Source organism: Urocitellus parryii, chromosome X, assembly GCF_045843805.1.
Source record: "Urocitellus parryii isolate mUroPar1 chromosome X, mUroPar1.hap1, whole genome shotgun sequence".
NCBI lineage: Eukaryota > Metazoa > Chordata > Mammalia > Rodentia > Sciuridae > Urocitellus > Urocitellus parryii.
Genome location: NC_135547.1, coordinates 87,318,814 through 87,543,051, shown reverse-complemented (window position 1 = coordinate 87,543,051; position 224,238 = coordinate 87,318,814). Strand labels below are relative to the sequence as shown.

The following is a 224,238-nucleotide window of genomic DNA, read 5'->3' as shown; positions in this document are numbered from 1 at the left end:
CAAGAACAAAATCATTTAGTTTGTATAATAGTTTAAACCAAGAAACATAATTTTTGTAATAACACAAATGTATTTTTGGTATCGATTTAGCCTCTATAAAGACCTGTTAAGTTTAGGAACTCAATCACATATGAAATTCTTCACAACTTTTGTTTTCTTTTAAAACTCTTTTACAATCAGTTTTTCAAGATAGCAGAATAGAGGAGGTCACTTTCCTGGCTGCCTCGTGGAGTGAAACCAAGAAAGCAGACAGGCAGCTTCTCAGCAAGATGGGTGAACCAAAAAAAGGTGGGGAAACTTTACTGGAATTTACAACTGGATATTCCAAGCAGATCGGGGACACAGGAGGTTGGATATAATAAAATAAGGAAGAAATCCCCCAGCAGCACAACCACTACTGTGGCTGGGCCAGAAGCTAGGGCAGTCCCTCCTTCAGCATAGTGGAGGGTTAAGGGAATTAAAGAAACCTGCATTTTTGGGAGGCCCAAGGCGTGTCTGGCTATGGAGCACCTAGAAACCAAGGACATTGCCTGGCAAACCTGAAAGACATGCTGCACAATATCTGTGTGCAGGGAAAGAAGCCACCATTTCTCCAGGTAGCATGCAGAGGACAAAGGAAGGGACCATTTTGCAGCTGCTACATAGGGGCCAGCAGCTGAGAGGGCGATTGATTCCTGGCAAACCCAAATTTAGCACAAAATACAAGCCCAGTAAACACACACTGCAAACACAGACTGTGCTTAAGTGACCAAGAGAAAGCCAAATGTGGAGAGAGGTTTACACAGAGGACAACTGTCATGGAAACCCAACCAGCTCTACCCCTCCCCCTCTAATCTGACTGCTTGCAGGACCTACTTGGAGAGACACATCTGGCCAGGAACTCAGAAGGGTGGGGATAGGAGAGATTGTCTGGAGACTGAACCCAAGACCAGGAAATGTGGGGTCTGAAGGTGACACAGGGGACTAAGAATTGGATCCCCCACCACATGAGTGAAACCCAGGGGAGATCCCTGGGATGCAGTTTCAGTGTGGACCAGCAAGTACTGGGCACTGGAGGTGCACTGATTTAAAATCTCCAGACCAACTGGCATTCAATGAAGAGCGTGGAACCCACCTAGGCCTAAACCCTACGTCCAGGAATTCCATCTACAGGTTATCTCTCTCACTCCAGAAATCTAGACAGTGGAGCATCACACTCCAGAAGACCCCACTAATAACTCTGCTGAGAAAAGAAACTGAGAGTCTTTTGAACTCCAGTGGAAAGAATTCTTTAACTTTTCATCAAGATTTTTTTTGAATTATTTTTCCTTGTTTAATTGTGATCTTGATGGTATGTGGCTATTTATACATATTCATATTTATTTTTTCTAATTTCAAGCACTTTTGAAGCCAGTTATATTTCATGGATCAGTTTTTGTGTGTGAACTAGGATGTTTGATTAGTATATTTTAGTTTTGATTTATATTATTTTATTTTTATTTTTTAAAAAAATTTGCTTTATATATTTGTTTCCCTTGATTCTCTCTTCTGCTAACAGCCAGACTATATTGTTTTCTCTTTAACTCTTCTTTTAATTTTTTACTTCATCTTCTTTCTTCCTCCCTCATAATAATCACATCCTATATCATTTCTGTTCTCTTCCTGTCCACCATTTGAAATTATAAACCCTTTTGGAAACTTGCTGTTATTATTGTAGGCAGTAACTGATCATATCATTTCTGTTTATTATGATAACATTGTAGACATCATAATAGGAACTATTTGATTTAAAGCTATATATTGTTTGCATTAGTTGTTGTCATTATTTGTCTGCTCCTAAAGAGTAAGATACTGGAAACCTTCAAAGACACTGTAATTCCACAGGGTAGAAACTCTGATGCCTCAGATCCATACTGTTAGATGGGTAGACACACAAATAACATGAAAAAGCAAGGGAACAAATCACCCCAAACAAACCAATATACTCCCAAAACAGAATCCATCCACACCACAATGGAAGAAATGTCAGAGATGGAGTTTAGAATGTACATAGTTAAATTGATCTGCAAAGTAAAGGACAATATAAGAAATGAAATCAGAGAAAAAACATTGGAAGTGAAAGATCACTTCAATAAAAAGGCAGAGATTCTGGGGGGGGGCCGGGAAGCAGAAATCCTCAAAATGGAGAAAACAATAAATCAAATTTAAAATTCAATAGAGGGCTGGGGATGTGGCTCAAGTAATAGCACGCTTGCCTGGCATGCGTGGGGCGCTGGGTTCAATCCTCAGCACCACATAAAAATAAAATAAAGATGTTGTGTCCACCGAAAACTAAACTAAAATAAAATAAAATAAAATTCAATAGAAAGCATCACCAACAGACTAGACCACTTGAAAGACAGAATCTCAGGCAATGAATACAAAATATATAATCTTGAAAATAGAGTTGACCATGGAGAGAGATGTTAAGAAATCATGAACAGAACTTCCAAGAGGGGCTAGGATTGTAGCTAAGTGGTCAAGCACTTTCCTGGCAAATGTGAGGCACCGGGTTTGATCCTCGGCACCACATAAAAATAAATAAATAAAACAAAGATATTGTGTCCATCTACAACTAAAAAAAAAAAAAAGTTGAAAATGAAGAACTTCCAGGGCTGGGGTTGTGGCTCAGCATTACAGTGCTTGCCTAGCATGTATGAAGAGCTGGGTTTGAGCCTCAGCACCACATAAAAATAAATAAATAAAGGTTTTGTGTCCAACTACAACTAAAAAAAATTTTTTAAGAAAATGAAGAACTGGGCTGGGGATGTGGCTCAAGCGGTAGCGCGCTCGCCTGGCATGCGTGCGGCCCGGGTTCAATCCTCAGCACCACATACAAACAGAGATGTTGTGTCCGCCGAAAACTAAAAAATAAATAAAATATCAAAAAAAAAGAAAAAAAAGAAAATGAAGAACTTCCAAGAAATATGGGATAACATGAAAAGACCAAATTTAAGATTTATTGGGATAGATGAAGGAACACACAATCTTTTCAATGAAATAATATTGGAAAATTTCCCAAATCTAAAGAATGAAATGGAAAATCAAATACAAGAGGCTTACAAGACCCCAAATGTACAAAATTACAACAGACCCACACCAAGGCACATTAAAATGAAAGTACTTTACAGAATAAAAACAATTTTAAAGGCTGAAGAGAGAAATTATCAGACTACATATAGGGGGAAACCAATTCAGATCTCAACTGATTTCTCAACCCACACTCTCAAAGCTAGGAGGTCCTGGAACAACATATACCAAGCTCTGAAAGAAGAGGGATGCCAACCAAGAATCCTATATCCAGCAAAATTAAGCTTCAGATTTGAAGATGAAATAAAAAACTTCCATGATAAAAGTTAAAAGAATTTGCAGCTAGAAAGCCTGCACTACAGAACATTCTCAACAAAATATTCCATGAAGATGAAATTAAAAAAATGAAAACCAGCAAAGGGAGGAACTACACTAAAGGAATAGTTAATCAAAGTAGAAACTAATTCAAATTAAAAACTAGAAATAAACCCAAATGGCCAAGAATACAAATCATATCTCAACAATAACCTTGAACATTAATGGCCTAAACTGATCAATCAAAAGACACAGACTGGCATATTGGATTAAAAAACAAGACTCAACAATATACTGTCACCAAGAGTCTCACCTCATAGGCAAAGACATCCACAGATTGAAGGTGAAAGTATGGGGAAAAATACATCACTCACATGATCATGTAAACAAGCAGTTTATCTTCATATCAGATAAATTGGATGTTAAGCCAAGGTTAATTAGATGGGACTAAGAAGGACATTTCATACTACTTAAGGTAATTATACATAACAATCCTAAATATTTATGCCTCAAACAATGGAGTACATCAAACAAACCCTTCTCAATTTCAAGATTCAAATAGACTGCAACACAATAATACTGGGTAAAATACTGGGTAACTTTAACATGCCTCTGTCACCACTAAATAGATCCTCCAAACAAAAACTAAATAAAGAAGCTATAGAAGTAAAAAATAAATTGATAACTTAGACTTAACAGACATCAATGACTGAATACACTTTCTTCTCACCAGCATACGGATCCTTCTCTAATATAGATCATGTTATGTAAGCTATCACATAGGTTGGTATAAAATTGTGGTATTACCTTTAATATATTTTTAGCATTTGTAAGGTTATTTTCATAGCCCCCCTTGCTTTTTTCTTGACTAGACTTGCTTAATTTTATCAAAGTTTAGCTGTATTATTTCTCCTCTATTTCATTTATTTCTGCTCCTACTCTTATTTTTTCCTTCCTACTACATAATTTGAAAATAATTTGATATTCTAAGGCTGGGATGTAGCTCAGTGGCAAAGCATCTGCCTTGCATTCTCAAAGCCCTGGGTTTGATCCTCGTTTCCAAAAAAGATAAAAAATGTGATTGCTATTCTAGTACAAGTACTTTAAGTTATAAACATTCATCTGAGTACTGTTTCATCCCAGGGATCCTAATATTTTAAGCTTTTATTATCACTTAGTTCAAAGCACTTTTTATTTACTTTTCTTGTGCTTTCTTCCTTGACCTCTGAGATATTTATAAGTGTGTCATTTAATTTTGAATTAGTTGACATGTGGAGGTGGGATTCTATATATCTTAAGATGATTGATTTCTAATGTAATAAATCATGCAGGAAACACAGTCTGCATAATTTCAAATTTAAAAAAGTAATGGAAATCTTTTTTATATTGATTGTATTGGTTATATACATGTCGAAACTGATCAAACTGCACACTTCAAATATGTGCATTTTATTGTACTTCAATTTTACCTCAATAAAGCTATGGGGAAAAAAAACTTTCACAACTTTTTTTTAATGTTTTTTTGTGTGTGTGTGTGTGAGTGGTGTTGGGGATTGAACCCAGGGCTTTATGCATGCAAGGCAAGCACTCTACCAACTGAGCTATGTCCCCAGCCCTAAATATTTTTTTTAATTGTAGTTGGACACAATACCTTTATTTATTTATTTATTTGTTTGTTTGCTTATTTTTATGTGATGCTGAGGATCAAACCCAGTGCCTCACACATGATAGGCAAGCACTCTATCTACTGCTACTACCTAGCCCCCTTTCACACCTTTTAAATACCTTTTATAATTTACCCAAACCTTTACTTAACTTTGTATTATATCCTTCTTTATTTTGCTATTATAGTAATTTTTACAACAAAAATAACTTTAAATGAGCTTAATTTTAGCCTACTTTGGAGTCATGAGAGACAGAGCCTTATCTCCCGGTGGGGCCGGCATTTTGACAAACCTTAGTTAAAGTGTCTTATTTTTCAAGGTGACCTTTGCCTCTTTTCAAAATATGATTTTTCTAAGTTCTTATATATTATTTATGAGTCTATCTGAATATCAGCTAACATAATACAATCAAACAGAAAGACTAAGAGAGCTCCTAACTTCCTTACAGAAAAAGTGGCAAAAGTTTTCATGTTCTACTTTGTCAACCTCTAAACAAATCAGGTTTTCCTTATTACCTTTCCAAAAATATATTTAAATTCCCACCCAAGTGCCAAGTGCAATGAGTAACAAACCTTATGTGATATATGTGTGTGTGTTTACCTTTATCCAGTTACAAAACATTAAATGACATAAATAGATCTCCAATGAAATTTGTTATTTTTATATAAATCTGAGAAAAGCTATTATTACAAACAACTCCGGTTTGGAGAACACCAGTGTATAGTATGCTTTCTTAAGCTTTTGCATCTTAGAAGGCACAAATATATTTAATATGCAAAAGCCAGTAATAATTAGCATCACAGTTAACCCAGAAGTCCTTTATATATTAACTTAGATTTTACTTTTAAAGTAAAATTAAGAATCTGTAGAGTTGGTGTTTATTTAACCAGAGTTACAAAACAATCATTAAAATACCTTGAAACAGATAGGTACTTAACCCCTAATTTTTAAGACTTAGCTTCCCTAAATAATAAAACCTAATAGACACAGAAATTATCCCAATAAGAGAAGATCAATATTTCAAAAAAACTTTGTTGTTTTAACACATAGAGAATTAAATTCTGATTTTATATCAGTACAGTAAATTTTTTTTGGGGGTACTGGATATTGAACTGAGGGGCACTTGACCACCAAGCCACATACCAAGCCCTATTTTGTATTTTATTCAGAGACAGGGTCTCACTAAGTTGCTTAGCACCTTGCTTTTTGCTGAGGCTGGCTTTGAACTTGCAATCCTCCTGCCTCAGTCTCCTGAGCTTCTGGGATTACAAGGTGTACACCTGGCTCGATACATTAAATTTTGTTTTTTAAAATTTTATTTGTTTATTTATTTGTTTGTTTATTTTTGGTACCAGGGATTGAACCTGCTTGATCACTGATCCACATTCACAGCCCTTTTTATTTTTATTTTTTATTTTGAGACAGGGTATCACAAAGTTACTTAGAATCTTGCTAAATTTCTGAGGTTGACTTTGAACTGCAATCCACCTGCCTCAGCTTCCTGAGCTACTGGGATTACAACATGCTCCACCACATCTGGCAATACATTAATTTTTTTTGAGGCGGGTACCAGGGATTGAACTCAGGGGCACTCAATCACTGAGCCACATCCCCAGCCTATTTTGATTTTATTTAGAGACAGGGTCTCACTGAGTTGCTTAGAGCCTCGCTAAATTGCTTAGGGGCCTCACTAAATTGCTGAGGCTGACTTTGAACTCACAATCCTCCTGTCTCAGCACCCACCCCCCAGCTGTTGGGATTACAGGCGAACACCACTGTGCCCCACTTAATACATTCAATTTTGACCTTAAAAATCCCTTTAAAAAGTTGGGCTTAATGGTGCATGCCTGTAATCCCAGCGACTCAGGAGATTGAGACAGGAGAATCATAAATTCAAGACCAGAGTCAGCAATTTAGCAAGACCCTAGTCAACTTAGTGAGAACCTGTCACCAAATAAAAAATAAAAAAGGACTGAGATGTAGCTCAATGATAAAGTGCCCCTAGATTAAATTCCTGGTTCCCCCACCCCCCCAAAAAAGTAAAGCCCTTGAACACTCTGTGTTAATTATAACCAACTCATCACATACCCTAGCTTTCTGAGATTTCTGTTCTACAAACCTTTTGTAACTTAGATTTTTCCATACAAAATGTTTTTTCATTCAGAAGCATTCCATTTTCCTTACCAAAATATATTTCCATATATATATATAAATCTTTTTGTTGTTGACTCTTAAATTTATATTCTGAAATAATCCTCGCAAAAATTCTGGATTTAGACAAATTATTCCTTTTAAATACAATGAAATACTTCACATTTTACAGATTTTTCCTACTCAAAACATTTATATCAAGCCTAATTTACCTATTTTTAACAGTTAATTTTAGGTTACTCATAAAAAAAAACAAAATAATCAGATAAGCACAGTCAACATTTTAAGGCATCTTTTATCTGCCAAACAAAATTTCAAAAGCAATGAACTTTAAACATTTTACGGAAAGCAACACTTTCTTGGTTGGCTGACTACCAAGAAAAACATGTGGGTTAATAATTTTAAAGACATGTTTACTCTTACTTTATTAACAAATTTAATTTTTTAAAAAAAAATTACTTAAGTCACTTGAACTAAAAGGCATTTGGATTTATTTTATTAAAATTTTATAAGCACTTGTTTATTTATAAGCCAGTCTTGTACCATGCAGAAACAACATACAATATGCACATGTTCACAAATGCAGACAGAAAACAAACACTCTATAGCTTTCATCTAGATTTACCATTTGCCAGGGTTTTTTTTTTTTTTTTTTTTTCCCCCAGAGTCACCAACAGGCCAGATATCCCCTTTAACCAAGAAGCAGAAAAGTGTCTCTTGAGACAGGCAAAGGAAAAGAAAAAGACAGGGCCTTTTTTGTAAAGTTTTCATAGACTAGGTATTGGACACCCACAGATAGGGGCCAAGAAAGTTAAAGCTTCTTGGGGGTTCTCAAGATGGTGGCGGGAGCCCTGATCGTCTTGCTGGGGCAGTTGTGTCTGGATGGCCCTTGCTGCTGGGGCTGGCTGCCAGGGGAGTGGCTGCAGCAACACCAGGAATGGAGGATGATAAAATGAACTGTTTGCATTTTTAAAAAACTTAAAATCAGAATAAAATCTACAACCAGATGAATGAGAAGTTATACTCCATTTATGTATGGTATGTCAAAATGCATTCTACTGTCATGTATAACTAATTAGAACAAATAAAAATATATTTTTAAATAATCTGAATCATGTTTCAAGCTTGTTTGCAGTAATTTTAAGAATTATTCACTACTTTTTGTGTGTGTGTGGTACTGGGGATTGAACCCATGGCCTTGTGCATGCAAAGCAAGCACTCTACCAATTGATCTATATCCCCAGCTTCTCACTACTGTTTTGGAAGTGAAAAAAATATCAGTAATTTAGAATTTAAATTGGGGAAGTTAGAGCCTGAAATTCTAACAATGCTGGTTCAAATTTGTTCCCCAGGTACTTATATTATACCACTAATCTTTTAATGTTTGCATAGTCATAAAAATCTCAACACTTGAATACATAATCTAAAAATTATATAGCAAAGCTGGTACCCTTGAAAATGTCAATGTGATAACTATATGTAGATAAATATATATAGTGGCTTTTCAGGACTGTCGCAGTAACATTTTATTTACAGAGCTAATGTTTGTCCTAAATTTTCAGGACCCCAGAAGAGAGCTTTATACAATTACTGATGTTAATTTCTCTAAAGTGTTTATTTTTGTCTAGTTATATTATTTTAAAAAGTGTTAATTTATAAAAAATGTACATAAAGTATTGTATAGTATTTTTAAAAAAGAAAGTTAAAGCTTCTTATGAAAGAATGCACACTAGACCTAGAACTTTAGAAACCACAACAGTCTGTCACAGATGTTTTTTGTGTGACACAATGATCAATATATTAGAGAATACAGCACATAGACCCAGGGGAAGCCTATACAGTTGGGGATGGCTGAGGCAGGGACTACCAATCATATCTGGACACTCAATCAATGATTTAGGTGGCCACTTGTCCATACATGAAATAGATCCCTGTCAACTATCACCACTGTTTATTCTCCTTTTTAAACCTTTTTGTTTTCTTGGTAGCAGGAATTGAACCCAGAAGTGCTTTACCATTGAGCAACATCCCCCGTCCTTTTTATTTTTTATTTGGAAACAGAGTCTCAGTAAGTTGCTTAGACCTTGCTAAATTGCTGAGGCTGGCTTCAAACTCACATTCTCCTTCCTCGGCCTCCCAGGTTGATGGGATTACAGGTGTGGACCACTGTGCCAGGCCATATTAGGACCTTTTAAAGGGGAATATCTCTTTCTTTCCTTTAGTTCCAAGTGAGTTTGAGAGTTAGCCCTTGAATAAGATAGCAACTATCAGGTTTAGAAAGGGGGAGTATAGTTCAAGAGAGACCCAGAGTGAAAGTGACCTTTAGACAAGAAGTTTATTAGAGCCAGTAGCACAGTGGGATCTGAAGTAAAGCTTCAGCCCAACCAGGGAAACAAAAGATATTTTTAGAGTCCCTTAGGGAGGGAGAGGTGTTGCACCACAAGAAAGTGGATCTCAGGTTGGTTGACATTACCAAATTAAACTATGCATTCAATGGTTTGGGCTGGGGCAGGTACTTGCTTCCAAGTACTTTGGGATCTTCTCCCAAGTCCACCCTTAGGTGAAAGGAGAAAATTCCACAGAACCATGGGCCTGGTTAATCTGTGACCTTTGGGCGGGTACTTGGAATGTCCCATGTCCATATTTGGGTACAAGGAGACAAACTAACAGAACCATGGGCCTGGTTAATATGTCACCTTTGGTACATGATATTTTCAGCCTTTTTGTTTATATACAAAAGAAACAGAGAAATGGTTTTATAGGAAAGGAAGTAGGGGGACTTCCAAGGGGAGAAGGGACTATTTCCTGCTGAACTGGGGCATGGTTGGGGAGAAGTGACCTGAAGTCTTTATTCACTATCAGGTGAGGCCAGGACAGTTAAGGATATTTAACATCAGAGAAATCCAGAGTTTTTTGGTGGCAGTTGGTGGGTAACTAGATGAGGTGAACATAGGGCAGTGATCCTGCTAGGACAACAATAAATGATAGAGCAAAACATTACTTTTTTTGCAAATTGTTTGTGCAAAAGCAATTAGTATTTCCAGCCAGTCTCTCAAAATTGTGAAGACAGTAACTCATTAAAGGTTAGGGTAGGGTCCAGCAAGCCATTTATTTGTTAGTGGAGTCCATTTAAGGCTTTAGAAATATTAGCATAGTTATTATAGATATATACACAACAATTAGTTTTCATAATGCACATGTGTTTCCTTGAACTGTAATTAAGATATCTAAAGCCATCTGATTTCTGAAAAATAGTTGTTTTCATTGATGTTACTTCTGTCTTTAGTAGAGGGATCCCTTTAGCTATGTCACTTAGGGCTCTCTTGGTATAGTTAGTCAGGGCTTCCATATGTCACCTCACAGCTTTTAAACCAAACTGAGGAATAAATATTGGGGATAGATAATCACACCAGTGAAAAACAAAAACACAGATTAGGAAGAATTGTAGGTCAGTGAGGTCAGGCTCAAATTGATTCAAGACACACTTGTGACTCTGGCAGAGTCTTTTGAGATAGTTATTATCAGGCACTCCCATATAAGAACCCTTTTTTTTATGGCTTCCTATCTTACTTTGGTAGAACTGACACAAGGGTACATCTCAAGTTATATTAAAAGACCATTGTCTTTCCTTTTAAATGTCTGTGTATGACTGTGCTTTGGTTATACTCTCCTACCAGGTGTTTTAAGACCAAGTTGTCAAAAAATTGACCTTGTTCCTTTCTACTGTTAAAATCAGCTAAGATTTTTCAGGGGTTACTCTTGGGAAATTTTGAGAAGACTCTTGACTCCTTTAACCTTTCCTCTACAAGTTGTGTCATCTGCCAGGATGGGTTAGGGTCTTGCTGACCACAGGTGATTTTCCTTGAAGCAGCAAGAATATTTCTACCTTCTCTGCAAAATGTGTACTAGTTGGTTTCCTGTTCCTAGGATCCTCACAATATCCCTGATTGGGGGATTGTGTGACTTACCAGAGTTGCAGGACCCTTAGAGAGGTCCTGTCATTTCCTGAGTCCTGGATGACCTTAGAGGGCAAGGGTCAAAATATTGACTGCTTTTTACTTAGCCTTTTTCCTTTCTTGTCTTTGGTTTACAAGTTTGGGTTTTTAAACGTCCAGCAGGCCAGTTTCACCAGTCTTGAAGTGGGAGTAATGGGTTTTAATTTCACTGTCTATAACTTTACAATTACCCCTTCCATTTAATTGCGATCAGTATTAGTACTAGAAGTTAGCACTATATCCCATCTGTTGAAAATTGTTAGTGATCAGAAATAGACTTATTATCTGATTTATAAATGTATTTCATTTACATAGCATTTATGAAGAAAAGGCAAACAGATGTAAGCCAGTTTTTTTTTAAATGGCAATGTGACCCATTTTTTATTTTTTAAATTTATGAACTCATTTTATCTATAAGTCAATTATGGTTCCATGTAAATGATATGTAGACACAGCACTTATGCAGACACAAAGTATAATAAATAAGTGTGCACAGGTATCATGAATATAGATAGGGAATAAAGATTTTATAGATTTTTGCTAGGTATATGATCCCCATAGATAGGAGACAAAAGAACTACAGATATTTATTACACAGTATCTATCACATTTAACCATTTAGAAAATAAGATAGAGCCTGTTACAGTTGTCCTTTTGGTGACAGTGAACAATAAGTTATAGGCTAGAAGACATTGACCTGAGGAAGGCCTATAGTTGATGATGGGTAGGGCAGGGTCCACCAATCATATATGGATACTGAGTGAATGATTCAGGTGGCCATTTATCCATCCATAAGGTAGAATCATGTTAACAATCACCACTGTTTATTCTCCATTTGGGTTCCTCTAAAGGATGCAATCTCTTTTCTATTCCAGTGTTATTTTAGAGTTAACCCTTAATTAATTGGCCTCTGAATAAAGACAACAGAAAAAAAACAGAGGGCTTAAAAAAAACTCCAGTTAGACAAAACAAAACAGAGCAAATATATATAAATTATATATAAATGACAAATTATATTAAGATAATAATTGTAATAAATTATATATAAATAATCCATAAATTTTATATACAAATAATATATAAATTCAGGTGAGCAGGACCAAATGTGAATCCCCAGAAAATACATAAGCTCAGAATAAGATGGGGGTTTAAAAAATGTACATACATAATTACTTTAGTAAGGGAGAACATGGAACATCTATATCTGATCAGAGTGTGTCTTTGGGTCAGAGTGAGTCCAGATATTTTTAAAGAATGTGGGAGTCCATGAGGTCTGGGAGAGGACAGACCTCAGGAAAAGTTTCTCAAGAAAAAGAAAACTTGTGCTGGGGTTGTGGCTTAGCGGTAGAGCACTCGCCTCACATGTGCGAGACCCTGGGTTCGATCTTCAGCACCACATAAAAACAAATAAGTGAAATAAAGGTATAAAAAAAGAAAAAGAAAACTTGCTGGGTATGGTGGTGCACACCTGTATTCCCAATGATTCAGGAGGCTGAGATAAGAGAATCACAAGTTTGGGGCTGGGGTTGTGGCTTAGTGCTAGAGTGCTCACCTAGCAAGCTTGAGGCACTGGGTTTGATCCTCAGCACCACATAAAAATAAAATAAAGATATTGTGTCCACCTACAATGAAAAAAAAAAAAAGAAAAGAGGATCACAAGTTCAAAGCCAGCCTTAGCAACTTAGTGAGGCCCTAAGAAACTTAGCAAGTCCCTGTTTCAAAATAACAAATTAAAAGGGCTGGGATGTAATTCAGTGAAGTTCCTCTGGGTCTCTGATATCAAACAAAACAAAACACACTTGTACATATGGGATCTTTCCAAAATTTATTGAGTGAGCAAAACCTCAGAATACAAGAAGAGAGAAAACAGCAATTTATGTCCCACAGCAGCTTAAATTTAAAAGTGACACTTTTTATTCTGATCTCAAACCGGTTTTAGACAATTGCTCATGCAGCTTACATTCCAAATGAAAGTCTTGGAGAGATAGATATTAGACAGAAAGCTAAGGAGCAAGGAAAGTTACTGTTTTGAACTTTTTTTGAGAAGCAAAGGATATTAAATAGGATATCCTGACTCAAAGAGATAAGAGGGTACTCCTTTGCCCTAGATGTTAATTAGATTTCACACTGATTTGAGCCTTGAATGAGGACCCACAACATTTTGTTAGTCTGGAGATAAAGATGAAAGAGTAAGAGAAAGACAGGTCTCTTTATCCTAACAGGTAAAGATCAAAATCTCATGGTCACTGGCTTTCAGATTCTACAAGGGTGTTGCCCTTGCCAAGAATTTTTAATTGCTAGTGGATGAGCTTTGTCCCTCCAAAGACTGAGGGTGAAAGCATCAATTCTTACCTCTAAGGGCTGTGGCATCCAAGTTCCAATCACGAGATCTTCAGGCTTTTACCCGAATGTGCTCTACCCAAAACACTGTCAAAAATCTTAAGATTTTTTCCCTCTACTCACCAAGAATTTGAGGAGGAGAATAGATATTCAGAAGACTGTATGGAGAATGCCAGAAAATAATCATTATCATTCGGGTGTCCATTTGGGGTCCAGTTACTTGGTGTCCTAAATAAAGAATTGAACAAGACATGCAAAAGTAATAGGTAAAGTACAGATTTATGGAAGGTGAAAGTGAAAGTAGCACTCCATAAGGTAAACCAGAGGACCAAATGAAAGAGAGGTTCAAGGTCCTGATGTCTGAAAATTCTTGTCTCATATGCTGAGTTATGAGGTATTCTCTTTCCCTTATGAACCTGATTGAAAAGCTTATTCCATTTGCTCCCATTGATTACTTTAGAATACTTAACCTGTGGCAGGAGTTATCATGGGTAGTAAGTCCTCAGTGGCAAAAGTTGTCATGGTAATGGAACATCATAAACAGGGACATGATGACTCATCTCCTTGTCTTGTCCTCCAGCAGTGTTTTCCTTGTACCCTGCCTCACATCATCTTGGCATCCCTGAACTCCTAATACAATGATAACCCTGGACAGTGGCTACAATTAATTGGTATTTGGCTTGATCTCTTTTCCATTTTTTTTTCATATAGTAATAGAATCTGGAATGTGGTATAAGATTGACAGAGAGAGGGGTGGTTATAGAGAAAGAAGAAAGCCTGAATGTAAGGGACATCTAACCACTTGCCATTATACTGTATGAAGTTATCTAGATCTCTTGGAATTTTGAAATCAAAGGTACCATTTTCAGGTCACTAACTGCTGTTATTCAATTTGTATTGTAGCTAGACAGTATTGCAAAAGAAGGTAATTTTCAGGTTTAATATCACCCCCAGAACAAGGAACTTTAAGATTGTAGAGAAGGCAACTAAGGGGGAGTCTTTGGGTGGATGAGATTGAGAGGTACCCATTATGAGCCCTGGGGAGTCAAGAGGGTCTGGACGAAAAGGAGTGAGACAAGCATCCTCTGGTCCCTCAAGTTCCCTTCTGGAGAGAGGAAATAAACTGAGAACAAGCACAGGCCTTCCTGTGTTACTGGTGGGGTGTCCAGTTGGAGTCCAAGTTCTTGATGTCTCACTCAAAGAATTGAGCAAGACAAAGAAATGACAAAGAAAGCATAGATTTATTGAAGGCGAAATGTGGTCCATAAAGTAGAATGAGTACACTCTGCAAAGCAGAGTGTGTGTGGAGCGGGGCTGGGAGAGACTGACTCCAGGCCTGGATGTCAGGAGGATTCTTTTTTTGTTTAATTTTTTTTTGTTGTTGTAGGTGGGCACACTACCTTTATTTTATTTATTTATTTTTATATGTTGATGAGGATCAAACCCAGTGCCTCATGAATGTGAGTCAAGTGCTCTGCCACTGAGCTACAGCCCCTGCCCCAGCCTATGTCAAGGAGATTCTTACATGAAGAGCTGTAAGGTGTTACCTTCCCCACATGAACCTGATTGAAAACCCTGCCTCAATTTTTTCCCATGGGTCACCTTATGATACATAATTAGAATACTGCCCACTTTACCCACATTAGTTACTTTATTTTCACCTAATTAGAGTACTGAACCTGTGGTGGGATTTGCCATGGGTGATGAGCCCTCTGTGGCAGGATTTGTCATGAAAATGGTACTTATTGTAAACAGGGACATGATGACTCAACTTTGGTTTTGTACTCCAGCCATTTTTCTTGTACCCTGCCTCTGCCATCTTGATGTCCATAAATTCCTGCCTAACACCTGGACTCCATGGGTTGGGAGGAGGGAAGAGACCCAAGCCAGGGGAACCCCTGACCTAGTTCTAGGACGTGTAAAATGGGCAGGGAATTCCAGAGGACACTGGAGACTCACCAGAGACAATGGTCTGGAGTTAGAACCAGACAAAGCAGCAGCAAGGTTGGAGAAGCCCTACAGGGCTATCCATGTCAGTGATACCTCTCCTGGTTCTTGGCACTAAAGTATTAGGGTTTTTTTTTTTTTTTTGAGAATTTTAATATTTACTTTTTAGTTTTTGGCAGACACAACATCTTTTTTTTTTTTTTTGTATGAGGATCGAACCCGGGCCGCACACATGCCAGGCGAGCACGCTATCGCTTGAGCCACATCCCCAGTGCTAAAAACAAGGACACAAAAAACAGGAGGTGGTGACCCAAGTCTTCAGCAAGGAGAGGGAAGTAAAAAAGGGAAAGGAAAGAAGAAGAAGTGATCTGGTATGAGCATCAAGTATGTGATCCTGCTGTAAGAGAAATGAATGAAGAAGACTTCTTTGTATCTGAGGGAAACAGCTTTTTGTTTTCATCATTTGACTGAACTGGGAACATTTATACCTCCCATCTTCATCATCAGAGTTGACAATGAAATAAATCAGAAGTTTGCATCTAACATTTGTACAGTATAAAAGACAAGATATTTGTTGCTTTGGAGGTTTTATTTTGTCTTTCAATTAAGAGGTTTTGTGGATAAAAGAATATTTTTAAATGGCAGTAGACTGTCTCATAAGTTACTTGAAATCCTGTTTGTCCTCTATGTATGTCAGATAAATGCTTAATAAGATTTTAAATACACATTTTGTTCATCTTTTAAGTTGATGAAATAAAATTTTCAAACTGAAAAAAAAAAAATTAGGTTTAGGAAGGGAGAGTATGGTTCAAGAGAGGCATGAAGTCAGATCAACCTTTAGGCAAAGAGGTTTATTAGAACTAACTGCACAGCGGGGTCTGAAAAAGTTTCAGCCCAAATAGGGAAAGCAAAAGATATTCTTTTTAAGGTCTCTTAGGAAGGCGGAGGTATTACACCACAAAAAAAAGTGGATCTCAGGTCAGTTGACGTTATCAAATTAGGTTAAACGGCACATTCAAAGGTTTCTGCTGGGGCAAGTACATGGAAGGTCCCAAGTCCACCTTTGGGTAGGAAACAATCTCACAGAACCACGGGCCTAACTAATATGTGACCTTTGGTATTGACAGCAACCCTTGAATAATTATCCTTTTTTTAAAAGACAGCAGGAAGGGGGGACCCAGATAGTCAGATCTCTGTTCCTTCTTTCCCCACTTGTAGAATAAGCCTGCATTTTCTAATTATATTGGGATGAAACCATGTTACAGAAAAAAAATCATTTCCCCCTTTTTAAAGTCTTCTGCCTTAAAATAATTCCAGTTATTTAATATACACCCAAGTGGTGAGTTCTCACTGATAGATAATGAATTACCCATCATCTGCAATGTGGTTTTCTGAAAAGAAAAACAAAATAAAACAAAATATAGGCCTTGGGGTACTTTTTGAGCCCCCAACCAGGATCAGATTTTTAAAATCTGTTCCATACTATATCTTTGGGGTACTCTATATGTCCCTATCAAGATAATACCTTCAGTCTATCTTGCAATATAACCTCTGGGATACTCTATGAGTCCCCATTGGGATTGGACTTTTAAGTCTGTCCCAAAGTGTCTGCAAATTATTGGCAGTATAAGCTTCCCATTATAAAGTTTTCAGGTACTTGATAGTGCCTACCGAGGGTTCCGGAAAATAAATTCTTTTTGTTAATATGTTTTTTTTTTTTTAGTTGTAGATGAACACATAATGTCTTTATTTATTTTTTTATGTGGTGCTGAGGATCAAACCCAGTGCCTCACACATGTGAGGCAAGTGCTTTATCACTGAGCTACAAGCCCCAGCCCAGGAAATTCTTCTTTTTTTTAGAGAGAGAGAGAGAGAGAGAGAGAGAGAGAGAGAGAGAATTTTTAATATTTATTTTTTAGTTTTCGGTGGACACAACATCTTTATTTCATTTTTATGTGGTGCTGAGCATCAAACCCAGTGCCCTGCACATGCCAGGCAAGCGCGCTACCTCTTGAGCCACATCCCCAGCCCCCAAGAAATTCTTTATGAAGAAAAAAGTAACTAAAATGAACATCCCTAAAATCTCAAGTAATCCAAGTGTTCTTAAGAACTTAAAATTTTTGTTATTATTGTTATTTTATATAGGACATAAAAAACCTCAGAGAGCTTTGAGGCACTTTGGGACAGGACAAAGTCAGTTAAGCTTTTTTAAATTTTTTATTGTTTCTTTTTAGTTATACATGACAGTAGAATCCATTTCAACAGAATTATATAAACATGGAATATATCTTATTTTAATTCAGACCCCAGTACCTCTCCTTCGTGTTCCCTTTCCCCATCCTCCTGTTCCCTTCCCTCTATTGATCTTTCTGCCATTTACCCATAGTTATTTTTTTAAATTAATTTCTTATGGATGTACACTATAGTGAGATTCACTGTGATGTTTGTATATATATACATAGGAAAGCTATGTCAGATTCATTCTACTGTCCTTCTTATTCCTATCCCCTTTCCCTTCCCTTAATTCCCTTTTGTTCAACCCATTGAACTTTTAATCTTTCCTCCCCACTCCTTATTGCGAGTTAGCTTCTACTTATCAGAGAAAACATTCAACCTTTGATTTTGGGGAATTGGCTTATTTCACTTAATATGCCCAGTAATCCCACTCCTCGGTATATCTCCAAAGGATTTAAAATCAGCATGCTATAGTGACATGGGCACATCAATATTTATAGCAGCTCAATTCACAATAGCTAAGCTATGGAGCCAACCTAGGTGCTCTTCAAGAGTTGAATGAAAAAGAAAATGCGGTATACATGCACAATGGAGTATTACTCAGCTATAAAGAAGAATGACTTTATGACATTTGCAGGTAAACTTTAACATAACCCTCACTAATCTATCACTGTGGCTTATTTTAAAACTGGCTTTTCCCCCCTTTCTCTTCTCACCTTCCCCCTCCCTAAACAAGGGTGTGGTCAAGCTGAGGACTCAGAGGAGCTGAATGAAGTTTTGATCCAAGGAGACAATCTTTTTCAGTACTTGCCTCAGGTCACACAGATAGTAGTTGGGCCAAGTTGATGAAGCAATTTGACTCAGGTAAGGAGTTAGTTACCTGTGCCCTTGTAATATAAGGGAAATACACGAGTGCAGAGAAAACTGATGTAAAATTGTGCAGCTTCACCCTGTTCCACCTCCAGACAGCCCTTATATAAATATTGGACCTCCAACTTAAGTTAGTTAACCAAGAAAAAAAATTAGACTAAAATCCAGGTCTCTTGTCTCTCAATCTTGGGGCCTTTTCACTATATGAATTTTGTTTTATGTTTTTTGAGACTGGGTTACCTAGTCTGGTCTCGAACTCCTGGGTTCAAGTGACCCTCCTGCCTCAGCCTCCTGAGTACAAGGACTGCAGGTACATGCCACTACATCTGGCTGTATGTATTCAAATAATTTATTTTTTCATTCTGCAGACTTTATAATGTTAGGTATTTTTGGAGGCACTGAGGAGTAAGCAGTGAACAAAATAAATATGGTCCCCAACGGAAGGTGAGGGTGAAAGGTGCCAAAGATAAACACAGTCAGACATTACTTAAAAATGATAAAAAGTCGAGTTTATTCAGCAACTACTGACAGTAGGGGAAAACTTGAGCTCCAGTCTGATTTGTGGAGAGGTGACTAGGATTTTCAAAGTGTCACCTTAAATAAAAAAAAAAAAAAAAAACAATCAGGGGTTGGGATACAGCTCAGTGGTAGAGCACTTGCCTAGCCTGTGCAAGGCCCTGGGTTCACTCCAGCACTGCAAAAAAAAAAAAAAAAAAAAAAAAATGAAGAAAAAAGAGAGAGAGAAAGAGATAGAGATAGAGAGAGAGAGAGATTGAGATTGAGATTCTCCAAAGAATAATGATATTTATTTGGAAATAGCATTGCAATGGGAATAGTAGAGCACTACAATGGGAAAATGCAAGCCATAGTGAACTATAGGCATTCAAAAAGGTTGCATATGCCCATTTTGTGTGTGTGTGTGTGTGTGTGTGTGTTGGGGGAGGAATACTGGGGATTGAACCCAGGGGTGCTTAACCAGTGAGCCACATCCCCAGCATTTTTAAATATTTTATTTAGAGACAGGGTCTTGCTGAGTTGCTTATGACTTTGCTAAATTACTGCAGGTGACTTTGAACTCAAAATCGTCCTGCCTCAGCCTTCTGAGCTTCTGGGATTACAGGCATGTGTCACTGTGTCCAGCTCCCCAGTCTTTCTTATTTTGAGACAGGGTCTCAGTAAGTTGCTTAGGGCCTCGCTAAATTGCTGAGGCTGGCCTTGAACTTCCTGCCTCAGCCTCTCCAGTTGCTTGGATTATAGGCACACACCACCACACCTGGCTGCCCATAGTTTTTAAATATAAAAATGGGGAGGATTACATTTGATATTTTGAAACAATAATCCTTGGTCATAATGGCTAATAACAAGAGTGGCATTTATCTGAGGTCAAACAGACAGTTGCTAGGCAGATGTGCTTGTAGAAGTACTTTTTGTATAAGATTGTTCAGGCCTCTGTGAAAGTTTGTGGTTCCAGTAGAGTCTTTTCATGACAGTTAATATCAGGCAGCATGCATAAGGACACTTTCTTCATAACCTCCCAGTTTTATTTTTGTCATTGATGTTGTTAGGGTTGACACACATTTCTTTCACAAAAGGCAGAATGAGGGAGTAGGTAGGTGGGGAGTGGGATCTAATGCTGGGGCAGTTTACACAGAGTCAGGGAAGTGAATAGTTATAAAAATCAGGTAAGAGGGTTGATCAGGGTTTATGTGATGAAGCCAGCTGTATTTGCTAGTTGAAAATGATAGAAGTTGGGATTCTACCTTCCCACAGAGCCTGGGAGTCTTAGGTCCTCTCCTTCCTGATGATTACATTCATAGAAATGACTCTCAGATAAGATATTCCCAGCAGCGTGTATTTCTCAAAGGGATAGAGGAGGAATTCACAATTCTAAGCTTTTCCTTAGAAATAAGAAAGGAAAGGGGTCAGGGCCCATGGTCAGGTGTTAGCTAAAACAAATGGTAAATTCTTTTGATAACCTTGAACTTTTTTACACTGGAACCCAAAACGGGGCCGAGTTATTCCAGGGATATGGTCTCTGGGTGCTATGAGACATGTTAAGTTTGATAAAATATTTTAGTGCAAAGGTTTGAAATGAAACATTCTTTTTCTTAAACATTTTTTTAGTTGTAGATGGACACAATATCTTTATTTAATTTATTTATTTTTATGTGGTGCTGAGGATTGAACCCAGTGTCTCACACATGCAAGGCAAATGCTCTACTACTGAGCTACAACCCCAGCCCATGAAATGAAACATTCTTTATATAGAGTTTTTGCATTTCTCAAGATGGCAGGGGTGGAATCAACAATAAATATTTAAATAAAACTTTCAGGTAGTGATGATATTTGAAGACCTGGGGGACTGGGAAGAGGGACTGACTATTTTGGTGAACTGAGAATCTAGAGAATCTAGAGAATCTGGGAAGAAAAGTAGTCAAGAAGGAGGAGCAAATTAAAAGTCCTGCATCAGGACAAGGCCTCTCTTTTACCAGAGCAAGAGGGAAGGTCAGTGTTCCTGGAGGGCTGGTAATAGGCGATGGAAGCAGTAAACAAGAGTGGGGCTAGGGAGGAGAGGTGGAACAACTGAAGTCTGAGGTGTGTGTGTGTGTGTGTGTGTGTGTGTGTGTGTGTGTGTGTGTTTATGCAGCCAGGATATTTAACTCAGGGCCTACCATATGCTAGGTAAGTGTTCTACAACTGAGATCCATTGCTAGCCCTTGAAGTATGAAGTTTTGGAGACAGTCAGCATTCGGGTCACAAGGATTTATTAATGTGCCAGTAGGACCACCCCATGACATTGTGCCAATTTTCATTGTATAAGGGTCCCTTGTGCTGAGGGAATGAGGATGGGGACCTAAAATTCCACCTGTAACATGCTGACCAAGCTGTGTAATGCATCCTGGTACAGGGCTATGTCAGGGAAAAGGGTGTCTTTTCTAATAACCACAAGCTAGCCAAACTGTGAGCCAAAGGGGCTGCATCTTCCAGAGAAGCATTACTATGTTTGGAATATTTGTGTCTTTCTGAAATCTATTTTTTTTTACTGGTGATTGAACCCAGGGGTGTTTAACCACTGAGCCACATCCTCAGCCCTTTTTATTTTTATTTTTTTTGTTTTGAGGCAGGGTCTTGCTAAATTGCTTAGGGCCTTGCTAAGTTGCTGAGGCTGCCTTTGAACTTGTGTCAGCCTCCTCAATCACCGGAATTACAGGCATGTGCCACCATACCTGACATGCACTCTCTCTCTCTCTCTCTCTCTCTCTCTCTCTCTATATATATATATATATATATATATATATATATATATATATATATATTCATACATACATACATAGGCAAGATTGCAATAAATAACCGAGTTGACCTTAAAGCAGGAGATGGAAACTTTATTCACCAGTTGGCGGTCCGGATCCACCAGCTGGTGGGCCAAGGGGTAGGCTGCAAGTTTACACTCTTTGACCCCCTCCTGGTGTTTGAGTATATCTTTTATATCCAAAACCATATTAAAGCATAAGTGGCTATTGCTATGATTCAAAACCATAAACAAACATCATGAGATCTAAAATCATAAGCAGAAAAGGGAGTGGGCCAAAATGTTCCTAGTTGAGTACAAGTTAAACAATGGTTACTAACATCTAGACAATCAATCTCTGACAGGGCACATTATCCAAGAAAAATGAAACCAAAGAGAGAACACTTTTACATTGTATGAGAATTTCCATTTTGTGTTGTCAAACATGCTATTTTAAGCAACTGTTGATGGGTACAGAAGTGGGACTTTCCATGGAAGAAGCATTTCTTACATGATGTGGAGTCTCCAGGCAAAAAGGAGTTTGGTTATTGCCCATATAGCCTGGCCCATAACATATATACATGTTTTCTTTTCTTTTTCTTTCTTTCTTTTTTTTTGGGGGGGGGGATAACTGGGGATTGAACCCAAGAGCACTTACCTATTATTCCACATCCCCAGCCCATTTTCTATTTATTTTGAAACATGGTCTTGCTAACTTGCTTAGAGCCTTGGCCTCACTAATTTGCTAATGCTGGCTTTGAACTTGCAATCCTCCTGCCTTAGCTTCCTGATTCATTGGTATTATAGGTGTGCACCACCACTCCTGGCAAAAGTTGAAATCTTAGAGACAGGGACCACCATAGGGACAAAAGAAAACCTCAATTCTGGGCCTTCTTGGCTCATGGCCTGACAGCAGACCCCTGGAGGTTTGGTGTGTATCACCCTCAATCACAGTCAACTATGCATTGCTGAGGTCAGGTGCCCTGTATGTGTTCTCTCTCTTTTTTTTTCTTTTAAAGAGAGAGAGAAAGAGAGAGAGAGAGAGAGAGAATTTTTAATATTTATTTTTTAGTTATTGGTGGACACAACATCTTTCTTTGTATGTGGTGCTGAGGATCGAACCTGGGCCGCACACATGCCAGGAGAGTGCGCTACCGCTTGAGCCACATCCCCAGCCCTGTATGTGTTCTCTTGAACAGCTGCAGCAACTTGTCTTTAGCACAAAGCAAAATGCTACATTTAATTTCCACTCCTGCAAGTAACCAATAAAATGAGCTCCCTTCTTTGGTTCAGGAGGCCAGCCTGACGTCTTGGAGTTGTGTCTCCCATCCTAAATGGAAGCCCTAATACAAGCCTTCCCTACAATATTCACTTGACTGACTCAATTTCATTTCCATCATAATTGGGTCAAAAGATCTCAGTGTCCCACTGGTCAGGTGGTGCATGCCTCTAATTCCAGTGAGTTGGGAGGCTGAAGCAAGAGAATCACAAGTTTGAGAACAATTTAGCAAGATCCTGTCTCAAAATAAAAACTAAAAAGGGCTGGGGGTATAGCTCAGTCGTAGAGCACCTCTGGGTTTGATTCTCAGTACTGCAAAAGAGAGAGAGAGAGAGAGAGAGAGAGAGAGAGAGAGAGAGAGAGAAGAAAAAAAAAGATCCCAGTGTCTGGTATTATTAACACCCAAGGTGTGTTAGGAGGTAGAACCTCTTGGGAGGTGGTGAGATCATGAAGGCAGAACCCTCTATAATGGAATTGACACACGCCTGTAATCCTAGTGGCTCAGGAGGCTGAGGCAAGAGGATCACTAGTCCAAAGCCAGCCTCAGCAAAAGCAAGGTGCTAAGCAACTCAGTGAGACCCTCTCTTTAAATAAAATATAAAACAGGACTGGGGAGGGCTGGGGTTGTAGCTCAGTGGTGAGAGTGCTTGCTTTGCACATGTGAGGCACTGGGTTCCATCTTCAGTACCACATGAAAAAATAAAGGTATTATGTCCATCTACAACTAATGGGCTGGAGATATGGCTTAGTGGTTGAGTGCCTCTGAGTTCAATCCCTGCCACCCCTCAAAAAAAAAAAAGTTTCTATTATAGGGCTGTGTACCTCAGTGGTAGAGCACTTACCTAGCATGCACAAGGCTCTGGATCAATCCCCAGCTCTGCAAAGAAAGAAAGGTTGTTGTACATTTATATTGTATAGTCATTTTACCTTTTAAAGTATGCAGAAAAGTAGAGAATATGACACCCCTAGTTTTATCACATTTTGTCATATTTCATATTTTTTTAACATTTTGTTTTTAGTTGTAGTTGGACACAATACCTCTATTTTATTTATTTTTAGGTAGTGCTGAGGATTGAACCCAGCACCTCGCACATGCTAGGCAAGCACTCTACTGCTGAGCCACAACCCCAGCCCTTATTTTTGTTTTTGAAGTGCTAGAGATGGAATCCAGGCCTTGTACATGCAAGCAAGTGCTCTGTCACTGAGCTACATCCCCAGCCACTTAGTTTTTTTTTTTTCCCCTAATAAAGCATTAAAGATTGTGGCTCAGTGGTAGAGCACTCATCTTGCCCATTTGAGATCCTGGGTTCTATCCTCAGCACTACATAAAGATAAATAAATAAAAGGTATTATAAATTTATTTTTAAAAAAATATATAGTTTTCTCCCTCTCAGTTCCCTTTTCCTAGTGCATCCCCTTTCCTCCCCCAGTTACCCTAGTTTGGAGTTTGGAGTTTATCATTCCTGTGGGTATTTTGTCCTTTGACTTTATATGCCTATTTCAGAAATGTTTTCTAGTATTTTGTAAACATGAGGTAGTCTTGTTTTGCATGCTTTTAAACCTTAGACCTGTATTAACACCATGTGGCCCCTCCTATAGCTAGCTTTTCATCCATCATCCTTGTGTATGTTGGAATGCACACAGCTCTAGATAACCCTTATATTTACATGGTGTTCTCCAGCATCCAAAGGACTTTGGGGGTCTGTTATTTCCTGTGATCTTCACAACAACAAGGCTTGTGATCCCCCACTGAAATCAAGAGGAAACTGAGAACCAGAATGAAGTGACTTGCCCCAAGACCACAAAGGGACAGAGCCCTAGGCTTACTGGCTCTGCATCATTAGAAAACAGGGGTAGGCAACCAGAAGACAGGCAAGTGAGAAGGAGAGGAGAGGAGCGTGAAGATGTGGGTAGGGAAGAAAGGTAGACGAGGGAGAGGGAAAGGGCAGTGCCAGCTGAAGGTGCTATATGGCTTTAAATCTACCAGTGATTCTGATTCTCAAGGCGGATCATTGGAATCACCTGGGGAGCTTCAAAAACTACTAATGCCTGGGGCCCACCCCCAGAGATTCTAATGTGATTGGCCTGCAGGGAGTCCTAAGCAGTAGGTTGTTTAAAAGCACTCCAGCTGAGTTGAATGTATAGTCAGGGTTGCAAACCATTGCCTAAGAAAAGCAATTTGTCAGGCAGTGAATTGGCTGAGGGGGCGGTACTCAAAGGCTGGCTTGTTAACATTAATAAGATCTTAGACTTAGAAGGCTGGCTTGATAATGCAATGTAAATAAGGTATTGAGATCTCAGACCTAGACAGCAATGGGCTAAAATGAAGGAGGTGATAATCCAGTTCCCTTAGTGCTGTTCATGCTAGTCTTAGACTATAGTGTTCAGTTATCAGGGCTTTGAGTTTAAGGAGAGCCCAGCAATTTTCAAGATGAATACCAGTAAACCCCCACAGAGTAATAGAATTCAGCAAACATTCTAAGTACTTCCTTTATGCAGGGCTGCCTGTGCTGCAAGGAAGGAAGACAGAGGGAAAAATTGTTATCCTAAAGATAACAGACTGGGGACCCAGACAAATACACAGGCAATTAACACAATTTGGGAAGTGCTATAGATAAGTCCAGAGTGCAAGGGAACAGAGGGCAGAGAAAACCAAACTGAACCTCAAGGAGACTGGCACAGAGGCTCAGAGTAGGCTTCAGTGGAGCTCTACACATTGAGCAAGTTCTTTTTGTGTGGGGAGGTGGTGCTGGGGATCAAACCCAAACCCAGGGCCTCACACAAGTACTCTGCCATTGAGCTACATCCCCAGCCCATAAGCAGAGTCTTGAAGGATGAGTAAGAGTTATTTAGGCAAATAGTTGAGGCTGGGGAGGGTTAGGAAGCACACATGTGAAGTGTCAAGTGCAAGTGCAGGCTGCAGGAGGCCAAATGGTTGTGTGTGGCAGAACACAGGAAATTCAAACCTATGTGGTAAGGATAAGTAGGTGATAAGGCTTGGGATGGCCTGGTATGATGTTAGGTCTCTGTTGTCCCAGCTACTTGGGAGGTTGAGGCAGGAGGAACACTTGAGTCCAGGAGTTTGAGACAAGTCTGGTCAACAATAGCAATACCCTGTATCAAAAACAAGCAGCCAGGCATGGTGGTAGTGCATGCCTGTAATCTCAGTGACTCAGGAGGCTGAAGCAGGAGGATTTGCAAGTTCAAGACCAGCTTCAGCAAATTAGTGAGACCATAAGGACTTAGCCAGACCCTATCTCAAAATAAAAACATAAAAAAGAGCTGGGGTGTGACTCAGTGGTTAAGTGACCCTAGATTCAATTCCTGGTACCAAAAAAAAAAAAAAAAAACCAAACAAATGAACTACTGGAAAGGTGGCCACTGTGTGCTGTGCCCAGTAGCCCCTACTGTACCCTATGGGCAGCAGGGTGTAATCCAAGTGAAAGAGCATGAAGAGAACAAGGAGAACCTTATAGAGGAAGAGACATCTATGATGAGTAGAAAATCAGCAGTCAGGGATGTGGGATGGAAGATAGAGGAGGACAGTGTTAGCAGAGGTGTGGAGGTAGGAATGGGCCTGACTCAGTCAGGTACAGTGAGGGGACTCATCATCTGGAAGGTGTAATCAAAATCATTTGAGACTTTTAAAAAATATCAATGCTATGTTGGCTGGGGGTATAGCTCAATGGTAGAGCACCTGCATCACAAAAACCAAACAAACAAAGAAACAGTGCCTGGGCTCTACTCCATAGCCCCCACACAAGAATTCTGATTTTTGTGATCTGGGAGAGGGGTCTAGGCATCAGTTTTGTTTTTTCTGTGTGATTTAAAATTTCAGCTAGCCTTGAGAGCCACACTATAGGAGAGCTGTTGAAGACATAGATGGAAAGGTCAGTTAGAGCTAGATACCGTTGAATATAAATTAGTTAATTTGTGTGTGTGTGTGTGTGTGTACACATGCACACATGTGTGTGCATATGTGCACATGTATGTACGTGCTGGGTATTGAGCCCTGGGTCTCATAAATTCTAAGTATACGATGTACCATTGAGCGACATCCCAGCTTAGCTAATATGTACTGAAAGCTAACTATGTGCCACAGTCTTGGTGGGTATTAATACATTTGACCCTCACAACTCTATGAGGATAGGTACTATTATCCTGTGTCGCAGATGAGGAAACATGAATTTGCCCAAAGACATGTACTAAAGTGGCAGACGATCTGGCTTTAAAAGCCTATCCTAAAAGGACTTGTTTTCCAGGCCAAAGAGGTTGAGTTTCTTCTGCAACCACCTTTACTAGTTCAATGTGTATCTGTCCAGAATTTCTTTATGAATTTACAAGCAAGTACAAATATATACTCTTCATTTCTTCACAAAAGATAGCACATTTTTATACTGTTCTGTACCTTTTATTAACAATGTACCCTGGAAATCTTTACAAATGGTACTTAGAGAACGTCCTCAGTTGTTGCTTTTGTTTTGGCAGAGCTGGGGATGGATTCCAGGGCCTCACGCACACTAGGTAAGTGCTCTACCACTGAGCTACATCCCCAGCTTTCTCATTTTTTTTTATACAGCTCCTTAGCATTCCTTTGTGTGCATGTACCTTACTTTATTTAATGTTGGATTGTTTCCAGTTTCTGGCTATGAAAATGCTATAATGAATAATCTTGTATCATTTTGCATATGCCCAGAAATGGAATTACTGGGTTAAGAGGTAGATGTGCACTTGCTTTATTTGTGATACTAGGCAATTGAATCAGGGATGCTCTACCACTGAGCCACACCCCACACCGTTTTTTTATTTTATTGTGAGAGAGGATCTTGCTAAATTGCAGAGGCTGGCCTTGAACATGATCCTCCTGCCTCAGCCTCCCAAGTTGCTGGAATCACAACCACCTCACCCAGCATAGATGTACATTTGTAATTTCAGTATATGTTGCCAAATTGTCCTCCATACATGTTGTACTATTTTGCATTCCTACCTGAAGTGAATGATAGTATATAGGCACATTTCTAAAGAATTAATTTTTTTTTTGAGACAGGATCTTTCTATGTTGCCCAGGCTGGCCTGGAACTGACAATCTTTCTGCCTCAACTATCTGAGTAGCTTGATTACAGGTGTGCAACCACTGTACTAGATTGCAAACTACTTTTTGAATCGGTGATATAAATCTGCTTCAAAACCAGAAGTGAAGCCAGGTGTAGTGGCTCATGCCTGTAATCCCAGAAGCTCCAGAAGATATGGTAGGAGGATCACAAGTTCACAGTCAGACTCAGCAATTTAACAAGGCCCTAATCAACTTAGTGAGACCCTGTCTCAAAATAAAAGATAAAAAGCACTGGGGATGTGGCTCAGTAGTTAAGCACCCCTGGGTTCAATCCCTGCTACCAAATTAAAAAAAAAAACTGAAGTGAAAAGAAATGCAATGAAAAGCTTCCTGCTAATGCTAGCCAGCATCCACCCTCACCCTGCCATTAGCCATTATTAGTCATTTATTATATAATCTTGTGTTTCCCCCCCTCTCTCTTTCTATTTCTGACATAGATTTTTAAGACTTATTAGAACTTTTTCAAACATATGTAAAAGTAAACAATTCTTCTGAAAGGGCTGAAACAGTCTGGGTCCTATGAACTGTCAAACAGGGACACTGAAAAAACTGGGAATAGAATCCATTGGAGGAGCCAGGGGTATAGCTCAGTGGTAGAGTGGCAGAGCATGTGCTTAGCATTTGCAAGGTCCTAAGTTCCATCCTCAGCAACACACACACACACACACACACACACACACCACACACACACACACACACACATCAATCCATTGTGATTAGGAGGAACATAGAGAAAAAGGAAAAAAATAAATTGAGTGTGGTGATGTGCACACGAATCTCAGTGATTCGGACAGCTGAAGCAAGAGGATTGCAAGTTCGACACAAATGGATTCCATGTTTGAGGCCAGCCTCAGCAATTTAGCAAGATCCCGTGTCTAAATAAAAGATAAAAAGGGTTGGAGATATAGCTCAGTTGTATAGTAGTCCTGGGTTCAATCCTCAATATGAGAGGTGGGAGGAGTGAGGGAGGGAGAGAGAGGAAGTAAATGAAAAAAAATGTCCACATAAAAGTGAGAGAGAGTATACAACCAGAGATATGAAAAAATGTGCTCTATATGTGTAATAAGAACTGTAATGCAATCTGCTGTCATATATAAGAAAAAAATTAAATTTAATTTAAAAAAAAGAATGAGAGAGAACAGAACCTATCTCCAAAAGCAAAATCCCATCATTTTGAGCTCTTCACAAAAAAAGAAGAGGGAGCTCTAGAATCATGAAGTTAGAAAAGCTATTCTGAGCCATGCTTCCCTCTAAACATTTCAGAAAAATTGTTTCATATAAAATGGTAGCGGTCAAACCCCTTACAAAATTGTAAGAAAAAAATAAGAAGCAAATCACAACCCTAAAGACAATGAGGAAGAATGTCAGAAAGACATGCCTAATTAACAAATGAAAACTCTATCCTAATATTTCCAAATGAGCTCAAAGAGATTAAGAAATGATATGAGATATGAAAGAACTACATAAATCAGAATGAGAAAATTCAGAAAAGGGGTAATAGAATTGAAGAAAGAACTAGCAATGAAACAAAGGCATTTCAGAAATTGAGACTAAACTACAAGGAATATAAAATCAAATAAACACAACATATAATGAATGGCTTAAGAGAAATAGATGAAAAGGCAGAGGGTAGTTTTGAAGATCAAAAAGAAATAAAAAGGCTCGGTTTCAACATGAATGTGTAAAGAACTAAAAAAAAAAAAAAAAAAAAAAAAAAAGAAAGAAACTTCCATCCTTGCAAAAAGAAAAAAAAGGTGGGTAGAGAGCAAATAAATAACTATGTGAACTCATCAGAGAACTGAGATCACAGGACAGATGGCTATCCTAAAATTCGGAGAGAGACAACAGCCTGCAGAGAGACACAGGACCAGACTTCTGCTTACATGGGGCTGAAGCCACTGGAAGCTTCACACGTTGATAGGAACTTTTTTTTTTTTTTTTTTTGGATACTGGGATTGAACCCAGGGGTGCTTTACACTGAGCTGCATTCACATAAGAGTGAGAGAGAGTATACAACCAGAGATATGAAAAATTGTGCTCTATATATGTAATAAGAATTGTAATGCATTCTGCTGTCATATATAAATAAAAAATTAAATTTAATTTTAAAAAAAGTGTGAGAGAGAACAGAACCTATCTCCAAAAGCAAAATCCCATCGTTTTGAGCTCTTTACAAAAACAGAAGAGGGAGCTATAGAATCATGAAGTTAGAAAAGCTATTCTGAGCCATGCTTCCCTCTAAACATTCCAGAAAAAAATGTTTCATATAAAAGGGTAGAGGTCAAACCCCATGAGCTACACTGAGCTACAGCCCTTTTTATTTTTCATTTTGAGACAGGGTCTCGCTAAGTTGCTGAGGCTGGCCTCAAACTTGGATCCTCCTGCCTCAGCCTGTGGAGTCGCTGGAATTACAGGCATGTGCCACTGCTCCTGGCTTGATAGGAACTTTAAACGAGGAATTTTGGTGAATTGATGGAGGCTGTATACAGGCTAGGGAGAGAGTGGGAAGCTTTGGGGGTTTGCTGCCATGGGGCACTTCCCACCCTTTTCTAGGATTTTATACCAAGAACCCCACCAGGCTCTCACAAGAAGGGTAGGGGAATCTGGAGAAAACTCCCTCCTTGCCCCTATGGTGCTCCATGGAGGAGGGAAACAGCACCACACCACTGAGATTGCCTAGACTCACACCCTTATGGAACAAAAGGTTTGATCGGCAGGGGCAAGTGGAAGGCTTTTTTTTTTTTTTTTCTTTTTTCTTTTTTAAGAAGCAGAGTCTCATTATGTTGCCCAGGCTGACCTCAAACTCACAAGCATCCCCTATACATCTGGGCTCTTTGAGGGACTATGTCCTAGGGATGAGCTGTGTCCTAGCGTGTGAGGGTTCTTCTATGAACTGTTTGGGTTCTGCTTCCCAGGTAAGCAGTGTACCACTAAGCCACCTTCCCAGCCCCTAAAACTAAGGTTATTCTGGGTGTTTTTGTTTGTTTGGTATTGGAAATTGAACCCAGGGATGCTTAACCACTGAGCCACATCCCTAGACCTTTTTCTTTTTTATTTTGAGACAGGGTCTCACTAAGTTGCCATGGCTGGCCTAGAACTTGCGATCCTCCTGCTTCAGAATCCTGAGCTGCTGGGATTATAGGCATGTGACACCATGCCCAGTGGTTCTGCTTCCCAGTATTGTGAGGATCTTGAGTACTTTGGGTTTCATTTCCAAAGTGTGAACTCTGAGGTATTTGGGGATTGCTGACTCATAGGATAAGGTCCTGAGGTATTTGGGAGCCTGTGTCTCAGGATGTGAGGTCATTAATATGTTTGCATTTCTGTGACTAAGGCTATAAATTCCTTGGAAAGTTTGGGGATCTGAGTTTCAGGGTGTGAGGTTTCTAGGCTGTATCCCACATCTCTGCTCTGTATCCCAGGCTGTAAGCCTTCTGAACTCTTTGGGGTTATACTACCCAACATGTGACATCTCACACTTCCTAGAGTGTGAATTCTCTGAGCTGGCTTATTTTTGACCGTGGCATGAGTTCTCTGAATATTTTGTGGGTCCATTTATATGGCTGTGAGATGCTTGACTTTTCTTTAAATTTATTTTTTATTTTGAAGTGTTTGACATTTTTGAGAATTGGTGTCCCTGACTGTGACTATCTCTCAATTTTTGAGGTTCTCTTCTTGAATTTGAGGCCACATTACTGTTCTTATGTGTGCCAGATTTCTGAGCTGACTTTAGGATCATGGCCAAAATGTGAGGTCATAGAACTATTTAGTGTCTCTTTGCAGGATGTTAAACATGCAAGTAATTTTGGGAATCTCAGAAAATCTCAGAAATCTCCCACCATGGAGCCTTCCAAATTCAGGTACTTTCCAGTCTGGACACAAATCCCCCAAAGGATCAGACTTCACACTCTAGGACACAGACCCTTAATAGAACTAAGGTCTTAATAATATTCCTTAATAAAACAGGTATTCCAGGTTTTGAAATATTAAAGGCTGATGAGAGCAGTTTGTCATATGGTGATTGTTTTACTCCATTTTCTATTGCTATAGCAAACTACCCAAGATGGAGTAATTTATAAAAATAAGTTTAGCCAGGCATACAGAGCCAGGCCTTCTGAGAAACCAGAGCAGTGTAAAGACCCCCTCTTCAAACCCTGATTCTTGCAACCAAGTTAGAAAAATTTCAGACATATTGCTGAGAGTAACAGGAATAAGTTTATTAAAAAGATAGGAAAAGGGGAAGGGAACACTCTCGAGGGAGAGAGTGGGTCCTCTTAGGAGAGAAACAATGTGCCTCTCCTGAACTCCAGTTTTATTGGGCATGCCAGAGAAGTTTCCACAGAGCCCTGCCCAGGTCCACCTCTTGACTTTTGACTGACAGCAGGCTAACATCATACTTTTAAGTCCCCATTTTCATGGCAACTCTAGATCACCTTGGCCCATGCTGACCAGTTCTAATTGGATTCTTAGCCATACATTCTTACATATTTTATGGTTAGGAAGAACTATCAGGACCTGGTGACCCTCTTTCAGGGTAATGGGCTCTTCTTATCAACATTATTTTAGGCCTGCCATTTCTCCTGCAGTGAACAGGTAGTTTACTAAGGAGTGTGACATATCCTGTCCTCTTAGGCTGGATAGGGCTTCAGGTAGATTGTTTCTTGGAAAAGAAAGCATGTGGGGGTCAGAAAAGTGGGCCCATTTTATATAATTATTCTTTTAACTTCATGTTCCCACCATCTCATCTGCCTGTTCCCCAACAATCCCAGCAACTCAGGAGGCTGAGACAGGAGGATCGCAAAGTCAAGGCCAGCCTCAGCAACTTAGTGAGACTCTGTCTCAAAGTAAAAATAAAAAAGAACTGGAGATGTAACTCAGTGGTAAAATGCCACTGGCTTCATTCCTCATTATTAAAAAAAAATAAAGAAGAAGAAATAGTTTATTTGGCTCACAATCCTAGAGGCTGGGGAATTCAAGTACCTGGCACTAGCATCTGGTGAGGGCTTCCCTGCTGCATCATGAGATGGCAGGAGGCATCACATGGTGAGACAGAGCAAGCATGCTAGCTCTGATCTTTCTTCCTCTTCTTATAAAGCCACTAATGCCATCATGGAGGCCCACCCTCAAATCTCATCTAATCCTAACTATCTCCCAAAGTCCCTGCCTCTAAATTCATTAATATATGGATTTGGGGATTAAGTTTTAATCATGAACTTTTGGGGAACACATTCAAACTGTAGCTGTGATATTAGTTGTTTGGCATTTCTGTGTCTCAGGGAACAAGGTCTCTGAGGTTTTTGAGGGCCTTTTATCAGGTTGTGATACCTTTAATCTGAGAGTCTCTATACCATTGTATATAGTATCTGAGTTACTTGGATCTTTGTTCCACAGACTGAAATCTCCTAGCTCTTTTGTGGCCTGTGTCTTATAATAGTCTCTGAGGTTTTAGGGAAGCTGTGTCCAAAGGGTGAGGTCTTGAAGCTCTTTGGTTTTCTGTTTTCTAGACTGTGACTTCCCCAAGCCAATTTGGTTTTCTTCCTGTTTCTGAGGCCACTGAGTTGTTTTTTTTTGTTTGTTTGTTTGTTTTTTTTTTTGTTTTTTTTTTTTTTTTTTTTTTTGTGTGTGTGTGTTTCTATGCTCTCCAGAATGTGGGCACTCTCAAGTTTTGTGGGACTCTTTGCATGATGGTTAGGTTTTGGTGTTATGAGGTTCATTGTCCCTGAGTGTGAAGGCTCTGGCATTTTAAGGTTTTGAATCCCTTTGGGGATAAATTTCAGGCCTCTGAAATGATTTTATGTATGTGTCTGGAATTTGAGGTCACTTAGCTTTTGTCAAAGATGTTTAGTGCATTTTGTAGGTCAGTATCCTTAGATACATAGTATTAAAAGTTATATGTGGGGACTGGTGCTGTAGCTCAGTTGTCATACACAAGGCTCAGCACCACAAAAAAAAAAAAAGAAAGAAAGAAAGAAAGAAAAGAAAAGAAAAAGTTGTGTATGGAATTCTAACAGAGAATAAGATATCTCTCCTTTGTGTAGGAATCTCTTTCTAGAAAAAAAGAAAAGAATCTGTTTCCAAGAAGTGTGATCTCCGAACTTTTTCTAGGATTGTCTCTGGCTATAAATGTTATCTATAATGGTTTTCTGGTTTTGTGTCCCAGAACCTAATTTTTATGTTCTTTCAGGGCTTCTGTGACCCAAGGTATAATGTCTCAAATCTGTTTGGGATTCTTTATCCATTATATGAAATGTGCGGACTTTGGGGGGCTCTATCCTTTACATGTGGTCTATGAGCTTTTTGTGGGTCTGTATTTCAGGATGTGAAACACAGTGTTTGGGACCCAGTGTGTGATGCCTATAAATTCTTTGAGGTTATATGTCTAGTGTGTGAGGTGTCTGAGGTGACTGGGGATTCTCTAGGTTTTGGGGGTCTCTGTGGTTTTGGCAAATTTATGTCAGTGTTTGAGGTCTCAGAATTTAGGGTGCATGTTTCAGGTATCTAAGCTGTTCATAAGTGTATTCCAGAGTATGGGGACTCTGTTCTATTAAGGGTCTGTGTGTCCTAGGATGTTAGATTTCTGATCCTTTGGGGGATTTGTGTCCAGTCTGTGAGGTATCTGAGTTTGAGAGGCTCTGTCCCTGATGGGAGGTTTCTGAGATTTTAATGGATCTGTGTCAGGATCTGAAGCTAGAACAATTTAGAGGATGTTTCCTCGAAGAGTTGTCTTTACTATGCTTAGGTGTCTGTATCCATAGCTGTGAATTCTTCATGATGTTTCAGTGCCCCTGTTTTAGGATATGATGATTATTATAGTTGGAGTACTAGAGGAAATTACCTGAAACAATAGAAGAAAAATATCAGAGAGAGATGCATGAAATTGATAATTGCACCTTTTCCAATTTGAGTGACTGTGGTAATCAGCTTTCTGTCTCTGACATAATGCCTGAGAAAAACAACTTAAGGTCCCTGTTTTAAAGGTTTCAGTTCATAGATGGCTGGGTCCATTACTTTTGGCCTGTGATGAGGCAGAACATTATGGCAGAAGGTGTGGGTGGAGCACAGCAGTTCACCTCGTGGTGTCTGGGGAAAAAAAGAGAAGAAGATGCTAGGAACAAGATATACCCTTAAGGGGCTGGGGATGTGGCTCAAGCGGTAGCGCACTCGCCTGGCATGTGTGCGGCCCGGGTTCGATCCTCAGCACCACATACAAACAAAGATGTTGTGTCCGCCAAATACTAAAAAATAAATATTAAAAAAAAAGATATACCCTTTAAAAAAAAAGATACACCCTTAAAAGGTATCCCCAGTGACCTACTTCTTCCAACTGGGCCCCACCTCCTAATTGACCCTTCAATTAGGAACTCATTAATGGATTTATCCATTGAACATTGCAGCATCTGGGACCAAGCGTTCAACACATGAGTCTTTGGGGACGCTTCATATCCAAACCACAACAGTGATGGTGTTATGAGGTTATTTTTATGGAAGCGAATGAGTGAGGAGATGAATGCAAGAAAGGAGGTCAAGAAAGCGAGAGTTCAGATATTTGGAAGGATCATTTCAGTGAAAATGAAATCATCAAGGGTCAAGGGGAGGGCGAAATAAAGGGAGTTATGGTTAATATAGGAACTAAAATTCTAGAGAAATGAGGGTTGGCAAATGACTTCAATAAATCAGGACTCTCATGACATGATGGTCAAAACTGAAAGATCTGGGGACGAAAGGAGGGAGAATTGTTTGAAAATGTTCTATGTACACCAAGGATTTGTAAAATAACTCTTAAATTGAAGAAGGAATGATTGACTCTCATCACTTTACAAAGACTTAATGAAATATTGAGTTCAGACAATGGCTATCTAGGGCCACAGGATCACAGCAAAAGAGAGAGCCAGCTGGGCATGGTGGTACACACCTGTAATCCCAATAACTTGGCTGACACAGGAGGATCTCAAGTTCAAAATCAGCCTCAGCAACTTAGTGAGGCCCTAAACAATTTAGTGAGATCTTGTCTCAAAAAACAAAAAAACAAAAAACCAGGGGATGTGGCTCAGTGGTTAACCACCCCTGGGCTCAATCCCCAGTACTTACTGAGAGAGAGCAGGGGGGAGGGGAGATCCTATAAATAAAAATGCACAATTATTAAGTATCAATTAAAAATAAAAATATGTCTTAGAGACTGTGCCAGACATGAGCCTCCTGATGGAAGAATTCAGCACTACCTATCAAGAATTCTTGCTCCCAAATTGAACCTATAGCAGATCAACCTTTAGATCCAACTACCAAGGTTGTAGAAACCCAACCAACAGAGGAACATGTTGAACAAGACCACCGGGAGAAACCAGTCTAATAATCCAGGCTGCCTTTATATTTCTAATTATATGTCCTCTTTTCAGTGAGGCCTGCCCCAGTGTCTCATAAACTAACCATTCCTGGGTATCTCCAACCACCCAGCACTCATTCTCTTTCATTATACTTTGTACTTAGAATGGCCATCTGAGTTTCTTGTTTTTATTTTTTGATTATTATTTGGCTCTGTCCTTTGAGAAAGTAACATTTCATGGAGGCAGGGACTTTGTCTGGTTGCTGTGCTGCTGTGTCCCAGAAGCTGGCACGTGGCTTAGTGCAGAGTTAGGTAATACATAAACATCCATGGAATTAAACATGCATGAATGAATAAATATGGCAGAATATCACAAAATTAGCCTCAGTATAATTTTCCAACATACCTTCTGTCTATCAGAAGCAGATGGGCATCTTACTTCCAAGTCTTCCTCTACCAGAGTATGTTAAGGCAGAAGGGAGTCCCATAGTTCATCTTCAAAGACTATTTGCACATTTTGGTTCAGAACATACCTCTTAATCCTTAACACAGCACACATGACATCTGCTCCTTCTCTTTTACTGGAAGATTCCTATCAGCATCCTTTAGGAAAATCTCCAGTACATAAATTATAATACATGGGTTGGGGGATTTCTTTTTTTCTCTACTCTAAAACAGTTTATATCAAGTTGATAAATTGATACAAGGTGATAAAAGCATTTTATAGAGCTGTGCTATCCAATGCGGTAGACACTAGCTACCTGTGGCTATTTACATTAAAATTAAAATTAAATAAAGAACAGTCATGCACTGCATAATGATATTTCATTCAAGAATGGTCTGCATTCATGAGTGTAGTCCTATGAAAGTATACCACCTTGGGCCGATGGTGTGGCCCAGTGGTAGAATGTGTGCTTAGCACATGTGAGGCCCTGAGTTTCATTCCCAACACACACACATACACACACACACACACACACACACACATGTTATATTGCCTAGTGAGGTTGTAACCATCTTAGTTTATGAAAGCACATTCTATGATGCTTGCATAATAAAATTGCCTAGTGACATATTTCTCAGAATTAGTGAATGACACACAGATGTTTCTGACACAAGGCACAGCATACATAAACCATGAAGATATTGTGCTGAATAAAATAAGCCAGACATAAAGGGTCAAAATACTGTATGATTCCACACATATGAAGTCAAATTCATAAAGACAAGAAAGTAGAGTTACCAGTTGACTGAGGGGTATTTTACTCAGTTGGATAGAAACCATGAATGAATGAAGTGCAGCTCCCTTGGTGTTAGTAGCCCTGAACCTTGATTGCCAGTGGCTATTTGACAGCTCTCCTTGTTGCTTTTCTAGAAATCGGAGCTAGCAGCAATCTCAGCAGCTTTTTCTGAAGCTCCTGACAGCTCTTGGGCTGCTAGCTGTTCTCAGGGCTAAAAGCTCTTGGTATTATCAGCTCTGGTTGCTGGCATCTCTTGGTGTGAACCGCCCTCATATTATCAGCTCTTAATACAACCAGCTTAGCCTGGAAAGATGTTTTATTAGGACTATACTGCAGCATAAAGGGGAGCAGTACACGGGATGAGGGCTTCCCCATCCCCATGAGAGTGAAAAGAATGCTGCATATATAGGCAAAAAGAGCAGGCCTATGCATTCCTGCCTACTGTGAATTTTCTGCATAATCATACCAGCCTAGGCAGGTATACTGGGCCCACCTGCCTTGGCTATCATGGGTCAGGGAGAGGTTCCTTGCCAACGAGAATGAGGATATCTGAAGTGACAGCAGAGGGGCTTAGTCTTCTAGAATTATCCCAGGGAATCTGAGACTGCTATAGCCAAAAGTTTCCCAGAGCAGCCATGAAACATCCAGCCAGGTCAGCGTCTCCCAGTCCAGCTGTGAAGTGTTTGGAGCAGCAGGAGGAAAGAAGAAAAATAAAAAGTTCTTCTTGGGGAAGGTCAGGTCTTTCTCTTCTGTTTCTCAATAGAATGATGTTTGCCAGGCGCTGGAAGAAGGAGAGAATGGGGAGTTAATAGGTATGAGTTTCAGGTTGGGAAGAAGAAAATGCTCTGGAGATGGGTGATGATAATGGTTGCATAACAATGTGAATGTACTCAATACCACTGAATTGTACACTTAAAAATGATCAAGATGGCTGGGGGCAGAGGCACGCACTTATAATTCCAGCAACTTGGAGGTATGAGGCAGGAGGATCAGTTTGAGGCCAACTTCAGCAACTTGTGAGACCTACAGCAATTTAGGGAGACAGGAGACCCTGTCTCAAAATAAAAAATGGAAAGGACTGGGAATGTGACTCAGTGGCAAAGTGCCCCTTGGTTCAATACCCAGTACCACCATCAATAACAACAGTAAAAGAAAGATGATGCCATGGTCTGAGTATTTATGTGCCTCCAAAATTCATGTTCAAACATAATCCCAATTGTGGTGGTTTCAAGAGGTAGAAACTTCAGGAGGTTATTAGATCATGAGGGCTGCATCCTCATCAAAGGGATTAATGCCCTTATTAAAAGAGGCCTCAGGGAGCTTGTGAACCCTTTGCCCTTCCATCATGTGAGGACACAGCAAAAGACATCATCTAAAGCAGAGTGTGAGAGTGAGCCCTCATCAGACACTGAATCTTCTGACTCCTTGGATCTTGGTCTTCCCAGTCTCCATAACTGTGAGAAATAAATTTCTATTATTTATAGTCAGTCTAAGGTATTTTGTTAAGCAGCAGAAATGAACTAAGACAGATGTTAAATTTTATGTTATGTGTATTTTACTACAATAAAAAAATTAAATAGGGGTTGGGTAGAGCATGTGCTTAGCACATGTGAAGCTCTGGGTTCCATCTCCAGACCAAAAAAAGTAGAAATTTAGCCCCTCAGTTACACTTGCCACTTATTTATTCATTTAGGTACAAGGGATTGAACCCAGGAGCACTTAACCACTGAGGCACATCCCAGCCCTTTTATTTTTTGAGACAGGGTTTCACAAGGTTGCTTACAGGTTTGCTGAATTGCTGAGGCTGGCTTTGAACCTGCAATCCTCCTGCCTCAGCCTCCTGAGCTGCTGGGATTATAGGTATGCACCACAACTTCCAGCATATTTTATTTTATTAATTTTTTTGTAGTGCTGGGGATGAAGCCCAGGGCCTTGCATCTGCTAGGCAAGTTCTCCCACCATGTGCCATGTTTTAAATGCTGTATGGTCATATGTGGCTAGTAGCTACCATACCGGACAGTGTAAATATAGAGCATTTCTGAAATTGCAGAATGTTTTATTCCATATGCTAATCTAGAGAAGGTGCTGGAAACGAGGGTGGAATCTGTGCTTTTTACCATGAGGTTAGCATGTGGAACTTACTCCCACACACATGAGTTACTGTGAATAGAATATTTGAAGGAAAACTTACTTGCCCAGTCCCCATCAGAAAATTAGATTTTCTTTTCTTTTTTTTTCTCTGTCCCTACACATTGCCCACCTCCTCCCATCATGGGGATTTAGCCCAGGGATGCTCTACCTCTGAACTACATTCCCAGCCGTGTCTTGTTTTATTTTGAGACAGGCTCTAATTTGCCCAGGCTGGCTCAAACTTGCAAGTTTCTGTGTGCCACTATGCCTGACTTTTCTTTTTTCTTTTTAAAACTTGAGGTGAAATTCACATAACATAAAATCAACCATTGTATGGCAGTTTGTACAGCCACCACTTTCATCTAGTTCCAAAAAATTTTAATCACCCAAAAAGGAAACCCTGTACCAAGCAAATGCTATCCATTCCCTGCCCCAACCCCAGTCCCTGGCAACTACCAATCTGTGTTCTGTCTTTTTGAATTTTCCTATTCTGGGTCCATAGAGCATATGATCTTTAGTGTCTGGTTTCTTTTACATACCACCACAAGGTTCATCCACATTGGAACATGTATCACTGAGAACTGCAGAACTCTTGGCACATAACAGCTTCATCTAAACCCTGCAATAAGAGACTTAACCAAACATTAACATGAATTATAGCAGCATAAGGCCATGTTCCTGGGATGTCACCAGTTCCCCACTAAAATACTTGCTTGAGCCAGGTGCCTGGTGCAGACCTGTAATCCCAGCAGCTTGGGAGGCTGAGGCAGGAGGATTGGAAGCTGAAAGTCAGCCTCTGCAACTTAGTGAAGCCCTAAGCAACTTAGTGAGACCCTGTCTCAAAATAAGAAATAAAAAGGGCTTGGAATGTGGCTCAGTGGTTAAATACCCCTGGGTTCAATCCTCAGTATGAAAAACAAACAAACAAAAAACGTGCCTAAGAAAGCTCAGACTTGCTCCCTCAGCCTCCGCCATGGCGAGTGGCAGCGGCGCCGGGTCGTCGGCGACCGCGGCGGCGAATCTGAATGCGGTGAGGGAGACCATGGATGTTCTGCTTGAAATTTCAAGAATTTTGAATACTGGCTTAGATATGGAAACACTGTCTATTTGTGTACGGCTTTGTGAACAAGGAATTAATCCAGAAGCTTTATCATCTGTTATTAAGGAACTCCGCAAGGCTACTGAAGCACTAAAGGCTGCTGAAAATATGACAAGCTGACTTTCTGGAGAGATCCTGATGAGATATGTCAAATTCCTCAAGAGGATTTGAAGATTGCATTTTAGTCAAGAATGTACAGTGAAATTACTGCATGCAGCAGTGTAGAAAAATTTTCCTTTTAAAAAGAATTATAAAACCATAGCTTTATAAATCAGTGGAAAGTGGCTTACAGAGAGAACTATCAAATGTGTTTGCATCGCATCTTTTTTTTTTTAATGGCCCTAATGTTTTGGCATTGCTATGTTTATATTTATGTATTCCTTATTTATAGCTCTGATAGCTTTAATTTTCTAAGCAGTCTGTCTATCAGATGTGCACATCTGCTGTGCCTGGTGGAAGTATAGTGGAACCCATCAGTATTGATGTGTCGTAGTTATGACTTGTTGACATTTCCATTATAAACTTTAATTTTGAATTGTTTATGCATAATAACTGTTGATTTATGTTGTATCAGGCTGAAAGTTGACAAGATTTTAGCCACCATGTAAGAATTTGTATTTAAATTCCCCATGTATACCAGAATCTTGTTTTTTAAAATGAGAACATAGAAAACATTTCTTGTAATCTTCTCTTTAACAAAGAATATTTAGTTTTTTAAACAGTTTTTGGGCAGTTAATAGTGTGAACTAGATCATTTTGTATTGACTGAAAAATAAAACTTCTAGAAACTCAGATTTTAAAAGTAATAACAGTGCTTAGCTTAGTATTGTTTGTAGTTTGAGTCATTTACATCAAATAAGAATATTAGTTGAATGTTTTTCTAAGTTTTATATCCTATAAAGGCCTAAAAATAATGTATAAAGTGAAACAGCCAACATGCAAAATTCCTTTTTACTTTTATTACATAAAAGTAATTGGAATTCTTATCTAATAAATATGATGTAAATATATAATAAATCACTAGATAAGTGGTGTGTTTCAATGAATATGTAATATTTTCTGAGGAAATAAGGATTTCTAGTCATTAAACAAAAACTAATGAAATGTGTATCAGGAATTATAAGTTTGCCTTTCTAAAATCATTTTGTGTGTCATTATTTACCCTTAAAGTTTTAACTCATCAAAATGATAATTCAAAAATAAATTTTAGAAAATTTAGGATGTTATTGGTTCTGTTTCTGTAACAGAATCTCAGTGGAATTTTTTTGCAAGGCTAATATGGATTTAATTTCATTGTTGACTAAATTTTAGAATGGTATTCATTCTTCACTAATGTTTTTTGTTGTTCATACAAGCTGAAGTGGTTTTAATAAGATTTAGTGATATTTAGGTAGCCACTTTCTCTGCTTTTTTTTTTATATTTATTTGACCATTATGACTTTTAATTCATGGCATCTTTACCAGTAAACTGAAAAGGTCTATTAGCACAACAAGTTGGGAGACAATAAGAATTTGTGATAAGCATTTGAATGAAACTAAACACTACAAATATTGCATGTTATTTATAAATCAAAGAGAACATTTATTCTCAACTCCAAAATGTGTATGCAGTTCTAGGCCACCAGAGTTGATAATATAGATTAAGTTATTTACGTATGAAGCAAAATAGGAAAAAATATTGAGAAAGGATTATGTTTACAGAGGCCTTTCTATATGTCATATTTCTTAAATGTTTTTTGGTGATACTGGGGATTGAACCCTGATGCATTCCACTAAATCACATCCCCAACCCTTTTTATTTATATATATTTATTTGAGACTGGGTCTGGTGATATTGTTCAGGCTGACCTTGAGCTTGTGATCTTCTTGCCTCAGCCTCCCAGGTAGTTGGGATTAGGTGTGTGTCACTGCTGCTGGCTTTAAATGTATTAGTATCTTTTTAATGCATACTTCAGTAATATTTAAGAAATAAAATGATACAATTCCAATGCTGTACATGTTGACAATGACAAAAATAAAACCATATTGGTAGTATTGGCATGTACTTTTGATTTAATACATCTTTCTATGAATTCAATTGTATTTCTTTAGGTGGTCATTTTATAGATGTTAAGATGCTTATCATGTGTGATTGAAGGCTACTTAAAGACAGGTTATGTAATTTACAGCTTAAATTAGGCTTGAAGTATAAATGGAATACTCTTCCCCTGGTAGTGAGAGGAGATAGCTATATTAACGTTGCCTCAGGCTTTAAAACAAAGTTGGCAATTCAAATAAGTGAGAAATGATATTTTTCTATACTCAAATAAGAACTTTTTTACAAAGTGGATTATTATCATTGTGAAATGTATAGACATGTTCCAAATATGCATGTTTTACAATAATTGAGTCAAATACCAGTTTTTAAATATTTAATTAAAATTAAAAATTCAAAAAAAAAGAAAGCTCAGACTTTTAGAATTTACTGTTTGTTCTAGACATCACCCCATGATAGGCTCTTTACCTTTAGAGCATTTGCTTTAAAAAAAAAAAAAAAGGCTTATGATTGTAAATGTGTATCTCTTGCATTTCAGAAACATCTTTTTTTTAATGTTTTATTTTTAGTTGCAGTTGGACACAATGCCTTTATTTATTTTTATGTGATGCCAAGGATCAAACCCAGGGCCTTATGTGTGCTAGGCGAGCACTCTACCACTGAGCCACAACCCCAGACCATCAGAAACATCTTTTACAAGGACCCCAGAGCTATTCCTTTGAAATGTAACCATCAGTAAGGATAGGGCCTTTTTCTGTGGGAGCACAGAATCCTATTTCCATAATTGTCATCCAGAAAACATGGCTGTCCCCATCATATTTACACTCACCAGCCATCTGTACTTTTTCATTTCTGACTTTACTGAGCCTCTGCTCTCTCCCCTCCTTCCATCTCCCTTAATAACACCCAAATCACCTATAGATCAAAATAGAGCTCAGAGCTCTCCTTACTGTCAGTAGTTACTGAATAAATCTGTTTTTACCACTTTACTGTCATCTGTGTTAATCTTTGACATTGTGCATGTAGCAGACACTTCATTTGTTTGTTTGTTTTTGTAGCTAAATAACATTCCTCTGTGTGTGTGCACGCCATAATGTGTCCATCTATTCATCTGTTGATGGACATTTGTGCTGTTTCCACCTTTTGGCTATTGTGGATGCTGCTGCTATGAATATGTGTTACATATTAGTACCAGTTTTTAGTTCTTTAGGGTATGTACTTGGGGGTGGAATTGCTGGATTATGTGTAGTTCTTTGTTTACCTCATAGACAAGCAACTATTTCCATAGTGCTGAACCATTTTACATTCTTAAAACAATGTACAAGAGTCTCAATTGCTCCAAATCCTTGCCAACACTTATTTTCTGTTTTGTTTATTATAGCCATACTATGTGATAAAGTGGGACCTTGTTTTGGTTTTGATTTGCATTTCCCTAATGATAAATGATGTTGAGTATCTTTTTATGTCCTTGGCTATTTGTATATCTTCTTTGTAAAAAAAAAAATGTTCTTTGCCCATTAAAAAAAAAAAATCAGGTTGTTAGCTGGATGCATGCCTGTATTCCCAGCTATTCAGGAGGCTGAGGCAGGAGGATAGTGAGTTAAAGTCCGGCCTGGGAAACTTAGCAGGACCCTGTCTCTCAAAATAAAAAAAATCAGGCTGGCATGGTAGCCCATGCCTATGACTCCAGTGACTTGGGAGGCTGAAGTAGGAGGATCAAAAGTTTCAGTCCAGCCTCAGTAACTTAGCAAGACCCTGTCTCAAAATAAGAAAAATAAAAATAAAAATGACTATGGCTGTAGGTCAGTGGTAAAGTGTCCCTGTGTTTAACCCCTAGTACTACAGGAAAAAAATAGATTTTCTTTTGTTTTTGTTTTTGGTGTTGGACAGTAAGAATGCCTTATATAATCGGGATATTAGACTCTTATCAAGGGCATGATAATTTACTAGAGCCTTGTCTTAACTGAAGCTCAGCTCATTGCTCTTAGTATCTTGGAAAATTTCCACTTCGAGATGAACATTGCCACCCCTCATCTTCAATTCTTGACCTCCCAGCAAAATTCCTGCATCAAGACCCCAGTGCAAAGAGGCTATTTCACTGCCTAGGATCTGCCCATGGGTGCCTGGTCACCAACTAACCTTGTCAATCCGTGCCTTTCCATAATTCATGCTGCTGCCTCTGGCTGTAGAATAGCTGCAGTGAATAGACTTGGTTGAGGGTGTTTGGTTTCAACTGGGACTAAAAGGAAAGTTAGAATTCCTCCAGTCCTTAAGAATTCAGCACACTGATGTTGCAGCAAGTCAGGTTTCATTAGCCAATTCCTTATAATCCCTCCATCTATCTATCTATCTAGATGGTCTCTGACTTATAATAGTTCTGTTTATGATTCTTTCAATCTTACTGTGGTGCAAAAGTGATATAAATTCAGTAAAAACTGTACTTGTACTTTTTTTTTTTTTGAAACAGGGTCTTGCTATGTTGACCAGGCTCATCTCAAACTCCAAGGTTTAAAGTGATCCTCCTGCTTCAGCCTCCCAAGTAGCTGGGACTAATGGTGTGTGCCACCATACCTGACTAGAAACTGTACTTTCAATTTTGGTCTTTTGTTGAGCTAGTGATATGCAGTATTATTCTTTCATGTGATTCTGGGCTATGATAGCACATTGTAGCTCCCAGGCAGTCATGCAGTCATGAGGGGAAACAACCAATACTCTGTGGCATACTGTGCTGTTAAGCTAGGATATTTGGTAGGTTAATGTATTAAATGCATTTTTGCCCTATGACATTTCTAACTTATGATGAGTTTATTGGGATGTAACATTGTAATTTGAGGAGTATCTATCTATCTATCTATCTATCTATCTATCTATCTGCATTTATGTGATATTGGTTCTTCTCTGGAGAACTCTGACTAATATAAAGTAGAAGTGAGCTGGAATGAGAAGATGTGGTGGTCAGTGAGTGAAACCTTGAATTTGAGATTATGGAGAGACTGCAGATATTGTTTACCACTAGACCTCAGGCACAACAGTGGGGAGTGGGGTGGCTGAAGTAGAGTGGGTACCATATCAGTGCAGAACAGCTCACAGAACAAAGAAGGCAGAGGGTTGGAATATAGTTGTTTTTTTTTTTTTTTTTTATACCAGGGATTGAACCCAAAGGTGCTTAACCACTGAGCCACATCCCCAGCCCTTTTTATTTTTTACTTGGAGACAGGATCTCACTAAGTTGTTGAGGCTGGCCTCAAAATTGTGATCCTTCTGCCTCAGCCTCCCAAGATGTTGGGATTACAGGCATGTGCCACCACATATGGTTTGGAATATGGATTTTGAATCCATCATCAATGTGGATTTTGAAATCACAAAAAAATTCTGGGTAAGAGAGGTATTGTAGAGAGTGACAGTGAGCTATAATAAAATCCTAAAAAAAGTTTTGAGGAGTCATGAGGGGCTTGGTAGATGGCTGTGACAGAGATGAATAGAAGGCTGTAGAGTCTGATGCTTCTGCCCCCAAGGAGTTGGAGAATGTCCTGAGGATGGAGATAGCATGGTTGGAGGACATGCATGAAGCACAAAGAGGATACCTATGCCTTTGGAAACATTAGTGTTGAGGTGTGGGAGAGAAAAATGGCCATGGTTTGAAGGATCTGCAACATTGTTATGTAAAATCCTTTTATGTTCCCATTGGAACAAGAAGGCGAACTTGTCCTTCAGAGAAAAGATTGAAGATGTAGAGATTTTGCTGATGACTTGACTGTGAGTTCCAGAAGGCAAAGTCTGAGACTATGGATCAAAAGAAGAAAATTCTCTTACCAGCCATGATGGAGTAATAGCAACTAGATTTACTCTTCTGCCTTAAACAACTAAGCAACCAGATAATATTTGAAACAATGGTTTCCAGACATTAGACAACAGAAAACATGGCACCATGATCCCTGAGAGAAGGGAAACAAATGAGTAAAACATATGATTGTATAGAGAGTATTTCTAGGTGCATTGTTGGGGTGGTGTGATGGTTAATCTTGGTTATCAATTTGACTGGATTGACAGATCCCTACAAAATGGATTTAGCACAGTTCTGGATGTCTGCGAGGTATTTCCAGAAACAACTGGCATGTGGGTCAGTGAACTGAGTGGGGAAGACCCACCCTGAATCTGGACAGCACCATCCGGGAGGCTGGGGGCCCAGATGGAACAAAAAGTGGAAGAGTGGAGAAACTTGCACATTAAACACTTCTTGAATGGGTGTGTGTTTTTGTTGCTGCCATTGCCATGGACATCAGACTCAGGATTCTTTAACCATTGAATATAGATTTGCAGCAATGACTCTCCAGGGGTTTAGGTCTTCAGCCTTGGACTGGGGCTGTATCATTGGATTTTTTTTGTTCTGAGAAAAGAACTTGAACTGATATGCTCCTGGTTTCTCTGCTTTCCAGTCTGCAGGCCATTGTGGAACTATTCAAGCCTCTGGTCATCTAAGCCAAATCTAATAAAACCCTTCTTTTTTTTCTGGGAATTGAACCCAGGAGTGCTCTACCACTGAGCTACAGCCACAGCCCTTTTTATTTTTTATTTTGTTTTGGTTTAGTTTTGGTATGAACATTGACCCCAGGGGCAATATCACTGAGCCATATCACAATCCTTTTTATTTGTTATTTGAGATAAGGTCTTGCTAAGTTGCTGAAGCTGGCTTTGAACTTGTGATCTTCCTGCCTCAGCCCCCAAAGCCACTGGAATGACAGGCATATACCACTGTGCCTGCCCCCTTTATTTATTGTCTTGAGGCAGGGTCTTGATAAATTGCTGAGGCTGGCCTCAAACTATCTAAGGCCCATGGGAAGGCCCCTAAACAAGTCTCAAGTTTTTCAGAGCCAGGAATATAGTCCATTTGCATACCAGCCTGAATGAGAAAACCTCCTGACACGTGTGATGTTGAGTGGAAAACTCAGAAGGGTATTGCTTCAGTACCAAATTAGCTCTAGACTATCAAATTAGCCCTAGACTAAAGGTTGATCAAGTCCTACCTGAAAACAACAACAACAAAACATAAAAGTAAGTTTCAAAAGGATCAAATTGATAAACTATGTCTCAGAACAAAAAAAAATATTACAAAGTACAAAAAATCTGCACCAAACAATGAAAAAAATTATAATGCCTGGCATCTAATAAAAATTATCAGGCATGTAAAGAAGTAGGAAAATATAACCCTTAACGAGAAGAAAAATACTCCATAGAAAATGACCCAAAAGTGACCCAGATGATAGAATAAGTAGACAAAGGACATTAAAAGAGCTGTTATAAATACATGCCATACATTCAAGAAGGTAGGGAAAGGCATGAACATGGGTGAAATAGAGTGCTCATGGAAGACCCTTGCCCACAATATTTCTCTCTTGCCTAAATTCAGGGCTGAGATCCAGTCCTTTTTGGAGAAAATATGTCAGTGTCTCATTGAATAGCAGAGCTTGCTGAAAATCTGCTCTCTAGAACTTTCCAGAAACCCATCCTTAAAGCTGTTTATGGGGAGGTTTATTAGCCATGTTTTTTGTTACAATAACAAAACACCTAAGGCAGACTAACTTTATAAAGAAAACAGCTTTATTTAGCTCACATTTTGTGGGTATAAAAGCCCAAATATCAATGAATTCAATAATTATGTATAATCGTAATGCACTAATAAAAAATCTGCAATATCTACCTCCAAAAAAAAAAAAAAAAAAGCCCAAATAGCAGAGTACAGGGTTTGGTGAGGGTCTTCCCTGGCTCTATCGCCACCTAGTGATGGCAGTGCAGGAACACACAGGGGTGCAAATAATCACATTGCCAGATAGGGAACAAGAAACAGACCGAGTCCCACAGTTCCTTCTGAGGGCACCCTCCCATTGACTTTAGGACCTCTCACAGGTCCCACTTCTTAAAGATCCCAACATCTCTCAATACCATCACCTTGTTGGGGACCAAGCCCTCAACACATGAATCTTTGGGGGACACTCAATATCTAAACCCTTGCAGGAAGGGTCTAACTAGAGGTACTGTGTCTCAAAACTACATGTTGTAGGGTGCTGGAGGAAGTTGCTGGCTACTAGCTGCTACTAGCTGCCATGTACTACAAAAGCTAGAAAATGGGGAACCCGTTGATGCTTCAGAAGCTAGAAGCAAACTGCTACTAACCCATCTAATGGGGAATTCCAGGTGTGAAGCTCCTGGCCACTAGGTGCTGCCGGCTACCATGAAGCCAGGCAGGCACTGGAGAGGTTGTGAGAGCAGCAGGACCCTGGTCTATGCTACCGCACCACTAGAAAGCAAACCGCTTTTCCTTCTTGCAGTTTCTCTCCAGTGCCCTCTATTGGCAAAAGCTCACAGTGCCAGCTGGCAAAGGAAAAATAGTTATCTATTTAATCACATTTTCAATCTGAAGCCCAGAAGCAAAAATTGATAAGTCCCTACTACCCTCCTTTGACCTATCAGTTTCTATATGCACCCTTGTATACCCTTGTTTTGTTGAATTCTTGTACAACAAAGCAACTTTATTTATTTATATCTAACAAGATGTAGCTCTCTTATAAGAGAGGAAGTTATCATTCTTTCCCCCAAATGAGGAGACACACAATCCCTGGAGTCATTGTATCATCACTATCTATATTAATTATTCCTCAATTTTAGTCATGACCTCACTGATATACTATTACCTAAAGACCAAATTGTAAAATTAACTTCAAACAACTACTTCTATGTAAAATAAAATGGGTTTTTAAACTTGACATTTATTGATTCTTCATTTTATTTCTTGAGCTTTAGGAGCTTTTAGGAAGGTCAGTGCCTGAGCCCATGTGTTGGAGTATTGACCCTATGTTTTCTTGTAATAGTTACAGTGTTTCTGGTCTAATTTCTAGGTCTTTGGTCCCCTTTGAGTTGATTTTTGTGCAGGGTGAAAGATAGGGACCTCGTTTCATTATTTTTTAAAAAAATATTTATTTTTTACTTGTAGTTGGACACAATATCTTTATTTTATTTATTTATTTTTGGGTGGTGCTGAGGATCAAACCCAGGGCTTCACACGTGCTAGGCAAGCACTCTACTGCTGAGCCACAACCCCAGCCCCATAGTTTTATTCTTGTACATATGGATATCCAGTTTTCCCAGAACTCTTTGTTTCAAAGGCTGTCTTTCCTACAACATATGGTTTTGGTACCTTTGTCAGTTCTCAGATGACTGTATCTATGTGGGTTTGTCTCTGTGTCTTTTCATTCTATTGCATTGGTCTTCATGTCTGCTTTTATGCGAATGCCATACTGTTTTTGTTACTATAGATCTGTAGTATAATTTCAGATCAGGTATTGTTATGCTACTAGTATCATTCTTATTGATCAGTATTGATTTAGCTAATCTGGGTCTTTTGTTCTTCCAAATGAATTTTAGGATAGTTTTTTTCTAGTTCTGTGAACAATGTCATTGTTTTTTGTCATTTGTTTGTTTGTTTTGGTGCTGGGAATTGAACCCATGGGCATTTTACCACTAAGCTGCATCCCCAGCCCTTCTTATTTATTTATTTTTTATTTTGAGATAGGGTCTCACTAAGTTGATTAGAACCTCACTGAATTGCTGAGGCTGGCTTTCAAACTTGTGATTCAGGACTACTGAGAACTTGCCTCAGCCCACTGAGCCACTGGGATTACTGGCATGTGCTACCACATCCAGCATCATTGATATTTTTATGAAGATTGCATTGAATCTACATAATGCTTTTGGTAATATGGCCATTTATTTTATTTTATTTTTTAGTTGTTGATGGACCTCTTTATTTATTTATTTATTTATATGTGATGCTGAGAATTGAACCCAGTACCTCACACATGCTAGGCAAGTGCTGTACCACTGAACCACAATCCCAGCCCCAATATGGCCGTTTTGATGACACTAATTTTGCCTATTTCAAGGAAATGGGAGGTCTTTTCATCTTTTGAGATCTTCTTCAATTTCTTTCTTCAGTGTTTTATAATTTTCATTGTAGAGGTCTCACCTCCTTAGTTAGATTTATTCCAAAGTATTTTTTAAGTCTATTATAAATAGAATTATTTTCCTGATTTCTTTCTCAGCAGATTCATTATTGGAGTATAGGAAAGTTATTGGTTTATGAATGTTGATCTTGAATCCTGCTACCTTGCTGAATTTGTTTATCAGCTCTAAGAGTCTTCTGGTAGAGTTCTTTGAGTCTACTTAGTATAAAATCATGTCATTAGCAAACAGAGTTTGACTTCTTCTTTCCCTTAAATTTCTTTTCTTGCCTGATTTGCTCTGGCTAGAGTTTCAAGGTCTATGTTGAATAGGAATGGTAAGAGTAGACAGCTTTGACATGTTCCTGATTTCAGAGAAAATGCTTTCAGTTATTCTCCACTCAGTATAGGCTGGCTTTGGGTTTGTCATATATAGCCTTTACAATGTTGAGGTAAGTTCCTTCTCTGGTGTTTTTAACATGAATGGGTGCTGGACTTTTGTCAAAGGCTACTTCTGCATCTATTGAGATGGTCATATGATTTTTGTCCTTAATTCTATACGTGTGATATATTACATTTATTGATTTGTGTATGTTAAACCAACCTTTCATCCCTGTGAGGAAATCCACTTGGTCATGGCATAGTATCTTTTTAATGCATTTTCAAATGTAGATTGGTAATATTTTATTAAAGATTTTTTTTGCACTTATGTTCATCAGGGGTATTCATCTGTAGTTTTCTTTCCTTGACATGACTTTATCTGGTTTTGGTATCTTGGTGATACTGGTTTCATAGAACGAAAGTGTTTGGGAGTGTTCTTCCCCTTTCTATTTCATGGAATAATTTGACGGGGACTGACATTAGTTTTTCTTTCAAAGGTATAGTAGAATTTAGCTGAGAATCTATCTGATGCTGGGCTTTTCTTTGTTGAAAGGCTTTTTATTATTGCTTCAATCTCATTGCTTAATATCAGTATGTTTAGGTTTTCTATATCTTCTTGCTTCAATTTAGGTAGGTCATATGTGTCTAGAAATTTGTTAATATCTTCTAGATTTTCCAATTTATTAGAATATAAGTTTTCAAAATGGTTCCTAAGGATCGTCTGGATTTCATAAATGTCTGTGCTGATATTTCCTTTTTTCACCTCTGATTTTGTTGATTCAGGATTCCTTTTTCTTTTGCCTAGTTTGGCTAAGGGTTTATCAATCTTGTTTATCTTTTCAAAGAAGAAACTCTTTGTTACATTTATCACTTGTATTTTTATTCTTGATTTCACTAATTCTGGCTCTGATCTTAATTATTTCCTGTCTTCTATTGGTTTTTAAATTAGTTTGTTTTTGCTTTTCTAGGGCCTTGACATGTAATATTAGATTGTTTATTTGGGATCTTTCTTTTTTTTTAATGTAGGCACTCAATGCTATACACTTTCCTATTAGAATCAGGGTGTCCCAGAGATTTTGATGTGCTGTGTATCTATTCTTGTTTGTTTCTAATAATTTTTATTTCTCCCCTGATTTCTTCTAGGACCCATTCCTCATGCAAAAGCATATTATTCAATCTCCACTTGTTAAAATGATTTGTCTTATCTTGTTATAGATTCATAATTTCATTCTATTGTGAACTGATAAAATGCAATGATTCCTTCTGCACAGCAAAGGACACAATTCAGAGCTTGAAGACTTCAGAGAGCTTGCAGAATGGGAGGAAAATCTTTGACAGCTACTCTTCAGACAAGGGATTAATACTCAGAATATATAAAGAACTCAGAAAACTTGATACCCCCCCCCAAAAAAAAAGGAAAAATACAAATAAATAGTCAAAAATACATGAAAAAATGTTCAACATCTTTATCAATCAGGGAAATGCAAATCAAAATTACACTAAAATTTCATCTCACTCTAGATAGAATGGCAATCATCAATAGTGCAAATAATAATAAATGTTCATGAGGATGTGGGGGGAAAAGGTACACTGATGCATTGTTGGTTGGGACTGCAAATCAGTACATCCACTCTGGAAATCAATAGGGAGTTCCTCAAAAGACTAGAAATAGAACTACCAGACGGCCCAGTTATTCCACTCCTCAGTATTCATCTGAAAGAACTAAAATCAGCATATTATAGTGATATATGCATATCAATGTTTATAGCAGTTCAACTCACAATAGCCCAACCAATGGGACCAGCCCAGGTCCCATCAACAGACAAGTAGATAAAAAAATGTGTTATATATGTGCATAATGGGGTTCTACTCAGTCATAAATAAGAATGAAGTATGGTATTTGCTAGTAAATGGATGGCACTTGAGAACACTATGTTAAATAAAATAAGCCAGACTCAGGGAGACGAGGGTTGAATATTTTGTCTCATATGTGGAAGGTAGAGAGAAATAAATAATTAATAAAAGAGGGGAATCTCATGAAAACAGAAGGGATAACAGTGGAATAGAGAGGAAGGGGATTCAGGGTATGGGAGGAGGAATGGGAAGGGGAAGGAACTGTGAAATGAAATTGATCCAATTATGCTATATGTGTGTATGTATATGTCACAGTGAATTCCACTTTTATGTATAACTATTATGTACCAATATAAAAAAATAAATAGAAGGAAGACCAATAGAGTAGTGGAAGGGGATCAGGGGAGAGAGGAGTGAAGAGAAAGGGGCAATAATACTGGGATTCGATATGGGGAAAATTATATTCATTTATGAAAATGTCAAAATGAACTCCACTATTATGTATGAATATAATGCACTAATAAAATAAATATATAAAATATAAATGAGAAGGAGAGAGAAAGAAAATGGTTAGCATATACAAATAAATGCACATGCATAAGAAACAAAAAGAAAATTATCAAAGTATAGTATTCGTTTCTGTAATTGATCATGAGGCAGTAATTGACAGCTCTGGCTTCTTTCTTCTGTTATACATTCCTTATTTATTTTGCCTGTCGTCATCCAGAATCTCAAATTCTTTTTCTTCACTTGGAGCCACCCAACTTTCATTCCTGAGGGTCTGAGTCCTTGATCATCCTGCCTGTTTTTTTGTTTGTTTTTGTTTTGGTACTGAAGATTGAACTCAGGGGCACTCAACCACTGAGCCACATCCCCAGTCCTATTTTTCATTTTATTAGAGACAGGGTCTCACCGAGTTGCTTAGTGCCTCACTAAGTTGCTGAGGCTGGCTTTGAACTCGCAATCCTTCTGTCTCAGCCTCCAGAGCTGCTAGAATTATAGGTCTGTGGCACTGTACTCAGCTATCCTGCCTGTTTTTAGTTGCTATATTTCTCCTTAACCTTGACTATTGGGCATGGAAGTACTAAGAAGCATCCTAGATAATTCTCTGTATTGCATACGTGGTCCTCCTTGCATCCATTGTGTAGCAACTGCCCAATTTCCATATAATTAGGATCAACCACTCAAGCCAGTAAATTAATTCTTTTACCCCCTCCTTCTTTTGCTTGTTGTTTAATTGGCATAAAGAGTCCACAGTCTCCAAAATGTTTTATCTTCCAATTCATTGGAATCATTGTTGCAGGTGCATCTTAGTGTGGGGGGGGGGCAGGGGAGAGGAGGAAAGAAGAGAAGAATAAAAAGAAAGAGAAGGCATCTCAACCTCATTAACTGTAGGTCACAATTGAGATCAAGTTTTAGTTAACCAACAAAATAATCTCTTAGAGCCACCTCCAGTTACATGAGCTGACAGAGTAAATTGAGAATCTAATAAGTGTACCATATCAATGAATTCTGCCCAATCTAGTGTAATATCCCACCCTCCTTTTTCTAACATCTTTGGAAACCACTTCTTACCTATTCCTTAGGTTTGTGTTAATGGACATTAGCAAAGACTTGCAATGTTTCTAGTGAATAAGTTATTTCCTTCTTGTTCATAGTGTGTTTGTGCTGTGTTCATACTGTGTTTCATACCGTGTTTGAATAAGTTATTTGCTTCTTGTTCATACTTGGTTTGTGCTGAGATTTGAACCTGATTATGAGTCTCGTGGCAGTAGAAGGTTGTTGTGGTGGGAAAAGCAGAGAATGAGCATTTCTTTCAAGGCATCTTCTCAGGTGAATTTATCTCAGCATTTTTAAGAAAAGACAAGCTAGTCTCAGATACTGAAGGGCAAGCTACTTCCATTAGTAAGGGAGGCTCAAAATGACTTGGTAGTTCAAGATTGTCAGTTTCATCTGGGACCACACAGATGTCTTCATTCCAAGTTTCAGGATCTACTTCTTTCTTTTCTATTCTTTTTGTGTAGTGCTGGGATTGAACCTAGGGGTGTTCTACCACTGAGCTACACCCTTTTTATTTTTTATTTTGAGACAAAGTTACCCAGGCTGGCCTCTAATTTGCCATCCTCCTGCCTCAGCCTCTTGATCACCTGGGATCGCAGGCATGCACCACCACTCCTGGCTAGAATCCCATTCTTTTTTAAAAATATTTTTATTAGTTACTGATGAACCTTTATTTATTTATATGTGGTTCTGAGAATCGAACTCAGTGCCTCACACATGCCAGGCAAGCGCTCTACCACTGAGCCACAACCCCAGCCCTAGTATCCCATTCTTTACCAGTCATGCCCTAACTTTCACCTGAGAAATTACAAGTTTACAAGTTTACAGTCTTTACAAAAGACTGTGAATTCAACTTTCATTGTAACTTGGCAACCCACACAAATAAATGTTGTTTGCTTTTCAGCAATATTAACCCTGTGGCTAGATGAATAGGTGCCTCTTTTTGACACCATGAAACCTCTCTGGTTCTCACACTATGACTTGAGCTGAGATGTTAATGGGCTTATGTTTGTCATTTTCTTTTTGTAAAAGCTCAAGTGCATTTTAAAAAAATCAGCACCACAACAGTCTTTATGGTCCTGGTTACTGCCGTGATGGTCAACTGCAGCAGCCATTCAATTTCTCGAGGAAGGTTGTCACTTCATCATAATCAATAGATGAACTAATTGTGATGCCTCTTCATGCCATGGATGACTAGCATCCATTTATCATTGCTAAAGAGTTCAGCAGTGGGGCTGGGGATGTGGCTCAAGCGGTAGCGCGCTCGCCTGGCATGCGTGCGGCCTGGGTTCGATCCTCAGCACCACATACAAAGAAAGATGTTGTGTCCACCGAAAACTAAAAAATAAATATTAAGATTCTCTCTCTCTCTCTCTCTCTCTTTCTCTCTCTCTCTCAAAAAAGAAAAAAGAAAAAGAAAAAGAGTTCAGCACTGTGCTCAAGCCTAGAGGCAAGAACACACCAACCTCAGAGTCCCATTTCTGCCAGTATATTTCTGGGACCCCCTCCTGGTAACAATTTTGTTTCAGTCTGAATCCCATCAGGGGAGGATGACACAGTAATTTGAATAGGGAGTGTTTAATAGAAGCAATTACCTATAATGGGGGATTGGAATAATGAAGGATTGGCTAATAAGATGTAAAGAGAATTCTACAGAATATAGGAATAGCAGATATAGGGAGCATCCACACTTCCTAGGCCATGATATGAGGCTATGAGACTGGAATCCATAGATCCCAACTAGAGTCAGAAGAGGCATGACTCTAGTTCACCAAATGGTACAAAAGTCACTGTGGTGCTGCACCAGTGGGACTTGTTGGAAATCTAAACTTTCTGATAGCAACTCCTGGTGGGGAAAGCTACTGGTCACTAAAGGCTACTACTGGCCACCACCATGCACTTGCAGGAACCAGAGAATGGAAAAGCTGTCAGTGCTGCAGGAGTTTTGAAGCTAGAAAAAGCCAGGCAGCAGGAGCCTGCCAAGTGAGCACAGGAACCTTTGTCCTTTTGCAGTATCTCTCTAGCACCCTCTATTGAGAAAACCTCAGTGCCAGCCGGCAAAGGAGAAAATATTCAAAGGCATTCTATTTTCACAGAGCAGGCAGAAAGGGTGGATTTGAAATTGAGAGGCATGAAACAAATAACCAGCATACCACAGGCCAAAGAAGAAATCATAAGGAAAGTTAGTATTTTAAAACACAACATATCAATATTTATGGAATGCAGCAACAACAGTGCATGGAAAGAAATGGATAGAATTAAGTGTTCATATTTAGAGGGGCTGGGAAATAGCTTGCCTAGCATGCATGAAGCCCTGGGTTCAATCCCCTGCACTGTGAAAAAAAAATGCTCATATTAGAAAAGAGGAATGGTTTCAAATCAATGACTTCAGCTTCATTTTAAGAAATTATGATAAAAAGAGGAAATTAAAACTAAGGTAAGCATGGAAAGGGAATAAAGATAAAAGTGGGAAACACTAAAGTAGAAAGCAGAAAAGCAATAGAAAAAATAAAAAAAAAAACAACATCTAGTATATGGGGAAGATCAGTAAAATTGGTAAACCTCTAACCAGAATGATGAAGGAAAAATGAGAGAAGACCCAAATGATCAATATCAGGAATGAGATGGGGGAACAACACTATAGATTCTACAAAACTTAAGAGGATATTAATTTATAATATTATAAAGAGCTTTATGCTCATAATTTTTTATGGTACTCAGGATCAAATCCAGGGTACTTTACCACTGAGCCACATCCCCAGCCATTTTTATTTTCAGACAGGGTCTCACTAAGTTACCAAGACTGGCCTTGAACTTGTGATCCTCCTCCTCAGTCTCCCAAGTTGCTGGGATTCCAGGCACCACAGTGCCCAGCTTTATTCATAAATTTGATGACTTAGACACATTCTTTGAAAGACATGAATTACCAAATCTCACTCCAGGAAAAAAAGAAGAGAATTTTAATAGCCCTAAGTCTTGAAAGAAATTTATTCTGTAGTTAAAAACTTTCCCACAAAGAAAACTCCATGCCCTTGTGGCATCATTGGTGAATTTGACCAAACGGTAAGGAAAAAAAAATAGTTGTGCACAAACTCTCTCAGGAATTAGGAATGTATACATTTTCCATTGATGAATAACAAATTACCATGAAATTGGTGACTTAAATCAATATGCATTTATTATCTCAGTTTCTGTGGGTCAGAAGTTCAGAACAACATGGCTGTGTTCTCTGTTCATGGTACTAGAAGTCTGAAAATAGGTTTCCAAGGTATTTTTTCGAAGGAAGGGGGTACCAGAGATTGAATTCAGGGGCACTCGACTACTGATCCACATTCCCAGCTCTATTTTTTTTTTTTTTTTTTTTTTTTTTTTTTACAGACAGGGTCTCACTGAGTTGCTTAGCACCTCACCATTGCTGGGGCTGGCTTTGAACTCATGATCCTTCTGCCTCAGCCTCCTGATCCCCTGGGATTACAGGATTACACCACTGCACCAGGCCCAAGGTCATTTTTGTTGTTGGCAAGATTCAGGTTTTATTGCATAGGAACAAAGACTCTGTTTCCCTGCTGGTTATCAGTCAGGGCTGCTCTCACCTCCTATAGCCCACCTGCATTCTTTGCTATGTGATTTCCTCTGTCTTAAAGTCATCAAGTGTCAAATACATCTAATCTCTGACTTCTAGAGCCAGATCTAAAGGACTCATAGGATTAGTTCAGACCCACCTGGCTAATCTCTCTGTCTAAAGGCCAACTGATTTGGGACTTTAGTTACAGCTGCAAAAATACCTTCACAGCAATAACTAGATTCACATTTAATTGAATAACTAGGAGAAATTGTTTGTATGCCAGGGGCTGGGAATCTTTTTTTAATAGTTATTTTTTAGTTGTAATTGGACACAATATCTTTATTTTATTTATTTATTTTTATGTGGTGCTGAGGATCAAACCCAGGGCCTCACACATGCTAGGCGAGCGCTCTATTGCTTAGCCACAATCCCAGCCCCCCCAGGGGCTGGGAATCTTGATGATCATCTTAGAATTCTGCCAACCACAAGGAAGGGATGCTCCCCAAAATCTTCTGTTCAACGTTACCCTGATCCTGACATCAAAACAGGACAAAGATATTATAAGAAAAGGAAACTACAACCAAATATTCTTCAGAAATTTAGATATGCAAATTTTTAACAAGTTTGAGCAAGGCAAATCCAACATAATATATAAAAGAGATAATAACTCATGACGAAGCAGGGTTTATTCCAGGAATACAAGATTTATTTAACACTTTTAAATTAATCAATGCAATTCACCATATTAATAGATTAATGAAGGAAAGCCATATAATTATTTCCACTAATATCACTAAAGCATTTGACAAGATCTGATATCGATTCCTGACTAAACAACACAAAACTGATAAAAATAAACCTTTGAAAATTAGGAGTAGAAGGGACTTTTCTCAATCTGATAAAGAGTGTTACATAATAACTACAGCTAACTTCATTTTTCAGAGTAAAAGTATTTTCACTCTAAGATCAAGAAAAAGTCAAGGATGCCTGCTCCTATGAGTTCTGGTTAACACTGTATAGGAGGGTGGGGCCAGGGCACTATGGCAAGAAGAAGAAATAAGAAGCAGACTGATTGGAAAAGAAGAAATAAACTTGTGATTTACATATCACATGACTGTCTATGTAGAAAACCAACATAGACTCTATAAAAAAGTTACTAGAATTAATAAATAGGCTTAGCTAGATTGTAGAATAAATTGTATTTCTATACTATCAATGAATAGTCAGAACCTGGAATTAAAGTATAATACCATAAAAATATGAAATATGTAGGGAAATTTTTGGTAAAAATCTTGCAAGTCGCTGGTATTGTGGTAGCACACTTGCCTGGCATGTGTGAGGCACTGGGTTTGATTCTCACGTATAAATAAATAAAATAAAGGTTTATCAACAACTAAGACAAATATTTTTTAAAAAATCTTGCAAGTCATTCACACTGAAAACAACCAAATAGTGCTGATATAAATTAAATAATATCTAAATAAATAGAGAGATATGGATTGGAAGACTCAATATTGTTGCAAAGTCATTTCCAAATAGGTCTATAAATGCAATGCAATTGCAATAAAAAAAACCCAGAAGGCTTTTTTTTCAGGGGGGGAGGGGACTTACAAGCTGATTCTAAAATTTATATGGAACAGAAAGGACCTACAATATCCAAAATAGTGTTGTAAGAAAAGAATGAACCTAACAATACCCCCATTTCAAGGTTCATTATAAAACTACAGTAATCAAAACACTGTGGTATCTGCATGGGAGAGAATAAGAGCCAAGAAATCAGAGGGTGAGGGATTATTGATATCAAGAGTCTTAGAGGGCTTAATGAGGATGAACTGTAATGGATTAACTTGTCACCTTCAATGCTTTCCTGCAATACATTTGTTTCCATGCCATTTTGCTCACAAGTAAGTACATCTATAGTGTTAAAGGTGGTCAATGCACCCAGATTCTGAAGGTGGCAGTTGATTGAAGGCAAGGGTTGTGGCTCACTTTTTTCCTTTCCTCAAAACTGCATATAGGGGCTGGGGTTGTGGCTCAGTGGTAGAGTGCTTGCCTAGCACGTGCGAGGCCCTGGGTTCGATCCTCAGCACCACAATAAATAAATAAATAAAATAAAGGTATTGTGTCCAACTACAGCTAACAAATAAATATAAAAAAAAACTCCTGCATATGTAGTGCCTACTACAGTGCCTGGTATCTATTAGGTATTCAATTAACATTTCTTGAGCTGAGCACAGTGGCACATCCCTTTAGTCCCCGCTACTCAGACAGCTGAGGAAGAAGGATCACAAGTTTGAGGCTAGCCTGGGCAATTTAGTGAGACCCTGTCTCAATATAGAAAATAAAAGGGCTGGGGATGTGGTTCAGTGGTAAAGCACCTATAGGTTCAATCCCTACTACTGCAAAAAAAAAAAAAAAAATATATATATATATATATATATATATATATATATATATGTTGAGAGCCACAGCCAAAGGGGCCCCAGCAAACTTCCAGCTGCCAGCAAACTTCCAGCTGCCGACTGATGATTGGCTCACAGTGGCCCCAGCAACATCTAGCTGATTGGCTCCTCTGCAGTCATGTTCATTGGGCTGTTTCCCTGCCCTTCAGACTGCCAGCTGATGATTGGCTCACAGTGGCCCCAGCAACATCTAGCTGATTGGCTCCTCTGCGGTCATGTTCATTGGGCTGTTTCCCTGCCCTTCAGACTACGGAACTGCTCATTGGGGGACTTCTTTGGCTCCGCCCACGCGACCTAGCCAATCGGCCTCAAGAGCAGGAGGATTGTGGGAGGTGGTGGTTGGTGTGTGGGAGAGGCTTGTGGACGCTCGTATCTGGCTTGCTTAGTCGATAGCCTTCAGTTCAGACAAAGGCAGAGGAAGGAAGTTTAGAGCAGCAAAAGCCATCAGGGGAAAAGTTACAACAGGAGACTGTTAATAACATCTTTCTATTAGAGAGTGAAAGTCTCCAAGCAACAGCACCACCTCTACAGGAGACTGCTACTAACAGCATTCTATCACCAGAGGGCATAAGTGTCCAACCAACAGCACCACCTCCATATGCTAGGAGGCTCCCAACCCCCACAGTTGATAGTTGGGATCCTGAGACAGGATCTCAAGTATGCCCTGTATTTGAGGTAGGAGGGCAGCGAATTCACCAGGGTTTATTTTACAAAACAGTGAAGGAGCTAAAAGAGGCTGTAACAACCTATGGTCCTCAAGCACCCTTCACTGTAAGCTTGATCGAATCCATTACCAACTTAAACATGACGCCAGCAGATTGGGCTAATATGTGTAAAGCTGTGCTAACTGGAGGACAATACCTGTTATGGAAGGTTGCTAATGAGGAATTTTGCAAGGAGACGGCTATGGGAAATGCAGCAGCTGGTTATCCTCAGAGAAATCTAGATATGTTGTTAGGAAAGGGACCTTATGAGGATCAGCAGCAACAACTTGCATATGATCCTGGTGTATACGCACAAATTGCTGTAGATGCACTTAAGGCATGGAAGACTTTACAAGGACATGGAGGTTTACAAGGTCAATTATCTAAGATAATACAAGGAGCTAATGAACCTTACACTGAATTTGTAGATAGGCTTATTCAAACAGCTACCAGAGTTTTTGGGAATACAGAACAAGCAATGCCATTAATAAAACAACTGGCTTATGACCAAGCGAATCGTTGGTGCAGAGATATCATTAGACCATGGAAACAGGAAGATTTAAACAAATATATTAAATTGTGTAGAGACATTAATGAACAAGAGCAAGTCATGGCAGCTGCAGTAAAACAGGCTTTAGATGCCAGAGACATTAATGAACAAGGGCAAATTGTGGCAGCTGCAGTAAAACAGGCTTTAGATGCCAGAGACATTAATGAACAAGGGCAAATTGTGGCAGCTGCAGTAAAACAGGCTTTAGATGCCAGAGACATTAATGAACAAGGGCAAATTGTGGCAGCTGCAATAAAACAGGCTTTAGATGCCAGAGACATTAATGAACAAGGGCAAATTGTGGCAGCTGCAGTAAAACAGGCTTTAGATGCCGGGCCAAGAACATGCTACAATTGTCAACAAGCAGGACATTTTAAAAGGAATTGCCCCATAGGAGGAGGGTTTAACAATACTAGGTATCAAAGGAATAGAATACCGGGTATTTGCCCACGATGCCGTAGAGGGAGACATTGGGCTAATGAATGCCGTTCTCAAACCACCATAGAGGGTACTCCATTATCAAAAAACGGGCAAGGACAAGGTTTTTATCCACAATATCGTGGACAAAGGCATCGGGCTCCGTTGCCAAAAAACGGACAGGGGGCCCCAATGCTCCGGGGCCCCAAACCACAAATATACGGAGCTCTGGAGGAACCCAGCAACCCCAGCAACCCCATCAGGGTAGTGCCCAGGGCATCAGATCCCTCGTCAGACAGACTAGAGGGAGCGCAGGGTTGGACATCTGCGCCTCCGCCAGAGCAGTACTAACTCCAGAGATGGGAGTTCAAATCATTCCCACAGGGGTGAAAGGACCTCTTCCCAAAGGAACAGTAGGCTTATTATTGGGACGAAGCTCTTCTACTCTAAAAGGACTTTTGATAAGTCCTGGGGTAATTGATCCCGATTATGAAGGTGAAATAAAAAAAAATATATATATTTTTTTCTTGAAACAGTTAACCCCACAGATGCATGATCTCTGAAATGCAGACAAAATCACAGGGGTATACTCTTGCAGATACAGACATCTGTTATTATAAGCTAATGTTTACCTACTGCTTCCTCTGCACTGGGCACTGTGCTGGGCGCCAGGTAAACATTGCTTCATTTTATGTTTCATCAGGTAGAAAAGATTTGTGTTTTTACCAATGAGGAAACTCCTTGGATTTTCCCCGCCTCCACGATCGCCTCACCCACCCACTCTCCACAGCTTCTAGACAAGTTTCAGATGGCGGCACTTCCTCTGAAACACTCTTGGGTAGTTCCCACCTTATACTCAGTAGGAGCCCTTGATCTGACCCTGCCTATCACTCTCCTCCCTGGAGACACACTGGTCTTCTTTCTAGTTTTCAAAGATGTCATGCTTATTCCCTTTTTGGAGCCTTTACATTGGCTGTTCCCTCTTCCTTGAGATTCACCACTGACTTTTACTTATCCTGCTTCCAAGCAAGTCTTCCACGACAAATATCACCTCTGCCTAGAGACCTACCTCTGACCACATCAGCTAAAAATACACCTTTTCCCCTCAACTCTCTATCCTTTCACTTCAGAGAAGAGAACATGTTACTCCTCAACATGTTTATTGTCTGCCTTCTTCATTAGAATGCTTCTTGACAGCAGGAATTTATGCCTGATATGTATGTTCATTGCTGCATCTCCAGCCTGTCACATAGTGGGTGCACAATTAAATGCTTGTTGAATGAACGAATAAACAGAGGGTATAAGCCATAATGAATATTGGTGGGGACTGTGAGACCTAGAGAAGAATGTCCCATGCCACAGTCTGGCTGGGCACAGTTCAGGAGCCACTTGTCAAAAGAAACGAACTTTATTTTTAGAACCACACACCGCACCACACAGCTCCTCAGGAAAAACCCTCAGAGCCCAACTGCCACCACCGGCTTCCCAGAAGCCTCTCTCTCCCCCACTCCTCCTGCTCTTGAGGCCGATTGGCTGGGTCGCATGGGCGGAGCCAAAAAAAGTCCCCCAATGAGCAGCTCCGTAGTCTGAAAGGGCGGGGAAACAGCCCAATGAGCATCACCACAGAGGAGCCAATCAGTTGGCAGCTAGAAGTTGCTGGGGCCGCTGTGAGCCAATCATCAGCTGGCAGCTGGAAGTTTGCTGGCAGCTGGAAGTTTGCTGGCAGCTGGAAGTTTGCTGGGGCCCCTTCAGCTGTGGCTCTCAACATCTCCCCCTCTCTGTTTAAACAACAAGCATGTGGCTTAGGGACTGTGCCTGCCTTAGGTTGTCCAATAGTACATATGGTCCTTACCTGTAATCGGATGAGCTGACCTCAAGGCGTCAGCCTCCTGTCTTAGGTTGGTACCATTGCAATTGGATCTTACCCGTTATTGACTACTGGTTCAGCATACAGCCACACTTGTGGATAGGTCTTTGTACCAGCGGGGGGGGGGGGTGAGATTCTTTGCCCCACTTCTGTTGGCCCCCAAATTTTAGCTGAACGTGCCACAGTCTGGCAAGGTCGCGGGTTCGTTCCCCGTATGGGCCATCAAATGCCGCAGGCTGGATGGGCACAATTCAGGAGCCACTTGTCAAAAGAAACAAACTTTATTTTTAGAACCACACACGCCAAACAAAACAGCTCCTCAGGAAAAACCCTCAGAGCCCAACTGCCACCACCGGCTTCCCACAAGCCTCTCTCCCAACCACCAGCCTCTCCACCTCCCACATTCCTCCTGCTCTTGAGGCCGATTGGCTGGGTCGCATGGGCGGAGCCAAAATAGTCCCCCAGTGAGCAGCTCCGTGGTCTGAAAGGGCAGGGAAACAGCCCAATGAGCATCACCGCAGAGGAGCCAATCACCTAGATGTTGCTGGGGCCGCTGTGAGCCAATCATCAGCTGGCAGTCTGAAAGTTTGTTGGGGCCCCTTCGGCTGTGGCTCTCAACAGAATGACCATGACAAGCAGAAGGGAGGAAGATACACCAAGCCAATTGACGGCTCCTTTTGGAAAAATTGTACCACCGATGACACCATCAGCAAAAATACCCCAATACTACCAAAGTTGCTGCACCAACAGATTGTTCACAATGCATACAAGTGATACATAGTCCAGGGAATTTCTGCAAGCAGTTCTGCAAGTTGGATTTTCTGAAAATCCAACCCATGTCTGTCTGTTCCTTGATCTATTTGTATTGGTGCTGCTATACCTTGTTCTTGTTTTTCTAATCTTTTTCCTTTCCTAAAACCTTGTCTAGCCATAATAGTGGGTGCATTTTGATTGATGTTATTTGTTAATGTCAAACCTAATTGATCTAGGACATCTCATCCCCATAAATTTACAGGGAGATGATCCAATACATATGGTTGTATAATTCCTTCACATCCTTCAGGATCCTTCTAATCTAATACCAGTGCACTTCTATGGGGATTAGTTGCCACTCCTAGGCCTCGAAGCGTTTGAGTGGCTTGTTGTAATGGCCAATGTTTTGGCCATTCTTGACGAGAGATGATGCTAAGTCTGCACCTGTATCCAGTAGCCCACTAAATTCATGTCCTTGAATATTTAGTTTTAGCATGGGGCGAGAATCTAAATTTAAAGAAAGCATAGCCCAGTCCACACCTGTGGAGCCTAATCCCTTGGAACCTCTTTCTACAGTACGACTGGAAAATTTATCATGTAGGCTGGGTATTATTAGTAACTGTGCTATTCTATCTCCTGGCGAAATTACTGATATACCCTTTGGAGACTGGCTATAATTTTTATTTCACCTTCATAATTGGGATCAATTACCCCAGGACTTATCATAAGTCCTTTTAGAGTAGAAGAACTGCGTCCCAATAATAAGCCTACTGTTCATTTGGGAAGAGGTCCTTTTACCCCTGTGGGAATGATTTGAACTCCCATCTCTGGAGTTAGTACTGTTCTGGTGGAGGCGCAGATGTCCAACCTTGCGCTCCCTCTGGTTTGTCTGATGAGGGATCTAATGGACAATGTGTCCTGGGCACTACCCTGATGGGATTTCTGGGTTCCTCCAGTGCTCTGTATATTTGTGGTTTTGGGCCCTGGAGCATTGGGCCCCCCTGTCCATTTTTTGGCACTGGAGCCTGATGCCTTTCTCCACGATATTGTGGATAAACACCTGGTCCTTGTTCATTTTTTGATAATGGAGTACCCTCTATGGTGGTTTGAGAACAGCATTCATTAGCCCAATGTCTCCCTCTACGGCATCGTGGGCAAATACCCAGTATTCTACTCCTTTGATACCTAGTTTTGTTAAACCCTCCTCCTATGGGGCAATTCCTTTTAAAATGTCCTGTTTGTTCACAATTGTAGCATGTTCTTGGCCTGGCATCTAAAGCCTGTTTTACTGCAGCTGCCACGATTTGCCCTTGTTCATTAATGTCTCTGGCATCTAAAACCTGTTGTAGTGCAGCTGCCACGACTTGCCCTTGTTCATTAATGTCTCTACATAATTTAATATATGTGTTTAAATCATCATGTTTCCATGATCTAATGACTTCTCTGCACCAACGGTTCGCTTGCTCATAAGCCAGTTGTTTTATTAATGGCATTGCTTGTTCTGTATTCCCCAAAACTCTGGTAGCTGTTTGAATAAGCCTATCTACAAATTCAGTGTAAGGTTCATTAGCTCCTTGTATTACCTTAGATAATTAACCTTGTAAACCTCCATGTCCTTGTAAAGTCTTCCATGCCCTAACCGCATCTGCAGCAATTTGTGCGTATACACCAGGATCATATGCAATTTGTTGCTGCTGATCCTCATAAGGTCCCTTTCCTAACAACATATCTAGATTTCTCTGAGGATAACCAGCTGCTGCATTTTGCCTAGCCGTCTCCTTGCAAAATTCCTCATTGGCAACCTTCCATAACAGGTATTGTCCTCCATTTAGCACAGCTTTACACATATTAGCCCAATCTGCTGGCGTCATGTTCAAGTTGGTAATGGATTCGACCATGCTTAGAGTGAAGGGTGCTTGAGGACCATAGGTTGTTACAGCCTCTTTTAGCTGCTTCACTTTTTTGAAATTTAAAGCATGGTGAATTTGCTGCCCTCCTGCCTCAAATACAGGGCATGTTAATACTTGAGATCCTGTCTCAGGATCCCAACTATCAACTGTGGGGGTTGGGAGCCTCCCAGCATATGGAGGTGGCACTGTTGGTTGGACACTTACACCCTGTGGTGATAGAAAGGTGTTAGTAGCAGTCTCCTGTTGTAACTTTTCCCCTGATGGCTTTTTCTGCTCTAAACTTTCTTCCTCTGTCTGACTAGCTCGAGAGACCTTCTCTTTTACTTGAATCTTTTCCTCTGTCTGACTAACTTGAGAGACCTTCTCTTTTACTTGAATCAATGTCTTCTCCTTCCTTTACCATTGTCTGAACTGAAGGCTTTGGACTAAGCAAACAAGATACGAATGTCCACAATGGCAATGTGCCAACTGGCAGAGTCCCTGGGCTTTTCTTTTCTATTCTTTTTAAATCTTCACCATGATGGTTCCATTGTGATATATTTAACAACTCCTCCTTAAAAATCCATGGGCTACATTTTTGTATTGTATCAACGTATGCCCTGACTGTTCTTGATTTTACTGAGATGCATCCTTCCTCTAACAATTTACTTAACACTCTTTCAGTTTGTTTTTTACTAATTTCTGATCCCATATTTCTACTATAATACAACCCAACAAGATGACGTCAAACAAAACCGAGACAGAATGAAACAAAAATGGAACAACAAAAAATCATTATAGCCTTTCTATCCTCCTGAAATGTCTATCCATCCTTTCTCCCTATCCGTTCCTCAGACGCAAATAGTTTTCCCTCAGATGTGCACAGGTGTTAACAAGATTACTTTGATTAACATGTCAGTTTGTTCCCAAAGATATGGAGGTAGGCTAAGCTTTTATTTTTATCCTTCTTTTTACACTTCTTCCATGACTTCTGTTGTTTCTTCTTCACATACACCTTGAACATTGCTTCTTTTAATTTTTTTTAGTTGTAAATGAATCTTTTATTCTATTTATGTATTTATATGCAGTGCTGAGGATCGAACCCAGGGCCTCACACATGCGGGGCAAGTGCTCTACCAGTGAGCCACAACTCCAGCCCTAAGCATTGCTTCTTAATGTTATTCTTAGATTATTATTGTGAAGGGGATCTATTTGCTATTATATTTTCTCCTCTGCTACCTACCTCAAATGCATTGTGAACTTTTTCTTTTTTTTTTTTTTTTCTTTTGCAGTACTGGGGATGAAGCCCAACACCATGAAACCCCTGCATCATGAAATTTCATACTTTATATATCTCAAAAAAGGTACTGGAGCCAGATGCGGTGGCCCATGCCTGTAATTCTAGGTACATGGGAAGCTGAGGCAGGAGGAATGCAAGTTGGTGGCCAGCTTGGACAATTAGCGAGACCCTGCCTCAGAATAAAATTAAGATCTGGCAATGTAGTTCAGCGGTAGAGCACTTGTCTATCATATGCCAGGGCCTGGGTTCAATATCCAGTTAAAAAAAAAAAAAAAGCACTGTTGGGCACAGTGCCACCAGCTCGAGGCTGAATCAGGAGGAGCACTTGAGCTCAGGAGTTAAAGATTGACCTGGGCAATACAGGGAGACCATCTCAAAACAAAAGCAAAGATATAAAACACTGCTAGGACGTTATAAATCACCATAGTATGGGGAACACCCATGCATCCAGTACTACTCAGCTAGGAAATAACCACCATTGAAGCCCTCTTACGTATCTCTTTCCCAGCTGTATTCTGTTCACTCCCACACCCCCTAATAGCCCCAGACTGAACATTTGCAGAACTTTGTCATTATCATACATGGTTTTTCATATTCTTCATACATATGTATCTTTTATTATTTTGCAACTTTTTCCCCCTTGTGAAGGGAATTTGCTATTTATTGGAGATTGAACCCAGGCACTTACCCATGCTAAGCAAGTGCTCTACCACTGAGGTACACCTTCAGACCTTTATTTTGAGGGAGTCTTGCTCAGGCTGACTTGGAAGTTGTGATCCTCATGCCTCAACCTCCAAAGCAGCTGGGATTACAGGCTTGTCCAATTATTTGCACTTTTAAACAGGTCTCACTGTATCTAATTCCTCAAACTTTTTATCATTGAGATTGTGCATGTATAATCAGTATGCAGTACATTTTACTGTAATATGGATCCCATCACATGTATTTTTAGAATTAATTTACATTTCTATTGGACAATAAAAGTTCTAACCAAGCCTCTTGCTGGACTGTTCCATTAACTTTTGCTTCACTTGGTTTAGTAAAGTTTCTCTTCAACTATTTTCAAGTCTAGTTTGGTTGTTAGTCTGAGATTACATTATCAAGATAAGTTACCAGAACTGGTTACTCAATGTTAGAAAATGTCTTGCATCTACTGAATTGAGTTTTTCACAAGAAAAATGATGTTGACTGTACATATCAGAGGTAAATCATGTTACAACATAATTCAATGTTATTATTATTTTTTTTTTTTGGTACTGGGGATTGAACCCAAGGGTGCTTAGCCACCAAGACACATTCCCGGCCCTCTATTTTTTTTTTCTAAATATTTTTTAGTTGTAGATGGACACATTGCGTGGTGCTGAGGATCAAACCCAGCGCCTCGCACGTGCTTGACGAGCGCGGTACCGCTGAGCCACAACCCCAGTCCCCAATTTTTTAAAAAAATATTTTTTAGTTGTAGATGGACAGTCTTTATTTTTATGTGGTGCCGACGATTGAACCCAGTGTCTCACATGTGCCAGGTAAGTGCTCTACCACTGAGTCACAACCCCAGCCCCCTTAGCCCTCTAGTTTTTGAGATAGGGTCTTGCTAATTGCTTAGGCCTTTACGAAATTGCTGAGGTTATGTTATATATTTTCAATTTTCTTTTGTAGTTGTAGATGGACAGAATACCTTTATTTTTATGTGATGCTGATTGAACCCAGTGCCTCACACATGCTAGTCCCAGCCATTGAATTTGATTTACTTCCATTTCCTTCAGGATTATTCCATCTGTACTCCGTTTCCTCACCCCACTCCCAAACTCCAACCTGTGCACCCTTTTGAAATTTAAGTTAAATGACTTGCAAGACCTTTGTTGTTTCCAATAACCAGTTTTTAGTCATTCAGTTCTAGGGCACTTCTGCCTATTCATTCTTTCCAGTTTAGAACCCTGCTAAACTCCCAGCCTCCTCTCAGGCCAACATCCCTTCTCAAGCCAGGCCCGGAGGGAACTCTTGATATCCTGACGTAGGTGACTCTTACCTTAACTACTACACAGCTTTAGGGTTTGATCTAAGGCCACCAACGCTGGGGGGCCTGCCCTGACACTCTAAGCTGTACAGTACTTCCGTGCACTGAGAGGCCCATTTTTTTGGTACTGGGGATTGAACCAAAGGGTGCTTTACCTCCCCAGTCCTTTTTATTTTTTTGAAATGGTCTTGCTACTTGTACTCTTCTTGTCTTAGCCCCCCAAATTGCTGGGATTAGAAGTGTGGGTCATAGCTGAGACCTCTTTTTACATTGTTATGTTACAGAATTGATCACTGTCTCCTCCAACTAGAAGCTCAGTAACAGGGATGGGGCAATCCATATCTTCTTGGTTGTCGGGGTGGGTCCAGGTAAAATGTGAATATTGAACAGAAGTAAATGGGTGGCAGCCACTTGCATTAGGCTCAGTGTATCAGGTTAAGCCTCTTCTCCTTTCCTACACTTTGAGACAAGGCCACAGGGAAATCTTTAGGAGACAGTACCTTAGTGAATTAGAAAAACCACACAAAAACCACTTGGGGTTATTTTTCTAACTAAACTTTTATTAAATTATTTTTGTTGTTGTTGAAGGCTGAAACCATCAAAGTCCTTAGATTAGCTTTAAGTGCTGGATGGAGTAAAAACCACAAGAGACTACTAGGTGATCTGTGAACAGACTGGCAGACAGGCAGGCAGATGACAAGGGAAAGACAAAACAAAAACAAAAACAGAACAGTCTTCTGGAAAGCTAGTCAAATTCTTTTTAAAATTTTATTAGAAATGAATTAAAATATTAATAAAGTAAATCAAATTTTAAACTGAGCCCTAGACTTGAGACTATTATAAAGGCTCACCAAATAATAAAACCCTTGGGTCTCTGTAAGTTTTGTACAACCTGCTGCAGTTTGTTCTCCTTGAACTAGATGAGGCTTCTTCTGCCACTGTGATCTCTCTCACCATCACTATCTCTAAGAACAGATCCCATTGTGAAAAGAAAAAAAACCAGACTCATCCCTCCCCAAATTCCTGGTGGCTGATGTTCTCTCCTAACTGTGGGGAAACCAACTTTGAAGGAGGAAGTTGAGCCAGTGGTGTAGGAAGGTGGGCAAGCTGGTAGGGCAGAGATGGTTTTCTGGAGAGTCCATTTGGATCTTTTCTCCAGATGTCTTAATATGTGCTCAAAGAGTTTTTTTAAGTTTGAAAAAAACTCCATTGTGAAAAGTGAGTTATGAAGAGTGCTCTTTATTTGAAACCTCCACAACACAGACGCCAATCTTGTCTCGCATTGAATCATTAGCTGTGCACATCAACACATTCCAAGCACAAATTAAGAAATGCAAACAGAACAAAAAAATATATATATATATAATTTTTCCCCTATCCAAAGGTTTCAAGTCTCAATGCAGCAAATCCTTCTGAACACAGAATCTGAGGAGCACACTGTTCAAACAGTTGGGACAAACAGGTCCCTGCAAAGGCTACTGCCTTTGTTAACACATGGGGCGGGGGTCATGGACGGCATGGAAAGGGGAGAGGAGGTGAGGAAAGGAGAGAGGAAGAAAAGAGAATGAGCAGGAAAAGGGGAACAGGTATGCATTGGGGAAGATGGGGTAGCTGGGACACACACATGGTGAGTTGGTGGATTTCATTTATTGGTTTTTGACATTTTCTTTCTGGTTCTTTTTAAATTTCCCCCCTCCCCAGGTCCAACAATGGTAGAAAAACCCCACAGAAGTGGGCAGTGCCTAATTAGGCCAGCCCAAAGCCTTCAGAGCACTCCTGGATGGCCAATAGTAGCATGTGGCGGAGCTTCTCAAAGCTCTCATAGGCAGGCAGGTCCAGCTGATTAAAACTAGGGGAAAAAAGAAAGATCAGTTTGTAAGGAATGATATTCACTAAATCACTGTGTTTCTACTGGCCCATCTTCCCTGAGGGAACCTACCCTACTTACTCTTCACTTCTTGCTAACTCTTTGATTTTGTCCTAGCCTGGTCTTCCTCTTTCTAATATGGCTCCAATACAGGTTATTAGGCACCAGAAATATAAACCAGACCCTTTCACTTCTCCTTAAAACCTCTAAGGAGATATTCAGGGTCACTAGTGATCTGACCTCTGCCAAGTTCTTTATCCCTGCAACTCCTCCTTGCCCAGTCATGCAGAGCTCCAGAATGTACTATTCCCTCCTATGTGTTCACCTACCAATGTCAAATACCCTACTATGAGTCTAGCCCATCCTCTCTTCTTAAACTATCACCTTCTCTGCAGAATCACCAAATTGTGAGTTACCTAAGGTCCAGAACTGGGCCAGACTTATGTTCCCAGCCTTGGGTAGGGGCCTGAAAGTCTGAGTCTGCAACTTCAATGTGGATGCTGAAAAAGAGAAATCAAACTTTCCCTCTTACCATGTGTGAGCTGAAGGCAGGCGATCTGTGGACCTGTCATCTCGATGGATCTGAAACTTCTGAATGCCGTTCATGCCTTCAAGGGCAGCAAAACCTTGCAGGGGCACCTTGGAAGTACCGGTGACAAACTGGAGGAACTTGGCACGGTCAGCTTGGTCAAAAGAACGCAATGCTCTCCAGAACCACTGGATCTGCAGGATTGGAGAGAAGCTTGTATTAGAAAAGAACTCCTAGGGCTGGGGTTGTGGCTCAGTGGCAGAATGTTTGCCTACCACAAGTGAGACACTGGGTTCAATTCTCAGCATCACATTAAAAAAAAAAAATAAAGGTATTGTGTACATCTATAACTACAAATATTAAAAAAAAAAAAAGAAAACGAACTCCTAGAAGGTAGAGGAATGGAATTTGGAAAATAGAACTGGACTTGGAATCTTAGGCAAATCCCCTCCATGGGATTAGATTTAGTTCCTTCATTCATAAAACAGACATAATTATCACCTGAAAATACTCTTGAAGAATGAAAAATTAGGTACAGGTACATTGTCACCGACAATCCCCTTCTTCCAAGTGTACTGGTTTAGGGTCAGAGAAGCACGTGGAGAGGGATGCCAGCAGCAGCTCACCTGAATAGAGTTGGACTGGTACTTGTGGTACTCAGTGTTGGACTTCAAATCATCAATGTCAATGGTGGGCAGTCCTGATATGAGCAGTTCTAATTCCTGCTCAGTGAAGATAGAAATGAGGCGCTTTGGAATGATCTCATAGAAGCCTTCTAAGAAAGCTGCCAGCTGTTTGCGGATGGCTCCTAGAGAGAGAATAAAAAAGTCACATAGCTTATGAACTCACACAATTACTAAAGATCAGAGATCATCAATCTGGCTTCTGATGGTATTAGCATGCTGGTAGGTCTTGGCTGCTGCACCTACCACTCTGTTTTTAGGTCCCTATAAGAGTGAATAAAGTTAGCTGGGGATACAGTTCAGTTGGCAGAGTGCTTACTTTGCATGCACAAGGCCCTGGGTTCAATCCCCAGTACCACAAAAACAAAACAAAGCAAGAAAGAGTGAAAAGTTAAACATTTTTGGTCAGGGTTTTGTCTCCCTTTGCCCAAGACATTTGTGGTTGTACGTCATAGGAGACGAGAACAAAAACAACAACAAAAATTTAAAAGGAATGAGAGCTGACCTTTTCCCATACTGAGGAACTGGAGGTTTAAAGGACATTTTTCCTACCTGTCATTCTCATCTGGCACACCAGGTGAACATATTCCTTCTTATTCTCCTCTGTTACCAAGATGTTGGCCCCATTGGGTTTGAGGTCACGAACTTCACAGACTCCAAACTCTTGGACCTGGAATACCCCAAAACACCAGCCATAAACATCAGGATTGGGCTAGGATATAACAAACACAGAGACTGGGGAACACACTGTCAAACTGCTTGCCATGTCCTGGGCAAAGATGAGGCAAGTCCATAGTAAAAAGACTTTTCTTAAAAACTTATTAGCTCATAACTTCCCTGGATACAGAAAGGCTAAGGACAGGAATGAAGGAAATTAGTCTTTGGTTCTAAAACACATAAAGGCGGCAGAAAGGAAGTAAACCGTCAAATGAGAAAAGGGAACAGGGGATGTAATGTAACACAACATAATATCTGTAGAAAACAAATTTGGGGAAAGACAACCTTAATTTTTGTTTTTTGCTTATGTATTTATTATGTATTTTTTCTATAGTGTACTATATTCAGGGATAAAGAATTATATTGAGGCATTTTTTAAAAGGGAAAAACTAACTAGGAAACATTCTGGATTATTTTATTAATTCTGGTTTTTCTGTCTGTGATACAAATACCCACTACTGTCAGCCTAACTGGGCATAGGGTATTGGGCTTTATGGAGATGTGTCCTTAGAACTGTGAGAGATTGCCCAGTGACAATGCCAAGGTGATCTCAACATGGTCTCCTGGACTGGCTGGGATGTGCTATGGTCACAATCTCCTGACCTACCTCAGTGCTGAAAGTGAGGTCGTAGCCAAGTGTGGAGACATCATTTTCCAGGAGATAAACTAGTCCCTGGTAGAAGTGGTAATCTTCACTCTCCATATCCGTGTATCTAGAAAAACACAAACAGGGTTATGGGTTGGTGGTGGGAGGAGAAGCAGCACAGGGATGGGATAAAAGTAAAGGACCTGACCCAGAGAGCTGAAGAAAGTATTAGGATTGCACCATTCCCTCACCTGACAGACTTGCCCAAGATGTGTTTGTAGAAGGATCGAGTAAAGTAGCACTCCAAGAGGCGGTTATCATATACAGCTTTGGCCACAATGCGTCCAACAAACTTGAAGTAGCTGAGGTGGTTGGGGTTGCAGTGGGAAGATGGATTGATGGTGTAGGTGACTCGATCACCAGGTGAGGTACGGAACAAGGCATACATAGGATTAAACATCTCTCGAGAGATAATCATATACCACTCTCGCAGGAGCCCCCCAGCATCCTGCCCTTCTTCTCCTTCAAATACTATATACCTGCATAAAAGAGCAGAAACAAGAACTGTGCAGAAAGCCCAGGACAGATGCATCTATTTGCATAGCATTATATGTGCAAGGGAGAGGGTGTGAAACAATCTGGGGAGTGTGGTGTCAGATGAAGAGGTGACCAGAGATTGGCAGCAGAACTCTGGGAAGACCCTCTGACCCTGTGTGATTACATGGATGGTAGATCCAGGTCATAAGAGAAGAATTATCACATAACTCATCTCTCATCTCACTAGCTCCTGTGACACTTGGTATTACAGAATACCAATCTCTGGGTGGTCTAAGTGGCTTCAGAATTACCAGTGAGCAGTTACCCACTTGGTGGAGGCCATTCTTGCATATAGTCTTCCCAACCCAAGGTACCATTTGCTTAGCAGGCTCCCCATTCCTAGTGTAACAATGGTGAAAGCTCTCATTGCAAAACCTCAGGTGTATCCTTACAAACACCAATGACTTTTCAGTCTATTTAAGAATTGTGCAGTTCAGCCAAAGGGCCAATCAGCAGGCCAGACCCAGAAGATGGAAGATGATTCAGTGAGATAATATAAGCCAGATTCCTATTGGGGAGGACAGGAATTCCCTAATTGCCCTAAAGTTGAGGCCAGAATAAGTCACTGTCACTGTGTAGAAAGAGCCCTGCCCACACCAATCTGGTCTGTTCTCTGTTCTGGGCTCTTACAATCGATTCTTCATTTCTTCAGGGGATTTGCGATGAAGCTCACGATAGGAATCTTCAAACACATGATCACGGCGGACATGCACAGCCATGTCTTCTTTCCGCAGCCCCTCATCCAAACGTTCCAACTCTTGGCGGAAATATCTTGGGAGGTAGGAAAGGAAGGAAAATAGGATTTGGGGTGGCAAATTTCCATTTGTTTGATCAGAATGAAAAACCCCAAATGGCATTCTCTCCATCCTCCAAACACTCTAATTTCTGCTCCCATGTCCAGTAGGTGGGAGAAGTAAGTCATCTGTTATTTAGTTGAAATTTTTTCCTATCTCCACTGAACAAGGGCTCACTGAGATTATAGCATGGGATCTCTGTAGCAAGAAGGTAAAGATGTGAATATGCGTATGAAGGAGGAGAGGCACAGGGATGATTCCAGAGGCATCGTCCAAGTGTGTACTACAGCCATATGCACCCTAGCACAACTCCAAAGAACTTTAGAAAATCATGTGGTTAAAAAGTCATGTGGCTCTCACTTCACTGATGAAGAATGGAGATGGGTGGGGGAGGAATGGAGAAGGCCAGGGAACATTTAGGGTATAATGAGCATCACAGCGGAGTCTCTTCCCTGCCCACCAGCACCATTTCATATGCTACCAGCAAGAGAAACTTCTGGGCCTAGGAAAAACTTTGGCTTCTTTCTGGGAGAGGAGATACACATTGGGGAGTTCCTCTCCCCCACCAAATTCCAGGGCACATACTTGCGCTTGACATCAAAGTCGAGGACACGAATGTAATCTACCAGGACAGCGAAAGGCCCATCGGCAAGGTGGGTGGTGGACTGCCGTAGGATTTGGTTTAACACAGTGCGGTGAGTCTCTGAGGGGAAAAACAATAACAGGATCAGTATATCATGGGTCCCAGAAAGGTGCAAAACAATCCATCAGCAAGCAACTCTCATTTTAGGGGTCATAATTAGGAACCAGACAATGCCAGGGGCTAGTCCTGAGGTATGAGCATTTCTATGCCAGCCTGACTTGCCATGGATTCAGGATAAACTCCAATCCCTTCAGAGTAGCATATAAGAGCTTCCAGATCAGATCCCTACTGAACTCTCTAAGGTCACTCTCTCCCCCACACAGATACAAACACATGCACACATTCCCTCTCTGCTAAACAGGCTAAGCATAAAACATATAAAACAACCCTGCATATAATAAAGCCTTTTGAATTTAGGGTGGTGGTGGTCTGAGAGTTCCCTGTACCTGCAAAGCGAAGGAACTTCTGTGTGTCAGGGGGTAGGCTTGAGGAGATGTGCATAGATGAGGGCTCCCGGGAGAAGAATGGGTCAAGGGAAGAAGGGGTGGCTGGGGTTAAGGGAGCAGGGGAGAGTGGAGGAGGTTCATCCTTGATGTGTGCCAGCTGGCTCTCACGGGTGTCCCGGACAGGAGGCTTGCTCTCCCGCTCTGTGGCATGAACCAGAAAGAAGGCCTCGACGGCAGGCTGTAGCACTGGGGGCAGAAATGAGAATGAGGTGATGCTTTATTTTACAAACTTCAATATATAAGCTCTTTCACCTTTGTAAACAAATCATAAAAATATAGTATGGAGGAGGAAATAAAAAAAACTTGCAGGGAAATATAATGATAGAACAAAGTCACAGAGGCCGGACAAGGTGGTGCACACCTGTAATCCCAGCAGCTCGGGAGGCTGAGACAGGAGAAACACGAATTCAAAGCCAGCCTCAGCAACTGTGAGGTGCTAAGTAACTCAGAAAGACCCTGTCTCTATAAGTACAAAACAGGGGGTGTGGCTCAGTGGTCGAGTACCCTTGAGTTCAATCCCTGGTACCCCCACCCGGGGCCTGCAAAAGAATAAAGCCACAGTGGAAGTCAGCGTTTTATTGAGGGGGGGAAAAAAGGGATAGGCAACCAGTTATAAAGATTCCTCTGATTTAAAAAGTAAGAGAGACCCCAGCTCTTTTTTTATTTGTTTTAATTAGTTACACATGACAGTACAATGGAGACCCAGCTCTTAAGAGAGAAATCAAATCATTTTTTGGGGGGGTATTCTGAGGATCAAACCCAAGGCCTTGCACGTACTAGGTAAGCACATGCTCTATCTAAGCTACACCCTCAGCCCCAAGAGATAAGGAAATATTTTCATGATACTGAGAGCCAGAGGGGAAAAAAGTAACTCTCCTTTGAATACACAGGGACACTGAGAGAAAGGACTAACTTGAAAGAAAGAAGCTTAAGCTGACAGAAAGGATCCCAGACCAGACTGGAGGGTGGGGGTGGGGGGATGATGATGACCTGGGCCCTCAGAACGCAACTCACCTAGCACCGCATGCTGGTCATGAGATTCCTCCAATTCCTTTAAACACTCCCCCAGCATGTCCCACAGCTCATCCAGGCTCAGCTGCTCACTGAGCAGGGGTAACTCAGGTGGCCTCTCCTCTTTTTCCTTCTCTCCCTGTGGGGTTCCATCTGAGGCTACTGGGCACACAGAAGATAGAGTTAGAAGGCCTTCGAAGTGCCTCTCCAACTTAAGAGTTGTTTCCCAGCCCAAATGCACAGGCTACTAGACAGATCAAGTAGACTGGACTGTTGGCCACAGAGTACTACTCACTGAGCAATATCTTAAAGCAAGGTCTAGTCCTGCACTGGATGGCATTTAATAAAATAACAAATTCAGTTCCTTGGTTACACTAGCCACATTTAAAGTGCTCACTAACCACATGTGGTTAGTGGTCATCTAGTTTAGTCTAGTCATTGCCACATTAGCTCCCAGAGAACCTGTGGATAAGTTACCTGAGGGCAATGCAACAACGGTGGAACTCTGGATGGTTGCCTTCCAGTTCACAAAGTATGTTTCAGGACATTATCCTCATTAAATTCTGACAGCTGCCCTTGGAATCAGGCTGCTTTCTCCCTATTTTTTCCCCAAGGGACAGGGCCAGGACTTAGAAAACATCTTTTTGACTCTAGTTCTATGCTTTTTGAATTAGTCATCTTGTCCTGGGACAGTTTAAAACCTCAAGAAGCCATGGTACAACAGATGGATCCCCACGGCTGGAATGTTTCCTGGTACCCTTTGGGGGGCTTATTCTGAATTCTGCTCAGTAGCCAAGCAGCAAGACCAGCCTCATCTTCTGGGTGGGAGAGAAGCAACTGCTTCCTCACCAGCCCTTCCCCCCTCCCTCTCCCTTTCTATTCCCACCCCCACCACACCCTTGCCCTGCTTAGGCTTCTTCCTGACCTTTGCTTTTCATCCTCTACCCAAATCCTGACTATTCTTCAAGGCTCTGACAGCCCTAGGTTTGAATCCTGGCTCTGGCACTTGCAGATCGTGTGACCTTGGGTAAAAGAAGATGGATAGAGAACATGGGAATAATATCTACCTCCCAAAGTCCTGATGAATAGTCAATGATTTAATACAGCATTTTAAAAAACGGGTGTCCTATGAGAACACTATTCCACAGGAATGTGTTCAAACAGTGCCCAAAATTATTCTATGTACAAGTTTGAGAAATGTCACTAATAATAGCCTTTACCATGTGCCAGGTACTTCACTAAGCACTGTATATGTATTAACTCATTCAGTCCTAACAACTGTGAATATCCCTATTATAAACAAGGAAAATGAGGCCAAGAAAGGTTTGCCTCAGATCCCAGAAGCTAATAAATGAAGGAGCCAAGACTTGAAACATATGCTGTCTCCATGTGTAATACCCTATCATAGTTTCTTTAATCCTAATCTCAGTGTCCTTTGGTTTTTAATACTTGTTTTAGTATTTACAGAGACCAGTGTTCACTGGAACTGGATAACACTTGAGTTTATATATGCTGGGAACAGGAGATCCAGCAGATATTCTATAAGACTGGCTCTCCCTTCTGCTGGGCTGGAAAGAGGAAGTAGTACTGACCAATGGACTGAGTATCTTGAGCACTGGGAGATGGTTGATCCACATCCATGGGCGACTCCTCTCTCCGGACAGATGCCTCTGACTGGCTAGACTCCGACTGGATAAAAGGGAGACAAGGCCACTTTATAAAGGGTGCAACTTTGCTTTCCTCAGGGATAGGCTAAAGGTTGGTTCTTCCACCTCTTATACATGGAGCTTGGAAAGTGGCTTCCCATATCTGGTGAGAAAACACTGTAGTACTCCAGGACCAAAGAATGGCTTTTCAACCTACTTTGCTGGCCTTTACCCTGAGCTTGCAAATGTTCCAAATAGCTCCTGGGATGCCTGCACCTCCTACACTCTACTCCATTCCTATGCTCAGTCAGAAACATATCTCCTGGATACACATTTCAAATCATCTTCCTGGACAGGTTGTGTGGGTGTGTAAACTCATATGGGCTAAAGGGAAGGTATACATGCTATTTGTTCAAATATGGGAGTTAGTGTGACCTCTCAGGATGGATTATTTAAAAAGTCAACATTTGTCTATCAGATGACGGGAATGAGACTAGGCAGAAAAATAGCTACTTGTCTCTATTCTCCTGGAGTTACTGCCCCCAAATTCTAGGCTATGCCCAGTGTGCTCAAAAACCATATTGTATAACAGTAATTCCACATAAAGAAAAATCAGGCCTCAGGACACCTTTAATCCCTGAATTCTGAGATGGTAACTTGCATGTTCCAAGACAGAGACAACAAGAGCATGCCATAAAATACTTTGATTCTAGGGCTTTTACTGAAGCCTGTGCTGGGATCCCAACACTGAGCCAGCTACTTTTGTACCTGAGGGTTACTCCTAAAGTGCCTCAGTGTCTAGGTGCCAAGGATTACAGAGAACAGAGGCAGAGGCCTGGGCAGAGAGATCAGCCATAAACACAAATGGCTGTGTGGGATATGTACCAAGCTTGGGGGACTTTCAAGAGTAGGATTCCTGAGATGCCTCTGATGTACCTGCATTATTCCATGAGACTGAAAAAAATCTTTACCCCATACCCCCCGCTCAGAACCCGACACTTAGCATTAGGCAGTTTGCAAAAGCGCCACTACTGAATGGATAGCTGGGAGTGGGTATGATGGCCAAGCTTTAAATCAAACCAAACTTCAAACCAAACCAATAAATCAATCAAACAGTAAAGGAAAACACCAACAGAAAATAACCCTATTGTCCAGAAGCATTCATATAGCAAACTTAATGCAAAAGCATACAAGGTAAGGGCAATGGAACCCCACTGATGACATGGTGGGGGGAGGGGGAAAGACAAATGAATGAGGGGCCACAGGCATCATGCTAACCGTTGCTGCTTGTTGCTGTCTCCGCGCCCTTTGACCCTCACGTACCATTTGTATAATGGCATCAGCCTCAGCCTCCAGCTGCCGAACAGCTGCCTGGATGCTGCTAGCTGAGCCTAAACCGGAGGAACCTGGGAGAAAGAAAAAAGAGGAAGGCAACATATAAAATGTAGGAAGAAGGAATGCCCAATACTCTCTCCTATCTCCTGGGCTGCCACAGGGCATCTTGAGAATATTCATCATTAGGCACTAAGATCTACTGTTACAGATAGGACAGGGGGCATGGTGTTAGACAAACAGATGGTGGCATGTGAGGAGGGTTCTATGGGACAGGAGGAAAGAGGGAAATGATGTGGTAGGCTATGGCTGAGGCAGCACGGCTATAGTGTTTTAGTTAGAAGTGATCAAGGAAGCAGAAAGGAAGTGCACACCCAGTGAGTTAAATCTTATTCAGCAAAAGGTTGGTCCCCAATTTCCTTGCCAGATTCTATTCCCTTTAATTCCCACTTGCCTAAGCAATTTCCTATGTAGACAGCTTGAATGAGATATAAAATGCAGCCATCAACATTCTGACACTTATAAAAAAGGATTAGCAGTTTACTTTAGGAAATGTCAAAACAGGAAGGAAACAGGACACTGAGCCCTGTCCTTCCAGGGATTCTGGGTTTTCTACCACCAACCCTGCCCCCAAACCAGACACTCTAGTTCCATACCTAGCCTGCCTGTCTGCTTGGCTTTCTTGTTAGCTCGGCGTGTGTCGTCCCGGAGCTGGATGATGACCTGTAGTACCCTCAAGAAGAACTTCTGAGTAGATGTTTTGGATGTCAACATGGACATAGAAGGCAGCTGGAGCTCCCGGCCACCCAAGGGTCGCTTCTGAGATGCCACAATTACCACATTCTCAGCCATGTCAAACCTGGATAGTATAAAGGTGGCTTGCGTACATTGACAACATAAAAGCATTAACAATTAACACCCAGAGCAAGTAGGTTGTCAACCAGGGGGGTAAGAAATCTCAGAAGAAAATCTTACAAATAGGGCAAATCAGAAAAAAATCAGGTCAAGAATATATACAGGACTGATAGAAAAATTGCCCAGAGAAAGAATATAGAACAGGAAACCAGCAAGAGCCACCTTTCAGAATGTCCCGGAGCCTAGCCCACAGCCAAAGTGGTGGTTACCACCCACCTGCTCTGCATTTTGCCTTTCAGCTTGGTGGTCTGGGGCTGCTCTTCAGGCAGGCCATCAGGAGAAAGAGTTTCACACTGGGCTCGCCGTTGCTGTTCCAAATTGTATTCACGTAGTTCAGCCAGCAGGGTACCTGGGTAGATAAAGGAATTATCAAATGTTCAGAGACTTCCCTAGTGCAGTAGCTGAAAGTCAAACCTTTCCAAAAAATCTGTGCAGGCCACCCTCTGTACAGAGAACCCAGGATGAGGAGGAAATTTCCTCTGTTTAGTAGCTTTTTAAAAATTCAACAGCTCATTATGTGTGCTCATGATCAACCACATGGTGACTACTGACTTAGCTGGTCTCAGGAACCTATTCAATCTATACATAATGCAGCTTGATGTAGAAAAGAAAAAAAAAACACATCACCTTTGGAGTCACAAAGATCATGGTCTATGTCCTGTATATTTCTTAAACTTACTGAGGTTTTGTGGTGACCTCAGATAAATTCCTTGACTCCATTCCCAGTTTGCTTATGCATCTTAACAAAGTGAATAATACTGCCTAACCTCTTAAAGTGGCTGTGAGAATGAATTGTATGGTGAAGTGTCTAGATGATATCTGGCCCACAGCTGTTGAATAAGTCAAGAAAGGTCAGAGACTGGAGGCCACATTCTTTCAGGAAGAACCTTTTAATTCTAATGTAAAAAAGAATACCCTGGGTTTTACACGCTAGTCAACTCATCTCAGCTTCCGAAACATTTGTGGGAAGAAGACAGATAACCAAGTATAACTAAGTAGGGTGACAAGATTGAGGTTGTCACCAAAATGGTTGGGATGGGAATGGGAAAAGATCAGAGGCTCTTCATGTTGAAGTAAAATCTGGTTTTACGCCTTTGTCCAATCACTATCATTCTGGGCTTTAGCTTTCTTCTCAGTAAAATAGGGAAGGCAACGTAAATAGATGATTTCCAAGTGTTAGAATTTTTTATCACCAAAACTACACAAAAGCTGAGGGCATCATTCTGCCGTCACAATTCCAGAGCCTGAATATAGTGCAGGCATATCTTTGAGAAAGTGAAGCTGCCTTCACAGCCTCACTATGGGGCTTGTACAAGTCCTCAAGTAGGTTCTGTTGTTCCCATGCATTCACTTGTTTCTTTACTAAGCATGGATGACCAACCACATACCAGAAACGAAGAGAGAGAGAGAGAGAATGTATATATGTGTATATATATATATATATATATATATATATATATATATATATATATATATAGAGAGAGAGAGAGAGAGAGAGAGAGAGAGAGAGAGAGAGAGAAGCCCAGCTTTGCTTCCAAATAGGGGCTGTGCTATGGGTGCCTAGTGTAATCTAATTCAGACTGGGGGATTGGGGAATGCTTCCAGAAAAGGAAGACACATAAATGGAAGGTTTCAGAAAGACAAAAGGCTTTATTCCTGTTATTACCTATCTGTTTACAAAGGGTATATCCCAGATGACGTGCTCCATTCAGTAGCAGCTTGAGAACTGTGTCGCGGGTCCCAGGGTCCCCCCTAGAGAGCTGTAGTAACACATTTGCTGCATCCTCCAGGCCTTCTTCAGAACAAGAGTGAGATGTCAACACCTGGGAGAAAAAAAAAAAGGGGTGGGGGAGAAGGAGTAAGCCCCAAGCTGAGAACCCAGACCATGTCCAACTTATCTACCCTTTCTTTTAAACCTTGGCAGTTCATAAGAGCCTGGACTCACCTCCACAGAGAGCTGTAACTGGTTTTCAGTGAGGCCAGAGGATACCATCTTGAAGTCTGGAGCACTGCCGCCTCCATCACCCACTTTTGCTGGAGATTTGCTGCTTTTAGTAGTAGTAGACGCTTTGAGGAAACAGAACAACATAAGTCTCTGTGACACAAGCCAGACTTTGAAGTGGCAGAACCAAGGAACTGCTTAATTGCCCAGAGCTTCAAAACAGAAAAGTAGTGAAAATGAAAATCCACCTACCAGAGCCAAATCTCAATGACCTGGGAGGACCTTATTTATGCCTTCTAAGGTGACAACCCCATGCATACTTTTCAACTATTTTCTTATCACCATAGCTACTCCCCCCACATTCTTTAAATCCTACTTCTGCAGATAATTCTCAAGTTATCTGCTATATTCCTTGGGATGATCTGGCTACTCTGATTCACACTGCATCCAGCCTGATTTTGAACTATATCCTATGAGAAGTGGCCCCCTCAGCCAGGCCCAAAAGGCTCAGAGTTCCGTGAAGACAGAGGCTTTCTTTTTTTTCTCTTTTGGTGCCTAGCTTGGGAAACCACATTCAGTGAACACCTGTTGATCTTCACTGGAGTGTGTTTGTGTGAGAGGGAGGAAAGAGGAGGAAAAGAGAGATTCAGAGAAAACAAGGCAGATGAGGGTGACAATGAACACACTGCTCTAACACGTACAATCCATTTAGGGAGGATCACCTGGATAGGGGAGTGGGGGGGTGAGGTGGGAGACACAGTACACGCCCCAAAGCCCCCAGACTAAATCTAAACTTACTTGAAACAGTAGTGGTAGCAGTCGTGGGGGTAGTCACTGTGGTCGAAGCAGCTACGGTAATGGTGGAAATAGCTGTGGCAGCAACCAGAGCTGGAGCAGAAGTGACAGGGGTGGTTGCAGCAGGGGGTGTGGGTGTGGCGGTGGCAGTGGTGGTGGTAGAGGTGGTTGAGGTGGCAGTAGTGGTGGAGGAAGCACTGCTTCCAGAGTTAGCCTGTGCTTCCGACACTTTGTTTTCTGGGAGAGCAATTGAGATGAGAGAGAGGAGTCGGAGAAGTTTCTCCGTTAAGAGAGAGCTCCGGCGGATGACTGGGTGTGACAACATGTTCATGAGCTGCCCCAGTGGGGAGGCCTCAAGGCTGTATGGGGAGGTTTCCCCCTCACCACCAGCGCTCACTGGCACTGACTTCACAGAGTTCTTGCCTTTCCGGCTGACATTCATGTTGTCCAGTTTTACCAGTAAGTCCCAGAAGTCTGTGCAAATGCCACTGCTAGTGGACTGTGAGGAGCACGGGCTGCAGGCCTGCTTACTGCCCCTCTCCCGATCACTCTCACAGTTTGTTTCTTTGGTCCGCTGCTGTGTGAAGTGGCTGGGAAACACCTGCCAGGAAAAGAAGGATAGGCTTGGTCTAGGGGGTCTCTATAGAGGATTAGCCCTCCCAACAGGGAAGGACAACTAGTTCCCACACTCTCCTCTCCTTTGGATAGCTAGGGTAACAATGGGCAGAGGGCATACAGTTTTATCCAACAGATGGTGAAGCAGCCTAGAGAAACAAATAAGGGCTTTGTGCAAGACTGAATAGCAACTTGTTTGAGACTCCACACTTTTTGCACAGTGCCTGGGACAAGGTAGGTCCTCAATACATGGCAGCAATGTTTATTATTCAAAGAACAGTGACAAGATCAGCACTAAGTTCTAGGTCCAGCTCCATCACTTCCTAATCACATGACAAAGCCACTAAAATGTTCTGAATTCCAGCTTCTTCATCTATAAAATGAGAATCACACCACAGACAGCTAGCTGCTTTGATGACTGAATGAGATAATGCATAGAAATTACAAAGAGAGAAGATTTAAAAAAAAAAAAGCCCAAAATTATTTATTGGACGATTTCCCAATACAGAAACAATATAGGGCTTGACATAAGACTTGTGTCTGGATCTCAACCAGGCTGTTGCTGCCACCCCTCTCCCATTCCCAGGGATTGGGTTCCTTCAAGCTCCTCACCTTGGCCAATTGAATCAGTGTGTCCAGAACATGTCTGCAGACAACAGGAGCAGCTTGGGGATGGATATGGACAGTGGAGCCACTGCTTGCATGCTTCTCAGTATGTTTGCGCCCTCCTGAACGCTGGATTTGGAATATATTAGTCCTACAGCCTAAGGCAGCATCCATGGATACTGAGAGCCAGGAAAGCTGATTGGAGCTCTTGGACTCCATCTTGTGTAGTAAGTCCAGGGGACGGTTTTCATGGCTGCTTGACCCACAGCTCTTGCTTGACTTTTTGCCCTTTTCCTCACTTGTGGAGAGCTTGGGTGTTTCAATGCATAACTCACTCTCACTGCTGCGTTGCAAGATGGATAGGAGGCTGCGGATCACCCAGTGGCGGGTCTGGGCATGATAGCAGAGATTTCTCAGTACTCGGTGTAGGCGGCTAGTATTGAGCTTTGGCTCATCCACGAAAAGTAGGACCAAGAGACAAGATAGGGCTTCATGGTCCAGAAGAAGCCGTCCTCGGAGGCGGAGAAGAGTGTCCACATTACTGCCAGAAGGCCTAGAAAGAAAGTATGGTTTCTGAGTAACACTTAATCTAGAACTCTAGGATAAAACATAAGCCCAGGGGAATGGAATATGCTGGATATCTCCAGGAAGACTAAAGAAGGGATGGTGTCCACAACAACTGCCCTCAATGTGTCAACTGTATATGTACTTTTTCCCATAGGGCTGCTGGACAGCATAGAGAATCAGCCATTTTTGAGTTAATGAACTACAGGCTCAACCAAATTAAGTGACTACTATAGAGAAGAGATCCCCAACCCAGGTCTGTATCATCCATTGATTGGTAAAAATTGGACTACATTGAAGTTTAGGAGATAATGCTTATTTTTGCCTTCTCTAGACTACTAGAGAGCTGCTTATCTTATAGGAGCTAATCTTTCCCTTCACCTTTTGGCATGTTGCGCCCACTCTACTTCAGCTCAGTTATTAACTCCTCTCTACCTTCTCCAGCTTTGATGATACAATCTGAAGGGAAAAAGGTAGCATTTCACTAGTGCCTACTGCCATCCTGCTTTTGAGATTCTGGTTTTCAGAAGCTAGACCAGCTCAAAGGTATAACTTTATGAGAGGGGTAGTTCAAAGATCTTGGTCTCCTGCCCATGGAAGGAAGCAGCTTAAAAGTGGTCACCCAGCCTGCTTCTTGGGACTTCAGTTTCTCTACCTATAAAATTAAGGGAGTTGGACTAATGGGCCTCAGAGATGATATGGCATAAAGTGAAAGAAGAAAAAAATACCTGTTGTGGCTGCTGCTACCCCCCATTTGAAAGGTGCCACCTCTCTGCACAGCAAGGCGAGTATACTGGACCCCACGGTTGCCACTCAAGCGACTGGTAAAAGCTGGTAGAAAACAAAAAGGAAAATGAGATTGGGGAAGGGTGGTGGCAGGTTTGGTCTAGGTAATATAAAGAAAAGCAAAAAGAGCCTCATATCTAGCCAAAGCCAGATATCTCAGAGCCTTCCCACTTGCTTCCCTTTGTACCTGGGCTTCGGAGAATGGCAGAGAGTGCAGAGGTGCTGCTGTGCCCAAACAGACGTTCGTGCATGAGCTGTCGTTGACGTGCTTCCTGCTCTCGTCTCAGGGCTTGAGCCTCAGCTGCTATGTCAGGTGGCATCACAGCCAACACACTATCTTCCATGTCCTCCAAGACACTACGGCGCAGGTCTGAGGGCAGAGTCTGGATGAAGGTCACAGGGTCCATGGGGGTGTCAGAGTTGGCATTCTGGGCTAGTTCCCGTCGCTGCTGCTCAGCTCTTTGCTGTGCCAGCACCTATGGATGGAAGTTGTCAATGGGGGCGTAACTCCTACCCAGGCAGCTTGGCCCCACCATCTCCCTGCTCACATACTTCCTCCTGAATGGCTGGAGGCAGGGCAGCCAGGAACTCAGGGCTCACTTCAGTCACACCAGGATTCCCCACCACTGCAGGAGCTGAGCTATTTGTGGAGGGAGCACTTCGGGTTGGTGGACGTATGCCCAACTGGTTCTGGAGGACTTCCCGACGGATGTCATCAGGAAGAGCAGCCAGAAAAGAGGGGTCCACACCTTCAGGAAGACTAATACCTGAGAGGAGATATAAGATATGAAGGACTCACACTTCTACTGATAGCTGGTCCTTCCTCTTCCTTTTTCTGCTTCAAGGCACCATGTGATAAGCAACTTGCTTTACCATGTGTTCCCACCATCATGTACTGGCCTCACCATAGGGCCTTAAATAACGGGGCCCAAATGATAATGGACTGAAATCTCCAAAATAAACTTTTCCCTTTTTAAAATGGATTATCTTGGGTGGTTTTTTTTTTTTTAAATTTAAAAATTTAGTTGTTGATGAATCTTTATTTTATTTATATGTGGTGCTGAGAATTGAACCCAGTGCATCATACATGCAAGTGCTCTACCACTGAGCCACAACCCCAGCCCAGGTAGGTATTTTAACAGTAATGAAAGGCTAACAGATACCAATGAGGATCAGAGAAATTAAATAAAGGTCATATGTTGTAAAGTTAGGAAGTGTCATAGTGAGAGAATGAGTGAACTAAGTTAAATTGGCTCCTTCTATTACATTATATACCAGCATCCTCTCACTACTAATCCTTTTCCCACATATACATGAAGTATTTGGCTGGTGGACATTCCCTTGCCAGGGGCTACTGGAAGCTGAAACAATCTCAGGACAGCCTGAGCACATAGGGAACTCACCTGCAAGGGGATCTTCTTCCTCACTGCTTGTTGAAGGCAGTGGCTCTTCGAGGATTCCTCGGGAGTCTGCTCCAGAAATGGCCACAGCAGAATCTCTGGTGGAAGAACTCTCAGAGGATGCAGGGGGAGAGCTGAGGGAAATCATTCTCAGTTTTTCTTAGTGCCACACATTTTCCCATTTATAAAATACTCCTAACATCAACAGCCCTTTTTCAGCAAAGCCAACTTAATTTTCCCAGTACAATAAGCATACCTATTAGTTAACAGGTATGAATGCAACACCCAACACATCTCTATTCTCTTCTAGCCAATGCAGTGCTTACCTGTCCTCAGGTTGCTGGGTAGATTCCCCTGCCCCATCAGTCCTGCCTTGTACTTCTGCCACAACTGGTGGGGCATCCCCAGGAGTAGAGCTGCCTGCTGTGGGCTGCTCAGAACTGCCAGCTGCTGAAGTGTCACCTACAGCCTCCTCTAGAGTACAGGAAGCTAGGCTGCTGGTGTCCATGGGAGAGCCTTCCAGTTGACTGCTGACAGCAGTCAGTGCATCAGAATCTTCAGCTCTCTCTGGGGAAAGAGAAGCTAGGAGGAAGTCACAGGGAGAGGTTAGAGTTCTGCTTGGAATCAGGCCAATATCTTCATCCCCTGCTGGTCTGCTGTTCCTACTTTATTTCACCTGCTTTTTAAGGAAGGTTCAGATCAAGTCTTTTCTTTCATTTCTTGAAGTTCACTGTTCTAGGCATGTTTGTGAAACAGCTCCCCTAGACACCCTAGATGAGGGATCCTGTCACTTTCCAAGATTTCCCTCAGGCATGGTTATCTAAATAAACTAGGTTCAAAGGGGAAAAACCCAACAGTCTTTCCAGGGCATATCACAGGCAGCTTATTATACAGCACAGACAGTAAGCAGGTGGAATACTACTGTGCTGAGAATTTTGAGGCCCCATTTCAAGCCAGTGGGAAAGAGTGTCATGAGATAAAGAGCATTTGCCAGGAGGATGTGAAAGCTGTGTATTTGAGGTTACGTGCTTGCCATCTGTGGAACTGTTGTTTAATCCCAATTTAACCGCTTACTGAATGCCCTTGGGCCAATTATTTCCCTTCTGAGTTTCAGTTTATTCATGGAGATATCACCAACTACGTTACAGAGTTGTTTTCAAAGTTAAATAATAAACCTGACATGATAATCTATGAACAGTCATTGCAGCTTACAGTTGATATCCTCATTAGAATTATAGATGTTCAACTACAATCACTTCAAGTGATAGAGAGAAGAAATCTCAATTTCACCTAACAAAGCTAATGTGTGCACACTGAAGTCCTTCTTACTTCTCTCAAGAAACAGCAAAATTACAAAGACATCCATTCTTCTCTCCTGTTCCATCCATCTCCATCAAAAGTTAAAATTTTACTCACTTATAGTAGGAGCTGGGGATAGCTCCATCTGAGTCGTTTCTGCTTCTCCACTTGGCCTCGTGGGTCCTAATTCCTCTGACTCTACAGGCATCAATAGCTGTGCAGAGCTTCCCCCTTCTCCAGTTGGGGATTGCAAATCTTGAGGAACCTCTCCTAAGGATGGTGGGGGTGGGAGTGCTGGTTGCTGCTGAGAAGGCTGAAGAGTGCCAAGAGTCTCCTTGGACTCAGATGTAGCTGCATCAGTTGAAGAAGGGGTTGTTGGGTAGCTGTCAGGCATTGGAGTCCCATCTTTCTCGGAAAGAATAATAATGGAGGTTAAGGGGAAAATCAGCCAATGACCAAGGGAACAATCCTAATCAGCACATGTGGCTTGACCAATATTCCACTCAGACAGTGACATTATACCCCTTCCCACAATTAACCCTCCAAGGAACAGTTCTTGGCTCGTCTAATATACCCAGGATGAGGACTAAAGCATGGTGCTGTCACTGAACCAAGAGCTAGATATCTAATTCTGTGGATCCTAATAAAATCTTTTCTGTGCTGAAGGTGAAAGGGGAAGATTTCAGGCCACAGAGGCAGGGCGAGGCTAGATTTTTCTGAAGCTACCCAGAAAAATCTACCTCCCCAAAACCTACGGAACCCCCATTTCCTTATGTACTTGAAGCAAGAAATGGTCAGAATTTACCTCAAAGCTCTTAAAGTACACTTTCTATTCCCTTCTGCATATTTTTGTTCTATTACTAAATAAATGAAGTTATCTTACAGTTGAAGAACAACACATTTGAATTTATGCCCACTGAGTTAACCAATTAATGCCTGAATCAATGGAAGTCAAGCCACTTTATACTGGTAATCTGCCTCACCCTAAATATCATCTCTACCCTTTTACTCCCTGATTATCCAAGGAACACCTACACCTACAACTTAAATGGTGATAACATTGAAAGACTTGGTGTGAATATGCCACACACCAGGGAAAGTAGTAAGTTGTATAGTTATCTTCTTATTGGGGTCTAAAATCCCTACCCCACAACAATACAACTTACTACCTCACCCTGACATGAGCAGAATCCTCTAGTAAGGGTAGTAGGAAAAAGGACACCTACCCTCCTTCACTGCGTTAAAAAATTGTGTAGGCTTTCTTTTCCCAACTCAAATACAAAAAAAAAAAAAAAAGAAAGAAAGAAAGAAAGTAGAAGACAGTTCTGAGAAAATTAATAGTAGGGGAGATAGAATACCACATGGACCATTTGTTAGAATCACAAAATTGGTACTGACCATTGTTAAGATAGGATAGACAGCATATAGTCATACCATTTAGCCCACAAAGCTACCTTCCCCAAAAGCAGATGTCCAAGACAGTGTTCTTAGACTTTTAGATTTCACAGAACAATTGAGCTTAAGATTGAGAGAAAGAGACACACAGACACACACAGACACACACAGACACACACACACACACACACACACTAAAGTAGGGGTTATTAACTTGGTTTCATCATGTAAGAAAAAATCATTTTATCAATATGATTTAATAAGAATATTTTGACACCAAAGAACTAGAAAGAATATAACCTCAAAAAACAACAGCTCTATGAATGGAATTAAATTCAGCTTCAGGAAAAACATATTAAACCTTTTAAATTTTGTTCATTTCCACTGAGGACTGCCATTTGAGTAGTGTCATCAGGTGTTCTCATGAAGTGCCATCCTATGGTGTTTACCAAAGGACCAACTGTCTCAAAGATATACATACTGAGTTTCAGGGGAAAGGTATAGGACACATAACCTTGTCAGAATGAAGCACTGCATAACCAGAATAGGAACCTAAACACAGCCAAGTTGGAGGGGAAGTGTACCACCGTGGGAAAGACAGTAGACTGTATAGTTATCTCCAAGATGGGGTATGACCCTAAAACTATACAATCTACTACCTCATCCCACAGAGCACCAGTGTCCATCTTCAGCCCAGGTGGGCCAGCTATTCAGAAGGGTCAGGAGAAAGAACATATTTATCAATTAGCAAGAAGGATGAAAGGGAGGGAGAGTTACCTGAGAGGTTCTGTTCAGTGGAGTCATTTGTCTTAGATGCAGTACACTGCAAAGAGAAGGGATAGACCAGTGTGGAAATATTCTAAGAACACAAGATAAAGATCAAACTGTGAGTCACCATCCCTCACCTAGACCTAGACCAGCTAGGAGTTCAGTGATCTGACAGAAAATGATTTTGCTATGTTATCCAAAGAAGATGATCATTTCAGTATGCAAATATACATCTAATTTCTCTATACATACTTAGAGTTTGTACTTTAGCAACAAAGCCTGGGTTTGAATGGATTGGGGGTGAAAGGGAAACTGTTGGAGGTGCTACTGAACAACGATAATAAAAATTACATTAGGGATGGGCATAATCACCAGACTAGCCATAAATTTTTAGTTTCATCTAAACCCCTTTCTTGGGCTTATTTTGCACACTCTAGCTTTTTTTTTTTTTCCTTGCAGTGCTGATGATGAAACTTAGGGGCTGGTTTATATATACTAGGCAAGTGCTCTACTGTTGAGCTACATTCTCTAGTCCCACTCCAGCTTTTTTTTTTTTTTTTAAAGCAATATGCTACCTTTGCTTATCTTTCATTCCTTTTCATGTGTTCCAAACTATATTGTTTATTAGGCCCAAAGTTCTATATAAAGATATATTAGATCAAGCTTATTATTATAACTGAACATCCAATGGCCTCTTTTTGCAGTGTTGGGAGATCAAACTCAGGGCCTTGGGCATGCTAGGCAGGTGCTCTACCACTTAACTATACCCTCAGTCCTCAATGTTCCTTTTTACTCATCTATACGTAAAAACCACATGAGTAGACCTTCTATCCAAGGTCACAGAAGTTTCTGAAACAGGTGGCTTCTTTTTTTTTAACTTATTTTTTAAAACATTTTTTTTTATGTGGTGCTGAGGATCGAACTCAGTGCTTCATGCGTGCCAGGCGAGAGCTCTACCACTGAGCCCCAGCCCCCCAGGTAGCTTCTTTTTAAAACTAAAATCATGTTAGATATAAATTTGAACCCTAGAAAATGACATGGAGGTGACAGAATTCAAGATATGAACTTTTTCTCTGACACCTAAGTCAAACTTATTCAAATGATGGAATAGGGTCATTCTGGTAAGGCGCCCCACCACTGGCAGTCCACTAAGAAATGAAAATGAATAAGAATATGGGCTGATCAGGGTTTCTTCCTTGTCTAGCTGTAGTCCTTGGAGGTGGATTATGAGATGTGATTTTTGAGGACCAATTGTGGTTCTGGCTCCAGTTTCCCCCATTGAGACACGGAGAAAAAACATTCCCTCTGGGTTTCAATTTTTACCCCCCAAAATCAAGTATAATTAATTTGCAATGAGTGATTCCCATGTTCAATGCGAACACCCTGAGATTCTTTCAGTTAGTTATATACCATATTTATGCCCCAAACACAGGAAAGTTAAGGTAGATCTGGCCAAAGATGAACCCTCCCAGCCATTGGGAATCACCTGTGCACTCTGATCCCTGTTCTCTTTATCTTCTTTCCCTTTGTCAGTTATCTTTGTTTCTTCCTCAGCCAGTTGTTTCCTGCGTTTCTCTCGCCTCTCTTCCAGCTCCTCATCTCTCAGGAATTCCAGGTGATTGACAATGGGCACTTTAACCACTACATCAAAGAGGCAGAGATCAGAGGCTACTCTGTGGGGTGAGTGGGTTGGGAAGGAAGCCAAAAGGCAAAGCTTGTGGCCACAGAGAACCAGGGAAATAACTCTCTACACAATTGTCCTAGCCCTGGAAGGCTTACTACTGCCCTGATAACCAAGCTACCACACACCTGAAACACAGTCGTGCATGCTCTCAGCATCAAGAACTTTGCATTCCTCTGTCCAGCGGGTCAGGGCTGTGGGAATGCTGGACAGGGTTCCTGTAGGGGAATAAAGGGGAGTAAGATTTTTGGCCTTGTTAAGTGTCAAATGATCCAAAAAATACGATCCATGTTAGTATTTTCCTAACATGGCCTAAGGGCTATCACAAGGTTTGGTACATAACATGTACCTAGACCATTTTGTTGCCCTTGGCTAAGTCACAGAATGGTCCCAGCTCCTATAAAATGTATTACTTCTAGGGTAGACACTGTTCTGCTTTTCCTCAGCTAGGGAGAAAAAAACCTGATAAACTCCCAAACTCTACTCTCTCCCTTACCACAAAACTTGCCTGCTTGGCTGGTAGCTGTGCTCTGGTCGTGGAAAAAGTCATCCAGCAGTTCGTCATCAGACCGGGCGATGATGTGGACGTCATCGTTGCCCACCAGGAGGCGGGCCCGACCCCGGCTTTGTAGGGGAAGACTACTGCTCAGCTGAAGGATGTCAGCAGCAGCGGAGGGACCAAGCAACCTAGAGTGATGGTGGAGTACCATGGTCACTGTTAAGTCTACAGCAACCTATTACCATGAAATCCTCCATCCAGATCCTCTATTAAAATTATAACACAATTATGGAACTTATCACACTGCATATAAGCCTTACTTTCTCTTCTGATTACTGTATCAGTTTTATAGCTTTATTTGGGTTGAGATTGCATATTACTCTATCGTTATAAGCACAGACCGAGTACCACTGATAAGCTTGCCACATGAGATGAATAATAATTGCTGAATGTCTGCATGGGACATGTCACACAGTTTGATACTCCTCTAAAAGCTGCACACATAACCTACAATAATCAGAATACACACACACCTTATTTGTGGTAACATTAAATGAATGACTATTCCCCTCTCCCAGTCAAATAATGCTGAAGCTCAGTAAAGATTTTTATGAGAGCTTTGGTAACTCCAACTGATCTTCTTTACAACTCACCTCTGAAGTATAAGAGGAGGATTGGGCTGGCGATTCCCAGGGTAGTGAACATGAATGGTGTGGCCAGTATTGGCCGTTAGCTGCCTTAGGGTCCTCTGACTGCGTCCAATGCCCTGGGTGAGACGAGTTGTGGAGGAGCCACTGCCCAGTGTCAGCGAACTGTGATCTGCATGGCGTACCATCAGTGGGTGGGTGGTAGGGATATTTCCTGGGGATGGGGGGATGTCTGCTGCAAGGACAATATGCAAAGGGATCAGTGCCAAAAAGAAATTTCTTCCATGATTGTTCAAGCAGAACCATGTCTCCTGGGCCTTACTTCCTCACACGGAAACCTGAGCTTTGTCCTTTCTCCCTCATTCCCACACCACCTGATCTACAAACACTGATACTACCATAGCTTATACAATCATCTCTCATCTAGATACTGCAACAGCCTCCTAAATTGTAACTTCTCCCAATTCACTCTCCAAATTACAGCCACAGTAATGCTTCTAGGACCCTCAGACACATGCTGCTCCCTTCATCTTGAAGACTCCTTCCTCTCCCTCATCTGCTTTTACTTCTGACCTAAAATGTCACTTCCTCTGTGAAGTCTCACTTTGATAGACTAGGTTGGATAGTCCTGTACTCTGTGCTTTCTTTCTTACCATGTTACAATGTAATGCCTGTACTTATAATTCCTAATAGACCATAAGCTCCTATAAGGGCCAAGGATTGCTTTCTTCTTTACTGCTTTATCCCCGGTACCTAGGACACAGTAGGCACACCTCAAATATCTGTCCAATTTGCTGAATGGACAGAGGCTCAACTATAAGACTGATGAAAATCACAAAAATTCAAACACCATCATAGATGATATCTTGAATATTATCAATCCAATCCATTTTTTTTCCTTTTCATACTTTTCATTTACAGGTGATAAACTGAGGCTCAAAGAGGTAAGAGATTACTTGGCCAAGACAACAGACCAGACCAGTGTTTTCTGCTATATTATGTTTGTGCTTTGAGGTCAAGACCTGTCCTATCAAGACAGCTTGAGTCTAAGAACTTGACTATCTAACTTGATGCTAAAAGGGAATTTTGACGTTGATGGGGGAGGAGGGAAGAGATTCAGTCTCTTCCCTGAAAAGATGCATCCTTGATGAACAGAGCGAATGTTCAAATCCATTCCCCAATTCCAAGCTCAAAGGTGTTCCATCCAAACCCTCAAGATCCAGTGTTAGAGAAAAAAAGATTATTGATTGCCCTATCCACTGTAGCGTGCATTCGGGTGCCTGATGCAGTCAGCTTTGGTTTCATTTTTTAATCAAGTAAATCATCAAGTTGTCCAGGCTCCAAAATGGCTGCCTGTTTACTGAGGTGGAGCAAACAAAAGCAGCCTCTTGCTATTCCTTCTTGTGAAATACGCTATCGAGAGAGATGGATTCAGGTATCCCTTGCCCCAGGAAGTCAGCATAGGAAAAGAGTGCTGTTGGTATCAGATCAATAGCTGCTTTGGTTCACTGCTTGGCTTACCCTAGAGAAGGGTATAAGAATCAAGAGAGAAAACCCAGCTGAGCCCCTGTATCTTACTAGCACTGGAGAACATGTTGTCAAACTCAATGATGAGATCATCCTCCCGGTCAAAGCGCTCAAATCGGACCAAGGGAGAAGCGTTCATATCAGGGTAATCCTCATCCAATTCCATCTCAGAGCCATCGTCGTCATCGTCTTCATCTCCCTCTTCACCTTCATCATCCTCCTTAAGGGAAAATAGGAGATGGAGAATTGCTGGAGGTAAGGGTTTTCTGAAGCCTGGTGTCATTGGCCACATGTGCACATGAGGGAGGGAGGCGCTGAGGCTAGCTAGCAACCCAGACTGTTGGTTTTCTGCAGTTCTCTGTTCCCATGGAAGAGGTCATCTAAACCAACCCAAACACAGTCCCCCCTCACCTGATCATCTTCCTCATCTTCCTCCTCCTCCTCCTCTTCATCCTGACTATCATCCTCATCCTCGTTACTGCCACTGCTGTCCTCTTCCTGAGTGTGCTCCTCCTCATCCTCAGGGTCCAGGATATTCATGGAATCTAAAACAAAGGGAGCACATTGGAGGACTAAACTGAGTAGCTAGAAAACAGGCTACTGTGCAGGCCGGCAGACTGAGTGGGAAGGCGATGGGGTATCTGACTCTAGGAGAGGAAGAATCAGATCTGGGGTGATGTACAGACTTAGTGAGCCATCCCCGATTTCCTGAAAGTGCCAATCAATGCATCAACACGCTGAGCAGGGTGGCCGACTGTGGAGGCTGGCACCAGGCTGGTGCTTGAGGAGCCACGGTCTAGGACTTGGCCAAGTCTGCTGGTGCCCCCTTTCCTTTCCAGCCCTAATTTGCTACTGACTGCATCCTGTTGGTAAGAGGGAATCTGGAGCGATGACAGCAGGTGGGTGAGAAGAAAGCGAACCAAGTAAGAAGTGATAAACTTTGGGCAAGCAGTAGTAACATGTTATTTGAAAAACTGGCTGAGGATAAAGTGGATGGTGTATGTCAGCGCATGCAGACAGATGCTTCCTTATTCTGCACATGTGGGCAGCTGCCTCCAGGAAAACCCTAGTGTAGTGTCTGCCAGACGTGCAGGGCAAGAAGGGAGGCCTTTCTGGCCTCGGCACTCTCACCTTCTCGGTTGGCCTGCAAGGTGGAAGCTTGGCTGAGGTTGGAAGGAGCTTCATCCATCAGCACGTCCTCTTGTGATTCATCCTCTCCACTTCTGCTCACTGAAGGTTACAGAGCAGAGCCTTCACTGAACAACAGAGGACTTCCCTTTCCAGATTGGGTACGCCTAAGTAGCTATGTACACCTAGCAGATATCCATTTTTTTTTTTTTTTTTGGATGAGGGACAAGACCTGGATTCTCTGTCAACTAGCTAGGTGAGCTTGGCCAGTCACTTTACCTGTCTGAGTCTCAGTTTCCTCATCTGTAAAATGGGATGATCACATCTGTCTTGCCAATCCCACTAATTGTGAAACCACAAAGAATACTGGGTGTGAAAAAGCTTTGTAAAATTTCAGAATACATGTCTACTTCCATTTTTCCTTTATTTCCTTTCTTTGATCAGTAAAATAAAGACAACACATACACCCTCAAAGCCAGGTGACAGTAACGTACCTTAGCCACTTTCCCTCTGAGATTTAAAAGGGGCCACCCTTAGGGGATGATCACATTTTTTTTTTAACATTACTGAGGCAGAAAGCCCCTGGACTTCACTGAAGAACTGAAAGGAAAGCACTTTTCTCACCCTACAGCCTCCTCTAGGCCTCCATGAATAAACACTCTTTTGATGTGCCTGATATTATCATCTATACTGATGGTTACCCCCACCACCTCCCCCACACAGGCAATGCTTCAGACCTGCCACAGGCCTGTAGATGGCTTGTGAATTTCTCATCTGTAAGACCATCAACATCAAGACAAGCAGCAATCTAGGCTGGCTATGAGCCCTTAGGCAGAGCTGAGCAAGCAGATGATGAGAAAAAGGGTCCTCCCAAGAGAGACTGAGGCAAAGGAAGAGGCTATACTCAGTTCTGGGGCTCTCACCTATAATTGTACTGTTCCCAGATCCGCCATCCCTCTCAAGCAACTCATCTATCAGGTCCTCCAGCTCATTCTCAACCTGGAGAGAAATAGAACATACATATGGATACACACAAGTCTATCATTGTGCTAGCACCGAAACCCTAATAAAAGCCAGCAAGGGAGCGTACGTTTCTAGGATAATGTGTGACGGAGGAGGTTACATAAAAACCACACACTTGGTGCTAATAGCACAGAAACTACCACATGCTGCCAATCCACACTCAGACTGCCCATCAAATGGGTCCATCCCAGTTAGCTGATACCAGGTTAGTCTTTAGACTGTCCAGGAATACATGCAGATCTCCTTAGGGCCAGCAGCTAAGGACCATAGGCCCAGTTTTTTATCCATTGCTACCAGCTCCAGAAATTACAATGCTTTCTCTATGGGGTCCGTAGAAGACCATTTTAATGGCCCAGCAAGAGCTGGTGCTATGGCATAAAATGGTGTTAAGGAGCTTCCATTAATCACCAGAGCCAAGTAAATCAAAGACCCTGGGCCCAAAGCCCTCAGGCCAGCTTTCTACATCAACATTTCACCTGTGTCTAAGTTTTCTGCTTGGGATCTATACCATTTCATAGTACATGGCGCCTTGGCCCTGCCCCCATCCCTCCTTTAATACAATTCAAACACATTTGCTGAGCATCTACTAAGCATATCATCTGTGCTCCTCTGCAAAGCAGATAGCATTGAGGCGAGGATCTAAAGTACTCACCCACCCACACCACCTGGGGGTTTGGTTCAGCGCCGCAACAGGGAATGCTGGATGATCTGCCTCCCTACCTGCATCTCTTGTGAACTGAGCACCTCAGGCTGCCCAGCAATCACCACTGAGTCGGTTTCAGCCTCCCCATCCATGATATCCCCATCTGCCACCTCTGTCTGAGTGACATCATGATCCTCCTCCTGCACTTCTGCTTCCCCAGGCTCGCCTGAAACAATCAACCAACCAGCAAAATAATCAAAGGGTGCCTATGTGCTGGGCACCACGAGGCAAGCATGAAGACAATAAGGTCCCTTCCTCGGGCAAGTTTACAAATTCTCAGAGAATAAACGAATGGGTGACAAAGGAAAAGACAAGGCTACGTGTGAGGATAGCCAAACAAGGCTGCAATTTGAAGGAATTCTTTGTGGGGCAGATTCCCACACCACTATGACAGATCTCTGGAAGGCCAGCAAGTTCCCAGGGAAACAACACCAAGCCAGAACAGCTGTAATCCCCATGCCCGGAAAGCAACTACAAATTCCCACCCATCCAGCTCTCCAGGCCATTGACTGATTCCCTACCTGGGTCTTGCTGGTTGCTATTAGAGTCCTGCGAAGCTCCTTGGGCATCCTGTTCAGTCTTGCTCTTGCTAGAAGCACTTTTGCTGCCAAAAAGGCTACTGGGCTGGTTCACAATGCGGGAAAGTGTTTCCAAAGGCTTCAAAGCAGCATTGACTGTGTTGGCCATGTTGGGGCTGAGTAAAGGAAGATAAAGTGATATACTGAGAACAGAAATACTAGGTGTCTTTTTGTAAAGCCCACTAAGGTTCCCACAATAGAAGCTACTAGGAGAGAAAGGGGCATGAGCTCAAAGAACTAATATTCTATTTATTATTTAGAAGGAAAAAAATTTGACTTAAAGGTCTTCAAAAGAACCCATCCCCAAAGCAAGGGTTAAATCAATGCTGTATTTCATAGGGCTGTGGTAAGCATGTGAGGAACAAATTCTTGACTAGAAGCCAGAAGATATTCTACATACATGAACACATGCAAGTAGCAAACCACTTCTTAGACCCAGGATTTGCAATGAAAAGCATTTAATAACCAAATATTAAAAGGTTTCAAAGGAACATGATATAAGTTTTAAGTCCTGTGGATTAAAAACTATATAGGGCATTCTAGGATTTAGCAAGTGTCATGGGAACTGTAGTGGGGAAGTGTAAAATGATTTCTAAGTGTAATAAGGCATGTGAGGCCAAGCAGGTGCCCACCAAAATGAACAGTTATGTTTTTAATCTCTTTTATATCATACACATAGATGTACACACGGGTGTGTATGCATGATCCCTAGTGCCCAGATAGAGTCCTCTGATCCCAACAACATTAAAAAGGAACCAAGGCTCATTAGAATAACTGATCCCAGGGACAGGGCACAGAAGGCAAAAGGTAATCCTGGGATCTCATTGGTTTTCAAAAATGAATGGAGAGCTGGGGATCTAGCTCAGTGGTGGAGGGCTTGCCTGGCATGTGCAAGGCCCTGGGTTTAATCTCCAGTACTGAAAAAAAATTAACAGTGGAGGCTGAGGCAAGTTCAAGGCCAGCCTGGGCAACACAGTATGCATGCCTAGTATGCATGAGGCTAGGGTTTAAGCCCCAGCACCAAAACTAAAGCAGTGGCATGGGGTGGAGAGGGTTTAATGGGATTATTATCAGGGGGACCAATCTGAGTATCAAAGAGAATAAAGGTAGCAATTAAAAAGTCTATATTGTCAGGTAAACAAAAGTGGGAGTAGGGGGTTCTTTTATTACAGAAGAATGCCAGTTGAAAAATAAGAACCAATCAGAAAATCAGTGGTATGACCAGTAATGTAAATGATCTAGTCAAGGATCACCTATGTCAAAGAACTATTAAATTAAAAATCTTCAGGGTGGAGAGTATTTACTATTCTCATGATCTCAGAGTACCACCTCACAAATGATTACAAAGCAGAAATCCAATACACACCACACTATGTGAACAAATTTAGCATCACCAATAATGGGATAAAATATCATATATTTCCTGATGTGAGCTAAAAAGAATAAATATCATCTATGTAGTATTTTTGCCAAAAAATGTTTAACCTGAACCAAACTGTGATTCTCACTTAATCCTGGTTTAAAACATTCTCCTCCTGGCTATAATACATAATTAAAACATTAGGGGTATTTAAAATATAAAAAAAAATAGAATATTATATTAATGGTGAATTTCTAGGATATAATAATGGAATTCTAGCCAAGTAAGATATTGTTTGCTCTTAAAAGACATTTGCTTAAGTGTCCGGAGGTAAAGAATCATGTTGTTTGTAACTAATTCTTAAAAACACACACACACACACACACACACACACTAGTTGTAAATGGACCATTTATTTATTTATGGTGCTGAGGATCAAACCCAGGGCCTCACACATGCCAGGCAAGTGCTACACCACCGAGCCACAACTCCAGCCCCTGTAACTAATTCTTAATAACTGAAGTCTGAAAGGGGATGAAAGTAGTAGTAAAGCAAATGGAGCAAAATGCATTGGTTAATACAGGTAGATACATTGTGTTCACCATAGTACTTGAGTTTGCATTTTTTATATCCCATCCCTTTGCTTCATGTATGCTATGCAAATAATTTTTTAATCACTGAGCCACACCCCAGATGAGTTTGGAATTTTTAATTGTCATAAAAAATTAATAGGTTTGTATCAAAAAGCTAAAGATGCCTTGAAAGTGTCCCACAGGCCAAAAGTTTAATCATTTGGGCAAGTAAAGAATGATGGAAGTGAACTAAAGAATTCAGTCATTTGTTTTTAAAATTGACAAAAATTCATGAGTCTTTAATACAATTTGGCAAACAGAAAGCTAGAAAAAAACTTAAAATTAGTTTGTATCCTGCCTTTTCAGGAGGAACTATATTTCAAGTAACCAAACTTTCTCTTCAGGGCTATCTCATAGAAAAGCGCCTCGCAAATAAACTAGAAGGAATGAGAAATCAGAAAGCTGTCATTCATAATTTGCTCAGGCAAGGATTCTCAACTGATGTTAAGGCTATTAATTAGGCATATGCTTGATTTGTCATTAATTTAGTGGTCAGCCTTAAAAGGATTGCTAATGGCAAGTTGAAAGAGACCATGACTCCCCATAACACATAAGTCACCTAAGATATACTTTCTAGGAAGAAAGATTTAAATTGCTCAAAAAAGTCTCTACATTTAATTACAAGTTTATAGAAAATATCAGGGAGTAAAATAACAACTTTAAACTCTAATGCAAGGAAGCAACTGGACCAAGTCTAGTAGGTAAAACCTTCTGTAGGAAAGCTGGTCTGGTTACTTAAGTTAGGATCATGAACAACAACAAAATAAAAAACTGAAACAATTAGGAGCTGTATTAGAATAAACACCCTCATACCACACAAGAGCATATATAGTATAATATCATTTTAGCACAAAATACATTATGTTTGCGACAAAAACAAAAAACATGGAAAGCTATCTAATAAGATAATGGTGGTATCTGGGTGCTAGAATAATGTCTATGTACTTTTTTTGATGATCTGTATTTCTCATAATACACATATAATGTTCTTGTAATAAAAGATTTGTTATAAAGTGGAGGGGGGTGCGGGGAAAAAAACATCACTGACATAGTCCAACTCCTGAGTTTGTAGAGATAACAAAGGTATACAGAATGGCAAGTGCCTTTGCCTTGTTCAAAGTCAAAATACAAAGAATGTGGGTTTCCTATTTACATCCAAAGTTTTACCACCACAAACTGCCTCCTTGCCACTTAGGATGAGGTCAACAAGGCAAACCCCTGGGGCTGACAAATGACTTTACCTGGACAGGTCCAGGCTATGAGGCACTCTGGCGAGGTCATTAACCAGCCCTTTCTTCAGGAAGAGTCGAATGATGTTGTTCATGCCATTGTGCTGAGTCTTGGCTGTGGCACTGCTATAGAAGCTGGAGGTGGAGGGGCAGGACTCCATGATAGTACTGATGATACACATCACTGCCTGAAGCCTAGGAAAAAAGTATTATATCTCTATCATGTGAATCATATCCCATTCTTAAACCATGCCTTCACTAAATTGTCTCAGATAACCCTCTTGTATCTTTTGTGAAAATAATATCTAAAGAAGTAATAATTCACTCTCTGGGTGTCAACATTCATAATTTTCTTTAAGAATATTTAAATTAAATAAAACTAAAGAACCTGCTTAATATCCTGCCTGAAGACCCTAGCAATAAAATGAAAACATCCCTTTGGTTTGTCTATGTTTTTTGCCCAATTCTTCCAAATATAATCAGTGCTCTAGGTATTTGAAGTACCAAAATTATTAGAATGGACCAAAGTATATGATGCCAGTATAGCCAGAACTCTTGTTCAAGTGCAAGGAATTCCTGGACCAAGAATGGAATAAGGGAATGCTTTTGGTTATTAGCACTAGGTCAGGTATAGGTTTTACCTTGCATGCTTTTCTGTACTCTCAGCCATAGCCAGTGCCCGTCCCAGGGCTGCCTTAACTTCATTCACTAGGGCCACCTGGGCATCTGTGCCACTCCCTGCAGCAGCCAAGCTTGCAAGAAACAGTCGGGCCAGGGCAGGTGTGTCCTTGTCTTCTGCATTCTGGGTATGTGGGAGGAGGTGGTCCAGAACAAAAGCTAGCACACTGCAGTCCTGAAAAGTCATTGTGACATTTACTCATAAGCACAATTATTCCACACAACCTGCACAGCAACAGGGTAGAAACACACTGAAGTTTTCCTTCAAGTCATTCAAGGTGTGATCATCAGGCCCACCTTATATATGGAAACCATGGCCCAAAGGTACAAGCTTGGAAAGTAGCAAACCAATGACAAAGCTTTGGGAGCTTTATTAAAAACTTCCAAAACTTCATGTAGATATCATTACATAGATATCACTGATATTTCTTAATATTATTATGCATATTTAGTGGAATTGTTCACAACAAAACCTATAAAACGTACCAGGACACACTAAATACTTCCCTATCTGATAGATGGGTCATCTGAGGCCCAAAGAAAAGTGGTTTGCACTAAAAAGTTAGTCAAGGGACAAGAATTCAACTCTTGATTTAATTGAAGGGCTATAATTCCTCCAAAATTAAATTATATTTACTGACATCTACAATGTGCCCGGAACCCTGTGCTACAAACTATGAAGAGCTAAATGAGAGATAGTGTAGCCAACAGACACAGATATGTAAAATTATTTAATGCAGGTTTACCTAAAGTAGCAAAGAAGGATCAAAACCAGGGGAAGTTAAATTAGGCCAAGGTCTTTTCTTTTTCTCTAATTTCTGTTCTAATAATTCTTATCTTAGGAAGCAATTAAGTTCTATAGTCACTCAAGCAGATTTGGGAACTATATGAAGGTGATGGCTGTACAACACTTTAAATGTACTAAATGCCACTCAACTGCACACTCTAATCTTTATTTATTCATGTTTATGTGGTTCTGAGGATTGAACCCAGGGCCTTGCATGTGCGAGGCGAGCGCTCTACTGCTGAGCCACAACCCCAGCCCCTCAACTGCACACTTTAAAATGGTCAATTTCATGTGAACTTTGCCTCAATTAAGAAAACACGATGAAGAATTCTAGAGTACGTAAAATTGGATCAAGTAAGCTTAGAACAATAATATTAGAAATAAAAATTAATTTCCAATAAAATACAAAGTTAAAACTGCTTTCTGAATAAAAGCAGTCAGGTTACAGTAAACACTAGAAAAAGCTTTACGGTTTGGAAAAGTAATATGAACAACTAGAAGGCACACAGCTTTAGAACCAGATCTGGGTTCTGGTTTCAGCCATGCTACAGTGTAGTGTAACCTTGGGAATATTTGAAAGCTTTCTTTCCTATATTAGAGAAAATACCAATAATCTACCACTGCGGTGAAGAGGACTATCAATTGTATTTATTTTTTAACATTTTTTTTTAGTTGTCAATGGACATATATTTTATTTACTTATATGTGGTGCTGAGAATCAAACCCAGGGCTTCACACATGCTAGGTGAGTGCTCTACCATTGAGCCACAACCCTAGCCCTCAATGGTATTTATTATATCTAAAGATAACCAGTATCAATAGGTGACTAGACACATTATACAAAATACTTAACAACTAAAGATAGTTATAACTAATAGGTCAAACTATTATAAACTATGACTACAAGTGGTATAAATGTATAAAAGGCTTTAAAATAAAGCCTAGTGTATATATTTAATGTGAATGCCACAAAAGACTTATATCCAGAAAATACAAAGAACATTATAGAAAACAAGAATAAAAGAAACCTGGCATAGTGGCACATGTCTGTACTCCCAGCTACTTATGAGGCTGGGAAAAATCACTTGTTCCCAGGAGTTTGAAGCCAGTCAGGGCAACACACCTAAGACCTCATCTCAAAGAAACAAAAAAGACTTCAATAGACACTTCCCATAAGAGAATATCCAAATTGGCCAATAAACACACAAAAAGACGGACAAGAGAAAACTGCACATTTTAACCATAATACCACTATAATCCTGCTAAAATAAGTAAAATGAAAAAATACCAAGGGTTAGCACGGAGGTGAAACAATCATAACTTCTATATGCTGCTGGTGATAAAATAAGTTGATACAACCATTCTGGAAAACTTTTGGCACCATCTGCTAAAGTTTAACAAATGCGCACTCAAGAGCTTGGCAATTCTGCTCATAGTCATACATACCACCCAACAGAGATGTTTCTATATATTCACCAACTTGTATAAGAATGCTTATACTAGCCCTGTCTGTGATAGCTTCAAAGAGAAATCTGCCCAACTGTTTATTAACAGTAGGATGGAACAACAATGATGGTACATTCACAAAATGGATTTCTAAACAGCAATGAAAAGAAACTCTAACTATACACAAAAGTGAATCTTGCCAATGCATTAAGCAAAAGAAATGTCACAAGGAAGAATTCATAACAATATTATATTTATATAAAGTGCAAAACCACTGTGTGTTTGAGAAGTCTCTGGGAGTTTGCATTATTTACTTGGGTGACTGTTTGCACGAAAAAATTAACTTGATTACTCACTTAGGATCTGTGTATTTCTAACATGGATTAAGGTAAAAATGGTTTTTAAAATGGAGCTGCGGGGCTGGAGTTGTAGCTCAGTAGTGGAACACTTGTCTTACACGTGTGAGGTGATGGGTTTGATCCTCAGCATCACATACAAATAATAAATACATACATACATACGTAAGTACATAAAAGTATTATGTCCATCTGCAACTAAAAAATTTTTTTTTTAAAAAATGGAGCTGTTTTCACATGCAAGTGCCCTTGCACATCCTCAGAATCTTCATTTACAAACCATAAAATATGATGTGTGACCCATAAAATGAGACCCCGTATATGGAAAAAAAATCCCGGGACACTCACTTAACATATATGGTAACACGATACACTTTTTCAAAGTGCCTAATAACCTGAAGACAATTCCATATTGGGACATATAAAATATGACTTCATTCTCTTCCATAGCTCTATGATAGACATTTAGACGTTTTCTGTATTTTTATAACCAATATTGCTAGCACATCTGGTATTTTTGCACATGTGTAAATACATATGAAAGTCCTATATTTTTTGTATATTTGATTCAGTCAATGCATTTATTTAGATGTACCAAGTATCTCTCAAATTTTATATTTTCTTCTCAAACTTTCCCCCTTCTGTGCTCTTATCAGATGACCATCAAATTAAATAATAAAAAAACAAGAACTTCTTCCTTCATACTTCCAAATCCAATTCTCATTCATTTTTACCTTTAAAATATCTCTTCAACTCATTCATTTTCCACCAGCTTCACCAAAATCATGTATTACCTGGATTACTATATCAGATCCCTAACTGGTCTCTCTGAATTCAGCCTTACCCTTTGCAATGGAGATACTGTAGGCCAAGAGATTTCCAACAGAACGAGTCACATCAGATCATTGTCGATAGTGACCCTAATGACTCCACATCACAGGGAAAAGACGTCTAACTCTGACTTATTCATCATTGCACAACCACTCAGCATGTAGGGGTCAATTTAGCAAAGTGCCCAATGTATAGTAAGGTACCTAGGTAATGGAAGTATAACAGCTTAAGCAAAAACTGGAAACATTACCTCTTTTATTAGCTCAGATTGGCCCACGGTGTAGCTGTAGTTGGCAATCAGGGTAGCAATACCAACATAGGACCTCACCAACTCTGCCAGAAGACGAAGGATAGTGGAGGTAGGCATTAAAGGTTTGCTGCCCTTGCCTTTCTGCTTGGCTTCCTCAGAGGCACGGTCCCCTTCTTTATCTTTCTTCCCATCTCGAGACTCCTCTGGAGTTGAAGCTCCTGAGAAAGAACCAAACATTGGTTCAACTCCACACTGGAATAATGCAAAGTCAAGTCTTAGAATACAAGTTCTCTTCCAGTTTAAGTCACTAGACACTTTTGTCACACTGCGGTTGAAGGACAAAGAACCAGGATGACTCTGGTCTCAGACTTGGCATGTAGATATAGTACACCAAGGAGGATTTGCCCAACTGTTAATATGTCCCTAACCATTTCCCTATGCTTATAATTTTATGTTCCAGCAAAAGTGCACTATTAGTTCTCCCCAAATGCCTTGTACCCTCTTTCATCTCTTCCTTCACTTTTGTTTTCCTGGCACACATTTATCTAGTTCAGCTTGAATGCTGACTTCTATAAATTACCTAGATACACGAAGATCTTGCATGCCCACTATGCCTTATCTAGGAATGCCCCTCCAGCAGTTATCTTGCATTAAAATTTGTGTAAGTCTCCCTCTTTAGACCAACTTCTTAAAGTGCAGGGATTCATTTTGTAATCTATTAGAGTTTGCCTGCATAGTGGGCATGGATATTCCCCGTGACTCTCATCATCACCCATACTATATATTTCACATGGGCAGTAAGCCTACTAAAATGAATTAACCACAATAGACTAATTATTTGGCTAGAACGGTATCATAAGCATCTGATCAGCTTATGAAAACAACCAAAAGAAATAAGGGGCTGATTTAAAGAGTAAAACTGAAGGATCTTACCACAGCAACCATTAACAGGTAATGGAAATTATAGTCCCATTACTTTAGTATATAGATATATTTTTAACTAAACACTGAGTGCATCCTTGACAAAGTTCACTTAGACAAGACAATCTGAGAGTTACACCTGTATTTGCCTACCCTCTGCCCAGGACACCCACAGTATCTTCAAAATGCCTTCTCAAGAAATAATAACATGAGAGGGAGGAAAGGAAACCATTACCCTCTCCTTGGGAAGTCCCAGATGCAGAAGTCTCAGCGGAGGCACCATCTGCAGCAAAGACCTGACTCTGTGGAAGAAGAAAATTCCTGAGCTATCATGAAATTCAAAGACAGTTGTCCCCAAATGACAGGACTCCTTTCCAGGGTATCATTTGCAAATGCTACAGATTCTCTTTGGCTAACATTTTAACTACATTTCCCCTCTACAATACACTCTGTGGGAAGCTGTCATTATAACATAGTGACTGGGAGATTAGGAGTAAGAAAAGAGGGAAGAGACTCAGGGAACATTCCAATCTAAGCAGGGAAAGCCAAGGAAGACTCCAATCTTCATTTTTAGGCAACAGGTAATTTATAAATATATCATAATCAATACTTTTGAAATTCTCCTGGCATAACTCTAAATTCTGTGTATAGGCAATGGAAAAAGAGAAGATAGAAGGCAGTTGGAATTGACTTACATTTAAGGAAAACCCAGACTGTGTATCAAAGTCACTGCTCTGACGAGTAAGTGACCGGTACTGCTGGTATACATCATCACCCATATCTTGCAGGAGCTGGCCAACCTCCTGGGTCATAGCCCCAGGTTTAGGATCAGATTTGTCTGCTAGAAAAGCAGAAAAAAACACCTGTTTTATTGTCTAGGTGTGTAGTAGGCTTTAACATCTAAATTTGTGCAAGTATAGGTGTTTGCACAACAAAATCACATTTCTCATAATGTATCCCTGTCATTAAGCAATGTACGACTATATTAGAGCTTGGTTGACTGATATCCTCATTCTAATACTCACTAGTCTCATGATCACAGACAATTTACTTAGGCTCTTCACTTTCCTCAGATGTCACTACCAGGCCTAAATAAACACACCTGGGGAGCTAGGGTTGTAGCTCAGTGGTAAACTGCTTGCCTAACATGTGAGGCACTGGATTGATCCTTGGCACCACATAAAAAATAAATAAATATGAGATTGGGTAAAGGTTCTGTGGTGATAAGAGAAGAAAGGAACTCTTCTTAAAGAGTTCAGAATGTTGTAAGGATGAAAAGCAAAGAAATGTCTCAGATTTTTAAAATTTACTATAGGCAATATTCATAAATTTTGTGCAATTCTGTAGACATCTCATTTAAGTATATCCTAAATAGAATCCAGAAGGACCTGATTAGAACAGAACCTTGGGTTCTAAGCAAGTCATTCATGCTTTTCTAAGTGCCTACATGAATTATATGTAGCCTCTTAACTAGGAATAAAGGTGGATTGGAATGGTGGTCTCAAAAGTGAGGAAGCCATGCCATACCCTCTAATGTTGGCCCTAGCTCTTTGGGCAATAAAGATGTTTTGCTTTTTAATATGAAAACATTAGAGAATTCCTGGTTTTTAAATTTTCAATCTGCTCACATGATGCTATAATCTCCATTGATTGACTGATTGCAGTACTGGGGACTGAAACCAGGGGCACTTTATTACTGAACTACTTCCCCAGACCTTTTTATTTTTAATTTAAAGACAGGGTCTCACTGAGTTGCTTTAGGGCCTTGCTAAGTTGCTGAGGCTGGCCTTAAACTTGAAATCCTTCTGCCTCAACCTCCTAAGTAGCTAAGATTACAGTTGTATGTCACCACACCTGGGCAATTATCTTTTTTAAAATCTTTGTACTCTCACACAATGAATCTTTGGCAATCTCTTCATTCTCCTGTCAGAACTGACTTATTCTAAGAAACTTTCTTACTTAGCTTACTCTCACAGAGTCAACTGCTTTACCACAGGACTCAATACCCTAATATCTCTCAATACTATATTTACAGATATTATATCAGTTTCTTTAGAGATATGCCCTGGGTCTTCTTCATCTTGATACCCAGACTGAGCATATATACCCAGACTAAGCCATGACTTGGTTGAAATGACTCAGGCAAAACCATATATCTTAAAGTGCCCAGTGAGTATCTTGAGGTAGGCTAATCACATACCTTCCTCTGGAGCATGGTATGCAGCCAGAGCATTCAGCATATCATAGATCACTTCCTTAATTGTATCAGGAATAACAGGCAGGGAGGAAGGCTTCAAAGGAGTTGTCTTCACCAGTTGTACAGCATTAGGGCCTTTAATTCTAAGATTCTCAAATTCATCATCTGAAGCTAAGCCAAAATGAGAGGAAAAAAAAAATCAGTTAATATTTAAACAGCACCTAAACTAGGCTGGCAACAAAGAAAGAGTCAAAAGATGGCTTGGATAGTATACAAGTTAGGGAAAGGGGGGCATTTTAAACCACTGTTCAAGTAGTATACTACAAAATCTGGTTTTGGCCTTCCCTAAATTCCAAAGAATAGAGGAGTATAGGCTTTAGAGTTAAAGAAATTCTATTTTGAAATGTAGTTCTCTTTCTTCAACAAACCTCATGTTTTTTATTTTTAAATTTTGTTTATTTAGAGGGTTAAATGAAACACGCATGAGAAATGCTCAGTATAGGGCCAAGTACATAGCTAGGGCTCCCCAAATAATTAGTGCCCTTTCTAAACTTTTTATTTTTAATAAAATCCCATAAAACAGTGGAAAATTTCAAAGGACAGTAAAATAAACATCCACATACTGTTTGATAACCCTTAAATATGCCTATTCCCACTTCCTAAGATCAAGAATATTCTCCTATGTAAGTACAATACTGTTGTAACACACAGGAAACAATCATATTATCCACTACATATTATTCAGTTTTTCCCAAACCTCCTTTATCTGAATACAGAACACAATCAAAGTGATGGTGGCTATAATTTCTCTAGTCTCCTCTTAAAGAGATGCTTGCATTTTTCCCTTTTCATGGAATTAATATTTTTCAAAGAGTCTGAGTCAGTTTGTTTATAAAACAATACACAACATGCATTCATATAATTTTTTCCATGATAATGAAATACAAGCTATAGCTTTTTGGCAGGAATACACAGCTGAGATTGCAAACTTCCCACTGCAATCCATTAGTCACATATCTGCTTCATGTTTAATTATCATTTTATTTACAAATAAACTATAGGTAAGCTCTATTGTTCCACAAAGCTTCCAGTGCCTAGCCTCTCCCCTTTCAAAGCAAAGACTAGACTGAGTCCTTTATATTTCTAAAAGGGATTATTACAGGGTCCAGAGAAGCTACTTAATTACCTATTGAATTGACTGACTGAAATGACCAACCAGCCAATATTCCAACATTTTTCTAAGTTATAGATCTCTTCATAGAAAAATCTCTGGAATTATACCAGGCCACTGACGTGTTTCAAAGGCCAGAAACAAATTAAACTCACCAGTTCCTGAACCTCGAGGGGCTGGAAGGGCAATGCGTATACAGCAGTTGGCCACTTCTGTGAATATGTCTGGATTGCGGCATGCAGCTGGCCCAAGGACACGAAGGATGTAGTTGATCTCCCGGGAGCCAAGGCTGCCAGACACAACACCAGAGGTAGTGCTTCCAGCTCCACTTGTAGCTGCTGAGCGAACAACCTAGCAAAGACAGGGAGAAACACTGCTGACTAAATGCCACTTTCTTAAAATACAACTATAGCCATGGAAGGGTTAACAAAGACTAAAATACAAAACAAGCTCTGGCTCAAAACAGTGGATAGCTTTAGATTTTAGAGATAATGATATACTTGGTCCAACCCATCCCTTCAATTAAAAAATACAAAGTTACAGTACATCTCAAAACTACCAATTCTTAGATCAGAGTGCATGTGATCTTTTACAGAAATTAGAAGATGGGTCTAGACAATAAATCCCACATTGCTTCCACATTTAAGTGTCGGCTCCTAGCCTCTCCAAATGCTATTGGAATTTTAAACAAGAATAGTTCAAGTATACAACACTGATAACCACTTAGTGTATAAGAACAAAATCAAATGTTTTCTTTATGCCTAAATCAACCAGTCTGAGAAAATAATGACAGTATAGGACATATCAAACTACAGATTGTTTGCTTTGACAGCATAGGGCTTAGACATAGCCATGATTTTGCTCTTCTAATAAAATTACTTGTCAGCCATGGAGTATACGAAGAAAATAACTTAAAGTACTTCTTATTATCTATTCCTTTGTGAAAAGATTTTCACAAAGATAAACATCTTTTTGATGTCTTTTAGAGGGTACTGGGGACTGAACCCAGGGGCCCTATTACCAAGGAGCTAAAATCCCAGGTTCTTTTTATTTTTGAGACAGGGTCTTCCAAAATTGCTCAGACTGGCCTCCAACTTGTGAGCCTTCTGGGTCACTGGGATTACAGGTATGTGCCATTGTGACAGTCATCTTTTGATATGGTAAGACCTTTTTTTATAAAAAAATAAAATGACCCATGCTCTTTAGGACATTATGGCCCTTATGTTCTGCCCATCTGGTCATAATTATAATTTTCATTTCTTTAACCATAATTTATTTATCTAGTTTTCTACTGCAGGACATTTGATCTCTAGTTTCTTGATATTATAAGCAAGTCCACAGAGAACATTCTTGTGCACTTGTTGGCATAGTCAATGTTAGTCTTCAAAAAACTATTTAGAGTTTCTAGATCAAAGGATATATTACACTGACAGCATCAAACTGCCTTCCAATGTGGCTGCACCAATTTCCAATGGCACCAAAAATAAAAATAAGAGTATGGCTATTTCTTTACACCTGTACCTACAATGAATATTATGAAGCATTTGTGCTTTGCTAATTTGATGTGTTTAAATTACAACTTATGTCTTTTTGTTCCCCGTGTCCCAAATACAAAGCTAGGTTCAAAAATGCGTATTTTAACTATTTATCAGCGTGGGAAACATTATCCCAAGACAGTGAAATGAAAATGAAATCTATTCACAGTCATATGATGACTACTGACAAAGAATTACCAAGAGGACAGAGTATTTTATAAAGTACAGAGAGGAAAAGCTTTACTAGTAAGATATTTGTCTCCCACCTCTCTGCTGTTGTCTTTTAATGTTTATGTTCCAAACATTTTATTTTTTTAATTCTTACTTTGTCATTTCTACTACTGCTTTATAAATCTCCTAAAACATACAAGCTTGTTTTCTGATCAGCACAATAGGTTTTTAAAAAATGCCTATGACAGTGCCTGTCAAATCATAAACATTAAAAAAACTTTACTTTTATACACCAAAATACAATATTTTGAAAACAGATTCTTGGGAGAATACCTCACAGGCATTCCTACAATGAATTTCAAGGCATGACCTTGGGAGGGTAAAAAAATGTATGCAATATATCCAGCTAATTATATACCCTATGAGGAATCAAAAGCAGGTTCCGAGACCAAGGAGACCAAAGGTATGAGGTAAAGCAGCATCTGACACCAAAAGGACTCACTTTTTCCATAGTGTGACGGAGAGTGCATGGATCCTCAATGATGTGTCTTAAGAGAAGAGTGACCAGGGGAGTAAACCCATTGAAGCCTGAGCTCTGGGTTAAATTCAATATCATGCGGGTACTCTTCAGCTCTGCAAACATCATGGCATATTTGTGGTCCCGGGTTAGCCTTAGGCAGAGGCGAAGGGTGGCATGCAAAGTGTCTGGGTCCACAGGTACTCCCAGCATGCTCACACAGGCCCGGATTAAAACAGTCACCATATCTTCTGTTAGGCCTTGGATCAAAATCTCCCCAATTTTTGTTTCTTCTAGGCTTGTTTCTTTTTCAGTATTTGTATTCTCTAAGGCCAAGGGGGTTTCTACAAATAGAAAAATAAAAGTTTAGACAGTTTAACTTGATGTTTGTTTCAACACCTCTCCCTCTGAAGTAACCAGCCAAGAACTTAGATCCTATTAGGAGAACCACAGCAAACACCAATTCTTAGGCAGGATGAAAATGCATACATAAGGGAGAACTATGTATCTTTTGTTAAGCAACCTGACAGAGTATCACTTGCAATGAAATTGACCAGACCTTAAGTCACAAAAGCCACCCCAGTTTTAGCTTAAAACAAAACCCCCCAAAATAACAAAACGCTCCTTAAAATATTCCAAATGAAAATTCCATACCATTGACTTTATTTTCTTTACGTTTGATGTCCATTTCTTTGCTTTCTTCCAGTGTTTTCTCTAATTCCTGCCCACTGCTGTTTTTTGAATTTTTATTCAGCCGTGGTACCCTGAGGAGAGTCAGCATCACAGGTCGTCGGTTTCCAGTTTCTTCATTAACCTAAAAATTCAAACAGATTAAAAAAAAAAAAAAAATCTCACCAACTGCGGTAGCACATGCCTGTAGTTCTAGTAACTCTGGAGGCTAAGGCAGGAGGATCACTTGAGCTGAGTTTGAGTCAAGCATGGACAAAATAGCAAGACCCCATTAAAACAACAGCAACAAAAAGGAATTATAAAGGTGTATGGAAGGGAGACATTCCAGGTAAAATGCAAAATAGGAAGGAACCTTGGCAATTTATCCCATATTTTATAGAGAGAAAACACTAAGGTTCCCAGAGGTAAAGAGTTAAACACAGGCCCTTTAATGAATTCTAAACTTCCATCCCAATAGAGCAGAAACCATCCGTTACCACTCTCTAACCTTTGATAAAACATTCAAAAAATAATTTTCAGGAAGGGCAGCATCAAACTGCCACAGACCAATGATATAATCAATAGAGTTTAAGACTCACTTCTCTGAAAACTATATCCAAATTAGAAGTGTTACTTCTACTCCTTAATGCTGCTTCAGAGGAAGCAAAAGGCATACCCAATATAATCCCCTTTTCAATAAACTTTACCTGCACCATAGTAGTGAACTGGACAGTGTATCTTCTTCGGCCTGCAGTGAATCGCACACTTGTCTCTCCAGACTTCCAGGCAGAGTCAATAGTGCTGTTGTTGCTTGCACTGTAACTACACCAACGCCCAGAGCGGTCATCAAACCAGCGCCAGTTGTTGCTGTTGGACTGCAGGTACTAAATATAAAATACAAACTTTCTTTGTATTTCCTTCTTGGTTGACTATTATCAGAAACAATAACTTTATCAGTGCTCACTGTTAACACTAAGCCAGGAAAAAGAAACACACTGGACATTTAATAAATTCTGAAAACAGACAGGGTTTTCATATACATTTACCCTCTTATTGTCTAACATCTCTGTAGGCAAATAAACCTCCACCTTTATTTTCCTTTTGTTTCCCTCACAAAAAGAAGGCTCCTTTGGGATGTATTGGAACAACAATTTTGTTTCTAAGAAGTTAGAAACATAATGTGGTATGTAATAATTTTCAAATAAGGAGTATTTGCTTTTGGTTACTCAGTTACATTGTTGATTGCTCAGTTCTTAAGGTATCACAAGAGCCATTTCCACAAAAAGTTTGAGGCCCTTAGTAAGCAGCTCCCTAAGAAAACAATTGTAACTCCCCATTTAGAAGAGAAGATTCCCCAAGATTTAAACCTTGGTCAGAGACCTTTATATCCTTCACTACTCTCTTATATTCTCTTCTGGTCTACTCTTGCTTCAAGGTAAAACTATCCTTTCCACTACAAGACACTATGTATCACACACCTTAGTCATCTGAGCTCTCCTTTTTGAGGAGATGGCTGTCTTTTCATAGAAATCAATCAGGAGCAACACTGGAGTGATCCACCTAAAAGGGAGAAATGATTTGTTTTGGACAAGCCAGAAATCTGTTGCACACTGGGAAAAATCTGTCTTCATCAGGCATGTCATAAAAGTACTCAAGATTTGCCCCATATATGCCCCAGAAGAGTGCTGGATTTAGGCCTTGAGATCAATGGGCCAATACCTAAGGGAACAAAATGAAACCAAGATAGATACAGGATCACTCACTTTGGGGTCTGGACCTCCTTTTGTTCCTTGGCAGCCTGTAGACAGGGCTGAACTACTTCCAAGAGCTTAATTAGGACATTAAGGATGCCACTTGATTCAACAACCCAAGCACAAGGTAGCTTCAACTCCTGATTGATTCATCAAAGGGGGAAAAAAAAGACATACAAATTTCCAACCAGTACCAACAAGTAGCATCATATAAAACAAACAGAATTTATTGAATTCAAATTCAACGTTTTAGCATTTATCAGTTTGATAATCTGAGATGAATTACTTACATTCTGTAGGCTTTGGTTTTCTCATGGTTCAAAGGGGCCATAATTTATATCTCTAGAATAATTATGATGATCAAACAATCTCCCCTCCCCCATATAATATATTCCAACATAACCTTTAGCACCTTTATATGTGCAAAATATGGAAATGGTTATTAACATCATTAGGGACTGTCATGTAGACTGTGTAGTCTTGGCTATGACTTTTTCTAAAAAAAAAAAAAAATTGTAGTCTATATAGACAGTATGCCTTTATTTTACTTCTTTCTTTATATGTGGTGCTTGGGATCAAACCCAGTACTCACACATACTAGGCAAGCATTCTGCTACTGAGACACAGCCCCAGCTTCTTGACTACCTTTAAAGCTTTTGATTTGCAGATAAGTTTTATAATATTTTTTATGTTCGTGTTACTGGGGATTGAATCCAAGGGTTCTATACTAACTAAAATCTATCCCCAGTCCTATATTTTATTTTGACACAGGGTCTCACGAAGTTGCTGAGGACACCTTGCCATTCTCCTGCCTTAGCCTCCTGAGTTATTGGGATTATAGGTGTGGGCCACTATGCCCATCTCTAAGGAAGATGAAATAATGTCCAATAAAAAGTGACTATTTAAACAAACCAAGAACATTGAAAACATACAATAATATATGTATGATATGGGAGAAGTTATAATTACAATGTTGGACAAAACTGTCTACATACACTTATCTAAATTGTTCAAATGGACAGGAAACGGATTAGAAGAAAATACAAGACTTTACCTATGATTCTTTATAGATAGGGGCCCATGAGTGACTTAAATGTTATATTCAGTATTTTGAAACCTTTCTCACAACTACCTATTTAGAACACAAAGACCCATGAGAACTTAATACATATTGGATGTATCTCTTCAGTTGCTACAAAGGGTTTATTCCATTGAGTTCAGGTTGCTATCAAAACATGATGAGTTACAAATGAAGAACCAGGTGTTCAAGGTCACTGCTTCCTAAGGACTTTCTGTGTTTATTGGAATAATAATGTGTCTTGACCAAATCATTCTCTTAACTCAAATAATCTGCTGATTAGCCAGGGTAGGGAAAGGATAGACTAATCTGACTACCTAACACCTATTAGTACTGACAACATCAAATTTCCATAGTCTATCTCACTAATGCTGCTGCCAGTTAGATTTCCTAAGAGAAGCAAAAATAGTCCATGACTCAAGTATGATAATCATTTAAATATTCATCTTTTAAACTACCACCCCACAATCTGTTGATTCAACTAATTAAGACTTATTCTCTGAAGACCTTCTCATACTGTCTATAAGTAATGTGTAGTATTTCCTTCCTAAACTCACAAAAAAACCTAATGATACAATTTATGTATCCACAGAATAGTTTTATTTTGTTCTTAACCATGCACACTTAATTCTCAGGAACTGGGTTCATGAGAAGCAGGGATCATAGCTTATACTTCTCCTTTGATGTCCTGTGTGGTATTTGTTTGATAATTTTTAAATGAATGGATTATAGGACCTGAAAGAACTAAATCTTACCTCAAAAAGTAGCGTTAAAAGCAAGATTCTAGTAGCCAAATTGGAGGCCTGGGGCAAGGTGGCCATCTGACTGATCCACTCTGACACAGTTTTTGTGTCACTTGTTGTTAGGGGAAGAGCAGCTTTGATCAATACATCAGCAGCTTCCCATACCTAGAAAAGCAGAAAAGTGTCCAAGTTATGCAAAGAAGTGAGGTTTGTGAAAACACCCTCAATCTTTTAAAATACTCCCTCCACCCCCAAAATGTTAACTGAGGAAAAGTAGATAAATAGTAACTTATTTACCACAGGGATTTAATGTCTAAGAAAAAGTGATGTAGTCAGCACAAGGGCTTAATTTTAAGACGCCTACATTCTAAGTTAAAGGAAATCAATGTTTAAAAAATTCTTGGGGCATAAAGTCAATAACAAAAAGGTCATACCAATTTATACTCTTTCAATAAACTTTCATAATTACCCTCCCAGAATTATCATAAAAAAAACCTCGCAATGCTAAGAAATTTTAATTTGGTTTTAGTCTACTCCTTAATCTATTAAGGTTTTAAGTTTCCTTAAAATCATTTGTTAAGCTCTTGATACACATTAAAAAACCCAAACCTTTCTGTGAAAATCTTATGCAGTTTTTCTTTAGTTTTATGTTTTTATGCCTTAAAGTTATATAGTTCAAAAACTTCCAATTTTGAGTTTCCCCCCGATTCTAGAATTAGAAATCATACAAAATATTTTAATGATTTAAATATATACGCTGATTAAAATAATAAAGGAAATAATGAAAACATTAACTGGCTATCTCTGGATATGGGGATTTAGGATAATTTATTTCTTACCCTACTTCTACAATTAGCATATATTTTATAATGAGGGAAAACACTGTCTAAAAAGGAAAAAAAAAAGCCAGGTAGGGGAAAGGATATGGTGGCTGAATAGGAAGAAAAAGACACTTATTTGTGAGGGGGGGCAATTAACTTGGTTCAAGAGTGAAAGACATTTTGGACTGTTTAGATGAACCCAAGAGACAACTAGAAAAAGTTTTAATTTTCCCAAAGCTATTTTGGTAACATAATTAAATTCATAGTTGTAGGAAACATTCAGGCAAAAGCAAGATTATTTTCAAAACAATTCAAATAGAACCATATTTAGATTGCAGAAATCCTGGATTTCCAGAACTCGAGATGTTAGATGGCAGGAAAATTACTTGTTTCTTCTGGTCCCTTGAGAGCTCACCTGATTGACTACTTGCTTCAGAATCATGTCACGATAGTCTGCTCCATTACGTTTGATGGCTGTCATGATCAGATCACACACACGATACACTGTGTCTGGCAGCTCATCAAGAAGGTGGAAGCAGCCTGGCAACATGGTATCTGTAAACGTGTGGAGCTCATCTTGCTCCAATGGGTCAGCATCCTGGAACTTTTCTAGACATTTAGCTTCTTCCTCTTCTTGCTTTTCCCGAGCTTTTCGTTCCTCTTCCTCCTTTCGACAGGCAACTTCCTGGAGACAAGAGAAAAAAAGAGTAGTACATAGGACAGGTGAAGGAGGAAAGATATGGAGAACCTGGGAACACAGTTACCTTACAATATGAATATCCTTCTACCTTTTCTAGCAGTTGATATCTTAGTAAGGGTGTAGCAATAAGTACAAGGACAGCCACAGAGCTTGGGCCAAGACAGAGAAGGCTAAAGAGGATGACTCCAATACCCCAAAGCATTGCCAATTATCTGGAGTATCCTATAATATTGCCCCCAAATCATTTTTAGTACTGTCCTGTATTTTCTATAAGTGTAGTAGACTGAAGTAACTGATGTTTCCTGTTTACCTCTGGTGACTCTGCCCTTTGATCCATTGGAATATCCTGTCCTAGAGACATTGCAATTGCTCTCATCATCTGGTCCTCTTCAGACATGCTGAGATCCTAGAGTGACAACAGAAAACCCAATACTTACACAAAACCTAAAGAAAGAAACACAAAAAGAGGCAACCCTGGGGCTGGGATTGTGGCTCAGTGGTAGAGCGCTTACTTAGCATGTGTGAGGCATTGGGTTTGATTCTCAGCACTACATACAAATAAAGGTCCATCAACATGTTAAAAAAAAAAGGCAACCCAATTCACAAGGAATCAAGATAGTCTGTTCAAGCTTTAGAGTGGAAGAGGCTCTGAATGTCTCAATAGTAAAGAATATAAAAAAACTAGGTAACTAGGTTTACTCAAACCATGTAAGAACAACAATAGAGGTCTCACTTATAATCATATCACACTTGTAATCCCAGTGGCTCAGGAGGATGAGATAGGAGGATCGCAAGTACAAAGCCAGCCTCAGCAAAAAGTGAGGCGCTAAGCAACTCAGTGAGATCCTGTCTCTAAATAAAATACAAAATAGGGCTAGGGAGATGGCTCAGTGGTTGACTGCCCCTGAAAAGAATAGGGGAAATCACAATGAAAATTAAAGCTTCAATGTGACTACATATTGTGTACACCATGAAAGAATGTATTTTGTGCTGGTTACTGACTCTTGGCTCTTCTACAAACAAAGTGTAATAATTGCATAGCTATGGGATAGGAAGCTTTTGACTATTACATTCAGAAATACTGAGTTATCATGAAATGAAAATATCGACAATGGAGAAGGATGAAAATGAGAAGCAGTTTATAGAAAGACCAATGATGGAAGAATGAAGGAAAAAATGACACCAACAGCCAAACTGTCACTCTGGCATATAAAAGCTCCTAAACCAACTCACCCGAACGACTCCTCCCATGATTGGAGGAGGGTGGGTTAGAAGGTACTCCGTGGCCTGCTCCATGGTGCTGGTGTTCAACAGGGCTTCCATGGCATGTTCTCTTGTGAAACCCATGTCCATGAGCTATAACAATAATTCAAGAGCTCAGCACCACAGTAATAGGAAAATCCAAATGCAAATAAAATAGAAAGGAACATTTTCAGGATGGAAACTCAAAAATTTTCTAACTTTATGATTCATACAAAGAAAAACAAGTGGATCCCAATTTTTCTGGAAAACTGGCAACAGAAGAAGTACCTAAAAAAACTTATCTAGTGATCATTACCTAAGAAAAATATATACCACAATTTTACAATAATAAGAAAATTAACATCCAAAAATTAAAGTAAAAGCAATTAGCAAAAATTTCTCAATGACAGCAATGATTTAACATATTACTTGACTGTGCATATGTGAAAATTAGGCATAGAACTAAGTGACTGAAAGAAGCAATGAGTATCTTGTGCAATTAACTTGGGAATGCCTTTAAAAATACTTTGCTATATTTTCTAAACATTCTAAAGTAAGCATTACTTTCATAATCAAAAGGGTATGAATATACAGAAGACAGATTTGAATAGGACTCTAGACTTAAAGAGAACCTCCATATAATAAAATTCAGGGGGGAAATGCTAAAGTGGATCTACCCAATTTTTAAAATTCAAAAAAATGGCTCTTGTTGGAGAATAAATGATTTACAAGAATCCTTCCCTTTACAGATTAATCGGAAAGCAGCTGCGCAAAATTTGACTCTAAAGAACACGCAAGTGTGAACATCAGAATGAACATGCTTAGGAGGACACAAATTTGTGTTACCTATGCCAAAAACAGAGACTATACTCCTGCTTCCCTTGGGAGGAAAACAACAACAACAAAATGTTAAGAAAGCAGGGAATTTAACCTACTTCCTGGTTAACAGAACCAGACACTTAGTGGCATACGAGCATAGAAAACTCACAAGCATTGTACTTCATCTAGAGCAAAGTGGAGGTTCTAGAAGTGTAGGGCTAGCCATTTACCTGCTGCAGTTGCTGTTGGTTGACTTGAGGTTCCCGGCGAGATCCACCTTCTTCTTGCCCTGAATCCTCTTCTCCTCGAGACCCTTCTTTCTCTTTGCTTAGTCTTTCTCGAATCACAGGTTCTCCTCGGAGGATGTGGCACAGAATGGCCAGCATGGACTCAGCCATTCGCCCGCCATAGACTTTCAGGGGTTTGCGATTCCACAGGTTCTTAATGCAAGTAAAGGCTGCCTGGAAGTCATTTGAAAAGTGTATGAAGATCTTTTTTGCCTGAATTCAAAGTCCCAGGAGAAATATAGGTGACAAAATTTTGGGACAATCCTTCCACAATCAGTTAGTGTCCACAAAATTACTGCCAGAGCCCAAGTAATCATGGAGAAGGAGCATTTAATTTATCCTGGAAGTATCAATCTGAAGTTCATAGTTTATATATACATAATAAAGAAAACTCAAAAATGGTCTCTATTACTTTTCTGTAAACAGCCCTATCTGTGCCTAGAATCCAACGTTACTCAATAATCTTATTACTGGGGGGCTGGGGTTGTGGCTCAGAGGTAGAGCACTTGCCTAGCATGTGTGAGGCACTGGGTTCGAAACTCAGCACCACATAAAGTAAAATAAAGACACTGTGTCCACCTATAACTAAAAGATAAATATTTAAAAAAATAATCACATTATTGGCCTGGCATACATGTGGAGGAGCACTTTTCCAGCACAAACAAGGCCCTGGGTTTGATCCCCATCATTGTGAAACAAAAACAAAACCTGATATTATTTTATTAAGGAGAGTGAGAATTATCCAGTTAGCACAAGAAATTCCTCTTGGCTTTAGAATGAGGAATACTCACTTTCTGAGTTACCACAAGGAAACGAAGAGCACTGAATTGTGGAAAGTTCTGGACACCTCCTGGCAATTTGGCAGGCAATGAATGTGGAGATTCAAGTACCGTAGTGGGATTCACCATCTTTTCCACAAGCATAAGCCAGGCATCTAGGAATTCTCCAGTGCCATCAGGTAAATCTGAATGTTCCAATCCCTCAGACACAGGAACTTTGCCTCCCATGGACAGAGCCCAGTTGAAAGTTCTAAATTCAGATACGAGAAAGTATGGGGATAAAATACTAGTATTTTAGATAAGGCAGAGGATTTACATTTAAAGGGTCCCCAATGTCTATATGAATATATGATCTTCTTCTTGGAGTTACTACTTTAAATTTGTTCAACATTTATTAGCGCACATACACAGACACACATACACACACACACCCCCCACTCCACTAAAGCTCAGAATAGAAAACCTCTGATCAAGTAAAAAAATTTCATCATACTCAGAAAAACATAAACAGAAGTCTATTAAAAATATGTACCAGGAACTGGAAGCCAAATGAATAAAAGCAGAAGGCCTGATGAACACCCCTAGGAACAGGCTAAATACCACCCAGCACCCTTCAAGGAAAATGGAGACACATGTGGTTGGTTCCCAGAATATGAAAGTGTAACTAATGGCTATTTTGATACATCACACTGTCACAAGATAGGTGACTCAGAAAGATGTGGGATAGCAAGGCACACAGAAAAGACCAAACTTCAAGAAATGCTTCTCTATGAAGAAAATGACCCTTACTCAAAAAGAGCATTGTGGCCTCCAGAGCAGAGAAATTTCTGCAACATGAGGTGGTAGGGATACTTCCTTTCATCAAACAGCATTGGGGAGGTGAAACCAACTGAACAGATGAAGAATGTCAGCCTAAAAGAGGGAGAAAGCAAAAGTTTAACCTTTTCTGAGGCAGACAAAAAAGCAATTGGGAAATTCACATAGAAGCTAAATGTAAAATTTAACAATGCACCAAAGTGACTGACTGAAAAGCAGGTGGGTAGCTTGTATAGTTATTAAAATTTCAAAGTCAAGAGAAGCACATTTGTAACCCCAGTGACTTGGGAGGCTGAGGCAGGAGAATCACAAGTTCAAAGCCAACCTCAGCAATTTAATGAGACCCTGTCTCAAAATAAAAAAAAATATATATAAAAAGGCTAGGAATGTGGCTCAGTGGTTAAGTGTCCCTGGGTTCAATCCCCCCAAAAGAAAAAATCAGATACCAAACACGACACTTGCCACCTAATAAAGAATATAGGGTCACGGATGTGCAGTTTGATTGCAAATGCCTTTAAAATTTCCATGTTCTAAAACTAGGTACAACAAAAACAAGGGCCTTACAATTTATTTGAGGTACACATCTACAACAAACAAGGGACCTAGTCCATGTATTTAGTGGTTGACTCTCCATTTAAGTAGAATAGGAACAAGGTATATTAGTTTTAAGGAAACATTCTTGTCCCTGAATCTCATGCAGAACCTCACCTGAAGCGAGGAGTAGGTGTATATGGTGGGGGCTGCCAAGATAAGCCCTTTGTGAGGAGCTTAGTGAGGGCTGAAGCTGTTGATCGAGCAGCAGGTGTTGGTGCTGTAGTGGTGCTAGCAGCATGATGGCTCCTTCTCTGGCGGACAGGAGACCCCACACAAAGTTTAACAAGGAGTCCAAATAGCTCAGCAAGTGCTCGGCCTAATCTGGAGGAAGCTGGAATCCAGAAATCAGAATAAGGGTGTATAGTATTCTCAGAATAGTTTCATTCCAACAGAAACATTACTGTTAATACATTTTTATGACTGACCACTTACTCTGAACAACACCTAGGAAACTCCACATGACAATACAAAAAGTTCACAAGGGAAAAGTGCCTCTTTTGAAAGCAGGAGACAGAAGTATGCCGACATTCAATACATAACAAATGTGAAAGACAAGCACCCAAACAATGTTATAGAAAGTATAAAATGAAACTGCCTTTGTAGAAGTAATATAGCAAGGTGCATCAATAAACTAAATGATACATCTACTGGCTTATGGAGTCACTTACAAGTCAACTTTATGCTGACAAAAATGCTTGAATGATTTGGAGCAGAAAAGATCACATACACTATATATTATCTGATCACAACATAAAACATAGGCCTAAAGGAAAAAAGATTGCTAGGAAAAGTGTAACAATTTTAAAACTGGATTCTTAAGGAATTAGATTATAGGCACTGCAAACTCTCCTTTATAGGATAGTTTTCAGTATATGTTTAAAAACACAAAAGAGAGGAATATAAATAGAAACGAAAGTAAAAGCAAAAATGTATAAAAAGGTAAAGAAGGACTGAGGATATATAGCTCAGTGGTAGAACACCCGTCTAGCCAGCATGTGTGAGCCTTTGGTTCCATCCGCAGTACTGGGGGAATTTTTTTTTTAATTGTATTGTAAAGAAAAAAAGCCCAAATATTGCTTTCTTGCTTTTTTTGAAACATTTTTCTCTACTTTTTTCTATTTCTACAATGACTACTACTCTGAAAAAAACAATGCTGTTATAGCACCTTTGAAATAAATGTTATTTATCCAGAGCCAAGTAGGAGTAAGTCTGAATCAAACTAAGTCTTGTAAGGATGTATCTACACTTATGAACCTACTGTGTAGATTTTATTTGAGCTCATGTCACATATCATGTTCAAAACTTATCTCTGAGGTATACAGAATAGTTGGACAGGAAATAGTCCTAAATGGGCTAAAGATATATGTACTACGTGGTTGGAGGCTGAGTATATTCAGACTCTTGAAAACCCAACAAATTCAAATAATGGGGAAATGCATATGCTTTCATGCCCCTGATTTCAGATAGCAAAGTGGCTCAAAGATAGTTCAAGGATAAGAGGAAAATAAGCCAGTAACCACCAAGCATGGACTAGGCCTAGGCCCACATAGAAACCCCAGAATACTCCAAGGTCCTATCAACAAAGAGTAACACAACAAGGACAACTATTTGGATGGTCAATTTTACTTCAATTTGGGGTAGATTTTCAAATAAAAAAAATGAAATAAATCACAATAAAGCATAAAACTCATGGGGATTTAGGATAACAAATGGAAAGAGAAAAACCAACACCAAAGGCCATTTTGGAAGGGCCCCAGACTCCCAAGAGCTATGTCTTCACTTTTCTTCATATTTCTATTAAGGAGTTAGAAAGTGGCAACTATTGACGAACACACAAAATAGGTTCCCCAAATGCTGACATTACATTCACGGCAAAAGAGAGCAAAGACAGACAAGTACACATCTTTAATGAAGTTTTGTACTTTATCAATGTGTCTTCATGTAGATGACAAAATACATAACATAGGCCATGTCACTTTCCAAAGTTTTCTTTAAGGGACAAAGAAAGGAAGAGATCAGACTGGTAGAGTAGTCAGACAAGTGATCAGGAGAGCTTGGTAACAAAGTCAAGGGAACAGTTATTTCTACAAGGATATGGTAGGTCAGATAACATGTGGCACAAAGGTGAAAAGGGAACTAAGAATTATTCAGTGGACTCAGCAATAAGGAAGTTATAATAGGTACCTTGGCAAGATATTTCAGTGGAATGGTAGGAGCAGAAACCATCTGCAATAGTTGAAGAGTGAGTAAGGAGAGAAGGAATTATAAGGAAGGGTATAGATGGCTCTCGGAAAGAGATTCTCTCATCTCTGTACCCCTAGAAGCTAATAAAGAGCATATCATAGTAGGGACTTATCAAACTATATGTGATTTACAGAAGTTTTATATTCCTTTACATGAAATGATACAGCCTTTGCAACTCAATTTGCTTGAGGGCTGGCTAAGCCTCTGAAAGCCAGAAAAGGAAGTAGAAAGGAATGAATCACTCACCTGACAACAACGGCTTGATTTGTTTAATTCTAGCTGCCATGGCTGGTGTGATTTTAGATTTGCCCTTAGAATCTGAAGCAGTAGGTTCATCTGTCTCCATGGGAGCCAATGTGTCACCATCTAGCCCAATGCCTTCCAATAAGCCCTGGGTAGAAGCATCCATACTTCCAGCTGTTCCATCCTGTTCCCCATCTGCAGACATAGAGGTGAGCAATAAGATCATGTACAGCCAGCACTTACCTGCTTCCTTGTTCTGAAGAATCCCAAGAAAGAGCTACCTATGGTGATTGTTACTCTTTCAATGACTTCCTAAATCTGGGAAAAAAAAAAAAGAAAACACATCCAAAAACCTGCACTTATATGATATTCTCTATGGAACTCTACTAAGCAGCTTACTGCTGACGTGGATAGTCTTAACCAATGGAATACCATTCACATAGACTACTGTTGTAGGCATGATGGTGACATGTGGATGTCCCTTAGAATTTTGTAGTTTGTTCAATAACTTAAATTGGATATCATAGAATGTCACTAGAGAATTCTATTTCCTATTATTTACAAATTTTGAACATGAATGGGTAATGTGTACTTAATTTTTGGTGTGTGCACTCTTAGGTTTAAGAATTAACTGTGAACTTCATAAAATAAGTCATTAAGTTTTCTTTTTGTTCTGGAAAAATTTACATAGAAACCGAGTACATTTTTTGGTTGCTAAAGTGAGAGTATTATAAAAGGCAATTCTTTTACCATGAATCTAATTTCATTCATAGTTGTTAACAAATTATTTTATTCATTCACTGAGTTAAATTTGATATATTCTGACTAAATTTGTGAGTATCATTTTTGATTAAGTGGGTACATTTTCTCCAAAATTAACTATCAGAGGTGTGTATAATTCATTCCCACTTCCCTAACAACAAGCTGTCATACAAGTCCTTGCGTATTGGTTCATCCTTGAAAGTTTTTTCTCCTTACTAATTTCAGTATGAATTATTAAGCCTTTCAAATACAATTTTATATATAGAATGTGTTAAATTGCTTTCTTCATAGTTTCTATCAATTTTCATTTGCTCGAAATAGAATATAAGAGATCTTAAACTTTCTGAAAAGTTGTTTTTATTAATTCTAGGTTTGTTGCATTAGGGTCAGAGAATTTTGTGTGATTTCTGCTTACTGTGCTATGGAAATATTATAGCAAGATAACAAAAATTTTCTAAAGCTGTACTGTTTAATAGAAATGTATTTTCAGTGGCCACAGTAAAAGGTAAAATAGGTGAAGTTTATATTAATATATTGTTTAATCCAATATGGTCAAAATTTTTATTTCAACCTGTAAAACATATTGAAATTTCATACTGAAAATTAAAATCTTTTGATGGAGTGAATTTTAGCAAATCAATATTACATTTCATAAAACTACCTACAAAAGATGTTCATTTTTCAAAATAACACATTATAAACTTAACAAGAAATGGCTGATTTTTGTACTTTTACATGACACTTAATTGTTAATTAAAAAGAAAGATCTATGAAAACGTTTTATCTAAGACTACTATAAATGTTCTCAGAAAAAAACGATCCGGCAGACATTCCAAAATTCTGTATGTGATTTTAGAGGCATAAATATGGGTTCTTGTTTCTACTGTATTTTCTAATTTTTTTTTAATTGTGTCTTTTAGTGAGAAAATGATAAAAATAGTTAAAATTTAATTAAAATAGTGAAAGGATAAAAACTGAGGTCTATGTATGAAAAGAGCTAACTAAAATTTCACAATAAACCTACAGACACAGGGACAGAACTTAGAAGAATTAATGACTAAGATTTTAGTTTCTTAGAGTTACCTGATCTTTTTCCGCCCTGGGTCGTACCTGCCTTCTCATCCTTTGGAACCAGTTTCTGCATGTCCGCTTGGCCAAATTCACACCCAGACGGTAGGCTGCAATAAGAGAAACAGTCAGCAAAAAAAGAAAAAGAACTACTTTCACTGTGCATGGTCTCTAACTTGCTTGGCCAATATTATCCCTCCTTGGAGTATGTAAGTTATCCTTACTGTAATAAACCTGCAATTCAACAAAGTTTCTAGCATAATTTTTTATATCTGGCTAATAAAAAGAGAATCAAATATTAAACACCTACTATACTGACACAAAACAGTTGGGACATCAAATCAAAGACACACAAGATGGTATAATTTTTCAGTTAAGTGTGAAAGACAAGAAAGACTCAACATTTTATCATGCTGTCCACCCTTGACCATAGCTATCCTTCCATGCTTACTGAGCTTAAGTTGTCTGTCAGAAAATGTAATAGGGATATTAAGAGAGATGACCATTCTTTTACCTGTTTGGGGTACACAAGGAGAGGAGGACAGTGCTTTCCCACACCAGAGAACAGTATAACTGGCTCAGCTTGCTCAGAACACTCAACCCCAACTGGGAACCCCACTGGTTAACGGAGATGGAACGAATCTCACTCTGCAAACAAAGCAGAAAGAATTTCACATAAGAGATAGTCTTTTTGAACAAGTATATACAAAAACCCAACTTTCATCTGTTTTCGAAGGATAAAAAATTCTATTTTATTTCAATGCTATTCTCCCAGAATTGTACACTTCATCAAAATATCCCCATTTAAGATCAACGGTTCCTTAAGGTATTCTCTTAGAGTACTTACATATGATTGTCTAATATGCCTTCTCATTGCTTTTTGTAAAGTGAAAGACAGGTATCAAAGTAACTGTTCTAAACAAAAGAAACAGTTTAAAACTATTTCCTAATTTTTTTGGTTGGTGGGGGAGTGGGCTTATTATTTCTCTCCAATTTCTTTCCTTCAGCAAATATGTGGATTTATTTAATTTGTTGAATGTTTTTTGCTTAATTTTCATTTGATAAAGAAAATGAAAATAAATCATTAGTCTTTTTATGTAATAATCTCCTGAATAGTTTATAACTGTACTTGTGATTTCTTATTTGACTGATTCATAGGTGGCAGAGAATATATTTCTGCTCAACAATATAAAACAGGGCTTTTGAGCTATTACAACACTAATTTAAGAATCAGGGGCTAGGGCTGTGGCTCAGCGATAGGGCACTTGCCTAGCATGAGTGAGGCACGGGGTTTGATTCTCAGCACCACATATAAATAAAAATAAAATAAAAGGTCTATCAACAACTGAAGAAAAAAAACACAATTACCTGAGAAATAAAGGTAGCAAAATTGTGAGTGCACGCACGCGCACACACAAATACTCTTTTAAGTAACCACAAGAGATATCATGGGTTGCTTTTTTTTTTTTTTAAGCAATTTGTTAATTACTACTGATTTAAATGTTCTATATTCCATTCCATTATCAGGCTTACATTAACTTGCAGAAAGATTAGAAATGAGGCCTGATGAACATGTAATTGAGGTTTATGTGCTTTGGTAACTGACTACACATGCCAGTTGTCTTCTATTAATGACTGGTGATTATTAAAACCTCTCTTCAGTCTCAAGAAGGTCCAATCCAAATGATGATTTTTATGGTCACACAACTTCTAATAAAAAAAAAGCCTAAGGGAAAGTGAAATAGTAACTTGAAGCATAAATGCAAACCACCCACCAAATGGGCACCCTCCCACACCAAAAACAAAACAAAACAAAAAAACACCTCACTTTAAATGGGAATGCTTTTTCAGTTGCTAGGCTAAGTATTTCACTGGCTTTAAACCAACATGTTTGCCTCTATGATCATTCTTACCTGTCCAACTCTACAAGTATGAACAAACATCATGATGTAGGCATGGGCGGCAGTGAGTGCATGTAGTAGAGGTGTGGCCTGAGCTGAGAGGGTAGCATCAGCAACATTGCCAGCACATGCCAGTTCTCGCAACAAAACTGAGCCCCCAGGAGATTCAATGGGGCGATGTAAAGGCTCCAAGGAAGAGAGGATGGAGTCCAACTGAAGGAGACCCTCCTGAAGGACTTTGGGTTCATGTGACAGTGTCTGAAACAAGAACAATTAATGTGTTAATAATACATAAATAACTTCATATACATGTCTTTTAAGAGTCACAATGGAAGTGACTATTAAATGGAAGTCTTCCAAATTCATACACGGCCATGTCTCTCACTTGGTAATCAGTGGCACCAAAATATGAATCCAGGTATGACATACCCCAATACCTCCTCCAAAGCAACAGATTACTTTCAATCTTGGTGAGTTAATCACTGTTATACTGATGACTATGTTATGATGTTAATTCTAAATTTTGCTCAACAAGGAGTGATGTTAAGTAAGTTTCCAAAGCATGGAAGTTAATCACTATTACAATGCTCTTTTTTCCCAAACCAAGAGAGATGATTCTGAGATTGGCATCAGCAAGGACATTTCTTCATTGGAATACTAAAGGATTATATATATAGCCCTTGTAATTTCTTTTGAAATCTGGAGAAAAATCTCACAATAAAACCAATAATAGATAAGAGAAATCATGTGCCTTTCTATGGCTTTAAATAAACCAATATCTCCTCGCCTAACACCTGAGAGGTAGGAAAAAGCTGGATCATACTTTAACTCTTAATACTACTTAATATTTACAAACAAAACATTAAATGCATAAGTCTATATATAAGCCAGTCCCTTTGTTTAAGCAGAAATTACTCATCACTGTATAATCCGCTCAAAAAGGAGGTTCACAGATTTAAGGCAATCACCATTAAAAAAGAAAAAAAAACCCAATTATGGGTGGGGGGGGCCGCAGCTAGAAACAGGAAAATCCCTCCAAAATTCATATACAATCTCAAAGGAACCTAAATAGGACCACAACCCTGAGGTTAAATTTGCAGATTTCACATTCCTGAATTCCAACATTACAAAGTTAAAGTAATCCAAACTGTGATACCAGCATAAAGACCACTGAAATAGAACACAGAGTCCAGAAATAAAGCTTCACATTTACAGCCAAATGATTTTTGATAATGGTGACAAGACCATTTAAAGAAGAAAGGATAGTATTTTCAATAAATGGTGCTGGGAAAACTGGGTATTCACATGTAATGAAGCTGTACCTTACCTCAATACCATATACAGTACCAACTACAAATGAACCAAAGACCTAAAACTATAAAACTCCCAAAAGAAACCATAGGGCTAAAGCTGCATGACACTGAATTTGGTAACAATTTGTTGGATATGACACCAAAGGCACAGGCAACACAACACAACAAAAAAGGTAAATTAGACTTCATCAAAATCAAAACCTTTTGTGCATCAAAGGACATTGTCGACAGAGTACAAAAAGGCAATGAACTCACAGAATGGGAAAAATACTTGCAACTCATTTATCTGCTAAGGGATATTCTAATATTCCACTATATAGAGAACTCCTATTACTAAACAACAAAAATAACCCAATTAAAAAAAGAGCAAAGGATGTAAAGACATAATTCAAAAGAAGGTATATATACATGGGTACAAGCACATGAAAAGAGGCTCAATACCAATAAGGATCAGACAAAGGCAAGGCAAATGAAAATGAGAAACCACTCTATATCCACTAGGATGGCTACCATCAAAAAAACAGAAAATCATTAAGTATTGGCAAGGATGTGGAAAAATTAGAATCTTTGTGTATTGCTATTTGAGATGGTAAAATGCTCTAGCTTTTGTGAAAAAACACTATGAAGATTCCTTAAAAAATTAAACCCAGAATTACCATATGACCCACTTACTGTAATTCTATGTATGTACCTAAAAGAATTGAAAGAAGTTTTGTGGTTTTTTTTTTTTTTTTTTTTTGGTGAGGAGTTGGTAATGAGGATTGAACCCAGGGACACTCGACCAGAGCGAGATCCTCAGCCCTTTTTTTGATTTTGAGACACAGTCCATGAAGTTGCTCAGTCTGGGTTCAAATTTGTGATCCTCTTGCCTCAGCATTTCAAGAAGCTAGAATTATAGGCAATCTCCATCATACTCAACTAAAAGGGGGGTCTTAAAAAGAGATATGTGTACACCCATGTTAATAGCAGCATTATTCACGATAACCAAAAGGTGGGGTAATCTAAGCATCTATCAACTGGTGCATTGTGGTTCATACACACAATAAAATGTTATATAGCCCTAAAAAAGAAGAAAATTCTGACACATAGTACAAAATGGATGAATCCTGAGAACATATCAAAATCTCAAATACTGTATGATTCTACTTATATAAGGTACCTAGAGCAGTTAGAGAAAGGAAATAGAAAGGTAGTTGCCAAGGGCCAAGGTGAGGGGAGAATAAGGAGTAATTACTTAATGGGTATGGTTACAGTTTTGCAAGATGAAGTATTTTGCAAATTGCTTGTATAACAATGTGAATACACTTAAATAGACTGAACTGTTCATTTCAAAAGGTTGATGGTAAATATCTTATTACGAATAATTTATCACTATAAAAAAATTAAACAATGGAGCTTCTTTGTTTTTTTTTTTTTTTTTGGGTAAAATGTGAGCAAGGAACTACAGGCCAATTCATGATGATCAAAGCTTAAAAAGGGGAGAAAAATACATCACTAACCATACCAAGATGTGTTAAAAAGCATCCAACCTAAATCAGGATGACACACTAATAAATCCAGCTACAAAGGTTTTTTTTTTGGGGGGGGGGCGGTGAAGACAGACTTTCCCCTCCTATAAACTTAAATGATGTTAGAACTGCACAGCAAACTCAGGAACAAAGAAACAATACTTTGACTTTTCAATGAGAAATAACATGGCACACTAGGTATTAGTTACAAAATTCACTTGTAGAACATAAAACAAATTTTATTCATTATCTTTAGCCAAAGGTGAGACCACAGTGAAAACACACATACAGAACTATTGCAAAATTGACTTCTAAAAAAGGAAATGAAAATATTTGGCCGGATGCTTCTTACCAATATGGATTTGCAGACACCTGCAACAGCCTGACAGGCAGCAGATGTGGGAAAGTCAATAGGCAGATTGGGAAGACCCAAAATGGTAACCAAAGGCAAGAGTCCTTTCTGATTCACAAATTCCTGGCAGTGGTCATCTGTTGTATTGTTGCTCAGAATAGACTCCACAAATTTCATCTAGGTAATGAAAATTTTTTAAAAAAGTTAGAGCCTGACAGAACTAGAAGGCCAGCTGGGAGTAAGGAAAGGGGTGGCCTGATACTCCTGAACCCAGTATTTTCTCGACTACTGACCTGAAGTGAGCAGGGACAGATGTATGATCCAGGAAATAAAGAATAATTACAACTTCTTCCCACTCTACCTTTTTAACTACACCAGGAGTTGGATAATTTGAGAGCAAAGAAGTTAAGTGACTTGCTCAGGACCACACTATGAATTAGTGGCAGGATTCAGGTCCAATTTCTTAATTTGCTAAGTTAGTGCTCTTGCATGCCTCCTCCAGAGGCAAACATCATGTATACTTCCCCCAAATGTGCTTATAAAGCAAATAGAACACAGAACTCCGCAAGAGTGATTTTGACCAAACAAAGCATTTTTTTAAGAGTAAGAAATTAAAATGTGGGCAACAAACACAGAGGCACAAGAAAAACCATCTCTGGAAGTCTTCAAAGTGCTTAATATGCTAGAACAAATGCTAAGTGGGTAGAAAACAATTCTGGGAAAATTCAAACACTTCAAATTTTCCTGTGAAATTCTCAGGAAGGTAAAAGAAAAGGTCACATTGATTTAAAGAGTTGAGGTGTGTGGGGGAAGGTGGAGGGAAGAGAAGTTAATGGGAAAAAAATACATGTTGGATACATTCAGAAAACATAATACTGGACTAGCATAACAAAGCCCATGCTTTTCCTGTTTGGATTCTAGTGGGGATTGGTAACAATGAACAGAAAATTAAGAATACTAAGGGGTATGGGTGCTGGCTGGATTTTGACAAATTAGTCTAACAGAACAAAAACAAAAGGACTGTAGTTTTGTACATCTTTCCCTTGTGCATTTTAAGGGCCCCAGAGAAAATAAATACACAAATTAGACTCATGGATAACCCCATACATTTTCCAGAAAAGAGCACACCTTTAACTCAGTTTGCCCTACAATGAATCTTACCACATTAAGGATGTAATCCATGAGGGGAATAGGAATACGTTCCTCTGTACCAACAACCCTGTTAAGGGAGAAAAGAGTGAGTTACACAGAAATTCACAATACCAGTGCAAGAGAACAAAGTGAGGAAAGGGAAACAGTGAAATTCTAGGCCCTTTTCTAAGTTAGAACCATAGTCTTTAGCCTATGAACCAACAGACTCATACCACAGGGAAAAATCAGAGCTGAAATCAATCCTGATGCTAATATTTCTGCCTAAGTTTAAGAGCATAAAGGGGAGGGAAAAAAGCCTTCAAAAATACAGCCTATTTGTATGTATCAAAAAAGACAGTTATGTTAACTTCTTAGGAAAATTAAGAGGAATTCATCCATATAGAAATATTAAAAATAAGCCAGTTCACTTGAAAGATGATTTAAACATCTGCTTAAAAGAGGGGCTAGGCAAGAAACAAATATACCTTATCACATTCTTTCATCAAGGTTTCGAATTACAGAAAGTAGGAAAGGGGATTTATTTTGTTCGGAAATCCCTATTGACAGGTCATATACTTAAAGCTGGTCAAACACTGAAGTCCTTCTCTAACAATATGTACTTGCAGCATGACAGTTACTGAACTTTTAAACAACTGATCAGGTGTTCTGCATTTTCAGATGCTTCAATACAACACAGTAGATGAGAAGATTACAATAATGCTATAACTGCAGAAAATGAACTCTTTAGCTCAATGGATGTTATCTTGGCTTGTGCAAGAAAGCAACAGAAGGAAAAAAAAACACCACACAGTAAAATAAAATGAAACAAACTAAGATAAACTACAGGAAAAAAGATAAGCAGAAAATGGAACATTTTAGAGATAGGCCCTTGGAATAAATCTGAGCAGGGAGTGAAGGAAGGGGGCAGAGACAGAAGTGAGAGGCAGGGGGAGAAGAGAAGGCAAGAACATTGGCAAGATGTTAATAGTTCTCACCTTGAAGCAATAAAAAAAATGTGAATGACGATATGGTAGGCATGAGAACATTGGCAGCAAAATGCAGAACAAGCAAAGAAAACGAATAGGTACCATGAATGGTTTCAGTCATAAAAATATCCAGGGTTTTCCAGGATTTAGGTAGGATGTTGTGAATATCCTCAATGAAAAATGTGCGGAAGAACTGTATATAAAGGAAGGGGAGCTATAATACAGAACTGAAATGATTCCATGGGATAACCACAAACATGTCTTTGAACATAATGTTTCTCCCCAGAATCAGTACAGCTAGCCTCTCCTGTTATTATACCAATGATCCATCCCAACTTCATCTCACCTCCTTGGGAAGAACCTAGAGATCTGCCTCTATAGTTTAGAAATGCAGATGAGGCTCCAGCCCAATGAAACATCTGCCCCTTTGCAGAAACCAAATATGATGGCAAAGAGCATAAGTGAGAATAATAAAATGAGATCTAGATGCTCCCCCTTCATTGCTATAGAAAAGCAACAGAGAAAGCAAACCAATGGTGGTTCTTACTATAACATCAGGAACAAAGTTTTTTGGTAACTACTTTTCTCCCTATCCTAACCTCATCTTTTGACTACCAGGCCTGAGAAGCCATATGGAATACTACATAAATTGTCAGCTTTCTCCAATACTACTCCACTTACCAGCTGGTTTCAAGAGAACTGATTCTAATCTTATTTGAACAATGAGTCATAGCATCTTTTAAACAATAAAAAAGTAAATTCTCATGACAAATGAAGTGGTTTACCATAATTGTCAGATTAAAACTTTTATGCCTTTTTTCTTCCCCCAAAACACATACACATACCCCCAGCTCAATTTTATCCTGATCATCCTTACATGTGCTTTGGGGGGTGGGTGAGTGTTTTTATCCAGCTCTTAATACAGATGCCTTTGGAAAAATAGTCCTCCCAGTGGGCCACATTTCAGGAACAAATGTTTCTCTACTCATTGCCTTTAAAACCTAAACAATTGCTATTCAAGTTCTAAAGACCATATGACAGTACATAATCCATTTCTTTTAAGTTACTCAAGAGAGGTGGATGGTGAGCCAGGCACACTAAATGGAACTGAAAACAAAAATTAATGTCCAAACTACAATGCCTGATTACTTACTAAAAAATATAATCTTCCCCAACAGTATCAAATTTTCTGAGAGCAAATAATTAAGAAGGCAGAAGAAGTCCAAAGACAAGTACTCAGAACTACCACAGCGAACAATCATGAATACAGAGTAGCACTCCTAGTACTAAGTATCTATGTTTCCTTATTTCAGATCTCTAAAACAAAATGATCTATTTCAAGAATACATACAAAGACCATTTTCATATAACAGCTGTTGGTGTAGGGAAAAAAATAAGGGTAAAGAATACTGCCTATGCTTGAAAAACAAAAAACAAAACTGTAAACCCAAGACCATCAACAGGGAGAATGGATGAAAAATAGAGAACCATTAGATGCAAAAACATGGGCGAATCTCAAAAACACATCAAACTCAAATACAAACAAGTATATACACCATATACAATACATGTTAAGAATCCATTCATATACTTTCTATTAATAGGAAGATCTTGAGTAAAATTATTATATGATGATAGAAATAAGGTCAATAGCTAGCTATCTCATTTTGGTGTGGGAAATGAGAAATCTGTGCAGTTTAGTGTGTGGAAATTGTACTTCAATAAAAATTAGGAAAAAAATTAGCTTACATGCACAAGGCATTGGAAAATGGATGAGAGCATGGGGAACAAGAATTTGGGAGCTTTTACTAAAGAGTTGTGTAACTGGTAGAGGGGATAAACAAAACTGGGGTTAAGAGAGGTGATACATATTCCAAATGGAATATTCCATTGGAAATAGAATATTCCTATGGAATAATATTCCTATGGAATATTCCACTGGAAAATGTACAACTTCCAATATAAAAACTGTTTAGGATAAAAGTTTCCTTCTATTAGATTGGACTTTAAAATGAAGGTTGAGTTTAGACAGATTCTTGCTTTTTCTTTCAGCCCTATTAGCTACTTGGTAACCCAAAACCTGGACTTTTAAATTACACACACACAGTATATGTCAATTGTTGTGCGACTGTTGGAGGTAGTGGCAAACTCTCATGCCACGGAGTGTAGAAAAACACCGATACTATGGTATAGTAACTAAGAGAGCCCTTTGTATATTAGAAGCTCCATTTGAATTGTAGATTATGAATGCTATGGTTCTAGATCTTTTCATTCTCATTCACATTTCATTAGACCTAGCTCTCTGGGCATTTAAGACTTAAGAAATCCTTAACTTAATGCTCTTTATTCTTTCCATTAAACAAACACCTACTAAATATAGAGATAGAAATTGACTGCTGAATGAAATAATATCACAGCCATTGAGAAGCTTAAAAGTTAGTGATGAAATCCTTTAGCATATAAAACCATTTTGAGAATTTAAGATTCAGCTCCATTAAGTTAAAAAAAAAAAAAGGATACTTGAAGAATAAGACATTTTACTAACCTTGAAGAAATATGGAAGATGATAAAGGGGAAGATGATTTGGGAATGGGGGACATATGTGGACAGAACAAGACATCCCAAGAAAGGAATACAAGGTGAAGAAATGATGGCTATAGAAAAAAATATCACTTTATACTAACTACTTTAATTTGGGCAATGCAGCTCAAAGGTGTCTATAAGATGTCAAGAAGAGAAGTTACTGCAAATAAAAAGAATAAATGAAAACTTCTTTGTAGCCAGGGAAAGGAACTCAACTCAGCAGGGCCACTAACAATTAAGCATTAGGCAAAGGAAGTACTGAGACTAAAGTATCTTGCTTTTCTTCCAGGGTATTGTCTTGTTCCAGAAAGAGAATATTTTAAAATAAATAGAAGATGCTGCACAAAGGTAGGTTTGCTTTCTCAGAAAGAATAAGATATCTGCTCAACAAAGCAATACACTAGTAGTTAATGCCCCCCTCCCCACCCAAATTACTGACACCAACAGGCTCATTGCTATCTAGAGTTCCCAGAGGACACATTGGTTTTGGATTCTTTGGCCTTTACCACTGCTATCCATTCCACCAGAATCTTTTAATTCCCAAGCCAACCTTCAGTACCAGCTCAAACCCACTCATAGTCACATCTAAAATGCATATCCCTTTGTCAGAACTACTGATCTATACTCCAAAGAACACGTATTATGAGCGAATGCCTGTTCAGAGGAATCATTCCCACTTCTGTTATAAAGGTGATAAAGTTTAACCACTAGAGTTGACACGAGATCTGCTGCATGTGCATCCTGAAAGCTGAAAGTGCCTAACGGACCACACAGCAGCTTTTGAGTCCCATGCCCCATGGCATCCAGGTAGTCAGTCAACTCTTATGCAGAACAACATTAGTTAAATAAAAATGAGAATAAAAATTATTGCCTGAGTACAATCATGAACTACATTCCAAAGTCTTCTGATTAATCAACAGAATGAAACCCCCAAAAATTAACCTACCAAAAAACAAAACAAACACCAGTAAACAAAACATGTCTACAACTCTTATAAACTTCTTTGGAGACAGGCTTTAAATCTGGGACATGTTTTATGTGCTCGAATCAACAAACAGTGACATGGAATATGAAATCAGTGATAATAAATCCTCTGTGCTCAAAGTCCATCAATTTGACATACTGATTTTTGATTCAATTTCAAGAATAGCCTTTGAAAAGGACAGCTTCCTAAGGCAACCAACAGTATTAATTACCAAATACAAAAAAAAGACTACAAGAGTGAAACAAAAACAAATTATGTACTCAAGAGTCAGAAAGATCTTATATAACTGTTTTTTAATAGATGAAAAGACAATAAGGTGGCTGAGGTTTAAAATCAGTGGTAGAGCCCTTGCACAGAATGTGCAAGGTCCTGGGTTCTATCCCCAGCACTGCAAAATATGCAATAATAGAGTGACTTAGGTGGTAACATGCCCAAGATCACAAACTGGTCTTGTGAACACTTACTGCTGATTGGGCTCAGTTTCATTCTGCTGGGTAGAATTAAAACTCTGCATGGCCTGTACTTCCTCTTCCTCCTCATCCTCACTAGAGGCTTCTTCTGCAGCATGATTAGATCTTGGGGGAGGAGCAGCAGCAGTGCCGTCTGCCTTCTGGATTGATGGCTTCTGACAGATATATTTCGGGTCTCTTCCAAGATTGCAGATTTCTTCAAGTAACTGAAAGGCACAGGGGAACAAGATCACTTGTTAGTAATTAAGGAAGTGTAGAGGATGACTAACATTTCCTGAGCATCTTCTATGAGCTATGTATTTGCAAAACACTTATATACATGATACACCATTCCTAAAATGAAGTAATTAATTCCATTTTACAAACAAGGGAACGAAAGTTCTACAACATCAAATTACTTGTTTAGGATCATATAGCTGTTCAGTGACTGACTAGATTCCCTGTCTAACTCACCAACCTCAAGGAACTCGTAGTAGTCTCAACTAACCTCAAACACAACTGGCAGGGTTAATATATGCAGGAAGAAATGTCTATAAAGGGCAATATGCTTTTATAAACAGAACCCAAGTCTTGTCTGCTTATATATCATATATAAGAAAGCAATATATAGAAGCTTACATTAAACGAATGAGTTGTTGTTAAAAGGAAAATAATTCTCAATATGAAACACTGGAATTAACAGACGTCTTTCTGATTAGACTTGAACTAAATAGCTTCAATTTCTTTTTCATTGCAAAAGACCAGCCCAAGAACGTGGAAAAATTGCGTCAGACATTTTGCTCTTATAAACATAGTCTGAGAATCCAGAAGACCTCCAACAGGCCTATACTTTTTCTACAAAGTCCCCTTTCTCTATTCTCTCAAGATCACGATGACAGCCTTATCATGTCCTACCTTAATGATGGCAGTTGTTGCATCCGTTTTGAGGGTGGGCTGATGTCTCATGAGCTCATCTACAGCACTCCCCAGGTTGGATGCAGTATCACCTAAAAGCAAATGTGAACTGTTAGACTTAAAAAAAAAAAAAAAAAAGATCTTGTGACTGCTTTCCTTTTTGAGAGGAAAACATGGACATGTTAACAAGGAAGAGTCTCACTATGTTGTCCAGAATGGACTCAAACTCCTGTACTCAAGTGATCATCCTGCCTCAGTCTCCTGAATAAGATATAATATCTTTGAAAACTGGAATCTTTCCAAGCCCTACTTTCTTGTTCATTGATGATATGTTCTTCAGCACACTGAGAAAGAAATCTATTTAATCTGTGCCAATGTCGTAGACTTGAATATCAGAAGATCGGATTACAAAGATCAATACCTTGGGACTCCAAATTTCTCATGGACTACACACTAGATGGTGGACTTGGAAATCCAACCCTGCTCCCTATCACTTGCTGCACACCAATGCCACAACAATATGACAAACAGGTAAACTGTTCTGAAGCATGGAAATATTATGAAAAGAGGCTCAAGTATTCCTTCTTACCTACAGCAAAATTTATGGTGATTCTCAATAAGCTTAACATGTCTAGCTAGAGACACAACGTGCAATCAAGGAAGGGTTTCTTGCCAAATGGATGATTTTCTACTATAAAATAAATAAAATAAATCCTAGCAACTCACCAAGGGGATCAGAACTCCTCCTCCTCCGCATGGCTGGGAGATAATCTGGAGAGAGAAGAACTTTGAAGAGACGTTCAAATGGCTGACACTGTACAAAAGACTGAAGACCACGGGCATTCAAGCAGAGTGCACTGAATACATTTGGGAGGGAGCCAAGGACTTCACGGGTAGCAGGAACCTAGAGAGAAGATTAAGTGAGCTTAGATGCACTCTAAAACAGAGTTCCTGTATATAAATACTAAGAAAATCTAGGCATGGTTATTCCACTGAGAAACAGAAGGAATTAACAACCAGACTCCACTCAGATTCAACATTATACAAAAGAGTTATGCAGTAAGACTGGTTAAGTATGCGCATGTCCATGTCATAGAGGAGTGGTATACATGGAATATTCTTTACAGAGAAGCAGGGAGACTCACATCTTTGATAAGCAGTGCATGCAGCATGACATCTGTCAACCCATTGTCCTGGAGAGAGGAAAGCAGCGATGGTTCTTGGAATACAAACACAGTCACCACTTCAGTAGCTATAAAAAGATGAGAAAAATATGGGAACCTGATATGCCTCATAAGTATTAAAAGCAAAACACCAAAAAGTTTTAAAAAGTAAATATAATAATTTAGCCTCTTGTGCTATGAAATGAAAATTCCTAACACAACTACATTGGAGATAAATCACAATTAAGAATTTAGTAACTACCCTTCAAGGTTTTTACAGGCATATTTTTACATATGTATGTTATATAATTTCCTTTGTTTTCAATGGCAGTATATACAGTTCACCAACCCATTCAATTTTGAATGGCTACATAGTATTCCACTAAATAAATGTCTTACTGTGTATATAAATTGATCCAGTTAATGTGAAAACTGATACATCTAAATACAGATCCTTTGTCAGCACAAGTGGGGGAAAAAATCTAAGATGCAAATTTGCTGAGTTAAAACGAATACAAATTTAACTGATTAACACGTACAAAGCATACTGCAGAAAAGGTTACTCAGACTAGCCACAGTGGCACATGCCTGTAATCCCAGTAACTTGGGAAGCTGAGACAGGAGGTTTATAAGTTTGAGGCCAGCCTCAGCAATTTAGTAAGGTCCTAAGCAACTCAGTGAAATCCTGTCTGAAAATAAAAAAGAAAAAAAAGGGCTTCGGATATAAAGCACTCTTATTATCCAAAAAAAAAAAAAAAAAAAAAAAAAGTTATTTAGTAATATTCAGTAATTTTTAAACTACCAACAGCACTTTTAAGAATCCTTGGAATACATATTAACCTAACCAATTCAATACCATAAAACTTACATTGTGTATACAATTAAGACCACCATACTTAAGATTTTAAAACCTAACAAAGTGCTTAAACATAACATCGATAAAACATATAATAAACGAACTTGTTTATGGTGAAGCCTAAAATCTAACAGAAACCATAGGATTTTCATTTCAAGATAGTTTCATTTATCACAAATTCCAGTGAAATAGCAGACACATGACAACTATTGGAAACTACCAATTGTCAACGGCCTTTATGATTCTTGATTGCCTTTTTTAGGATTCTTTTTTTTCCTTTCTTTTTTTTCCCCTCACATCTTTTTTAGGTTTCTACCAGTATTCAACACACCTTCTCATTGACTGTATAAATGTATGAACTCTATAATTACTAAAAGTGAGTATGAACTAAAATTAGCATTCTACTAGAGGTCTAGCCAGGCATGGTGGTCCACACCTGGAATTCCAGCTATGTGGGAGGCAGAGGCCAGAGGATCTAAAGTTTGAGGCCAGCCTTGGCAACACAGTGAAATTAAAAGGTGTATCTCAGTGGTAAAGTACCATTGGGTTCAATCCCCAGCATCCCCTTTGCCCCCAAAAAGGGATCCAACTACAATGATACCATAATATATGTCATTTGTGGGACAGTTTATATTCTCTTTAAAAACTTGGGCTGGGGTTATGGTTCAGTGGTAGAGCACTTGCCTAGCATGTGTCAAGGCACTGGGTCTGATTCTTAGTACCACATATAAATAAATAGAATAAATGATCCATTAACAATTTAAAAAATTATTTGAAAATATTACTAGTTCACCAAGAATTATAATTAAAAGTAAAGATTACACATATACAAAGCAATCAAGACTGGGTAGAATCAAACATCAAAGTTGAAGAAAATTTCCAGAAGCATAAAAATATATTCAAAAATTGTTTTTTAAAAAGGGTTTATCTAGTAATGCTCTGAGAGAGGAATGAAAACATAATGGCAGAACTAAATACAACCTGGTAAAATTTGTAAAGTCCAAGGATAAAGAGAAAATGCCAAAGATTTTTCAGAGAGAAAAGGCCAAGTACCCTACAAAAGAACAAGGACCAGTCTAAACAAGATGGTTATCTACAATAAGCAGCATTAGAAAATAGGTAAATTCTTAAAGAACAATATAACATTTTAAAATAACTCAAGGATGTATCATAGAATAAAATTAAAAATGAATCCAAGAGAGTGAAAGTTTAGGGCAGGGAGAGGGGGGAAGGAGTAATAGTATTAGTAGTAGAAGAGTGTTTAAAGGCAGGCTAAGGTTTTGTTTTGTCCTGTCTGGCAGAAGACATGGTAAGAAATCTAAAAAGTTTAAAGCCCCCCTCACCCCCAAATGAGGGTAACCATTACAAAAAAACTGGAATAAAAAGGCTCAGACAATGTGAATAAAGGAAAACACATTAACTTAAAAAAAATAGATTTTATGAGAAACATTGGAAATCATGAACAACACAACTATAGAAATTATCCAAGATAAAGAAACATATTAATATAAGAAGTTGTTCTGCTGGAAAGAACTTAAAGCTAGATTAAATACTTGAAAAATCTTTTTTTTTTTTTTAAAGAGAGAGTGAGAGAGGGAGGGGGGAAAGAGAGAGAGAATTTTTTAATATTTATTTTTTAGTTTTCGGCGGACACAACATCTTTGTATGTGGTGCTGAGGATCGAACCCGGGGCCGCACGCATGCCAGGCGAGCGCGCTACCCCTTGAGCCACATCCCCAGCCCCTTGAAAAATCTTAAAATGTGAAGAATAGACAAAGTAAATTATAGCCTAAGGCCCAAACTAAATGAATGGGGATTCAGTTTTATGCTTCTGTCTTCATAGGAGCCTTGGTGACTTGGGGGTTCAGGAGGGTTTCAGGTATCTGGGATAGACACAAAAGCAGAGGGATGTACCTTTATTGTATAGGAAATTCAGTATAAAAACAAAGTCTGTTTATTTTACATATGGCAATGACACCAATCACAAGTGAGAGAACTGAAGTAAGAGCTGCTGTTTTCTACAAGCAGATCTATAACCAGACTGGTATAGGTCAGTGAGCTCAGAATAGTTGTCAAATTCAGGATCATTTCCTTTAGTGCCTTCCACGCTGGGAATATATTGCTTCTCATACTTCACACATTCCAGTAAGTCTCCCATGTCTCAGCTCACATCAAGGCTCCCACAGAGGAAACTCATTTTAATGTCATAGCTGGACAATTGCTCACATTTTTCAGATAAACACATAATATCTATCCTGACTCTTGGCTCAATGGGTCCATGGAGATCTCTGGCCATCATATCCTGAGCCCTTAAATTCTGGACTAAATGACAATGGCATCCCCATACAATTGACCCTATCCAACCTTTAACCTCCCAATGTGATATTGTGCCATCCTGCCACTGAGAGAATTGCCAACAGGAATGTGCCAATGAGTAAACATCTCTCTTTTGCAAAACAATTTAATCAAGCCATTGCCCCAATACCCTGGCACAAATCACTATGCCCTCACAATTAGACTGCAACAAAGGTTCATGCCAGTTGGACTTCCTGATCCCAATGACTCTGATCAGGGTACACACTTTCCTGTTCATTAAGTCTGTGCATGGCCCTTAAAATAAGGCATTAATTTGATCCATCTATCTTACTGTCCACAGAAAGCAAGCCTAACAGAGATATACGGTCCAATCAAGGACAGACACCCTTTAAATTTGCAAAATGGATAATGGTCTCCTAAATGGGTTCCTCCATTGCCCACTGCCTTAGTTACTGTGAACTCTCGTTCACTTTAATGACACCTCTCCCTTCTTTTGCTTCTCTTGCTTGTGTTTCAATCCATGATGTACTAGATACATCATGAGACTGGATAATAAAACCAGTCCCAATGAAAATTAGGGCCCTCACCCTACTAAGACTATTTTTTATGCCATGAGATATGTCTCTGACACAGTCTTTCCAAACATGTTAATTGTAAAGGTTTGATAACAGGAGCTTTCTACTTCTCAAGAAATGTAGGTCTTGATACCTGCCTGGTATCAAAAATTGCTTCTTCCAAAGAGGAAAGGAAGAACTTAAATTACTTCCCTGCACCAACATTTCAAAATATTTTTGATGCTAGTTCTGGATCCAGTTTATTACACAGATTTTGAATGGGAAGACACGAGAGAAGCTGGAATGGCAAGACCTATTAATACCCATGAGACACAGCACCTCTAGCATTCTAAAATCTATATACCACAGGCCTAAAAATATTGCTGTGGAATATTTTGGCTCTGGTTCACCAGTCTATGCCTCATGGGATTCTCGTTTGGCTGCTTTTTGACCATGTTGTGATCCCAGTTGGGTAAGAGAAATTACTCCATAACTCTACAGCCAAAGGAGTATTCATCTTTGGCTACTTTTGTAATAGTTTCTCAAAAGTATAAAAATATGCACCAAGGTTTTGGGCCTAGCCCAGGACTCCTATCAACCTATCATACCAAAGCATTCTAGATGATTTCAGTACAACTATAGGGCCAGCTCCATGCTGACTCACCCCACAATGTTAACTGCTCCTAAACTGTCCCACATCACATATCATAACTCCAGTCATCAGCTCCAAATTTCACAATTGACTCTCCCGATAATTCTATAATCACTACACACATCTACATTCCTTAACCTGACAAACATTATCTATGTAATAGTATCAAAGAATGTCATCTGAGCCTTAGACTCCATCAATGTTAAAAGGTACCCTAGACAAGGCAAGCACTTAATACTATGAAGTATTACCCCCTTGAAGTCTTTAATATTTACAACAACTTGTCAATCTCTCAGGTTAAGAGATGTATAAAAACCACGATGGCAAGTGGTATAAATTAGGCTAGAAATAGCATAAGCAGACCTAAACAGACAATGCAAGGGGTAAGATTAGGAGGCAAGCAAAAGGCAGTTGGGGAGGTTAAAGAGAAAACAGTAAAGGGGATAAAGGTAGGTAGTGTAGAAGAGCCAGGGATTGGGCATTAAGGAGAAGGAGTAAAAATTTTTACTGGCTGGGTTTCAACACAAAATTATCACACCAGGACACTGAACTAACCATATACTTACTCATTAATTTCCTATTCCTGAACTCCAGGACCTTCCTATACTCTCCCACCAATTGACAACATAAAACAATGATGTCCCCCTATTGAGACAATTTTATCCTTGAATGTCTATCCTAATATAAATTCACTCGCTAAAAACTAGACCTTCCCACCTGTATTGAGCTACCAATTCTGTGTCACAATTCCTAATCAATACTGTCACACATGCTACTCATAAGAATATTCTTTCCTTCTAGCTTATACAACCTAACCTGTGTCTATAGCCATTTAGTACATAGAACACATTAGATCCAACTAGAAAGTACAGCTGTTTCATCATTTCTTGCCACAAAAGGGGCACTTGGCCATCTTTTTACCTATAACACTGGGACTAATCTCTACTTATTTATTTATTTACTTATTTATTTATCGTGATGCTGGGGATTGAAGCAGGGCCTTGTGCATGCGGGAAAGCACTCTACCAACTGAACTATATGCAAAGCCCCTCATCTCTACCTTTGCAGTAATGGGCTCACAATCAAATTCTATAACCCACACTCAACTCACAGAGGTCCCTCAGACAATGTCACAACTTCTGGTACATTGTATAAACCACAAAGTACAGGCCTTAGAAGCCCTCAATATATGAAAAAACAATAGATTTACTATGACAATTGAGAAAACAGACTGGCAATAGGGCAGGGGGGATGCAGCTCAGAGGTAAAGCACTTGTCTAGCATGCACAAGGCTAGGCAAATCAACAACAACAAAAAAACCCACACTGGCAACAAATCACCCACTGGCATTTCAAGCTGGAACATGTACCTTAAAGGGACTTCCTCTTATAATAACCGAGAAAAGATGGTCTAAACGTTCAATAAGTAAGACAACAAACCAAAATAGCTGATTATTAAAATATTCCAAGAGATTCACAGATACTCTTTTATTTCTCTTCCTGGCCATCTCTTCCTACCTAGGTGAAGGGCTTTTTACTATCATTTATAGAGCTAAAACAACATCTACTAGAGAGAGAAGATAGGAGGGGAGGGGAGGGGGGATAGTAGAGGATAGGAAGGGCAGCAGAATACAACATACACTAGTATGGCAGTATGTAAAAAACTGGATGTATAAGCGATGTGATTCTGCAATCTGTATACGGGGTAAAAATGGGAGTTCATAATCCGCTTGAATCAAATGTATGAAATATGATATGTCAAGAGCTTTGTAATGTTTCGAAAAACTAATAATAAAAAAAGAAATAAATAAAACAACATCTACTAGCCTCATTACTTTGAGTTGTCTTTGTAAATTTGGTCCAAGTATTATTTACAGGAGGGCTGCTATAGTAATTCAAATGTCAAGAGATGAATTAAGACGACCACAGAGGAGGAAATGTGGACCTTCAATAATATATTGGACTTGGTGCTCTAAGTTTCAATTTCCTCCTTCATTATCCTGATAGGACTCACATGCTCCACATTCACACCTAAGAAGCACAAGTGTCATCTTACCGCCTCTTAAACTTTCCATTAAACGAAGAAACAAAAGCAAAAACGACCATTACCCAGGCACTTACTTTCTCTCAGTTCTGGACATTCTCCCAAACCATGCCACCATCCCTGCCCCTGACCTTGAATTTCCCCACCTGTGTACAAATTTTTTTTTTAAAAAAATCATAACAAAGGACTAGTCCTGAGTTTTGCCATCGAACCTAACCTTGGAGAAGTTCCATGTCCAGGTGGAGATGCTACAATATAAGAAAACTTCCTCAAGCAACCCACAACTATAGTATTTATAGTATTAGTATTTCCATATTTTCCCTAAATATCATTAGATGTTTTAAAAATATAATTTTATTTATTTTTAATTTTTTTAGTACCAGGGATCGAACCCAGGGGCATTTAACCATTGAGATAGCCATACCTGCAGACTTTTTCATTTTTAGTACGTTAATTTTTTAATGTGATGCTAAGAATCAAACCCAGTGCCTCATACATGCTAGGCAAGTGCTCTGCCACTGAGCCACAACCACAGCTCCCCATTAGATTTTTAAGGAGAATTCTAGAATTCTAGCACAACATCCCAAATATTTAAAATGCTCAATAAATATTTGTTATTTTAAAAAGTCAGATTTTAACAGGAATGTCAATGTCAAAGACTTTTTTTTTTGGCAAATAACTAGGAAGTATCCATATACTCTAAAATTGCATTTTCTATAGTGTGAAAAAATTTTCTCTATCACAGTTTGAGAGTCTGAAATTCAATTATGAGTCTAGAACTATTCCATCTGGATTTCCCACACTAATGTTAGGAATTAATAATTAAATAGAGCCATGTTTTCTTTTTGTATGGCACACTAAAGTACAAATACAGCATAACATAAGCCAAATGTACAGTAATACTTTTTATTACAAGTGATTGCCTATATGAAACAGAAAGTTCTGTCATGTTATCCCAGCTCAGTAAAACCAACTCTCAATTCCACTTACCAAGGAGGAAGAGTGATGGGCCATAGTATTCTGCATTGCTGATGATGTGTTTTAGGGAGGTAGGCAGAGAACCATCCATCACTAAGAAAAAAGTTAACATTAAAGAGTATATGATTAGTCTGGGAGTACTATAGGACTAGAGATAATTGAGAAATGTGTTAAACTGTGGTAAACAGAGTTCGTTTTGATTCTGACCTAATGTTCCCTACTTGTCTTTTCAAGCTATTATTTTTTTCATCATCCATGCAATAAACACTGGGTCAAGAAGAGAACAAAGACATAGAGAATGTAAGAGATGGGTAGTGGAATGAAAGTGAAAAGCTAGAAAAAGAGGGGGAAAAAAGGGGGTGTGGGTGTGTATGTTAATCATTATGAAAATAACTAAACAACTCTCAGATCTAAGAAAAGTGATACCAAACAACTAAAAGCTTCAAAATGATATGGCCTTTTCCTAAGCTTGCCATTTAGAGCAGGTGTCAGAAGAGTAGAAAAAAAAAAAAAAACACAATCTTTTGTAAGAGACAAACATCCTTTGAAAAAAACATCTAGAATCAAATACCATGCCGTATGCCATCTGAGAAAGCAGGGTCTTGAATGGCCTTCTTGAGGAAATTCAACATGGATTTGAGAAGTGCTGCTCTTTGAGGAATACACTGGACTCCTGATGAGGGAAAAAGGCAAGAGAATTATGCTGAATTATTAAACCATTATGAGCAGGCACATAACACAAGTTCTAAGAAACCTATATCTACCACAGCCAAAGTAGCAGGTAATAGAAGTGAAGTCACCACATTTTGGGAAGAATATATTGAAAATGGAAAAGTTAATCACCAAGGATGGCATAGGAGCAGTATAAAATTAGAAGTCTTAAATAAAAAGGAAAAATTACCAAGTAAAAATATTCAATTTTGAGCCTTACACAGTTACTATTTTGGATATTATCTGCCCTCCAACACAGTTCATTTGATAATCAATGTGTGAACTGTTAGAAAACTGTAAAATGGTATATAAGACACGTTATTATAATAAAATGGAACACCAGAAGGTGAAGTAACATGCACAGTCTTAGGAAGCTAACCCCTCAATGTACCACTTAATAAGCTCCCTCTAAAGCTTTATTCTTGACTTGTTCAACAAATCAGTCACTGAAAGACTATGTATCTAAGTGCCTACGCACCAGGACGGGGGCCAGGGCCAGGACCAGAGATGCTAGTACTGCTGTTGGAACTTGATGCCCTTAGTTCAATTTCCAGCCGGTGCTCCATAGATATGGAAGAGCCTGGACTGCTTTCCATAGTCACATCTGCAACTGAAGAACAAGTTAAGAAGAATTAGGATACTGAACCCCCAAACGAAAAAAGTTATCCACAAATAGAAAGGTGTTTAACATCACAATTTATTCAAAACATACAAATTAAAAACAATCATGCGAAAGAAGTTCTTCAATATTTCTCACCAAATTGAGTTAGAGGGAAGTGACAGGTAAAACATGCAATTTCTTATACTACTTGTAGGTAGTAGATAATAAGTAGAGGTTTTTGAAGCCATTGGGACATTAATATTCAATATACTGATATGAAAGGAAGTCTATGCTACACTGAATGAACAATGCAAATTGAAGAGTATATTTATGATCTCATCTTCCCGTGATTAAAAAAGCAAACATGGAAAGATAAATATCTGAAAAGAACACCAAACTTGTAGCTAGTTTCATTTGTACTTTACACACTTGAACAAAATGATTTCAATGAGTAGAGATAATCATTTCTTACAAAAATGTTGACTTAATAAGTTAATTACCATCCATATCAGTTTCCATTTCTTCTCCTTCTTGGGCGGTACTGGGTCTCTGGATCTTTGGCTTGATCACAAATGGACATTCTTTTCGGCATAAATCTACTTCATGCTACAATCAAGGAAAAATAAGAAAATTCTGTGTTTTTTTTCAAGAATTAGAAAAAACAATAATGAAGAACACCACAGGCAGGTTACAGAATTGGTTTCTAAACAAGAAAGAGATAAGATGGTTCTTTTAAGTGATTAGCATAATTTCTAGGCTCAGTTCTTACAGTATACAAACCCTATGCAGAGTGCTCCTTGGATAACAGTACCTCAAGTCTATAAATGAAGATAGAAAGTCCACTATGGGACTGAAAAGCTGCCATGTCCAGGTTAGTGATGAGGTCAACCACTCTGACGGCTCTTGTGACAAATGTTATCTGGTCCTGTTCATCACCAAGAAACTTTATGACCTACCAGGGAGATATGAAGAGGCAAAAAAAAATTAACAAAGCGGTAAAAACTGCATTCTTTATAAACATGTACTTAGGGGGTATTGGGGGAAGGCATTCTTTTTGTTTTTGCCAATGATAGCCCCATTTCTTCAGGAACTCAACCTGCTTGAAGTAATGTAAACATCAATTACTTAACAGAATTAAATAATATAGGGAGAAAAAAGTTGGTGCCCAGTGCTCAGCACATACTAAAGGCTACTACTATTGCAGCACAATTTACAAAGTACCTTAAAATACATTCTCATCAGGGTATTTCCTAACATGATGCTAACGTGGCAATGTCTTATCTGATCTCAGTGTGAAACACTCAAAATGTACAATTCTATACCCTCAGATTTCCTCACAAATGAATTTTTAAAAAGAAGAGTACCTTTAGTAAGGCTTCCATCATTCCACAGGAGACCAAGGCTTCACCACCAGCATCGTAGCTGGCCAGATGGTATAAAAAAGAGAAGAGAGCAGTGGCAAACTGGTGAGGGTATGGATCCATGGAAGGATCTGCAAGGGAGTTTGAGAGAGGGAGACAAAGAATAAGCTCACAATTTGGTCGAAGCTGGCAGAATGTTAAACCAATCCAAAAAAAAAAAAAAAAAAATCAAAGGGCAGGATCCTTTTCTTGCTTAGGGTAATCACCATCAAAACATACCAATCATGGCCTGGATACAGTTCCGCACAAGTACAGGTAAAAATCCATGGTAGGAGGCAGTTCCAGTACAGTCAATAATACTGCTGAGTTTGGGTGTTCTTTCCAAATGTACAATTGACGTTAATGTTCGTAAAGAAGCAGCTTTGATCTCCTATAAGAGTACAAAGTAAACAGAGGATGTGTCAAAAAGGTTATAAATAAAATACAATAATGTCCTGAAATAAAGTACAATAATATCCCAAGCTCAAATCCCCAGGGAAAAACAAAAAGGCAAATTGTTATGAGGTTTATATGTAAAAAGAGATTATTAATACTTACCATAAGCTGCTTATCTGTTATCTGAAGGACATCTACCAACTCCTCTATCAACCCATTATACAAGATACTGTTTGCTGATTCCTGCAAGGCATTGGAATACACTGCAAAGGGAGAAACAAACACTTTTAGGCAACAAGGCAGGGTTAAGCCACTGCTTAACAACAAATCTTCTGGCAAGGTTCTGGGAAAGAATTCTCTTTCAACAAACATCAATGGAGGACAGAATCACTGAATTCAAGAGAACTGTATCAACTATGGTGAGATAAGCTCTACATATCTACCCTATCCATAGATTCCCCAATTAAAAAGTATCAGTGATCTTGTACAATGACATTTGGGGATGGAAGTAGGGAAAAGAGGGGTTAATTTTTCATAACATCACTATTTGATATAACTCCACTATGCCTTGAACACAGACTTCCATTTAGCCTTTTAATATGCTTCTGTTTTTACTGAAAACACTAATGTATGTTATAAAAAAGAGAATTAATGGACTATTGCAGAGTAAGTTATGAATATATGTGATACTATAGTAAAACTTGGGAATGCATGTAATCCACTTTCAATCAATTCCACAGCAAGGTAATACTGAACACAATCCCCTAAAGTTAAAACAAATATGATTTATTAGAATTCATTCATTTAGTTTTCAACAAACATTTCCTGAGCACCCATTAATATGCCAGAAGTTATGCTGGGTATGACTAAAAGTATGAGAGAAGGAATTTTATGGAAAGAAACTCATAGTTTAGAAGAACAACAAGTAAAAACATAATGAAGGTAGGTAATAACTGCAGTTGTCTTTTTCTACATGCCTTGCCTGCATGAGGTTGTTTTCCAGGTTTTCATTTAAACCTCAGACCAGCCTATATACAAATATACAAATAAAACTGAGGCTGAGAGGATAAACATTTGGCTAATAATCTGCAAAATCAGGGTAAAAGTCCAGGACTGATTCCAAATGCCATGTTTTCCATCCTAGTACCCCACCATAAAAGCAGTTAGGTATACAGTATTAACTATTTAATGAATAATTTCTCTCTCACTTTAAAATTGTACCACTATGAGGATGGGAGAAAGGAAGATGAAATAGCATCAAGAAGAGCAGGGACCAGTGGGAGATGACTATGCATTTATACATTATTAAAAAAAAAAAAGACAACACCCATGTGGCACGTCAATAAGGTTCATATCATATCCTATCTTCTTCTAGTACAACTTCAAGGAGTTCAACAATGATGAATGACTACAGTGAACCCTGGGAATGCTGGTGATTTTCCAATTAAAGCTGCCACCTAGGAAACTACAATTAAGCCTCATTGCAAAAAAGAGGGATGAAGTTCAAGGGAAACCAAGTTCAAACTGCTCAATTAGGATCAGTTAATTATAGTGTTTTTCTCTTACCTAATATAGATATTGCATGCAGTCTGGCCTGAACAGCTTGTAATCGCTTCCTGTGATTAGAAAAGCCATGGGCCAGCCGTATGTGTGTAAATAACAGCATCTATACAGAGAGAAGGCCTGTATTAGGAAATCACTGGGAAAGGTGAACATTCTTTCTGGTCTCTTTCCTAATGGTGTGGTTGGTAACATGGTTACTGTTGCTATTTTGCTAAAGTACCAAGCTGAATTTACACTATCCAATTTGAGCTTAATAAAAACAAAACAAAACAAAACAAAAAACTAAAAACAAACAAACAAAAATGGGAATGACAAAACTGGGATTCACGAAAGTCTAACACCTCAAGGTAAGCCAAGAACCATCACTAAATCTATAGGTGATAAACAGGGGAAATTCAGCACAAGTATTTGACCACTGCCAAAATGAGCAGAAAAAATTAACACAATTAACATTTTCTCATAAATACAACATGTTGAGAAATGTACCACTATTTTGATATGCATAATGAGTTAGTTTACATTTTCCTCAAACTCTTCTAACTACCAATAAATTATTAAATGTTGGTCTTATAAAAGATGAGGAACCTAAAAGCTCAGAGAACCTAATTAACTATGGTCTGACTCAAAAGATGACAGGCTTTCTGCTATGCATAACCCCTAGCACACGGTCTATTAGTCTATTTGGTGAACTAACACATGGACATTTTTTGGACATATACCTGCTTATCCTTAGGAATGCTGTACATTTTGGTAAGGGACTCCATGATTTCAGAAGGGCTTTCTGAAATCTGCATTAGGAAAAAAAAATACAGTTAGAAATAAGAAGTCAGTCAAACATTAAACAACTAGCTACTGAAGATCCTTCTTACCTTGTCAAGTTGCTCTATGTGAATGTAATGTAGTGTGTTACTAGTTGTCTGAAATTAAAAAGATAAGAGAGCTGTCAGGAGTCACTAAGCACTCTAGTTCTCTCCACCATGTTTCATGAGCCATTCAAAATAAAAGAGGACACTCTGGGTTGAAAACTAACTGAACATTCTTAAAAACTCAAGGTAACTTTCAAGTCCTCCAAAACACCCACTTTACATATAGTATATTAACAAGAAAGCTTCTTCGAAACCAATATATTAAAGAATAATGCCAAAATCCAGGCACATTTCATATTCTTTTTGTTCCTTATTAATCCTCAACTGACTTAATCTCCACAGCTTTAGTATTCACAGCAAAGATTGTACCCATGAAACACACTTTAGTTGTTTACAAGGCAACATTAATGTAGAAAGACTATTTATTAAATATTATAGGTAGAAGAGAATCCTACGTGTAACATAATAGAGACTTCTTGCGGATTGGCTTAAGTAGAGAAACCTGAAATATCAGTACTCTCTATTGGGGCTGTAAGAAGAACACAAGACATAGCAATATCCTATATAGGAGGCCTATCTTTTGGTCATATGAATTACAACCAAATAAATTATAGCCATTATGTAAGTTAAGACCCAATTCTATCAGAGCAGAGCTCTAAGTAAGTAATTAATTACTCCTAAAGAAGCTGCTAGATATACTTAGATTGGGAGGGCAACAATGCAACTCAACACATTTTCTTATTTAAAAAGGAGATGATCTAGAAAAGTCAAACCGAATTATGGTAGATTGCAGACTGTATCAGAACAAGTCTGAATGAGACTCACCCTTTTCTCGATTTTGACCTCGGCCCCAGGGTCTGCATAAAATTCAAAGTGTAGTGTAGTTGCACTGGGTGGGTATTTCTGTGCATAAAAGAACATCAAAGAATAAGATACTGAGCTTCAACTGATATAAGACTCCCAACTCTCCCTCAAACTCTAGCCATGTGTCCAACTCATTTTGGCAGAAGAATGAGCAGCATATTTAGCACCTACAGTGCCTTTAACTCCTTGTCTTATACCAGGGCTCAAATGACACTTATCCAAAACAGAATCAGGAGTCTGGAGCCCAAAGCTCCAAAAATCACCCATATATTTTACTTGTAAATTACCAGTAGCCCTTTCTTTCAGGAGATCAATTTATATTGCAGTTACTCTCCAGGGTGGCACAGGCAGAAGAGCAAATCCACCAAGCAATAATGAGTAAGAATCCAAGAAAGGCTGGAGGAAGAAATTCCAACATCATCTAATGAATGCAAAATGACACGGAAACCTTCTGAAATATCTTATTTGAAGTATTTCTTCATAATACTAATTATTCTTTCTGTACTATTCTACACATCTCACGATATGTATTTTTCTGCAAAGGTACATACAAAGAAACCATGACAATACATCCTCTTTAATTCTAGAAAAACAACATGACTAACAAAATTGGTATCAAAATAGCATGCCCATTAAGGTGTCTCCTTGAAAGAAACCACTAAGAATAGTTGCCTCTGAAGATGAGGTAACCACTTGCATACCCCTTTATACTCTGAATTTTTAAACATGTCATGCATTACATTCACGGGTAACACACATCGTGCAAGCCTACTATAGTATACCAGTGTTTTGCCTAAGTGGCAAAGAATAATTTCAAATATGCATAAGGAGATTCAGAATTAATCCACTAAACTTTAAAAATGAAAAATTATCTTCTCAAAATTAAAATTCCAAACTCAGACAACATTCATCTCCTGTATTACTAATATCCATTCACAAAAATACTAAAGAAAGTATACCAGATAATGTGGGAAACTAATCTGCTCTAATTTGTGGGTTTCTGTGACCAGAAAAGGAACCCTTATCCTGGAAGTTGGGGAGGCTTGGTATAATAATTTGCTTCATTTCACCACATTCATTTCTGTAAAACATGACAACTGTTGAGCTGGGGTTGTGGCTCAATGGTAGAGCACTTGCCTAGCATGTGCGACACTGGGTTCAATTCTCAGGACTGCATATAAATAAACGAACAAAATAAAGGTGTATCAACAGCTATAAAAATTAAAAACAAAAAACATGACAACTGTCAATATACACTAGGCACAGAACTGTTATCGAAAATCCAACTGGGTCTGTGAGTCCACAATAACATGTCTAAACAGAGGGGAGGATTCCCTGCACACAAAACCTGAGCATGGGTGAAAGATAGATGGGTAAACATGAACGCATAAAGGACAGTATTAAATTCTCAATAATCCTAAAAGCAGAATTGCTTTCCAAATAGCCCTTCCTAAATACTGCCCAGAGTTCTGATAGTTCCAGTGTGACAATTCAACCAACTGTACTTTCAGTGTTTTAAAAATCATTTTCAAACTAATTCAACAAATGAAACTTCCCACTCAAGAAATAGGTATGGGCATATAGAGCTGTATCTGAGATTCTTTATCTACTATCAGCACACTGAGAGTCCAAGCATTATTAGACTCCTTCCTGCTATATCTCAACTGATTGCAGGTTCCTTAAGTCCTGATATTAAGTAGAGTAAGGTGTAGAAAGACCACAGATCTGCCAAGACACCCACATCCTAGAAGGTTACTTACCATCATATGCAAGTCTCTGCAACACTCTGCAAGTCCAAATCCATTCTCTTTTCCACCCCAGCTCTTGGAAAAGGAAAAAGACAGTGTAAAGACAATGCATATAGTCTTATGTGCTTATATGTACAAAATATTTAAGAGTACGTAGTTGTTTGCAGCATTCTATTGAGAAGACATCAAATGTGAAAGGTCAAACACAAAGAGGGAACAATATAAAAGCAAGAACTTAGAATTCAAAGCAAGATGGTCTATCTAAAGGAGATTCCTTCAGTGAGATCAATTTCACAGTTCTATGAGGCTGCTCCTGGTAAGAATGCAAGCAGCAACAGTGAGCCATTGCATTCCACATGCCTGCACCCATGCCTGCTGACAGTTCAGTAATATCCCAACAGGCCTACATTTACGCACTTGCCTTGATCACCTTCCTCATCAGAGTGAAATCACTCAATTTCTAGGACCCCTCTTTTTGAAGTGAGCTGAATTTGCAGAAGATTCTGCCTTGTTTATTGTTGTACTTTGTCACCAAAGTCTAAAAGCTCACCAACAAGACCCTGAAGTATTAAGGAGAATGGCTCAATTTCTTCCAAATCCAAAATCCAGCCATATAATCTAACCAGACTACATCTTCAATGGCATTTGAAATATCATTTTAGCATTATATTTATTATTGTATTTTAAGCCTAAATATTTTCCAGTCATCATAACTACAAATATATAAGTAAATCACTTCCATGCTTCCCTTACTTCTGTAGGTAACTCATGTCTGCCATGGTTTAAGCAAAATTGCTCCTTAAATCCATGTCTTTAATATGTTCACTTGAACCCAGTGTGGGTCAATCACCTGGGATATCACTGCATCCTAATATGGTGCATATCCTCTCTATATCTAAATGTGTCCTCATTATGAAATGCTATTACCATATTATCACTTCTCAATGAAATCTTTAAAATAAATGGTGTTAAGTACTGAAGCTGCCATTCATAGAGGTCTCCATTATAGAATGCTATTCTAAACCTGGGGGATAGGGGTCCAAACAATCTGCTTATCCACTGAGAAATAAGCTTTTTCATACTACTGGTAGCCTTTCTTGCTTCAGGTATCATATATAAAACAAAGAATAAACAGAAAAATGGTGACTATCTCATTAATTATCCAAAGGATGGTATACCACTAGTACCACTTTCAAGCACAGAAGACATTTTGTTACCTACAATGGATACATTACAGCATTAAGGCTTTCTTCTCTAGTGGAAACCCTGGTTAGAAACCCTGTCTAAACACAGGGAAATTCCTGTCTCCCAGCTGGTTAACAATAGACTGTTCTGGGGGAGTGATGACAGTGAAAATGGCAGAGCAGGGGACTCCCAAGGAACCATCCATCCTTTCACAAAACTAGTGAATATGTTGGCAAAAACTTTTGCCATCAACTTTATCACAACTCTGGAAACTCATCAAGTTTAGGGCAACCAGGAAATGCCTTATTAAATAAAACAAAAACAGCTGAATCTCAGTATGAGAGCTTTATGATAATTAACCCACACACCCCAGCTCACAGCAGCCTTAGAGAAAAGGACATATTCCTGTAGTAAGCAAAATGAAACTCTCAAATAATTGTGGTCATTTTGGCTGGTCTGGTATACTCCTGAAGAACAAGCTCAAAGGGCTTGCCATTATTTAGCCTAATATGGAACTCTTACAGGTGGGGAAAAGGGAAGGAACTTGCTGAAAACATTAAGACATACAGTTCAAGCAAACAACAAACTGAAAAGGCTTGGGAAGAAAGACTGAAGTATGAGATGCTTAGTGGAATGAAGGTTTTGGAAAGTTTCACACATTACTGGGAACCTAAAAGGTTTCATGACAGTCCTAGCACATTCTTGGCAAAGACTCCAGAAAGTCCCTGAGCTTCCTTCCACCTGTGACTGACTGACAGGCTCTATGCAAGTAAGGCTATCGCAAAAGCATGCCCAACAATCACACAGAGCTCACTACAAAGACCAGAAGATTTTAATTTATTTTTTGGTTCTAGGTGTTTAAAGCAAATCACTACATGATCACTAAGCTACTATAGCTTAATTCAGTGGCAATACATAACACATACTTTATGGAATTGTAGATGCTCAATGTTGTTTCAACTTTTTGACTTTGTGTTAGGATCATTGGCAATAACCCCAATGTAAGGTGAGGAGTATCTGGAACCACAATGACTGGACTTAATGATTTTAAATTTATAAGGCATGCAAAGAAACAAGAGAAATGGCCTATACACAGAGAAAACAAATACAAACCATTCAAAAAATATGGACATTGGATACAATAGACAAAGACAGAAAACAAATTACATTAAAATATGCTCAAGGAGATCAAGAAATCATTACACAGACACAGACACACACACACACACACACACACACACAAACTAAAGAAAATGACAAGAATGATGTCTCACCAAAGAATATCAATAAAGAGAGAGAAATTGATATGACATAAATGAAAAATTTGTAAGGAGATTCAGTGGCAGATTTGGGCAGGCAGAAGAAAAACAGTGAACATGAAAATAGATCACTTCAGATTAAAGTATATTGAAAAGAAAAATCTAATGGATTAGTAGAACACTAACAAAAGTTCCGACGTATGCATCAGTATTTCTAGGAGGAAAGAAGAGAAAGGGACAGAGATGCCATTTAAAGAAATGATAGCTGAGATTTTCCCAAGTTTAACAAAAGATGTATATGAATCTACAAATCCAAGTAGTTCAATGAACTCCAGGAAGTTTAAACCTAGAGAACAGTACATTATAATGAAACTGACAAAGGCTAAGGACAAAGAGTGTATCTTGAAAACAGCAAGGAAAAGTGACTTATTATTAAATTAAGCACAAGGGATCTTTAGTAAGAACAACTGGTTTTCCTACAGAAACCATAAATGCCTGAATGAAGTGGGATGACATATTCAAAGGGCTTTAAAAATTACCAAGAATTCTATATATTACATAACTATCCTTCTAAAATTGTGAGAGAAGCCACTACAAGCAGACCTGCCTAGAAGAAATGCTAGTCCTTCAAGCTGAAATGAAAGGGTACTAGACAGAACAAGAATCCACTCAAAGAAACTGAGAACCTAACTACATAGATAAATAGAAAAACTCCGTATTAATGTACTTTTGGTTTAGAACTCCCTTTTTTAAAAATGTGCTTTTAAAGATTACTACATAAAAAAATAAACATGCAACTGCATTGATGGGCACACAATATACAAATACATAATTTGGATGAAGACAACAACATAAAATGGATGAAGTGAACCAGAGCAATGCAACAGCTAATACTTTATTTACAATTAAAAGCAATTGGTATTAATTTGAATTAACAAGTATGAATTAACACTTGCTGTAATTTCCAGGGCAAGCACAAGTAACTAGACAAAATCCAAACAAGGTAACAGAAGACTTAAAAAAGACTAAATTAACTAGCAGACATATAAAGAATATTTCATCCAACAATAGAATATACTTTATCTTCAAGACATGTGGAACATTCTAAAAGATAGACCATGTTAGGCCACAAAAAAACCTCAACAAATTTAAAACAAATGAAATCACACAAAATATCTTCTCCAAAGAAAACAAAAAATCAGAAATCTGTAACAAAAATGTACAAGTACATTCTTAACCACCAATGGGTCAAAGAAAAAAAAAACATGGAAATTAGAAAATTCCTTAAAATGAATGAAAACAAAACACAATATGCCATAAATTAAAGTATGTACATTGACCTGTTAAGTCTCATTGTTCCACATCTAGGACACCTATTTAAAAACTTTATTTAAGAATAAATATACTACTTGCAGGCTATAATTGTGGCTCAGTGATAAAATGGTTGCCTATCATGTGTGAGGCACTGGGTTCAATCCTCAGCACCACATAAAAAAATAAACAAAATAAAGGTACTGGGCGATGTACAACTTTTTAAAATATATCACTTGCAATATTTCTTGTTGAAAAAATGGGTGAACAATTAAAGCATTTGAGAATATATACAAAGGATTATACACTCCAGATTATGATTTCTAAACTATTTTAATGCACTTGTGTCAATTTTGTGAAATATGCACAGAATTGGAAATCATGGGATAAATGGGTTAAAATGAAATAAATCAGTAACTTAAACTCAATTAAGTAGAAAAAGAATTAAACCCCAAAACAAGCAGAAAAGAGGAAACTATAAACACCAAAGATAAATACAAAAGAATATAAAATAAACCATAAATTGGTTCTTTTAAATGATCTAACAAAAACAGACAAATCTTTAGCTAGACAGAGCAGGAAAAAAAAAAAGATGTCTGCTCTTGCTTTCTCTTTCATTTTAAATATGCATATAAGTAGGAGGAATCAGTGAACCAGGAATGATTAAAGAGGGAGCTATGCTCATCTTCAACACCAGGAACAAGTGACTGATTTCTGTGACCTTTACTTCAAAACTGAGAAAATGATGCCTAAAGCATCCTTCTGAGAATTAAATGAGACAACAATGTGTAAAGTACAGGTCCAATATTCATTAAGAACTTAATGGAAAACACCTATTGTAAAATATTGTTAAATATTCATGCATTAAAGGTATTCACTACAGCATTATTCATAATAGAAAAATATTAGAAATTACCCAAATAATGAGAAATATGAAGAAACCTGAGATAACCACTGTTGACATCATTTGACAGTATTTAAAATATTCACACACAGAAGAGGGTCATACTGTAACAGAAAAAAAATTTTCTTCTGTCATGGTATTAATCTTGTTCCTGAAAAGATCTTCCCCATTCTGAACAACATAAAAGCATGCAGTTATACTTTATTTCTGTCAATGCTTTTATAGATTCATGTTTTTAAACACTGAACTCACTTAGTAGACCCTGATTTTACTTTGATGAGGTAGGATCTCTCTAAATTGCCCCCTGGACAGTGAGCAAGCTGTTAAAATATCATCCATCAACAGTGCAAGCAATGTAATCCCAGTGGCTCAGGAGGCTGAGGCAGGAAGAGTTCACAGTCAGCCTCAGCAATTTAGCAAGACCCAATGCAACTTAGTGAGACCCTGTCTCTAAATAAAATACTTTAAAATGGGCTAGGGATGTGGCTCAGTGGTTAAACACTCCTGGGTTTGATCCTTGGTACCTAAAAAAGAACCAAGCCACTCTAATTAAATCCTTTAAAAGGCCAACCCAAACTTGATTCACGAATGTTGGTGACTGTTAAATTCACGGAATAGTACCATTGTATTAAATATAAAAAATGGATTCTTATAAACTTACACAAAGTTTATATGGAAATAACACTGATGCTAACACATTTAGTAAATGAACCGGGATATAAAAGTGTATATACCTGAGTCATTTAATAAAATATACATAAAGACTAAGAAAATGTACCAAAGTGATACAGCATGATTATAAATATTCTTCTGTGTATTTCTACATTCTTAAAATACTGAACACATTTTTATTAGAAGAAAAACTTACTTTGTCAACAAGATGAATCTAGGTAATGTTGATTATTATACGGTTCTATTCAGAGTAATACAAGATATTAGAGATTTCCAAGATAATATTACAGATACTACGATTTCCATTTTATAGTTAGAGAAACCAATATTAACTTGATTTACTGACAGAATTAAGTCTTTATTTCTCAACATGCAAGTGAATGCATATTTGTTGCACAAAGCAGGGATAACAAAAAGTATTTCATATTCGGGAGGCTGAATAGAAGATGAAAAGACATAAATCAAGATTTCTATTAATATCACTGTTATAAGAACTGGAATTATATATCCAAAGATATAGGAAAGGCAGCCCACACCCACAAAATATACTTCTAGGGAAATTCTACATTTTAGAGAAACATTAAGGTTTTGAATTTTAATGAGGAGGGGTGGAGAAATGTAACAGTGTTTTATGCTTTGAATATAGCCCTTGTTGTTCTGCCCTGTAACTTATTTTTAAAATGGACATGTTTCTTTCTCTTCCTCTCTCCCTGCTCCCTGTTTCTCCCTAATCTCAGGGGAAACAGGATTACCTTTCTTCCCCATCCTTTCAATTATCTGTCCTTGAGCACACACCCACTGTAGGAATGAAGTAATCTAGACTTTGGGGAAGGCACCAGAGATTTCAAAAATGGCTACCTCCAAAAATAACAAAAGAATTTCAATTCGAACAAAAACATGTGAAATATAGTCTTTGAATCACTTCTGTAAAACACCCCTGCTCCTGCTCCTTCACTAGCAAAGGAATACAACTTTTTCCTTTTTCTTAAAAAAAAAAGAAAAGAAAAGAAAAGAAAGAAAAAGAAAATTTAATAAGGGGTACTAGGAATAGGAGCTACTGTTACTAAACCCATAGGATAATACTATCTTCCCTTAAACCTGCAAGATTCTTTTACTATATTAGCACACCAAAGCATCAAACACACAAATATATTAGACCAAAGGCAACAGTATACTACACATGTCAAGATTCCAAATTGTCCAGGACTAGAAACCAACCTTGATCTATACTCTCTGTTAGCCCAAACCAGAACAAAAGGCAGTGCACCTGTCAAAGGCTGAAGTATTGCAAAATGCAAAGGAACAAAATGGAACTACCTTCCACAAAAACTAAAACTGACAAAAATTCATACTTTAATATTCATGTGTGTCATTTAAAAGTACATTCTGCATCTTAACCCTTACTTTCTGAATTGTCAGAACATTCAATGTAACAAAGATATGAAATAGTGATAATCAGTTTCTAAAAGCAGGCTGAATTCCCTTGGGTGATATTGTGACTCTTATGTGAAGTACAAATTAACTGTAGAGTCCTCTTCTATTAAATGTAAAGCTTACTTTGAAATCTCAAAAACATCACATATGGTGCAGCCCTTGGAAAGGATATGGCCCGAGTAAGCAAATAAATCAGGATTCAAATCAGTTTCATCAATTCCTCATTGTGAAGATTTATAAGGAATTCGCATCACCTTGGGAATTCTCACACTCCTCATCTGTAAAATGGGGATAATTCCTACTCTCAGAGTGTTAAGGAGTATATATTAATAGTATGAAATCAGGTAATGGTTTATTAAAAGAAAGTATGATGTAGCATAATAGTCATTAAAATATATCTGCACAGAGCCTTCACCAATACTTATACATAACTGTAAAAGTAATATGTAATAGACACATTCTACCTAGAAAATATATTGAGAATATAAAAAGTGAAACTATCTTCTTCCCAAATGTACTTCCTTTTCTCTCTCTATATAGACAACTAGCAGTTTTTGCTTAGAGAACATTTCAGTCAGATCTTTCTATGTCATACATGGGATTACGCCACATAAATAAATAAGTATTTCAAAATGTTTTTAAACAAGGCTACAATAGAAATCTTTTAAACATATGTTTTTGTGCGTATTTAAATACATCTGTACACAGTTTCCTTAAGATGAAACTGCTGTATAAAATGTACACATTTTAAAATGAAAGATGCTGTCACAAAACCTTATAAAAGGTTATTCATATGCCAACAGACCATACTTGTTTTCCACAAACACAGCCAATGAGATATTACTGCCAGTCTAAGGGTTAAACGTCACTTCACTGTGTATTGTACAATAATTTCTAATGTGATCTTTTCATGTTTTATTGACTGAATCTCTTCTGTGAACTGTTTATATGCTTTTGCATACATTTTTTCTGAATTACATCCATTTTATTGATTTGTAGGAGCTGTGTACATATTATTCCCTCATTGTATTAATTATCTAATCATAAAGAAATCCTATATTTTCACAAAATCAAATCTGTCAGCATTTGTAATAATGTTTCTACCTCCCTTGACTTTCCTTATCAAAGATGTTCAAAAGTAACTAGTATTTACCTTTAAATAAATGTTTCCAGGATTTATGTGGTAGAAGAAAGGATCTAAACACATTTTCCCCTCAAATATCCAACTGTCCTACAATTTTCATCATAAGCAATATGAGGTTATTTCCTTCTGAAAATGTTTGTCTATTTCTGTACCATGTGTCAAACTTTTAAAACTGCTGTGGCTTTACATTTTGTTATAACAGCAAACGAACCTGATTCAGATACTTTCTGGTTGATGTAATAGATCTCCACTTAGCCAATTAGATCAAGTGCATTCTTCATGATGTTCGTTCAACATATTCACTGATGGCAGGCATTCTTTTGCTCCTACCAATTTACTAACTGTATGGGTGTCAAGTCAGGTGTGTCTCCCCCCAATTCATGTTAGGTCTGTTTTATGTATTATAATTATATAATTTCTAGCACTTTGTAAAACAATGATTTAAATGGGAAAGGTATGTAAACTAAGGGGAATTATTTTATTAAGACCCAGGGCCTGGGATAAATACCAAGCACTGGGAGAGGAAAAAAAAAAGACTAAAAGACAAGGTACTAAATTTAAAAACAGTTGTCAAATTAAGGAGGAAATATTCAGGGGAAAAACATAAAAAAATAAAGCATTCTGTATTCAGGTTCATTTAGATTATTACATCAGTTTTTTTGAGGTAACAGACTTTCTTACTCAAAGTCAAGTCTTTGGCCCTACTTGGAAACTGTCTAAACAACAATTACTTTTAAACATTTCCTGCTATAACAAGATTTTTAAAATAATTAATCTACCACCTGTTGATTCTGATTTCATCAGAGGCCTTTTACTATATTCAATCTTTCCATGCAAAAAAAAAAAAAAATGGTATGTCTCTACTTAGATTACCTTAACAAAAAGCAAAGGTCTACTGCTCTAATAGAAATTAACTATTGCTGCTTAGATTTATTTTCTTTTACTTATTTATATAACCATCTATCCCATTATTGATCATTCAGATTACTTTTCCCTGCCACTGGCAACACTTAAATTATATATTTTATGTATATATACACTTTCAACTTATATATTTTATATAATATTACTTCAGGTGCACATATTTTTAAGTTTCAGAAACAGTATGAAGCAGTAAACACTTTTTTTTTTGTTTACCAAGAACTGTTTAAAAGCTACGGAGGTTCCTATGTGCATTTGGTTTGCTACTTCTGTTACATATTACCATGTCCATGTACCACTTTTTACATATTTAATCTACTTATGACAGATCCTAGGGTAGATTGCAACTCCTCACTACCACGAACAATGACACAACATTCTGACATATGTCACATTTATGGAATGACAAGAAACCATATTTGTGATATATACCCAGAAGTATCAGTCTACATTCCTATCAGAAATACATAAGGGTTCCTATAGGCTCACAAACCTGTCAACACTGCCCATTATAAAGTTTTCTAATTTTCTCAAATCTGATGCTTTCAAAGCATCTTGCTGTATTTTTATTTCCCTATTAATGAGTTTGGGCATGAACTCACATGCTGGATTTCCTGGTATATGAACCACCTATCTACATCCTTCATTTATCCTTGTTGAATTGGAGGAATTCCTCGGATATACAGTCCTGTGTCAGTTTTTAAACACTGTTAAACATCTCTCAATCTACCATGGGTCTGCTGACTTTGGTCTTTGACAGTACTGCTTAATTTTGTCCACAGAACAGCTGTGTTCAACCAATTGTTTGAAAGTATTACCAGTCCATGATAAAATGAGTTTGTACCAGAATGTTATTTAACCACATCAATAAGCACACTATTAAGTACAAGTGACATTTTTCTCAATGAAGGTAGAAGGTATTGATTTACGTTCCCGTCTAAGTGCCCAAGAAGTAGCACTAAGTGATGACATTTTTCACTGAAAAGGAAGTCTTTATTTTTTATTATAATATTCAAAATTTTAACTTTTGGTTTATTCTTTAATGATCTAAATTCCTTCCCCAATAATAGATCACATATCATCTTTTCTTACGTTCATAAGTTTTACCCAATAGAGCTTATTTCATAGACACTACTTCATACTGTGAAATTTTTTTTTTTTTTTTTTTTTTGGTAGTAGAAATTGAATCCAGACATGCTTAACCACTGAGCCACATTCTCAGCACTTTTTGTCTTTTATTTAGACACAGGGTCTCACTAAGTTGCTTGGAGTCTCACTAAGTTGCTGGGGCTGGCTTTGAATTGTGATCTTTGTACCACCGTGCCCAGATAAGTTGGGTATTTTTAACCAATCATTTCTTTATTGGTCATTACTAGTAATGCACAGAGAAGTTAATTGTTTCTATGTATTGATCTTTTTCTTGGCTATCTCATTATTTTTCTATTAATTCACATAATTTTATATTGTCTCACCAGGGAACCAAAAGACTCAACCCCAACACCTCTAAAGAAGAAATTCTATTAAGCAGTCTTCATTTCTTTCTTTTTTTTTAAAGTACCCTTTTTTTTTTTTAGTTGTGGATGGATAATGCCTTTATATATAGTGCCTCATAATCTTCATTTCTTTTCTCTTCTATTGGTTAGAACCTCTCATACAAATTTAGATGAAGAAAGAAATAACGAATAATAAATAAATTTAAAATTTCTTTTCCTTTCTCAGAGTTGTGCTGAATTTTATCAAATGATTCTGAAGCATCAGTTGAGGTATGGATTCTTCTGTTACTTGGAGATCAAATGTTGAACTGCCTTGCACTTTTAATAATGTGAGAAAATGTTTACTATATGTTAAGAAAACTGATTATAGGGGCTGGGGATGTGGCTCAAGTGGTAGCGCGCTCGCCTGGCATGCGTGCGGCCCGGGTTCGATCCTCAGCACCACATACCAACAAAGATGTTGTGTCCGCCGAGAACTAAAAAATAAATATTAAAAAAATTCTCTCTCTCTCTCTCTCTCTCTCTCTCTCTCTCTCTCTCTCTCTCCTCTCTCACTCTCTCTTTAAAAAAAAAAGAAAGAAAACTGATTATAGAGGTAAGCGTGTAACTCAGTGACAGAGTGCTCAACTAGCATGTGTGGAGCCCTGGGTTCAATTCCCCAGCACCACTAAAAACTTAAGTAAAATTTAAAAATATAAAAGGAAACATGGTACATCCATATATACATTATTTGTGAATTAAGTAAAAATGTTCAAATTTTAAAAGAGGCCATACTGGAGTGTATTATAGGTGATTGGTGTGGTGTTTATACTTTCTCTCCTATGTCCTAGAATTTTTGCTATACAATTTATATTCATAATCATACAAAAATGATTTAAGTCATCATAGCATCTAAAAATAGCCCCAAAATTGTGTTGTTAATTATGTCAATTGTGAAGTGACCATTAAGTTATCTTTTAAAAATGAGCCTTTACATTTTTCTTTGAAGACACTATCAATGGCTGTTTCTCAAACCCAAAGTATGAATTATCAATAAGCCTCTAGGAATATTGGAAAATAGCTTGAAAGAATCGAACATTCCTGTAAAAGCTTTTGACTTCAATTACAAGGATTACAATTATAAACTAACTGCTAACCACAGCACTAATTACCACAAATTTATTCTAAAACAACTCTGAGGATAGATATACTACTAAACTTTCCATAAGAAAACTGTTATCAGAGGTAATAAGCAGGGCTAAGACTCAAATTCAGATCTTGATTTATACTTTGTTATGTAGAATCTGATTCTAAAAGTTTTTTCCAGAATCGAAGCAGCCAGATTTGAAGAATCTCTGCTTTGCCTGCAAAAATTCACAAAATCCTTCAAAATTACTTCTTTTGAGTAGGGGGGTGGGGTGGTGTCAGGAACTGCACTCAGGGGCACCTGACCATTGAGCCACATTCCTAGCACTATCTTTGTATTTGATTTAGAGACAGAGTCTCACTGAGTTGCTTAGCACCTCATTTTTGCTGAGGCTGGTTTTAAACTTGCAATCCTCCTGCCTCAGTCTCCAGAGCCATTGGTATTACAAGTGTATTCCACAAAATTACTACTTAATAACTAAGAACACTCACTTTTTGGGGGGTGGGGTGGGGTGGGAGGGATTTAGCTATTGCCCCAGATAGATCTGATCAATTAAGCTAAGAAAGTTAACACAGAGAATTCTGATCCACTTTGATATTACATGAAACACCTGTTGAAAGGACTATATGTTCTAATTTTTGTGTTCTTCCACTCTTCACCCAAACTCACCTCTGCCAAATGTTGCAACCGTGTTAGCAGTGGGGTCCTCTTGTCAGATCCAAGACGTGTGATATAGTTTGATCTTTTGCTAAATACATATAGAAGGTTAAGGACTGCCAGCACCACTTGCATATCAGAAGAAGCCAACAAAGTTGTCAAATGCTATAGGGAGAAAACAGGGCAAAGTTCAAGGAATCAGGCACACACAACCCTGAAAACTTAAAATGCCAAACTTAAAATGCTAATGTAATGTTAATTGTCAACATTCACAAAGCAATCAAGAAGTTTGCTCACAATACAAATTATAAATATTTGAGAACCTACATCATCCAACCTTGTCCACAAGGAGTTTACAATTTAGCAGCTGGCCAAAAAGTACAAGAAAAGTAAAATCTGTAAATAGCAATTCAAAATTGCACAGATGTCCCCATAGGAAGGAAGAGATTACAAAAGAGACAAATGTGATATAATACACATGTGGAATTCAAGAACATTAAGTTTCCAACTGGACTGAAAGTATTATAATAATTCTATACTCCTACTAGATTTATGACAAGTATTAAAACATAGTGTCCTTCAAATAGAAACAAAAGATATCAACACCTGGTGGCAATTATGTAAAATAAGACTATTAAGTTACAGTGTATGCTTAAAAGTAACCTGAGTAACTATTTTGCTTTTTAAACACATTAAATTTCATCATTATATTGAAGAATTTGGTCAGATATAAAGCCAGCATGTAATTTAGCTAGAAATGAATCAAGGTATTTTGATTTGCTGATTTCCCTAAAGACCATGGTCTTCCTTGTGTATCATACCTATTTCACCTTCAACAAATTGCTTATCCACTCCTTAGACCTGTGTGCTTGCTATTGTTTACTTATCCTAAATCTTTTCCTAAGCTATTTTCTTTCTGCTTATTTACTGATTCTTTGGAAAAATTAACACACCTAAAAAATAATGGGGTACCTAACTAATAGAGATGAAAAGTCCAACGTTGAGCTACAGTGAAACAATTTCTTCTTATAGTGATTTTTGACCAAATCAAAATTCCACTGATTTCTTTGCCTACTTCAAGGAGATAAAGGATGCTATGAATATGCATTTCATACATAGCTCTGGGTCCTGCATCCACTGATCAAATCGACCATGGATCAGAAATATTTTTAAAAAATGCATCTCTAGGGCTAGGACTATAGCTCAGTGGTAAAGTGCTTGCCTCAAATGTGTGAGGCATTGGGTTTGATCCTCAGCACCACATTAAAAAAAATATTGTGTGTCCATCTAGAACTAAAAAAATATTTTTAAAAAATGCATCTCTACCAAACATGCACACCTTTTTCCTTGTCAGTATTCCCTAATAATACAGTGTAATAACTGTTTACATAAGGAACCTGAGAGACAGCAGATTTTGGTATATGCAGGAGCTCCTGGAACTAATCCCCTCCTAGGTACTAAGGGAGGACTGTATATATTTGGAGGAGAATATGGGAGAATGGAGAAATAATCAAAAAGCAGTATGAAGTTATAACCTAAAAGAATAGTAAATACATTAACAAATTAACAAAATTCAATTATTTCTAATAGTTTAAAAGTAATCTGGAGCTTTTCTAATAAATTGGAACAAAGATCAATTTCTGCAAATTCCCTTGAATACTTCAATACGTGTACTACATTTTTCTTGATTCTTGAAAAGGTAGGGTGAAGGCAACATTACAAAATCTTTCAATCAATCCTAACAGGGGTGATAGCTATACCAATGAAACATCATACCATTCTCTCTCTCTTTTTTTTGGGGGGGGGGGCAGTGCTGGGGATTGAATCTAGGTAGTACACTACCATTGAATTACATCCTCAGCTCTTATCATTATCTTTAATAATGAAAAAAACCCAGAGCTCCATAATTAAAAGGAGCATCAGGGAAAAATAGCAATTCCCATGGATATACACAATTCTAGTTAAGAACATATTACACAGACTTGAACCTTTCCTACCTCTATGGAACTGTACAGATGCCGGGAAAAGCTGTACTCAATAAGCAAGGCTGTGAAGTTCAACACAGCCAAGAGCAGCATTTTTAGCTGCTCTCTTTCTGGCCTATCACATACAAGCATCCATGACATATTTTCCACTGTTTGTCCAGCATCTGCAAGAATTCCATCAAAGCGGTCCAACAGGTCCACCCAGTGATATAACTCGCACTGTAGAGAGAGGAGAAAAGAGTATTTAAGAATAAGAGAAAAGCACTGCATGGCTGCTTTGTTACAAGAAACTGCTAAGCATGATGCCTCGACAAGTTCACTTCCCATCTATGAGAACACCATACTCCGAGAGAAAATGGCCCAAGTTCCTTGTTACACACCCATCAAAATAATATACTACCAGCAGTAAATACCACCAAATCCCTAAAGACAGATATTCAAAGGAAGAATCCTGACTATCTACATTCTGAACCCATTTTATCCAAAGTTCATTTTTGGAGTCGTCTAAAGAATATTCCTGGGGATGGGGTTGTGGCTCGGTGATAGAGCACTTGCCTAGCATGCATGAAGCACTGGGTTTGATTCTCGGTACCGCATATAAATAAATGAATAAAATAAAAGGTCCATCAACATATAAAAAATATTGAAAAAAGAATATTCCTTTAATCTTCAAGTAAAAATCAAAGGACTCTCAAAACTCTTTATATGATGTGCAAGCATTCCTCATTTTCTGCTACAGAATTTTCTTGGCAACAATTCAGGATAAAAGCCACTGGTCTAGAGCTATGCTTGCTAGACACTACTTATTAAGTGCTGAATATCGGACTATGCCATTGTCATTTCTCTTTACATAGTACACACAAAAATGATTTATCAGTACAGTGAGTCCTGTATTTTGGGAGCATAAATCACATACCTTTCCAATGTTCCATGTTTTGATTTGCTGTAGTTCCAAGAGAAGTTGCTCATCATTACAAACTTTGAGTTTGTCTATTAAGGCTCTGCAGTCTGCAGGCTGAGAAAAACAAGAAAGAATTCACAAAAGGTACTTTGGAATGAGGAAGACATAAGGGAAAAGTAACCCTTGAAGCCACACAGTTAACTTAGTGATCATCTGGAGATCTGCCAGATGATCACTTGGTTAAAATGGAAACCTTGTGAAGAAACACTACTTTCCTTTATAAAGAAATACTGTTTTCCCCAATAACCCAACTATCTATCACTTAAAAAAATGGATACACCTATAGATGTAGACAAACTAGCTTGAACGGTACAGACAACAGACAAAAGGAGAGAAGCTAAACATCTACAATAAACAAAATTAATGAATCTGGACCATGGTCTGAAACAGTGTGCCTGGTGAGATATGTTGAAACTGAAATAATGAAAAGCCTGAGTTAATGAAGAAGAATGTCATGAACTATATTTTTATGCAACATTAAAACCCCCAACAGTTGGAGAGCAGAGTTTAAGAATTTTGTAAAGGTAAAGGGCTTCAGAATTTTGTAAAAACTAAGACTCTATTCTTACTTGGGATTCCCATTTACATACATTCCTGTTCTCTTGTATTGATGAATGGGATTGCCAGGTTAAGAAGGAGGGGATTGAGAGTTTACAGTAAAGTTCCCAAAAATGGCAAGGAGAAATGAGATAGGGGCTGGCAGAGAGAAGCATTCCACTAACGAATGGCAGCTGAGAGAAGTGATTACATTTGTTCTTTTAACTCTTAAAGGCAATATGATGTCCTGGGAACATGCCCACATTTGAAACCAAACAAATCTGGGTTCAGTTTTTCATTATATGTTTACTGTGCTGTTTGTCCATGATCAAGTCCAACCTCTCAGCCAGTGTTCTTATCAGGAAAACAGATTTACTAGCTACCTTAGAGACAAAGTTCAAGTATCTGCCATATAAATAAAGTACTTATCTCATATAATAAAGAGCTTAAATGGTGAAAGGCAGCTTACTATTGCAAAAATAATGGGCTTTGGAATTAGGTAGTTGGTAAACTCCCTCTTTGAATCTCAGCATCCTTTTTTACGAAATGAAATAATACCACTTACACATGTAGCAATGTACTGGTGAAATTTAAACTAAAGTAAATGTAATTTTGGCATCTAAAACAGAATGTGGAATATAAAAGGGACTTTAAAATGATAGTTTTCTTTAAGACAAGCCCCCAACCTTTCCTCCCCCTAAAGTAAACATTAAGATTTATCTCAATTTTTTTGATGATTAAATGTATATAAAATGTATGACAAAATTCTTCCAAAAGCCAGGCCTGCACCTTTTCCTACAAGCTGGGGAAGAGGCAAAGAAGCAGAGACATATACCATGAGAAATGTGAACCATCTGCTCATGAGTTTCTTTGTGCCTTCTGGATTTACTTTGGCCCAGTATCAAATATACTGCTTCCTTTCTAATAGAATGCAGCTATGCAAATCCATTTTTGATTATGTAAGTTAGATTATACCTTTTTCATGATGCATTATTATTGGTGTGTCCCATAATCAAGCATTGTTTTTAATAAGGCCCTGTAATAAGCCAGAAACTGCTTTTAAGTATAAAACAGATATTGGCAGAAAATAGTATGGCCAAAACTTAAGGGGTCTTAGCTGTGATTCTGGCAATGAGCCTTGCCAAAGGCACTATACAGCATCTTTGGCTAACACTTAAGTCAGGCATATGGGTCTACTTGGCCTTAATATACAACTGGCAGGGTACCTTGCATCATAGCCTGGGCCTCTGGGCAGAAATTTTTTTTTAGTTCCAGATTTCAAGAACATTTCAGCATTGTCCACTAAATTATCAAGAAAGTAGACCAGAATAGCAGGCCCAAAATGTTGGCTCCAAATCCAAAGAGCCACCCCAAATGCTATTTCTTTCTTTGTGGTGTGTGCAGCAACTTGTCACTCATTTTTGAAGAGACATTGCAACATTCCCCATACCCCAAGAATCTTACAATGTGGCAGGCCCTCAAGTTTTCACAGGGTTCATCTCTGATTCTAGCACAGGTCTGAGCATCTAAAGTACCTGTTTTTTCTGCTCACAACATCCAGTTAGCACAACAGCATATTTACCATCTTATCCATGCTATACAAATGCAAACAAGCCGGGTAACATGGTGCATGCATGTAATCCCCATGGCTTGGGAGGCCGAGGCAGGAGGATTGTGAGTTCAAAGCCAGCCTCAGCAACTCAATGAGATCCTAAATCAACACAGTGAAACCATGTCTCTAAATAAAATATTTTTTAAAAGGGCTGGGGGTGTGGCTCACTGGACAAGCACCACTGGGTTCAATCCCTGGTACCACCTCCCCCAAATCAAAGGAAGTGTGATTTTCTTATTTATGGTAATGAGAATAACACTTGCTAGTTCAATAGCTGCATACCAGAGTTTATATTGACTTATGCCAATAAATATCAAACCTAGAGTAAAATTATCTTCATTGTTGCCAATATACAAAGTGATCAATTAAAAACTTTTCTAAAAAATAACACCAAGTATTGGCCACAGTAAGAGAAATTGGGCCTTCTTATATGCAACTTGAAAAAAAATGGGCAACTAAAGCCTTAAAAGTACAGTGACTTGAAAATTCTACTTTTACTGGCTTTGTTTTGTTGTTGTTATTTGAAATGTCTCTAGCCCATTTTGTTATTGGGATATTCGTTTCTCCTACTGACTCAGTTACTAAACATGGGGTTATAAGTATTTTCTCCAGCTTGTCATGTGCCCTCCTCCAGCCACATGAGCTCTACTGAGATATAAGTGGCATATAAAAGCAGCATATAATTAACATATACATTTGGTGAGTTTAGATGTATGTATCCACTCATGTCACCATGACAACAATCCAGGTAATAGCCAAGTTTCTCTGAGTGCGATAAGAACACTTACCTTCTAAGTACAAAATATCTTGCTGTTAATCATAGGCACTATATTCTGCAGCAAAGATCTGGAATTTACTCATCTTGCATAAGTGTAAATTTGAATCCACTGAACAACTCCTCCCTAATTCCCCACTTTCCCTGTTGCCTAAATCCATACTTCTTACTATTTGAGACTCTCTCTTTGTGATGGACTTATTTCACTTTTCATAATACCAGGGGTTAATTTAAAAAAATTCCCATACTCAATAACAACAACAACAACAAAAAAAAACCCTCAAATAACCCAATTTTTTAAATGGGAAAAGGCTGCCAGGAGCAGTGGTGCATGCCTATTCCAGAAACTTAGGGACTGAGGCAGGAGGATGAAAATTTCAAGGTCCTTAGCAACTAGCAAGAGCCTGGCTCAAAAGAAAAAAATGAAAAAAGGATTGGATTGTAGTTTAGTGGTTAAGAACCCCAGAGGGATCAATGCCCAGTACCAAAAAACAAACAAATATAAGAAGTCAAAGCAATAACTAAAAAAAAAAAGAAACCACAAAGGACTTGAATAGATACTTATCCAGGGAGGACATATAAATGTCCAACAGATATAAGATATTGCCTCGTACTTGTTACAATGGTTATGGGTCATTTGTCTTTTATCCAAAGATATGGTATTTTTCATTTCCATTATGTTTTTTTCCCATTTCCTTTAATTTTTGAAAAGGCAATCCCCACCCTAAGACCAGGTAAACATTCACCAATATTTTCTTTTTCTCCTTTAACTTTTTTCTTTAAAAAATATCTGACTTTTGATTTATGTAGAATTTACTGCGGTGCAATAGTCCCCATGATACACAGCCAAACAATGACTAATACCATCGCTCCCCATAATATATAACCCCTGTACTACCATATAAGTCTTCATACACACTAAGTCTCTTATTAGTGAATTCTAAAGCTGATGCCACTGTCTTTATTTTTTAATTTTCATTGCCTGAGAATTTTCTTCTTGCTCTTCAAGTTCCAAAGATATTTTAGTACACAGCTGTCAAAACTTCTAGATGCCAAAACACATGAAAACCCAATCAAAAGTTAATGAAAAATATCAGCAACAGATGTGAAAATGAATCCCCCTCCCCCCATATATATAAAGCATTGAGTAATAAGCACAGGTATTCTAATTTCAAATATGAAATGAAAGGAACAAGATGGTAAATTTAAAAATAGGTATTGAAGCAATCCAAGTTGGAAAAAAATTAAATCCTTTTTCCCCCACCTAGTAAATTTACAAAAATTTTAAAAGACAATTCATAATACTGTCAAGGATGAGAAGAGAGTATTTATCATCCTCCTTAACACAACTGCCAAGTGAAAAGGGCAGAATGACTGTGAGTGTAAAAGCAGATTTTTTTTAAGACTGTAAGAAATATAGCAAAATGTTTTCAGTGATACTTGACAGAGGTTAGACTTCTTAAAAAACACCCAAGTGGCCTGTATTTTAGAAAATGATCTCATTTATTGTATGCCAGATACTAGGCTAAGAAACTGTCTCAAATCAAAGAGGGAGGAATTACCAATCCTATTTTGTAGCTATGGATATGAGGCAACAGAAGCCTGGTAAGATTAAAACCCAGATCTGATTCCAAAGCTTGTGATAATTGTAATGGGAAATAGGGTCTATGTGAGAATTTTCAAAAACCCTTCTTTAACCTCACAATGTGGTTGTAGATAACTGATGGAACAGTGAACTAAAGCTGGAATTTCGACTCTTGACCTAGAATCAACTGACATGAATACCCAATACACAGGATGAACTGAATTGTATGATGAAGAATCAGTAATAAGCTGGGAATAGTGTAGCATGCCTGTAATCCCAGCACCAGGGAGGCAGAGGCATGAGGATTACACATTTAAAACAACTTAGGGAGGCCCTAGACAACTTCATGAGACCCTGTTTCAAAATAAAAAATAAGAAGATCTGGAGATGTGGCTCAGTGGTTATGCGCCACTGAGATCAATCCTTGGTACCAAAAACAAACAAACAAAAAGAATCAGTAATAATACAGGTGAAGTGGCACACACCTGTAATTCCAGGAACTTGGGAGGCTGAGACAGGAGAAGCCCACAGCACAAGGTCAATCTCAGCAACTTAGTGAGATCCTAAGCAATCTGGCAAAACCATGTGTCAAAATAAAAAGCAAAAAGGGCTGGGGCATTAGCTCAGTGGTAAAGCATCCCTGGGTTCAATCACCAGTCACACCCCTCAAAAACAAATCAATATTGGGGCTGGGGTTGTGGCTCAGTGGCAGAGTACTTGCCTAGCATGTGAGGCACTGGGTTCAATTCTCAATACCACGTATAAATAAATGAATACAATAAAGGTCCTTCAACAACTACAAAATAAAATAAAGGACCATTGACAACTAAAAAGGTATTTTTTTAAAAAATCAGTAATAAAAAGAAAGTGAAAACAAACGATGGCCTCGGGCTGGGGTCATGGCTCAGTGGTAGAATGCTTGTCTACTATGTGTGAGGCACTGGGCTCAATTCTCAGCACCACATATAAATGAATAAATGTCCATGAACAACTAGAAAAATATTTTTAAAATAAAAATAAAACACTGGCCTCAAGTCCTAATTAGAATAAGATATATTCCTTGCTTGTATAATTTTATCAAAATGGATTCTACAATCATGTATAACTAAGAACAACCAATAAAACATGGGAAAAATACAACTGACCTCAGAAGAAAATTAGCATGTATTGTCACTATCATTTTGTAAAAAACAAAACCAAGAATGGTCCAACAGCTATAGTCAGAAATTGAATCTATATCTGTTTTTTCCATTGTACTACACTGCCTTTCAGTGCATAGTAATAACAGCTTGAAAACCTATGTAAGATACACACAGTTACAAAGTACTATGCCACTGGTCACATTCCATGGTCACTTGGCCATTTTTTTTTAAACCAACAAAAGTTCCAAATGAAATCTGTTTCAAAAACAAATTACTGGGTTTTTTTCTTTTTCTTTATTGTTGTTGTGATGGGACTCAAACCCAGGGTGTGATATATGCTAGGAAACTGCTCTACAATGGGCTCTTTATTCCCCCCAGCACCCAAAAGTTGCTATTTTATTATAGTTTGTATGAGCAAAGACATTTTTAGAAGATCAACATGGGTGAACTGATCACAAAGTTTTTTTTTTTTTCTAAAATGAAGAAAACTGGCAAAGTAAACATCTGGATACTTACAGCCTCAGTAGGTGTCTTTTTCAGTTTAGTCCTGTCTACTTTCATGTTTTCGATTTTCTGCTTTATGACCTGAAAAAAACAATTCCAAAAGAATTTAGAATTTAAAAGTTGCAGTCTTGAGCTCTACAGGCTTACCCATATACAATATAGAATGAAGGGCATATGAAATGCTTAAAAGTAAAAACACTAGAGTTACAATGCTATGCCAACTCATATAGACACAGATATGAATATGAGAAGAGTAAAGAATTTCCTCAGATGAAACTAACCCATATCCCTGCTACATAAGCCTGAAGCCAAATTAGGCCAAAACAAAATTGTCTTTCTTTTACAAGGCTCTCAAACCATTAGTTGAAAAATAAAGTGTACAATGTTTACAACAACTCAGGATGGAAGAATTCACAACAGTCCTGCAATTCACTGTAAAACTTCGCAATTCTTCCTCTATAAATTTATTCAAAGAAAGTAGTAAGGATGCACACAAATATTTAACCATAAGAATCCATATTGTATGATCATATATAATAGTAGAATATTGTAAAGGACAAAATATCCAAAAGAGAAATGGTTAAAAATGGAATTGTTATATAACTGTTAATACATAAATAAAATTCAAACAGATCCTTGCTACAAAATAAAAAGGTAGAATGTACAATATAAATATAGAATGCATAATATAAACTTCATCTGAAGAAAACAATTTAGAAAGGATATGCATCAAAATGTTAATTCACTGCAAAACAAGGATTGTGTATGTATATTTTAGCAATGCTTTATTTTATTTATATGCAGTGCTGAGAATCGAACCCAGTGTCCCTCACACGTGCTAGGCAAGCTTTCTACCACTGAACTACAACCCCAGCCCTTGCCATATGCTTCTTTTGTTGTTTTTACAAAGGCAATATGATTATTTTTTAAATTAGTAAATGAGGTTAAGACTCCTACCAGAAATGTCCTGAGCACAGAAAACAATCACTTTAGTAAAAAAGCAGAGAAATAGCCTGATGGGACCCACAGTATAATCTCTTCTGAGTGATTTCTGATGGTAGAGAAGTTTTCTACCATTAGAAAGTAGGACAAATGCACAGAGGTAGAGAAAGAATGCAGATTCTTTATTTTTTAAAAAAATCTGCAAGTAACAATGTACTCACTATAGCAATCACCAAAGGTCAATGTCCTACAAAGAAGGTTGCCATAATATAAAGGTGACAGTTTAAGTACAAATTTCTGCCAGCCTTTGGTCTAAATTTAGTCCAATACATTCAGTACTGTGGAAATAGCTTGCATTTGCTCACATAACCTGTGTTCATTCAATCAACAGGCATTCAGGAAGAGTTCATGAAAAATCCAGAATATATTCTAATTCTAAAACATTTCAATTTTGTTTAATTCCATTTATCTATTTCAGTACTAGGGATTGAAGCTATGGGCACTCTTAACATCAAGCTGCATCCCCAGTGCTTTCTTTAACAAAATTTTGACACAGGGTCTTGCTAAATTGCTCAGTCTGGCCTCTAATTTGCGATCCTTCTGCCTCAACCTCAACCTCCAAAGTCATCAGAATTACAGATGTGCATCACAAGCCTAGCTAAAACATTTTGTTTTTAATTGATACAAGATAATTGTAGATATTTATGGAGTGCAGTGTGATATTTTGACACATGCACACAATGTGTAGTGATCAAATCAGTGTACTTAACATCCATTACTTCAAACATTTATCAATATAAAATGTTTCTATTGAGAAAAAAAAAAAGATGCTGTCCCTCTATAGTTGGTATTTAGGGTATGTAATTATACTGGGTGCAGTTGGACACACCTGTAATCCCAGCAACTCCATAAGCTATGGTAGGAGGATCCACAAGTTCAAAATCAGCCTCAGAAATTTAACAAGGCCCCAATCAATTTAGGCCCTAATCTGTCTCAAAATAAGGGCTGGGGATGTGGCTCATAGTTAAGCACCCCTGGGTTCAATCCCTGGTAAAAAAAAAAAAAAGCTTACCTCAGCATCTAATACAGAATGAACAAAATGCCTGCTTCTAACAAGCTTGCTTTTTTTTTTCTCCGTTGCTTAGAAAACTTCCTACACCCACTGTGGCTGTCACATTATTGGGGCTACTGTCATTTGCAGGGAGGCAATTAAACTGCCTCTGCTGCATGAAATAGCAATCAGCCTCAACCCTACACCATCCAAATAACTGATGCTTTCCCTTTGAGATCAGGAACATGGCAATGATATCTTTTCAAACCACCTCTATTCAACAGAGGTTTGAAGTTCTAGCCATTATAATACAGCATGAAAAGGAAATAACAGGCATGCAGACCAGAAAGAAACAAAAATCTGCTCCTATTTGGATTATTTACATAGAAAATCCCCCAAACATCTACAAAAACAACCTTCTCAGCTAAGAAATGATCTTAGTAGTCATAGGATACAAGATAAAATGTAGAAAAATGGATATGTGAGCTCCTAACTTAAAGATACACAATCACTCAAAAACTGTGAAACACCCAGATTTTGTAAATCTACAAAACATGCACAGGAAGAACGTGTGCACTGAAAACTACAAAGGCTAATTTAAAAAAAAAAATAAAGATGATCTCAATATATGAAGCTATCTAAGACAGAACATAGCAGAAATGTAATCTCCTAAAATTTATGTGTGTTTCTGTGGTTAAATATGTTTATCATACAAAACCCAGAAAATTTTTTGGTCAATAAACCTAGATTATACTACAGTGTATGTGGAATTACAAAGGAATAACAACAGCTGAATCAATTTTGTAAAAGAAAGAGTAATGAATCGATACACATTTGGGGGGCTTAAAAAGAGAAATTTATTATCTCACAATTACTTTTTAAATTGAAAAGCTGGCATAGTGATGCAGAACTATAATACCAGCAAAATCAGGTCACTGAGGCAGGAGGATCTCAAGTTTGAGGCCAGCAAGGGCAACTTAATGAGACCCTGTCTTGAAATTAAAAAAAAAAAATAAAAGAGCTATGGATGTAGCTCAGTGTTAACAAATAAAAATTATATGTATTTATATGATGTTTCGAAATAGGTAAATACTACAAATTGTCTAAATCAAGCTAATTAATGCCTGTATACTGCCTCACATAGATTTTGTTGTGGTGAGAACACTTAAAATCTACTCTTGGCAGTTTTCATATATATAATACAGGGATATTAACTATATAATTGCTATGTTGTCCAACATCTCTCTTGAATTCATACCTCCTGAAATGTATGCTTTGTATACTTTGACCAACATTTCTCTAACCCCAGCAAATACTATTCTATTCCACTGCTATGTCACTCTACTCTATTTATAATTATATACACATATGCATGCATTTGTATATGCATACATACACATACACACACATACATATATATACATAAAATTCAAGATTGTGTATTATTGGCTGAGGAATAGATAGCATAGATCAATATGGCAGAATAGAGAACTCTGAAAGAGACCCATACAAATATGCCCAACTGTTTTTTTCACTTAGGTGAAAAAGCCATTCAAAAAGAATATTTTATAAACAAAGGGTACCAAAACAAGAAATCATCCATGGGGTAAAAATATTAACTTTCACCTAAGTTTCATAGTTTACATACAAATTAACTCAAAATGGATCACAGAATTAAATGTAAAATGATAAAACTTACTGGAGGAAAAGATTTGGTGAGAAACTAGTTTTGCCCCCAAGATCAGGAACAAGGCAAGGGCAACCCACCTTATCACTGCTTTTGACACTATATTGCAAGTCCTACTTAATGCATTAAGATGACAGAAAAAAATAAAAGGTACCTAGACAGGGAAGGAAGACAGAAAACTGTGCTTTTTCACAGATGACATAATCATCTATGTCGAAAATCTAAAGATACAAAACAAAGAAAATAGCAATGCTCCTGGAACAAGTAATTGATTATAGCAAGGTTGTAGGATATAAAGCTAATATACAAAAGTCAACTGCTTTCTTATGTACTATACTAGCATCAAACAAGTGGAATTTGAAATAAAAAACAATATCATTTATATTCATGTCCAAAATACTTAGGCAAAAATATACCAAATTTCGCACAATATCACCATAAAACAGTAATGAAAGAAACCAAAAAATAACTAACTAAAGCAGATTCCATGTCCATGGATAAAACGACTCAATACTGACAAATTCTTCCCAACTTGATCTATACGTTCAATGAGACTCCGACTAAAAATCTCAAGAAGTTATTTTGTTAATATTGACAAACTGATTCTAAATTTATACAGAGAGGGGCTGGGGTTGTGGCTCAGTGGTAGAGTACTTGCCTAGCATGCATGAGGCACTGGGTTTGATCCTCAGCACTACATAAAAATAAAAAATGAAGGTGCTGTGTCCACCTACAACTAACTAACTAACTAAATATATATATATATATATATATATATATATATATATATAAATAAATAAAATAAAGCCACAGTAATCAAGAATGTGTGATATTAGTGAGAACAAACAGAAAAATGGAACATAAAGCTCAAAACTAGACACATAAATATAGTCAATTATTCTTTGACAAAGAAACAAAGGCAACATAATGATGAAAGATAAGTATTCCCAACAAATAGTGCTGGAACAAGTCCACATCCATGTGCAAAAATAAACCTAGACCTTTACACTCAAATTATTCACAAAGATTAACTCAAACTGCATCATGAATCTGAATGTAAATGTAAAATTAGATTTCTCCTAGATTACAAGGTTAACAAAGAAGAAAATCTAGATGACACAGGGTTTAGTGATAACTTTTTAGATATAACCGAAGCACTATCACCCATGAAAGCAAGAATTTTAAACACAAATTCATTAAAATTAATATCTTCTTTGCTGAAAAACACACTTTCCAGAGAATAAGATGACAAGCCCTGAGAGGAGAAAATGTTTTCAAAGACATAGGACGGTTATCCAAAATACACAAAGAACTCTGAAAACAATAAGATAATAAGCCAATGAAAAAGTGGGTCAAAGATCTCAACAAACATCTCAAAGACATACAGATGACAAATAAGCATATGAAATGATGTTCCACATCATAGTCATCAGGAGAATGAAAATTAAAACAACAATGAGAAATCACTATACACCTATTAGAATGGGCAAATCCAGAACAATGACACTAATAACATCAAATGCTGGCAAGGATGTGGAACAACAGCTCTCATTCATTGCTGGTTGGACAGCTATTTTGGAAGATAGTTTTTTTACAAAAGTAAACATAGTCTTACCATATGACTCAGTAATCACACTCCTTGGTATTTACCCAAACAAAATGAACTTGTGTCCACACAAACACCTGTGTGCAACTGTTTCTAGTAGCTTTATTTAATAATTGTCAAAACTTAGAAGCAACCAAGTTGTCTTTTGATAGATAAACAAACTGTGGTACAGCCAGACAATGTAATATTATTCTGCACTAAAAAGAAATGAGCTATCAAGTAAAAAACAGACATAAAGGAGATTTAAATTCATATTACTAAGTGAAATACATCAATCTGAAAAAACAAACTATACATACATACTATATGCTTCCAACTACATGACATTCTAGAAAAGAAGTTATGGAAACAGTTAAAACTTCAGGGGTTCCCAAGGGTTAGTAGAGAGAGAGGGGGGGGGGGGACAGACAGACACACGACTGAGGTGGAAAACTGAGGGTTTTTAGGGTAGTCCAATTATTATGTGTGATACCATAATAGTGGATACATGTTGTTATAAATGTATCCAAACCCAAAAAGTACAAGGGTGAACACTAATTTAAACTGTAGTCTTCACATGTCAATGTAGGTTCACCATTTATAACAAACACATCACCCCAGGGAAGAAATGCTGATATTGGAGGAGGTATCCAGATGTGGGGTCAGGAGGTATATGGTAAATTTCTGTACCTTCTGCTCAATTTTGCTAATACAAATTAAAGCCACATGGAGATTTTATCTGACCCCAGTTGGAATGGCAATCAACAAGTACAAATAACAAATGCTGGTGAGGTTGAGCAGAAAAGGAACACACATTGTTGGTGGGACTAAAAAATTGGTACAACCACTATAGAAAGTCCTCAAAAGACAAAGAATGGCCAGGTGAGGTGGCACATGCCTATAATCCCAGCCACTCCAGAGGCTGAGGCAGGAGGACCACAAGTTTGAAACCAGCTTCAACAAAAGCGAGGCACTAAGCAACTCAGTAAGACCCTGTCTGTCTCTAAATAAAATACAAAAAAAGGGCTGGGGATGTGGTTCAGTGGTTAAGTGCTTCTAGGTTCAATCCCAGGTACCCGCTCCCCCCCAAAAAAAGACAAAGAATGGAACCACCATGTGATCCTGGTCTCCCATTTCTAGCTATTTATCCAAAGGAATTAAAATCCGCACACTATAGCAATATATGCACACCAATGTTTACAGCAGCACAATTTGCAATAGCCAAGTTATGGAACCAGCCTGAGGGTCAGTCAACAGATGAATAGACAAAGAAAATGTGGTATATAAATGCAATAAAAGTTTTAGTCAGCCATAAAGAATAATGAAATTATGGCATTTGCTGGCAAATAGATGGAACTGGAGAATACCATGCTAAATGAAATAAGCCTGACTCAGAAAGTCAAGTGTCAAATATTTTCTCTCATGCAGAAGACCAAAAAAAGGAATAAAAAGGGATCTCACCAAATAGAAGAGAGACTAGTAGAATATAGGAAGGGGATCAGGGAGAGGAAGAAAGTAGATGGGGAGGTACTTGGGAGTGAATTTTGTCAAATTTTGGGCAGGTATGAATGTCACAATGAATCCCACTGCTATATGTAATTATAATGCACCAAGTAAAAATTATAAAAGTAAAATCTATTAAAAAATTCAATTCTCAATTCAATTAATCAAACAAAAGCACTAAATAATATATGCACTGAGTTAAGAAAATCACAACCATTTTAATGGCTTCCAAAACACAGATAAGGTTACTGGTAAATCTTCACACAAATAAGCTTCTTGCTCTAGGTAGAGTTGTTTTGACTAAGAATAATGTACAAACAGCAAGACTGGCTAACTAAGGCAGAAAAGTAATTTACTAGGATATCTGATAGCTCAAAGAATTGAGGGGAGGCTAGAGATCCACATTAGAATATGGGGTGGATTATTTGTTTTCTTGTTTAATTTTTTGAGTTCTTTGTATACTCTGGATATTAGGGCTCTATCTGAAGTGTGAGGAGTAAAAATTTGTTCCCAGGATGTAGGCTCCCTATTTACCTCTCTTATTGTTTCTCTTGCTGAGAAAAAACTTTTTAGTTTGAGTGAGTCCAATTTGTTGATTCTTGTTTTTAACTCTTGTGCTATGGGTGTCCTATTAAGGAATTTGGAGCCCGACCCCACAGTATGTAGATCGGAGCCAACTTTTTCTTCTATCAGACGCAGAGTCTCGGTTTTGATATCAAGCTCCTTGATTCATTTTGAGTTAACTTTTGTGCATGGCGAGAGAAAGGGATTCAGATTCATTTTGTTGCATATGGATTTCCAGTTTTCCCAGCACTATTTGTTGAAGATGCTATCCTTCCTCCATTGCATGCATTTTAGCCCCTTTGTCAAAAACAAGATAGTTGTAATTTTGTGGATTGGTCTCTGTGTCCTCTATTCTGTACCATTGGTCCACCCGCCTGTTTTGGTACCAGTACCATGCTGTTTTTGTTACTATTGCTCCTGAACAGACACTTCTCAGAGGAGGACATACAAACAATCAACAAGTACATGAAAAAATGCTCACCATCTCTAGCAGTCAGAGAAATGCAAATCAAAACCACCCTAAGATACCATCTCACTCCAGTAAGATTGGCAGCCATTATGAAGTCAAACAACAACAAGTGCTGGCGAGGATGTGGGGAAAGGGGTACACTTGTACATTGCTGGTGGGACTGCAATTTGGTGCGGCCAATTTGGAAAGCAGTATGGAGATTCCTGGGAAAGCTGGGAATGGAACCACCACTTGACCCAGCTATTCCCCTTCTCGGAGTATTCCCTAAAGACCTATAGGAATACTGCTACATCGATGTTCATAGCAGCACAATTCACAATAGCTAGTCTGTGGAACCAACCTAGATGCCCTTCAATAGATGAATGGATAAAAAAAATGTGGCATTTATACACAATGGAGTATTACTCAGCACTAAAAAATGACAAAAAACATTTGCAGGGAAATGGATGGCACTAGAGCAGATTATGCTAAGTGAAGCTAGCCAATCCCTAAAACACAAATGCCAAATGTCTTCTCTGATATAAGGAGAGCAACTAAGAACAGAGCAGGGAGGAAGAGCATGAGAAGATTAACATTAAACAGGGAGGGAAAGGGAGAGAGAAGGGAAATTGCATGGAAATGGAAGGAGACCCTCATCGTTATACAAAATTACATATAAGAGTAAGTGAAGGGAAAGGGAAAAAAACAAGGGAGAGAAATGAATTACAGTAGATGGGGTAGAGAGAGAAGATGGGAGGGGAGGGGAGGGGAGGGGGGATAGTAGAGGATAGGAAAGGCAGAAGAATATGACAGACACTAGTATGGAAGTATGTAAAAACGTGGATGTGTAACCGATGTGATTCTGCAATCTGTATACGGGAGAAAAAAATGGGAGTTTGTAACCCACTTGAATCAAATGTATGAAATATGATATGTCAAGAGCTATGTAATGTTTTGAACAACTAATAATAATAATAAAAAGAATATGGGGTGGAACCAAGGAAGTTAGGCAGTCAGGAACTACAGCCAAGCATTTCTCACAAAGCAGCTTAGTTGGTGTTTCTGCTGCCAACACCAGACTATGGATGCCTACAAACTGCTGTTGGTTGCATAAGATTTGTAAATTGTCTCGGGTTATCTACATCAGTGGCTCTATACTCTAAGTACCAAGTGTGAGCATCTGATACACCCAATTAAAAAAAATCAAGCCAAAACAAATGAATGAGCAAACACAAATGTCTCCCTAACAAGTACAAAGCTAAACTGGTTTCTATAATTCTATTGTAAGAAATACTTAGTTTAAATTTCTATGCTGGTTTCACAGTGGGAGAGGAGAATATTTTTGAATGCCCACTATAATCCAGACAATACTGAGTTAGTTTTTTTAAAGTGTGTTAGAGCATCTTGCTCTATAATTTGGGAAATGTTATGAACAGAATTTCCTTTCCTGTAGGACAGTCACATGGCTGACTGACATTATTAATAGTTCCAAGAAATCTTACGTAAAGAAAGCTTATTAGAAGATAGAACATACTTTCAAGTCTACCAATTCAAGTATTCCAAAGAATACACTGACTTGTTGCCCAGCAGGTGCATATGATATTCTATCATGCAGTCCTCAACCCTCAAGCCAAGTTTTGTCCCAATTTACAGAGAGCAAATTGAGGCTAAGAGAAAAGTACCTTGCCTGGTTAATAAATTCTGGCACAAAGTAAATATTTTCAGATGAAATATAAATTTGTGACAGATCCTTATACACTGTTAGATCCTATTGTGCAAAAAATTATTTCAAGAGGGAAGAGACTGGGGTACAAAGTGAAAAGCTAAGTTATCAATCTCAATGAGGAAGGGGACTAATAGGAGAATGAGTTCTACCTTCTGGAAGTTAAACAGGTGAAAACTCCATTACATAAAAATCCTCTATCAAAAAAATAGTTTGAAACAAATCCCCAAGAATGGACTGCTGCCTTTTTTGGGGTCAGAATCAGAACTCTAAGCACTTAGCATCTGTATGGGTAATAAATACTTCTTCCTAAATTTAGGTTAGAAAGAAACTTAATGGGGCTGGTGCTGTAGCTCAGTAGTAGATAGAGCCCTTGCCTCACACCTGTGAGGCACTGGGTTTGATCCTCAGCACCACATAAAAATAAAGGTCCATCTACAACTAAAAAAAAAAAATATTTAAAAAAGAAAATTAACCAGCTTTAAGAAAATGAACTATGACTCACCATCCATAACTATTACCATTACTTAAATACTTCTATTTAATTGAGCATTTACTTCTTAAATTCCTCATTCCTCAACTTTCCCTTACCTTTAAGGTCTGAATTTTATTTTGCCATTTACATCAGGAACAAATGTGTACAACTAAAATATACCAAGGGAAGTCACTCTTTTAAAGGGTGACCTTATTCTGTAGTTATCACCTCTGATAAAATCTAGTACTAAACCAGCTTAAGGGCAGAGGATACCCATAGTTCTGAAATCTGAGTCAGTAGCACATGAGTGTAATGGCAGACTAGCTTTACTCCTCAAAAGTGTGGCCCAACGTCGGTAGCCCTATTTATCATCAAGACCCACTCACACCTGAGGATTCAGAATCTGCACTTTAACAAATCCTTAGATGATTCACATATTAAAGTCTGAAAAGCATCAGATCAGGATCCAGGCTCAGAATCAGTACACCTGGGTAAGAATCCCTGCCATATCACTTACTCACTACATGACCATGGTCAAATTCACCTGTGTGCTTATTTTCTCAACTGAAACAGGAATAACTAATCTCACCAATTCCATTCTCAATCCATTCTCCAGACAGCAGCAAAAGTAATCTACTTAAAACATAAATCAGATCTTGTTACTTCCATGATTAAAATCTTTCAATGGTTTCCCCAATTGTATACAAATTCTAACCATGACCCATGGGGGTCTGAGTATGATTTGGCTCCTGGAACTCTCTCCAATCCCTTCTCTCTGTACAACCACATTAGTCTATTTAATTTGCTTTGCAGAATGTTCTAAGTCCTTTCTGGCCCATACTCCACTACAAGTACTGTTTCCATTGGAATATTTTTTCCTCCCTCCCAACTAGTTCGATTTAAGGAGCTTACATTAAAACTAACACTCAGGCTTCTCAAGGCAATCCACCTAATGCTGGTCCCATTGTTATTTTTTTCTTTTACAACACCCCACAATCTAACTGTGATTATTGGTTTGATTTCTTAGATTAACTTCTCAGCACTTAACACCTTATTTTCCACATGATAGGTATGCAAATGTTTGCAGAATGGAGTTCAGGAAAAAAGTATGCACTGAAAATGAAGCCTGTGACTCTCAGCATACAGGACAGTACTTGAAGCCATGGGTGTAGAAATGACTGCTCACAGAGAAGAAAGGTAGAAAGCCCACAAGTGAATTATTTGTTTTAACACTTAATGGGCAAGGCAAAGGAAGGAGAACCAGCAATAGAGAAGTTGGCAAAGAGCAAGACTAGTTAATCATGGTATCCTGAAAGACAATAGATGGTAAAAGTGATTAACTGCATTAAATGTTGAAATGAGATAAATTCGCAGAGAAATGTGCACTAGAATTGGACATAACCTGAAAAGTGATAGAGGGATATGGTAGAAAGAGAAGCTGGAGTCAGGTGAAGAAGTATAGACAGCATGTGTATAAAAGGTTTTTTTTTAAAAGGATGGCTATAAACAGAAGCAGAATACTATGAACTCATTGAAAGAAAGGAATTGGGGGGGGACACTAGTACATCTTTTTAAATAGACCCAAAATATATTGTAGGGGAGATAATTGAAAAGAATCCCTAAGAAACTTATAGAAAGAGAAGCATTTAGCCTTTCATTATTTCTCCTTAAAACAGGTTTTGAATAACCCAAACACTATCCAGAATTAGCACAATCTCTCCCTAATCTCTTAAATCTTGACTGGGTAACACTTTGAATGCGTTTACACAGCACTCTGTACGTATCAGTTTCCAGATTATTAATGAGAAAATGTCTGCCAAAGGATATAGAAGGTGAAAAAACCTAAGGGCAGAAATATACATTATCAGTAGCTGCCTCTAGATGGCAGAACAAAACAGTTTTTATTTACACTTCATGCTTTCCAGATCCTTCCAAACTTTCTAAGTCACTTATAATCAGAATTCTTTCTTTTGTAAAATTTTTCTTAAGGAAGAGGATAGTGGCCCCTCAGCCTAAGGACATACACCAAATTGAAAACAGTATCATCTAAACAAAGGCTTGGATTAGCTGCCATCAGAGCTTGGTACACAAGAAGCAATCGATTTTTGAAGATGTGATAAATTATTGGTATTACACAGATGCATGGGAGTGAGGATAAATTAAAATCAGCCTCAAACTAGCACTGATATTATGGAAAAGCATTAGGAGACTTAAAAAAAAACACTTAGAGGACATTAAACTCCAATGTCCCAAATAGCAAAATACTTGATTATTATTATTTTTTTTTTTTTGTCTTGCAACGATTCCCTTTGCCTCTTGCAGTCTCCAAATGTAAACTCAGGTGGGAGCTGTCCTGACCATCCATTATATCAGAAAGAGACAAAAACATTCTAATCACCTACATTAATATCCTGTCAGCAAATATTTTAAGAACCATTTATGATCATAGCAACAGGTAACTTTATTCTATACCTACCATGCATTGTCTCTAATCATTTTAACGTGGAAATGAAGACTGTACGTAGTTCACTGAGGCCAAAAGTGGCCACAGAGCTAGTTAAATGGAAGAACTGTGTTTAAAAAACACAAATTTGTCCCACAACTCTACAGTGCACATAATATCTATTTACACAGCCAACCCTACACCCCCCCTCTCCTATAGACACCAGTCTCCCTATCCTCAGATACATAAAACATGACTCTCATTGGTTCCCTGAGGATTGCTGACCTAGTTTTTATTGTTTACTGACAGTAAGATGTAATGATAAAGCAACATTAGAGGGGCTGGGGATGTGGCTCAAGCGGTAGCGTGCTTGCCTGGCATGCGTGAGGCCTGGGTTCAATCCTCAGCACCACATACCAAAAAAAAAAGATGTTGTGTCCGCCAAGAACTAAAAATTCTCTCTCTCTCTTAAAAAAAAAAAAGCAACATTAGAATAACCTTGACTCACCCAAGACAAATCTGGAAATTACCTGCAGAAATACTATGACAGTCTCATTTAGAATCTGAACACCTCAGATTAAGTGTGCATGCTTGCTCAGGGTTCTTTGCACTGCAGTATTATCATGCAAAGAAAATATGGGAAGGGAAACAAAGTGGAATCAGAAATTTTCAACATTGACTTTGGAGGTGAGAATGTTAACTGAGAACACATCCTCTACTCTATAGTCTGAGAAACTGCTACAAATGCGGGAATTATCCTTCTGGCCATTTACTCCCAATTACTTTAAAGAAACTGGTATCAAAACAACTAGGCAACAGAATAGGGCTCACCAACGTTGTAGATTATCAGTTTGTCAGAAGAGAGGAAATGAGCATGCCAAGAAGTCCTTCTTCGCATTCTCAACAAAAAATAAAAACAGCAATGCCCAAGTTTTAAATTATGTGTATGATGGAGGAAAGGAAAAATTCCTGTTTACAAAACTTTAAATTGATGTTCCAAAACAGTCCCTTTAAGAATCTGTTTCCAATACTCTTCGTTATTTGTGGCCAGACTTGGTGTAAAAGAGCAATTATAACAACGACTGGTATTTTTTATCTAATCACATCTGTTTCAAAGATACAAATGCTTTCTCCGCCTTTCCCATTTCTAACAGAAAATTAAGAAATCAGCTTTAAACCAATACTCTACTCAAATGTCAAAATCCCACAGAAAAGCTAGCCCCATTCTAACAAGTGAATTGGACCCAAAAGGCCATAGTCAGCATTCAGTGACTTCAGGAAAACATCTTCATCTGTCAGCAGTCAATTTACTTAAAAAAGATCACTTCACCTGAAACTTATTTTGAAAAATAAAAATGCCTGGTGAAACAAATATCTAACTCAGATCTGAGGTAGGGATTTTTTTTTCAAGCTGTACAGTTTATTTGTCTACACAGGCCAGCCTTGAGAGTGAATGCATTAGGAATTTGTTTCAAAATAATTGTTTCCAAATGACTGTTGAACTCAGGTGACAGCTACATGGGAATTCATTATACTGTTTTCTATTCTGGGATATGTTGGGCAATCTTTCGTATGAAAGAAATTTTAAATTAACTTTATCCTGTCAGATCTTTCCATTCCCATCCTCCACACTGCTGCTAGAGCAATCCTTCTAAAACTCAAAATTTACCTAAACCAAACACTTTACCTAAACCAGCATTTGAGACTTATGGGACTTAGTTCCCTGCCTATTTTCTATCAGCAACATATTACATTATATTCCAGTAGGACTCCCTGCATGCTTTAGCCATGTCAAGCCTTTTAGTTTTCCAAACACAAGAGTTGATACCTTGACTCACTGCTGTCTGCTAAAATGGCTGCTCCCTGGATATCCCTTAAGTTCAACTTAAGACACCTCTCTTCTCTGGGGCCTTTTGAGATTTTTCTCTCCCCCAGAGTATAACTGACCCCCTTGATAGTGCATCCATGGTATCCTGCAAATACAACCTCAATCAACACAACTTTTTACCTGACAGTCTCCCCACTAGTCTGAATTTTACTCAAGGGGAACTCATGTCATATCTGCCTTTATATTTCCTGTCACCAGCAGAGGTACTGTCAATTAAAAAAATGAATAGCTAGTAAATGTAAAACAAAGCTAAAAAAAATCCAAGTCATATTAAACTCTCTTGGTGAAATCTTCAACTGAAGAAATTAACTTAACAAGATTTATTTAATCCTCATTTTCCACTCAATAGTTATGAAAATATTACATGCAGGACATTGAGATAGGTACTATGAGATAACCAGGTATATAGAAATGTAGAAAATAAGGGGAAATGGTTGGCTAAAGACAACAGTACTACAAAGGAACAAAATTAGTATACAAAACAAAGAAATTGCATCTTTCTTCTAGTGGCCAAAGCTGAAAACACAAATCATAAGACTGATACAGTAATAAGATAAACCCTATCCCAACACAAACCATGATCATCTTGCCTTTTAATATTTTGGGGTGCTGCAATTTACAATAGCCAAACTATGGAACCAACCTAGGTGTCCATAAATGGATTTTAAAAACGTGGTATTTAAAGTAAATAAAATTAAGGTACTAGGGCTAGGGTTGTGGCTAAGAGGTAGAGTGCTCACCTAGCATGCATAAGGCTCTGGGTTTGATCCTCAACACTGCATAAAAATAAAGATATTGTGTCCACCTATAACTAAAATTTAAAAAGAAAATGTGGTATACATACACAATGGATATTTTTCAGCCACAAAGGAAAATGAAATTATGGCATTTGCAGAAAAATTGATGGAAATAAAGACCATTAAGTTAGGCAAAATAAGTCAAACTCAGAAGGTCAATGGAAGGATGTTTTTGTGCATATGCAGAAACTATAGAGGAAAATAAAGGTGGGTGTAGATCTCAGGGAAATTAGTAGAAAAAGGGCTAGGAGGTGGGAAGAAAGGGGAAGTGCTGGGGAGTAATAATGGCCAAATTATATTGCCTATTGTGTGCATGTACTAATATGTAACAACAAATCCCATCATTATGTACAACTCTAATCCACCAATTAAAAAGCTGGGGAAATGTTTGGGGTGTTGGGAGTGTAGCTCAGTGGGAGAGCACTTGCCTAGCACGCATGAGACCCAGGATTCCAACTCAGGCACTAAAGACTGAATTTTTATAGATTATATTTACATAAAGCAGAGCATACCTTTAGCAAAACAATAAGCCCAGCTTTCACCTTGGGCCAAAGTATAGAAAAATATCTACTAGGAAATATAAGAACACACAACAAATCAATCTGGACATACTTAATGACACAGAAAAAAAAATAAGTGTAGGGAAATCTTTAGAATTCATCATCCTTTATTGTAGGACTGCTACCAAAACCCTGAAATTATATGGAAAATTTTGCATGTATATTTTCCCGTGAAGATGGTCAATAGTTTCATTGACTAAGCATCCATGACTTGAAACACCTGAAAGACAGCTACAACACTGTATGTATGCTTAGCTATTACAATGTTTTTACTTGTTATATCCCTTTGATTTGTGAAGAACAGGTATAAGGTATGTTCCTAAAAGCTACACGATAAGCTATTATTAAATACAATAAAGAAAATACCGGGTACCAAAGAAACAGAATTCTAAACCTTTTGCAATATTTAGCTCCAATTCTCTTATGTTCTTAAGTTTACAGAGAAACAAGTAGCATCTCTAAAGATCAAGCGTCCTATATATAATGGGAGAATCTGTATGCCTAGATTAAGTCCTCTAGTCCTGTATTGAAAAAAGGTGGATAAGAAGCACAGCTCTTATATAACAACAAACAACAGCTGGATGAAATTAGATTTCTAAATCTAGACTTTACATGCCTTAATGGATTCTAACAAAAGTTTTATCTATATGGAAGGAGAACTTTCAATGATTATTTTTCTCAGTAATTTCAGTGATTTGCTTCCATCCACATGGATTTTTTTTTTAATAAATTAAAGGCAGAAGTGAGGAACACTACTAGAAAAAAAAAATGAAGCAGAGGACAACAGCATGATGGAAATGCCTGGAAAACAAACAGACCTGGGCTTAAATTCCATGTTCTAGCTGTATATTCTCAGACAAATTACTGTTCCTAACTCAGTCACTTCTGTAAAATAACAGAGTTTATGTCATAGAATTGTGCCTGGCAAAGCATAAGCCATATTGTTGCTTGTTCTGTTCCATTCAGCTCCACCTTAATCTAAAGGTAGCAACTTTGCTAGATATTCTTTATTATTTTTTAGGTGTAGTTGGACAAATACCTTTATTTTATTTATTTATTTTTATGTGGTGCTGAGGATCGAACCCAGGGCGTCACACATGCGAGGCAAGCGCTCCACCACTGAGCCACAACCCCAGCCCTCTTTGCCAGATATTCTATAGATATAAATACATACAGATCTAATCAAAAGCAAAAAAGAACTTTTTTTTTCAACCTTTCTACAAATTTACCACATATAAAGACATGGCATATGTGAATCTCCAGACTGTTAAGCGCTGATATTAACTAAAAAGTTCAACTGAAAACAATGAGATTGGGAGGCTGCAGTCTCATTCTCAAATTACATTTCTGCAAAGGTAAATATTGCCTACTAAATAATGTGTAGGCTTTGTACTCCCAATCAGTAGCACGTATACTAAACTTCGAACAACACAGAGATTAGCGTGGACCCTGAGCAAGGATGACATACAAATTCGTGAAGTGTTTCATATTTTTAAATAAAAAAATAATGTGTAGGCCATGTGACAATAAAAAATATGAATCAGATCAACTATTTTGGGCTGGTACAAATGAATATGGAAGGAAAAATTATTTTGCATCGTTTAAAAGAGCAAATTAGTTTTAGTAATTATTGAGGCAGCAAACTCTTCATTTTTATCAAAATAATTCCAACTTCACAGGATTGTTATGAGGATCAAATTAGTTCATTGATGAGAAAGTTGCAGAACAAAGACTTTAAAATTAAACACTGCCAGGCATTGTGGCATATGCCTATTCATCCCAGTAACAAGGGAGGCAGGGATGGGAGAATCATTAAAGCCAGCCTCAGCAACTTAGCAAGACCCTGTCTCAAAATTATTAAAAAAACAAACAAACAAAAAACAATAAAGGACTGGGGATATAGCTCAGGGGTGAAGTGTCTATGAGTTCAATTCCCAGTACCAAAAATAAATAAATAAGTATACACCCCAATATACAGTATAGACAGAACGGTTTTGTGTTACTAATTGAAGAGCACCATGCATAGCCTAGCACCTAGGTATTTCACATTTTTTAAAATATTCTTTTTTTAGTTGTAGGTGTGCACAATACCTTTATTTATTATCTTTATGTGTTGCTTAGGATCAAACCCAGGGCCTTACACATGCTAGGTGAGCACTGTACCACTGAGCCACAACCCCAGCCCATGTTTCACATCTTTTAAATAAACTATGCAATGTGACCAATCTGTCACTTTAAAATATTTATATTACATAAAAGGAGCTTGCAGTATGCAAAGATACTATAATTCTCAGCAACAATCAAGTAGAAACAGTAATTAAGATCCCTTAAAATGGTATCTATATAATCTTAGCTTTCAATACAAACAAATGTTGAGTATTAAACAAACAATCTGACTTATTCTCAAAAACTAAGGAGCTAAAAAATAAGCAAGTTTTCTACCTAGCACAAATTCCAAATCTTAAAAAAATTACACTTTTCCATAATTCATTTTTAAGTGTAGTATATTTGACCAGTCCTTCCCAGAATAAAAAATAGGAGTTTGGGGCTGGGGATGTGGCTCAAGCGGCAGCATGCTCGCCTGGCATGCTTGCGGCCCGGGTTCAATCCTCAGCACCACATACAAAGATGCTGTGTCCGCCGAAAACTAAAAAAAGAAATAAATATTAAAAATTCTCTCTCTCAAAAAAAAATAGGAGTTAATAGGTGACCATTTGGACCAAAATAACAGTACATAACTAGTTTTCAACAGTACTTAAACAGAGAAATTCAAATTTGAAAAGTATTAGAAGACAATACAGGAAAATATTCTTATAATCTTGGCAGGGAAAGAACCTTCCAAGAAAAGCCATGCAATAGAGAAATCATTAAAAAATAAGATCTGATTACACAAAAATTTCAAATCATAAACACAAAAAATATTTGCAAAAGGATAAAGAAAGGTTGTTTCTAATACAAATGATTCCCCAAACCCAGACAAATAATCCAACTGAAAACCAAGTGAAGGGGCATGAATTTGCAAACTGCAGGTATAAACATTTGCTCACCCTCACTAGAAGTTAAAAAAAATATGCTAATGAAAGCAAGGCAAGGAGGTGCTATTTCCCACTTACTAGACTGGATAAAATTAAAAAGATAAAAAAAAAATATCCTGCTTTGGCAGGTAAAGGTGGAGAATAGGGCACTCAGAGACATTGTCAGTGGGAATGTCAATTCAATACAATTCTTTTTAAGGGTCATTTTGCAAGTACCTGTAAAAATTTAAATTGATGTCACACTCTGATCTATGAACAACTCTATCATTGTATGACTCAACAAAAGGGAATAATTAAATTACAGGGATTCATACTTTGGAGTGCAATGCATCCATTAAAGGAGGAGTCAAGCCATGTGTTCTAGCATATAAAAATGCATATAGTTCATACATGGATATGCACGGTATATAAATGCTGGCAGATATAAAATCATATATACAAATTGTTAACAGATACTTCTGAAGCTTGATATAAATAAAAGTGGACTGCCATTTGGAGGGAGGACTAATTGTTAAGTGAACTATTTATTGTTTGACTTTTAAAAATAAGAAAAGTCATATTTACAAACAGCTGAAAGGAAAGAGAAAAAGATGAGCTTAGAAAAGTTCCTTTTTTTCTGCTTGTTTTTTTTTTTGTCCTACTGAGGAATTGAACCCAGGGTGCATGCTAGGCAAACCCTCTACCACTGAGCTATATTCCCAACCCAGAAAACATCACTTAAATTTCAAAGTTTTACAAGCAAGAAATTCAATCCCATCTACTGGTTTATGGCATCCAAATTTATGCATGAAAACACAGAAACAAATCAAACTGTCCCAAGATAGATTTCCCAATTGACCTCATGTTAGAAAGGAAAAAAAAAACCTGATCATTCTTTGCACTTTTGCCTTTCTCAGGCAACTTTGTTTTTTAATTAAACTTTCCCTGTATTTAATTAAATTTTCTTACAGAAAAGGGACCACTTATTCTGTACTTTTATGGATAACACCTGGTGTCACATTTAGAAATAGACACAAGTTCTGTACATTCATGTGTCACTTAACACTGGGGCTATGGTATGAGAAATATGCCATCAGGGGGATTTCATTAATGTGCAAAACATTCTATAGTGTATTTGCTACGATGGTTGCAATGTCAGAAGGCAATATACTCTCATGGTACCACTATCATTGACTGAAACATTGCTATTCAGTATGTAGAGATCTGAATTCATCCATGAAGGCAGTCTTTTACTTTCTAAAAGCAAAAACACAAACAAAGTGGAAAAAAGAAAAAAAAAGTTCTTGATGTAAAAAATTGTTTTCAAATAATGTCTTCATTCTCCAGACTGTTTCTTTTCCCCCCATGGTGATGGGTTTGAACCTGGGTCCTCTCCCATGCTAGGGAATCACTCTACCACTCAGAGTGCTCTTTTTTTTTGGGGGGGGGGGGTAACTGGGAATTTAACCCAAAGGTGCTTTACCACTGAACCACATTCTCATCCCTTTTTATTTTTTTAATACCTTTTTAGTTGTCGATAGACACAATACCCCCATTTTATTTTTATATGATGCTGAGGATCAAACCTAGCACCTTCCACACGTGAGTCAAGTATCATACCACTGAGCCAAAACTCCAGCCCTCACCCCTTTTTATTTTGAGACTGGGTCTCACCAAGTTGCTTAAGGCCTTGCAGGTTGCTGAGGCAGGCCTTGAAATGGTGATCCTCTTTCCTCAGTCTCCCAAGCCACTGGGACTACAGGCTTGCGCCACTGCTTAAGGTCTAACTGTATCTTGATGAGAATAACCTCATCAAGATATATAAGGGAATCTGACAAGTAGGGACCTAGACTCCAGATTACGTGAAAACACTACAAGACATTCCAATCTGGAGGAGTCAAGCTAGCATCTGCAAAATATGGAATCAGATATATATGTACAGAGAGGCATCTATATAGCAATGACACTGGATATAGCCAGGTTTATGTTCTTCCACAATACTAATTTACCAAGGTTTTTCTTGAGGTACTATTATACTGTAAAGCATTATATACTGAACACAGTGAAAAATGTAGAACAGCCTTTCTAAAAGGCAATGTGGCAATAAGTGTTAAAAGCCTTAAGTTTTATATTCCAGTTCTGGAAATTTCCTTAAGGAAATAAACATGAACTCCATATATTAGATGTTGCTAAGCTTTGCTTATTCATTCAAGACTTTATGTATGGGGACGCACTGTTTAAGATGAAAAACTAGAACCTGAAGATTTGATCATAGGGAGCTAGTTAAATAAATTAAGAATCATTCATAATTCAGAATATAATAAAACCACTAAAATGCTATAGAAGTATACATAGTGGCATTGATTAAGGAACAGATCATTATCTTAACTGGAAACAACAAATTTTAAAATGCTATTTTGGGGGTGAGGCTATAGCTCAGTTGTAGAGCACATGACCAGCATGACGTGTCCCCGGAGTTTCATATCTCCAGTACCACAAAATAAGCAAATTCAAAAAATGAAAATAAATAAAAATACCATTTCTATAGTGGTTTGGAGGAAAATACTAAAAAGACATTTTGGGGACTACCAAGAAAATTTGAATGTGGACTGGACATGACATAATATTAAGAAAAATAAGTTCTCTAGGTAATAATGATATTATATTATGGTTTTATAAATGTTTATATGTGAAAGAATTAAAGGATGAAATGTCATCCTTACTTCATATGATTCAGAAAAATTAAAACTTATGTACAATTGGTGCTCTTTATACTTGGGTTCAGCAACCAACCACAGAAAATATTTGAAGAAAAATATCTCCATGGAACATGTGCAATTATTTTTCTTGTAAATATGATATAACTATTTACATATTATCAGATATTCTAAGTAATTTAGAGATGTGAGGATATGTATAGTTGACATACAAATGTCACACCATTTCATACAAGGAACTTAGGCATCTGTGAATTCTGGAATTCCAGGAGGGTGTGTACTGGAACCACCACACCCCCCATACAAAGGGGCAACTGTACATAAAAACCTAATACAGCAAATTCTTAACAGTTTCTAAGACTAACTGGTAATATGATATATATTTATCAGTATTTTCTCATCAATATTATGTCTACTTCTATGATCATGAAAAATGAAAAAAGTCAGACGTCTTTTCAAATAAGTTACTATATAATGAATATACAAAAAGTCCCATTCCCAAAGCCTTCTTACTAAATGATTTTGCAAACTCTAAGCACTATAAAAATGTAATGTTACTTAAGTAATAATAGATTTTTGAGGATACTAGTTTTTAAATTTTTACTTATATGAATAATTTATACCCTTCTTACACAGTATAAAACTTGTGTCAACTGATGGTAGAATGCAGGGGATAGAGGAAATACTAGATATTAAATAGTATTCTCCCTTAGTACCTGTTACCTCCTCAAAAAGACTTTGAGGCAAAAATAAATGTTAATAATGGCCAATTCTGGCTGGGCTTGTTGGTATATACCTCTAATTCCAGCTACTAGGTGGACTAAAGCAGGAGATAACAATTTTGAGCCAGGCTTGGATGTTGTCCTGAAATAAAAAAATAAAAAGGGCTAGGGATATAACTCAAGTGGTGGATCACTCCTGGGTTCAATCTCTAGTACCGGGACAAAAAAATCTTCTGGAAGAGGAGGTATGAATAGGGGTTTTTTCTTATATTCCCCTTTGTACTTTTCAGCATATTTTAAAGTTCTCAGAAACAGAATGCAAACATTACAAAAAAAGCAGTCCTCCTTGACTCCTCCCCTTCAAAAAAAGTGTCAGTTTGCTCTAGTTACCCCAGCCACGGGTGCTGGGGATTAAACACAGGGCTTCCTGCACACTAAGCAAGCACTCAACCACTGAGCCACAATCCCTAACCCCCTTCTCTATTTTTTTTTTGTTTTTGTTTTTGATTATGTACTATCTTGCAACTTACTTAAACTACCTTGAAATTAGCTGTACTCACTACTGTAGTAGTCATGGGCAGCACTATAAAACCAAACTCTTCCCTATATTCTTTGCCTTGACTCGATACTATCAAATTATTTTGCCAATATAATGATTTTTTTAAACCCAATTTTACTTTACATTTCTGATGCTTGGTTTGAGTATCTTTTCTTGTTATTGAACATCTTTAGTTTCCTATTGTGAAAAGTCTGTCCCTAATTTTCTATTGGACTATCTTTTCTTATCCTTTAAATGTTACCCTGATCATTAAGAGGAGGACATACCAAAATATATATATACATCTTCTAAAATTGATTTAGTGATACATTAGAAAATGATAACAAAAGGAATGGAAAATGTCCTTTTAAACAAGAACATTACTTTCAGAGTACTTTATAACAGGACTACATTAACATCCTTAATGATAAATCTAGCTCAAAGATAAAAATGCATTTAAAGTATATATCTTGTGACAAAATAATCGTTTATGCTATTGATTCATTTTGAATATACTTACTTAATTTCATGTACATAGCATTTTGCCCATGACATATTTTTCATATATCTTGTTTAACAGTAACAAAATCCTATATTACATTCTCTGATACAATCCTGTAATAGCACATTCTGCTATAGCACAATCCTGCTATAGCACATTCTATTCATTCCTCATATTATTATACTGATCTTTTTGAGTGTGATTTACAAGTCTCCCCTAAAAGACCACCCATTTGTCCACTGTGTAGTTGCTTATCTCTGTGTTCCAGGTATATGGCAGCAACAAGTATGTCCTCAATAAATATTTGTTGAATGAATATCATCACCCTCATTTAAAGAATGAGGAAACTGGCTCAGTGATGAAGTAATCTGCCCCAAGTAACATAGCTGTTATGTATTTATTTCACATAAATTATAATAAGTTTATCTTTGTACTGTATCATTTCAACATTTAAAATACATCATTGTACTTAAATGTTCACAATATCCTATATATTAGGGTTTTTGAATATAATTTTGTAGCTAAGAATGGAAATTTTGCAATACATTCTAAGCCCACTCAAATCCTAATTTATAATAAGAAGTACAGCTGTCTCTTCACAGGCTTGGTTGATCACTAACTGGGTATAGGAGCCTCTATAAGCAGAAAACATTTTTAGGGGAGAGGAGATAAAGAGGGAAGAAAGGAAGAACAGCAGCAGTTAAAACAACAGAGTTGAGGACCAGGTGTAGGTATATTCATCTAAAGACCATAAACAGCTCTTGTAGTATTGACTGCACATGCCACTTTGAAATCTAACCTTGGCCCAGAAGTTTTTCTCAATATTACCTGTATTCATAGAAGACAACTGCAGGCTTTCTCACATATCAACAGTCTCAAAGGCTGGGGAAGCACATAGAATTAAGAGAGCTGTGAGAAACAATAGATAGGCTATATCAATGCATGGACAGTGCAGTGAAAGAAATAATGACACAAAGAAAAAGGTTAAGAAACTTTAAACATGATCTTATTTACAGTCCTTGACTGGACTATGAGTTTCTCAAGGGCCAATATCAAACTTCATTCATTTAATATCCCCAAGTCCTTGTACTTACAGACAATAAATGCTTATTCAACTTAATGAAGAGAGGTAAGATGTGAGAAGGGAAAAGATAGATATAAATTTTAAAGTAACCATGGTTTTCATTTATTGAGCACTTGCTATATGCCTCACACAGTACTTTAGATACTATGTAAAATGTTAAAAGGGATAATATTTACCTCTTTTCTAACCTGCTATATGTGGTGCTACTCAAGTATGTTAATAGTGGTGACCTGATGACTATTGGGAAGACTCATTATGAGTTTCTAAGGTTACAGCAGAATCTTGAACATAAGAACCTTGAACAGTAGGGGCTATATAGATGGAAAAAGATCAAGGCAACCCACAGAACTGGGTAAGACACTTCAGAGAGTATAAATGGGACTCCCAACATTTTGTAAAGTGAAAAGCTACTCTGGTGGAACATTCAGCTATCACTGGCCAGAGACTCAGATTCAAACTGACTGAAGAACAAACCCCATTCCTCCACACCACTGCTGATTAGACACAGACCTTAAGGTCCTGAGACATGTTTAGTTAATTGGCCATCATTTCATCACCCTGACTGCCCACCTGACCTGTTGGAGGAGTAGATCAAACTAGTATATTTAATAAATTACCATTCACTTTATTATTGCTTACTGGGTATTAAAACCTTACATTTCATCATTTATTCCAATAACCATAGGAATAAAGTATTTCTCCAGATGAAACAATTGACAGAATTAAATTAACTTACCCAAACTGATAGAACTAATAAGTGACCAGTTCTTGCCAAATCTAGAACTGTCTAGGCTGCTTGCTCCTTCTAAATGGGCTGCATGGTCCTTCTACTCTTTTCAAAGCTTCTCAGACTTTTCTACCTAAATTCTAATAAAGATTTTATATTCACAAAAATAGGTTAAGATATAATGAAGAGGAATCCTGGGGAAATTAAGTAGAAAGAGAAAAGATGGACTGAGTAAAAAGCTCAAAGCTTCTACCCATGGCAAAAAGTTTCCTTTGATTTCACCCTTTATCTTAATTTCATTGGCTGATTCCAGTTCTATGACAGAAATGTACAAGACTAAGCCTGGAACATCCTGACACAGGAAGCTATCAAAGACTACTACTATACATCATGTCAAGAAGAATCAGGTGCCAATTTTAAGAGAGTCCCACATTAGCCAAAAGGGGGACAATTTGAACTTTAATACATCAGCTTCAAAAATGTATTAAAACTCATCAAGTGTTGATATCCATTAGTGCAAGGTTTTATAGATACATTTATATGTAACCTTTGTGATGACAGGGAACCAATTCCTTATATTGAAAGCAATGTTTTTAAGTGAGCATTTATCCTGTCCTTCCTATATAAACTGTATCACTGAGTAACCAAATAAAAGAAGGGAAACAAAATTATTCTAGCTAAAAGATGAAAACAAAATGATAGCATTGAAACTTCACTATTTGGCAGCCCACAATGAATTAATGGATTTTTAAAAATCTAATCATCAAAACATAATGAATGTTGTTAATGAACACATCCCCACCATTATGCTTGCCAAAGGAAATGAACCTGAATTTATCAAGCCTCTGGATCCAGTTGCCAATATGCAGGAAATAGGAACACTGATTTAGAGACATTTTGAGAACCATTGTAATAAAGGATTTCAAAATTACTTCCAGCTGAAGGCAAAACTAAACAGCACTGAAGAGTAAAGTGTTTAATTCTGAAAGAGTCCAGAAAAAAAATAGTTAAATTGTGCCAACCATTATTTTATGCCAGTGGCAGTATATTCAAACTTACCAATCTTTAAAATCTAAATTAAATCATTCTAGAACAATTTAAATCCTCCCTATGTTTAGTCACCACTTAATGACTTTTGAAAAGGAAAAACTTCTTTCAACTCTTAAGATTATACAACCAGAATCGAGGGGTTGGTTTTAACATTTATCTAATTCAATCAGAAATCCAAACTGAATCAGATCTGCAATACCAATCTCCATAAAGACAAATTCCCACTTTCTATGAAATCACATTCTGGGATCAATGTTACCACTGTTAATGACTGTCTCAAAATAAAAAAGGGGCTGAGAATGGGGATGTGTATCTATGGCTGTGCACCCCTGGGCTCAATCCTTGATACCCTCCCCACCAAAAAAAAAAAAAAAAAGCAAAATGACTAACAACTTTAGGGAACTCAAAGTTGAAAATTTTCAGATTAACTGCCCAAACAAAAGCTACAGTTGTTTTCCTCATATTGAGAGCCACTCCTTCACTATCTGAAAGCATTTCTATAACCAGAAAACCAAGCTAGTCAACAAGTACATCAAGTTTTAGCAACTCAATCCCTATGACACATCAAATAAGAGGGCTTCCAAAGAATCTTAAGAGCTGAATTATCCCGGACATTAACATATATAAACATCTGGTAACCAGTCATTGAAGAAAGAGTCAGAGAACAATACAGGAAAACACAAAGAGTCCAAGTGCTTGTGATTACCTTATATATGCTGAGATCATTGTAAAACAGCCTAATATGGTTACAGCTACACAACAGAATTCAACAACTTATCTTACTCCAGGACAGGTAACATGGAATGCAAGAGCAAATATTTTCAAAGCTACCCAATTTTGCATTTCAATCATACTTTGAACTCTTGGTTGAAAACACACAGCAAAAGAAAAACAAAACAACAACTGCATTTCCATTGTGAATGGCAGCTGTTAAAAAACTGTGAAAGGCGCTGGGAATATAGCTTAGTTTAAGGCTATGGGTTCAATCTCTAGCACTATCGAAAACAAATAAAGTGGCTTGTCACTAATTCACTTTAAAACAAAACAAAAAAAACTGTGGAAAACATTCAAATAGTGGAATGCTACTACACACAAAGTTCTATGCCACTACTCTACAATTATCCTAGTTTCACAAACTTAGGCTACTATAGAAAATTCAAAAATATCTAATCACTATACCCAATATGCTCCAAACTGTTTTTACTGAAAGCATGATCTTGCTATAATTCCTCAAGAAAAGATCTGAGTGCATAATCCATAGATTGGTGATTCAATCATTTCATCTAAAAAAAATTAAAGATTTTCAATTATGATGACCTCTCCCCTTTCTTTCCCTTCAACTAGAAAATACTCTTGTTTTAAAGATAGAAACAAGTAGCCTTGCTCTTCCCACATTTTGTGCCTCAAACACTGGCTAAAGCCTGTGTGTTCAACTTCCATTCTCTGGTTTCGACCATGGAAGGAGTAGATCAAGGAATGGCTAATGCTGCATAAGAAATGAACAGTTTAAAGGACTTTATGCTGAAAGGACCATCATTTCCAGATGAAATAAAATGAAAAATAACAAGAATAAAAGTATAAATAAAAGTATTGTATTTAATAGCTGGGAATCAGAATATTAAATGGAAGCTCTCAAATATTGTTTTTGTATTGCAAATTCAAGAACAGTATGACAGCCAGAGGAACTCATCACTGTCTTAATAGCTTAGAAGTTATGGGTCAGAGCACCAGAGATAACATCATCAAAAGAATAAAAAGCAACTTTATAATGTCATATAAAAATAACTAAATCACCTAAGGACACTGAAACCATGCATGAAAAACCCCAAAGGCATAATCAGGTCATATCTAGGAAACATTAGCTGCTACTACCAAGAAGCCTACTTTTCATGTGGAACAGTAAACAAAGCCAAGACATGGAACTGAATTCAGATATCAAATCAGACTTTACCACAAAAAAGGAATCCATGACTAGTTATTTTAGGATAGTGATTAGGCCAGCAGTATCAACTCCAACAGGGATACAGGAGATTACTACCATTGTTTCATTATAATGGATCCTCCAGGGTCTTTAATTTAACAAGAATGGGTTAGACACCACTACTGGGCTAAAATTCCCAAATGTAGGGGAAACACTATAGGACAATTTCTTCAACAAATAAATTAGAACTAAAAAAATGACAGAACCAACAGACTAAATCATATATAAGAGCTCTACCAACTATTTTCAATAAATGATCTTTCTCTGGATCTGGAGTCAAACAAACAAAACCAAAGCTGAGAAAAATCAGGGAAATCTGAACACTAGTTTGCATATTTCTTATTTAAAAAGAAAAAGAATCACATTTTTTTAAGCTGTAATAATTTTGAAGTTATGTTGAAACAGCCCAATTCTTTTAAAGATACAAATATTTTACAAATAAAATGATATGATAGCAAAGAGTTATTTCAAAGTAATCCAGGAGATGGGGAAAAAGTTGACTCCATTTTTTGTTTGAAATTTTTCACAACTGTTTAAAACTGATGACATAAAATCTTCCAATTTCATTTTTTGAATGATGCTTAGAATGATTTAAAAAGTCATATACAGAACTCCCACTTAAAACACAATAAGCAACCAGTGTCACATCAGATCCAGACAATGGAAGAAACCAAAGTAGCTCAATCACAGAATGGAAATATCCCCACCATCTCATACTACCCACAAAGATCTACAAAAAAACGAACCTAAAATCACAGCCAATCATACTCATCCTGGTGGGAAATCCCAACACGGCTCCAACAGCCTTCTGAACCTTCCTGACCAAGTTGGTCCACTGGTTCCTCTGGAGCACTAACCCCTCAGGTCAGGCTATTGAAGGACCTACAAAAAAAGGTGGGGTGGGGGAGAGATACACAATGCATTTATTAGAGAGTAGGGGAGTTAACCATTATATAAATGTTCAAACATAATCAATTATTACTTCTGAAGCAATAATCCTCACATATCAATTTGCATTTTTTAGGACCTGCTTTGAGCTGTAACTGAAGCATTCAGAAACCAATAGCTATAACAATACTTACAAACTGACACTTAGAAAACACCTCTGAAAACTCAACTCAGTATTCAACCAAAATGAAATTACAGGACAGTGTTGATCTTATAGAGAAAATTATATCCTCTCTATAAATATATCTGTGAAAAAATTATACACATAAAAATTAATTTTCACCTTCATACATGCTTTTTGGCCATACTGGGAGACAAACGATAAACATCCTGGAAACTCAGGTTGAACTTTGCCATTGAACCTTAGACAAAGTTTTTATTTGGTATTGCCACTCCTTCCTCTCTTCTCAGAGATCTACCTAGAATAAATTAAACCTTTTAGGTCATGCCTAGATGATCATTCCCAGATTTATTCTCATGCTGAATGCCAGAGAGTCAAATTGAAGATTAGTTAATTTGTGATCACTGTTTAACCCACTGTAAAAGGAACTAAGACAAAAATCTCAAAACAAAGTGATCACCTGAACTCAAATGAGAGAAATGTATTTGCCTCCAAAGTACTTCAAATTTAAGCCAACCTTGAAACTCAAAAATAGAGTACACACAGCTAATTATCAGATGATCGATCACCCACTGTAAATTTTCAATCACTGTATACCTTTTGCCACCATATTCCTACTTCACCCAAAATCCAACCAAAAATAATTGAAAATAATCACTCACTTTAATATTGGCCTAATCAAAATATTAACAGTAAGGAAAACTCCAAATCACATACTAATTAAGTATGCTAGAAAACACAAAATGACAAAAGCACAACAGGAAGTAGTATGTTAAAGAACAAGCAGTGATTCCATTTGGAAAAGAAGCCTGGTATGCCAATTGACCTTTCTGACATCTCTAAGAAGTACCCTGCTCAGGTAAGGAGATGCCAAAAAGCAGATCCCCACACTGATCTTTAGGAACAAATAAATGTGCAGGAGAAAACAGCACAGGCACCTGAAAAGTAGCTAGCAGAAGTTTCCTTTACCATTGTAAAAGGCATGGCACCAAATTTCACTTCTTTTGTAGAGTGACTTACAGGACAGATTGCTTTTAAAGGAGTAGGAGAAAGGAGTAGCTAAGGGATAAGGGACCCCTTCCAAAAGGTAAAACGGCTGGATGTACCACTTAACAAGAACATTATTAATGACTGGCGGTCATTCTAGGAGAGTGATTTTGCACTGAAATTTCTAGACTAGTGGAAGAAAAGAGCAGGGATTACAATGTTCAAACATTAGGAACCCCTGGAGATAGAATGGCTTATGAACTTTATTCTTTCCCAGGTAATAAAACTAGCATGACACAGGTGCATCTACCAAAATACTTATATATATATATATATATATATATATATATATATTTTTTTTTTTTTTTTGGCAATACTAGGGATTGAACCCAGGGCCTTGCCCAGGCTAAGCAAGCATTCTACCACTGGGCTACATACCCAGCCCATACCAATGTATTTTTACACCAAGAAAAAGTCATCACAATTCATTGTGTGCCTACCATGAGCAAGGTACTTTACAAATTTGCTCATTAATTTTAGCAACAACCCTTATAAACACTAAGAATCTGAAAAGTAATTTGCCCAAGGTCGCAAAGTTCAACGTGAACCCAAAGCACACAATATTTCCACCATACCAAGCTGCCTCCCACGAATAGGAAATGTTAGTGTCTCCTCAATCTATGCAACATTGGAGCTAAAAGAAAGCAATGCTGAACATGTAATCTATAAAGGAAACAAATGATAGGGAATTAATTGCCTCAGTTACAGTGACATGGAGAAGAGAGAAAATAGAGCAGAACAGGGCAATGTTTAAAGGGCAAGATATATCAATGCTATTTTCTAATACATGGAAGGAGGATAATGTAGCAGAGCCTGACCCCTTATTAGGGGATTCAGTTCCTGGAAAAAGAGCATGGGGAGCGGGCAGGGAACAGAAGGATTTAATAAGCGTGATGCAGGTAAGAAAGAAGTGATTAGCAGCAAAAATAGATATCCACAGACAAAAATGCTACAGAAATGCAGTGTAAGGCAGGGGGAAAAAAGATGGGTGGCAGGCTTGCAGGAGGATTGGGAAAGGGACAGAGAACAGAAAGTTGGTTTAGTGGAGGGCCTTTTTATGGGGAGGGGTACAAAGAAGGGAATACTAACAGCTGTGAAAGCAGCAGCAATGGAAGACTGCAATCATCTAACCACTGACCACACTGAACATGAATGCATTGTTACGCCCAGGAGCAGTCTAGCAGCATGCAGTTGAAGAAATCAGTACCCTATGCTTTGATCAGGTCATACAAGTGTGAGGATCCGAGGAAATGGAAGGTTACTATGACTCCATCCACAAAGATGGGAGTAAATGTAGGGAACGGGATAGGTTGGAGGACTCAGGCTAGACTCTAAATTGACTTCCCCCCTTAAATACGCACCCCAACTATCCACATAAACGAGCGAGATTTGACAGGACGGCAGAATTTGTAAAGAGGGAGGAGTACGTCTGACACTACACAGCTTGACCCTAAACCTTAGCACGGGAGTTGGGGAGGTAGATAGAGCCCACTTCAACTCATGAAAAACTAGGGGATTCATCTAGGTCGTACCAAGGGCTGAAACCGGAGGCGGGCTCACAAAAATGGTAGGGTGGAGGGTACAAGTCGTTGTTGGCTTGCCCCACATCTCTTCCACAGCCCAATCTAACCCCAATCCCACTACCCAACTCCAGACTCCCCTCCCACACTTCCCAATCCGCCCACTGCGGCGGTAACGGAGGCGTTGACCGATTGATTGGTGGGGCAAAGGCAGGCCCACACGCGGCTGAGGCCCGGGAAATGGTGTCGCCTTAGCCGACAAGAAACGGATGATCTTCGTGTCAGGTACGGTTTACCGGCACCTCGGCGTTTTGCCATTCGTCACTTCCTTAACGTTGGGTACCTGAAAGGCGTCACAAGCGCGGATAACCAACACCTCAGTCCCGGGTCCTAGCCGGACAGACATCAGCCTCCGCCGCCATCTTAACAGCAGGCGGACCGACCCTAGTCACTGCCCCCCCACTCCGGAGCTACCTCTGCCACCACCAACGGATCCCACGAGGACCTAACCCCGCTCCCGCGAGAACTCACCGGCTAAGAACTGCACGAGCAGAAGACGTTGCCGCCGCCTCCGCGGCTGCTGCAGTCAGTAGCCGAACTGCTGCCGCCCGCGCAATCCCGCGAGAACCTCTACCGGACAGGGAAAAGCCTGAGCCCAGCCCTTCCCAGACCCCTCCTCCCACCAAAGCCGAAGTCGCTACGGCTCCGCTCTCACCCTACGCGAAGCTAAAAGCAAATGACGCACAACCGCACGAAGCACCACGGGGCGGAGCCAACCTGCCGCCGCCGGCTCCCGCATGCGCTGTGAGAATTATCGCGATATTACGTTTGGCCTCGGCGAGACCTTCGAAATTCACCGCAGGATGCCGCCCGCGCCTCGCCTTTAGGAAACATGAGATCTCGCGAGACCTGCCGCACGCTCCTAAAAAGGAGAGAGGCGGGGCTTCATGAAAATGACTGGGAGTTTTTCGGGGAAAGGGAGGAAGCTCCGGTCCTGCAGGGATCTCGCCTACCACGAGGTTTCCGACCCACTGCGGAGCTGGCTGCCAAACCTCGCGATGACACAGCTCAGCGCCAAATCTCGGCCATGTCCTGAAAACTGCCTCCGCCCCCGATCTAGGTGTCTAGAGCTTGCCTAGTGCTTGAGGAAATTTTAAAAAGTCAACCTGTTTATTCTCACGCTTCCGGGCAGGGTTGTACCAATTAGCCAAACTCCATTCTGGAAGGGGAGCAATAGGTCCCCCATTGTTACCCACCTCCAGGAATAAAATATTATTCTGGACTAACACATAGAAGATGTTCGATCTCACAATAAGCACGCAAATGCAAATGAAAACAATGACATAACATTTTTTGCACATTAGAGCGGTAAAATTTCTAAAAGACCTATAACATCCAGACTCCTTCTCTCGCCGCACTGCAGGCTAACCTGAATCCATCTTAATCTAACTAAAGGTTCGTATCATTAGTTCTAGCTCCAAAGCCACCAATTTTAACTACTGAAGCTTTACCTTGGCATAACCAAAAAGACCCAATAAAGTGGTTTTCGCCAAACAAAGGAGTCTGCCCTCAAAGGCAAATTCAAGCTTGCGGGGGAGGGGGGCATTGAAGGGGGTGAGTGCTTGAAGCTTTTAATATGGCAGTTTTTCCACGTCCAGCCCACAATGTTTCTCCAATAAATCTTGGGATCCAATCTGGCTCGATTTGTGGGCTTTTCCATTCTAATGCATTGTTCTGTCCATTCTAATTTAAATATTATTCCCTTAGAGTAAATGTTAATAGACAGTAGTACAAATACCCCCATCTTATCTTTTAAAATATCTTCTTGGTTATTCTTAGCAATTTTTCGCCTGGATGAACTTTAGAATCATATTAAGTTCCAGAAACTTAGTATATTTATTGAAATTGCATCAATTGCATGTCAATATCGCAAAATGGACATCACTACGAAATTGAGCCTTCTTATTCAGAAGCATGGTATCCCTTCTCCACTTGTGAAAACGCTTTTATTATATTCTTCAATAAAGTTTGATAGTTTACTTACAGGTATTTTTATTCGTTTTTCTTGCTATTGCGAGTGAGATTTTTCTTTAGTATTAAATTTTCAAAATTCTTATTGCTATAGATAAGACTACTGATATTTGCCTATCCACTTTTGTAATCGAATAAAAATGTTGTATTTTACTAATGATAAGGAAAATGCAAATGAAAACAATGACATTCAATTTTCATCCTTTATATTGGCTAAAATTATAAAGATTGATAACAATTCATTTTGGCATAGCTATAGAAAAATAGGCACTCTCTCACAACACTGGAGGGTGTAAATTAGTATAGCCTTTTGGGAAAGCAATTTGGAATAAATTTATCAGAATTCAAAATGCATACACACTTTGACCCAGCAATTACTATTCTAAGAATTTCTCCTACAGAAATACTGATACATGTGTATGAAACATATACACAAACCCATTCATTAAAGCGTTGCTTGCAATAATCCCCTCCCCCCTAAAAAGGAAACAAGCTAATGTACATCCATCCGGAAATAGTTAAATAAACTGTAGTACAATCATACAATGCAGCTGTTTAAAAGCTGGGATAAATTTTGATTCCCTGATATATAAAGATCTACAAGACATTGTTAAAAATTTTTAAATCATCCGAAATGAATGCGCGCGTGCGTGCATGTGTGTGTGTGTGTAGTACCATTTAGATACCAAAACATATATACATATATATATACACACACACACACACACACACACACACATCGCCTAGTAGTTACCCGCGAAGCCTGCCTGCCCGCCCCTCACCTTCCCTTTGAGGCCGCCTTCCTCGAACCCGTGAGAGAAACGCCTGAGGCCTGGCCTCTACACCCTCACTAGGGCCACTTGGCCAAGGCTAACGCCGGTACCTCGCATCCCCACTGTCGGCCGCTCTCCGTTCGCGCTGCCTGCAGCTGCCCCGCTGTCCCCGAAGATGCGGCTAGCTCTCTACTGGCGCCGGCTGGGGCCTGGGGGAGGGGAGAGGAGGCGGGGTTCAGGGAGGGTTGGGGCAGACCGCCCGGCCCCTTCAGCAGCCTTTCCCGCAGGCTCCCCAAGGCCGCCACCTCCGTGCCTTCGCGCAGGGTCCCGTGAGAACTGCCCCCCCTACCCCCGAGGAACCAAAGACGGCGGCGCAAACAGAGCCCGTTTTCCTGCCCAGGGGTAGAAGCTCACCTTGGCCGCAATGGCTCCCCAGGGCCCGCAGGAGCGTGCAGGGTCCGCGGCCCTGCTTCAGCCCAGCTCCCCTCGCTCGCCCTCGGTCGAAAGCCTCCCCCCTGCGGCTCTGCTCACACTCGATTTGAGGCTCCACCCACCACACCAGAAGCCCCGCCTCTGGCCCTTGGGAGGGCGCTCCCTCCGCGGTGAAGCTGGGTCTCCTGCAGGGACCCCTCCAGTGTACTCACTGCCCAATAAAGGCAACCAAAAAGGATAGTAGGGTCGCTAAAGAACTGAGATTTGACTTTAGGCACACTGAACGCTGCTGAAAAGGACATGATTTGATTTGATTTACGTTTTAAAAATTAACGACCTCTCCAGCTGCCTTGAAGAATGAGGGATGGGGGGCAAGAGGACAAACCCAGACTGCGGATGGCAGGATAACAACACCATAGTGAGATCACAGGGCAAACTCTTAAAATACTTCAGACACATAGTAAGTCCTCAAACATTCTCTTTTTCTCCTTGGTGTTATTTGGGGTAGTATAATTGGCCAGGAATCCATAGAGGATCTACATTTATAAATGCATTGGCATACAACGAATCTGGTAGGAGATCCCCTATTAATTGTGCTTCTTCTGGGAGTGCAGAATGAGATTGAGGGGTAAGAAGATGTAGGCTTTAATTTGCAACTCTACATACTTTGATAAAGTTTGAACTATTTAAAAAAGGATGTGTTAATTTGATGTCTTAAAGTATAAATTAAAAAGCACTAACCAAAAACACTTGAAATATAAAGGAAATAAAAATTGTAATCATATCCTTCAGTTTTAATTCTATCCTTGTAAAACTGGCTCATGCCTGAAGTTCGGAATCTGTGGAGTGGATCCACCACCACCACCACCTATGTAAACTTACACACTAAATTTTGTATATAAATCTCAGGAAATGTACAGAAGCCTTGTGAGATAGATTGTCTCATTGAATATACCTCTAATGTTATTATTAATGGGTAAATGTATTTCCACTCTAAGACTAATTATTTATTTAACTAAAACCCTATATTTAGATCTTTTTTATTATAAAAAAATACAGACATAGCTTCTGCAGCAGTCATTGAAGGCCAACAACCATAGCTCTGCCCTATGGCATCACCATGGGCCTCAAGAAGAACCATAGGGTAACAAGACAAGCACACCAAATCTGTGCAGTACATGATTCAAGGTGTGTAGCTTTGCCTCTTAGGAGGTGCATGAAATGGCACTGCTCCAGGTCTCCAAGGATAAATAGACTCATCAAGAAAAGGGTGGGTCACACACTCATGCCAAAAGTAAAGCTAGAGATGCTGAGCAACACACTGGCTGCCATGAGGAAAGCAGCTTGCAAGAAGAATTGAATCCCCTCTCCCCTCTATACATAATAAAATCTTTATAAAAGGAAAAAAAGGAAAAGCAGACATGAATGTCAATGTAACTAAATGCATATTTCTAAGATTTTTTCTTAAGAAGAAACTTGTAGAAATGGAGTAGCTAGGGTTGAAAGGTCATCATTCCTCAAAATACAGAACAGGATCTCCAGAATAGTTTTAACAATATGCAATCCACCAGAAATACCCCCCAAATTCGATTTATACCAATATTTCTATACCCTCACCCATATTACTAGTATAGTTCTAAATTTTTTTTCAATTTAATAAACGCTTTAATTCTAATTCCCAACTCTCACAGCATCTGCTTTAATTTCAATAAGCCATGATCTCTACAGCTAACTCTAACCTCTACCTTTCTTCTGTTAACTCCTAGTCCCATAAAATCTAGTTCCCCATCTCTAATTCTAAGATCCCACATACCCCACAACCCTAGTTTACATTTAAATCTGCAGCAGTTGCTAGTTCTCTTGCTAACTCCATTGATCCAATCCTAACTCCCACCAATACTACACCCCCACAAACACACACACCATTTTCATTTCTCTTATTGTAAAATATTCAGAAAATATATGAAAGCATAAAGAAAAAAAGTTGGGACAGAGGATGTAGCTCTGTGGCAGAGCACTTACCTACCATGTGCGATGACCTGATTTGATCCCCAGTGCTGAAAAAAATAAAAAATGCGGTCCCATCACCCAGAGAGACAATGTTCTGGTTTAATGTCCTCCCAGCCTTTTCTATAAACACACACACACACACACACACACACACACACACACACATTTCTAAACAAAAATATTATCATGGCATATTGTTATTTAATAACCAAGTATTTGTCATGTCACTGATTATTTGTCTATAACATTTTAATGGCAATATGAAACATTCCTTTTTTTTTTTTTTTTTTTTTTTGCAGTTCTAGGGATTGAACTCAGGGGCACTCTGCCACTGAAATACATCTCCAGCCTTTCCCCCCAGCCCTCTTTTTATTTTTATTTTGAGACAGGGTCTTGCTAAGTGATTGAAGCTGCCTCAGCCTCCTGAATATATTGGATTTTAAATGAGTACCTTGGTACCCAGCTAAGCAAGTCTTTCTTGGGCATATAATTAACTTTGGTTTTGTTCTTTTTTTATTTTAAAAATCTTCTCCTAAATTTATGTGAATGAATTATTATAAAACACTCACCACAGATAAATTTTAAATTCACCTAACATTCATACATACACAAATGGAAATACATAGTTTAGTATTATGTTGTTTATTTTTTAAATATAAATTGTATTTGATGTACTGTTCTGTTAATTGCTTTATTCACTTAATTTACCTTAAAGATCTGTCCATGTCAGGATATAAAAATCTATTTCATTCACTTTACCTACTACATAACTATTTTATTGAATGAGTGTATGTAACCATTCACCTGTTGATAAACATGTCTTCAATCCTTTACTTTTACAGAGCTTTTTGTTATTATTAGCAGCCCTATGATGAATATCTTTTTACATGCTTTTTTGTGCATATGCTAAAATATTTCTGTAAGGTAAATACATAAAAATGAGATAGATCAAAGATCACATTCTGAATTTTTAATATATAATGCCAAATTGCTCTCTAGAAAACCTACTTCAGTTTATATCTCCCCAATGTTCTTAATGAAATTGGATATTAATGAATCATTTTAAAATTTTGCCATTGTAATGGATGAAAAAATCTCCCATTGTTTGCATTTTCATGATTAGCAAGTTTAAGGAATGTTTTGTATGTTTGTTGGCTATTTACTTACCTTATTTTGTGGCTTCCCTGCTCACACCCTTTACCTATTTTCTGGCTGTATTGCATGTCTTATTGAATTATGGAGTCAGGATGTAAATTTTTGTGACATGGGGGAAATTTTGTTGCAGCATTTTGCTTATTTTAAAATTTTGTTCATGAGGTCATTTGGGGTATAGATGCTTTAAATATATAAGCTGGGCATGGTGGCTCCCACTTGTAGTCCCAGTGACTCTGGAGGCTAAGGCACGAGGAAGGCAAGTTGGAAGCCAGCCTCAGCAACTTAGCAAGATCCTGTCTCAAAATAAAAAAAATTAAAAGGGTTAGGCGGATAGCTCAGTGGTAGAGCACCCCTGGTTCAATTCCCAATATGGAAAAATAAAGGATATTGATGCATATACATATATCAATAGTTTCTTTTATGGCTTTTGCATTTTGGAATCTTGCAAAAGAAGGCCTTTCTAGAGAGAGAGAGAGAGAGAGAGAGAGAGAGAGAGAGAGAGAGAGAGCTCTAGAGAGAGAGAGAGAGAGAGAGGTGTGCCAGGGCCTTGTGCATGCAAGGCAAGCTCTCTACCAACTGAGCTATATCCCCAGTCTGTCCTTTCTACTCTTAAGATTAGAAACATTGTCCTGAATTTCCTGATAATATTTTAGAATGCTTTATGTTTAATTCTTTAAATCATCTGAAGTTTTTGTTAACACATTCCTAAGTCAATAAATATTCTCATGATATTATCTTCTATAGATTAATATTATTCCATTACAATACTAATTACTTATTAGGGTCTTAAACATTTACCGAGCAATCATTCTTTCCTTTTACCAAAAACCAAATTCCTGGGACTGGGTATGTAGCTCAATGATAAAGTGATTGCCTAGCATGTATGAGGATCTAGATTCAATCCCTAGCACCAAGAAAAAAAAAAAACTGGGGACAGGGAATATAGTGCAGTAGTAGAACACATGCATAATATGTACATAATTCCTGACTCCATAATTAAAAAATAAACAAAAACAAAAATAAAAATTTTATGACTATATACATGGACTTAAATATATAAAGCATCTATTTAATAGTCTTAAAATCCATACCAGCACCAACATCAAACTATTTTTTAAATTGACAGACAATAATTATACATCTTTATCAGCACAATATAGTGTATTGATACATGTATAAATTGTGTAATTATCAAATCAAGATAGTTAGCATATCCATCACATGACACATCATTTCTTCATAGTGAAAGCATTCAAAAGCCTCTCTTCTAGCTATTTTGAAAGATGCCTTATTGTTATCTAAAGTCATCCTACTGTGCAACAGATCACCAGAACTTGTTCCTCCTATGTAATTGTAACTTTGTACCCATTGAACAATCTCTCCCAGCCTCCTTTCCCTCACCAGCCTCTGGAAACAGATATTTTACTCATTATTTCCATGAGATTAACTTTTTTAGACTCCTCATGAGTGAGGAGTATGCAGTAATTATCTTTCCATTTCTAACTTATTTCACTGAACATTATATCCTCTAGGTCTTTTCAAGCTATCACAAATGATAGGATTTCATTCAGTTTATCACTATACAATATGCCATTGTGAGTATATATCATGTTTTCCTTGCACATTCATCTATTGGTACATACTGAGGTTTACTTCCACATCTTGGCTATTGTGAAAAGTGCTGCATTTATAAACCTGAGAGTGCATTTCACATTTGTCTGTTTTGCTTTTGTTTCCTGTGTTGTTAGAATCTTGTCTAAAAAATCCTTGCCAGGACCAATATCATGTAGTATTTCCCCTGTATTCTTCTAGAAAATTCATAGTTTCAGGTGTTACATTTAAATCATTTTTTGTATTCATTAAAATTACACAAAATAGTGGGATTCATTGTGATATATTCATAAGTGCAGATAGCATAATTAAATCAATTTCATGGCCCAGTATCTCCCTTTTCCATTCCCATCTCCCTCCCCTGAATATCCTTATCTACTCTACTGGACTCTCTTATATTTTCATGAAATCCCTTTTATTTCATTTTCTCTCTAGTTTCCATATATGAGAGAAAACATACCGTTCTTGACTTTCTGAGTCTGGTTTATTTCATTTGACGTGATGTTCTCCAGTTCCATCCATTTTCCTGCAAATGAAATAATGTCATTCTTCTTTATGACTGAGTAAAACTCCATTGTGTGTATATGTACCACATTTTCTCAATTCATCCATTCATTCATTGACAGGCATCTATACTGATTCCATAACTTGGCTATTTTGAATTGCACTGCTATAAACATGCGTATGACTATACTCCTCTGAGTAATTTTTTGAATGAACATTAAGTAATGGTATAGCTAGGTCACATGTGGTTCCTTTCCTAGTTTTTTGTGGAATCTCCTTATTGCTTTCTGTAGTGGTTACTGATGAGGGCCACAACCAAGTTAAGATGGCACCTGGCAGTATGCTAGGAGGAGTGGTTTCTGAGCCAACGCCAGCGAGCCATTAAAATGATGGAGATTCCTTAATGACTGACTGCTGTGTCTAGATTATGTCAATTAAGTTAAGCTGTGTATAATTATTAAGATGATGAGGATTCCTTAATGACTGATTTCTGTAACTGGATGATGCTAAATTGAGTCAAGCTGTGTATTCAGTTATGTGTATATACCTCTGCTGTCCTACAATAAGGCGGCTCCCACTGTATCAACCTTCACAAGTTGCTTGTCACCCCCCCCCCGGGTTATTTTGCCCAGCCAGACTGTGGCAGTTACACTAATTTACATTCTAACCAAAAGTATGAGTGTTCCTTTCCCCCCATATCCTCACCAGCATTTGTTATTATTTGTATTCTTATTGATTGACATTCTAACTGGAATGAGATGAAATCTCAGTGTAGTTTTGATTTGCATTGAACTGATTGCAAAAGATGTTGAAAATTTTTTTCATATGTTTGTTGGCCACTTTTGTACTTCTTTTGAGAATATCTTTTTAGTTCATTTGCCCATTTATTGAGTAAGTTATTTGTTGGGCTTTTATGGGTGTGTTAAAGTTTTGATTTCTTTATTCTAGAGAGTAATCCCTTGTCAGAAGAGCAGCTGGAAAGTGCTGGAGCTATAGCTCAGTGGCAGAGCTTCTTGCCTAGCATGTGCGAGACACTGGGTTCAATCCTTAGCACTGCAAAATAAATAAATAAACATAATAAAAACAATTATTAAAACATAAGAACAACTGGAAAAGATTTTCTTCCATTCTGTAGGCTTCTTCTTCATGTTCTTGCTTGCTGTGCAGAACTTTCAATTTGATATCATCCCATTTATTAATTCTTGGTATTATATTCTGAGCTTTAGGAGTCCTATTGAGGAAGCTGTTGCCTGTGTTTATGTTCAAGTATTAACCTATGTTTTCTATTAGCAGTTGAATGTTTCCAGTCTAAATCTTAGGTCTTTGTTTCACATTGAGTTGATTTTGGTGCAGGGTGAGAGATAGTGATCTACTTGGTTTTTTTTTAAATATTTTTTTAGTTGTAGATGGACACAATACGTTTATTTTATTTTTATGTGATGCTGAGGATTGAACCCAGGGCCTCCCACATGCAAGGTGAGCACTCTACCACTGAGCTACAACCACAGCCCAGTGATCTACTTTTATTCTTCTACATATCCAATTTCTCTAGCACCATTTGTTTAAAAGGCTGTCTTTTCTCCAACACATTTTTGCAACTTTTGTCAAGAATCAGATGACTGCATATGTGTAGGTTTGTCAGCTATTCTTCTATTGTATACTATTAGGCAATGTGTCCATTTTTATGACAGTACCATGCTGTTTTTGTTACTGTAGCTCTATGGTATAATTTTAAATTGAACATAATAATGCACCCAGCATTGCTCTCTTTCCCTAGAATTGCTTTGGCTATTCTGGGTCTTTTATTGTTTTCATTAAAAAGGTCTTTCACCTCCTTGGTTAGATTTATTCCTAGGTATTTTTTGAGACTATCATGAATGGAATTGGTTTGATTTCTTTCTCAGCAGATTCCTTATATAGAAAAGTTGTCAGTTGGGACTGGGGTTGTAGTTCATTGGTAGAGTACTTGTCTAGCATGTATGACACCTTGGGTTCAATGCTCAGCACCAAATATAAATAAATAAAATAAAGGTATGCAAAAAGAAGTTATTGACTGTTTGATTTTGTATCCTGCTACTTTGTTGAATTTCTTAGCTCTAGAAGTCTTCTGGTAGTGCTTTTTAGATCATCTAAGTATAGGATCATGTCATCTGCAAACAATGATAATTTTCCTTCTTTTCCTCTTTGTATCCCTTTTATTTCCTTCTCTTGCCTAATTGCTCCTGCTAAAATTTCAAGTAGGATGTTGAATAGGAGTGGTGAGAATGGACATCCTTTTCTTCTGATTTTAGAGGAAATGTTTTCAGTTTTTCACCAATCACTACTATGTTGGTTTTGGGTTTGTTTTATATAGTCTGTATAATGTTGAGTGAAGTTTCTTTTATCTTTAGTTTCTTCAATGTTTTTATCAGGAATGAGTGCTGAATATTTTCAAAAGCTTTTGTTTTTTGCATCTGTTGAAATGTTTGTGTGATCTTTGTCCTCAATTCTATTTATGAGGTAAATTATATTTATGGATATGCTTATACTGAACCATCATTGAATCCTTGGAATGAAATTAATTTGATCACAATGGATATTCTTCTTAATATGCTTTTGAGTATGATTTCATGATATTTTATTAAAAATTTTTGTGGTGGGCACAGTGCCACACCCCTATAATCCCAGCAGCTTGGGAGGCTGAGGCAGGAAGATCACAAGTTCAAAGCCAGTCTCATCATCTTAGCAAGTCCCTAAGCGATGTAGTGAGACCCCTTCTCAAAATTAAAAAAAAAATTAGAAAGGGCTGGGTATGTGGCTCAGTGGTTAAGCACCCCTGGGTCCAATCCGTGGTACCAAAAAAAGGGGGGGGGGATTTTCGTGTTTATGTTCATAGATGATAATGGTCTGTAATGTTCTTTCCTTAATGAATCCTTATCTGTTTGACATATCAGGGTGATTGTAGCCTAATAGAAGGAATTTAGGGGCGTTCCTCCTTTCTGTTTCATGGAATAATTTGAGAACAATTGTCATTAGGATTTATAGGTCTGGTAATATTGAGATGAGAATCCATTTGGTCCTGGGCTTTTCTTTGTTAGAAGACTTTTTATTACTGCTCCAACCTCACTGCTTATTATTGATATGTTTAGATTTTCTATGTCCTCTTGGTTCATTTTGGTAAGTCATGTATGTCCAGAAATTTTTCTTTTTGTTCTAGATTTTCCAATTTATTGGAAAATAGGTTTTGAAAATAGTCCCTAATGGTCCTCTGGATTTCTGTGATGTCTTTGGTAATATCTCCTATTTCATTTCTAATTTTATTAATTTGAATATTCTCTCTCATTCTTTTGGTTAGGTTGGCAAAGGATTTATCAATCTTGTTTATCTTTTCAAAGAAACAACTTTTCATTGATTCTTTGCATTGATTTTTTAAAAGTTACCTATTTCATTCATTTCATCTCTGATCCTAATTATTTCTTTCCTTCTACTGGTTTTGGAAATGTTCTGTTCTTGTTTTACTAGAGCCTTGAAATGTATCATTACATTGGTTATTTGAGATCTTTCTGATTTTTCACGTAGGCATTGTTAGCTATAAACTTTCTTCTTAGAGACTTCCCAATGTCCCAGAAATTCTGATAATGCTGTATCTCTATTCTTATTTGTATCTCTATTCATATTTTTAAATTAATCCCTGTCTTTTCTATGACTCATTCTTGTTCAAAAGTGTATTGTTCAATCACCACGTGTTTCTATAGCTTCTGTAGTTTTTCTTGCTGTTAGTTTCTAATTTCCTTACATTATATGTAAGGAATCATATAACTTTTTTATATTTGGTAAGGCTTGCATTGTGACTTAATGTATTTTGGAGAAACTTCAAAGAGCAACTGAGGGAAAAGTGAATTTGGCTGATGTTTGATAAAATATTCTATAGACATCTGTTAGAGCCATTTGATTTATAATATGTTCTAGCTCTCAAGAGTCTTTACTGATTTTATGTCTGGATGACCTAACTATTGCGAGATAGGTGTATTAAAGTCATCCAGTACTATTGTATTTGTGTCTATCTGAGTCATTATGTTGAGTAGTGCCTGTTTTATGTAATTAGGTGCACTGATATTTGGGTCATAAATATTTACTGTACTTAAAACTTTTTGTAGGATTAATCCCTTTTGCAGTATGAGTTAAACTTGTTTGTCTCTTCTAATTAATTTTGGCTTGAATTCTCTTTTGTTAGATATGAGTGTTACTACTCCTGTTTGTTTTCAGGCTTCATTTGTATGGAATATAATTTTCCATCTTTATACTTTCAGTATGTGGCTGAATTTTCCGGCAACATGTGTATCTTACAAACAACATTAAGTTGGGTCTTCTTTTGTAATCCATTCTGCCAGTATACATCTTAACTGGAGAATTGAGACCATATACATTCAATGTTATCATAGATGTTTATTAACTCCTGCCACTTTTATTTTTTAATATTAAAAAATAAGTCCTGTTTCTTATTAGCTCAGCTACCCTTCTGGTGAGATTTACCCATTCTTGAGATGTTTATTTAAGTCCTTCTCTGTGTAGTATTTCCTTAAGTATTTTCTGTAGTGCTGACTTAGTAGTTTTGATTTATGCTTATCTTTTTTGGCAGGAGAGTACCAGGTATTGAACCCAAGGGTGCTTGACTGCTGAGTCACATCCCCAGCTCTTTTTTGTATTTTATTTAGAGACAGGGTTATTCTGAGTTACTTAGGGCCTCACTAAGTTGCTGACACTGGCTTTGAACTCATGATCCTCCTGCCTCAGCCTCCCTAGCTACTGGGATAATGTGTGCTTATCTTGACAAGTTTTTATTTATTAATTCTGAAGGATAGCTTTGTTGTATATATATATATATATATATATATATATATATATATATATATATCTTGATTAGCATTTATCTTCTCCTGCATTTTAGATCTGGTACTGAGAAATCAGAAATAATTTTGATTGGCTTCCCTGTAAATGTAACATAACAGTGTTCTCTTGAGGTTTTAAAATTCTAATCTTGTTTATATATTAGTCATTTTAATTATAATCTTTTTTGTGGAGAGGTTCTTTTTTATCTTGTCTACTTGGTTTTCTGAATGCCTTCTGTGTCTAGATGTTCATCTCATTCCCAAGAAAACTATGCATTTTTTTAGCAGTTTTTTTCATGGAGTTTTTTAAAAA

General features: G+C 38.4%; 2 protein-coding genes and 1 non-coding gene across 14 annotated transcripts; 2 read left to right on the top strand and 1 right to left on the bottom strand.

Annotated features, from left to right (window-relative positions):
* Window positions 1–40,905: 40,905 nt before the first annotated feature.
* On the top strand, window positions 40,906–41,815 carry LOC144250811 (mitotic-spindle organizing protein 1). The gene has a single exon (XM_077793977.1). The coding sequence runs from the start codon at window positions 40,914–40,916 to the stop codon at window positions 41,157–41,159; it is 246 nt and encodes an 81-aa protein (XP_077650103.1). The 5' UTR covers window positions 40,906–40,913; the 3' UTR covers window positions 41,160–41,815.
* A 30,200-nt stretch (window positions 41,816–72,015) lies between these two features.
* Huwe1 (HECT, UBA and WWE domain containing E3 ubiquitin protein ligase 1) lies at window positions 72,016–213,852 on the bottom strand. 12 transcript variants are annotated; one of them, XM_077793592.1, is made up of 86 exons: window positions 213,760–213,852; window positions 213,456–213,554; window positions 207,652–207,787; window positions 202,892–202,972; window positions 178,917–178,985; window positions 172,705–172,803; window positions 171,801–172,007; window positions 169,816–169,968; window positions 157,710–157,772; window positions 155,911–155,988; window positions 155,089–155,136; window positions 154,939–155,007; window positions 154,223–154,322; window positions 152,819–152,919; window positions 152,501–152,651; window positions 152,225–152,352; window positions 151,672–151,812; window positions 151,361–151,466; window positions 150,738–150,869; window positions 150,120–150,221; window positions 149,561–149,641; window positions 142,132–142,238; window positions 141,713–141,890; window positions 140,987–141,078; window positions 140,087–140,298; window positions 135,099–135,156; window positions 133,938–134,114; window positions 130,777–131,022; window positions 129,378–129,511; window positions 128,879–128,973; window positions 127,037–127,228; window positions 124,661–124,877; window positions 123,926–124,048; window positions 123,149–123,386; window positions 122,301–122,531; window positions 121,243–121,365; window positions 120,320–120,415; window positions 119,725–119,994; window positions 118,501–118,653; window positions 116,680–116,807; window positions 116,395–116,476; window positions 115,624–115,800; window positions 114,902–115,061; window positions 114,233–114,591; window positions 112,180–112,375; window positions 110,857–111,024; window positions 109,352–109,497; window positions 108,892–108,958; window positions 107,736–107,953; window positions 104,029–104,240; window positions 103,400–103,582; window positions 100,110–100,282; window positions 99,606–99,754; window positions 98,786–98,861; window positions 97,866–97,964; window positions 97,146–97,279; window positions 96,786–96,954; window positions 95,214–95,442; window positions 94,570–94,748; window positions 94,190–94,279; window positions 93,867–94,021; window positions 92,390–92,435; window positions 90,335–90,622; window positions 89,245–89,500; window positions 88,922–89,052; window positions 88,071–88,285; window positions 87,706–87,994; window positions 87,461–87,563; window positions 86,175–86,721; window positions 84,951–85,548; window positions 84,156–84,277; window positions 83,877–84,033; window positions 82,427–82,559; window positions 81,952–82,154; window positions 81,242–81,369; window positions 79,910–80,006; window positions 78,321–78,479; window positions 77,247–77,492; window positions 76,743–76,860; window positions 75,994–76,134; window positions 75,018–75,305; window positions 74,788–74,893; window positions 74,016–74,133; window positions 73,407–73,588; window positions 72,784–72,974; window positions 72,016–72,233 (listed from the first exon to the last, which is right to left on the bottom strand). In XM_077793592.1, exons 5-86 carry the CDS (start codon window positions 178,959–178,961, stop codon window positions 72,131–72,133), a joined length of 13,260 nt encoding a protein of 4,419 aa, XP_077649718.1. In that variant the 5' UTR covers window positions 178,962–178,985; window positions 202,892–202,972; window positions 207,652–207,787; window positions 213,456–213,554; window positions 213,760–213,852; the 3' UTR covers window positions 72,016–72,130. The 12 variants fall into 12 exon arrangements, with proteins under 12 accessions (XP_077649718.1, XP_026263184.1, XP_026263188.1 ...); XM_026407399.2 differs by lacking the exon at window positions 202,892–202,972; XM_026407403.2 differs by lacking the exon at window positions 202,892–202,972 and having other exon boundaries at window positions 78,321–78,476.
* Window positions 195,960–196,064, top strand: LOC113195796 (U6 spliceosomal RNA). The gene has a single exon (XR_003302466.1). It is a non-coding gene; the product is annotated as a U6 spliceosomal RNA (small nuclear RNA).
* Window positions 213,853–224,238: the final 10,386 nt, after the last annotated feature.

What these genes read in the sequence shown, in the direction of transcription:
- LOC144250811 (XM_077793977.1), top strand. Translation starts at nt 40,914, where the DNA reads ATGGCGAGTGGCAGCGGCGCCGGGTCGTCGGCGACCGCGGCGGCGAAT.
- Huwe1 (XM_077793592.1), bottom strand. Translation starts at nt 178,961, where the DNA reads ATGAAAGTAGACAGGACTAAACTGAAAAAGACACCTACTGAGGCT. An exon ending in GAAACTGAGCCCAATCAGCA is followed by an intron (nt 135,157 to 140,086) that starts GTAAGTGTTCAC and finishes CTCCCTTAACAG; the next exon opens with GGTTGTTGGTACAGAGGAAC. An exon ending in TGCTACCACTACTGTTTCAA is followed by an intron (nt 84,278 to 84,950) that starts GTAAGTTTAGAT and finishes GTTTCCTCAAAG; the next exon opens with CGTCTACTACTACTAAAAGC.